Genomic DNA, 236,146 nt, shown 5'->3' with positions numbered 1-236,146 from the left:
GGGTTTGGTGATCACCATGGACGTGAGCGGGGTGACAAAACTGTAGCTGAGCGACAAGTTCAGAGCTCGGGCCTCAAGAGCCTGCTTCTCAGCATCTAGCGTGGAGACTCTGCAGGCGGAGGAAACCAGTGGCTCAGCAGGCCCCCGGGTGCCCAGTCAGACTCTCCTTCCCTTCCAGACCCCCCTAGGGAGCTCCCACTGGGAGTCTGGAACTCAGACACGATACCGCCACCCCGTCTCCATGCCTAGCACCAGCTGTGCCTGCCCCACCGGTGAAGAGCCTGGGGAAGTGCTGAGACCGTGTGTGGCCACCCCAGCGGGCCCTGGAAGGTGTGTCCACCCACGTTTGCTCCAGCAGTTGCTGGATGGTCAGGTACGCCCACAGTCTCTCCATGAAGCTGTGGAAGATGTATCTAGGGCTCCAGAACGCCTCCTCCTGCTCTGCCACGCGGGACTCCGTTACAAAGGTGATGTTCTCCATGTGCTGGAAAGAGGGGCCCAGCCAGGGCAGGAGCAGTGAGGGTGTGACGTCTGCACCTGGCCTGGCGCTGCCCAGCAATGCCATGAGACACCTGGCGGGGGCAGCATTGGCTGCAAGGCCACATTTCCTTTGAGTAGAGTGGAGAGTAGGGAGTGTGTTTAGGGGTGTGAGGGGCTCAGCCACAGAGCCTCCAAGGATGACAAGGAGGTGGAGATAAAAGGGAGCAAACTATCCCAGGTGCTACACAGCAGGCGCAGAACCGGGAGCTGCATGAATTTTGCCTTCTCCTCACATACAGCTATTTGGTGGTTTTTCTCCAATGAACTTTAAATAGACTAACAGTCTTGGTCTTGACCTGAGCAATAATACCTGTGAAATCTTAGGTCTGTGGTTCGAGTTATTTTTCAGAACACATTAAAATAAATACATAACTACTAAAACAAAGACATGTTTGTTTGTAAACTACTCCAAGTCACCTTGGGCTCTGCACTTTGGGAACCCCTGGCCTCCAGGATATCAGCAGCTAACATACATGGAGTGTTTATACCAGGCGAGAACTTAATCCCCACTGCAGCTTTACCAGGTGTGGGAGAGGTGACTTATTTTCATTTGTATACAGCAGGAAACTGAGGCACAGGGAGCTTAAGTGCCTTGCCCCAGGTCTCACCTCTGGGAGATGGCAGAGCTGGAGGTGAAGCCGGGCAGGCTGGCCACAGGGCATGCCCTGCCCATCATGACACTTGGCTACTTCTCCTGAGACGAGGCCCTGGGCCCCCCATGCCCGCTTGCCTAGCCCACCTACTATTCTCCCCAGACATGCTGTCTGCCTGCCACGCAAGCCTGGAACATTCCTCCATCCCTCCACCATCTGGCCTCTGCCACCTTTTACTCACCTCTCAGTCTTAGCGGAGCCTCCTCTGGGAAGCCCTCCCTGATCCCCAGGCCAGGTTGGGGTTCCCAGTGCTGCTCCCCCAAGTCCCCAAATTTATCCAGCCTGTAGCTCCTTGTTTGTGTGACAATTTACCCATGCTGTCTCTCCCATGAGGGCAGTATCCCCAGGGCCTAGAGAAGTGCTGTGTTTCTCTTTGTGGAATGAGAGGGCCTCCCATGGCACAGAGGCAGGGAAGGCTGGGCAAGGACAGGATGCCACATGGTGAGCTGGGTTCTTGACCCGGCTGCAGTGGGGCCCAGGGCAAACCGCCTGCTCTGCCCCGATGCCAGGCTGCTCATCTGTGAAATGGGAGCAGCCCTCCCTGCCTGACTGTAACCTCAGAGGGCTGGTGTGAGGACAGGAGGGGATGCCAAGCACCTGGTGCCCTTGGGAACAGCAGCAGCAGCACTGACTGACCATTGAGTGTCTGCCGCACGCCGGCCCCACACAGGTGCTCTCGGAAAACCACATCATCTCACTGAACCTCTACCAGGAGCCAACACGGTGGGGATGTGTCATCCGCAAGTGGCAGAGGGCACTCTGTAACTTGCTCAAGGTCAACCGGCTGGACCCTGGCAGGGCTGGGGTTTGAACCCAGCCGCTGACTGCCTGCCCCGGCTGCCCTTCCCCTCCAGGATGGCTGGCCACACCTACCAGCTGCCCCCTGACTTTGGCTGAGAGCACATCAGGGCTCTGGTCCCGGAGCTTCCCGGCCACCACCAACTCGGAGCCCTTGAAGAACAGCCGGAAGGCATCCTGTGTGACCGCCTCCACGGCGTTGCTTGGGTACTCGAAGGCCACCGATGTCATCAGTGGGTTGGCCACCTCTTGGTAGAAGTCCTGCAGGGTGGGGGTGTCATGAGGGCCGTGCTGGGGTCTGCCCGCCTGTCAGTGCCATCCCTCGCTCACGTGGCCCAGCAGGGGCGCATGGGCACCTGGAGCTGCAGGGCGGAGTCCGAGTCCTCATAGATGCGCCGGGCCAGGCCACCGTTGTCCAGTGCCAGCTTCTCCAGGAAGGCGTAGCTGACGTCGAAGCCGAAGCCCAGGCAGAAGAGGCTGTGCTGGCCATCTATGGCTTCCTGAACGTTCTTCTGGATCCTTGAGGGGTTGGTTTCCCCTGGACCCAGTGGTTTGGGAAAGGGGTGAGAAAACAGTGATTTACTCAACAGATATTTCTGGGATCTCAGAGCCAGAGGGGCCTCAGAGATCCCCCCTCCCTGCCCCAGGTCCCACAGCAAGCCGGGCTGGAGCCCAGCTACTCCCTCTGGGCAGCACGCCCTGGGGCTGCTGGCAGTGCCTCACCCGCAGTGGGGTCGCCGTCGGTGAGGAGGATGATGAGGGTGACGCTTCCTGCGGGCAGCAGCTCCTCCTGGTTGGCTCTCTCTAGCAGCTGCACGGCCATCAGTATCGCATCGTTTATATTGGTCCCTGTGGGGCACACACTCTTAGGGTGGCTCCCAGCAGGGTGCCCCAGGCTGGGCTCAGTGCCCTGGAAGTTGCGACTGTGCAAGACTGCAGAGGCGCTCACCTCCCTGGGCCTGGATGCCAGTGGCGTAGCTCTTGGCCTCATTCACGTTCTCAGCCGAGGCTGGCACTAGCTGTGGCTTCCACGGGGTTGCTTCCCCACTGAAGCTGATGAGGTTGAACTGGTCACGGGGACCAAGGTCACCCAGGATCTTGATGAGGGCTTCCCGGGTCTGGTCAGGGGAAGGGGACACAAGGTGGGTGTCTCAGTGGGGCCTCCCTGGGGGCTCATGTGCCCTTGGGCTGCACCCCCAGGCTGACATCTGCAGTGAGGACATGGTGAATGCTCTAGCGGCAGGACCTGCCCCAAACTCTGACCAACCTCGATCCATGGGAGCCCCCTACCTAGGAAGATGGAGGAGGGCAGGTCTGCCTGCTGGACCAGAGCTGATGGTGTGGGACATCTGTGAGTTTTCAGGACCCCGCCTAGCCCATGGGACTCACCTGCTGGATTTTCCTGCCGCTCATGGAGCCGCTCTTGTCAATGACAAAGATCACGTTCTTGGGTATTGTGGCCAGGTGCTCAGGGGCAAAGTAGTGCACAAAGTAGCCATTCTCGATCTGTGACCAGAGTGAGACACACCCAGGTGTAAGAGCTGCAGCCCTGCCCTGCCCCTAACCAGCCTCCTCATCCCCAGTCCTGGGGTTCCTCTGCTCTCTTCATTCCATCCCCCTCCATCCTTGTCCCACCATTAACCTCCCCAAATCCTTGCCATACTTTAGGGTTTTGTCCAGCCCCTCCCTTGCAGAAGGCTTCCCTGCTCATGCATGGCCCACCAGAACTCTACCCCTACTTTACCTCTTACTTGTTTTAGTATTTGAGACAGCTTATACTAAAAGATTCAGACATAATAAACCTGAGATCCATCAAAAAAGTGAAGAATCCAAAAACAAGGTCCATCTATGGCTTCTTGCATGTTCTTCTGGATCCTCGAGGGGTTGGTCTCCCCTGGACCCAGTGGTTTGGGAAAGGGGCAAGAAAACAGTGATTTGTTCAAAAATAAAGGGGAAGCACAATGATGTCAGAAACTTGTGTGAAAGAAGGTACTGTAATTGAGCATAAAAGTGAACTGTGAGTCTCCTGGCAGCCAAGGCTACAAGGGAAACCCTGCAGGGCAGTTCTTCAGCAGAGACAAACGTTCTTCCCTCCGAAAGAGAATTGTTTCAGGGACAACACAACTAAACTGCCTGTTTGCCGTCTGTGCTGCCCCTGGTGCACACTGGTAACTAGGGGTGGTTATTTTGTCTTTTCTTTTAGAACCCCCAGGCTCAGGTCCTTGAGGGTGGATGGACTTTTTGGTGGCTCAGCTCTTCTCTGGAGCCCACACACCTGAATGGAACCCCCGGAGACAGTCCGGTCCACATCATAGCGGACGATGAAGTTGCCATCCAGGACTGTGTCCTGCTGCTGCTCTGGAGACTTTTGCTGCTGGGACAGCATCGGCTTGAATCGGACATGAGCCTGGAAAAATGACCAGGCTGAAGTTGGGAGGAGCAGCAAGGCCATGTCAACAACACCCCTCACCCCCATCTGAAGAGAGAATTCCAGGAGGCAGCCTTGGGTCAAATTCCAGAGAACTTTCTCTCCAGCTGAGCTATCGGATAGACTGCCTCCATGTAGGGGAGTGGGTACAAGTGAATCCCCTGCTCCTAGATCTGTGCAAGCAGAGGCTGGGCTCAGGATGTGTGTGGTCCAGTCAGCTCCTCCTCCCTACCTGGTCCTGGGACCCTGACATCAGTCTTCTCTCCCGATCTCAGGGTTCAAACCAGCACCCACCATCCTTCCCTAGGCCTTGCCCTCCCCATCTGCCAAATGACAGCATGGACACAGGAACCTCACAAGTCCCTCTAGCTCAGAGATTCTGCCCAATGGTCCCACTCTCTGGAAATTCAGGCCCATAGAGCCAGCCTGAAGACAGGCCCCTGGGAACTCTCACCCGCAGACCATAGCAGGCCCACCTTGGTCTTGTTCTGTGAGGTGGTGAGGGCCTCTGCCAGTTCATTGGTCATGAAGGTGCTCTCTGTCTCCAGAAAGCTGATGCCCTGAGGCTCGAAGATGTAAATGTCCATCTAGAGGCAAGAAATGGGTTACTGGGTCTGCTGGGGGACAGGGCTGGCCCCCACAGGAGGCAGAAGGGGAAGCAGGGGCCGCCCTCAGGAGAGTGAGGTCATCTAGGAGGACTTCTAAGAGGAGGCGGCACCAGGTACCTGCAGGTGCTTGACCGGCTGCTGGGGCTGGACTTTCAGCAGCAGCTCGTATGCTCCCAGATGCCGCACCAGGAGCTCCTCATACACCAGCTCGAAGGTGACCTTGGCAGCGGGCGCCACACTGACTGACACCTGGAACTGCTCTGTCTTTCTCCCAGTGGCCCTGGGGGAAGAGGGCATCAGGTCTGCCCCTCAGACCAGGGGCGGCTGAAGGCAGGGGCAGCCCCTACCCCCACAGGGTCCTCCCCACCCCGTTGGGCTCACTTGACGAGGCCGGCGCTCTCTCCCCTCGCCACAGCCGCGCTGTATTGCTCCTGGGCTGCAGCCTTCTCCTTGATGTTACCGGGATAGGTCACACCATCAATGATCCTGGGGCAGGAGGGAGGGAGTTGTTGAGAGCCCAGTGGGGGAGGCCCCCTGCAATCCTGCCTCCTCCAGGACTTCACGTGCCTCTTGACAGACTGACTCCCATCTTTACCTGAGCCCACCCGTTTATTATGCACCTACTGTGGACATGACTCTGTGCGGGGCCCAGTGCGGATGGGGGCTCTGCAGGCCTCCATCTACCCTGAGACGTGCACTGTGTCGGCAAACATGCCTTTTGCTGAACAACTGGGATGAAGGCTGCAGGGGAGGCAGGTCCCGGCCTCTCTTCTCCCTTCCTGTCGGGCTCCACGTCCCAGTTGCCCCTTCCATCCCACAGACTGTTCTCAGAGGAAATGGTCAGCCACCAGCGAGATCTCTGAGCCACAGTTCACTCAGCCCCGTGGGGCAGACTCAGCAGGAGGGAGATGCCGACTCCCAGGCCAGTGGAGACACAGGACTGAAGGCTCTGACCCCTCTCCCCCATGGCTGCCCCCTCTTCCAACACTGGACAGGCCACTCTGCAGAGAGATTGGCCTCTGGGGAAGGAAGTTTTGGACAACTGGTGGACAGGGATCCTTGGGGCGTGCAGACAATCCTAGTGGCCATTTCTGGGGACTGAGAGTGAACTGGCAGACAAACATAAGCCTGCTCTGTCTGGGGGTGGTGTGAGAGGGTGAGAGTGTACAGGGGGGAGGGGGGGCAGCCAGGAACTCAGGACCAAGTGTCCTTCCTCCACACCCTCCTGACCTCCCTGGTCACAATTTAACTCTGGGCTAGGGATTGGGCTGCTGCTGGGCTGCAGGGCTCCTCCTCCCAGATGTCCAATTTGGGATCCCAGGCAGGCTGGGGAGCAGGGCACCCTGCCCCCTGCTTCCCTATCTCATGAAGCAATAGGAGCTGGGCCCAGAGAGGGGTGCAAGTCCAGGGCCCTCAGAAGATGCGATGGGCCTGAAACCTTGTAACTTGCCGGCCATGGAACCCACATGGGAGGCGGGGTGCAGCCTGTGAAGCTTATGCTGCAAGTTAGGCAGCACAGACCTGGCTCCAGGGTGAGCAAATCAAGGGCTGCTGGAGGGGGTGTGGGCAGAGAGATAAGGAGCCAACCATAGGGACCGGACCCCCACCGCAGGTTTTCAGAGGTCCCAGGGTGCACTGGGGACTCCACCTTAGATGCTCGCTCTCTGCCCCACCCATCGCCCTCCCTGAGTTTCTGGGATCAGCCTCTCTCTGGCCTGTCCTCAATCACTGCCTCTCCTGTGGGGCCAGGGACAGAGAGTTCTCTTGCATTTAGCAAACATTGCAAAACTCGGTCGGGAAGGATGGGGGAGGACAGTAGAGACAAGGTGAGGATCATCACCTGCTTACAGAGTCCACAGAAACCCCAGGGGCCTCCCAATGCAGCCTCTGACCCAGAGCAGAACCACCCTCTGCAGTATCCCAGTTGGAGGTGTGGGGGATGAGCCTGGCTTAGAACTTCTGTGACAAGGAGGTGGTCCCCCTCCTTGAGGCACTGTTTCATTGTGGGGCAGCCCAGGGGTTAGGAAGTTTTCTGTATTCTGAGCTGGAATCTGCCTTTTGGTGACTCCCTTCTGCCTGGGCTTGGCCTCAGGATGCCCTAAGTCTGTACTTCTCAAAGGCAAAGACACAAAGATACCGTGGTTCTCCATCTGCCACCTGGGCAGCACTCAGGGAAAATGGATGAACAGATAGAGAGATGGATGGCGGGAGGGACCAACGGAGGGAGGGATGAAGGCACGGCAGGATGGATGGAGGAAGCGAGGGAGGAAGAGATACAGGGAGGGAAGGAGGGAGGGAGGAAAGAAGGGAGAACCGGAAGGAGGAAGGGATAAAAGGATGGAGGGAGGGAAACGTCTCTGAGAATACATGAAGTTCCTGGCTAAAGCCTCTGGTCCCTGTATTGCCTACAGGTGGAGCACACACACCTCAGGCATATATCCTGGCACATCTCACATCAGGAAGAGGCCCTCTCTTCCTGATCTGGCATAGGGACCATGGTGTCACAGTGCTGGATTGGGGAGGGGGGACGAGGAGGAGAGCAGGAGGGCACCTACATGGAGAAGTTGGTGATGAAGGCTTTCTTGGGCAGCTCCATCTGGAAGGTGATCTCCTGCAAAGTACTGGCCTTGTTGACCACCCGGCTGGTGACGACTGTGTGGGCAAATCGGGATGAGACCTTGGAGTCTACAGTGAGGCTGTAGATGTCGATGTCATTCTGGACCAGTGGAGGAGGAAAGGGTAGGACTGTTCAATGTTCTTCAAGAGTGGGCCTTGACCTTGGTCCCAGACCAAGCCCTGGCCCCCAACCCCAAGCGAGACACTGATCAAGCCTCAGGCAAAATTCCATGAAGCATTTCATTTGTGAACTTTCATCTCACATCAGAGGCAGCTGTGTGCTTCATTCCCCATCCTACAGTGCCACGGGGCAGGGATCAGTCTGTCTTGTTCAGTGGGGGCCATAGTGCCCCTCGGAGAACAAGGAGGCAAGGGGTGGGGGGTGGAGCCTGAGCCCCACTGTGTCTGGGAGAAACTTACTTATCCTTGGGGCAGAGGTGAGTGGCAGAGGGTCCTGTTGGGTCAGGAAGCTTCCATGCCATCTTAGCTCTGCCCAATGAAAGGGCAGTGAACAAGTCCTGTGACTGGGGAAAACAGCCCCTGCCAGCCTCCCCCCAGGGGCCTGCAGGAGCTGGGAGAACTGGAGGTAGGGAGGGTCCATCTCTAAGGCTGGGCATCTTCTGCTTTGCCCCCTTTTCCCTGCAGCATTGGGCCTCTCCTGTTGCCCTGTCCACAGGGCACTCCCCCAGGCACATGTTTCTCTCGAGGTCTGCGGTCTCCAAGGAAGGGCATGTGCAAACAGGCAGAGCCTACACATCTCTCGCCCGCCTGCATGTGGCACACTTGTGCTTAGCACAGAGGTGCGCGGCGGGCCGTGTGGCTTGTTTACACGTGAGTGTCTGCTCCATGCCAGACACTGTACTCAGCATTTTACAACACTATAGGTTTCCTCTTCACCACAAACTTCTAAATAGTTCTATTACTACCTTGTTCTACAGATGAGGAAAAAGAGACACGGAAAGCATCAATGACTTCCGAAAGGTCACGCAGCCAGGAGGCGTAAGCTGGGCTCCTGAGGCCCATTCTTACTCGCCCCACCCACTGCCGCCCTCCAGGGCAACTTGTTAGGCTGCACTTCCTCCCCGTGAACTGGGAATACCAGGATCACCCCTTCTTGTAAATGGGGGACTCTCCATAGAGCCCTCAGGGTAGTACCTGGTGGATGGGCAGCACTACTTCTCTGCACACACACTGACCCGTGCTCACTTGCACACACCGAGGCTCTCCTCCCCTTCACCCACTTGTCCCACTCACGCTCAGGTGCACACATACAGGAACCCGTGGACACCCGCTACCTTTTGGGCCCTGAGGGTCTGGAGGGTGGCCAGCGAGAGCAGGACCAGCACGATGCCGCAGGCGCGGCCAGGGGCTGGGGTCTTCATTTTGGCTCTGGTGCCTGGCAGGCCGCTTCTGAACTTGAGAGGAAGAGCAGAATGAATTTGTAACTTGCTTGCTGCCCCGCCCCTGCGGGGGCAGGTTCTGGGAAATTGGGATCTGCAAGCCAAACATCGCAGTGGCCTCAGATAAGCAGGCAAACTTCGAATGTCCTATGGACCTTGGCTGGGGACGGGAACATGTACTGAGCAGGAGCAGGCTCAAGTGGCAGTTAGGTACTGGTGCCCCTTCTGAATGGTCCAGAATCTGACCAAACCACCACCACCCCTTGCACCACTCATCTTGCCGACAAGCCCCCTAGGGCTGGGGGACATAGCAGTGAACTGGCCTGCTCTCCATAAGCCCAGCCTGGGAGAAGCACAGGTGTGGTTGGGAAGAGGAGGGCCAGAGGGTGGTTTGCAGGAGGCAGGGGCCTGGAAGTCAGGTCAGTGTGACTGGGCAGTGGGACCCCAAATGCACCAAGCAGCCCTTGGGGTGCTTGAGTGGGGCAAGATCTGCTGGGGCCAAGGCAGGATGGATACACCTTATTTCTGGGATGAGAGAGGCTAGGTCAAGGAGCCCCCCTTCTCTCTGCTGGGGCCTCAGGATGCTGTTTGGGCCCCATTATTCTAGCCAGGACTCTTGGTGCAACTCCAGCAAGGCCTCTGAAACAAGACCTGCACTTGGCAATACAAACTGAGGGCCATAAAGATGCCCACACGTTGTGGCCCAGAAGTCCTGCTCCGGGGAATCTCCTGAGAGGGAAGCATGGAACAGAGAAAGCACAGAGCTCCTGAAGGGGACGATTCGGGGTGGTGGCATGTATGGTCAGGTGGCCTACATGGAGGTCAGTCGTGCCAAGGGAGCCCGTGAGTCACGCCTGGAGTGAGAAAGGGCAGAACGCTGATCTGTCAGCATGCCAAGGCAGTGCCGTTGTTGTGGGCTCAGACCACAGGAGGGTGGCTGGAGGGCCTGGGGTAGGATTATAGATGATTTTTTTTCAATTTTCCTTTAATAAAGTTGAAAGACTGCTTTCATAACAAGTAGCAATAAAGCGAATAAATACTAGGGGATCTGGATGCAGCTGGTGTTTATATCCCTGTGGCTCTGGGAAAGCTTGGCTCCTGAGTCTGGGGCCACAGATGGGATAAAGATGCTTCAGAAAAGTGGCCAGGTGCCAGATCCGTGGTTGGGGAAGGAGGACTCAGTGACACTATCCCAGGGGTGGGAACTGGGGAAGGGTACCATCTTCAGGGCCTACTTGGGACCCTGGGGCAGTGACAGGCTTGCAAGGGCCAGGAAGGGGGCTCCTCCATTAGCCCTGCCTCGGTCAACGCCAGTAGCATCTGCCCCAAGGGAAGGGAGCTGGGTCTGTGGCTACAAGTAAATATTCCCCTTCCTTAGCATGACTTAGCCAGAAGCCTCACCTCTGGGCGCATCTATACAGCTCTCCCTTTGACTATGGATGTGATTGGGATTACTCGGGAAGACATACCCCTTCAGCAATCTGGGGGAAGAGCCTCCCCAGAAGCCCAGTGGGCAGGCCCAGGCCTGGTCGCCACAGAAGGTCTGCTCCCTTGGGGCACAGAGCATGGACCCAGCCTGGAAACAGCTATATAAGGAAGCCGGGCTGGCCAGGAATGTGGGAAAGGCTCTGTGCAGCCCGCTCCACCTGCCCAGGGGACAGGCGGGACTTCCCTGTAGGCACTGGCCCCGAGCCAGGCACTGTAAGCCCAGACCCTGCCAGTCCATCTCCGGACTGTCTGTGGTCTTGCTGTCACAGCTGGACAGGCCTCTGCAGTAACCTGAGTCTGACAGGTCCATGCGCACAGAGACGCTGAGGCCTAAAGTGGGAAGAATCGCACATGAGCCGAGAACCTGGTGTTCCATGCCTCAGGCAGAGCTGTGGGAGTGGCAAGGGGGAGGCTCCGACTGTCTGGGAGAGGGGACAGGAGTTCAGGAAGCAGACTGCCACTGGCCAGGGAGGAGCCTCCACCTGGCTTTGTCTTTGAGGGGATGCAAGCTGGCAGGGAGGCAATATGAACAAGGGGGAGGGGGCTTTGAGGATCCTGAGTCTCTCAGAGCCTTGGGGTCCTTGGAGGCATCTCGATGGCTTCTGTGAAAACCAAGGGAAGGGTGAGCCCCAGGCCCCCACCTGCTTCACTCTGAGCAGTGTGACTATGGCCTGTTTTGCGCAATAGGCTCCCTTGCCTCGTACAAGGGGAAACAGGCTCAGAAAAGGAGGAGAGACAGTCTGAAGTCACACAGATCAGCGCCAGGTCTCCACACCCAAGGTTCTTTCTAGTACGTGGCAGTGGCCATAATGGCACCTGCATTATCCTCTGGGGCCACCTCAAAAGCTAAGAAGCGTACAGAACATGCCCCACACCTACCTTGCCCACCCCTCCCCTGCATTTAGTGGCCATGGCCAGTGACCAACCAACACCCTCCAAATGCCGGGGCCACTTGGGCATCCTCTTTATTGGTGTTGCCCAGGTGCTGGTGCAGAGTCCCTGGGCTCAGGGGCCAGGGCTGTTGGGGAGGGCGCCAATCCCAGAGGCCGCGGGTGAGAAGCTATGTTCTGGCATAAAAAAGAGTTCTTGGAAAAGGCTCCCGTGTCTAGGTGTTGCTGATGGTAAGGGGCGTGGCGTGCACTTCTCAGCCAAAGACACTCTTGGCGGGTCCAGCTTTGGGCTTCTCAAAAACAGTCTCGGTGCCAGTCCGGGCGAGGCTGAACACCGATGGGGCGGCAGAACCAGCTTGCTCTGTGGGGAGGATGGGGAGGAGGTGTAGTCAGGGGCACGGCCTGGCTTCCTAGGGAGGAAAGGCCCCTTTTGTGGGGAGCACCCCCCTGAGCCCACAAGCTCTGAACTCTTAGAAAAAGGACCCATGGGACATTCCCCCCCAACCCCATCCTCCCTCCTACTGACACACATCTGCGCCCCTGGAGCCCATCGTCCCAAGAACACTCACCACACTCCCGCATGACCTGATAGGTCTTGGACTTGATGTCCTGGTTCTTGGTCAGCTTCCCTCGGGCCCCCTTCAGGTCCTCCTCCTTCACAGGGGGGCGCTTCTTCTTGATGGGGGCTTCCTGAGTGCCAGCCTTGGAGAGCCCAGAGCCTCATCTTACAACCTGAGCCTTCGAGGCTGAGAGCCCTTTCCCACCACTGTGCCTTGGCCGAGACCCCTCTTCCCTGCTCACTTAACTCAAGCCAATTCAAGGCCTCACTCCTCTTCCAGGAAGCCTTTCTGACTATACTTCACAGCCCCATACCCCGAGTCTCTGCCCTTTTCCCACAGACTGGGAGCTCTGGGACCATGGCTGTTGTAGCCTCACACATCTGTGTGCCTGTCCTCCCTGAGCCCGTCTTCCAAGGGAGGCAGAGCCTCCTGTGTTTATGCCCAGAGCTCAGCTCAAGACACAGCTGCTAAAGATGACAGCGCCCATCCTCCACCCCCACCCCCTGGCACGAGCAGGGCCTGTGCTGGGCCCTCCTACCTGGGACATGGTGGGTGTGGGGAACTGCTCCCTGGAAGGCAGTGGCTGTGAAAGAGATCTGAGCGGCGCCCAGCCCTCTCGGGTTTATATAGTTGGCTTGCCTGTCCCGGGAAGTCACTCCCCCTCCTCTGACAGCTCCCTGATGATTCAGATCCACACAGCCGCTGGCTTCAGAGTTTATTCTTGGAGATGATGGGGGCTCGCTGAGCACTGCTGCCTGGGGGGCTGCAGTCCTGGTGAAAGCAGACAGCTGGGGAGACCCCGTACCCTTGAGGACAGCTGCTCTCTGGCAGGCGGGAGGTGCTGGGCCTGGCAGCGACTCGTGTTTATGAACGTAGGTCCTGTAACGTGCGTGGGGCACTCCGAGCTGTCCATCTGCGATAGCCCATCCCAGCGTGGGGGGGTGTCCCGAGGGAAAGAGAGGGCCCTGAGCCAGGCTGGACAGCTCTGAGCTTGTTTTTCTCTCTCTTCTACCCCTTCCCTGGATTCCAGAGGAGAGAGACTTCCCGGCCCCACATGGCAGCAGGGCGGAGGGCTTCCTGCATCTGCCGCTGGGGAGCATGTGCTCACACCCAGCTCGCTGGGCTCTCACAGTGGACTCAGAGCATGGGGGCTACCCGTGGCTCACAGGTACAGAAGCTGCTGCCAAGGGAAGCCTGGGAGCCGCTCCACCTGCACTTTTGCTGATGCCCCTGTCCTCTGTCCAGCTCCCAGTGCAAGTTTAGCAACAGGATGAAGGAGGGAGCAAAGCACCCAGGAAGGGCCGAGAGGAAACCATGCTTTGTGGTAAGGGGACCGGTGAGCTGAAGGCAGGAAACAGCACAGAGCCTCTGACTGAGATGAGGTCACCGAAGGGCGCCTGGCCCAAGGACATTTAGGTTGTGAGAGGGTGGGCAAGAGTGAAGCCCACTCAAGGCATGGACAAAGGCACAGGCTCCCTGAAGGTCACTTAGCTCTCCTCTGCTAGTTCCTAACACCCCATCCTTGAAGGGAAGACCCCCGGGGCACAGGACAGGACTCCAAGCCTGAGGTGAGGGAAGGAGTGGATGTGGGTAGGAGGTCAGGGTCCGCCCCATTGGATCAGACATGCCCAAGCTCCTTGTCAGTTTGGGATGGCGAGTATTTTTATCCTTGAAGGCTCCAGGCAGACAAAACCCAACCAGGCACTGATGTCTGGCTGTCTGGAACACCGCTCAGCTGCTGTCAGACCTCATCCCACCCCGATACCCCCTGCCTGGTCCTGGCCCCAGGAGGCCAATGCGAGCCCTGCCAGGCTCCATCCGAGACGAGTGCTGACATGAGGAATGCCTCTGGACGGGCACAGACCCAGGGCTCCAAACAGGGGCCAAGAGGCACTGAGGGCAGGCCTGGTTTGTGAGGGCACTGCTGCTGGCTCCCAGCGCTTCAGCTCGGCCCCCACAGCCAGCTCTGCCCAGGGGGGCACCTGCCTTCCAACCCCGTGGCCTCAGGAACAAGGATGTGGGATGTTCACTCCTCACACTCCATCTCTCCGGCACCCTTCGCTCCTCGGGGGGCGGGGGGGCAGGCAGAGCGGCTTTTACTCGCATTAACAGGGAAGTGGAAATGGCAAGAGTATGTCTGGTTTTTTCCCCTTGGCAGGTTTCGGCTCCCATATCCGCCATAAGGAGATGTCAGATTCATTCTCACTCTGTTTTCTGGGGAGAACCTTCTAACTCACTGGGGACATTTTCTTGACCCCCACTAAGCTGTTTCAACTTCACAGAACACACAACCAACAACCACAAAAGTGATGGTTTCTTTTTTTAAAAAACTGTAATAAGATGTCAAACTTTATTGTAAACCACTTTACAATGTTAAGTACATCGTCTTCTCTTTCATCTCAAAAATGTGTTTCTGTGAATCGTAACACCACAGATTTAACCACCCGTGCTGGGAGGGCAGTGGAAGTCGGTCATGGTTTGCTCGGGTAGGTCTGACTTCTAATAAACTTCATGAAAAGAGAAATCAAATTAAACCAACCCACCCACCCACTCAGGAGCTCAAGGTCCCTCCCCAAGAGCAAAGCTCTTCAGAGCTGCCAACGTTTCACAGGGTAAAACACAGAGCTCTCCACTCCTAGTTGGAAATGTGTGAAACTTCTAAAGGCCAACCCTGCCCCCTGCAAGGTGGCTGCTCTGGCTGACAAGCCGTCTGCATTTGCTTGGCTGCAAAAAGGCCAGTGAATTGCAGTCTGGAGGGCACAGTGAGCTGCTGACAGCTGCTGCTCCCTCCAGGCTCCTGGGGCAGCCTTCAGACGGGGACTCTGGGCTACAGCCTCCAGGCCCACACTGAAGAGGGGAAGAAACAACCTGAATTTGAGCCTTTATATATTTTCCCTTTAAAGGCATGACAGGTCAACATTAATCCATGACTCCTTGTTGTCAGGAAGAGGCACAGATTAAAGCTTGAGGCAGGAGGCCACCAGTGTGCCCGAAGGCTAGTTGACGGGCCTTCACGTGGCAGGTCTTTGGGCTGAGCAGACCAAGAAGCCACTGCCTGGGGTCTCACCCACATCCCACTGTCAGCGAAAGGGAAAATGGGCAACAGCAATGTCTCCCATTCGGATATGACAGTTCTACCTCACCGGGTTATTTCTATCAGTTACAAGAAACTTGTTCATGGCCTTGACTTACAAGTTTCCATTATGGGTGGCTTGGCTGAGGTCCAGATTTGGACAAAGCAGACGGATGGCGCACAACACCCAGTTGGTGTTCCATGGCTTCTCAAGCACAATGATGCTTGCCATGTGGCAGGTGAAGAGCTGCACCTCATAAGGCACCTTGGAGCAGGTGGTGAGGAAGCTTATCCTAGGGGTAAGGCCAAACACATCAGGCCACGCCATTTAGGCCCGCACGCTGACAAGGCCCTGTACGATCAGACTCCCTGTTAGACGTCCATGTCCTAGTTAGCCAGCTACACAACTGAGGCTCAGAGACTAAAGCCCTTTCAAAATCAGGATACAGGGAGAAACCACTGCTCGCTCGCTACCTCTTTGTCCCCCAAACCCACTGCCCAGCAGGCGCTGGGATGAGCCTTGAGATGAGCAGATCATCTGGGGTCTGTATAACCCACAGTTTCCATCCTTCACACCTGTGGCTTCCCCACCCTCGTCCTTGGTTTGGAAACATGAGGAGCTCAAGACTGAAAGTGAAGCTCAGATTCTGGGTTCAGGGAGGTGCAGGAAACAGCTGCGGCCACAGGTTATTCAAACCAAGACAAAACAGGAGGAGAGAGTAAGGCAAGTCAGCGATGCCTGCCACCTACCAGGACCGATGTCAGTCCTGGTCTTCCCAGTGGGGAGCCCCCCACTAACACAGCTGAGAGTGGGAGGGGGGAGGAGCATAAAATGAGAGCAAAGCTAAGGGAGAGTGGAGATGGGCTCCAATCTCACCCTGCTCTCCTCTCCAGCTGCAGGTGCCCACCGTAATAGAGTCGCCGCCCACTGCAATTCAGGTCCCAGCTCCTCTGACCCTCTGGATTCCTACAGGACGACAGGCTGAGAAGGCCTCCGGAAGGCCTGTCCCTCCATGACCCACACGGGTGAGACCGTGGGAGGCAGAGGACAGGCCCAGGATGCCTGGTTTAACAGCGTGGCTCACATGCCACAATTCAGACCCAATCTGTTTGAGTGACACGTTTTTATGTAGGTTTTTAGGTAGGAACCTAAAAAGAAGGTTCTGGGTGGTGTGGCCTCCCTGCACTGATCTCACTTCCAACTCGCACCTTAGCCATGCGGTTCTCTATTCCTAAACTTCCATGACTGCCTCTGGGCTGGGACAAAACACTGGGCTGCTGCTCCCACAGCAGGGCAAGTGCCTGGGTCAGCCCATTCCACTGCTGGGCAGCAGACTCCCAAAGCCACGGGGCCTATGCCCATGCTGGGGAGTGGGGGCCACAAGCTTTGAAGCACCTTGTCCTGCCTGTGGAGGCAGAGAGCAAGCTCGCTCACCTCCACCCGCTGCTCTGGAGGATGCGAGAAACAGGATCACTTGGTCAGACAGGCGTTCTCTAGAAGACGAGTCGAGAACACTAAGCTGACAGGCAAGGCGTAGCCTGAGAGGAAGCCCCCAGCGCTGGGTCCAGAGCCTGGTTCTGAAGGCTGCACCACGGGAGGCGGGGAGGCCAAGACTGTGTTAAACTTCAGATCTGGAGGCTCTGAAGAGAAGCAGGCAACAAACAGGAGTGGCCTCGGAGTCTCAGTTTCTCGGGACACAAAATCCTCTTAACGCTCCTTTTTCCAGCATGTTTCAGTAAGACCTCTGACCTGCCGGCAGAAGTGCCAAGGAACCGGTGGGCCCTGGGCAGAGCCCTTCCTATTCCACCCTCACAGGGCCCTGGATCCACATCTGGACCGGCCACCTCCTGCTCAGGCTTGACCTTTGCAGAACCACCGGGTTTGTTGATTTCAGATGAGGGCCCACCTCCCTTCCTACCGGAATCATTACCTCATCTGATCGTAGATTACCTAACAATATTCCAAATAAAAAATTCCCGACTTTTTCCGCCCACCAGTTCACAACCCATGAAAGGCAAACAAACCCATTTCTTTGGGGATTAAAAAGAGTTTTTAAATACAATAGTATGAAAATATAACTTAAAAATATAAAAGTTAACAGTATACGGAAGACTTAAAAATCTATGTTTTGCCCATGAGTCCCATAGGAAATAAACATACACTCAAAAAACATTAACACTGTGACAGCTCATAAAACCAGCTATAGAAATCAATAGTTACAAAAGCCATTTCGAGTAAGAAAGCATTGCGGTTCCAACCTGGTCAATGTGTAACTTTTAGCCCCCAAACGTGTTACGTCTTCACATTCCCCCGAGCCTTGGCGAAAGGCTCCACCCACGGTCTGTGTGCACGTGAGTTCTCATCCTCGAGGCCACCCGGCCAGACGCAGGACAGGGCTTCTGGGTCCCTCACAACACCGCTTGGGACGACAACACACAAACAAAACGCCTCGCTTGCATATTTGGTCAGTGTTTGTAGTGCAACTGAGTGGGGACCTCCAGCTGCCACGCCGGGCCAGCGGCCTCCCTCCCTCGGGTCACAGTAGTCTAGGAGTGGGCAGAGACCGTGGGAGGAGTGGAGGTAGAAGAGGGGCAGAGAGAGGAGGGGAGGGAAGACGCAGCGGAGCGACCCTCGGCCAACCAGTGGCTGGCCGGGCCCTGACCCGACCCCAGCCAGCTCGAGGATGTGTCATACAGGCAGCCCGAAGCGGTGCTTCTTTTTCTTCGCGGGCTTCAGGGGGGTCAGTCTCCGGAGGTCCTCCTCCACATCGGACTCCTCCATCTCATCATCGGCCGAGATCAGGATCTGAGTGGTGGAGAGGCGTGGCCCTGAGTCACTGCCTGCAGTGCCCTCTTCACCTACCCACCCTGGACCCCAGCACAGAATGCCAGCCTGTCTAGGAGGCCTCAAGTGTCGGGTTTCTTTAGGAGAGGGTGATGGGGAGGCCCTCTTTACAGAGTGAGACAAGCTGGCCCACCCCAGACTTTTTTTTTACACCACGTGTATCCACGGGCTACTGATACCAGTGCTGAGTCGATACGCCTCCCCTCTGCTCCCGCTTCTCCATCCAACCTCCAGCTGCGACCGAACCCCCGTCAGAGCAAACTTAGCCTACGGTCATCCTGGCAAAAAAGCCCAGTCTTCACACATGGAGTCCTAGGTCCTTGAAATTGGTTCAAATACAGCAAAAGCAGACTGAAAAGCCCCGTTCTGAAAGGAAAACACCTGTGGGGCACAACATAAAGCAGGGAGATTTCAGAGTGTCTGCTCTGAGCCAACCTGGTAAACTTCTGAAGACAAACAGAAGACCTCCGCTCTTCTGAGCCCCCAGAACGATGCAGCCACGCAGCTAGGGCATCCAGGGCAGACACTCATTCACTGCCCACCTGCCTGTCTCCAGAGACCTCAGAGCACCAGGGAAGGACTGGCACAGTCCAGGTCAGGACGGAGAGGCCCGAAGCGCACCTGTGCAAGGGGAGCTCATTCTCCTCCTGGGCAGGGCGGTCTCACCACCCCTCCCTGCAGGGCTTCCTGCCTCCAGTCTTGGTCCCCTGATTGAACACTCTGGCTCCCTACCTGCCGCACAAGCACATCCCCATTCCTCACCCTGGATCACAAAGCACCTTGCCCAGCTAGCTCAAACCTTTGCCTGTACCTACTTCTTGTCATTCTGTCCTGCCCTCCGGAATATATGCTACTCTGGCCACAGTGAATTTCACATTAGTACCCAAATGCCAAACCACATGACCACAACTGCTCAGGAGCAGCTGCTTCTGCCTGAAACACTGTGTGTCGTTCACCTAATGTTCACTGCGCTCTTACAACCCGACAGGCCTCATGCCAGATTCTAGGGACACCTAGAGAAGAGACAGGCTTCCCCTCTGTCCTCCATCTAGTCAGCTTTCAAAGCTCCCTCCAGGACGCCCCCAAGAGCTAAACCAACTGTTCCAAGTCCTCACAGAGCTTTGTCAACGCCTCAATCTCAGAACTTATTGCAGAGTGCTACGATGGCCTGTGCAGGCTGTCACCTTCCTTGTCCACAAGTCTGAAGGCCTCAGCCATTTCTGTAGCCCCCATCCCACAGCGCAGTGCAGGTGCAAAGTGAGTACTGTGGGCTGCCTAGGACACACAACCTTGCCTCCAGGCTCCTATTTATGACCACCAATCTCCCTGAAGTCCAAACGTGAACTCAGGAAACTTGAAAATACGGGGAGGTAAGGTTCTCCCTGGGAGGTCTGGCTATTCCTACAGAAGCTTCTTGGTGGCTTAGCCAACACTTCCCTTGTTCTTTGGCGACAGGCAGGGATTCAAACGCCTTGATGCTTAAAGGTCGATGACCAGGCCCACACGTCCTTGACAGCTTCCCTGGAACAAGGCAGCTCCTCCCTTTCCTGTCTTTCTCCACTGACAAGAGGGGCTACTGGAGGTGAGCCACCCGCAACAGATGCTCCAGCTCCCGGCCCTAGGAAGGCCCACAGGACAGCAGGAATGGGTCCAGGCTGGATGGGAGCTGTCAGCCTCCTCTCCTTCCCGCTGGCTAGTGCTGTGACTCAGCACTCAAGAGAAGGACAGATGCAAACACGAGACCAGACCCCTCCTGGGTCAGCGGCACGAGGGCTCGGCCCTACCTCAGACTCCGACTCCTCATGGGACGCGGCCCTTCGGTAGCGGACCTTGCTGCCGTTCCTCGAGTCCTGGTTGGCTCCCCTTTCTTCTAGTTTAGCTTTCGTCCTTCCCTTTCTCATGAGGAAATTGTCCACTACCCAAAACATCAGAGCCTGGGGGAAGGAAAGTGCAGGTTACTCCGGGATAAGCCATTTGTGAAACCAAGCTGAGCAGCTCCACACCCATCCTTCTCACCCCTGCTCCAGATCACAGCATCGAGAACCAGGGAAAGGAAAACATCATGCGGGCCCCCTGCTCTCTTTCTCAGCAGTCTACGAAGAGATTCCCAATCTCTATGTCCCTTCTTCTGTTTCACCCCAAGGGGTTCTGTGGTGGTGACTGATGGGGACAGCCTGCCCCGGGTGCTGCAGCAGTTGGCAGAGCGGGGCCTGAACCAAGGTCTCCGAACTCCTAGTGGGGGCTCCTCCCCTGGGCCGAGCAGTTGGCCAGCACACCTGCCACATCTGTCATCCCCAGGTTCCTTTACCGTTTTCTTATTTCTTAATTTCTAGCCAGAGTGCTCGTGAATTCCTCTTGGAGCCCTGCGGTCAGGAATAAACGACGGGGATGAATTCCTGACGATCTTAATCTAGAAGCTGCTGTTACACACGGGGCAGGGAGGGCAAGACAAAGATCCTAGAACCCTTCATTTTGCACAGAGGCCCCGGAGCAGGGATGTGCATGTTGAGGAAGCAATCCTGCTATTTCCAGGTCCGGGGTGGGGATGGGAGGTGGCAAATGCTTGCATGGAGGGACCCGAGGGCTATAAGGTGTTTTCTCCATCAGACTCAGAATTCTGACAGACACGGGAAGGCAGGGGGCAAACAGGGTAAAAAATGCAACAAGGCACTGACATTGACAAAGAAGGGGACGATCAGCATGACAATGGCCAGCTTCAGGTCTGGGTTTTCAATGGGATTCAACAGGGCCACCTGTAAAGAGAAGTAGACTCAGTGAGGGTGGGGGAGACCCCAGAGAAAGTACGGGGTGGGGGTGGGGGAGTGGGGGGGTGATGCGGTACTGGAAATCACCCACGAGACCTTGCGAGGGGGCTTACCTTAGACACTCCCCCCAGAGCCCTGATGAGAACAGCACCTCACATCCAGGGCCGCACAGTCCCCAGACCTGACTGCTAACAAGGGGCTGACGCCCTTGGAGACCACTGGGAGCAGTTAGTGCTTGAGAGGCGAAACGACGCAGGGACGGGGGACAGGGGTGGGGCGGGAAGCACTTTACGAAGCAGGCACGGGGTGAGACTGGAGAGTGTGAGGAGAGGAGGAGGTTGGTGGGCGCTCATCACAGCTACTAGCAATGAGGCGCCGACCACTTTCTAACAGAAACCCTGCACCCCAACCGCCTCCTCAAGGGCAACAGCTCCCAAAAGCCTTGGTTTATTTTCTTAAAAAAATAAATCTCAGCCACAAATAAAACCAAAGCAGGCCAAGATCTGAGTTACTTGTCCCCAAAGTCTCTTTGGCTGGTTTCCTGTGGGCAGTGGAAGCTTAACTGCACAGCCCTGGGGCCAGAGGGCAGGGTTAGGAACCATGGGAACCTGTGACCAGCCACACTGCCTGTGGCAACAAAAGGCTCGGTTAAACCACTGGCCAAGAGAGGTGTATGAGGAAGCACCTGCAAATGTAGAGAACACCCGCTGACAACACTTACAGTTAACCGACCACCGTAAGCAAGCCCAGGGTGGGGACTGTATTTTCATGGGCTTTATATGTTCCAAGGCTTAATCTAGAGCAGACGTGTATGGCCGAAGTGGAAGGATGCTACGTAAAAAACTGACAAGTTACTGCTCTTGATAGGTAGCCAGGAGCTGCCCCATCAAAACCAATCCAGGTGCATTCATGGAGTTAAAAAAAAAACAACAACAAGCAATTTGGTTTCCCAATAGGGCTGGGGTGGGGGAGTACTGTCTTGCTTAGCGTCTCGAGGAGCTGGTAAAGAACGGAACAAGAGGCAAACCTTCTTCCACTGAAGTATGAGGAGGACAATGAAGACGACAGATTTTTCAAAAATCATGATCACGATGTAAAGGGCACACTGTCCAACCCAGGCTCCGCACTGCAGAGGGTCTCCTGCAGGGAGAGCGGGCTTGGTCACACGGGGCGCAGACACCAATGCCCCGCCCCCCCACTGCCCACAGCTCCTGTGAGCCCTCACACCCCACCCCACCCCAGAGCCCCTGAATGAGCCCTCCAGAGCGCCAAGAATCAGCTCGGCCAAACAAACAAATGTAGGTGTTTTAAACAAAATCAGAGAATTCCTAATTTGGAGATACCAAAGTGGCCTTTCTTTCAAGACAGCCCAAGATATAATTACAAAGCACTAAAGTTAGTAAGTGCCCATTGCTGGAGCTCAGAAAAGCTGGCTCTTTTTGTCCACTGGCAGCAGAGGCTGTGTTAAGCAAGACTGCTATTATTATCCGTTGTTGATTTTTCCAGTGGCTGTAGTGCTACCCATCTTTCCCCCGTCCATGAGCGGGCTGAGGGTTTGAATCATGAAGGCAGCAAATGACCTCTCTGTTTGTCTCCTACCCCTGGCCCACTCTCCCGGCCATTCCTGTTGCCCTCAGCCCTGAAAGCAGAAACCTGACTCTGGGGAAATTCAGATTCTGTCTAGGGGGGCACCCCAGAACACCTTGGGCTGGGGACATGGAAGAAAAGAGAGGAACCTCTAAGGTGAGGAGGGGCTGTGACAAAGGTCCGTCTGTGATCCCATCGGTCACTGTGCTTGAGAAACAGCACAGGAATCACAGGAATACAACAGTCTGCACTGGGGGACACTCAGTGCCTCCAGAAAGTTTCAAAAGGGACTTGATGAAGGGTGGAGGACCCCTCCAGGGAACATCCTACATCCTCAGTGACAGGCAGAACCCATGGGATGGGTGAGTCCCTGGGGAGCCACAAAGGCCTCCAGAGCGGGAGACCCAGGGGAGAGTGGGGGGTGGGGGGACGCCGCCAGGGGCCACTCTGGAAGCCCTGCCGGAGCTGTGTGACCACGTTGGCCCGGAGGGGGCTAGAGAGTAACACTGCAGGGGAGACAAAGGCCCCAATCCAGGCTGTGAGGAGAATCTGGCCTCCAGAGGAACATCCGGCTTCTCATTTGATTCTGCAGTTTCTGCAGCAATCCCTGTCCAGCATGGGTGCCGGAGGCCCGCAGCCTTGCCAGCTGTATGTGGTGGAAACCCAGTGGACACCTTCCGGCAGCTGTAATGGACACAACCCCAGGCCATTCCCTTTTCTGGAAAACCTCTGGAGAAGTGCACAGAAAACATGCCGAAGGACGTCACTGCCTCTTCTGCGGTGTCCTATTTACTTTCACATTTGAGCCAAAAAGCCACTTCAGAAGTGCAATCTCTCCTAACCAGATTTTTTTTTTTTTTCTTCTTTTCTCCGTGGTACGCGGGCCTCCCACCGCTGCGGCCTCTCCTGTTGCGGAGCACAGGCTCCGGACGCGCAGGCTCAGCGGCCATGGCTCACGGGCCCAGTCGCTCCACGGCATGCGGGATCCTCCCGGACCGGGGCACGAACCCGCGTCCCCGCATCGGCAGGCGGACTCCCAACCACTGCGCCACCAGGGAAGCCCTCCTAACCAGATTTTTAATGGAGTTTTGTAATCCTTTCGGTAAACTACCTGACGTTATTGAGGAAAGTCCTCAAAAACAGCAGCTGAAAATACTTGTTAAAAACTGTTTAAGTGAAACGGGGGACAGTCAGACAGAAGCACTTGGTAGGACTGGGACTGAATCCCAATCTAGTCTGAATTGGGACTAGTGTGTTTAAAAGTCAACACAACGAGTTAACATTTAATATCAAAAGAAAATACACTTGCTCAGAGCATGCTCACTCCATTTGCTCCAAGTTTTAAGTGGCCGACAGAAAAAGAAGATGCTTTTCCTTCTCAGGGGGCCTCACACTGCCTCCTGAATTCCACTGCTCTGAGTTTCAGAGCCACAACTTAGAGGTAGCTGCCTCTGTTTTTCATGTAGATGCTTGAGTAAGAAAGTCTAAAAACATGGTGAGGACTTCCCTGGTGGCACAGTGGTTAAGAATCTGCCTGCCAATGCAGGGGACACGGATTCGAGCCCTGGTCCAGGAAGATCCCATAGGCCATGGAGCAACTAAGCCCGTGCACCACAACTACTGAGCCTGTGCTCTAGAGCCCGCAAGCCACAACTACTGAGCCTGTGCGCCACAACTACTGAAGCCCACGTGCCTAGAACCCATGCTCCGCAACAAGAGAAGCCTCCACAACAAGAAGCCCGTGCACCACAACGAAGAGTAGCCCCCACTCGCCGCAACTAGAGAAAGCCCGTGCACAGCAACGAAGACCCAACACAGTCAAAAATAAATAAATAAATAAACAGATAAATAAATACATGGTGGAAAAAAAAAGTAAAAAGTCACATGTGACCCCACTCTCACACACCGTTTCCTCCAAGCATCCAGCCCTCGTAGCCACAGCTGGAGTGAGTGCACATGCGCTGGTTTTTCTGATTTGTTTCATTTGAGAGTCTGTCCACAGCCTCGTCTTTTAAGGACAGACAAGCCAGGCATTCTCGTGTGCTCTGCTTTTTACCACACTGGACACACTGAGGTGCGTGGGCGTTTTGTTTTTGTTGGATTCTTTCCTCAGGATAAATCACAGGGATGGATGGGACCAAAAGGACGGAACACGTCTGTATCTAGAGAGGCCTCTGGAGGGAGCACAAGGACAGGGGCGGGCAGCAAAGCCCACACACCACTGGTGCCCAAAGGACAGAGACCTCGTTTTCAGGGCTTCTGCCTAAGGAAGAGCAGCCCGGTCTTCAGACTGAAGACACCACGTCCTCCCTGGACCCTGTCTCGCCCCTCAGGGCTGTGTGGGCTATTCCCCGCGGACCATGTTCTTGTTAGCAAGTTCACCTTCTCTTCTAGGGACCACGGAAACACCTAGAAAACAAGCCCCTTTTCTTCTCTCACCTGAGAAGAGAGCTCTGTGGCCTACCTGGAACTACTGCCTCAAGTGGATGGGCCGGTAACAGGTGCAATAGGTAGAATAGTGTCCACAACCTAATCCCCAGAACCCGTGACTACGGAGCTACCGTGGCAGAGGCTCAAGGCTGCAAGTGGATTAAGGCTGCTGATCAGCTGACTAAGAGAAAGCATCCTGTCCTATCCAGGTGGGCCCAATGTAATCACAAGGGCACTTTAGAGTGGGAGGAGGTGGGGGAAGGTCAGAGTGATATGATATGAGAGGAACTCAACCTGCATCTGCTGGCCCTGAAAATGGAGGAAGGGGTCATGAGCCAAGGAATGTAGGTAGCCTCCAGAATGTGGAAAAGACAAGAAAACCGATTCTCCCCTTAGAGACTCCAGAAGGAACCAGTCCTGCTGACACCCTGGTTTTAGTCCATGAGACCCATGTCGGACTTCTGAACTACAGACAGTAAGATAATAAATTTGTGTTGTTTTAAGCCACTAGTTTTGTGGTAATTTGTTACAGCTGCAAGAAGAAAACAATAGAAATTGACAGAAATAGAAACCAGGTAACTGACATCCACTATCCTTCCTCAGCCTGGGGAGGGAGGACCCAGATGGTCCTCGATAAAGGGCAGCTTCACGTGGAAACACCCTGGCTTGAAGACTCTGGTTCCCAAAGGCAGGGGTGGGATGACCCAAGGGCAGGGGCTGAGGCAGGCTAAGTGGGTGGAGGAGGGTGGCATGGAAACAAGAGGTTTAAACAACCACTGCCTTCTTCCTTTCAATCTCTCTTAAGGATGCAAACAAAACACGCTGGGAATAGGTGGTACCATAATGTCCAGCGTATCAGGACCAGACTTGGCCTCCACTCCCAGGTCACTGAGTGGCATGACTGGCTATGAGTGGCTCTTTCGTAGCACTGCTCAGCTACAGTTGAGTCGAGAGCCCTGCCTTCCAGAAGGGATCTTAACAGCAAAGAAGAAGCTATGAGCACTGCTCTTGGAGATGGTGGGAGGATTGCATATCTCAGTGTAGTAGCCAAGAGGCCCTCCAAGCTGTGCACTGTCTGGGTGAGCTTCCTGTGTCACTCAACCCCTGTGGATGCCTATCCTATAAATGAGGATGATGTTGCTTTGGTCCATGTGTGCTGTGGTCCATTTCCATCCTCCAAGTTGAGGAGTCAATGACTTGGAGCTTCTCTGCAGCCTTCCCTGGAGACACAGGGGCACACGCTGTGTGTCGGACACTATCTTAAGTCAGTGACTCACCAGGCATCAAGTAACAAGGCTAAGAAAAGCCCTCCCCTGAGCTCATCTCCCATCAATGGAGACAAACAATTACTTAAGATTTCTAGAAATACCCAAGGCACTCACAGCCAGCTCCACGAACCAGCTCCCCTTTTAAATGTCAGTCCCTTGTGAGTCTTCAGCCATGTAGGAGTGAGCGGCCACAGCCATGAGCTCTTTGGGAGGTGTGACCAGGAAAGGAGAGTGGGATCCAGAATCCCACGGTCGTTCCATTACAGAATCCCTCCTTCTTGTCCCACGTGCCCCTCTCATGGCAAAGACTCCACTGATGTTGTTCCCATGAATGGGAGCTCCTGGCTCCAGACAGCAAGGCCTGTTGTGAAGGTGGGAGACAGCTAAATCCCCAGAGCGGGGCAAGGCCCAAAGAAACCCCTCTCACCAGCAGCCCCGTTGAGGGCACATCCAGCTACTTCTCTGGGGGTACCAAGTAAAAGGCACTGCATTTGTGCCCGGAGCCAGCATGAAGGCAGCTTCCTGCCCAGGCTGTATCCCATGGGGTATGACAAGATGGAGTGGGTCAAAGCTGGGCCAGCACCCCTAGGCCACCTGTTTCAAGCTGTGTCTCTGTGAGTTGAGGATTCATCTGGTGTCCCTGGTGACCGTACATGCCAGATGCTGGGGTGGGGGCAGCCCACGGTCAGCAAGGTGACTTGGCCCCGGGGTGGGGGGATGGACACTCCAGTCCTGACCTGGTGAGCCCCAGTAGTGGAATGGCCCAGTGACAGGACAAGCACAGACATGCAGTTGGGAGTTTGGCAACTCCCAAACTGAGAGCCGCCTCCCATCTCTCTAGCGAGGTGGGCAGGTGGTATGAGCCTGGTGGGAAGTGTGGCAGAGTGAGGTGGCCTTACAGCCCTGCAGGTGAGGGCTGTGCCCCTCCCTGCCTCTAGGGTGTCTCCTGTCTCCTAGGAGCCTAGGCAGCGCAGCAGGCACCCACCTGCCTCGGGCATGTGGCAGGAGGTTGGAGCTCAGGCTCCAGAACAAGCCTCTCCACCACACAGAGGACATAGCCACCAGCTCTTGAACCTTCTCCGAACCCACTGGCCTGGAGGGCTGTACGGGGCAAGGAGCAGAGCCCCCTCCAGGAAGCCCCCTCCACAGCCCTGTCTAGCATCCGTGGTACGTTACCATATTCGCCAAAACGCAGGGACTCCCACTGCTGCCACTCCACCAAGACGCTGACGGCGCGCACGCCCATGTAGATGAGCAGCATGCCCACGGTGGCGTCCAGGAGGAAGTTGATGAGGTACCTGTGAGGAGAGGGCACAGTGGCACCATCAGGAAACACCACCCAGGGAGCTGGGCCCACGTGCTTCCAGGGCCAAGGTCAAGGCTGGGGACCCAGCACTGTTTGGTCCTGTTCTGGGAGGTGGGAGCCTCCAGTGTGCCTGTGCAACAGGCTGCAGGGCTCACCTCCGGGAGCCCAGGAAGGCCTCATGCCCCGGGACAGTGCACTGCTCAAAGTGGGTGGAGGAGCGAGCAAGAAAGTCGAAAGCCCTCAAGTGTTCCTGCCAAATGAAGACTGGGACAGAGTGCCTGGAAGCAGCCAAGGAAGCCGGTAGCAAAACAGAACTTAATCGATAAAAATAATTTGTGCCCTAACTGTTCACTCCCTGGAGGCCCAGCCCTCCCAAGGCCCCGAGACAGTGCTGCTGCAGCAGAGCAGTTCAGGAAATGGCCCCCGGGGTTTCCTAGACCAAAGAGGGCAGGGCCACGTGGCCCCTGCTCACCCCTGTGCTTCAGAGCCTGCCATGGAAGCAAGCACGAGTAAGTATTTCTAAAGAGAGAGCTTAACCCCCATGGAAAAGGCAAGATGATGGAGGAAGGAGAGGAGGGTCAGAGGAGCATGCCCACCCTGACCTCTCGTTCTTGTGGGGTCTGTTTTCATCTGTCCGACACACACTCCTTCCCTCACCAAGGAAAGGCCCCTGGCTCACTGGCCTTCCCTCGAGGGCCCTGAACACAGGCTGCAGCTCTCCAGACAAAGCAGGAGACAAGCAGTCACGGGGTCAGGTGCTAGCCCTCTAGATGCCACAAGGCTAGGAAACCCCCCTAGGGAAGCTCTGGATACCACAGAACAACTGCGGCACTGCTGAGTTGCTCAGGCTTGAGACGTTTTATGCAGGCCCGTGGCCCCAACCCCAAGGCCCAGCCTCAGCGGCCTCAGTGACATGCACAGCACTCTGAAACCTGAGGGAGCATGTGCTGAAGGGGGAAGGGGGCGGCTGCGTGTGCCCTGGAGTGGTGAGAAAACTAGAGGGAGGGGACGGCCTTTTCTTCCTGCCTGCCCTTCCTCTTTAAAATCACAAGGGGTCACTCTCAGACCACAGACCAGAGAAGGCATAGCGACTGCTTCCCAGGCAGTTTCTCCAAGTTCACAGCTGAGCTCTGGCCCTAGGCTAAAGCTGCTCTCAGATGCTTAAACTGCATTGGTTTCAAGTGGTTCTGACATCTGGGACCCATCCTGAAAATATCAAGAGAACCTGATACACATGCATGCATTAGTTCATTCATCCCTCACCAAACATTGATTCGAGTTTACTGTGTCCCAGGCCTTAGGAATAAAGACAGAAAGCTCTAGACTCTATATTCAACACAGGTGAGACCGGCAGCCAACAGGGTATCCTGTGGGTCCCGGAGCCAGACTGGCTGGGTTCAAATCCCCGCTCCATCACTCTTGAGCTGTGTGAACTCAATTAAGTCATATAAATCTCTCTGTGCCTCAGTTCTCTAACTGTAAATGAGGATAATCCAAGTATCTATATTGCAGGGCTGTTACGAGGATCAAACGAGTCAACATAACGTGAACAGTGCCTGCCACGTATTAAGTGCTACACAAATGTGCTGTTAGAATCATAGCCCCTCGGATGTCACAAAAGCCAAACTCCCACCCAGAGCAGTATCCCCAGCACGGGGCACCCCTGCAGCCACAGGAAGTTGTTCACCCTCCTCTGTTTGTACATTTCTCCTCTCCCTGAACTGACTGGCTTCCCTTCTAGGTCTGTAGAGTACCAAGATGCTCCAGGTCCAGCCCAACCCTTTCCCCATCTGAAAAAAGTCACAGGGCTATTCAGGGATGATGGGGCTGGAATGGAACCTGCTGCAGCACTTGCTCTTCCACAGGCCAGGACCTCTCCACTCTGTGGGGCAAGGCCTGCTCTGCCTGCCTAGTCTCCCCTCAACAGCTCTTCAACCGACTGCTGGAGCTCACGTGTCTTTCCTATGTTTTAATGACAATATCCTTTGATTGAGCTATTAATATCTTCATTGGCACGTGTCTCTATGACTTCCAACGTTGCATGTACTCATCATCTCATGAAATCTTCATGGTGATCCTGGGGATCTAGATGAGGAAACAGAGGCTCAGGGAAGTTGAGCTGCCTTCCTGCTGATTGGCCTCCCATTCAAGGGCTCTTTTCACCACACCTAACTCCATTTTGGGCCTTTTCTCCTCTGGCTAAGCACTCGACATCTGTCAGCAGCCCCTTCTCCATCCCAGCTGTGATTCAGTTTGTCAAAGTCCACCAGTGACCAAGGCGGCACCAGGAGACAGGGTTCCTCACCCCAGTGCCTCCAGGGTGAGCAGCTGGCTCTCAGCATATCCCGGCCAACCAAGAAACTCCACCAGAGGATGACACAAGCTTGCTGCTGGGCTCAAGGGTTAGAAGGACAAGGCCCTTTCCTAACCAACTCCCCTATGGGAGGATCGCCCTTCCGGTCCCCTGCTGTGGGACTATACCCTAACAGATTACAACCTATCCAGGTCTTAAGGTAAAAAACCCTGGGGAGGGAAGACTTTACAACCTCCTTCTGAATCGGGACCTGAACTAAATCTCAAAACTACACACTGTCACCAAACAAGAGAAGCTTAAAGGAATCTTCCAGTCCAAATGGTCTTAAATATACACTGAACCTCTTGGCAAGGGACTCACCAGCCCTCCACCCCACTCTCCCTCAGAGGCACGGCAGGGCTGGGGGGCATTCCAGGCAGAGGGCAGTGCGAGCAAAGGCAGAGAAGCAGGAGACAGCCGGTGGGGTTGAGGGCCACCGGGAGCAGCCCAGCATGGCTGGAGCACTAAGTCTGAGCGAGGAGGGCAGCAGATGGAGCCAGGATAGGGAAGGGGAGCAGCCTCTTCCACTCCATCTGCTAAGAGTGGCACTGTTCGGGTGCTGTCCGCAAGGAGGACAGGCATCATGACCCAACTGGGGTTTCAGGCAGACAGCTTTGGGGGCTGTGTGCAAGGCACACTGACTGCACTGACAAGGCAGAACCACCCATGGTCTTCAGGTCAAAGAGGTCAATGATGGTCAACAAATGGTCAACAATGGCTTTGACCCTGAATGGCTGACACCACAGAGAAGCCCCTGTGTGTACTGCTCCAGCACAGACACTCCTTCGGGGCATTATGCTGCTTTGCCAGGGGCTGCTTGGAAACTGGGAGACATAAGGGCACTAGAAGGCCAAGGGACAGAACTGAGGTTGATTAGTAGAAAGCCAGAGCACAGGGCAACTGTCACTGGGCAAAACCTTAACACCCAGCACGCACACAACAATCTCTCAGATGAGCACAGAGACGAAGGGGAGTTGCCCCCTCCCCAAGCTGGAGGGAACATGACTGGCAGCAGAAAGCAAGGCATGGAGGGGCAGGTGATCTTTGCACTCAAATATGGGCCACTTACAGTGAACAAGGGTCCTCTTCAGTGAGATCTGCTAGGTATACATTTGCAAAGTGGATGAACAGCATTCCTATGGCTTGTTTGGAAGTGTCTAAAAACCTGTACAAAATAGAATCAGCACTTGTTATCACTCTGACAGGAGGGTAATAACCAATTTGGGGAAAATGATAAGTCTGAAACAGGAAAAAAAGAAAAAAGCCACTGGGGAGACCCCAAACTTCCAGTTACTCGTCACCTCTTCCTGGGGCGTTGGGACTAACTCAGGCTTGGCGTTTCAGCCCCCTTTCAAAACCGTAACACTGCATCCCTGAAAGGCCACTGATTAATAACACAGATTTAAACACACGAAACACGTTTAAAATGTGTTTTCACTTTTTCTTTTTTTTTTTTTGCGGTACGCGGGCTTCTCACTCTCGTGGCCTCTCCCGTTGCGGAGCACAGGCTCCGGACGCGCAGGCTCAGCGGCCATGGCTCACGGGCCCAACCGCTCCGCGGCATGTGGGATCTTCCCGGACTGGGGCACGAACCCGTGTCCCCTGCATCGGCAGGCGGACTCAACTACTGCGCCACCAGGGAAGCCCTCACTTTTTCATTTTTGTTACTTCAAAACAAAATGCTTGAACACAGCTTTGGATGGGGTCTGAGGTGCCTCTACTTTAAAGAGCTCCCAACCGACTTCACACACAAGCTGAATGATGTGCAAGCTTAACGAGACTTGCACTCATCCAGCACTGCCTCTGGAACCCTAAACAACCTTCAGCTGCTGCCGCTTAAACAACGGGCTCGTTTGGGGCAGACAAACTTTTCTGTAAAGGGTCTGAGAGGAGATGTTTTAGGCTGCGGGCCATTGTCCTCTGTAGCAACGACGCACTCTGCTGCTGCACTGTAAGAGCAGCCAGTCACTAGCAACCCACTGACACTTTATTTATGGAGACAGACAGCAGTCAGATTGGGCCTGCGGGCTATAGCTTGCCAACCCTTGGACTAGAGGACAGAAGTTTCAGAAAAGAAAAAACACAGTTGGTAGTCTTTGGGACAGGTGGCAGGAGCACTGTGGAGATAATGTGGGCCCTCAGTTTCTCCTCAGCCATGAACACCTGGGGACCACTCACAGTCTGTGGTCGAGGAACCTTTGGATTGTGGTCACCTCTCTTGGCCTCCCAGGCTGGGCATTCAGAATTGGGCCAGGCCACTGACAGGGGTGATAAAGGGGCACACAGGCATGGGTCTCAGGGCTGGAACAGACCTTAGAGATTATCCAGACCAAACCTGCAACTGAGGCTTGAAAATCATTTCCTAAAATCAGGGCAAAGTAGGAGCTGCCAAAGGGGACTGTGTGTAAAACCCAACTCCACATTCCCCCAGGCCCCCCCACCTAAGCTAGATACCCAGACTTGAGAGAAACCGACTGGTGGAAAATAAAAACGAATTATCAACACTGAGAAATAATGCACTGAAGATCAATCAAGAATATGCTTATAATTTTATTAAGGGGCCTTTATCACAGAGATTTATCACAAGTTTCCTCTGGAGGGAAAGTAGATATTGTTAGGACAGGTGCAAGAAAGATGGCTTCTTGAGGGCATTACATTGTCCTGAGGAGCTGGCTGTCTCCTTCTGAGTGAGTTATTGTTTTGGAGCTTTGTCTTTGGAAGCTACGTCTGAAGCTTTAACCACCATTTCTGTGAAGGAAAAACTGCTGCCACAAGGTCATCCTGGGACTAAGAAAGACTAGTTTTGGGGACAGGGGCATCTACATGGTACATTTGACTTATCTCCAAATTTAGATTATTTTTTTTGCTTACGCATAGAGAATCCAAAGATTTAATATAGTCCAACAACAGGCAGACGTAACTAACAAAGCCTGCAGCACGGACTGATACACCTGTATCATCTTCCACCTCCTAAAACTAGACAGCAGAGTTATGACAGAATCGCTACCATCTGGCTGTCACTAGCCCTATAGTGGGCTCAACAGTTATCTGGAGAAACAGAAGTGCTTTCATATTATACACAGTTCCTGATGATTAACTGGACTAATGGATTTCAACACTTTATGTTATGTATAATTGCTCACATTCCATGCCACCCCCCAAAAAGTCAAAAGCATTCTAGGAATGAGTTAATATTTAAATACGCACCATATCCTCCAAGGACGTCTTTCATGCTTTGGTTCTCTGAAGCGTTTGACTGAAAGAAAAGACAGATATTCAGTACCTTTCTACAGTGATAAGGAAGCGAAGTGCATTTAACAAGCTGAGGGTTCTCGGCACACTCAGTGTTTAAAACCACTGAGTCAGGGTACTTGCTCTTTAACATGGGATGATGTGCAAGAAGCCATGAAGGTCTCAGAGGCCCTGTTGCTACCGACCAGTAGACTCTTCTGAACCGGCTACTTAGGAAGAATGGCTCCTCACAGCATGTGGAAAATTGTATTTTCTTCTTTGTGACAAGGGTCTCTCAGACAGGGACTGGAAACCGCAAAGGGGAATGTAGCTACTTCTAAGTTCAGGATCCAACGACAAATCCATCCATCCGCCCACCCACCCAAACGTTCACAGAGTGCCTGCTCCAAGCCAGGAGCTGTGGAGACAAAGGCAGAGGCAGCTGTAGGGGAGGGCAGACACGTACCCAACAAGGGTGGCGAGCGCTCGAGAACAGCTAAGTCTGAGGCAGAGTGAAGGCAGGAGCCTGCCTGCCTGCCTGGAGGAAGGGCACCAGTCAGGAAGGTGGCCAAGCCCAGTCCTGGGGACCGGGGACAAGGCTAGCAAATGGACCAGGGAGGGGAGAGAACAGCCGTCTGGACAGAGCACACACCATGAGCTGACGGGTACAGGGACATGACGTGACAGAGTGTGTGTGGCATAACTTGATTTGGCTTTAATATAGCAGGTAACAAGGGAGACAGGTTGAGCAGCGTCCTGAGTGCCAGGCCAAGGAGTCTGGAATGAATCCTGCTGGGAAGGAAAAGCCAGGGAAGAGACCTAAGCAGAGGCAAAGACACAGTGGGAATGGCGGAAAAGCGGCTCTGAATTGTGTAGATGGTGGGTTTCTGCGAGTGGAGAGGACTGAGCAAGGATGCTGGTTGTGTCCCAGCACCAGGCAGTGGCACTTCCAGCACAGGACAGTGGAGGCAGGACGCTCATTCAGCAACAGCCTGACCACGTCGAATGGCAAAGGCTCCCCAGACCGATATCTTCACCTCGGGTGGGTCTGAGACGTAACTGTTTACACTGAAGGAAACAAATAAGTTCTAAGTGTCTTGTCCTCCACTGAAGCCCTAGGCAGACTTATTTCCACAACGACTCTATCTACTCAAACAAACAATGCAAGTGCCGCATGTGTGATGTTCTCCCACACAAAAGTACCGAGGAAGAAACAGACACGATGGTAGCAGGCAAGAACAGACTTCTGGCAGAGCCCCAAGCTGCAGTGAGGATGCAGGAAGAGGAAGGCAGGGAGAGAGAAACGGGTGGCCAATCAATAAGCCCTACTTCTCTAAATAAATACAGGCAGCCCCTGGTTTGCAAAGCAAGGACTGTCTATGCACAGAAATGAAATGTCTGGTGTTTAGAGACATTTTGATAGAGAGACCAAAAAGCAGGTGAAATTGTGAGGAGGCCTCTCATCCCGTTGACACATGACAGATCCAAAACATCAGCAAGGCCGAAGAGTCTTGAGGGAGGAGTTGAGGGAGGAGTTGAGGGAGGCCCAGAGGTTCTGCAAGCATCCTCTGGGCTGAGGGGCTGGGGGCTCAGGAAGGAGATGCGGAGGGAGCTGGGCCAGGGCAAGCCATCCGGAGGGAAAGCCCACAGGCAGGGCCAGAGCGCTTCCTGCTCATGTGTTCTTCTCCTCAGGGGAGTCTGTCCCCATCAGCATAAAATAAAGGACATCAAAACATAACCCAAGAAGAATGTCCTCATTCTTAGGAGATACGTGCTAAAGTACCAGAATGGCTACAATTGACTTTCAAGTGGTTTAGGGGGAAAATTATACATTATTTATGATAATTATATATAATAAATATAAATGGTATAACTTGTAATTATAAATAATTACACTATAATTATAAATGATAAATACAAGTAATGATATAATAAATATTTATAATTATATTAATATAATATAAACAAGAGAAGCAAATATGGTGTTATGTGCCAAATTGTATTCCTCCTCCCACCCCCCTAATTCACATGAAGAATTCCTAACCCCCAGGGCCGCAGAATGTGATTACTTGCAGACAGGGTCTTAAAAGAGGTAATAAAAGTAAAACTAGGTCCATGGGTGGGCCCTAATCCACTATGGCTGGTGTCCTTATAAGAAAAGGAGATTAAGACACGCACATAGACTGAGGGGTGACCATGTGAGGACACAGTGAGAAGACAGCCACCTGCAAGCCAAGGAGAGAGGCCTCAGGAGAAACCAAACCTGCTGACACCTTGACCTGGGACTTGCAGCCTCCAGAACTGTGAGGAAATAAATTTCTGTTGTTTAATACACCCATTCTATACTTTGTTATGGGAGCCTTAGCACACCAATACATGTGGCAACACAGTAATTGATAAACCTAGATGAAGGACATTTGTGTATTCATTAAATTTATTTAGAATTTTTTTTTAGGTCTAACATTTTTTGAAATAAAAAGCTGGGAAGAAAACACACTCTAGAAGAATGAACCAGTCCAAGCATTCAGAGGGCAATCTGGCAATATCTATCAAAACTGTTAATACCCACACCCCTTAACCTGCAGTGCACTGCCAGGTACGTGTTGCACAGGTCTTACTGCAGCACATGCCAAGATGTATATAGGTCTTCACTGTAATACTGTCATAACAAAAACCCAGGAAGAAACCATCAATGTGGGGTTGGGTATATACATCATGGTATGAGGCAACACCATGCAGTTACTAGAAACAAGGTAGATCTGCATGGATTAATATCGAAAGACTTCCAAATTATATTAACAAACTGCAGAATAATAGGCCTACCATGATTCTGTTCAGACCCATTTTTAAAGAATATATATTTATGCTGGTATTACGCAGGGGTCTTTTCCCTAGGATATGTTAAGTGACTGTTAACAAAGGCTTCCTTTGATGAAAGGAATTATGGGTCAGGTGACCCATAGACATTTTATATCATTCTGAATGATTTAAACATTCTTCCATGTTCATATTGTTTTTATTTAAAAAAAAAAAAGACAAGCCTGTGTCAGAGACTTGTATTAATGCAGCAAAGTGGGACATGGGAGAGAAGTGCTGTGACTCACAGTTGGGCTCTGGTTCAAGAAAGGGAGAGGAAGGGTGTGTGCAGGCCGTCCGTGTGCGGGAGCGCCCTACATGGGACTAAGTGGATTCAGATTCTTCTGAAGAGCAGACGTGTGGCTCCTGCCTTCTCCCTCTCCATGTCCTACCCCCTTTCCCTAGAATATATGAGTCTAAAATCTTTTTTTTTTAAATTAAAGGAAGAAGAAGCATTAAGAAAGCTACTCTAGATTTAATTTGGAAAAGAACAGAAGATCCTGTTCACCCAGCCATGTGTTACTGAGGGGCCTGCTGTGCTATGGGGCCAGTTCAGCAGGTGACGAAAGAGACAAAACCCCCCACCTTCCTTACATTCAAGCGGGGAGAGAGGAGTAAACACATAGCATGTCAGGCAGCAACACGGGACAGGAAAGCAGGAAAGGAGCAAAGGGGCCTGGGAAGTGGGTTTGCAGGGACAGATGAGGAGGCCCGGAAGGTGAGCATCAGTCAGTGAGAATCACCCGTGTCTGCAGAATAGCAGTCAGGCAGAGGCCAGGGATAGGGGGGAGTACGGGACATGAAGTCAGGCCTCCCAGGCCTTGTGGCCCAGGGAGCAAAGGCTTCCCTTTGCCTGAAGTGACGAGGGGGCAGCTGCAGGGCAGGACGCTGTGACCTACAGTCGAATAGGCTCACCCCTGCTGCTGTGCTGAGCAGCCTTCAGGGAGACCAGTATGAGAACCCACGGCGAGGCAGTGGTGGCTTAGCCAGCTAGCAGCAGGAGAGGATGACAGGAGGTGGGATCCTGACTGTATCTTCAACACTAAGCCGACAGGACTTGCTGACAGGGTGGATGGGGGTGTGTGAGAGGAAGAGAATAGTCCAGGACGACTCCAGAGCTGGGAACTTACACTGTTCCACTGCGCTTCTGGTTCTGGTTTGGTGGTGGTGAAAGGTGGGAAACTGGGGGGACACAAGACTTCTCTGCAGGTAAGAGATGAGGAACTGCCTCCGGCTCCCTGATGGACGACGAGCCAGGTAACCGTTCCCAAACAGGACTGTTCCCCACGGGGCTGTGGCAGCTGCTCCCTCAGAAAGCTCCAGAGAGTGATTCAGGCTCAGCCCTCGGACAACCGATCTTTTCTCAATTCCTGGTGCTTCCACAGGATGGAGAGAACTCAGACGGCGCAAGAGGGCAAAGCAAAGGGCAATCCATCCTTTCTAACGTACCCACCAACGTCCCCTGAGGCCGGAGGGCTAGTGGAGGGGAAGCAGGCACACCTCAAGGGTAGGTCAGCCCCTGACACTCCGCGACACTGGAGCTGGAACCCAAGGTTGACGGAGCAGCGCCTAAGAGAGGCCCTCGTGAGACAAAGAAGGGGGGGGTGTTGAGAGTGGGGGACAGACAAGGGGGCCGTTGGGTCGCGCAGCCCTCGGGGGGTTCCCAGCAGGCTGCTTTCATGCACACACATCCCAGGGACAGGCGTGGGGCCCCATCGCCAGAAAAGCAGTAGTGGCCAATAGCCAGAAAGACGTGCTGTGAGTCCTCTGCTACTATGTGACTTTATGTAAAAAGAAAAAAAGGAGGGGGGCCTCTATGATCTAGCAGGTTGACCTCAAAATTAAACAAGAGAAAACAGGTGGAAGCAGCTGGCACAGAACACATGCTCAGGAAAGCAAACCACACCCTGCAGGTCCTGTCCTGGACCGTCTTCCCTCTCCTCTCCTCTGTGTCCACTCTTCCCAGTCCTGGGGCCCAGCCACCCCATCCTGGTCCTGGTCTCTGAGAAGCGTGTGACCTAGGGTCTGCCAGCCGCAACCTGACCTCTCCACAACAGCCTCCCTCTTGGCGCCTGCAGGCAGCTCAGGGTTCTAGAAGGGTTCTAGGAATCCCCCCCATGTTGAGTGTTCCTCTGTGGCTCCCTTCTACCTCCCAATGGCTCCCTCCTCCCTCCACAGGCTCTCCTTCCTCTGCTTGACCCTTGGGGAGAAGCCCCCCCTCTCAGGGTTTCTATGCCAAGGGTTCATCAGCCTCCTCCCCCAGCCCTGGCCCCCAGTGACCCTCCAAGTGCAGCCTGGCCCCGCAGAGTCGTGTCTCCTGCCCACCCTGCCAGTCCTGCCTGGCTTCCCCGTTTCTGAATAGAATGGAAGTCTCCTCACCTCTGGGGCCTCCATATTCTCCTCCCCTGACTCTGTCAATCTCCCCCACCAACTCTGCAATTGAGGAGTCTTCTGGACGTGTCCCTTTCCCCATTTCCAGCACTGAACTAGTCCAGGTCCTCATGACTGCTTTCCCATGCTAATGAGACTGTCTCTTCACAGGCTTCCCAGTTGCCTTACCCACCCACCTGCCCACCCATTCCCCTCCCCATCCCACCCACAGCCAGCACTTACTCTGTGCTGGGGATACTAAAATGCATAACACAAACACAGTCCCTGCCCTCAAGGAACTTTCAATGTAATTACACTGCACATCATTTAACTTGCCTGAAACACAGCTCCCTTCGTTTCCAATCTTACTCATTTTTGAATTAAAATACATCTTTTGGAAGAGGTAAATATACGGAGAGTGTATAAAATCCAAAGAGCACATTCTTTTGGTTAGAACTTGTAGGGTACATCTTTTTCAATCTCCTTTCTTTCAACTTTATATTTAACGTGGGTCTACTGTAAGCAACATACAGCTGAGTTCCCCCCACTCCAAATGTGGCTGGCAACTGAAGAGTGGTCCTCAAAAAGGTAGGTCCAACAGCCATAAAAGGGGAAATCGACAGTAACACAATCATAGTAGGGGACTTTAACACCCCACTTTCACCAATGGACAGATCATCCAAAATGAAAATAAATAAGGAAACACAAGCTTTAAATGATACATTAAACGAGATGGACTTAGTTGATATTTATAGGACATTCCATCCAAAAACAACAGAATACACATTTTTCTCAAGTGCTCATGGAACATTCTCCAGGATAGATCATATCTTGGGTCACAAATCAAGCCTCGGTAATTTTAAGAAAATTGAAATTGTATCAAGTATCTTCTCCGACCACAATGCTATGAGACTAGACATCAATTACAGGAAAAGATGTGTAAAAAATACAAACACATGGAGGCTAAACAATACACTACTCAATAACGAAGTGATCACTGAAGAAATCAAAGAGGAAATTAAAAAATACCTAGAAACAAATGACAATGGAGACACGACGACCCAAAACCTATGGGACGCAGCAAAAGCAGTTCTAAGGGGGAAGTTTATAGCAATACAATCCCACCTTAAGAAACAGGAAGCATTTCGAGTAAACAACCTGACCCTGCACCTAAAGCAATTAGAGAAAGAAGAACAAAAATACCCCAAAGCTAGCAGAAGGAAAGAAATCATAAAGATCAGATCAGAAATAAATGAAAAAGAAATGAAGGAAACGATAGCAAAGATCAATAAAACTAAAAGCTGGTTCTTTGAGAAGATAAACAAAATTGACAAACCATTAGCCAGACTCATCAAGAAAAAAAGGGAGAAGACTCAAATCAATAGAATTAGAAATGAAAAAGGAGAAGTAACAACTGACACTGCAGAAATACAAAAGATTATGAGAGATTACTATAAGCAACTCTATTCCAATAAAATGGACAACCTGGAAGAAATGGACACATTCTTAGAAATGCACAACCTGCCAAGACTGACTCAGGAAGAAATAGAAAATATGAATAGACCAATCACAAGCACTGAAATTGAAACTGTGATTAAAAATCTTCCATCAAACAAAAGCCCAGGACCAGATGGCTTCACAGGTGAATTCTATCAAACATTTAGAGAAGAGCTAACACCTATCCTTCTCAAACTCTTCCAAAATATAGCAGAGGGAGGAACACTCCCAAACTCATTCTACGAGGCCGACATCACCTTGATACCAAAACCAGGCAAGGATGTCACAAAGAAAGAAAACTACAGGCCAATATCACTGATGAACATAGATGCAAAAATCCTCAACAAAATACTAGCAAACAGAATCCAACAGCACATTAAAAGGATCATACACCATGATCAAGTGGGGTTTATCCCAGGAATGCAAGGATTCTTCAATATACGCAAATCAATCAATGTAATACACCATATTAACAAGTTGAAGGAGAAAAACCATATGATCATCTCAATAGATGCAGAGAAAGCTTTCGATAAAATTCAACACCCATTTATGATAAAAACCCTGCAGAAAGTAGGTATAGAGGGATCTTTCCACAACATAATAAAGGCCATATATGACAAACCCACAGCCAACATTGTCCTCAATGGTGAAAAACTGAAACCATTTCCACTAAGATCAGGAACAAGACAAGGCTGACCACTCTCACCACTCTTATTCAACATAGTTTTGGAAGTTTTAGCCACAGCAATTAGAGAAGAAAAGGAAATAAAAGGAATCCAAATTGGAAAAGAAGAAGTAAAGCTGTCACTGTTTGCAGATGACATGATACTATACATAGAGAATCCTAAAGATGCTACCGAAAAACTACTAGAGCTAATCAATGAATTTGGTAAAGTAGCAGGATATAAAATTAATGTACAGAAATCTCTGGCATTCCTGTACACTAATGATGAAAAATCTGAAAATGAAATCAAGAAAACACTCCCATTTACCATCGCAACAAAAAGAATAAAATATCTAGGAATAAACCTACCTAAGGAGACAAAAGACCTGTATGCAGAAAACTATAAGACACTGATGAAAGAAATTAAAGATGATACAAATAGATGGAGAGATATACCATGCTCCTGGATTGGAAGAATCAATATTGTGAAAATGACTCTACTACCCAAAGCAATCTACAGATTCAATGCAATCCCTATCAAACTACCAATGGCATTTTTCACAGAACTAGAACAAAAAATTTCAAAATTTGTTTGGAAAAACAAAAGGCCCCGAATAGCTAAAGCAATCTTGAGAACGAAAAACGGAGCTGGAGGAATCAGGCTCCCTGACTTCAGACTATACTACAAAGCTACAGTAATTAAGACAGTCTGGTACTGGCATAAAAACAGAAAGATAGATCAGTGGATCAGGATAGAAAGCCCAGAGATAAACCCACGCACATATGGCCAACTTATCTTTGATAAAGCAGCCAGGAATGTACAGTGGAGAAAGGACAGCCTCTTCAATAAGTGGTGCTGGGAAAACTGGACAGGGACATGTAAAAGTTTGAGATTAGATCATTCCCTAGCACCATACACAAAAATAAGCTCAAAATGGATTAAAGACTTAAATGTAAGGCCAGAAACTATCAAACTCTTAGAGGAAAACATAGGTAGAACACTCTATGACATAAATCACAGCAAGATCCTTTTGGACCCACCTCCTAGAGAAATGGAAATAAAAACAAAGATAAACAAATGGGACCTAATGAAACTCCAAAGCTTTTGCACAGCAAAGGAAACCATAAAGAAGACCAAAAGACAACCCTCAGAATGGGAGAAAATATTTGCAAATGAAGCAACTGACAAAGGATTAATCTCCAAAATTCATAAACAGCTCATGCAGCTCAATAGCAAAAAAACAGACAACCCAATCCAAAAATGGGCAGAAGACTTAAATAGGCATTTCTCCAAAGAAGATATACAGACTGGCAACAAACACATGAAAGAATGCTCAACATCATTAATCATTAGAGAAATGCAAATCAAAACTACAATGAGATATCATCTCACACCAGTCAGAATGGCCATCATCAAGAAATCTAGAAACAATAAATGCTGGAGAGGGTGTGGAGAAAAGGGAACACTCTTGCACTGCTGGTGGGAATGTGAATTGGTACAGCCACTATGGAGAACGGTATGGAGGTTCCTTAAAAAACTACAAATAGAACTACCATATGACCCAGCAATCCCACTACTGGGCATATACCCTGAGAAAACCATAATTCAAAAAGAGACATGTACCAAAATGTTCATTGCAGCTCTATTCACAATAGCCCGGAGCTGGAAACAACCTAAGTGTCCATCATCGGATGAATGGATAAAGAAGATGTGGCACATATATACAATGGAATATTACTCAGCCATAAAAAGAAACGAAACTGAGCTATTTGTAATGAGGTGGATAGACCTAGAGTCTGTCATACAGAGTGAAGTCAGTCAGAAAGAGAAAGACAAATACCGTATGCTAACACATATATATGGAATTAAAAAAAAAATGTCACGAAGAACCTAGGGGCAAAACGGGAATAAAGACACAGACCTACTTGAGAATGGACTTGAGGATATGGGGAGGGGGAAGGGTAAGCTGTGACAAAGCGAGGGAGAGGCATGGACATATATACACTACCAAACGTAAGGTAGATAGATAGTGGGAAGCAGCCGCAGAGCACAGGGAGATCAGCTCGGTGCTTTGTGACCGCCTGGAGGGGTGGGATGGGGAGGGTGGGAGGGAGGGAGGTGCATGAGGGAAGGGATGTGGGAACAGATGTATATGTATGACTGATTCACTTTGTTATAAAGCAGAAACTAATTTAAAAAAAAAAAATAAATAAATAAATAAATAAAAAGAAGAGGAGAGAGACAGACAGACAGGGAGAGAATGATCATATGTGATGACAGAGGCAGAGATTGGAGTTATGCATCTGCAAGCCAAGGAAGGCCATGGATTAACAGCCATACCAGAAGCTGAGAGAGAGGCATGGAAGAGTTTCTCCCATAGAGTCTCTGAAAGGACATGACCCTGGCGAAAACTTGCTTTAGGATTTCCAGCCTCCAGAACCATGACTTCTACAGAATTTTTATCCTTTCAAGCCACCCAGTGCGTGATACTTTGTTACAGAAGCCCTGATACAACATAGATACCCCCTCCCCTTGAACCTGAGTGAGTCTTTACAGCTACCTCAGCCAATATAGAGGAAATGACACCATGTGACTTCAGAAGCTATGTCATAAAAATGTCATCATTTCTGCCTTTTCTCTTGGGATCTCGCTCTTGAAATCCATCCACTATGACTTGTGGAAGCCCAAGCAGTCCATGGAGGAGCCATGTGGAGAGGTACCAAAGTCCCTGGCACAGAGGCTGGCTGAGCTCCCAGGTATATGGGTGAGCATTTTGAAAGTGGATTCTCCAGCTCCCAACAAAGCCACCCCAGATAGAAACATGTGGAACAAAGATGAGCTATCCTTACTGAGCCCTGATTCATGAACAATGTAAGTCACTGTTTTTGTTTTAAGCCACTAAATTTGGAAGTGGTTTGTTACACAGCAATAGAAAATTGATACATACATGCTTATTAAATATTTACTGTGTGAATAAATAAATGAACTGATACTCCATAAAAAAAAAAAAAAAAAAAAAAAAGGTAGGTCCAAATCTTCATCCTCAATACCTCTGAATGCGACCTTACTTGGAAAAAGGGTCTTTAACGGGGGGTGGGGGGTCCCTAAATCTAATTACAAGTACCCTTATGAGAGAGAAGAGCGGAGAAGAAGGCCTTGTGAAGACAGGAGCCTAGGAACCTCTGAAGCCACCAGAAGTAGAAGAGGCAAGGATTCTCCCCCCTAGAGCCAGTGGAGGGGGTATGGCCCCGCTGATACCTTGATTCTGGACTTTGGGCTTCCAGGACTGTAAGAGAATAAATTTGTTTTGTTAAGACAAGAAGTTTGTGATTATTTGTTATGGCGTCCCTAAAAAACTAATTAGGCAATTTTTTTTACTTTTACTTTTTCTTTTTGTTTTTGTTTTCTTGGCCACGCCCAGATTGCTTATGGGATCTCCCTGACCAGGGATTGAACCCCGGGCCCTTGGCAGTGAAAGCACAGAGTCCTAACCACTGGACCACCAAGGAATTCCCTTTACTTTTCCTTTTCTTTTTTTTAAATTTAAATTTATTTATTTATTTTTGGCTGCGTTGGGTCTTGGTTGCTGTGCAAGGGCTTTCTCCAGTTGTGGTGAGCAGGGGCTACTCTTCTTTGCGGTGCACAGGCTTCTCATTGTGGTGGCTTCTCTTGTTGCGGAGCACGGGCTCTAGGTGCCTGGGCTTCAGTAGTTGCGGCACGTAGGCTCAGTAGTTGTGGCACGTGGGCTGTAGAATGCAGGCTCAGTAGTTGTGGCACACGGGCTTAGCTGCTCCACGGCATGTGGGATCTTCCTGGACCAGGGCTCAAACCCACGTCCCCTGCATTGGCAGGTGGATTCTTAACAACTGCGCCACCAAGGAAGCCCCCCTTTACTTTTTCTTAAAAAAAAAAAATTCAGAATTCAAAACACTCCCTTCCATCTGAAATCCCAGTCCCTCTGTTTCCCTTCTCAAGGCCAACCACTGTCACCTGGATCTTGTGTGTCCTTCCAAAGATGTTCCAGGAGAGTATAAAGATGGACAGATGTCTTTTTAAAGAGACAGACAGACGGTCGCAGACTTCACAGAGTCGGACCCTTCCTGCTCTCCTTGAAAACCCCCTGGAGCTTCACCTACTGTACACGTGGCTCTACCTCTTGGATTAGAGGTTATGTGGTATCCTGTGGCATGGTAATGTCATCTCTGAGTCATTCTACAAGTACCACTGCAGCGAATGTCCCTGCCATGTGCCATCTCTGCCTGTGTGGGTAAATTCCTAGTGGACGACTTGTTGCATCAAAGCTTATGTGCAGCTGACTTTGTCACACTGCCCTCCAGAGGCTGTAGCAACCCATACAAGTGCCCTTTCCCCACATCCCTGCCAGCACTGTGTATTAATGAAACTTTTTGCTTTGACAATGTGATCACTAAAAGGCAGCCTCAGCACGGCTGTAGAGTGCACTCATCAAGGCACGTGGGCACCCAGGAAGCAGCTCAAGTGAGGCTGGCAAGACTCCCACCTGCCCTCCTCTCTGCCCACCTGCTCTGGGCCTCGGCTCACACCCTCCCCTGAGGGTACCAGGGCATAGTGCTCACTCTTCCAGAAGTTTTGTGGTTTTGGTGCCACACAACAGGAAGGCAGTATGGGTGATCAGATTCCACCTGTTTCACACTGGCAACCTTGTCACTTGGTTTTGCACACACCTCTCTGAGTCAGCACCTAGAGGGCAGGTACCTGGCAATCCACTTCCCTGTCCTCCTCGGAGCCTCGCCCAGTTGATGCCCCAGGGACTTGCTGAGTGGAGGAAGAGAGATGGGATTTTATACAGGGGTGTTTCCTTTTGTATCACAAGGAACAAGGAAGAAGACGTAAGAGGTGGCATTGCAAGTCAAATCACAGGAATTGGAAGGGAAATAATTTCCTCAAAGCAGCTGCAGTCCTACTTAGAAACTGAGTCATAAAAAGCACAACTGTTTAGAAATTAAACCACACAATTTAAAAGAGCTATGTCCGTGCCGGGCACACCCTGAGAGAAGCAGAGTTAGACGCATGTAAGGGGCAGTAAGAGGCTCCTGACTGTCTGGTGAAGAGAAAGCAGGGCTCAAGCCTGAATGACAACGAGGTAAACTGGGCTTCAGAAGACATGGTTACCAGGAGGTAGCAGTCCCTTGAGCTCCTCTTTATCTGACGGCACTTCCCAAACCAGCATGATGAGGGTGTAAAATCACCCCTGCTGTGGATACAGTACAGGAAGGGGCCCATGAACCTGGTAGGCTTCTTGGCAGAGAGCTTCTCTTTGCCGTGAAAATCCACCAAGGCAATTCAGTTACATATAAAACGTGTGGAACATTCACATTCTTACTACTAAAGTGTAATCTTGAAGCTAGAAGGTGATCACAGACCACACAGCAGCCACTTTAGCATCTGGCATTTCACAAAGTGATACAACAGAAGACACCCTGGATGGTGCCATGTCACAGGCTACAGAAATGAGTCACAGGCTCTTCACCAGTCCCTGTGTGAGACCTCGGGGCTCGGGATGTGAGCAGGTTTCCACCCCCTGGGGTGGGGGGGCTCCAGAGACTATGAGCTCATGCTTTCTTGTTCATCCCTGGGGGCAAACCCTCTCCTTCCAATGACCTGCAGCCAGAAATAAAACCCAGAGTTTTAGAGCCTTCTGTCCAGTGACAGGCTGCTGACCGGGACAACACTCTGATGGCCTCATTTCTCAAGCTGTACCACGGTTCAGTGGCTCACGCAACAGAGGCTTCCTGTCGAGGGTAACAGCCTGTTCACCAGGGCAAATGGCAAGCAGCCCCCACCCGTGCCAGCTGGGGATCAGTTCATAAACTAGGCAGTTTGGAATCTGAGTCAGAGCCAGAAGGGTCCTTGAGGGGCCAACCTCCTCGGTGTAAAGGGTGAGGAAAGTGGGAGGGAAGAGCTGATTTGTCCAGGATCACCAGGTACTTAGTAGTGGAGCTGGGGTGAAATCCGAGCCACCTGAGACAGGCCTCTTTCTGTAACTGGTACTGGCTGGACCAGTGACCTCAAACCACAGCTTGCTGGCTCTGTGTTCCCAGGACCCCAATCCCAAAGGACAGAAACTCCTGGGGGTGAGTAAATCCACCCTCACCGATGGAACCAGCAATCTAGGAAGAACCCAGAAGTGCTTCTGCACTTTCCCTAAATTATAAATGATCATCTCAATATTCAAGCCTCCTTAATGCTCCCTAGTGGTGTGAAAACCCCAGAGGTACTCAGTGTCTTCAGGGCAGGGAGGAAGTTCCAGGAAGACACTGAGGTAGCCTGCTGGTTGCCCCCCAAACCCACTGGCCCCTCTCTTTCTTACTAAGTAAGTCCCTTCGGTAGCTTGCAGACTGTGTCCTCAGCCTCCCCTGCAGCTGGGTGCGGCTGTGTGACCAAGTTCTAGCCTAGGATAGTTGTACACCCAGACTGGGCTGCTTTTCAAGAAGTGAAGAGCCACGTGATTCTTATGACAAGGGACTAAAGGCAGTCCAGCTGGGGGTAGTTTGAAATCTAGTCCCTGCTTTATCAAAAGTTTTACTATTATTATTATTATTTGTGTGTGTGTGTGTGTGGTACGCGGGCCTCTCACTGTTGTGGCCTCTCCCGTTGCAGAGCACAGGCTCTGGACACGCAGGCTCAGCGGCCATGGCTCACGGGCCTAGCCACCCTGCGGCACGTGGGATCTTCCCGGACTGGGGCACGAACCCGTGTCCCGTGCAACGGCAGGCGGACTCTCAACCACTGCGCCACCAGGGAAGCCCCCCAAAGTTTTATTATTTTAAGCCAGTCACTTAATTCTTCCGGGTCTAAGTGTCCTCAGCTGTCTACGTCATAGGGTCAATGCTGGGACAAAAGCAGCTGTAGCAGGTGAGTGGTATGACTGCCTCACCACCACCCTTCGTCAGGCATTCAATCCAGGATTTTATTTACATCGTTACTTCTCATCTTCACAGCAACCGTGAAAGGTATCATCCTTGTTTTACACATAAGGTCAGAGGATCTGCCAAAGGACAAAAGTGGTACAACCAGCATGTGCAACTACATCTACCTGATTCCAGCGCCCACATCCTCCCCCCACCCCACCCCCACCAGCCAACCTGAGGAAGCCTAATCCAAGACAATGCTGGTTCTTGTAGGGCTGGACCGCAAGGGCAGAGAGGGCCCAGGAGGCTCCCTGAGGTCAGGGCCCACCACCTCCCCACAACATGTCCTCCCGACTCTGGTTCTCTTCCCTTAAACACCTCCACACTGCAGCTGGAGTGAGCTGAGATGCCACGCCTTGCTTAGAAGCTTCCAGAGTCTACTCCACCTCCCATCCCTCAGGGAACACAAGTTTGACTTTTCAAGTTGGCAAACAACGTACCCGTGGCCTGGCATCTCCCAACTTAGCTGTCACTCACATTGTCCCTTTGGCTTGGGAGGGCCTCCACATTTCTTCTCCTGGAAAACTCTTAGATTAAGTTCAAACAACTCTAAGACATGCCTCCTTTGCAACTGGGCTAAGCCTCCTGCCTCCCTCTGGCTCCTCAAGGTCTCCTATGCACACCCCTGGATTAACACTTCACGTGCAATACTAAGGATCTGTCTCTCCCGCCAGACAATTAGTTAAGGAGGCAGACGCCTCCTTAACTTGTTCGTGTTTACACCCTCCGCACCCAGCTCAGCACCTTTTAGAAGGAAGCAGGCACGGACCGAACAAATGGAGCAGGCACACTGGGCTTCGTCACAGGCCAGAGGAGGTGACACCTTAGCACTCAGTGTGCAAAGCTCTGGGCGCCAAACCTCACGTCAGCAACTTACGTGGGGCCAGGGGAAGTTGTTAACCTTGCTGGGCCTCTATCTGCCTCTCTATAAAGTGGAGGAAATGACACCACCCGTCTCACCGCAGCATTAGCGAGACAATATATTTATGGAGCATTTAAACCTGTGCTTTATACTTAGCAAGTGCTGTGCACATCACAGCAGGAAGGAGCAGAGGTACTGCTGTTGGAGGAACGGTGCGTCCTCGGGTGCAAAGCCCAGCTGCAGACAGCAAGCAAGCACTCATCTGATTATGATTTGTGGATCCAGGGCCTCCCTAAAGTCTTTTTTCTTATAGATTATAAATCATTGTGGTAAGTTTGGAAACCAGAGAAAGTGAAATTATCTAAAAGGTCACCATCTGAATACAACCAAGATCATTAGTTGTTATATCACTGTACTTCTGGTTCCAAATCTCCTTCTGGCCTGCACTTCCCATGTGGGACCAGAACGAAGCTATAGCAGGCTGTGCTCTCTGTTCCCTGGTCCGTCAGCCTCCATCAGCCCCAAGGGTTGGCCACTGGAAGAACTTTCCAGATGCTGGTGCTCTGAAAGGTGAGCACTGAAGAGTGGTGACAGGGACACCCTGGGCAGAGCGGCAGGGCACAGCTCAGGCTTGCATGGCTGGGCCTCCCGCCTCACCACAGCAGGCAGTGAACACGGGACATGCTCAGGAAACACCGAGGGACTGACAGGACAGAGGACTCAAGACCAACTTGGAAGGCTCAGAAGGTCACTGGGGAAAGGGGCTGGTTCTTGTCAAAACACCTCATGCTGCTCTTAGCTGAAGATGGGAGATGCACCATGAAATCAACTCGGAGACGCTGCAGAATTTCTTCTACAATCAGAGTGAGGAAAAAATTTGAACCGACACGTCACCGATTCAAGAAACCACGGAATGAGACCCTGTCATCACACTCCGATCCAGTGGGAAGAGCAGATTGGTGCTGCTGTCCCACAAGCTGGCTGAGCAGGTGCCTGCAGTGGGGGTGGGGGTGGGGGACTGGGGTCAGAGTTCAGCTGAGGGTATCCCTCCACTCCACTTAAAACTCCCATGGCCACAAATCTGTCAAAAGGCAAACTTTATACTTCAGAGCCGTGCACTTTATGTAAATGACACCTCCATAAAAATTTTAAAAACAAACACAAAGCCCTCCCATGCCTTTCTACAACAGTTAGAATAAAACGCAGGCTCCTTCTCATGGCCAAGGTATTGCGTTACTTCGGGTTCTCTCTGCTTCTCTGACTTCATCCCCTCATCCCCTCCGGCCTTCTCTCTACGCACCACACCAACTGGCTCCATCCTGCTGCAGCTGCACTTTCTGTCTGGGACACTCTTCTCCCAGTTTGCCAAGTGGCGGGCCCCTCTTCTCACTCTTGTCCCAGTTTCCGGGTCACCTCCTCGGAAGCCTCTCCCAACCACCTCAGCTCCAGGTGTGCGCGTCCTGCCTTGCCCCCATCCCTCAATCTCACTTCCCTATCTCGTTTTCTTCACAGCACTAATGCCTCTCATCTCAGAAATTCTTTTGTGTTTTCCTGACCACTGTCTTTTTTCTCCCCACTAGAAAGGAAGCTCTGTAAGACCAGGAACTTCTGCTCTGCTTACCCCACATTCCTAGCAGCTAGAGGGTGCCTGGCTCTTAACAGGGTGCTACACAATATTTGTTGAACAAAGGAATTCCTTCAGTCTGTCACTTAAGACATAATTATTGAGTACCGTCCAGGTATCTATTTTTAATTCAGTAAGTTCCATGAATTTGCACAGTGAGTTCTCCCAGAAGTTTGGTTTGCAAACCATTAGTCCTGCAACAGGACTAAAATTGCTTAGCTTTCCCTTTGGCGCCAAAGTAATCTGCCAGCAAGACTGCCAGAGGACACTACCCCAGACCTTTCCTCCTCCTAACTAACCACAAGGCAGGGTGAACCGTCCTGTCAAGGCCTCCCTCCCCATATCTGGCCTTAGATGCAAGAACTGGACGCTCTGGGTTTGTAATCAGTTTAAGTGCTCATGAATATTTTTTGTAAGGACTCTTTCTGGACAGATGAAGCCGAGGTTCTAAGTTAGCCAGCTTTAATCCTCCCATGAGTGGGTGGGCCAAAGGCTGAGAGAAAAAGCTAAACTGTCTAGCAAATAAATATGCTTAGCCTTCTAAACACAGGGACTCCTTAGAAGCACAGCTTCCCTGGGAGCAGGGTGGCGGTGTCATTTGCTAAAGCTGATGACCTCAGCAAGGGTGGGAGTGTTCCATGGGGAACTCTTGGATGGAAAGAAATGAATGGCTGATAAGCACACAAGAAGATACGCAACTTCAATAAGGTCAATTTTTAAAATGCAAATTAATAATTATTCTTGCCCCGATTAGCAAAGATTAAAACATTTGGTGAAGATATTAGGAAACAGGCAATCTTCAACTGCAGGTAGAAAAGTAAATGGTACAACCACTAGGGAAATGTGTGGAAGTGGATCTGTGATCCTGGTCCCCAGGATCATTAAATTGGTGTCAGGATGGTCACAGTGAATGGAGCCTCCTGGGACCACGGATGCTGGAGGCAGAGATGTTAGAGATGCTGCTGGAGGTGGATGAAGAGGCCTCCAGGATGCAGTGTGACTTCAGAAGCAGGAGGAGCTACAGACCTATAAATATTCTTAATGAAGGCTTGATGGGTAGTGTAAATTCTCCTTGAACACTGACGGAAGCCACAAGGATTCAGGAATGGGCCGTCCTAGAAGGACTCTGCCCTGAGAGCCAGTGTCCCTGGGCAACTGGGGACCCTCTAGGCCTAAGGAACTCACAGAGATTTGCTGCATCTGCTCTTGCTCTGTGTCACCACCACACTGCTAACTGGATTCCTTGGCCAAATACATTTATGAACTTCATTTGATCTCCTAGTGGACGGAGACGTGCATGGTTTTCTCCCTATCAATCCACAGATCACTTAAAAAGTTGCAGCAGATATTTTGGTAATGTCTGTTTTGATTTTAAATATTTACACACTGCGGCCCAGAAAATCCACTTCTAGGATTTTCTTTTATTGTTACACTCACACAAATACCCAGAAGTCTGTGTAAGAGTGTATTGCAGCTTTGTCTGTAAGAGTGGAAGACTTAAAAACCACCTAAGTGTCTATCAATAAGGGAGGGGGTTAAATGTAAGTTATCATACAGTGGAATTCAACTGTTAAAAAGTGAGGTAGAAATGGTACACTTGCAATGGCTGAATTTTATGCTATACAGGTTACACCTCAATAAAGTTTTCTACAAAGTGAGGTAAATCTATCTGCATTGACATGGAAAAATGCCATGGCACCGAGAAAAAAAAAAAAAGCACTCACTACCTAGCTCGCTCATGGAAAAAAGCAAGTCACCAAAATAGTAATGTGTCATGTGAGCCTATTTTTATTTTAAAATGATATATTCATGCAGAAATTTGAAGGCACACACAATAAACTGTTAACCATGGGTAGCTCTCTAGAGCATGGAATTATAAGGAACTTCTGCTTTTTATGCTATGTATTTCCATAATGTTTTCTTTAGTTGTTTACAAAGAGCATGTATTACTTTGTGGTAGGAAAAAAAAAAGGTCTAAAAACAATTAACTGAGAAAAAAGCTTCTGTTGCCAAAAACAATAATTTAAAAATGACAATAATACAGTTTTGCACATTAGGTTAATTTATAGCCTTCCTCAAACCTAACTCATTCAGAAAATTTCCTTCTGCCAGAAAAGCTTCCAGCAGGCAGGACTCACTAGAGACGGGAAATATGTCACTTCAGCCCATTTAGTCCACGTCAAGCAGGGGCAAGGATCATTGCTGCGCCATTTGTCATCCCTGATGGACAAGATGTGCCACCATGCTCCTGTCAGTCAGGTCAGGGGCTCCCCTCACACGTGATGCTCACAGGCATAGGTTCAAATAAAATGTTTATCGTATATGTTTATATTTTATAGGATTCCCCAGATTCCCTGCCTTTCCAAAATTAACCAACCAATAATCAATCCTGATTGTGCTGGATAAGAGGCCTCTGACTACAAAATTTCTTTACACAGCCCTTCACTGCAACCTCATGGCTAATCAAACAGAAAAAGGAGTGGCCCCGGAGTCTGTGTTTCTCAGAGCTAACAGCTGCGGCCCGGGCCCAGTCCCACCACGGAAGATGATCGTCGGCTCAGGCAATGCAGAAACTTGTCTCACTGCTGCTTCCGACAGTCAGAGGAAACACCCACTCGCCCCACTGCTCAGTGATGAGCTGCAGACTGCAGGGTGGGTTTTCATCCTTGTAACCCAAGGCTCTGAAATGATTCCAGCTGCTCAGGGTGGTCCAAACTCAGCAGAGAACAGAACATATACAATGGGTATAGGGACGTCGCGTTCACACCTTGAGCCTGGAAGGAGACGGTGGAGGTCCAGCTGTACATTCACCCACCAAGAGTTAAACAGAAGCTGAGGACTGGACACAACGCTGCCACTCACGGCCTGGCTCACTCAGCTCCAAGAATCTTACTAGGAGGAAAACCCCAGTGTACTGTTTCATTCATAAAGATGACTCCACTTGCCCTCTGACCTTCTGCAGGTCATATACTCTCAATGCCACTCCCTGGCAGTGGTGAAGGGGTCCCCCAGCCCCTCATCTCCCTCATCCAGTAGCCCTTGTGAACACTTTGGAAGCTGTGTGAGGGCAACTGGCCGAGGACAGGTTCACACCCAACAGGGTCTCCAACCAAACCCTGCCTCACCTTCGAAGAAAAACAACCTTGTCTCCTACCTAAACCCAACATGCATGGCTAATTCACCTGAGTTTCTAGGAGGGTTTCGGAGAAAGCCTCATCAGGTATGGTATCATCATCGTCATCATCAGAATACTGAAGTCTCGAGCTATGCCAACTCAATCACTCCTCACATCCACCCTGGGAGGATAGTATCATCCCAAGTTCTAGATGAAGAAACTGAATCTCAGTGCAGTTAAGGAACTTGCTGAAGTCTCACAGGTGGCAAGTGGTAGTCAGGACCAGAACCCAGGCCACTGCTGACCCTCACTCCCCACAAAACAAGTCTCAGCATCAGGACCGCCTGGGCTTGGCTCCTCGGTATAAAATGCAAAGTTTCTGAAATGCAAACCTCTATGTGCAATCCAGACAGCATTAACAAAAGTCAAGAACAGCCTCCAAAAGAGAATTCACTCAGAAAATTTAAGTATAGATAGAAAAATAGTTCAAAAACTTTGTTCTGTACTGATGGCAGCTATAGCATATATATCCACAATACATGCATCATCCAAAATTTCAAGGCTTGCAGTTAAAACGTCAATTCAAGTCTTAATGCAGGTGGAAATTGAAGCTGTTTGCTGTTGAAGTTCGTTGGTACAGGCAGAGGCCACACCGGCTGAGGCTACAACAGGTCTCTGACAAGCGCTGCCCGAGGTTGGCTGCTCCTGCCACCACTCGGCCTCCCACAGCACAGCCCAGGCTCTTGGGCAGCCCAAGCAGCTGGAGCGGGGAGGCGGAAAGCCCCAGGTCTCCCAGCGTGTGCAATATCCCTCCACCACCCCCACAGCCCTATGCCCCCTCCCACTGGCTGCTGCTCCAGGCTCTGTGCTCCTAGGCTGTCAGGACCAAGTGGCACAGTTAGGAAGGTCTGTTCACAGACCAGAGAGGCTCCCACCGCCCGTGCAAGTGAGGGGCACTGCTTTGTGAGAGTACCACACATTTACCCAGCAGAAGACTCTTCCTCTGGGAATGTACTGGGGCTTCACCTTCTAACTGAAATGAACTAATAAGCACCCTTAGCAGAGAAATTAATAGAAGAGCAGCTCTTCTCTTGATACCACAGTTATAAAACTATATTTAAGACCTTTTCCCTAGCTTCTCAACTCAGGGCAGCTGGCACCCAGAGTCTTTTCTTTTTCAACAATATACATTGTGTAACCAACCAGAATCTGAGCAGAAGACAAGCAACACAGTTCATTTCCTCAGTCCCAAAGCCTGGGAATCAGGTGTCAGGGCAGCAGAGAGCAGCTGAGGAAGCCTTAACTTTACAATAATATCCTGACTCCAGGGAGCCTTGGGACCTTAAGTGAAGAAATCATCAGTCCCCTATGAACTAAAATATCTGTAAGTCCTCCTTGGCTGGCAGTGGGAATCCCATCTAGAGTAGTCTGTCAGATGCTTCAGGCACCTTGGGTTCCTCTCACAGCTATTTTCACCTCTTCTCCACTTAGGAAGAACAAGTGGCCTGGGTGAGAGGAAGAAGTGATAAATGAGAAGTGTGTATGTGAGTACAGGGGGAGAGACAACATAATAAACCACAACCCCCAGGACTGGGCCCCAGGCTGTTCTAGGAAAGGCAGGTCTGGGTCAAATTAGGATTCCTGTACTCCCAGTGCTCTCTCTGTTCGCCTGTCTGCTGGGATGCCTCCAATTTACCTTCCATGAGAGCGCTGGAAAAACTCCCACCACATGGCGTGGTGGTCATGAGAGGCACCATTAAGGTTTTCTGCATCCCTTGTCCTATTATGTAGGATGTGCAGTGAGCGGCCTCAGGGATGCTGCTAGGCTAGGCTGACAGCTTGGCTGAAGAGCCGGTGGAAAGGAAGTCAGCATCCATCTCTTTCCTTGAGGGCTACGAACCACACCTACAGGCAGTGAGGAGAAGCCACCTGAGTGTGCTGGGTTTTGGAGAAGCACTTGCTGCGTGATCTGGGATTGTTTCACAATAGTGTCCGCCTTTGTTCCAGCCTTCCTAGAAGTCTAGAATGAACCTAAGTGAACCCCAGAGAACCAGCATGCCTTGGTCCTGCTATTTCTCACTTGAAACAGGCCTGCCAATGCCAGCTCCTGATCAGAAAGTTCTGGCACAATTCATGAGACCTCAGGAAAAAAGGAGGCAAAGGGCCCAAGTCAGGCCTGCCTACCTGTCCTCAGACTCTCCAACCCGGCAATAGTGCTGGGAATATGCTTCCTTTGGGCTTGCTCCTCAACCAAGCTACCCGCGGGAGACTTATCTAACAAGCATCTTACCACACCTGACACTGTGCAAGAAGAGCCAGAGGCTGAACCCCTGATGTGGGTGGGCAAGCATAGAGCTCACTCATTTACTCAGGAAATGACCGAACAATCTGACACAAGAATCAGGATAGTGCTGACTGTGCCTAAGTACATTCTAGGGGCAAGGGAAGAGCAGGTGGCTCTGGAGAGACTTACTGAGTGCTCAGGGCACTGAACAAAAATTCTATACAACTCTATAGAACAAAGCTCTATACTGTATACAAGCTAGAACTTGAGCACTTCCCTCTCCCTTAGCATTGAGATATGAGCCCCCCTTTGAAAGAGGGAGGAAAAGGAAGATCAATTGCCTCCTTACAAAAAAGGAACTTGAGAAGACTGAAAATGTGTAAAAAATCACCTGTACAGAATGAGCAGGCTCCACTTCAAAGATTAGCCCGTATCTGACGCCCACACACAACTCAAAGCTCATTATACAGCAAATTAGTGTGAAATTTATCTTGTATCAACAATCCAGTGTGGAATGTAGAAACTCCGATTTCCTAACGGTTATATTACAAGCAGTGATCCAACAGGCTGGCTTGCTAAAGACGAGGTAAATAATAAGAATACAGGCAGACCTCATTCTACTGTGCTTCGCAGATACTATGTTCTTTACAAATTGAAGGTTTGTGGCAACCCTGCGTTGAACAAATCTATCGGTGCCATTTTTCCAACAACATTTACTCACTTTGTGTTTCGGTGTCACATTTTGGTAATTCTCTCAATATTTTAGACTTTAAAGTTACTATATTTGTGAGCTTCCCTGGTGGCGCAGTGGTTGAGAGTCCGCCTGCCGATGCAGGGGACGCGGGTTCCTGCCCCGGTCTGGGAAGATCCCACACGCTGTGGAGCGGCTGGGCCCATGCGCCATGGCCGCTGAGCCTGCGCGTCCGGAGCCTGTGCTCCGCAACAGGAGAGGCCACAACAGTGAGAGGCCCGCATACCGCAAAAAAAAAAAAATTACTATATTTGTTTTGGTGACCTGTGATCAGTGACCTTTGATTTTACTATTGTAACTGTTTTGGGTTGCCACAAGCAGTGCGCATTTAAGATCGAACTTAAGCCATAAATACCGTATGTTCTGACTGCTCCACCAGTTGTTCCCCTATCACTCTCCTCTTCAGGCCTCCCTGTTCCCTGAAACACAACAATATTGAAGTTGGGCCAATTAATAACCCTGCAGTGGCCTCTAAGTGTTCAAGTGAAAGGAAGAGTCAGTCAATGCAGCAAACGTCACTGCTGTCTTGTTTTAGGAAACTGCCACGGCCACCCCAGCCTTCAGCAACCACCACCCTGACCAGTCCGCAGCATCAACATCAAGGCAAGACCCTCCACCAGCACAAAGACTACTCCTCGCTAAAGGCTCAGATGATTACCAGCATTTTTCAGCAATAAAGTATGTTTTAATTAAGGTGTGTACATTGCTTTTTTTAAATTAAAAAAATATTTATTTATTTTTGAACATGGAATGGGTGAACCTTTCAAGGGGGAACTTGAAACTGTTGCTTTACTTTCCAACTCAATCTTAGCTGACACGCTCACGGTCTCTGCTGACCTAGGTGGCTAACAGCCCTCCAAGGCAAGAAAAAAGAACAAGGCACTAGATGCTGTCACCAATGTTTCTGTCCATCCCTACAAGAGCTTTCCCTTCCCCTATTCTACTGCAACAACCAAAAAGGTGTTGTAAGCTCAATTCAGGTTCTCACTCACCCAGACAAAGGGACATCTTATCAGTGCCATGAAGTCTACTGACAAGGGCAGCATGGACCCAAATGATGCCCTGGAGGGGTATCAAGAAGGACTTAGGGCCTCGCATTTATAGCATGCCTTGGCAGAGCAGGGGAGGGTGGAGGAGCTGACAATAAAGAGGAGGCACTGGGATCACGATTTCCCAGCATGGCCTCTAGGAGCTCAAAGCCACACTGCTGCACTGCTATTTGTTAATGTGGTGAAAGTTATTCTTAAAGTTAGGAAAACAACTCAATTTCTCCCCAGTTTTGTAATTTGCTACCATCAGACTTAACTCTTGAGATTATAACTAAAGATGACAAAACTTGGAAAAGCTTCCAGGAGCTGAGTTGATATGGCAGTATATAAGGACTGGAGGCACTTGCTTTGGGTAAAAAAGGATCATCCTTTTTTTTTTTCTTTTTCCTGCCTTCATTTATGAAAGATACTTCTCACTGGATATAGAATCCTAGGTTTACAGGTTTTTACTTTCAGCATTTAAATATGTTGTTCCAGGACTTCCCTGGTGGTGCAGTGGTTAAGAATCCGCCTGCCAATGAAGGGGACACGAGTTCGAGCCCTGGTCTGGGAAGATCCTGCATTTCGCAGAGCAACTAAGCCCGTGCGCCACAACTACTGAGCCTGAGCCTAGAGCCCCTGAGCCACAACTACTGAAGCCTGGAGCCCGTGCTCTGCAACAAAGACAAGCCACCGCAAGAAGAAGCCCGTGCACCGCAACAGAGAGTAGCCCCCGCTTGCCGCAACTAGAGAAAGTCTGCGCGCAGCAACGAAGACCCAACACAGCCAAAAATAAATAAATTAATTTACAAAAAAGATGTTCCATTGTCTTCTGGCTTGAATAATTTTATGAAAAGTCTGTATTAGTTCTTATGTTTATTTCCTTCTACATAATGTCTTTTTTCCTCTCCTTGCTTTTTACAATTTTCTTTTTATGATTTTTTTTTCTTTTTATTGTTTTTCAACAATTTGATTATGATGTGGCTTAGTGTGATTTACTTTGTGTTTATCCTACTTGGGGTTTGTTAAGTTTCCTGGATCTGAGTTTACATTTTGGTTTTTTTTTTGGCAGTGCCTCGTGGCTTGTGGGATCTTAGTTCCCTGACCAGGGATCGAACCCGGGCCCAGAGCAGTGAAAGCACCCAGTCTTAACCAATGGACTGCCAGGGAATTCCTATATGAGTTTAGTTTTCATCAGCTTTGCAAAATATTCGGCCATTACTCTTTTTTTAAAAATTAAATTAAATTTTATTTATTTATTATTTTTGCCTGCATTGGGTCTTGGTTGCTGCGCATAGGCTTTTCTCTAGTTGCAGTGAGCTGGGGTTACTCTTCGTTGTGGTACACGGGCTTCTCATTGTGGTGGCTTCTCTTGTTGCGGGGTTCGGGCTCTAGGTGCACAGGCTTCAGTAGTTGTGGCACGTGGGCTCAGTAGTTGTGGCTCGCGGGCTCTAGAGTGCAGGCTCAGTAGTTGTGGTGCACAGGCTTAGTTGCTCCATGGCATGCGGGATCTTCCCGGACCAGGGCTCGAACCTGTGTCCCTTGCATTGGCAGGCGGATTCTTAACCACTGCGTCACCAGGGAAGTCCCTCAGCCATTACTCTTAAAATATTTTTTCTGTCCTTTTTCTCCCACCTCTTCTAGAAATCAAATTACATGTTGGACCTTTGATATTTTCCCATGAGGCTCTGTTCATTTTTTTTGGACTTTTTTCTCTCTGTGCTTCAACTTGTAAAGCTTCTGTGGTTGTATTATCAATTCACTAATGTATTCTTCCTCAGAGTATAATTTTCTGTTAAGTCCATCCAGTAAAATTTCCAGAAATTATATCTTCAGTTCCAGACATTCCACTTGGTTCACTATTCTATCTTCCACTGTGCTCATTATTATTATTTTTTTTAGATTTAATTAATTAATTAATTTATTTATTTATTTTTGGCTGCATTGGGTCTTCGTTGCTGCACGCAGGCTTTTCTCTAGTTGTGGCGAGTGGGGGCTACTCTTCGTTGTGGTGCGCGGGCTTCTTATTGCAGTGGATTCTCTTGTTGTGGAACACGGGCTCTAGGAGCATGGGCTTCAGTAGTTGTGGCACGTAGGCTTCAGTACTTGTGGCTTGCAGGCTCTAGAGCGCAGGCTCAGTAGTTGTGGTGCATGGGCTTAGTTGCTCCGCAGCATGTGGGATCTTCCCGACCAGGGCTCGAACCCATGTGCCCTGCATTGGCAAGGAGATTCTTAACCACTGCGCCACCAGGGAAGTCTGTATATATTCTTTTTATCTGGGTACTTTTGCTCAGCGTACTCAACCATGCTGTTTTATCAGTGGCTCATTCCTTTTAGCTGCTGACATGGATTCCATTGTAGGTATATATCACAATTTGTTTATCTGCTCATGTGCTGATGGACATTTGGATTGTTTCCAATTTGGGGCAATTATGAATAAAGTTGCTATGAAAGTGCTTTCATGGACATAATGTTTTCTTTTCTCTTAGGTAAATAAATATCTAGGGGTAAAATTGCTCAGCTGTATGGGAGGTGTAATTTTCTTTATAAGAAACTTTCCAACAGTTTTCCAAAGTAGTTGTACCATTTTATATTTCTGCTAGCAGTACTATAAGAGTTTCAAAGCTCACAGTCTCTTCAACTCTTGGTATCGTCAATCTTTTTAATTTTAGCCATTTGTGTTGGTGTACTGTGGTATCTCATCATTGTTTAATTTGTATTTTCCTGATGATTAATGATATTGAACATCTTCTCATGTGCTTACTGGCCATATGTATATCTTAATGTCTATCCTTTGCCTATTTTAAAATTGCGTTGTCTTTTTACTGAATTGTAAGAATTGTTTACATATTCTGAATGCATATGCTTTGTCAGATATTCATATTGCAAATATTTTTCCCCAGTCTGTGGCTTACCTTTTCATTTTCATTACAGTATGTCTTGAAGGCCAGAGATACTTAATTTAGATGAAATCCAATTTATTATTTTCTTAATGGTTCAAGCTTTTTTTATCCTAAGAAACCTTTGCCTTTCCCAGGGTCACAAAGATTTTCTCTTACGTTTTCTTCTAGAAGTGTTACAGTTTTCACGTCTACATCTGGAGCTGTGATGTATTTTTACTCAAAAAATTTTAAATTTATTTATTTTTGGCTGTGTTGGGTCTTCGTTTCTGTGCGAGGGCTTTCTCTAGTTGTGGCAAGCGGGGGCCACTCTTCATCGTGGAGCGCAGGCCTCTCACTATCACGGCCTCTCTTGTTGCGGAGCACAGGCTCCAGACGCGCAGGCTCAGTAGTTGTGGCTGACGGGCCTAGTTGCTCCGCGGCATGTGGGATCTTCCCAGACCAGGGCTCGAACCCGTGTCCCCTGCATTAGCAGGCAGATTCTCAACCACTGCGCCACCAGGGAAGCCCTTTACTCAATTTTTGTGTATGGTATCAAGGCTTGTTTTTAAGCCATGTACTCTTTTTTTCTAGGGCTAGATAAGGCATGATTCTTTTGAGGTGTCTAGTGAATGCCCCCAGTGTTCAACAACGTCTCTCACGTTAACTGGAAAGAAAAACCTCTTCCTGTCCTAAATAGTCCAGCTCATAGTGAAACCGAGCAGGGCCCTGTGGGGCTCCCAGGCTCGGAGGTCTTTTTTGTCCTCCATTTCTTGTAGGCAAGAATCCAGCCTCCATGACCTTTTCTGAGTTCCAAAGGGCAGATTCGAACAGTTGCTAATTGAGGAGCAGTCAAGAAACCACTTGAGGCAAGATTAAAGGGACCAGAGAAGCTCATCAAGATTAGGAGACCACCTGAGACGAGATTAAAGGAGTGCAGACCCTACACACACCCAGATCTTGTCAGAGCCCCCATCCTTGAACCACTGTAAAACCCTCATCAAATCATCTGGGGTTGGGACACACAGTTTTTTGAGGCAGGAGCCTGCTGTGTCCCCCTGTGCTGGGCAAAGCAATAAAGCTATTCTCTTCCACTTCACCTAAAACTCTGTCTCCAAGATTCAGTTTGGCACTGGTGCACAGAGAGGCAGAGCTTTCGGTAACAACAGCTTTCCCCTTGCTCTGTCTTGTGAGTTTCACCTATGCACACACAGATTAATATCCAGAAAAGGACTTGAGACCTCTGAACAAATGTCTTGAGCTTTTCCTCTATGTAGCCCTTTTTTCTCGATATTGTCCCTGAAATTTCCAATTGCTCTGGCTTCCTCAACTTTGTCTTCTCAACTCAGCAAGGCTGCTGGACTCTGTTTGGGTTGCTCCTAACTACTCTGAGATCTGGAAACTGCCTCCAGCAGAAAGCTGAGGGGAAGACCAGAGGGCTCAGTTCACTATTTTCTTTTCCCTCAGGGATCCTGAGCTGCCTGTTGTCCAATTTCTGCAAACGGTTGTTTCATAATATTTTGGCCTCTTTTCTGACTGCTTATAGAAGGAGGGTGAGTTCTATACCAGTGGTCCCTTCTCTGGCAAAAGCCTCTTCATCTACATTTGCATGGGCTCAAGTGTTAAATTTATCCACATAGGAAAGATTCCTCCGGCTTCAGTGACATGCCCTACTGGATTCCAATCTCAAAATGAAGAGCCTTTGGCTTTTCCTAGTCCACCTATCATGCCTAGAAAAATAACTGCATTGACGCTCTCAGCGAAAAACCAAGCCGATGAGGGACAATGAGAACCAAATGGTGTTGAAGAACTCCACACACAGAGGACATGGAAGCCCAGAGGTTAGAGAAGCAGCGTCCCTGTGCCACGAATTGCATGTGAACACTGCACACACAGCAGTGGAAAGCCCCAGCACTGGAGTGAGATCCACCGGGTTTGAATTCCAGTATCCCACTTATTGGCTGCCACAACCTTAGACAATTCACTTAACCTCTCTGTGCCTCAGTTTCTCCAGGTATAAAATAGGGTAATACGAGTACCCACCTCATGTGGCTAATGTGAGAAGTAAATGGTAAGGCATGTACAGGGCTTGGCACATAATGAACACTCTACAAATGCGAGTGCTCACATTTGTAGCACTGTGAGCAATACTGTGAGTGCTCAGTATTGTCACCAGACCCAAAACTGGCCAAAGCACCTTCAGAGCCTGTGGTTCTGCCCTCCCACCCAGAAGAGGCTTTACAAGGAAGACTGAAAATAGATCCTACATTTAAATGGTCTCAAAATACCTCCCCACAATTTACTTATTAAGTACTAGGGGGAAATGTTACCTTCACACTGGAGACACCCAGAGGAACCACCTTACCCAAGATGTCAGAGAATTTCACCAATACTGGGATAAACCAACATCAGGTGCCTGAGGGTCTGACACACTGAAGAGGTCACAGAATCACTTATGCAGCATCCCCACCAAAAACACACAGCCTGGGGCTTCCCTGGTGGCGCAGTGGTTGAGAGTCCGCCTGCCGATGCAGGGGACACAGGTTCGTGCCCCGGTCTGGGAAGATCCCACATGCCGCGGAGCGGCTGGGCCCGTGAGCCATGGCCGTTGAGCCTGCGCGTCCGGAGCCTGTGCTCCGCAACGGGAGAGGCCACAACAGTGAGAGGCCCACATACCGCAAAAAAAAAAAAAAAAAACCACACAGCCTGGATGTAATCATGAGAAAACATCAGACAAACCCAATCTAGGACATTCTACAAAGTCACTGGCCCGTACTCTTCAAAAGCATCAAGGCTAAGATGACAATGAAAGGCTGAGGAACTGTTTCAGACTAAAGAGATGTGACAACTGAATCCAAAGTATGACCCTGGACCGGGAGAAAATAGCTATGAAGACAGTACTCAGGCAATTGATGAAATCTGAATATGGACTGCGGACTGATAATAACATGTTAATGTTAAATTTCCCGAGCATTAATAATTGTACCATGGTTCTAAAAGAGAACACCAGTGTTCTTAGAAAATGAATTCTGAACTATGTAGTGATTAGAGTGTAGTGATTAGAGAAGAGAAAGATCTCAGTCCCCCCACCTCCTAAGTCTCATTGCTCTCCCTCTGAACAGCTTCCCAGTAGGGAGCAAGCTTCTGCCTTGGCCTTGAGTACCAAGCCAGGGCGCCAGCACCAGCTTGGCAGCCAAGCCAGCCCAGCCCAGCCCAGCGAGAGGCAGAGCCATGCAGAGGCCTAACCTGTACAGTACAGACTGTATGTCCTTCAACTTCAAAGGAGAGCAGTAATGGCTAAGGTCGTTAGGGAGCGCACTTCTTGGAAGATGCGGGGGATATAGCGAGGTGGGGTGGGAGGAGAAAAGCACTTAGGGGAAGGAGGACTGTGGGTAAGGGGAGGAGGTAGGAACAGGTCTGGCAGGTGCTGGGGCTGAAAGAAGAGCAGCAGGTGGCATCTTGCTGCAACCCACTGTCTGGTACCATGGCTGTTCTCCTTGGCCTGGGCTACAGTGCAGTCTGTGGTAGCTGGAATGTCTGTAGCAAAGAAAGAGCTCAGAAACGGACATGGGGGCACCAGGTCCAGGAGCCCGGCTGTCCTTCAAGACGCCAGGATGCCATCTTAGTCCCAGGCAAAGAAGGACCCACTGCATAACACCACTGGCAGCCATGGCCAGTGGGAGCAAGGACCCAGGAGCTCCTGGTATGGTTCAGCGGTCCACCTGCTCTGAACAGGTCAGACAACGCCCCACCGGCGCCAGCTCTCCTTGCCCTCATGCCTCACATCACTGCTGACCAAAATTCAGCCTGAGCCTTGTCCACGCTGGCCCAGCCCGAGAACCTCCACTGCTGGGAGAACAAAATCACTGTAAAACGGCTGCACCCAGGACGCTGTCCCATCCGCAGCAGTGGTCCTTGAACTCAGGCAGGTCCTTAGCAAGACTACAGTGCTTGTTGGATGTTTCCCTGGAGATTTTTACCTATTTGGCGTATTAGTAAATTATTTAGTTTAACACATGTTGAGAAAAACAAATCAATATGCAATCTGCTAAGCAGACTGAGAGGCAATTTAACATTCCTGTTTACTCTAATTTCATGTAACAGAAATGATTTTTTTTTTTTTCCAGTAACTGATGAGATTTCTCACAGAGAATTTGGGGACAGAATTATACAAGCAGGGCTCTTGCCAGAAAAAACACATTCATTTAAGTCTCCCTACACTGTGTCTGTGGGACCCCAACACCCGGCCCTCATCACCAGCCTGAGGGTGGGGCAGCAATGGAAACAGCAGACCTGCAGTCCTCAAGCCTGCTGTCTGGAAACCCCAAGAGCAAAATCCCAGCCGGAAGGACAGCGCATGTGTGTTGCACACCGTTCAAGGGAGCGCTGAGTGAGTCTCCGCTCCATGCACGCCCTAGATGGAACCACCTGCAAATATTTTAGCTCCAAATTCACTACCCAGATAGAAAAACCTGCTCTCATGCTCTGATGCCGCCTGGGCAGAGACACAGTGTACGCGGGGCTGGCAAGAGGCTCGTGTGCGCTGCCACTGTTCTCTCTTTCCTCAGGACCGCGGCCTGGCTTGTGTCATTTAACCCAGGAGTTGTCACTGCATCATCTTTCTGCGTCATTTTTCATGTTATTAAGCGAAAATGTCTTCAAAGAAAACGGAAAAGCCCATGAAGAACACTGATGAGCTTAAGAGGCTGGAAAAGCCCAAGGACTAGAACACAAGCTGGGGGGAAATAAAGCATTTTGAGAAAGGTAAATGTGTAAAAAACGCATGTGTCCCAACCTACTGTGCACGCAACTTGGTCCATGAGAGAGAACAGAGAAAAAAACATGAAAGCTCTTGACACCTATCACTCACTGGTGATAGGAAAAGCCACAAATCCTCGACACCAAGTCTTTAGAAGAAATTTTAGAGCCAAGGAAAACACTGGTTGAGCGCCCCAGCCTAACCCTTTCTCCCCCCTCGCCCTGGGGGAGGCTGAGCCTCGCCAGCTCCTGCTTCCTCCTCCGGCAAAGTGGCTCAAGTGGAACCTGACCACAGCGCAAGATGCCCTTTAGAATGCAAAGGGTGCTCTAAATCAAAGGGAACACGGTGGTGGGGGGCAGGGGCATGTCGGATAAGCCAGGGCTGCAGTAACTCAAATGAGAAGTCTTTTTCTCACAGGCAAGCATGCGATTTCAGGGGCTGGCAACCCCGCTGTACCAGTGCAGGAGTTCTAGAACGTGCTGAGGACTGAGTTCTCACGGGAGAGGTTCTTTAGCAAAGCCCAATGCCACCACAGCCTGGGGCCCCACTCAAAGGGGCTAGAGGTTTCCAGGCTTATTCTCTGTGACCACACCCAACAGCTGTCCACAACCAAGGCTGAACCAAAAATCCAGGGATGGAAGCATCTCCACTTTGTCTACACCTGTGTGGAGTGCGGTGGACAGTCAATAGAAGCCGGTTACGAATAAGGAGCTGCTTCCCTTATTAGCTACAAGCAAAAAGCAATGTCTCCAGAGCCACACAGCCTGGCTCTACCACTTACTGGCTATGTGACCTTGGGCAGGTTACTTAACCTCCCTGTGACTCAGTTTCCTTATGTATGAGATGGAGACAATATTAGCACCCACCTCTTAGGGTGGCTGGGAGGACTAACTGGGCTAAAACACAATGCCTGGCACTGAGCAGGCCCAGCAGGTCTGCCCCCACATCATCACACCACCTATCTCAGGAGGCACACTGCCAATAGGCTAGGGGGCTGGGAGAAGGTCACTGGGTTCCCCTTTCTTTTCCTGCAGCCCCAAAGATACAAACAGTAGACCTTCCCTGGGAGACCCCATGAGGTCTAAAAGGAATGTGATAAACCGCTTTAAAACAAAGGTTCTCAAAGAAACATGCAAAAGGAGCCTGAGGTATGGACTTCCCTGGCGGTCCAGTGGTTAAGACCCCACACTTTCACTGCAGGGGGTGAGTGTTCAACCCCTGGTCAGGGAACTAAGACCCCACAGGCTGTGTGGCTCGGCCAAAAAACAAAACAAACAAACAAAAGGAGCCTGAGGTAAACACAGAACCTGACTTGATTTAATTCACCATCCTTTTAAAGCTTAAGTTGTAGAAAATAGGCCTGAAATTGAAAAAAGGCGGCTCTCTGGAATCCCTCCAAGCACACTGCCTCTTTTGCTGGGAGCCTGTGTCCCCACTATCTCCAGCCCCCAGAACCGATGGCCACGCTCATGATCTCCTACCTGGACCTTGGCCCTCATCACTCCGTCTGTTTCGAGAGCCCCTCACATCTCCTTCACCTCCAGCGTTGTGACCAAGCAGGGCTTCCTCAGAGGTGGTTCCCGAGGTCTCCTGGCAGAATCCCTCATCCCTCCTCTCAAGTCTGTTCACCTACAGCCGTCTTCACACTGCAGTGGAGTGACCTGCCGGCACGCACGCAGCCCACTCCAGCTGTGAGTCCCTCAGGGACAGGGGCCTGGCTCTCAGCTCTTCTTCGTCAAGGCCACACTTGGCACCCAGGTCCTTAGCAGATCCATTCTGCTGGAGCTCACATGAGAGTCTGCATGTGACTGAGTCTACAAACTGAACAACTGTAGTTCTTAACAGGGGTGATTTTCCCCCCAAGGGACACTGGGCAATGTCTGGAGATACTTTGGGTTGTCACCGCAGGGGTGGGGGAGCTACTGGCATCCAGTGGGTAGAGGCCAGGGATGCTGCTAAACATCGAACAATACACAGGACAGCCCCCCAAAACAAAGAATTATCTGGCCCAAGATGTCAATGGTGCCAAGTTGAAAAACCCTGGGTTAGATGGGTAACTTCCTAGCAGTGGAGTGATCTAAAAGAGATGCACGGACCACTTCTATGTACACATGAAGAAAAGGATAACTCTTAAGGGCCAGCCCTAACTCTTAAGATTATTAACTACGCTCCTTATAATCATATAGCACCAGGGAAACAAATTCTGTGAAAACTTGCAGGTAACCTGAAATACTGAGGGCCCTGGAAACCCCTCCTCACGAGTTACAGAATGGACTCATGTACGCCTCCCTGCAGCTCCGGGAGGCTCCGCCTCAGAGGCTGGACCTCAGTCCCAGGGTGGGCTCGCCATCCTCACATAGCCAGGGCAAACCTTCACAAAGGCCAAGGCCAGAAAAGCGAACCTAAGATGGAATTCAAACATGCACGAAAGGACTGGTAGGTCTTTTCAAATTGATGCATTTAACGTTATCAATAGCCACAAAATAATCTGAAGTTCCAGATAATACTCTGGACATAAAGAAGAATCATTAAGAAAGAAACTCGGAATTATACAAATAGGAAATTAAAAAAGGGGGGGGGTAAAGTAGCCAGGGATAGAGAGTAATAAGTGCACCTGTGGAAAGGGGTGAAAAAAGGCATCAGGGGAAGTGGCTGAGAGAGACTGGGGCCTGAGGGACCCGGCTTACATCTCAGCTCTGCACCTACCAACAGGTACCTTGTGCTACACACTTCATCTGCCCACTGTCCTTGTTTGCAGAATGAAAACAACCCCTCCCTTCCAGGTTCCTGTGAAGCACTGTCAAGTGCTGAGCACAAGAGCCGGCATACTAGGGACTCAGTAAAGAGCCAGTTGCAGGAAAGTGGGCTCCAGCAGCCAGTGTTACCACCTGCTACCACAGGACCTGGGGCTGTTGAAGCCAGGGACTCGGATGCAGGTTCGTCACCTGTAAATGGGTTGCCCCAGTCCACCCACTGCCCGCTCAGGGCCCACGTGACACTCTGTAGGCGAAAACACAAGAAAGGGTGAGGTGAAGGAATGAGATTATTACTTACACCAAAGCCACCTGGTTTGAGTGTCTACTAACTTGGAATTGGCAATCGCTATACTGTCTGGGTTATAGTTTTTTTTTACTATTATGCAGTCTAAGAGAAGAAGGCTAAAGGTAAACATGTTGAGTAAACAAGAAAGAAAGGGAAATGTTTAACCTAATTCAGAAAACAATTTACTCAAGCACTTGTGAGATGTTCCTCAACTGAGTTCTGAATGTGAATACTGTAATGACAATGAGGATGACATCCCCCCTCCTACTATGGAGGGCCCAACATGTGCCTGACACTAACCCAGCTTCCTTACACACACCCTTCTAATCCTCAGTTCCAGAAAAATCATCATTCCCATCTTGCTGGGGAGGAAACCAAAGCTTCAAGAAATACATGGGTTGCTCAAGGGCAGTATGTGGCAGAAGCAGAAATGAAAGCCAGGTCAGATGGGTTCCAGAGCCAGGGATTCTGCTATTTTTAACCATTTGTAAAACTCCTTCAACAGGAGGAGACTTCATCTTCATGCAAACACTATACTAACTGCAAAGGATTTTAAACAGCTCATTAAAGCAGTAAAGGCTTGATAGGTTCCTATAGGGCAACACTTAAAAAACAAAGGTATTTAAAAGGCAAAAAATGCATTACAACTCAGATTGTCCCCTAATTCAGATAACTCCCTCTTGCCCTGATTTTATTCCAAATTAGTGAAGTTTTTATTATAAATAAAGGAGATCACCATTATGGATAAATGCTACCAGATGAATCAGCATTTAGAAAACCAAAAACTTTCTGAAAATAAGGACCCCCTAACGGGCCTCCATGCTAATGTTGGCTGTACTCCTTTCCCCTGTGGGCACAACAGCAGCCTGGGACAGAATGCTCTTCCTGGGCCTTGGCTGGCACTCCGGGGTGGGGGAGGAAAGGAAGGCGACATTATTGACTGTGTGATGGGTGCCAGGCCCAGAGATGGCACCTTCACATATGAGCCCATTTCAGCCATCACTGAGTTTCATTATTTTACCAGAAGTGAAAAGTTACTGGGAAACAGGATATTCACAAGATCTCAAAGTATTACCACCAGAGAGATAATGTATTAACTGCAAAGGGGAAAATGTACCCTATAAGGGAGAGAGCTGGAGACGTGCCCTCTCTGCCCAGTAACTGACCTTATCACTAACAGTGGGACTGATGTCACGTGCCGCCTGGTGCTGTGTAACATGAAGCACGCAACACTGCTCATGCAGTGTTCTCGCTGTAAAAAAGGTTATCGCAATCTAATGGCTCCTCCAGACCAACTCAGGAAACACAGGGGTCCATGAAACGCTCAAACACCGTAACAAGGTAACAACCCAGACAACTCCAGAAGGTGGGGCACCATCCACAACAACTGGCCAGGACTCTTCCAAAGGCAATGTCAGTAAACAACAACAAAAAACAAAAAAACTCATGTGTGTGTGTGTGTGTGTGTGTGCACGCACACGTGTGTAGGGGAGATTCTTTTAGGGTGAAAGTGACTTAAAAACATAACCAGAAAAAAAAAACATAACCAGGTGCAAAGTGTGGACCTTGATTAGATCATAGTTTTTAAAAAACTCCAGCTATAAAAGACCTGAGACGTTAGGGGAAGTGTGAACATTAGATATTAGGTGATATTGCAGGGTTATAAATTTTCTTAGGTGTGATCATGAAACTGTGGTTATGGGGACTTCCCTGGTGGCGCAGTGGTTAACAGTCCACTTGCCAATGCAGGGGACACGGTTTTGAGCCCTAGTCCGGGAAGATCCCACATGCCGAGGAGCAACTAAACCCGTGCGCCACAACTACTGAGCCTGTGCGTCTAGACCCCGCGAGCCACAACTACTGAAGCCCGCATGCCTAGAGCCTGTGCTCCACAACAAGAGAAGTCACCGCAACAAGAAGTCTGCACACCGCAAGGAGTAGCAGCCCCCACTCGCCACAACTAGAGAAAGCCCGCACGCAGCAACGAAGACCCAACATAGCCAAAAATAAACAAATAAAAAATAAATAAATTCATTAAAAAAAAAAAAGAAACTGTGGTTATGTAGACAACTATTCTTATCCTTAGGAGACTCAACTGAAGTTTTTAGGGATAAAGTGTGATGCTGGCTGCAACTTACCCTCAAATGGGTCAGCCAAAAAAAAAAAAGTATAAAGAGATAAAGTAAATGTGGCAAAAGGTGAACAATTTCTGAATCGAGGTGGAGGGCAGATAGGCATTCATTGTATTATTTTCATCTTTTCTGTATATTTGACATTTTTTAAGATAAAAATTAAGATGGCATGGGGACAGGTGATCCCAGGAAAGGTTGTCCCAACATGCCTATGTCTGTACAGAACACACAGGGAGGCCAGTTCACCACATGCCAAAACAGCAGGGACTCATTTGAGATTAAGGTTCAAAGCTGGGTATACTAGTCTGTGATGTTACTTTGGGCCTCAGGAAAAATACTATCATTTCTCAGCACCATCAGTGTTCTCATAAAACAATGACACCTTCTCTCAGTTGGATAGTCCCCAAATCTGTAACATGAAAATAGGCAGGTAGATTTATCCAAGCTCTCAAAATGCTTGTTTTGTTAAAAAGCCAATTCTGTCTACACTTCAGCCCAGGGTTCTGATGGTGCATGGTGAAGGAGGCTTGAGTTTGCTTTACATTTACAGGTCCTGAGAGTAAATACCCCTAATGCCAACACACACACTGGCCAATACTGACCTTTTGCTGATGGCTGGGCCACTGCCCTGTGCTGGAACACACAGGGCAGCTCCAGGACTGCTCAGCTCTGCTCTGCTGTGACTTCACTGAGTCACAGACTACAGATAAAGCCACCAAAACAAGCTGCTCGGCAGGTAGAGCATGACAAAGGTCCCTCGTTTAAAGCATTTCCTTCTACTGAGACACCCGATGACTTTCAGTGACACTCCAGAAAACCTAGAGGGGGAAGGCCCTTTAAAAGCTTGCCTCTGAGTTTGTTTGGCTTTCCTTGGACACACAGGCAGGGTACCTTAGCCGAAGCCTCTGGAAAGTTCACCCCCTGAACAAGGCGATGCTGACACTGGGACATGCCAGCAGGTGGCGGCTTGTATGTTTATGCAGCTTAAAGAATCAGCTATATAGATCAACTGGCACACCAACTCTCAACTGCCTGGCCAGAGACGTCTGGAAATCCCCACACAGTGAGCCGAGCACCAGGATGAGAAATCCCCGTGACAATCAAAATCCTCTCTTGAGATATAAGAGGGTCTTCCTCCAGGTAACCTTTACTTCTAGGTAAAAAACACAGCAACCTGTAAATGGAGAAAAAGTAATTTTCTGGGTAGAAAAAGAAACATAAAAACAGTGGTCTGGGGGCTTCCCTGGTGGCACAGTGGTTGAGAGTCTGCCTGCCAATGCAGGGGACACGGGTTTGTGCCCCGGTCTGGGAAGATCCCACATGCCGCGGAGCAACTGGGCCCGTGAGCCAAAATTACTGAGCCTGCGCGTCTGGAGCCTGTGCTCCGCAACAAGAGAGGTCGCGATAGTGAGAGGCCCACGCACTGCGATGAAGAGTGGCCCCCGCTCGCCACAACTAGAGAAAGCCCTCGCACAGAAACGAAGACCCAACACAGCCAAAAATAAATAAATAAATAAAGGAAACTGTCAACAAGTAAAAATAAACACTAAAAACAAAAAACAAAAAAAAAACCACAGTGGTCTGAGGAGTCACTGAAATCAGGATGTGAAGTGATGAAAAATACCACACAGCCTGTCTGGCAGAGAAATGGGTCCATCCTATACAACAGAGCTGGTCCAACAGGAAAACGGAATAGTGCCTGCCCTAAGAACTGGGGAGTTGTCAGAAGTGTCCGAGCCCGTTGCCCTGGAGGAGGAAAGCACCGGAAGGGAAAAGACTGTGACTCCAAAGAGGAGAGGGACTGTTAGTTTCAACTGCTCAGGAGAGATGACTGGTATTTAAAATGTGCTTGGGGACTTCCCTGGTGATCCAGTGGATGAGACTCCGTGTTTCCACTGCAGGGGGGCATGGGTTCGACCCCTGGTCAGGGAACTAAGATCCCGCATGCCACGCAGCACAGCCAATTAAAAAAAAAAGAGAGAGAGAGAAAATATGCTTGAAGAAACCAATGATGGAATTGATAAAGGATGGAGTGGCCTCATCTTAACGAACCCAGACCTCCCCTCAAGGGCTGCAAGGTGAGCAGTCTTTTCATGGGAGCCTGGCACTCCTGAGAGCAGCTCTGCCAGACTGAGGAACAGGCACTGTGACCAGGAAGACAGCCAAGCAGCTTGCAGGAGCAATTCCTTGAGACCACCTCCACCCCCTTTCGTTTTCCCCAACAAAGTCCATTTCAAAATGTAAAACAGTTCCTAAGAGATTTCCTCCTCTGCCCAGCCCTGCAAAATGGAAAAGCCCCACAGTTCTATTTTAATAGAATCAACAAGTTAAAGAGAAGAAAGGTACTTCCCTGACTGCGTCTCGATCAGTGGGACACCCCTTGGGCTGCTGTCTGCTTCTAGGTGGGAGAATAGGGCTCTCGATCCATGTCCATGCCTGTATCCAGGGCAGACACGGCTCTAGCCTTTCCAACTCTTCCCCCCATCACCCCTACTCATCATTGTCCCAGGACCTACTACCCAATGCCACAAGCTCCCTCCACGCCTAGCCTTACACTGAGCAAGAAACCACTTCCTAGTTCCACCTTTGCATACGGAATATACCAACCACGGCGGGATCTGCACTTGTGCTCACAGTGAAGATTAAGAAGTGACTGCGTCCCTGAAGACTCGCAGGGCCAGCACCATCACTCTGAACACATTCAATCTGGCACACTTCTCAGCTGTGAGCAACTCCGCCTGTCATAATCACATTTCCCTCTCTGAATCACAAGTATCAAACCCCAGGGAATTAGTGGGGCCATCAGCACCTATCAAACCCATGAAAATAGCCAGGGCTATGCTAAGAAATCTTAGGTCAGGGAACAACATAAAACTTAAGCCTGGAGTTCCTTTAGGGAGAAAGGACGGCCAGCTGGAGGAGAGAAATGTGGGGAGGGGAGTGCAGACCCACGCACAATGTCTTGAACATACAGACATACAGTCCATGCACCCAAGTCAGAAGCTGAGTTTTGCTAAGTCGTCACAAATTATTACTGTGCAAACAAGTGGGTATTTGTTCAGCAGGGAAACCAGCAAGGCAAGTTAGAGACTAAAAAGGAGAGAAAAAGTAGCAAACATATACAGTCTGGGACTTGTTGCAAGACTTACGAAGGCCAGGCAACCAGAAAAAAAGTGGTGTCCAAGAATAGCCTCTTCAGGGTTACCTAAAGCTTGGGAGAATTCACCCAAATAAGCCACACATCATAAACAAGCAAAGCCGCAACTCCAGCAACTGGACCCTACAAGACGCACACACACAGCTGTAGGATCCTTCCCAGATGCCAAGGAGCATACCTTCTGCAGGAACTTCCCATTCTACCCACATGAGCACAGTGCGGAAATTTTGAGAACAAGTCATTTTGGAACTAACACCTCTGTCAAAATAGTTATAACCCTTCCCTTTCCCCGAAATGCAATCACAGGGCTACTAGGCCTCTTGTCACTTTAATAAAAGGAAGGATGTACGCTAAGAAAACATAACCCCTCAACACGTGGCACACATGACAACACGTTGGAACTTCTGGTTTTCCAGAAGGGCTATCTGGGGTTTTCTTCCCCATCATGAAGCTCTCAAGGAAGGGCCCCTGATGACTTAGCACAGGAATTCTAAGACCTCCTCAGACCTGAGTCTGGTTCTCCACTAAGCTCCTAAGTTGCCCAAGTCTCATAGAAAGGAAGGATACCTGAAATATAAACAAAAGTGGGCTGGGAAAGGGAACAGCCAGGGGAGACTTGAGATGCAACTTAATTAGGAAAGGCTGGGACAGAGATGGAACAGGTGAGCCTGTTCAGGAAAAGGAGAGGAAAAAGGAGATGCGGGAAAGAAGGCAGTCTGGGTGGGTCCGGCTCCAACCAAAACAGAAAATTAAGCTGAGGGTGAAGGGGCGGGGCAGGGGAAGTAGTACTGGGAACGGAATGCACGGCCTAATAAGCCAGGTATTGCAAGGTGGCAGGATTTACATGCGAACGGGACATAGTAAATCCTGAAGTGAAGGTGAAGAAAAAAGCTCAGTATCAGACTGGGGGCGAAGGGGAGGCTAAGAAGAGCCTTTAAAAGGGGGCAGAAAAGAATATGCCTCCCGGGGGTCATGGCCGTAGGCTGTTAAGTGGAGGAGCTTTAATTTGCGATGACACGGTTGCAGGGGAGCATCTCAGAAGAGAGGTGTGCGCGGGTGGGAGAAGAGGAGTAGGGGTGACCCCTGACGAGAGGCTGCCGCGATAAGGCGAGGGACCCAGGACCCTGGGTCGGGGCCAAAGATCCCCCTCGTCTGGGAATGCCCAGCCTGGGCTCGCGGGAGGAAGGCACCTTCGCCAAAGGGCCCGGGTCCCCAAGGCCTGAACTCCTCAGGCAGGAGGGTCCCCGAGGCCGGTGGGCCCGAGGCTCGCGGCGCAGGGCTTCAGGAGGGCGGGGGTCCCGGACTCACGCATCAACGTGCTGAAGGCCACGACGCCGAGCAGCCCCTGCAGGAAGATGCCGAAACTGTGCATGAGGGCACCGCTCTCGCAGCGGCCCGCGCCGGACGCTACGGTGGAAGGCGGCCCGCCCGGCAGTGAATGGCTCGAGTTACCGGCAGGACCCTGCATGGCGGGCCTGGCGAGGGGCGCTGGGCGCCGCCGCCCGGCCGCCCGCCCGGCCTCGCTACCGGCGGGGCCCTCACCGCCGAGCCCAGAGCCCGGAGTCCGAGCCCAGAGCCCGGAGTCCGAGCCGGGAGCCGGTACCTCCGCCCCACGGCCGACTCGGCGCCGCGCGTAACGCGACGTCTGAGACCGCAGCACCTGATTGGCCAGGCCCGGCGTGGGGGCGGGCCTTGGCCGCTCCTACTCTTCCCCCCACCAGGGGCGGGGCTCCGGCCGGAGAGGGAGCGGTGTTTTGGATCCTGACCACAGGTAGGACAGACCAGGTGAGCTGGGCTGCGCAAAACGGATTGAGAGCCCAAGCCCGGACTCCGAGCTCCAGGTCGGGAGGGCAGGAGCAGGGAAGATCTGTGACCATTTTTTTTTTTCCCTCTAAGATAAACCCCTAAAGAATTCATGAAAAAATATTTCTGGATTCCACCCCCAGATTCCGATTCAGTTGTTCTGAGACGGTGGCCAACAATCTGCATTTTCGGCAGGCAGCCTGGATTATTCTGAGGCAGGTCGTGGAGAAAAACAATCTGACTCCGCACACAAGCATTTTCTTTCCAACCCAGACCTTCGGAGTCCTTGTAGTTTCCTTGTTAGTACCAGTATCCTGGCCAAAGGCTTGTCTTAGATTCATCATTCAGGCCCCGAATCGACTTTTCCTCCCATAAACGTAATGTAAATGGTCATTTCAATCCAACTGCCTTCATTTAAAAATATACAGGGTATATGCTGTAAACACGTGGATATAACCCCATCTTGTTCATTTTGAACGTGATTCATAAAAGAAAACCAGGTTGTTGGTATTTGTCAGTCTCCAGGGACTCCCTCCACACACACATTTATTCCCACTCAACCCTGACTTCTCAGAACCTGCTCCCTTCCTCTACTAGGGCCTTTAGTCCCCATTCTGTCACCTACCCTCTCAGTCACCTCTGGCTTTTCTCCAGACACCTCTTGTTGGTGCTCTCAGGTCCCTGACCAGGACTGCATCCACTTAATGCCGGTGTACACACAGTATTATTCCAGTAGACACTGGGGTACACTTGTTGAATAAATACCAAACCTAGGGAAAGTTCCCCTAAAGATAGCCATCAAGAAATTCCAATTACATAAAAGGTTCAATGCTATCCAAAAGTTTTCTTGGTTAATAGGAATATTAACTTGATTATCTGGAGAATACAAATGCTACTGGCTCCCTAGAGCCAATTCTCCAGCCCTTCTCTTACAATGCACTTCCACACCTCTGTGCCTTTACATGGCATTCTATCTGCATGGAATACTGCTCCCTCTTCCCTGCTCCATGAACTGCTACTCATGCTTGAAGGCCTGCCTGACCCCCCTGTCCCCACTGTGCATCCGCATTACCTTGTGTGTGCTGCTCCACTAGAACTTTTCAGACTGCTAAATTAGACGGCTGTACACACCTCTCTCTCCCAGCTGAGTGTGAGCCTCCTGAGGGCAGGAACTGATTTTTACTCAGCCTTGAATCCAACATAGTGCCTGGCACAGAGAGCATGCAACAAAATGCTTTTTAAATTAAATTGATTTTTAATTTATAAAATTAAAAACTCTCCACAAGTATTGACCATGGGAAAATACAGAAAATCAGGTTAAGAAAATAAACAGGTAAGGAAAAATTGCATTACCGTCTTTAAGTCTAAGAAAGTCCCATATGGGTATGTATGCTCAACAGTTACAGTCCACGTTTAGAGAGAACCAAACAATAGGATGTGTCCTTAAAGCCGAAGAGATTGTAGTTGGGCATAAGGAGATTATTAATTGCTTGAAGACACAGCTCAAGGAAAATTGCACATAGAGCTGAAAAATGAATTTTTTTGACAAAGCAGGGCTCTGCACATCCAGATGTGGAGGAACCTTAAGGCCCATCGCTGCTGTGCCAAGGCAAATGGAAAGAACAAGAAGCAGTCTTCAGAGATCAGGGCAGAGTCCTCGGTGCCGGGAGCAAGCTCACTATGGGAAATTCTGCTCTTCCTACCTTTTCTGAACAGCAATTAAAAAGTACCCAGATCCAGAGGGGAAAGGATCAGACAGCAGGATGGGGGGAGAATTCTGGAAAGGTTAATTTTATTGAAGCAGGAAGGAACTTTCTCCTCCATTCAGAGATGATTCTCTGAGGTCCCACTGGAAACAGTTTTGAAGGATTTACTCTGGTCAAGATGCCTTCTTTGCTGTCAAAGGAAGTTAAATATACCTTAAGACCTGTTTTAATTTTCTCACAACCACTTAAAACTGTCATAACATACCACACGTTTATATACACTCTTATTTACAAACCAAAAAAAAAAAAACCCACGCAAAATATTCATCCAAAATAGTTATTTTTTAATCCCTTGAAGTTATACCATCAAACTTGATGGCAGTTATTTTAATAGGTATTCTTGTGCATATTTCTCCTTAAGTATACTTTATCCTCAATGCATAACTTTTAAAATTAAGAGAAAAACAGTAAGCAGGAAGGATACAACGCAATATGCATTTCATTTTGTTCCAAACAAGCAGCTTAAAAAAAAAAAAAAAAGTATAATATACATTAAAGTGCATCAGTTCCAACGAGTTAGTATTAGAAAAGGGCCTAAGGACAGTGCTGGAACCAGCCAGGAGTCCCACCCTGGAAGGCCTCTGATTGTCTTCAGAGAATAGTCAACAAAAAAAAAAAAAAAAGGAAGAGGAAAAAAATGAGCACTTAAAAATCTCAAGAGAAACATTCAAAGTACACTTCCCTAGAGACTTCTTGCAAAAGAAGATAAGTTTTAATTTTGTCTAAACGTTGTAACCTCCCTCAGTCATCTGCTTTGTGACTTGGTTTGCCCCAAGAGCCTACCTTCATCCTTTCAACACTATTTGTTCACGCTCATATCCACTCTGCCAAGTTAGGCATGCAGTTAGATAAATTAAAACATGTAGGAACCTGTAGGACTGAGTTCCCACGCATCCTGAGAACAGGCACACCTATTAGCAACGGTAGCTTCATGTCACTAGCCAGTGTCATCCTTTGCCTCCAGAAATAGTTGGAGACCCTTGCCTCCCACAGCTTTAACTCCATTACTGGTGGAGTTAAAAGACATGTCCGGCAAGGCTGTGGCTTGTTTCCCTTTAAGACAGTCCTTTGCGATAGGCCACGGCACCAGAACAGACCCAAATGGTGTGTCAGGTCAGAAAAGACATAAAGGAATGGAGTTTTAGGCCTACTTCTCCATTCCTCCAACCCCCACTCCTGGTTCTGCTGGTTCTTGCAAAAATCTAAGACTTCTGAAACCCTAGAATGAAGAAAATCGATCTCCAGTGCACTTATGGCCCACCACCTTCTATACCTTCACCCCTAAGGCTGCCCTCAGAAACAGAACTACCTGTGAAATCTGGTACAAGTACAGAGGAAATCCCAGGTGAGCAGGCTTGGAACCAGATCCATTTGGACTGGGCTTGGAGTTTAGAACTCTCTTGCCAAAACTCCAAGTTCATAGGTGACTTATTTAGATAAATTCAAATTTCCAAAGTATACACATCCTGACACAATGGGAGGGAATCATCAAAATTCACTAGCAAAACATTGTAAAGTGAATAAAATCAAGGAAGAGTTATACGTGCATGAAAGTGATTGATTTCTTTTTGGTTTTGCAGGAGGCTCTGTCCTACAGGGTTTCCGAGCCAGCACCATGACCATGAAACATGGTTACTTTGGGTGGACCCAGGACCAAAGACATTCAAATTTTTAAAGGGGGTACCCAGTCCCTACTGAGACTTATACTTCATTTGCTAGTGCTCCCTTCTCCTTCATCTTCAAAAGGCCAACTGATAACACGGAACACTTTTGAACTTACACACACACACACACGCACACACACACACACAAACATCCCCAATATACAGGACCAAAGTTCAAACTTGGTGTGTGTTTCCACTGCCGAGGCTATGCTCCTAACAGCTCTCTCAGAGTATCTGTGGGCATCAATCAAACCAGAACATGGTGTCTTAAATAAATGTCTTTGGTGATAGGCACCAAGTAAACAGAAGTGCCTATGATAGTTTTCCCAATGTCCCCATTTAGTTAAATCTTACCTACAGTTCCCTGATGTTCTGTGTGTGCCCCAGAAATACTTTCTGGCTTGGGAGATGGGATGGTTCTGAGTACTATCCAACCTGAGGCCTCCTAAAGCTTTTACTCTGTATTCAGTTATGGTATTAGTGACTGAATTCGTACAAGAGAACAAGTAAAATGTACTCAAGTCCTCAGGAAGCTTTGGTCCAATGCCCGCTCTCTCACAGTGAGAAAAATTTTACTTCCAGGAGAGGAGCATATAAAGGTCAAGTTCTGAACTGGTTTTCTATGACTGCCTCTATCGTAATTCAATAAATATTTACCCAAGAAGCCCATCCCTTCCAGATGTTGGTAACTATCCTTCCCTGACCTCTATAATGTAGATGCTGGGAGCCACCTACAATGCTAAAGAAAGGCAGACAGGACAAAAGCTCCCATTAATGCATTTCCTGCATTAGCCACCACAGTTCTGCTTCAACGGAGAGGAATGGAGGTGGTTTACAAATGAAAACAGCACAGTCTCCAGAAGCCCACAAAATATAGTCAAAATGTCACAGCAAATCTTCGCATGCAGTAAAAGGTTTCCCTAACACACCAACACTACAATAATAGGCTTATATTAGTCAGTCAGCTTCAAGGTCCAGGAGCATGATATAATCCATTCACCTGTTTCCAAGCTTGTCAATTCAGGACCAAAAATGGATCCTGGAAAACTTCTTGACCTTAGGGAGGCTATGGAGCTAGCTGAAGGCGAAATTTAGACAAATGAGTCCCTCATAATGTACCTCGCACAGATTTAAGAGGTTGGTATCTTTAAAAACCAAAGTTCATATACCTATTGCAACATGACAAACATTTTACCCCAACATGGTGAGCTGTTATCAGGCTTAATATCTGTTTTAGAATCACGACAATCAGACTGTTGCTGCTGGCCAGTCCAGCCCCAGCCACATTATGAGGCAAATGGAGTCTAAATTTTATACTTAAAAAAAAAAAAAAAAAGCCCTGTGCCAAATTCCCAAACAATTATCCTCTCTTCTGTGACGGCCAGGAATAGGGGCTTGTCCAATTTAGAGTCGGCTTCTCTCTGGGAGAAAGCTGAGCTTGAATAATCATGGCATAAAAAATAGACAAGCTGGCTGGGGCCCGACTCTACCTGATCAGAGACTACTACTTAGGGCCGTGTGTTTCATCTTGCAGGGGCTTTGCCCCCTCACCTGTGAAGGGAGGTGTTTTAAATTCTATGGTTTCTGAAGAAGTCAAGAGAGAGACAATATAACATATTCACTGTTGCATTTGGTAAATTCTCTTATAGAAAATCTCATTTTCCTAAATAAGACAACAATGTTAATTAGTTCCAGACTTTTTTTGTTTCATTGATCTTCTTCAAGGAACTCTTTGCCTTAGTGCCTTGACTGCTGAGCTCTCAGGAAATTTTATTATGCAAGATACCCACCTCCCCCGCCCCCACCCACCCCCGCCGAAACGCTATCTACTTAATGCTAACTGTTCCCAAGCATCATATATATGCTTCTCTTCTAGGGGCATAGAATCAATCAAAACTTTAAAAACTATATCTCCGATAAGTTCAAACATATTAACTTCTACTTAAATGAAGCATCTTTCCAGGTATATCTGGTAGTAACCTAAGCAAAGAGTTGATGCTTTAATATATGGTTTGGTTGGAGGGCCTGAGTTAAGGTGTTCATAAATTATCCAATGAAGAGAAGATTCAGATTACAAATGTTTGCCAAGGTCCATAAAAACACGTGGGGCAGCGGGGGAAGAAAAGGAAAAAATCACAATCAGTTTAAATTTGTAATAAAATTACCTTATATTTGTATAGCTGTATAGAATTTACCCAGTTTGTAGTTTTAAAACATTTTCAAATCTTGAAGAGGAATGATTAGGTTATATATTTGCAGGTAACTAGGATAATTAACACACACACACACACACACACACACACACACACTCAGCAAAGCAAACCATTTAAAGGAAGCAACCTATGTATCTTTCCTCATTCCACATGGTTGGAACAGTACAGCAAATGCTATTATTCTATAATAGCTAACAGTGCAGTCGTAAGTGAAAATTTGCCTGTTTAATACCAACTTGAGCTGGGTCAAAAGAAACACCTAAAAGGAAACTTGAGTTGTTGAGTGGGAATTGACCGTAGAATACATTCAATTTAAAGGTTTAACCAAAGAAAGAGTAAACGTGACTAGGCAAAGACATTTCTAGAATCCTTAACCATCTCTCAATCTTTATCCAGCCACTGAGGACATACTGTAACGGAAATGCCATGCTCTGCATCACCCCTCCTAAAACTTATTTTCTCTGTTGTGCTTCTACACTATCTGCCTGGAGACACTGAGAAAGATGGGGAAATGGGCTTTACTGTGGGTCTAGGGAACACCTACTGATTTTTACCCAAAGTGAGGACTCTCAAAATGAAAGACAAACAACTATAGAGAAAAGTAAACACAAAATAAAAGCCTCTGAAGTCCCTCTGAGAACTAACAGGGAGAAAGCAATTCAACTGAAATAGCAACAATCTTTGAACTACTTGAAACAGGCAGCCCAACCTGGGTCAAGATGCAAAACAATGACAGTAGAGTTCTTAGATCAGTCAGTTAAGGAATTGGTGTTAAGTGCCACACATTATTTTTAAGAAAGCAAACAGTGTTTTTTTTCCTCCAACTCTGTCATAGTTTTAGTGTTCATGTAGCTTAAAAATGGTATCATTAAAACAACCTCATACACGGCTATAAGCTCAATTATCAACAGAGGTAGTAAACAAAGGAACTCCTAAGAATAGATTTTTAAATGGATCAAAGTGTGACTGTACATTCAAAACCCTAGAGCCACAGAATCATCCCCAAAATGAACTGTTTTAATTTAAAAAAGCTTAAAAAACACAATGACAATGAAGCACTGATGTGCCTTAGGCACAGTCCCAAATCAGTGCTGACTTAAAGCTATGTTCTCTCTTTCCAAGAAAGAGAAAGCAGAGAACAAAGTTCAATCTACAGTGGGAAGGAACAGAAAGAACAAAAAGAAAACCAAAAGGGTGCTTTCCAGCAACCTAGATTATTCTTCGTTTTCAGGCCACACCAGTGGAAATGCTTATTCTTCTTATATGAGTCTTTTCTTCACAACCTTTATCTTTTTTAAACTGCAATCTGCTGAACAAGAGATGCCCACATTTTCACTGGCAGGAGAGCCACTTCTGTGCAGTTTTTGCTTACTCAGTGTGGGTCCTCCTTCCCTGAAAGTGCAAAGAGAGCAAGCCGACGCCTGCAGGGCCCAGAGCCCCAGGACTATTTCAGCTCCACTTGTAGAGCAGGACGAAGGATTTGCTGCATTTGTGCTTCAAAGATACAGCTCACTTTGGTTGTCCTTGTCAGTTGGCAAACTGTTCATAAAAAGCAAACTTGATCCTCTCTATGTGATGGCAAAGTTTGATGGCAGGGCCCAGTTTTAAGTCCATGCACTCTTGAACGGTGGGAAGGGTAAGGAGCAACAGGGCCTGCCCATCAATTTCCTGTTAAAGCATAAAATACAAATCATCTGTGATGTGCGTATGAGTGGCAGCTCGACCATTACAGCCCTGGTTCACTTCGCTTTGTCAAAATCAAACTTGCCTGTACTTTTCCTTTCATCACTTTTTCCCTTTAAATAAGTATCACACACTTCCTTTTAAATGCCTCTCATAGTCCTCCATACTAATTAATCTTCAGAATTAGTAATAAAGGGGACTTCCCTGGTGGTCCAGTGGTTAAGAATCTGCCTTCCAATGCAGGGAACGCGGGTTTGATCCCTGGTTGGGGAACTAAGATCCCACATGCTGTGGGGCAACTAAGCCTAGGCACTGCAACTACTGAGCCCGCACGCTCTGCAGCCCGTGTGCCACAACTACTGAGCCTGTCCGGCACAACTAGAGAGCCCACATGCTGCAACTAGAGAGAAGCCTGCATGCCGCAACTAAGACCCAACACAGCCAAATAAATTTTTTTAAAAAAGAATGAGTAATAAAAGTTTTACCAATGGGCCTCCCTGGTGGCGCAGTGGTTGAGAGTCCGCCTGCCGATGCAGGGGATACGGGTTCGTGCCCCGGTCCGGGAGGATCCCATATGCCGCGGAGCGGCTGGGCCCGTGGGCCATGGCCGCTGGGCCTGCGCGTCCGGAGCCTGTGCTCCACAGCGGGAGAGGCCACAACAGTGAGAGGCCCGCATACCGCAAAAAAAAAAAAAAAAAAAAAAAAAAAAAAAAAAAAAAGTTTTACCAAGGGTAAGAATCCATTCTGCTCTGCAGAAATCCAGTAAATTAACTAGCCTAACAGTAACCGGCAACTAAATGTGCCAGAAGAAATATCTTTTTAGAGGACTCTTTCTAAATCCGAAAGAAAATATTACCTATAAACTGCAATGTTTTCCTATTCTGTAACATTCATAAAAGCCTGACCAGCTTTTCAAAGATGTTCAGTTTTGAATCATAACAAAATTTATTTCAATATTTAAGGCCACAGACTATTTCTGTTAGAGCCTAACACATTATAGATGTTAATTATTTTTTAAAACAAGCAGATCGTTATTTTGGAAAAGAGGAGGATAATTAAGTATAGCATGCGTAATTTTAAGCTATTTAATAGGGGATGGAAACAAACTCTTAGGAAAAATGAGAATGCAATAATAATCTGCTTCAACTATGGAGGCAGTCAGATAAGTAACTTTTTATCATAGTTCTACTCCTGAGAAGGGAAATAATATTTTTTTTGTTTTGGATAGAAATATTTTTCCTTAGACTTGTAAATAAATTGCTATTACCTCCACAGCCCTCTGCCAAAGAGATACATTACTAAAACCTCAAGGTCTTTGTGATTACCTGGTCTAGGAATATTCTTGCTAGCGGAGCACAGTCGGTGGATCTGATGAACCGCACAACATCCGCCACACTCCACTTCAGGGGGTTACTGTCCAGGTGAAGCCTTTCAGAAACTTCAATCCTTATTTCCTTCATTCCCCACAACAAAAGCAAGCCAAATGGTGTTAGAGCTATTTCATTCTAAGAAAGTCTCTACATAAAGTCATAACCCTTTAAGGCAGGATTTAAAGTGATTTTAGGACATGATTTCTCCCAGCAAGGATGGCAAAGGTCCATACACATTAGGTAATCAGGAAATGTTTGTCTTTTGTAATAAGAAATATTAACAGACAAGAATTCATCTCAAAGTTTCAGCACAAATAATTTGGACAATTTAACAGAGAAAATAGTTTTTAAATCTTCCACTTGTTCCTTGGTTTATTTCAGGTCACTCTCTGGCAGGGTGCAGAAGTAAATGGGCTGGTATTTCCAATAAGAGAAGGCTTAACTAAATTATCAGGAGAAATCGTTTTTAACTACTTCTGTTCACAGACTATATTTAAAAAGCAATCCAGTTTTAAAACACTAACTTTGCCATTCTTATAATGCATGTATGTGTTAATACGCATGTATGAATCTACCAAACAAAATGGTTTAATCAGAACCAAAAAGATAATTTATTACTACAAAACCATATATATTATGAAAAATATCAAAAGGCAGTTTTCCCTGAACTAAATGACAAATTACTAATAAACTACCAATGAAACTTTTTTTTACTTAAAACAAGCAGCCATTCTGAGAGAGATTTTCCTCCTGATTAAGTAGTTGATCTCCAAATAATCCTTGAAATGCAAGTAAATCACTGAATTTGGGATGTTTTAAAAAAAGACCCAGGAAATTCAACTGAAGCCATAGTGAAATAAGTGTAACGCCAACATCATTAACGGTTAGATTCTAGAGGGAAATTGTCAAGAGAGAAAAAAAGACACTGTAGTTTTAAAACGGGTACCTTTGGTGAAGGAGGTTTATTCTCATCATCAGAAAATGAAAAAGTGCGAAGCTCTCTTTTTCTTCTCTGTCTGTCTGGAGGCAGTGATGTGGATATCTCACTTTGGGTGGGAGAGGAGGAGCATGATTTTTTTTCTGACATTTCTGACTCTTCCTGTAGCTCATCCTGTTGCTCAGATGTACTGCCCTCACTTAGGGAATCATCATCCCCTTCATCTGGGTCATCCTCATCTTCACCTCCACTTCCCTAGAGGACAAGGAGAGAAGTCTCATTGAAATTCAGGACAAATCAGTTCCTGGACCACGAGACCATCTTCCGTTGGCCGGAGATCCGAATAGAAAGATCTGCAGGTATTCCTTCTGTCTGTATTGTAAACCAGGGATCTCTTGGCTTCTAGACATTACAGGTACATCATAGATCTCATACCTGGGGAGAACCCGCTGGGGTATTATCAACAGATGCAGAGGAGCGTTTCTTCTTATGAACAAAAACATTTTTTCGCCTCTTTCTCCTCTTACTCGCTTTTTTCAGGGCACATGCTAAGTTACTATGCCCACCGGGTGGCCTCCCAATTCTTTTATTTTTCTTCTTTCCATAGTAGTGTGCTAAATGTGAATGACAAAGAAAAATGAAGTAGCTTCATTATTTTTGTGTACCTCAAACCACAAGAGATTCCACTAGCATAGCACAACATTGGTACAGTGTATTTGATTAAGGTTAAATTCATACAATGGAATAATCTTGACTATAGATTCTGAATATACAGTTTGATTAGTAAATGACAAATGCATAAACCTGAATAATCCTCCCCCTAACAAGATACAGAACATCTCCATTAACCTAGAAAGTTCCCAGGGTCACTTCCTAGGTTAGTCCCCCTCACCAGAAGTAATCACTATTCTAATTTCCATCACTATAGTTTTTTTTTTTTTTTTTTTGCGGTACGCGGGCCTCTCACCGCTGCGGCCTCTCCCGTTGCGGAGCACAGGCTCCGGACGCGCAGGCCCAGGGGCCATGGCCCACGGGCCCAGCCGCTCCGCGGCACGCGGGGTCCTCCCGAACCAGGGCACGAACCCGCGTCTCCCGCATCGGCAGGCGGACTCCCAACCACTGCGCCACCAGGGAAGCCCCTATAGACTAGTTTTGCCTCATCTAAGGAATCATTCAGTAAATACTTTTTCCAACAAGGCTTCTTTCACTCAGTATAATTTTTTTAAAGTGTTTCTTCTTTTTTTTTTTTAATTTTAACTTTTTTTAAATCTTTGGATGCACTGGGTCTTTGTTGCTGCACGTGGACTTCCTCTAGTTGGGGTGAGCGGGGGCTACTCTTAGTTGCATGGGCTTCTCATTGCGGTGGCTTCTCTTGCTGTGGAGCACTGGCTCTAGGCGCACAGGCTTCAGTAGTTGCAGCACGTGGGCTCAGTAGTTATGGCACACGGGCCCTAGAGCACGCGGGCTTCAGTAGTTGCAGCACGCAGGCTCTAGGGCGTGCAGGCTCAGTAGTTGTGGCATGCGGGCTCTAGAGTGCAGGGTCAGTAGTTGTGGCACATGGGCTTAGTTGCTCTGCGGCATGTGGGATACTCCCAGACCAGGGATCAAACCGCGTCCACTGCATTGGCAGGCGGATTGGCTTCTTAACCACTGTGCCACCAGGGAAGTCCCAGCATAATGTTTTTGAGTTTCATCTATGTTGTGTGTATGAGTAGTTCATTTCTTCATATTGATGAAGAGCATTCCATTGTATGAATATACCGGTTTATCTATTCTCCTGCTGATGGGCCCCTGGTTGTTTCCAGATTTTGGCAATTATTAAGTTGTAGTGAACATTCTTGTACAAGGCTTTTAGTGGGCAATGTTTTCATCTTCCTTGGGTAAATACCTAGGAATGGAATTGTTGGATCATATGGTAGACATATGATTACCTCTAAAGAGACTGCTAACAGTTTTCCAAAAGGGTTATATAATTTTACACTCCACCAGCAATGTATGAGAGATATAGCTGCTCTGTACACCTCTACCAACATGTGGGATTGTCAGTAATTTTCATTTTAGCCAATCTAGTGGATATACAGTAATTTTTTATGGTAGTTTAAATCTGTACTTCCCTGACAACTAATGCTACTGAGCACATTTTCATTTACTTATTGGCCATTTGCGTATCTTTTTTTGGTGAAGCGTTTATTCAAGTCTTTTATTCACTTTTTAAAATGGTTTTCTCTGTTTATTTAATTTTTTACTGACATATAATTCACATAACATAAAATCCATCATTTGTACATATTCAGCAGTCTTTAGACACAGACTATGAATGAATACACTGTTGTGCAGCCATCACCACTATCGAATACCAGATCATTTTGTTTCTCTTTTTATTTACTTATTTTTAAATTGAGGTAAAAGTCACATAACAAACAACTAAACATATAAAAATGTACAATTTAGTGGTATTAGTGTAGTCACAATGTTGTACAACTACCAGCTTTCTTTAGTTTCAAAACTCCTCTTTTTATTGAGTTGTGAGAGTTTTTAATATATTCTGGAGACAAGTTCTTTGTTGGATATACGTATTAAGAATATTTTCTCATCTGTGCCCCCTCAGGGATGCCAAAACAAACAAATAAACAGGAATATTTTCTCCAAGACTGTGGATTGTCTTTTCCTTTTTATAAATAGTATTATTAAGAGAGCAAAAGTTTTAATTTCGGTAATATTTAATGTATTAGTTTTTCCTTCAGGTTAGTGAATTCTGTGTCCTCTCTCAGCAACCTTTGCCTAGCTCAAGATCTTCAGGATACCTCTTTTTTTTTTGCGGTACGCGGGCCTCTCACTGCTGTGGCCTCTCCCGTTGCGGAGCACAGGCTCCGGACGCGCAGGCTCAGCGGCCATGGCTCACGGGCCCAGCTGGAGCATGTGGGATCTTCCCGGACCTGGGCACAAGCCCGTGTCCCCTGCATCGGCAGGCGGACTCTCAACCACTGCGCTACCAGGGAAGCCCCAGGATACCTCTTTTGTTTTCTTCTAGAAGCTTTATAGTTTAGCTTTTACATTAGGTCTATGATTAATTACCTTGAATAAATTTTTGTATATAGTGAGGTGGAGCCAAGGAGCTCTGTTTTTGCATTTTCGATTTGGATATCCAATTAATTGTACCAGTGCCATTTGTTGAAAGAAATTCCTTCCCCATTAAATTTATCATTTTTGTTGAAAATTCTTTAACTATATAAGTTTGTCTCTATTTCTGGACCCTCTATTCTGTCCCATCACTCTATTTGACTATTCTTTCATCAATACCCCACTTTTGATTACTATAGTTTATGGTAAAACTTGAAGTCAGGTAGAGTAAGCCCTCCAACTTTACTCTTCTTTTTCAGGATTGTTTTGACTATTTTAGGTCCTGTGTATTTTCATATAAATTTTAGAATATAGAGACAATTCCAAAAATGAAATATACATAGTTTAGCTCTAAGCTACATATTAAAGTAATATCAAAATATAATGTAATTTTTTGCAAAAAATGAATACTAAAGGATACAAATCCATTTGATATCATTCAAATTACTAACTGGGAAAAATTATAAAGAGTCCTAAAATCTAGGCTAATTTCAATTATATCATTGTGAAAAATAAATTCAAGACAAAAAGCATAACATAATCCACATACTTCCAAAGGCTCAAATTGGTGTACTTATACATGTGCTTATATGAACAGTACATTTCACTTAGCCACTAATAATCATTGAAATTTACTAAACTAAGTGCTGAATCTGACACAATAATAATAAGTTAGACAAACCCTGCTCTTAAGGAGTTTATAATCCAATAAATATAAGTAGAAACTAGCTTATATACTCTCATATGATTTTGTGATTCATATACTAATTAGAAAACTTGTCATGCTAAATATGGACCTTGAATCAGCAGCATCACCAGCATCTGGGAACTTGTTGGAAATGCAGACACTTAGGCCCCAGACACCCACAGGCCTGATGAACCAGAACCTCTATTTTAATAAGATCCTCAGAATTTGCACGCATGACAAAGTTTAAGAGGCCCCAAATTAGAGACCCCCTAAAAGAAATCTTCAAGTTTAACAAGGTAAAATCCACCTCTGTATTTTTTATTTTTATTTTTACTTTTTGCGGTACGCGGGCCTCTCACTGCTGTGGCCTCCCCCGTCGCGGAGCACAGGCTCCAGACGCGCAGGCTCAGCGGCCATGGCCCACGGACCCAGCCGCTCTGCGGCATGTGGGATCCTCCTGGACCGGGGCACGAACCCGCGTCCCCTGCATCAGCAGGCAGACTCTCAACCACTGCGCCACCAGGGAAGCCCCTCCACCTCTGTATTAATTCTCCTAAGTGACATCAGGGCTTGTGGGATTTAAGGAAAAGTAGGATCAGAATTTTGTGTTTGGGTAACAATGCCTTGACAAGACTCCAAATTAAACATTTCATTCTGAATGCCTTTTTTTTTCTTTTTTTTTGCTGTTTCACAAAAGAGAAGATAAGCAATGAGAGGCAGCAGGTGTTGTTATGACATACTCCTGCCTCCTGCCCAGCACTCTCACCCCAATGTCTGCACAGCTAGCTCTCCTGCTTCCTTCACTTCCTTGGCCACCTGTATGAACAGCACCCCACCTGCTAGCCTTCCTCACTCTCCTACTTTGCTTATTTTGCTTCATTTTTCTCCATAGTACTTCTATTTGTTCACTTGTTTATTATCTATCTCCCACATTAAGATGTAAACTCAATGAGGAAAGGAATTTTTTTCCTTACATTTGTATCCCAGTGCTAGAACAATGGCAGCACACAGTGGACCCGTAATAAATACATGCAGATTGTATAAACAGATTCCATATCCTATTAGATGCAACAGTTAATTTATATACACTCTGTACATAAAGGTTGGCAAACTAGGGCCTGTAGGCCAAATGTGACCCATGGCCTGTTTTGGTATGGCCCACAAGCTAAAAATAGTATTTACATTTTTAAAAGTGTTCTTTTAAAAAATTAAAACAAAACAAAAAGAATATGCAAAAGAGATCCTATGACCCGTAGCCTAAAATATTATTATCTGGCCCTTTATAGAAAAAGTTTGCATACCTCTGCTATATCTGAATGTCTGCAAAATAAAAACCTTCCAGGATATGAGATATGGTCAGCTGCTACAGTTAACAAATGTAAAAAACTTGACTCACTATATTTAGTCTTTGTAAGTACAGAGCAGTTCTCTGAACACTTATCCAGAACCATCCGTGGACCAAAGAGATTAGGACAGCACTCCAGTTTGATACAGGTTTGCCGGCAGAATTCAGTCACCCGATCTGCTGTTTTCACTATCTCGACAGTAGCTCGGTAACTCTTTCCTTTGTATCTGCCATTGGAAGACATCAGATACCAAGTTTATTGGGCTAGTGATTACACAGAGAAAAATCAAGTATATTAACAGACCTGAAAAATATTTTTGCTTCTTAGAATATTCTATGTCCCTTACAGTTTGAGGACTCTGAAAACAATGAGGAGTTTATATGGTACTTAAATTTATCATCTAGTAAGCTATGACAACTAAAAGCTGACTTTTTAAATTAGCAAAATAAGGTCCTTGCTTTCTGTTCCTATGTTTAAGGTTTTCAAATAATAACTTATACACTAACCACTAAAAAAAAAGTGACTTTCATTAAGTCTTCCTTGACCCAAGAGTAGTGGTTCCACGAGTATGGTCTACGGACCAATATAACCTGCCAACTGTTACCCATCCATGACAAGATGAAGTCAGAAAACAAGAGCAAATGTTTTATAAACTTTCACAGTAACTTGCAAAAGTAATTTTATGGCTCTTAAATCTAGTAACAAAAAAGCTGTTCCTGCACTGTATGTCTTTTGAATTCCGTATTTTTGTAACTCATTTTTACCATATTGTATAAAAGTATAATAGGATAGCAACTTAAAAAAGAAAACAAACCTGGTCCTTTACCACAAATAGTTGAAGAAGCACTGCCCAAGGGAACACAAGTACCCTAATATTATCCATGGAAGAATCAATTCTGTGACCTGTTAAGCGTGATTAAGAATAAAGGGTAGGGCCTCCCTGGTGGCGCAGTGGTTGGGAGTCCGCCTGCCGATGCAGGGGATACGGGTTCGTGCCCCGGTCTGGGAGGATCCCATATGCCGCGGAGCGGCTGGGCCCGTGAGCCATGGCCGCTAAGCCTGTGCGTCCGGAGCCTGTGCTCCGCAACGGGAGAGGCCACAACAGTGAGAGGCCCGCGTACCGCAAAAAAAAAAGAATAAAGGGCAGGGCTTCCCTGGTGGCGCAGTGATTGGGAGTCCGCCTGCTGATGCAGGGGACACGGGTTCATGCCCCGGTCCGGCAGGATCCCACATGCCGCAGAGCGGCTGGGCCCGTGGGCCATGGCCGCTGGGCCTGTGCGTCCAGAGCCTGTGCTCCACAGTGGGAGAGGCCAAGGCAGTGAGAGGCCCGCGTACCGCAAAAAAAAAAAAAAAAAAAAAAAGAAGGGCAGGGGGGCTTCCCTGGTGGCACAGTGGTTAAGAATCCACCTGCCAATGCAGGGGACCTGGGTTCAAGCCCTGGTCCGGGAAGATCCCACATGCCTCGGAGCAACTAAGCCTGTGCACCACAACTACTGAGCCTGCGCTCTGGAGCCCGCGAGCCACAACTACTGAGCCCACGAGCCACAACTACTGAAGCCCGCGCACCTACAGCCTGTGCTCTGCAACAAGAGAAGCCACCACAATGAGAAGCCCACGCACTGCAACAAAGAGTAGCCCCTGCTAGCCACAACTAGAGAAAGCCCACATGCAGCAATGAAGACCCCTAATGCAACCAAAAAAAAAAAGGAATAAAGGGCAGGGGAGCCTACTCACTTGGCCTTGAGGACTTCTCCACATCCATGCCACACAGAGTCTTTGTCCAGCTGCAGCTCCCGAAGGACACGACTGGGTTTATAGGCTGCATTGATCAGTAAAGTGAGGACCTGTGCTCCATTTTTAAAGCAGAAATATGGGTTGGGGAGGAGAAAAGCAGATGATTAGAACCTTGCTATTCCCTAGAATGTCACCTAGGTGATTAATTCTAGTCATATTAATTAACAAACATTAACATAATAATAATACTGAAGATATATGACAGTTGACCGAAGTTGCAAATAAGACAGTACTGAGACCCTCTTAAATATTCTAAACATTATGGTCAGGAAGAAACAGGCACCACAAATTTAAAATTACTCTAGCATTTGCTTCCAAATCCTTTCCTAGTCATGGTACACACAGAAGTTCCGGCCTCCCCAGACACAGCCTCACCACCCTAAGGGCTGATAGGTTTGAAACCCTCACATCTCTTACCCACAGTGCAGCACCCTGCCTGGGAAGCTCAAGTCCAGCAGATGTGTATGTAGTTCTATCACGGTCACAGGTTAATGCCACACAGCCTCTCAGGCTTAGACTACTCTCATGTTCACCCCTGCATGGTCCTCACATGGTCTCTGACAGAAGACCTTCCTACACTGACAGAGGTGAACCTGCCACGTGAAGAACTGCTTAGGTGAATGTTTCCTATGGAGCAAAAATAATTATGTGCCTAGTTCACTGTCCAATACATGAGAAAAGTGAGTCACTTTTGATAAAACCTAGAGTTGTCACACCTACGGCATGCTGATCCTTGTCTGAATGCATCTACCAGACTGCTGTGAAATTTCTTAAATTCTTTTACCCTAGGCGGGAACCTTACCTCTCTGAGGACCAGGACACAATTCCCGGGTCCCACACATTGAGGCAGCTCAGCGATCCTTCCTTTGTTAAGATATGGCCCTGAGAAGCAACGGTGGTTGAAGTATATCTTTGGACAGCAATATTTTCCATTAATTATAACTGAGAAATGAAGAGAAACAAATATTCAGAACAGAATAGTTTTCTACCCTATGTTTCCAAAGCTGAATTACTGAAGAAAAAACCCAGCATATCCACCATTACATAAAGTCAGGACTTAACTTATTTTGGAGTTTAACATACTGTCTGAGTGTGAAATACCTTATACTTACAACAAGTCTATTATAGAGCTATCACTCTGCTGAGATCAACAACATCCTTACTGCAGATTAACTCCTGGTTAATGCAACATTGTTCCAGAGCCCCACGCTTCTATCACTACAGGAAGTGGAGGATTTACTTCAAGAACTCATGATGATTCCTGAAGATCAATGACTCAATAATCGATTCTAGAATATTTCTAGACAGTGATGGTGAATATTATCCAGAACTACAGTTTGTCCCCTTAAAACTACCAAACTAGTATGCTGGTAGCCTTTGGTGATGTGGGAGCCCACCCATCGCTGCGATTCCTCCAAGGGATAAAAACATTCTGTGACCACATCTCTAAATTCTTTAGGTATTACGGGGTATAACTAGGCCTAGAGACCCCTCTCTTCAACTATTTTCCTGTATGAATACTGTACTCCAATATAAGTTTTTTTTAATCCCTTCATATGAATAGTTGGCAATTCAGCTACTAAATGTAAAAAAATTCAAGGACACTAAAACATTTTCCATTTTCATATAAAGCAAAGAAAGCTCTTCTGCCCTGTTAATCAAAAGGAAATGAGCGTGTACACTGCCCAGTGTTGACAGCACCCTTAAGTACACAGTGTTCATTCTCTAATTAAGAACCCAGTCTTAGCATAGTGGTCAGCATGTCGGTGCCCACTTCTCCATTTGAACTCTGTCACCCAGATCCCCTCAGGGGATGCTCCCTGCTGCTGGGAATGTTGGGAGTTTACAGCTCTCAGTTGTGAGTCTATCCTGGAATATCTCTCAGTCCAGACTGTCCCTCATTAGGAGAGAGCTACCTTGCCCAAGGTCCCACCCTTTGTGAGGTGGGGAGGGAGAAGCAGCTCACTTCCAATAACTGACCAATGAGGGAGTACAAGGGTGTGGCCACCACACCTCTAGGGACACACCACTGAGGGACACTCAGTGGCTATGCCAGCTCCAAGGCTCCCTGTGGGACTGGAAAAGACTTCTGTTATAACTGCACTGTGACTCAACTTCTCCCTCTGCCCAGTCCTGCATCTTTTACCCTTCCCAGGAGTGCTTCAAAAAGCACTCCTCAATGAAACTCCTGCATGCAAATATCAGAGTCTCAGGCTCTGTTTCCAAGGTAACTTGAAATATGACAAAATCCAAAGCAAACACATTTTGGCTATGGTCACATGAGATATTAATGTCTTAATTCTTTAGTTTTAGTAGGCATTAGAATGGTCAGTAACATGTCAAAAATAAGGAGTCATGCAGCCCTGATCCTCTATGTATAAATGATGCTATGAAAAGGCAGTGGGTAGAAGAGACAAAAGTGCAGGTTTTGAACTTGAGAAAAATTTGAGTTCCATTTCTGACCCTTCTACTGTAAGCTGGGTGACCTCTTTGAGCTTTGATTTCCTTTCTTTTCTAAGCATTTACTAAATACCACCCAAATGCCTAATCTGTGCTAAAACACACAGAACCAAGATGCTAAGCATTATACAACCAGCAAAGGGGTGTCAAAAGTAGTTCCAAGGAGCCCTGGTCAAAAGGCTTGGGCCTCCAGCAGGGATCCTTGTCTAATTTATCAGGCATTGCCTCTGGAACAATCTCTTTTTCAGTGTTTTGTTTTTAATTGCAAAATATATATACAAAGTGTGTATATCATAAAAAGATTTTAAAGAAGAATAAATATCTATCTCTCAACCACCCAGTTTAAAAAAAGAGCACGATCTGAAAAGCTTAAGTTTCTTTATCTAAACTCAGGGATGATATATTGACCTCCAGAGCCTTTAACACTGACAAGTGATCAGTAAATAATGGCTAAAATATTATAATGTCCATTTATAATGGACAGAAATACCAGCCTAAAGATAATTATTAAACTAAATATATCTTAGACAATTATAACTCTTTAAAATCACAATTAAAAGACCCCTCTATAAAGCTACATCCCATAAATCAAAGGTATTGTTTACTAAGTTATTTTTAGATATAGTCCATTAAAAGAAGCTAAAGGTCATCTTTTCCCTAAGATTGCATGCACTTATACCTGAGTCTGTGGAGCTCAGCTCCTGATTCTTCAGACCCTCATGGACAGTCCTTGAGCATGGTATTCTGCATCAAGAAAACACAACAAAATAATGAGATAATTCCTAAGATCAGTAAAATGTGAGGATTAGTTTCCTTCAAATCTAAGAAGAAAACAAATGTGGCAGATTGCAAAATTGGTAACAAAAGGTGCTTCCTCAATTGTACTTTTTTTAGAAACAGCAATTGTTTTAAAAACTATGGACATGTTCTAAGGGGACAACAGTCTGTAGACAGTGCTGTGATACTGCATGTTCCAATGAACCTGCATTCATGTGAGCAACAAATTATAGAATTCCTTGTTGGATTCTTAAACCACAAGTAAACTACAGATGGTCCCCAATTTACAGTGGTTTGACTTAACGATATTTCCACTTAACGACAGTGCAAGAGCAATATGCATTCAGCAGAAACCATACTTTGAATTTTGATCTTTTCCCTGGCTAGTGATATGCAGTACAATCCATGTTCCTGGGCAGCAACCCAGTCAGGCAGGAGATCACAGGGTAAACAATCAATACACTTACAACTTTTCTGTTTTCTGCTTTCAATACAGTAGTCAATAAATCACATGAGTATTCTTTGTGGTAGATGATTTTGCCCAACTGAAGGTTAATGTATAAGTGTCCTGAGCACATTTAAGGGAGGCTAAGCTACGATGTTTGGTAGGTTAGGTGTGTTAAATGCACTTTCAACTTATGATATTTTCAACTTAAGGTGGGTTTATTGGGACATAATCCCATTATAAATCGAGGAAGATCTGTACTTGTTTTTTTAATAGATGAAGAACAGAAGCATTTTTATATAGGGTCTGTTTCCTCCTATCAGTTTCAAAATTAAAGACAAATGACAAAACCAGAATTACACCATATGCAGCAATCACTGAAAAAGGCTAATTTATCTTTTCAGAATACTTCCTGACTAAACCTTTGGATCAGTCTTGATGACTAAGTCAAGGAAAACTCCAAAGCCAGTTTTTTTGTCATTGCTTTCTCAGTCCTCTAGCTGGGTTAGAATGCTGCAGCCTTTCTCTCCATCTCAGTTGTCAGTTTTATTACTCACAAAGCCACGAAAGCAGCTATAAATTATACAGAATTTGCTACAGACTGAATTGTGTTCTCATATGTTGAAGCCCTAATTCCACCCTCACCCCATGTGAGTGTGTTTGGACATAGGTCTTTTAGGCAGTAAATAAGGGTGGGGCTCTAACCCAATAGGATCAGTGGCCTCATAAGAAGAACAAGAAAGAAAGAACTCCCTTCCTCCTCGCTCCTGCCATGTGAGGACACAGCGTGAAGATGGCTATCTGCAAGCTAGGAAGAGAGCCTTGACCAGGAACCAAATCAGGCTGGTACCTGATCTTAGACTTCCAGCCTCCAGAACTGTGAGAAATAAATTTCTGTTGTTTAAGCCACCAGTCTCTGGTATTTTGTTCTGGCAGCCTGAGCTAAGACAGAATTGAAAACCCAATTTTTAAAAATACGCATGCACACAGAATCCCTTGTATTTTAAAGGCACCACTAATTCTTTGCTTTTCAACAGTGTGTATGAAGGAATGCTACAAAGGGCTTTTTTTAAAAAATATTTATTTATTTACTTGGCTGCACTGGGTCTTAGCTGCGGCACGTGGGATCTTCGTTGCCGCGTGCGGGATCTTTGCTGTGGCATGCGGGATCTAGTTCCCTGACTAGGGATCGAAACCGGGTCCCTTGCATTGGGAGTGCAGAGTCTTAACCACTGGACCACCAGGGAAGTCCCAAAGGGCTTCTTAATGGGAGACAGAAGTACTCCTCTGAGTGTGATTTTTCTTGTAGAGTTGTTGTTTTCTACCTCAAGTTCTTTTCACTGTGACAAATCATAACCTGATTTATAATTTTTGGTTTTCCTTAACAAATACCAGCATAGAGACTCTATTTCCTCTCTTATTCAAATGTCTTCAGGGTCTAAACACCAAAGAAAATTCAATTTGGGGAACATCTTGAGAATGCATTGTACCCTTTTATATATAATGCCACTTTAGGAAATGCTCATATTGTAAGGAGAAGTATATAAACTATCAAAAGCTGAATTAAAGGATTATGCTTCCATCTGAGAAAACAATATATGAGGAGATATACTCTCTGAAATAGTTATTTCTTCTTCTAGATATCTAACTTTCAAATGTCAACTATTCAAACATACTATCACTTACTGTTTTTCTGGTTGAACCACTGCAACTTTCCTCTGTTTGTGTACTGTACAAAGAAAAAAAATATATAAATGTCAAGAAAAATAAAAAGACAAAGGAAAAGTTACATATGCATTAAGCTAACCTTAGCTTACAGCTGGCCTTTGAACAACATGGGTCTGAATATATGTGGATTGTTTTCAGCAGTAAATACTATAGTACTACACAGTCTGCAGTTAGTTGATTCCTCAAATGCAAAACTGCAGAGACAGAGGGCCAACTATGGGACTTGTGCATCTGCAGATGTTGGTATCCATGGCAGGTGCCAGAACCAATCCCCCATATACATGGAGGGCATACGCAGTTCACTGGTCTTTACTGTATTCACATAGTTGGGCAATTATTACCACAGTCAATTCAAGAATATTTTTATCATCTCAAAAAGAAACTCCGTACCCCTTAGCAATCACCTCTCCCCTTAACCATCCCCGAGCTCTAGGTAACTACTAATCTACTTTTCCTCTCTCTAGATTTGCTTGTTAACTCATAAATGGAATCATACAACATGTGCTCTTTTGTGGCTGGCTTCTTTTACTTAGCATAAAGTTCTCAGAGTTCATCCAAGTTGTGGTGTATGCGAACACCTCATTCCTTTATATTTCTGAATACTATTCCATGGTGTGGAGATACCACATTTGTTTATCTATGCATCAGTTGATGGACATTTGGATTGGTTCCACGATGTACATTTGTGTATAAGTTTTTATGTGGATATATGTTTTCATTTCTCATGAGTATATAGCTCTATATTTAAAACTTCGAGGAACTGCCAGATTGTTTTCCAAAGCAGCTACACCATTTTATGTCCCCCCAGAAAATATTCATAGAAGTTGGCTGTCCCAGGGAGGCTTAAAAATATTATTTTTGGTTTCTATAAAGACACAGCAATACTTATAGTACTTGCTAGTTAAAAAAACACAGATCTAGGGTTTTTTTTTTTGCGGTACACGGGCCTCTCACTGCTGTGGCCTCTCCCGTTGCAGAGCACAGGCTCCGGACGCGCAGGCTCAGCGGCCATGGCTCACGGGCCCAGTCGCTCCACGGCATGTGGGATCTTCCCGGACTGGGGCATGAACCCGCGTCCCCTGCATCAGCAGGCGGACTCTCAACCACCGCGTCGCCAGGGAAGCCCTCAGAACTAGGTTTTAAATATAGGTGACCCTTGAACAATGCAGGGGTTGGAGTGCCAACCCCCAAGCAGTCGAAGATCCATGTATAACTTTACATTCCACCCTCCGTATGTGCAGTTCTGCATCCGCGGATTCAACCATCCAGGGGTCATGTAGTACTGCAGTACATATTTATTGAAACAAATCCACATACAAGTAGACCCACACAGTTCAAACCCACATTGTTCAAGGGTCAACTGTACTTTAAAGGAGAAAATTTTATGGTATATAAATATCTCTCAATAAAGCTGTTTTTAAAAGTTGGGGTGGGGAATCACTTTAAGATTAGGTTACAAAACATGGGGACTGTGTTTTGCTCAATCTCTCACTCTCTTGCTTGCTGGCTCTGATGGAAGCCAACTCCTGTGCTGTGAGCTCCCCCACAAAGTGGTCCACATGACAAGAAACTGAGGGAAGCCTCCAACTGACAGTCAACAAGGAACTGAGGCCCTCAGTCCAAGAGCCCACAAGGAAATGAATTCCTGCCCACAACCATCTGAGTAAACTTGGGAGCAGATCCTCCCGCAGTTGGGCCTTGAGATGACAAGAGCCCTGCTGACACTCTGAATGCAGCCCCACCAGAGACTCAGATCCAGAGGTCCCAGCTAAGTTGTGTCAGATTCCTGACCTACAGAAAATGTGAGATAATAAATGTTTTGTTGCAATGAATGATTTCCTATGCAGAAATGGATAACCAGAATATCATTTTTTTTTCTCTGAAATGTCCAGATTCATCCTACTTGGTAACAGCCACACAGCAAATTATTTAACAATCAATCCTTTGACCCAGAAATAGACAGCTACCTCGTGCTCGGCGAGGAGTGCTGAGGGGATGGCCATTGGTTTCACACCAGCCCAAAGGAAATATATGCATGGATTCCACATTCACGATAAATTCAGGTATGGGTTTCTTAGAACCTGTTTAGATTTAAAAAAAATTTTTAAAGACTATTAAATAGCCTTCTTCATAAACTACTTTCTAGACAATGTTCTAGTAGACAGTGTTCTACTGTTGCAATAATACAGACACAAAGTCTCTTAAGCAAGTTCCCTTTACACAGAAGTCATACTTTTTCATGTGTGACAAACATTAAGAGAAAAAGCAAACTGTCCCCCAAGCGTAACTGTATAAAGACCAAAACAGGTAGTCAATGTACAGGGTGACCCTTAGTTAGGGAACAGCAAATAAGCACCTAGAACTACCAGTAATATCATTCAGATGGTTGACAAATATGGTCGTCAATTCCATGAAATAACTGGAAAATAAAAGGCAAACGTTATAGTTCTACTCAATAAAAACATTACTTCTGGTACTCAGGAACAAACCAGAAGTTAGATTGGTGGGCTCAAATCAGAAAGTGATGTAAACAAAGTTGCTCAGCAGAGGTTGCATAAACATGTACATCCAATGCTGTCCATGACACCTATGTTAAAGGCCGATTCTACAAACCGGGAACAACAGTAAGTACCGAGTCTGACTATTCAGCAGTGAATAAAAAGAAACCCAGGCATAGTTAGCTGTAGTGCTGAGTACTCACATACTACTTTCTGTCCACAAACCTGTCCCATCACTGAATATTACTTTTAGCATAATATATCTTTTCAATTTTACATACTTTTTGGTTCTACTGGTTGGGGGCAACCAAAATATAATCTCTCGAATAAGCTAGTTACTAATGCTCATGCTCATGTATTTTGGTCACATCAAAATACATGCTATTTAACCTGTATTTTTCCATTCAAGAAAACAGGGGCCCATATAAGTGAGGGCTTTTATTCGTATTCATTTCCTAAAATTTGAAGGTCAAGGACAGGAAGATGAATTTTTAGCTCAGAGTCTTACATTACAAATTAGAAGTCTCTGAACAAGACCCCTATTTAGCTAATCAATTAAGTTTAACAAGCCACATTACAGGGGTAAACAGGAAGGCAAAGAAGAGTGGTCAGACGAAGGCTTCTCAGGGGTGTTGACGCTTACCCTCCAACTGGAGCCACAGGTAGGAGCCTCTCACTGCAGTAATGGTGGCAACGCACACTTCTTCAGGGAGAAGAGGGTTCACTGCCTCAAGCTTCATGTTCTCCTTAAATTCATGCTCAGAAATTGACTAGAAGATAAATTAATCAAATACATACTCAGTATTAACTCACGTGCTCATCTGAGAGAACTTTCCAAGTAACAGTTAATCCTAGAGTAACTCCTCTATCCTACACCCCAGGGTAACTGTCCCTTCCCCTCCTACAGAAGATAAGATTTATCCTCCAGAGGGTAAAACATCAGATCCCTGGGCAGGAGGACACAGGAACTATTGAGGGCATGCATGCTGTCCAGAACAGAGATTAGCATGTGGAATGCTGAGGCCCAGTCCCTGCTTCTACCCTCCATGCAAGCAAATGGAAGAGACCTCTTGTGGCAATATGAAGCACAAGAAGGAACACATAAAGATATGGATTTAGGTTTCCCCAACAAATGGCCAGACAGATCTTACCCAATAGGGAAGTTCAAGGTTGACAAGCCCCACCCACATGCTCAGAGCTTCCAGTCAGCTTTTTCTTTTAGTCTCCCATTTCTTAAATATAAGCAAGCAAATTCCACCAAGGAATTACCAGATATCTAAATATATGAAAGCTAGAGACCAAAACAGACAAAACAAGCAACTTGGAGAAAACAGATTATGCAAGAAAAAAACTCACAAAAGGTGGGGGTAATTAACATCCTCTGAAAGATGAGAAAAACTATTGCATCTTTAAAATAAGAACAGTATGTTATTAAAAATATTCAGAAATAGTTTTTAAAAATTAAAAATGTGATATCAAAAATTAAAAACTCAAAATAAGGGTTGAAAGATAAAGTTTAGGAAATCTTCTAGCAAGCAAAGCAAAAAAAACCCCCTAAGAAACAGGAAAAGCAGTGGGGGCGGGGAGGGTGCGGCAGAATTGGAGGCCTGGTCCAGAACGCCACCAAAATGAGAATTCCAGAAGGAGAAGAGAGAAAAAGAAAAGGAAATCAAAGAAGAGATCCAAGGGAACTTCCCAGCACAGAGAGGCGCAAGCTTCCAGAGAGAATGTGCTCTCCACGCTCCAGCACATGGGTGAAGACAGGCCAAGCCATGGCTTGACACTGAAAAGGAGTGACAAAAGAGACTCTATAACCTTCCAGGGATAGAGAAAAGGGCAGGTCATATATGAAAGATCAAGAATAAGAATGGCTTTCAACTTCTCAATACCAACACTATAAGGTAGAAAACAACGGAGGTTTTCAAAATTCTAAAGTGAAATAACTTCCATTCTAAAATTCCACATTGAGCCAAACGATCAGTCAAGTTAGTAGAGTGAACATATTTTCAAACACCAAAAGTCTACTAACACTTACATCTCTTGCATCCCATTTCAGGAAGCTACTGAGAGACAGGCTCCATCAAAACAAGGGAATAAACCAAAAAAGAAGAGGCCATGAGATATATATAACAGGAATCCCAAGTCCTAAGAAGAAGGAGAGGCAATTCCTTGGGTGACACAGCAGAGCAGTTTCCAGAATTAAAACTACATGGCAAGCCAAGACAGTAACCTGTCTAAAAAGAGGTTGCTAAGAGGGGTGTCTCTAAAAAAATATATTAGACATGACAGATTTCCTGATACGCTAATAGTCTTGAGAATCTACTGGAAGGTGTGGGAAGAACTAGTATTATAAGCAAAGAAAACTAGGCTATGAAAAACAAGGCAATTATTAACTTGAGGACAAATAAAAGAAGAAAACAATCACAAAATACTACACTGCTAATCTGTGAGTAACACCTAAATGCCCATGATAATGTAAATACTCAAATTCAGACTTAACCAAGAATTGTATTATCACTCTAATAGGAAGAGGAGATAGGTAAGACAGAGGAGAAAGGTAAGGTAAAATAGCTAGATTACTCACTTACCGTAATATAGAATTGAGAGACACATCTAAAATTAACTCAAAAGATAGCAGCGAATTATAAGTGAGGAAGTATAAATATAAGAATAACAAACAGTGAGAAGAATAGGAAGTGAATACTTCTGGGAAGGGAAGCCATGGAAAGGGACAGAGAAGGAAACTGTTGTTTTATGTTCTAAGCTTTTTACTGCTGTTTGGCTTTGTAAATCATAAATAAGTTTAATAATTTTCTCTCCTTAATATTTCATCATTTTTTCATATTAATGGACCATCAAAACAAATCATAAACTAAAATTTTAAATTCACATGATTTCAGCTAATAAAAAAAACCAAACTGATAAACTGTTAAGCTAATTAAATTAACAAATTAACTTCCGCAGCAAATGAAATTTTCCTTGGACAATTTTATTACAATCAACAAGAGGCGTTTTGGGGGTGCATGAGAGAACTGGCTTCAGAGTAAACATCATTACAGCAAGGGAAGCACAGCAGTCCCCAGCAGCCCCGAAGCAGTGGCCCTGAGGGGACAGGATTCTCACCGGAGGGAAGCACCTCTGGGGAGCAGCTTCAGCACCACACTGTTTGAGGTAGTCGGCCCAATCAAAGTCCTGGCCTGGGTAGCCTAGGTAGGGACAAAAGAGCAATGATTCACACCTCACGTGCCTGCCTGGCTTTGCCACTCTGCCAGGTGTCCACCCACAACTTCTAATTTTGCTAATTTGAGGACTTTGATCATTTTAGAGAGGGGAAAAAACACCCTATTAAATCCAAAGTATTAATTTTATAAAATAGAGCAACTCTGGATAAATTTTTAAACTCACACTTCAAATTAGGCATTTATTTGAACAATATTTTATATGATTAGTTGTTGACAATTTACCAAAAGAATTTAAGACAGTTATGACTGAATTTGATTTGTGCTAATAAATCCAGTCTCTAAAGGAGAGAGACCCAGGGTCTAAAGGAAAAGAGGCAACAAACAACCTAGAGCACTATTTAATCAGTGAAGACTTTTTTCTTTCGTAAAGCTATTCCCTTAAACATGTCTTAGCAACTACTAATATTCCCAGCACAGGTTTCAGATTCGTGTTCTATAGAGTCTCAGTGCTCTATAAGCTGAATCATGAATTCATTTCAGGAAAAAAGCTGAGCTTAATTCCCCACTTAAGTCTACAGGTTCTTGGCAGAAGCCCCTCTAACCTGACATCCTGATGGCACCGGCTCTGTGCAAGGAGCTGGACTGAGTCCGGCTGCCCCGCCGTGTCTGAGCTCACCTCCGCTCCCCAGAGCTCAATGTCCCACAGGCACAGAGCAGGCTACTCAAGAGTACACCAGCCTACAGCCAAACAGCCCCTGCAGTCACCTCCTCTGCCCACCTCAGACTGGCACCATGTTCTCTCTGCCTCCCCCTCAATTCCTGACAGTAAATTATCTACCATTTTTAATTACATAATCCACTACTTTCCTTCTATTGATATTCACAAAGACAGCTGAGTTGTCTACAACAATGCTGAAAGAGGTGATATCTTTAATAAATTTTTTTTTCTTCTCATGTAATGGCAGCGGGCAGGAGAAGGAACTTGGGATGTTCAGAGCTTCCTGCAAAGCAAGAACTTGCTCCTGTAGGTACGTCCCCCCAACCATCACCACCAGGCAGGCACTCCCACCGTCTGTTCACTGATGAGGGAGAACGTGGGGGGTTCTGTTACTGTTTTCCCCTATTTACTCATTGAAGGAACTACCATTCTCACTTTTGTTTCCCCCGTGACAAGTCCAATGCCTGGCTCAAAGCAAACATTCTACAAAATGTTTGTTGGATGAATGAAGGCTGAACAGAAAACAAAGGTTCAGAGTCTGTGACTCTTATTAACAGAAAAGAGAACTTCCAGCCCAGTGTTCCAGCAGTCACCATTTAGAAAGTGAAGCTATGTTTTACTAAGAGCTTACCAATGAAGTATATACACGGCCAGTCAAATAATCTGATTTGCTGACATAAAAATCAGATAAACACCTTACACTTCCAGATACTCTAAGTTAAAAAATACCTAAAATTTCAGCTCAAATAAGTCATATTTAGTAACCTTGATTAAAGGGTCAAAGATTAAATTTTGCAAAGTTGCAAACATGAGGAAAATGAGCTGCTACCTTCCTACTTACAGCCTGAGTTCTACTTTTGACCATAAATCTCCCTCTGAGGTCCAAAGAGTCTCCCTCTAAGAGGAGGCCCAGAAACCTAAAAATCAGTAATCTACCTCCTAATTCTGGCTCTAAGGCCTCTTCTCATAAATCAGCTCCCAAGACTCATTGCATCCTACCCTCACCCCTGTTGCCTCCCAGCAGACACAGATGGAATGAACTAAGGAAGCTGCATGGAACCCCAGGATGTTATGAAGATATTTATCAAGGTAGTAGGACATACTTTACTAGTTTTTTTTTTTTTTTTTGCGGTACGCAGGCCTCTCACTGTTGTGGCCTCTCCCGTTGCGGAGCACAGGCTCCGGACGGGCAGGCTCAGTGGCCATGGCTCACGGGCCTAGCCGCTCTGCAGCATGTGAGATCTTCCCGGACCGGGGCACGAACCCGTGTCCCCTGCATCGGCAGGCGGACTCTCAACCACTGCATCACCAGAGAAGCCCTAGTTTTTTGGTTTTTTAAAAAAATATTTATTTATTTATTTGGTTGCACCTGTCTTAGTTGTGGCAGGTGGGCTCCTTAGTTGTGGCTCGCCAGCTCCTTAGTTGTGGCATGCGTGTGCAATCTAGTTCCCTGACCAGGGATTGAACCCCGGCCCCCTGCATTGGGAGCGCAGAGTCCTAACCACTGTGCCACCAGGGAAGTCCCTATTTACTAGTTTTTAAGCTTAATTTATAACTTTTAAATATGTAGATACTGGAATCTAGGTCTTTGTTTACTCTTGTCTTGGGCCCCCAAAACATTAAGGACAGGATTGGGTGTGAGGAGAGAGGGGGACAAAAGATCCAGGTAAAGCCATCTGATAAATCTCATTTCGAAGCAAACAAATCAGAAAAGAATGAATACACACCAGGAGGGGGACTGATGTGTAAACCATTCTTCAGACCCCACTGCACAGGGAAAATACCAGGACTGTCAGCATGACACACGAAGGATCGCTGTGCACGATTCTCTGGTCGCAAATCATCCATTTCCACCAGAAAATACTTCTCATCAAAAACCTGTATGTATGATTTAACACATAAAATAGACAAAATTTTTTTTAATTGGGGTATAGCTGCTTTACAATGTTGTGCTAGTTCCTGCTGTACAACAAAGTCAATCAGCTATATGTATACATATACCCCCTCCCTCTGGGACCTCCCTCCCACCCGTCCCACCCATCTAGGTCACCACAGAGCACCGAGCTGAGCTCCCTGCGCTATACAGAAGGTTCCCACTAGCTGTTTTACACATGGTAGTGTATATATTTCAATCCCAATACGTGTATGTTTATGCACGCGTGTACACACACACGCGCGTCATTTCCTTGGCAGAGCTGAACATATTACAAAAGTTAATGGCCACATTAATAGTAACATTAAGTGTTTTTTTTTTTTTTTTTTTTTTTTTTTTTTTTTTTTTTTTTTTTTTTTTTTTTTTTTTTTTTTTTTGCTGTACGCGGGCCTCTCACTGCTGTGGCCTCTCCCGTTGCGGAGCACAGGCTCCGGACACACAGGCTCCGCGGCCATGGCTCGCGGGCCCAGCCGCTGCGCGGCATGTGGGATCTTCCGGGATAGGGGCACGAACCCGTGTCCCCTGCATCGGCAGGCGGACTCTCAACCACTGCGCCACCAGGGAAGCCCAACATTAAGTGTTTTTTAATACTACTACTAAGCACTCAGTAAATGTTATCTCTGTGTCAGGCGCTGTTTAAATGCTTTTTTTGTATTAATTCAGCTTTAATCTTCCTAACACTCTAACGAGGTACCATTATCAACCCCATTTTGCAGAAAAGGAAACTGAGTTTAAAAAGCAGTTAAATAACCTGCTCCATGTTACACTGACAGGAAGAAACAGAACCTAGATTTAAATCCAAGTTGTTGAGCTCCAAACAAGCTTAGTTCAGGCTCAGTGAGGAGTCAACTACACCAGTTTATTAGATCAGACCCTAGCCTAGTTTCAAATGCCAAAGAGAAGGTTTTATGAAACTCCCCTGGCTCCTTACCACCTACCCTTCAACTCCAGAAAGGACCTTCTGATCCCACTGCAGGTTCAGAATCCCTTCTTGTTCTTTTTTTCCCCCTCCTTTTGTGAAGTTACTCTTTTTAAAAAAAATAAATTTATTTATTTTGTTTTATTTATTTTTGGTTGCGTTGGGTCTTGTTGCTGCACGCAGGCTTTCTCTATAGTTGCGGCAAGTGGGGGCTACTCTTTGTTGCAGTGCATGGGCCTCTCACTGTGGTGGCTTCTCTTGTTGCAGAGCATGGGCTCTAGGCACATGGGCTTCAGTAGCTGTGGCTCGTGGGCTCTAGAGCACAGGCTCAGTAGTTGTGGCACACGGGCTTAGTTGCTCCGTGGCATGTGGGATATTCCCAGACCAGGGTTCAAACCCGTGTCCCCTGCCTTGGCAGGTGGATTCTTAACCACTGTGCCAGCAGGGAAGCCCCCTTCTGGTTCTAAGAATAATCATCTTCTAAGGTGAGGAAAATTTAAATCTCAACAGGTCAGACGATTCAGTGTCCACATAACTATTCCTCCTCTTGTCACACTTGACTTTTGGTTCTACTTTCAGTAAATGGGCTTCTGCTCTACTCTGAAAAAAGAAATCCTCTACCTTATGCCTCAGTTCTAGTTACTGAGTAACTGGGCCTTGACACCCTGCCCAGTTCTTGTGGTTACTTCTAACAAGAACCTCGCTTTTGTCAGTCTTCCAAAAGATTAAAGTCTGAATCTGGAATCCGTGGCTGGAGCAATCCTACTGGCAGATCTTGTGACACTAATCAACTGTTCCTCACACATCTGCTCACCCAACGAGCCCTGCACCTAGCTGGACACTGATGACACTGCCTGCCTCCAAACTTTTCAGATACCGTGGGCTACCTGCCGCTTAAATCTCCTCTATAGTTATGTACAGCTAGGCCTGCCCCAAAGAATGTGCACCCCACTACTCTGGTGCCCAGGCTTTGGTTAGCTGGGGCAACCAAGCTCTGACAAAGGAATGGGCCACAAAGAACCAGACATTACAAATGTAAAATGTGCACAGAACTAATTCTAGCCTCACAGCTTAGGAGAAACAATGGGTTGGATTAGTGGAGTTTGAAGATTAAAACACTACCAATTTCCTAAACCAGTCACCCTGACAAGAATTCTTACCAAGAGAGTTGCCTCCATTTTACCTTAACAATTGTAGCAGGAGAGATCCCAAAAGGAGACCAGGGATCCACAGCTTCCAATTTCATATTTACAGAGAATGAATGAGTGCCAATCACTTGTTTATCCTGAAATGCAAATGCCAAGAGTGAATAAAATATAGTATCTGCACATTAATTTTATACTCATATATAGCTGAATACTACTCTTAATTAAAATAATGGAACTGTCCAGCTTCTGGTAAATAATCTAATCCTATAATTGTCTTCCCAGCCTGGAAAAAATTATTTAGGGAAAAAAACCCCAAAGGAAGCACTCCTACTCTCTACATTCTGAACACGAGGCTCATACAGAGAAAAAACAAGTTTATTTTACAACAAGTCAAGGCTATGTAGTTAAGAGTAGAAAAGAAAAGACTCAAAATGCTTTAAGAGCTCTTCAGGAAAAAACCTAGACTACTTTTAGGAAAAAAGGACGATCATCACTCTAGCTAGCCTTCAAACCTCTTCCCTCCTTCAGGCATCACAGCACTCTCACTGACACCAGGGGTTATTATATGCTTTGCCGCCCCCCATATTGCTTTACTCTACTGTGAGAAGATAAGTACCTATCTACAACATTTTTGTTTTTACCTTAAATAAGTAAGATGGTAATGGCTCTTCCTCCTCCTCTTTCACTTTGGCCAAGATCTCTTGCCACTCAACTTCAGTTTTCAGATGTCTGATGGCTTTAGTTAAAACAAGACAGGATGCTTTAAGTGATGTGAGAACTTACACATTTTATAACTGCTCTGAAAGCATTCACATAAAAAAGTCACTTTCCACTGGGAAAAGGAAGGGGTTCAAGCCCACTTATACCATCTTTACTCAGAGAACTTATAACTTTAACTTCAGTACCTTGTCTCCTCTGTTCAGAACCTAGGTAGTGGTTTGGTGAAAATACCTACAGTAAGATCATAAGGATTGCTGTTGTCCACAAAAATAATATAATATAGCATCCAAATTGGGGCACATAATAATGAATGTAAATTGATTCAAACATTAACTGTTTTAGTATTATTGGGATATGTTTTAATCAACAACTTGCTTTGAACTCAAGACTTGTCCTATTCCTATAACTATGTACATGCTACCTAGAGAATTTTTCTTCAGTTTTGGTAACGGATCAGTATGAGTTGGGGCAGAAGTCAGTAGAAGTTGGAGCAGAAGGTATATCAATATGTGTGGCAAATTACTAAGGCAATAAAGCCAAAAAAACACACAAGGAATTTAACTGCTCCATATACATTTTTTCAATATCTCTATTATGTAAACTAACAAAGGCTTCCATAATATGCAGAATAATGTATTTTTCAGTCTCACAGATATTAATAAAAATATAATAAACAATAATGTAATATTAAAAGAAAAATGTTATATTGCTCCTCACCTGATGGGGGCTGAAGCTCATAACCCTGTTGAGCAGCCCAACCAACATGATGAAGAAACGGATCCAAGTAATACAACCAATGTTCAAAATTATCAGAACTCTCAAGTCCTTCATAACGCAGCTTCAGCCTTCCTCCAATGTTGTCTACTACAGTAACAATCCAAGTACTTAAAGAGTCCTGGAAAGCTTGACATTCTAGCCTGGAACCTGGAGCAATGAGATCTAAAGGATTCCTCCCATTACGGAGCTGTAGGTAAAAAAAGCAAAATGATTATATAAGAGAGGTAACATAATATTTTTAAAATCAAGTTTTAAATGAACTCAAATTAGCCTTTATATTTTTACCCATCCAAAGCTAGTGACACTGAACTGTCTAATATCATACAAGTCTCTATAGTATTATTTCTGGTGATATGAAAATATTTATCTTCAAGAAAGATTTCTATCTCTAGGACTATGTTATAGTTTCATCTAGAAAGAATATTTAAAATATCATCATTACTTAGTCTCTGTAAAAGCAAGTATGATCATCATTTTTTAAAAAATCAAATATGACAAAAGTCAAAATCCCCCACAATCCTACCTCCAGGAAAGAACCATGATAAAACGCTTTGGCATATACTCTCTGAGAATGGGTTTTCTACACACAAGTCAACATCCACCAGTGTCTTTTCCTCTTTTGTATTTTTTGAAAAATGTATATTGTTTTTCAATGTGTTTGTCACTTAATATTTCACAGCTATCTTTCTATTATAGCACATATAAATCTCCCTCATTCTTTTAATCTGTTTTATTGACATTATGTATTATACATGGGCAGTAATTTATCCACTTATCTGCTGATGGCATTTCAGTTCTGATTTTTTTACTCATTTCACAATGATGTTCTTATAAATGCAATGAGTGTACTGATTACACTGAGGGAAAGGAAAAGTTTAATTCTCACTCTCTAGATACATATTAAAAGCTAGAAAAAAGAATAAAAACAAAGGCTGATTCAGTATCATCACTTAACCATTTCTTACTGTTCAAACTTACATTTTTTTCCTAATAAGAACTGCTCGGACTTCCCTGGTGGCACAGTGGTTAAGAATCTGCCTGCCAATGCAGGGGACACGGGTTCAAGCCCTGGTCTGGGAAGATCCCACATGGTATGGAGTAACAAAGCCCGTGCACCACAACTACTGAGCCTGTGCTCTAGAGCCCGCGAGCCACAACTACTGAACTCGCGTGCCACAACTACTGAAGCCCGCGTGCCTATAGCCTGTGCTCCGCAACAAGAGAAGCCACCGCAATGAGAAGCCTACACACCGCAACCAAGAGTCGCCCCTGGGCAGCAACAAAGACCCAACGCAGCCAAAAATAAATGAATAAATAAATAAATTTATTTAAAAAAAAAGAACTGCTCTATGACACTTACATATTCATATATATGCAAAAGAACACATGAACAAATGAAGGAACACATTCACAGCTAAAGATAAGAATAGCAGAATCAAGGTCAATGTACTGCAGGATACTTATTAATTCATTTGTTCATGATTTCATTCATTCATTCAAATGTTACTGAGTGTTTAGCTGGGCCCAGACTAAACATAATTAAATGAGTTAGAGTACAGGCATACATCTGAGATATTGCAGGTTCAGTTCCAGACCACTACAATAACGTAAATATTGCAATAAAGTGAACCATACTAATTTTTTGGTTTCCCAGTGCATATAAAAATAAAGTTTACACTATATTGTAGTCTATTAAGTGTGCAACAGCATTGTCTAAAAAAAATGCACATATCTTAATTTAAAAATGCAAAACAGGGGCTTCCCTGATGGCACAGTGGTTGAGAGTCCGCCTGCCGATGCAGGGGACACGGGTTCGTGCCCCGGTCCAGGAGGATCCCACATGCCATGGAGCGGCTGGGCCCGTGAGCCATGGCCGCTAAGCCTGCGCGTCCGGAGCCTGTGCTCCGCAACGGGAGAGGCCACAGCAATGAGAGGCCCACGTACAGCAAAAAAAAAAAAAAAAAAAAAAAAAAAAACAAAAACGAAAACCAATTACAATAGTAACATCAAAGATCACTGATCAGAGATCACCATACAAATATAATAATAATGAAAAGTTTGAAATGTTGTGAGAATTACCAAAATGTAACACAGAAACACAAAGTGAGCAAATACTGTTGGAAAAATAGCGCCGACAGACTTGCTTAAAGCAGGGTTGCCACAATGCTTCAATTTGTAAAAAATGCGGTGTCTGAAAAGCACAATAAAGTGAAGCACAATCAAATGAGGTATGCCTGTATAAAATATAAAGATCACCTAGAAACAGAGTGTTTGCCAATCAGTTTAAAGAGGAATTGTGACTGGATCACAGAATTAAATATAACAGTTAACACAATAAAACATTTAGAAGAAAATATAGGAGTAAATCTATAGGACCTTGGGTTAAACAAAGCCTTCTTAGATAAGACTCCAAAAGTACAAGCAACAAAAGATTAAAAAAAAAAAGAAAACGATAGATAAATTGGACAACATCTAAATAAAAAACTTTTGTTCTACAAACAATATCATCAAGAAAGTGAAAAGACAATCTACAGAATTGGAGGAAATATTTAAAAATCATGTATCTTGATCTAGACTAATCAGAATTTATAAGGAACTCTTACAAGCCAATAATAAAAAGATAAATAACCCAATTTAAAAATGGGCAGATATTTCCCCAAAAAAGCACATAGAAATATGCTCAGTATCATTAGTCATTAGGGAAATGCAAATCGGAGTGAGATATTACTTCACACCCACTAGGATAGCTATAACCAAAAAGAGAATAACGGGTGTTGGCAAGGATGTAAAGAAATTGGAACCTTCATAAACTGCATTTCACGTATGATACAAAGAATGTTGCTGGTACGACAGATAGTGACAAAATATAACTTAGAAACGTCATAACCAATAATTTATTTCACAAAAACAAGAAATCTATTTTCACCAACAAGCTCAAAAGCTATACTAATTTAAAAGAACTGCTGAAAGCAGGTAGGTGGTGGTCCAGTGTCTTCTGAGCAAAAGAAAAGGGGTCTCAAGTCGCATGGTGTGGGAGTTACAAATGTCCATGCTGAAGTAGAGTCAGCCCTTGCTCAGTTCCAAGGGAGAGCTCAAAATGGCCACATTTTCCAACTGCATGAAAGAATCTGGAAAACTAGATTTCATGTGTTTGCAACTAATTCAAAAACCTTTTACGCACTGAGCAAGCCACCAGTTTGCAACCTCTGAGGGTAAGTTTACACCCTCCAATACCTATGCCTATGTCTGTACTAATAATGCTGATCTGTCTTGGAGTGGTAAATGAGCATGCAATTTTAAGATTCCTTGGACAGGAAGACTGGAAGGGTTTTCCACACTGATTCTGGAAGCAATAATACTCACGCCCTCTAGCAGCGGAACAGGAGGACTACATGCTCCCATCAGGGTCTGCCGCAGAAACTCATCCCGATCAGACACTTTATCTCTGATGCCTAGATGAAGGAATCATACTGTCAGCCACAAAACACAGAGAAATTAAACTAAGCAGAATACAGAGAAACTAAACCAGTGAAAATGGTTCAGAGGTGCATCTGTCATTTTAATATTTAACAGCCCAACATATTGCTTCTTTGACAGCTTAAAAATAATCCTCCTCTAAACAGAGCTACTCCCTGGTTAGTTTAATAGGAGTTGTATCCAGAAAAAAGAGAATAGGCCCAACTCCCTGTTAGTATAATTTTATCCAAAAATGAACTACTTTATTTTTTACTATGGAATTTTTCAAATATACAGAAAAATAGAGAAAACAGTATAATGAATCCCCAGCTTCAAAAACTGTCACTTCATGGTCAATCTTTATATCCAGACCAGGAGCTGTTAGCAAACGATGAACTGTGGGCTAAATCTGGCCTGCTGTCTTTACTGTAAATAAAGTTTTAGTGGAACACAGCCAACATCATTGTTTAAGTACTGCTTTCACATTACAAAGGTAGAGTTGAGCAGCTGTGACAGAAACCACAGGGCCTGAAAAGCCTAAAATATTTTACTATCTGGTCCTTTACAGCTACTTTATCAACCCTGATTTATATCCTCACATACTCCCCCCACCGCAACCCAACCATGGATTATTCAGAAACCAATTCCTGATATCATGTAATTTCATCTAATATAATCTCAGTATGCATTTCTAAAAGAAAATAACTTTTTGTATAACCACAATAACATCACACCTGTAAAAATTACAATAATTCCTTCATATCAAATATCTAGTCCATGTTCAACTTTCCAAAATGTCTCAAAAATGATTTTTTCAATGTTTGGTCAAATCATGATACAAATGAGAGCCATACATTGCAAATGGTTAATATATCAACTAAATCTCTTTTAATGTGTATGTATACCCCACACTCCCTCTTTTTCTTGCAGCATATTTGTTAAGACTCAACATTTTGTCTTATATAGAGTTTTTCAGAGTCTGGTTTTACTGGTTGCCTCCTTGTGGTAACCAGTTGCTCTACTGTCCTTTCCATTTTCTATAAATCAGGATTTAGATCTAGAGGCTTGATCAAATTCAGATTTGGCTCTTTGGGGTGGGGAGTAAGATTACTTCGTAAGTGGAGTTGTATCTTTCCACCAAGAGGCACATTGATTCTATTCTGGTTGTCTCTCGTTCTGTGATGTTAGCAGCTTTTAATGTTCACTACATAGATATACTGATTCATTAGGGGCTAAAAATGGTGATATTCTATCACCCCTTCTTCATTTACTAACCAAAATACTTCTATAAAGAAAAATTTCTCTTCTTCTACTATTTGATCACAAAAAAGAAGGCAGGATATATGCTTGATTTTCTTTATTCTTTCTCTGTATTTACCAGCCTTCAAAATTATCAGTTGGTTCTCTAGCATCGTCCCAAGGCGACCAATGAGGGTTTTGTTTAAAAGATTCACCATGAAGTTACAAATTAAATCACATATATGTTTCAGGCCATTGCAGCTGCTGTCCTATTGATGCTCAAAGTGTCTCATCTTTAAGAAGAGGGGGTCTCTTCAGGTTGGCTCCTGAGTCCTTTGACATAACCGTAGTAAATAGTTATTGATCTCTTTTTCACTTTTGGTATAAAAAGATGTTCCGTGCTCCACTTGTACATTTCCTGCCCCCGTCCAGCTTTATCCCACAATACACAAATAATAATTTCAAAATAACATCAACTCTACCACCAACAATATGATTACTAAAAACAGCTTGAGCTGTTGTTGCTACTTCGGCAATTTTTTTGGTTCCTTTTGGCATAGCCTTACTAGGGACATACATTTAAATTACTGTATTTGAAAGTCACTGAGATAGTTGTTCTCTGGGTAGTTACTTCACAAGCTCCATACACAGGTTTCTTTATTTGCTTCTGCATTTGTTTTTTTACAAATTGTTTTTTTTTTTTTTTTTTTTTTGCGGTACGTGGGCCTCTCACTGTTGTGGCCTCTCCCGTTGCGGAGCACAGGCTCCGGACGTGCAGGCTCAGCGGCCATGGCTCACGAGCCCAGCCACTCCGCAGCATGCGGGATCTTCCCGGACCGGGGCACAAACCCGTGTCCCCTGCATCGGCAGGCGGACTCTCAACCACTGCGCCACCAGGGAAGCCCGCTCTGGAAGGATTTTATTCTACCCTTTTTCCCTCTTTTTTTTATTATCCTAACTTGACCTTGTATGAGACCCAACTGAAATCATTTTCTGTTGTTCATGTTTAAATGAGGTGAATTTTCCTATACTCTTAAGATGCGATAGTGGGCCAGGTAGCTTCATGTCTCTAGAGCTTCCTCTTACATTGTTTTTTCACAGAATGTTAATGGCAAGCTAGAAGCCCATCGATAACCCAGGACTCTAACTTCATTTCTAAATACCATCCTTCAAAAAACAAAATGAAACAAACAAAAAAACCTAGGGCTCCCTGGAGAAATGGCTGATTTCAGGGCTGAGGCAAGGAAAAGTTTCCTGAACAAGAAACTACTCAAAGAATAATGGGACATAGCAAAGGACACATTTGCCAGCTTGAAGGGGTGTCCACTGGCCAAATTTAGGACAGTCTGAGCATCAAAATAAATAATGATAGTAAGGATTACAATCCATTGAATAAAATAATACTCATGAGTCTATACTGACATAGATACATAAATACACACATGCATACATAAATACCTGTGTGTAAATGGTAGAAAAGAGAAAGCTCTTTCTATAGTAGAAAGCCAATTATGAAATAAAGAAGGAATTAGAAAATACCATTTGGTAATCATTAGAGTAATAACTGTTTCAGATAAAAATTATCAATGGATGCCAAAAATAGTGGGTGAAGTTTGAAGAGTAATGAGATAGTTACATAATCTCAAGCTATCTTCCCACAAGATACTTACTACTTAAAAACAGTAAAAGCAATTTTACAGTGGAAAATCTTGGCATATACCAATTTAATCAAGTGATGAAAGTTAATATCACAAGTTAGTTACAGGACAAACCAACAGCATGTGTCTCCTGATACGATGCACCAGAAGGACACAGCGTCACTTCTGCATTTTTCCTACCGAAAGTGCACAATCTGAATCTAAGTAAACATCAGACAAACCCAAATTGTGAGACATTCTAAAAAATAGCCAGCCTGTACTCTTCAAAAACGTCAATGCCAAGAAGGACAAAGAAAGGTTAAGGAAACTAAAAAGATATGACAGCTAAATGCACTGAATCCTGGACGAGGAAAAGACATGAGGAATAATGAACAGCACTCAACATAATGAACGTTCCTGGGAAAATCGGCCTGTACCTTTCAAAGATGTCAAAGTCATGAAAGTCAAAGAAAGCCTGAGGAACTGTCCCAGATTAAAGGAATCTTAGGAGACATGACAAATGAATGTTAACACATGATCCAGGATTTTCTTTTACTGTAGAAACATTTTACTATAAAAACATTATTGATAAAAACTGAACAAGGTCTATACATTAAATAACAGTATTATATCAAAGTTAATTTCCTGATTTTATTTTATTGTGTTCATGAATGTCCTTGTTTTTAGAAGTAAAGAGTAAAAGGACATCACATGTACAACTGACTCCCATGGTTCATTAAAAAAACCTGTGTGTGTGTGTGAGAGAGAGAGAGAGAGAGAGAGAGAGAGAGAGAGAGAGAGGATAAAGTAAATGTGGTAAAATGCCAACATTTGGGGAAAGTTGGCAGTAAGTGCCCAAGAATTTTCTATAATATTTTTGCAAATCTGAAGTATTTCTGTAAATCTGAAATTATAAAAAAATAAGTTGAAAGTAAAGCATATAAGGTCTGGAATTTTCTTAAGGTCTGTCTTTCCTTTCTGCACACTTATATGACCCTTCTCTTTCTTTTGTCCTATTGTCTCTGTCCTACTTAATTTGGATTCTACTCCCAGTAGGGCTCTTTCCTGAAAGGGAGCTTCAGTTGGTTTATTCTAAGGGTCCACAGGTCCCAGATTGCTTGTAGGTGATAGGAGGGAGGACGATATAATCAGAAAGAGAATCAATCTGGCCCAACGTACTCAAAGACAACCAGACCTACAAGTCTCAAACTTAAGAGAGCCTCACAGACCTACAGGATTATAAGCCACAGATGCTTCCTATGAATGTCATAAAAGCCTGAAGCTTAGTGGGCACAGAATATAATTTTTTTAAAGGGAAATGTAAATTATTCCTTATAAATACTGTTATTCAAAATGCTAACCCAAAGAAGTCAGGAAGACCTATGTGCTTGGGAAACTGAAAACCTAAGACTGTGGACAGCCCAAATTTTCCTACAGCAATACCACATCACGCCTTGATACGAAGTATCGCATTACCTTCCGGGGCTTCGAGGGTCTTCTTATTCTGCTCACACCACCCAATGGGGTAGAGGTCAGCCTTCCTGATGTCACACCAGAAGTCTGCTCTCCGGTCCTCCCCGTAGCCATCGTAGCGGAGGAGGAGCAACTGCTCACAGGTGGTAATGATGGTGGCAACCCAGTAGGTTTCAGGATCGGTTTTCACAACCACCTCCAGTTTCATCCCAGGAGCAAATCCATTCTGCAAACGTGTGTCCACCTGAACAGGGAAATGTTATTAACCACCAGAAAAACATCTCAAATGAATACTTCTTTGGCCAACATTCTTTAAGACTTACAATTCTGAAGCACTAAATGCAATAAAATCTTCTCAAGGGAAACCTGAGAAATTCAAACTCTAACTCACAGGAGTGATCCAAACAAAACAGGGACTAGCAATGCTGCTCTGTTCCATCTGACTTTGAAGGAGCTTTAAGAGAACTCAATATTCCACCAAAGCAGTCTATTATGATTATAGAATATGCTTTCTATTAAGTATACAAATCACTAAATGTTCACCATTTTAACAACCTTCAACACATTAAGTTTTCAAGAGTGATTTCTCGATCATTCAAAAGAAAATTTATGAAGCTAGAAAAGGTAAAGGACAAAAATAAGTTATATTGATAATAAATTAGTATAATATGTACCATACAAAAGGAGCCATATTTCCCAGTTTCCCTAAAACAGTCTGTGTTTACACCTGTTATTCCTGAATAATAATAATGCCTCTTATCTCTCTCAAAAGTGTCCTAATTTAGATGATAAATTATATGGTCACAAAGTTAGGGGTCTGCAATTCTGGAACTCCTGTATGTGTATACTAAAATTAAATAAATATACTATGGATAATGAGAGCCAGGTTTCTCACTGTGGGAGAAAGAAGTAAAAATAAGAAGAGGGGAATGGGACTTCCCTGGCAGTCCAGTGGTTAAGACTCCATGCTTCCACTGCAGGGGGCATGGGTTCAATCCCTGGTGAGGGAACTAAGATCCTGCATGCTGCACGGCACAGCAAAAATAATAATAATAATAAAATAGAATAAAATTTTAAAAAGAAGAAGGTAAAACCAGAATGAATCTTGTGGTGTTGATCTGAAATCAGAGGTGTGGATGCCAAAGTGACTATTACGACTACGATATCTGCATAATCTCAAAGGTTCTCTCCACAAAATTCTTCTTAGTCGCAAAGGGGAAAACAGTAACATTATGGTGAAGAAATCTGGCAGATGCCACCTTAACTAATGGATCAAAGTTAATATCACCAGTCCTAAAACATCAATATCATATACCCTTGATATCATACCAGAAAAGCACATCATCATTTCTATGACATTCTTGCCAAATGCATAAACTCAAGCTCATCATGAGAAAACCCAAACGCAAATTGAGAAACATTCTACAAAATAACTTGTATATGATATGCACTTCAAAAGTATCCAGGCCATGAAAGACAGAGAGAGAATGAGGAACTGTCCCACACTAGAGGAGACGATGAAGACATGACAACTAAGTGCAATGTGGCCATCATAACCACTGGAAAGTGAGGGGGCTCCTGGAAAGGAGAGGCCAGAGAGGGAAAGTCCACATTCCGTGTAAAATTCCTCCCCATTCTAATCACTAACCTGCTGCACTCCTGAAAAGTAATCACTATCCTTAATTATAACACTACAGTTTAACACTGCCTGTGTTTCAGCACTATGTTAGCAAAATTATGCAGTATGAATGTTTTTGTGTGGGGCTTCTCTTGCCCAACATTGCTTATGAGATTCATTTGTGCTGTTGCATGTAACAGTACTTTATGTCTTCTCACTCCTGTATAGTATTCCATTATACAAATATGCCATAATTTATCCATTCTAATGCTCCTCATAGTAGGCACTCTGGGTAGGTCACAGTTTTGGAAGACTACTGATAATATTCTCATAATTATATGAATAGTTTTGTATGTCATTTGATGCATACCTACACGGATTCCTATAATAAGACAAATATTTTCCAAAGTGGCTGTACCAATGTACTCTGCCAGTAGTATACAAGAAATCCTTCTGCCTTAACATTCTAACCAACATTACTGTATTTTCTACCTTTTTCATTTTAACCATTTTGAAACATGTATTATCTCACTGTAATTTTAATTTGCATTTTCTGATTATTAACAGAGTTGAGAATCTTTTTATTTATTAGCCATTTAGATTTCTTCTTCTGGGGAATGCCTAAATTTCTTGCCAATTTTTAATTGAGTCAATATTCTGGATATCAGTCTGGCAATTACTTGTATTACAAATATCATTTTCTTGATGGTGTTGTTTGATAAACAGAAGTTATTAATTTTAATATACTCTGATTCATCAATATTTTTCCTTTAAAAAGTTAATGGTTTTTCTATATTTTTAAACAAACTTTTCCCTATCCATAGAGGTCATAAGACATACTACTATATTATTTTCTAGAAGCCTTTTATATTGAGAACTAATATCCACCTTGAGTTAATCTCTGTGTGTGGTATTAGGTAGGGGTCAGGTTTTACTTGTTTGAATCAGTTTGTCAATTTCTACTTAAATTTTTTTTTGCTGTTTGACTTAGGTTGCAGTCAATCTACAGATCTGGGGAGAACTGACATCTTTACAATACTGAGTCTTCCAATAGATGAACAGGTATATTCCTTCATTTTAACTTATATAAGTAAAGATTTGAAGTTTCTTTGTAAATATTTCTTACATTTTATTCCTAGCTATTTGATTTTTTTATGTTATTGTAAATCACATCTTTCAGTTTCCATTTGTTTGCAGTATATAGAAATAAAAGGCTTTTTATACCAACCTTGTATCTAAAAATCTTGCTAGAATTACTCATTAATTCTAATAATATAGCTGTAAATTATTTTATTCATCTGCAAATGATGACCTTTTCCCTTCCTTCCTAATTCTTATACATTTTGTTTTTCTTACCTTATTATATTGGCTAGATCCTCCAATACAATATCAAACAGAAATCATGTTAACCAGCATGATTTTTGTCTTGTTCCATATTAAAAAGATGTATCATATTACCATTAATAAAGTTTGCTGTAGATTTTTTTATAGATACACTTCATCAAATTAAGGAAATTCCCATCTGTAGTTTGCTAAGAGTTTTATCGTAAGTGGATGTGGAATTTTATCAATAATTTTCTTTATATATTGAGATGATAATGTGATTTTTCTCCTTTATTCTACTACTATGGTGAATTATGCTCATTGATTTTCAAATGTTAAGCCACTTAAGCCATCTTGTATTCCTGGAAAAATCGACTTGTTATTAATGTACTATCCTTTTTAAATATAGCTACATTTAGTTTGGTATTATTTTGTATGCTATTTATGCATTAGTCGTCATGAGTGAGGTGTCTCTGTAATTTTCCTTTCCTGAAATATTATTAGATTTGGTATCAAGGTTGTGCTGATCTCTAAACAAACTGGTACCCTACAATCAATATGGGATAGAATGATCAGACAGAAAGGAAACAGAAGACTTGAACAAGATTATAAACCAACTAGACCTAACAGACATATAGAGAACACTCCACTCAACAACAAGAGAATACACATTCCTCTCAAATGTACATGGAACATTCTCCAGGATAGACCATAATTTTAGGCCAAAAACCAAAAATCAAACAAAGTATCTTTTCTAATCACAATGAAATAAAACTGGAACTCAATAACAGAAGGAAAACTAGAAAATTAACAAATACTTGGATATGAAACACACTCTTAAATAGCCAATAGATCAAGGAAGAAATTACAAGGGAAATTAGAAAATACTTTGAGACAGATTATAACAAAAATACATCAAACTTTATGAGAGGCAGCAAAAGCAGCATTAAGCGGGAAATTTGTAGCTGTATATGACTACACTAAAAAAGGAAGATCTCAAATCAACACCCTAACTTTACTTCTTAAGAAACTAGAAAAAGAAGAGCAAATTAAACCCAAAGCTAGCATAAGGAAGGAAATAATAAAGGTTAGAGTAGTGATAAATAAAATAGAGAACAGAAAAACAATACAGGACTTCTGGTTTTCAATTTGACATGTAAGGATTTTTGGATGTTGGAACTCCTGTCCTAAGAAGAAAAAAAACTTCAACAAACTAAAAATCAACAACTCTTCTTAGATCCAGCAGAGAATTGAGGTCATAGGGCAAAACTGCTGTGCTCAAAATTGGAGACAGACAGACAGATACAGAGAATTACAACATACTAGACAGAGCAGAAACCTCTGCAGGACTAGAACCAGGGTAGGAAACCTCAAACTGTATGTAATTAATGTATTGCTAGAGGCTCAGCATGGACAAGATTGAGAGGTAAAAACTCCATGGGGGCCCAGTCTCAGGGCGGCCCACGGACTTCTCTGAGTTTACCCCCCGAGGAGTCCTACCAGGTTTTCACAATAAAGATCAGAGAAAAATCTCCTAGTACTTCTGGCAGAGGGAAGAATAAAGTAGCATTGTGAAATACATACAAAGCATCCTGCTCTTCTTAACAAGACTAACCTTCAAGAAAAATTATTTTACTAGGTCCTAACCAACTAGAGTTTTACCAGAACTTTTACCAGAGTTTTCCTGATCTAAGGTAAGGGAAATACCCAACTCCAGCCCCCTCTAGCCTCCAAAATAGGGGAAAGGATATGCACAACTCAGGTTCACTAAAACACTGAGACCAAATCACAGGGCTAGAGAATGCTTTTGCTCTCCTCACACCACCACATCAAGAGGGCTCCTGTAAAACAGAGGAGACAAAATAAATGACACCAAAGTAAATTTTAGCCTCTGATACCTATAGCTACAAGAAATGGTAAAATCAACCTAACTTCTATCCAGGTAAACATAAAACACTAAAGACCTATTTATTTCTCTTCCTTTTACTCAGTATATTATGTCCAGCTTTCAACAAAAACCTACAGAGCTACTAAAAGACAAAAAACACAGTCTGAAGAAACAGAGCAGACATTAGAACCAGGCTCAAATATGGCAGAGATGTAACATACCAGGAATTTAAAACAACTGATTAATATGATAAGGGCTCTAAATGAAAAGAGTGGACAGATGGATGATGCAAGAAGAGAGAAACTCTGAGGAAAAATCAAAATGAAATGGCAGACACCAAAACCACTCTAACAAAAATGAAGAATTCCTTGATGGGCTCAACCACAAGACTGGGGTCAGCCAGGGAAAGAATCTGTGAGCTAGAAAAAATGTCAATAAAACTTTCAAAACTGAAAAGCAAAGAGAAAAAAGAATGAGAAAGTTAGAAGAATACCAAAGAACTGTGGGACAATTATAAAAAGTGTGACATACGTGTACTATAGATATTGGAAGGAAAAGAGAAAGAATAGAAGAAATATTTGAAGCAATAATGACTGAGAATTTCCCAAAATTAATGATACCAAACCACAGATCCAAGAAGTCCAGAGAATACCAAACAGTATAAATAACACACAAAAAATCTATACCTAGGCATAAGATACTCAAACTGCAGAAAAACAAAGACAAAGAAAAAACTCTTGAAAGACAGAGGAGAAAAAAATACCTTACCTATAGAGAAGCAAGGATAAAAATTACATCAGACTCCTCTTCAGAAAACACTCAAGTAAGAAAATAGTGGAGTGAAATATTTAAATTAAAGAAAAAAGACACCAACTTAGAATTCTGCACTCAGCAAAATAAAAGACTTTTCTCAAACAAAATTTGAGGAACTTTGTCGCCAGTATTATTTCTTGCAAGAAATATTAAAATAAATTCTTCAGGGAATTCCCTGGCAGTCCAGTGGTTAGGACTCCATGCTTTCACTGTCGAGGGCCCAGGTTCAATCCCTGGTCAGGGAACTAAGATCCCGCAAGCCACATGGAGTGGCTGGGAAACTTCATTCATTCATTCACTCATTCCTAAGAAGGAAAATGATATATGTCAGAAACTAGATCTACATAAAGGAAGAGCAATAGAATAAATGAATAAATATATAATAAACATATAAAAGAATCAATGAAGATAAATCTAATTTTTCTTATTCTTAATATATCTAACATATAACTGTTCAAACTAATAACAGCAACAAATTATTTGGTGATTATAGCTTATGTGTAAGTGAAACGAATGATAACAATGTTATAAGGCCTGGGAGGGAGAAATTGGGAATACTCTGATATTAGCTACTGGCACTATCCATGAAATGGTACAGTGTTACTTGAAAGAGAACTTGGGTTAGTTGTAAATGTATATTGCAAAAACAAGGGCAACCACTAAAAAAGTTTTTAAAAGTATAATGATGTGCTAAGTGAAATAAGCCAACATAAAAGTACAAATATTGTATGATTTCACTTATGTGCAATAGGCAAATTCACAGAGACAGAAAGTATAATAGAGGTTACTAGGGGCTGGGGGAGGAGAGTGGGAGGAGCCACCCAGGGGAGAAACCCTGAATACAGGGTTTCTGCCGGAGATGATGAAAAAGTTCTGGAAATGGAGAATGTTAGTGGTTGTACAACACTGAGGAAGAAGTTAATTTTTTTTTTTTTTTTTTTTTTTTGCAGTACACGGGCCTCTCACTGTTGTGGCCTCTCCCGTTGCGGAGCACAGGCTCCGGGCGCGCAGGCTCAGCAGCCATGGCTCACGGGCTCAGCCGCTCCACGGCATGTGGGATCCTCCCAGACCGGGGCACGAACCCGTGTCCACTGCATCAGCAGGCGGACTCCCAACCACTGCGCCACCAGGGAAGCCCCAGAAGTTAATTTTTAAAAAACCTTTAACATTGAAGGGTTTTCAATATGCATCTTTTAATTAATTGCAGTCTACTTACAAATAATACCATACTACTTCATGTGCTGCACAAAGATCTTACAACCATATACTCCCAAATCCTCCCTCTCATCCTTTGTGCTACTATAGTTACATATGCTATAAACACACAATATACTGCTACCAATTTTTTTGTTTGTTTCAAACTGGTATCTTTCAGAGACACTAAAAATAAGGAAAACAATGAACTTTATATCTAGCTACATCTATGCCATTTCTGTTGTTCTTTCTTTCTTTGTGTGGATCTAAGTTTCCGTCTTATTTCAAATTCCTTCTGCCTTAAGAACTTCCTAATACTTATTTATTTATTTATTTTTGATTTTTTTTTTTCCGGTATGCAGGCCTCTCACTGTTGTGGCCTCTCCCGTTGCGGAGCACAGGTTCCGGACGCGCAGGCTCAGCGGCCATGGCTCACGGGCCCAGCCGCTCTGCGGCATGTGGGATCTTCCTGGAACGGGGCATGAACCCATGTCCCCTGCATCAGCAGGCGGACTCTCAAACACTGCGCCACCAGGGAAGCCCCCTAATACTTTTTTGTAGATAATGAAACCTCTTAATTTTTGTTTTCCTGAAAAGGTCTATATTTCTCCTCCACTTCTGGAAAAAATTTCTGCTGAGGACAGAATTCTGGGTTGATAGGTTCATTTCTTTCAACACTTTAAAGATCTTACTCCACTGTGTTCTGGTTTGGATAGTTTCCCAAAAAAATTTCACTATAATTCTTATATTTGTTCCTCTATATGTAATGTGTCTTTTTTTCCTCTGGCTGCCTTCAAGATTTTCTCTTTCCCTTTGGATTTCAGCAGTCTGAATATGATGTGTCTGGATGCATTTTATTGATATTAATTATCCTGTTTTGCATTGCTTGAGCTTCTTTGATCTGTGGTGTAGTATCTTTGTTTTCCTTTGGAAAATTGTCTGCCATTATCCCTTAAAACATCTCTTCCTCACCTCTGCTCTTTTCTCCTTCTGAGATTCCAATTATGCACAAATTACACTTTTTCAAAAAAATATTGTCCACAGTTGGGTGTTCTAGTCTGGTTTTTCCCCACTTTTTCTGTTTATATTTCAGTCTGGGCGATTTCTACTGACTTAACTTCAAGTATACTGATTTCTTCCTCATCTGTGTCAAGTCAACTGATGAGCCTGTCAAAGGCACTCATCTGTCATCATGTTTTTCATTTCTATTAGACTCTTTCTAATAGTTTCTATCTCTGCTGAAATTCCTCTTCTGTTCATGCATGTTGTCCACCTATTCTGCTAGAGCCTCTAACATATTAATCATAGTTATTTAAAATTCTCTGACAGTTTAAACATCTGGGTCATACAAGTCTGGTTCTATTGAATGCTTTGACTCTTGACAGTTTTCTGTTTTTCTCTTCCTTCTTGTGTGTCTCTCATGATTTTTGGTTGAAAGCTAGACATCCTGGGTAGAACAGTCAAGACTGAGACACATAGTATTTACTCCCGGAAATGAGCATGTTTCTTCTTAGGACTTAAGTTCAAGAGAGAAGGTTAAGTCAATCTAGTTAGGAGTAGAGCTGGGTTTGGGTTTTATTGTTGCTAAGTTATTCACAGTGTACCACAGGCTTCAGATTCCACTAGCACTGTCTGGTATTTATGCTGTAGGCTCATTTGCTATACGGTTTTTTCCCTCAACATTAGCTGCTCCACCCTCACATTTAGATCTTCTCTTTGTGACTACAACTCTTTTGTAACTACACTTCTCTTTGTGACTGTCTCTCTCCACACTCTTGCCTCTCCCCCACAAACAGACCTCTACTACCCACAGTTTTCTATCTTGATAGTGGGGGACAAGCATTCTCTGAGATTCAGCCTCAGTCTTGTGAGATTGTGTGTCCCTTGGTCTTGGGGGTGGAAACTTCTCAGTGAGCCTAACCTTCCCCCAACTGTAGGGGACTTCTGATGCTCCAGCATGTATTCCTACCCCTCTCCTACCTACATCCCTTCCCCAATCAGTTTGATGCTTTTGTTCTAAAAGACCCAGGTAAAGCTTAGTGCCTTTCCCATAGTGGGGGCTCTTCTCTCCACCAGACGTGCACCATGAGGAAGGCTTTTTCACTATCTTACACTCTTCCTCTTTGCAAATGTGGTTTATCTCTAATTCCTTCTTCAGCCCTGTCTTCCCTCCTTCCTTCATGCCAAACTTGGTCATGTAAAACTCTTGCCAGTGGCTTGGACATACATTACCATTGCTCTAGAGTTCTGAGTTCTACCAGTTTTGCCCATGATCTGCTAGTCATAGCCATCCCTTCTCAACATCTTCCTATACCCATGCTTGATTTTTACTATATTTGGCAGCCCTTCACCATATACTGATTCAGGTTTATGGTTAGGCCAAGTCCTAAACCAGAGCAAAGCCCTAACTCTCTTCAATTTTATTAAGGCTCAGAGAGGACGCTGCAGAAGAAAAGTGTGAAGCTAGCAGAGGCTGGTTCATGAGGTTGAAGGGAAAAGGACATTTCTATAACATAAAAGTGCAAGGTGGAGCAGCGAGTGCTGATGTAGAAGCTGCAGCAAGTTATCCAGAAGATCTAGCTAAGATAATGGATGGCGGTAGCTACACTAAACAACAGATTTTCAGTGTAGATGAAACAGCCTTATCTTGGAAGAAGATGGAAGAAAATGCCATCTAGGACTTCCATAGCCAGAGAAGTCAAAGCCTGGCTTCAAAGCTTCAAAGGACAAGCTGACTCTCTTGTTAGGGGCTAATGCAGCTGGTGAGCTGAAGCAAGTGCTCATTTACCATGAAAAAATCCTAGGGCCTTTAAGAATTATACTAAATCTAACCTGCCTGTGCTCTATAAATGGGAAAACAAAGCCTGGATGACCGCACATCTGTTTACAACATGGTTTACTGCATATTTTAAGCCCACTGTTGAGACCTACTGCTCAGAAAAAGATTCCTTTCAAAATAGTACTGCTCACTGACAGTGCATCTGGTTACCCAAGAGTTTTGATGGAAATGTACAAGATTAATAACGTTTTCATGCCTGCAAACACAACATCCATTCTGCACCTTATGGATCAAGAAGTCATTTCAACTTTCAAGTCTGACTACTTAAAAAATACATTTCATGAAGCCGTAGCTGCTATAGTGATTCCTCTGATGAATCTAACAATTGAAAGTCTCCTAGAAGGGATTCACCATTCTAGATGCCTTTAATTACATTTTTGATCCATGGGAAGAGGTCAAAATGAACATTAACAGGTGTTTGGAAGAAGCTGATTCCAACCTTCATGGATGACTTTGAGGGGTTCAGGACTTCAGTGGAGAAAGTAACTGCCAATGGGGTGGAACAGCAAGAAAACTAGAAGTGATGCCTGAAAATGTGACTGAATTGGTGCAATCTCGTGATAAAACCTGAACAAATGAGGAGTTTCTTCTTCTTCTTCCTCTTTTTTTTTTTTTTTAAATCTTTTGGCCACGTCGTGTAGCATGTGGGATCTTAGTTCCCCGACCAGGGATCGAACCCATTCCCCCTGCATTGGCACTGTGGAGTCCTAACCACTGGACCACCAGGGAAGTCCCAGGAGTTTCTTCTCATGGATGAGCTTTCTTGAGATGGAATCTACTCCTGGTGAAGATGCTGTGAAGACTGTTGAAATGACAACAAAGGATTTAGAATATTACACAAACTTAGTTGATAAAGCAGTGGCAGGGCTTGAGAATTGACTCCAATTTTGAAAGAACATTTACTATGGGTAAAATGCTATCAAATAGTATTGCACCTACAGAGGAATCATTCGTAAAAGGAAGAGTCAATCCATGGGGCAAACTTCACTGTTGTCTTCTTTCAAGAAACTGCCACGGCCACCCCAACCCTTCAGCCACCACCACCCTGACCAGTCAGCAGCATCAACATCAAGGTAACACCCTCCACCAGCACAAAGACTACTCGTTAAAGGCTCAGATGATGACTAGCACTTTTAAGCAATAATGTATTTTTAAATTAAGGTATGTACTTTTTTTTAGACATAATGCTATTGCACACTTAACAGACTATAGTACAGTTTAAACATACTTTATATGTACTGGGAAACCAAAAATTTGTGTGACTTGCACTTTATTGCAATACTTGCCTTACTGTGGTGGTCTGGAACTAAACCTGCAAGAGCTCCAGTCTGCCTGTACCAGACTATAAATCATTTTCTTCAACTGAAGAGGTTTTGGGGGTTTTTTTTGACAAAAATAAAGGAATATTCATGACTGGTCAAAAAAAGACACGTTGGCATCGAGTGGCAAAAAATACACAAAACCAAAAGGGTTTTAGAATATGCCAAGTTTTCTTAATAAAAGTGGCAACAGGAGGGAAAAAGAAAAAGCACTCAAGTTCTCTCAAGTATTCTACCTTAAAATAACTCTAAACTCTCTAACGATGGTGCAGTGAGTCAAAGAAAAGAAATATAGTAAGTCAAGCAATATAGTCACTGCTCACATGTTTAAAAGACCCGTAGGGAACTGCTGTGGACCCTGTCTCTTCCAGATAGTCTTCCCAGCTTAATTCCACTTCTTCCACTCCAGATCCAGCATCTGGAATTAAAAACAAAACAACACAAAAACAGGTAAGACTCAATTTTTAAAAAACTTAAGGTATAAAAACATAAACTTAGTAAACCTAACTTACAATTTACTTCACAAGTTAACTGAGTTTTCACACCAAATAACTAAGTATTCTTTTTAAATAGCAGGTTCCCTTAGTGCACTGATTGTCAATGAATCTCAACACCATAGAGTGTGACATGCTGTCTCCTGCTGGGATCTATCTGGGATTCACCTAAATCGATCACATAAAGCTGGTGAGAGTGTAACTACTATAATCCCTTTGGACTGTAATTTAGTATCTAATGCCAAATATCTGAGATCCTTAATAGGCATTTCAAACTTAAATTTTCAATCTGTTCTTCCTTAGTACTCTCCAACTGAGTACAAGTTACCAATGGTTGATAGTTTGACTCAATCCAAAAACTGTGGAGTTATCCTTACTTTCTTCCCTTTCCTTCACATCTCACATCCAATCCATCAGAAAATTCTGAGTACTACCTTTAGAAATATCCCAAATCTAATCACCTTCCACCATTTCTACTGCTATCTCTCTAAGTGCAAGGTCTAACCACCATATCTTTCACCTTTTAATCACACAATAAAATCTAAAATTTGGGAGACTGCAAAGGCCCTATGTGATCTGACCCCTAGTTCCCGACCCTGCCCCTGCATCCCCAACCAGCCTCTTGTTTGCTCACTCACTCGAGGGACACTGAGTTTCTTGCCACTCCTCTCTGACCATGTTCTTTCCTCAAAGTCTCTGCGTTTGTTATTTTCTCCACTTAGACTCATTCCCCTGTCATTGACAGCTTTACGTCATTCAAGCCTCTACTCAACACCTCTCCAGAAAAGCCTTCCACCAGAAAGGCCTTCCATCAGTGTGCATCTAAAGTAGAAACCTCCAGCCTCTGCTTTCATCATCTTCACGGCATTCATTCCTACCTACAAACATACCATGGCTTTTTATCTTCCCCATTAGACAATAAAACTCTGTGAAGATAGGAACTTTGTTTTGGTCACTCCTACATCTCTGTCACAGCAGAGACTCAATACATTTTTGTTGAGTGAGCAAAGATTCAAACACTCCATTGGAATCCAATAATCCCAATTCACATAAGCTCCCTAAGAGCAGGGTTTTGTACACTGACTATCCCCACTGCCCAAAACAATGCCTGTCACTAGCAAGTCTGTGATAAACAGCTGCTGAATGAGTATACCCTTGGGGAGCCTGTGCTTCACACAAACACAAGGAGGCAAATACAAGGATGCTCACCACAGCACTGTTTCTAACAGCAACAGACAGAAGCAATCAGTAGAAGAATAGATAAATTATGGCAATCCTACAACGGAGTACTACTACATATAGCAGCTGAAATAAATGAACTATATTGACATGTATAAATCTCAAAAAAAATCACATCAAGTAAAAACAGCAGGTGCAGAATGAAACGCACAAGATACAATTTAGGCTTCAAAACAAAACTGCAATATAATGTTTATAAATACAAATCAATAACAGTACAAAAAAAGGATGGGAAGAATATACATCAACATTAACAGTGCTACCTTTGGGGATGGAGGGAAGCAAAGAAGATTAGAAGGAAAGTACAAAAGAGCCTTAAACTGTATTATGTTTTATTTCTTTTAAAAAATGAAAAAACACATGAAAACATGTTCAACATCATTAGGGAAATGCAAATCAAAACCACAGTGAGATACCACCTCACACTCATTAGGATGGCTATTATCAAAAAAGCAGAAAATAAGTGTAGGCAAGGCTGTGAGAAATTGGAATCTTTGTGCACTGTTGGTCTTGGAATATAAAATGGTACAGCCACTGTGGAAAAATTTTTGGTGGTTTCTCAAAAAATTAAAAATATAATTACCATATGATCCAGCAATTCCACTTCTGGGTATATACCCAAAAAACTGATAGCAGGGACTCAAACAGATATCTATACATGAATGTTTATAGCAGCAATATTCACAACAGCCAAAAGGCGGAAGTAACTGACTCAAGTGTCCATCAACAGATGAATGGATAAACAAAATGTACTATATGTATGCAATGTAATATTATTTAGTCATAAAAAGGAAGGAGGGGTTTCCCTGGTGGCAGGGAATGCCTGCCAATGCAGGGGACACGGGTTCGAGCCCTGGTCTGGGAAGATCCCACATGCCGCGGAACAACTAAGCCCGTGCCCCACAACTACTGAGCTTGAGCTCTAGAGCCCATGAGCCACTACTACTGAGCCCACGTGCCACAACTACTGAAGCCTGCACGCCTAGAGCCCGTGCTCCACAACAAGAGAAGCCACCGCAATGAGAAGCACGTGCACTGCAGCGAAGAGTAGCCCCTGCTCGCCACAACTAAAGAAAGCCCTCATGCAGCAATGAAGACCCAATGCAGCCAAAAATAAATAAATAAATAAATTTATATATATATATATATATATATATATATGTATATATGTATATGTATATATAAAAAAGCACCACATCTCTGAAAAAAAAGGAAGGAAATTCTGACACAGGTTACAGGCTACAATGTGGATGAACCATGAGAACATTACACTAAATGAAATAAGCCAGCCACAAAAGGTCAAATATTCTATGATTCCACTTACTTGAGGTAGTTAAGAGTAGTCAAATTCATAGAGACAGAAAGAAGAATGGTAGTTTCCAAGGACTGGGGGGAGAGGGGAATGGGGAGTTAGTGTTTAATGGGTACAGAGTTTCAGTATGGGAAGATGAAAAAGTTTTGGAGATGGACGGTGGTAATAGTTGCACAATAATGTGAATGTATGTAATGTAATGCCACTGAACAGTACACTTAGAAATGGCTGAAGTGGTCAATTTTATGTTATGGATACTTTACCGCAATTTAAAAAATGAAAACGAATATTGGACAATGTTAATTTATTATTAATTTTTAAATTCTGCATTGTAGGTATGTGGGTGTTTCCTATATTGTTTTCCATTCCTTTCTATGTATTTGAATATTTTCCCTAGAAATACAACAAACCAACAAAGACTTTCTTGGGAACATCCTGGAAGTATGAGCCAGTAGAAAGTCAACTTCCATCACTAAAACACAAGGCTGGACATTCATATTCATGGTCCTTGGCAAGAACCCTAGTCCCTCAAACAGCATGCTGATTTAAAAATAAAAAATAAACATAACAACAATAAAAGCAGTGAATGAAAGGACTAAAATCTCTCATTCATCAAAAATTACCTAAAAACTGAGAAGAAACTAATGATCTGATAGAAAAGTCAGCAAAACACATGAAAAGAGAATTTATTTTATTTTTAATAAATTTATTTTATTTATTTATTTTTGGCTGTGTTGGGTCTTCGTTGCTGTGCATGGGCTTTCTCTAGTTTCGGTGAGCACGGGCTACTCTTCATTGCGGTGCATGGGCTTCTCATTGTGGTGGCTTCTCTTGTTGCAGAGCACGGGCTCTAGGTGTGCAGGCTTCAGTAGTTGCGGCACGCGGGCTCAGTAGTTGTGGCGTGGGCTCTAGAGCTCAGATGCAGTAGTTGTGGCACATGGGCTTAGTTGCTCCATGGCATGTGGGATCTTCCCGGACCAGGGCTTGAACCCGTGTCCCCTGCATTGGCAGGTGGATTCTTAACCACTGCGCCACCAGGGAAGTCCCGAGAATTTATTTTTTAAAAATGCAAATAGTCCTTAAACATATGGAAACATGTGTAAATTTATTCATTTTTAAAAAATGCAAATGGAAACTACATTGAGATATCAGATGGAAAAAATTCCAAAGTCTGACAACACACTCCATGGTGAGGCAGGTAATTAAGCAGGTAAAGCATAACGATACAACCTCAGTGAAAGAACTTGGCAATATCTAGCAAATTTACATATGTATTTACCTTTTGATCCAGCAATCCCACTTCTAGGAATCTATCCCAAAGATATGCTGGCAAAAATACAAAAAGACATATGTACAAAGCTATTCATTGCAGTACTATATGTAATACCAAGACTGGAAACAACCCAAATGTCCACCAATAAGGAACAGGGTGAATAAAATACGGTATATACATCCAGTACTATACATCTGTAAAAAAGAATGAGAATGATTTCCACATACTGATGTGGAATAATCTTCAGTATACACTAAGTGAAATAGCAAAACACAGAGCAGTTTTTACTGTAGCTCTAGTTTTTGTATAAGGTGAGAGAGAGATGAATATATATGTAAATGCTCACACATATCTTTTTACATTTTAAAACATGAAAAATAGAATAAAAAGTAATAAAATTTGTTATATATATGGAGAAGAAGAAAAAGGATGAATACTATCAGGATGAAAGTGGGAATGTTATATAATTTTGACTTCGTAACTATGTATACACTTTACACAATTTAGAAACATTTAAATTAAAAATTCTAAAACCTGAAAATGAACTTAAACAAATATGCCTAACTGTTGGCGTCAAAACCACAAAGAAAACAGGATCTCTTTAAGTCATTAATAAAATACAAAATTTTTACTGCAAACCCAAGTGGAATATACCCAAAGGCAAAACCATAAAGAAATCTTAAACTATACACTATTATCCTACTGATATTTGGAAGGTTGGTATTGTTATTGTGAAAAAATGATATGAATATTATAGGATAAAAATAAATAAGTGATGATATTAAAGACATTACAAAACAACACATTTCTAAAAGAAAAGAGACACGAATATAAAATCAAAGAAATAAAAACCCTGTAATTTTAAATTAAAATTGTAAATATCAGATGAAGCCATCTGATTTTCTTTTCTCTTCGAAAGACGTGTATTTCCTAGCTATGTCTATGGATAAGACCTAGAAGAAATGGCAATCTGCTATCAATGAGCACCCCAGCACCTGGATTGTAGACTGTAAATATCATATCCACTTTAAAAAAAATGAGCTCCTCAGAAATGGCAAATTGCAAGCTTGGGGCAGGAAATGTGCAAGAGGTACCTTGGAATCTTATTATACCAGAAAGCAAGGACTAGAACTATCAAAGATATATGACATCACATCCAAAGAGCACAGGAATCAATCTGAAAGACCTCTCATTGGTCTAGAATGAGGCAATTTGATCATCAAATGAGTGATGACAGCAATAGGTTCAAATTCATATATAAAATATATATGTAATGTATATGTGATATGAGTTAATAACACTTAAAAGAAAATAAATCAACTTCCTAAATAGCAGAGTGAGTACCTCAGTGAATCCATTCTTCCAGAAAAGCAGCAAAAATACTGGCTAAACAATGAAAACCGACCATTTCAAAGTTCTGAAATTAACTGAAGGCACAGAACAAACTGAAAAGCATCTATCAAGACAAGTTACAGAACCTCTGTTAGAATAGTGGGATTGTGGCTCTTTAAGTTGGAGCTATTCCCATCTTTCATTCCTCCCCAGCTCAAAACAAATTTTAGAACTGAAAATACAATAACCAAAAAACAAAACAAAACAAACTCCTCTATAGATAAGCTCTACAGCAGAATGAGGAGGACAGGGAAAGAAACACCAAAATTAAAGAGCAATAGAAAACACCCAATTTCAACAACGGAGAGAAAAAAAATGAAAAGCGCCTCACAGAGCTGTGCGGCAATAGCAACAGATCTAACAAAAGTGTCTTCAGAGTCCCAAAAGAAGACAAAGAGAACAGGGCAGAAAAAGTCCTAGAAGAAATAATGGCTGAAAATGTTCCAAATTTGTCAAAAGACGTAAGCCTATAGTTTTAAGAAGGTGAGAAAACTCTCAACAAGATAAACCCAAGGAAATCTGTGCACAGATACACAGAGTCAAACTGCTGAAAACTAGAGACAAAAAATCCTGAAAGCAGCAAGAGAAACAATACCTCTTTTAAGGGGAGTGGCGGGAGACAGAATTCCAATGACAGCAAATTTTTCATCAGAAAGGGAGGCCAGAAGGCACAATATTTTTCAGGAGATGAAGAAAATAACTTTCAACTCAGAATTCTATATTTAGCAAAAATATCCTTTAATAATGAGTGGCAAAATTAAGATATTCTCAGATGAAGGGAAACTAATGAATTCTATCACCAAGAGACCTACCCTAACAAAATGGCTAAAGTAAATTCTATAAACAGAAATGAAATGACAGAGAAGGAATCTTGGAAAATCAGGAAGGAATAAAGAACAATGAAAAGAGTAAAAATACTGGAAAACATACTACATTTTCCTTCTCCTCTTGAATTTTCTAAATTATATTTGACAGTTGAAGCAAAACTTTTAACAATATCTGATGTGGTTCTCCAAACATGTAGAAGAATATTTAAGACAAGTTTATTATAAATAAGAGTAGGTAAAGAGACAAAATAGGTAAAATTTTTACACTTCACTCAAATTAACAAAATGATAAAACCAGCAGAGTGTGATAAGTATATATAATGTAATACCTAGAGCAACCACTAAAAAGCTATACAAAGAGATACACTCAAGAACAGTGTACAGACAAAACAAAATGAAATTCTAAAAAAATGTTCAAGTAACCCACAGGAAGGCAGGAAAAGATGGGAACAAAAAAACAGAGAAAACAGGGCTTCCCTGGTGGCGCAGTGGTTTAGAATCTGCCTGCCAATGCAGGGGACGCAGGTTCAAGCCCTGGTCCGGGAAGATCCCACATGCCGTGGAGCAACTAAGCCCGTGCGCCACAACTGCTGAGTCTGTGGTCTAGAGCTCGCAAGCCACAACTACTGAACCCGCAAGCCACAATTACTGAAGCCCGTGTGACTACAGCCTGTGCTCCGCAACAAGAGAAGCCACAGCAATGAGAAGCCCGTGCACCGCAACGAAGAGCAGCCCCCACTTGCGGCAACTAGAGAAAGCCTGTGCACACCAACAAACACCCAACGCGTTAAAAGTAAATAAATAAATAAATAAATGTATTTAAAAAAACAGAGAAAACAAATGGACAGAAATGGCAGACGGGGCTTCCCTGGTGGCACAGTGCTTGAGAGTCCGCCTGCCGATGCAGGGGACACGGTTTGTGCCCCGGTCCAGGAAGATCCCACATGCCGCGGAGCAGCTAGGCCTGTGAGCCATGGCCACTGAGCCTGCACGTCAGGAGCCTGTGCTCTGCAACGGGAGAGGCCACAACAGTGAGAGGCCCGCATACCGCAAAAAAAAAAAAAAAAAAGGCAGGCGTGAGCCCTAACATATCAATAATTACATTAAGTGTAAATGATCTACACCAATTACAAGACAGAAAAAAAATTTTTTTTCACCCTCCCCCACCCCCTGCCTCTGGTAACCACAAACCTGATCTCTTTTTCTATGAGTTTGTTGGTTTTTTAAGTGAAATTGACTTACAACACTATGTTAGGTACTGCTACACAACATAGTGATTTGATATTTCTATACATCCCCAAATGAACATCACGGTAAGTCTATAGTTACCATCTGTCATGATACAAAGATATTACATAATTATTGACTATATTCCCCATACTGTACATCTCATACCTGTGACTCATTTATTTTGTAATTGAAAGTCTGTACCTCTTACCCTCCCTCAGCTATTGCTCTGCTCTCCCTACTCTCCTCCCCTCTAGCAGCCACCTGTTTGTTCTCTATATCTATGACTCTGTTTCTGTTTAGTTATGTTTGTTCATTTGTTTTGTTTTTTAGATTCCACATATAAGTGAAATCTGACAGTATTTGTCTTTGTCTGACTTATTTCACTTAGAATAATACCCTTTAGGTCCATCCATGTTGTTGCAAATGGCAAGATATCATTCTTTTTTTCCCTAGGGCTGAGTAATATTCCATTGTGTATATATACCACATCTTCTTCATCCATTCATCTATGGAGGGGCACTTAGGTTTCTTCCATATCTAGGCTACTGTAAATAGTGCTACAATGAACATAGGGGTGCATATATCTTTTCAAATTAGTGTTTTTTCTTTGAATAAGCACTCAGGAGTGGAACTGATGGATCATATGGTAGTTCTATTTTTAATTTTTTGAGGAAACTCCATACTGTTTTCCATAGTAGCTGCACCAATTTACATTCCCACTAACAGTGCATGAGGGTTCCCTTTTCGCCACATCCTTGACAACATTTATTATTTGCTGTCTTTTTGATAATAGCCTTCTGACAGGTGTGAAGTGATTGTGATGTTGATTTGCATTTCCCTGATGATGAGTGATGCTGAGCATCTTTTCATGTGCCTGCTGACCTTCTGTATGTCTTCTTCGGAAAAATGTCTATCTAGGTCCCTTACCCATTTTTAAATTGGGTTGTTAATTTTTAAAATTTATTTATTTTATTTATTTATTTTTGGCTGTGTTGGGTCTTCAGTGCTGTGCACGGGCTTTCTCTAGTTGTGGCAAGTGGGAGATACTCTTCACTGCAGTGCATGGGCTTCTCCTCTTGCTGTGGAGCATGGGCTCTAGGCGCGTGGGCTTCAGTAGTTGTGGCTCACGGGCTCTAGAGTGCAGGCTCAGTTTTGGTGCACGTGGTTAGTTGCTCTATGGCACGTGGGATCTTCCTGGACCAGGGCTCGAGCCCGTGTCCCCTGCATTGGCAGACATATTCTTAACCACTGCGCCACCAGGGAAGCCCCGGGTTGTTCGTTTTTTTTTTTTGTTTTTTTTTTTTACATCTTTATTGGAGTATAATTGCTTAACAATGGTGTGCTAGTTTCTGCTTTATAACAAAATTAATCAGTTATACATATACACATGTTCCCATATCCCCTCCCTCTTGCGTCTCCCTCCCACCCTCCCTATCCCACCCCTCCAGGCGGTCACAAAGCACTGAGCTGATCTCCCTGTGCTATGCGGCTGCTTCCCACTATCTGTCTACCTTACGTTTGGTAGTGTATATATGTCCATGCCTCTCTTTCGCTTTGTCACAGCTTACCCTTCCCCCTCCCCACATCCTCAAGTCCATTCTCTAGTAGGTCTGTGTCTTTATTCCTGTCTTACCCCTATGTTCTTCATGACATTTTTTTTCTTAAATTCCATATATATGTGTCAGCACACAATATTTGTCTTTCTCTTTCTGACTTACTTCACTCTGTATGACAGACTCTAGGTCCATCCACCTCATTACAAATAGCTCAATTTCGTTTCTTTTTATGGCTGAGTAATATTCCGTTGTATATATGTGCCACATCTTCTTTATTCATTCATCCGATGATGGACACTTAGGTTGTTTCCATCTCCGGGCTATTGTAAATAGAGCTGCTATGAATATTTTGGTACAGGACTCTTTTTGAATTATGGTTTTCTCAGGGTATATGCCCAGTAGTGGGATTGCTGGGTCATATGGTAGTTCTATTTGTACTTATTTAAGGAACCTCCATACTGTTCTCCATAGTGGCTGTACCAATTCACATTCCCACCAGCAGTGCAAGAGTGTTCCCTTTTCTCCACACCCTCTCCAGCATTTATTGTTTCTAGATTTTTTGATCATGGCCATTCTGACTGGTGTGAGATGATATCTCATTGTAGTTTTGATTTGCATTTCTCTAATGATTAAAGATGTTGAGCATCCTTTCATGTGTTTGTTGGCAGTCTGTATATCTTCTGTGGAGAAATGTCTATTTAGGTCTTCTGCCCATTTTTGGATTGGGTTGTTTGTTTTTTTGTTATTGAGCTGCATGAGCTGCTTATAAATTTTGGAGATTAATCCTTTGTCAGTCGCTTCATTTGCAAATATTTTCTCCCATTCTAAGGGTTGTCTTTTGGTCTTGTTTATGGTTTCCTTTGCTGTGCAAACGCTTTTAAGTTTCATTAATTAATTAATTAATTACTACATGCTGTTACAAGAAACTTACTCCAAATATAATGATTTACACAGGTTGAAAGTGAAAGGATGAGAGACTTCTCTGGTGGTGCAGCTGTTAAGAATCCGCCTGCCAATGCAGGGAACACGGGTTCGATCCCTGGGCCAGGAAGACCCGACATGCCATGGAGCAACTAAGCCCGTGGGCCACAACTACTGAGCCTGTGCTCTAGAGCCCACGCGCCACAACTACTGAGCCCACACACTGAAACTACTAAAGCCAGTCTGTGCGCTCTAGGGCCTGCATGTCCCAACTACTGAGCTGCGAGCTGCAACTACTGAAGCCCACGTGACTAGAGCCTGTGCTTCTCAACAAGAGAAGTCACAGCAATGAGAAGCCCACGCACTGCAACGAAGAGTAGCCTCTGCTTGCCACAACTAGAGAAAGCCCGCGCGCAGCAACAAAGACCCAGTGCAGCCAAAAATAAATAAAATTAAAAAAAAAAAGAAAGTGAAAGCATGAAAAGGATATACCATGCAAACATTAATAAAAAGAAAGTAGGAATAGGTAAATCTGTAGAGACAGAAAGTAGACATGGTTGCCAGAGGGTAGAATTAAGCAAGAAATGACTGCTAATGGTTTCTTCTAAGGAGTGATGAAAATGTTCTGGAATTAGGTAGTACTGTTGGTCACCCAACTTTCTGAATACACTGAAAACCACTGAACTGTATATTCTCAAAGTGTAAATTTTATAGTATGTGAATTATATCTTAGAAAAATAAAAATATTTCAATAAAGATGTTTTTAGGAAACCTCAATAGTTAACAAATTATTAATTAAAAAGCAAACAAGGGCTTCCCTGGTGGCGCAGTGGTTGAGAGTCCGCCTGCCGATGCAGGGGACGTGGGTTCGTGCCCCGATCTGGGAAGATCCCACATGCCGCGGAGCGGCTGGGCCCGTGAGCCATGGCCGCTGAGCCTGCGCTCCGCAACGGGAGAGGCCACAACAGTGAAAGGCCCGCGTACCGCAAAAAAAAAAAAAAAAAAAAGCAAACAAACAATATGATTAATAAATGAGCCAAAACTAAGAAGACATGGTACTGAAGGGGATACAGGGATGGCAAGTAAGCACCTGTTCAACATCACCTGCATCACCTGTTCAACATCATTTGCATTCAGCCAATAGGGGAAAGAAAATTAAGACCAGGATGAGCTATCATTACACATCTATCAGCATGACTTAAATAAAAATAGTGACAATACCAAATGGCTGTGAGGACGTGAAGAAATCAGATCTCATATACTGCTGCTAAGAATACATAATGGTACAGCCACTCTGGAAAGTAGTTGTGTTCCTCGGCATTTATCCCAGAAAAATGAAATTTTATGTATATGATTGTTTATAGCATCTTTATTCATAAAAACCAAAAACTAGAAGCAACCAAAATGTACTGCAACAGATGCACGGTTAACCAAACTGCAGTATAGCCACGGAATACTACCAAGCAATAAAAGGAAAGAGACTACTGATACATTCAAGAATTTGGATGGATCTCAGGGGCATTATTCTGAGTGAAAAAAGCCCATCTCAAAAAGTCACATACTGTGTGGTTTTATTTATGTAACATTCTGGAAATGACAAAATTATAGAGATGAAGAACAGATTAATGGTTACCTGGGGTTAGGGAATATTGGGGAAGAGGAGTAGGTGTAACTATGAAGGGGCAGTACAAAGGAGCTCTGTGTGGTGATGGAATAGTTCTGTATCTTGACTGAGGTGGTGGTTACAGGAATCCACACGTGATAAAATGACAGAACTACATACATTTTATACATAGATCAATTTCCTAGCTTTTATACTGTACTATACTTAAATGAGATGTAACTTACAGTAGAAACTGGGTGAATGGTACATGAGAACTGTCAGTATTTTTGCAAGCTCCTATGTATTGATAATTACCTCAAAAGAAACTTTCTTTTTTTTTTTAACAGAGTCTGCTCATAAAAGTTATTTACTTTTTCAACAAACATGCTGAGTACCTTCCCCCCTGGCCAGTGCCAGGTTCTCTGCCAGGTACAAAGAAAGATAACTCATGTCTTCAAAGAGCTTCCCATTTAGTGGTAGAAAGATAAGCCATACAACATAACACAGGTAAGTAATGGAATTCTGCACTCTGAAGAATGGATTTTGCTCAGCAAAACCAATACCTGCATCAATCTGCTGCTCCCCGTTCATTTCCACAGCACATGGGTGATCTCCTCCCCACACAGAGGACAGGCCTTATAGTTATGCTACAATCTGAAGATTACTTGCAGTTCTCAAGCATCTGTTCAATGGGCATCCAAGGGTCCAAATGAAAGTGCTGAAAAATCAAGAAGAACACATTAACAGGCTGCAGCCCAGTGTTTATTCAGTCATAAGACATGACACTCTGGTGGGCTGAAAGGGCAGATAAAACAAAAATACACTGGCAGAATAGATGGAATTAGAGAAAAAAAATTTGACAGCTTTTCTAATTTTGAAGACTGTGTGTGTGTGTGTGTGTGTGTGTAGAGAAAGAGCTATCAAGATCTTGATATCTAAAAATCACAACAAATAAACATATATATGAATCACTACCCCTTCAACTTAGATTATAACACTGAGCACCACTATCCACAAAAATTCTAATTCCTAATGAAATCCTGGGGGGAAAAGTTAGCTTCCAATGCCCTGTCTTAACCAGTAAATAAGATTCAGGATACGACATATTATTTTATCTAGTTTTCCATTTCATTTACCTAGAATATTATGTAGAACCAAAAAGTATCAACTATATTTGTCTACAATTACACTTATAAAGAGAGCTCAATCCCTCCAAAATAACCTCTGAAACCATTTATTCTTTTTTAAAAAGGCTTTATTGGGATACAATTCACATGCCAAAATCTCCCATTTTAAGTGTACAATTCAATAATTTTCAGTAAATTTACAGAGTTGTATAACCATCACTATAATCCAATTTTAGAATATTTCCATCACCCTGGAAAGAAACTCCTTTCCCCACTTGCAGTTCTTCTCCATTCCATCCCTAGCCTCAGGCAACCACTAATCTGCTTTTGTCTCTAGAGATTTGCCTCTTCTGGACATTTCACAAAAATGAAATCATACAACATGTGGTCTTTTGCACCTGACTTTTTTCACTCAGCATGTTTTTGAGGCCCATCCATGCTGCAGCATGGATGAATCTATTTATTCTTGCTTTACATACATGTAAAACAATCTAAGATACTGCCTTTATATATGCCTAACAGATTAGAAAGAGTAAATGCAAGGGGAAAAGGAGCTGCTGCAGGAAGGCGTGATGTGAACTAACCTCAAGGGCAACAATGCAGAAAACTATAAAGGTGGAATAGGAACTCAACAGCCACAGCTGCCTGGGTGATACCTACAAGAGCAAACAACTCTGAACCTCTCAAAAGGATTCTGATTCTTATTAGATCCCCAGTAAAAGATTACCATAAAAATCTTTTAAACACCAAGAAAAAAATAGTTTAAATTTTAACATATTCTTTGAAAAGGTACAAGCTACCTCAAGTACAACAGCGTGAGTTGGGTGATAGGGATACCCAGATTCTAGTCCCAGCTCTACCCATAACTAACTATGCAATCTTATACAGATTATATTATGTCCTTTTTTTTTTTTTTTTTTTTTTTTTTTTTTTGCTGTACGCGGGCCTCTCACTGTTGTGGCCTCTCCCGTTGCGGAGCACAGGCTCTGGACGCGCAGGCTCAGTGGCCATGGCTCACGGGCCCAGCCGCTCCGCAGCATGTGGGATCTTCCCAGACCGGGGCATGAACCCGTGTCTCCTGCATCGGCAGGCGGACTCTCAACCACTGCGCCACCAGGAAAGCCCTATTATGTCCATTTTTTAAATCTGTAAAATGAGTGTAACATTTTCAGATTTTAAAACTAAATTTCATATTGAGCATAGAGAAAATCTTAATAACAGTTAAAATTATGGATATCCCATTTGAGGTAACTGCCAGTTATCCAAAATCTTTTCATACAACAACATAAGCACTGAAACTCACACATTCACAGATAGGAACAACTGAATAGAAACCTGGTAGTGAGATTTAAAGCCTCTAAATAAGCTTTCTTCTCTCAGTTTACTTTCCTACCCCAAGCCCAAAACATTCAAACTGTACCATTCCACCTGCTAATTCATTCACTCCCCATATTTATTAAACACCAGCTCATTACCATCCACTATTCTAGGGAATAAGGGTAAAGCAATCAAGAGAGACTTGATTCCCGCATTCATGATGCTTATTTTCAACTGGTGTAAGACAATTTAAGCCAACAAATTAAAACAATTATTTAAAGTGCTATGAAGGAAAAGCAGCAGTGGGTGCTAAGATAGAACATAATGGCAGACCTAACCTAAACTAAGAGGTCACTGACAGCGTCCCTGGGGCGGGGAAAGGTATTTAAGCTGACACTAAAGGGGAAACAGCAGTTAGGCAAAAAGGGCAGAAAGGAAAGAGTAGTCCAGGAATAGGGAGCAGCACATACAAAGGCTCTAAGGTGGGGAGGAACTGAGAGCATGCCACTGTGGCTGCAGCATGGGAACCAACCGGGTAAATGGCACACAATGAAACTGGACAGGAAGAGTAGGAATAACGCAGTTGATACAAACTGGGGATTTACCATGAGTTGGGTACTGTCCAAAGCACTTAAACATATTAACCCATTTAATACTCTCAACAACTGGACAAGGTGACATCACTATCATGAGGAAACAGGCACAAAACAGGTACTACCTGCCAGTGTCCCACAGCTAGTTAAGTAGGAAAACCAGGTTTCAAACCTAGCAAAACGTCCACATTATATGTCCTCAAACGCTGTATTATAGTGCCTCTCAATGGGAAGCAACCGAGGGTTTTCTTAAGCAGAGAAAGGAGCAAATCTGTGTTTTTAAAAACATCACTCCATGGGCCTCCCTGGTGGCGCAGTGGTTGAGAGTCCGCCTGCCGATGCAGGGGATACGGGTTCGTGCCCCGGTCTGGGAGGATCCCATATGCCGCGGAGCGGCTGGGCCCGTGAGCCATGGCCGCTGGGCCTGCGCGTCCGGAGCCTGTGCTCCGCAACGGGAGAGGCCACAACAGTGAGAGGCCCGCATACCGCAAAAAGAAAAAAAAAAAAAAAAAAAAAAAAAACATCACTCTGGAAAAAAAAAAATTACTCTGGACCCAATCAGAGAAACCATAAAGGAGTGACAAAAAAACATAAAAGTATAAAATTTCTACATGGCAAAAGACACCGTAAATAAAATTCAAAGATAAGAGAGTAGGTCTTAAAAGTTCTCATCACACACAAAAATTTTTTTCTAACTATGTATGGTGACAGATGTTAACTAGATTTATTGCAGTAATCTTCACAATGTATACAGATATCAAATCATTATGCTGTATGCCTGAAACTAATATAATGTTATATGTCAATTTTACTTCAATAAAAATAAATAAATAAGACAGTTGAGATGGGTGAAATATTAGCAACATGTAAGATAATGGATTAATTTCCATATACAAGCTCCCATAATTCAACAAGAAAAAAAAGAAAAATCGGTAAAATATGTAATTAATCCACATTAAAAATGAGAGTTAATACTTACAAAAATATGCTCAATCTCATTAGTAGTGAAATAATAAGACTTTTTAATCAAATACTATTTTTTTCACCTTTGCAATTGGTAAAAATTTTTTTTTTTTTTTTTTTTTTGCGGCACGCGGGCCTCTCACTGCTGTGGCCTCTCCCGTTGCGGAGCACAGGCTCCCGACGCGCAGGCTCAGCGGCCATGGCTCACGGGACCAGTCGCTCCACGGCATGTGGGATCCTCCCGGACCGGGGCACAAACCCGCGTCCCCTGCATCGGCAGGCGGACTCCCAACCACTGCGCCACCAGGGAAGCCCTGGTAAAATTTTTAAAACTGAAAATCTCCAGAGTTGGCAAGGAAGACAGACAAAGGGAGAGAGTATATATTGGTACTACCTTTTTGGAGAGGAATTTAATGATAAATAATTTAACGTATAAAGATTTATAAGACAAACTCTTTGAGCAATAATTCTACTGTTAAGAACCTTTCACACAACACAATATGTGGAATCTAAAAAAGCGATACAAATGAACTTATTTACAAAACACAAACAGACTCACAGACATAGAAAACAAACTTATGGTTACCAAAGGGTAATGGCAGGGGAGGGATAAATTAGGAGTTTGTGAAAAACAGATACACACTACTATATATAAAATAGAAAAACAGGGCTTCCCTGGTGGCACAGTGGTTGAGAGTCCGCCTGCTGATGCAGGGGACACGGGTTCGTGCCCCGGTCTGGGAAGATCCCACATGCCGTGGAGCGGCTGGGCCTGTGAGCCATGGCCGCCGAGCCTGCGCGTCCGGAGCCTGTGCTCCGCAACGGGAGAGGCCACAACAGTGAGAGGCCCGCGTACCACACACACACACACACAAAAGATAAACAGCAAGGACCTACTGTAGAGCACAGGGAACTATATTCAATACCTTGTAATAATCTATAATGGAAAAGAATCTGAAAAAGAATAGATATATATATGTATGTATAACTTAATCACCTTGCTTTACATGGGAAACTAACACAACATTGTAAATCAACTATACTTCAATAAAAAATAAATTTAAAAAAAGCACTCTTGGGCTTCCCTGGTGGCGCAGTGGTTGAGAGTCCGCCTGCCGATGCAGGGGACATGGGTTCGTGCCCCGGTCCGGGAGGATCCCACATGCCGCAGAGCGGCTGGGCCCGTGAGCCATGGCCGCTGAGCCTGCGTGTCCGGAGCCTGTGCTCCGCAACGGGAGAGGCCACGAGAGTGAGAGGCTCGCATACCGCAAAAAAAAAAAAAAAAAAAAAGCACTCTTGAACAACAACAACAAAAGAACCTTTCACACAACACAAATGTGTGGAAGGCTACATAGCCAATGATGTTTGCTGCTGTATTATCTGTAACAGTGGGAAACCAGAAACAGCCTATATGTCCATCAAATGTGAATGAGATGGCTACAGACATTATGATACACCTACACTAGGAAATAATTTGTAATCATTAGAAGAATTCAAGTAGATCCATAAAAGCATATGGGAATGTCATCTATATTTTCAATGAAAAAAGCAAGTGAAGGACAATTATTATTTATATTAACTTTTCAAAATCCTGTGTCCATTGTTTACCTGGCTATGTGACTTTCAAACACCTTATTGGTGCCAATGGTATCACTAATAAAATGGAGTATAACAGTACTGTACCTACCTCAGCGGACTGACAGGATAAGTAAGATAAACAATGAAGTGCACATAGCATAGAGCTACATAGTAAATGCTGGGTTAATGTTAACTTATGCAATATTGACAGATTCAAGTTCCTATGGCACTAACTTAGGGTCACTCTACATATAGTCTTGAAACTTCATCATGGGTCTGACGTAACAAAATTATCTGTTGGTTTACTAGGCTGTGAAGATGTCATCCACTGCTAACACTCATAAAGTCTTGAAATACGTCAGCACATTTTGTGCAGCAAGCCACGTAGTGCAATAATAATAATTATTATTATTAATAAATCTTCAAAGCCAAAAAGACATGAGTTGGGGGAAATGCAAGTCTTATGTAGCTGAAACTAAGTATGTAACTTAAAAAAAATTAAGTTATAATTAACATACATTATTACATAAGTTTCAGGTGTAGTGATTCAGTTTTTTTTTTTAATTTTCCTTTATTTATTTTTGGCTGCATTGGGTCTTCGTTGCTGTGCGCGGGCTTCCTCTAGTTGCAGTGAGTGGGGGCTACTCTTCATTGCGGTGCGCGAGCTTCTCATTGCGATGGTTTCTCTTGTTGCGGAGCACGGGCTCTAGGCACATGGGCTTCAGTAGTTGTGGCTCACAGGCTCTAGAGTGCAGGCTCAGTAGTTGTGGCGCACGGGCTTAGTTGCTCCACGGCATGTGGGATCTCCCCAGACCAGGGCTCGAACCTGTCTCTCCTGTACTGGCAGGTGGATTCTTAACCACTGCGCCACCAGGGAAGCCCCCAGTATTTTTAGACATCACTGCAAGAAGACTATTTACCATGTGTCAACGTACAAAGTTGTTAAAAAGGGCTGTGACATTTTTTCGATCTTACAGCATCAGTTAGATTTTAACAAATAAACAATCAGTTCATTGTCTTAATAGGATCATGAGAAATAAACTGATGAGGCCTTTTGCTGTAGAACATCTGTCAGATCTTTCTCTTTATTGCTAGTCTGCTCTCTTTTTATGCAGTGAGGAAAAAACAGTAAAATATCGAGGAGCTTAAAATATAAAAATTTAATTCACTTTTCATTTATTTCCTATTCATGTTAAACTGTTTTACTGTCTTTATTTATCACTGATTTTGGTATTATAATTCCTCTTGTGGTGACCAGAATACATCAGAATTATTTATTTAAATAAGTTCTCATGAACTAACTAATCTGGACCTTGTTCATCTTATTTAGAATTCTTTCAGTGAACTAAACAGCAGCCTAGATATTTACAGGAGGTTCTAATAAAAGAGACTAAAGCCAGTATTTTAAAATAGGAAACACTTCTAAGAAACATAAATAACAATTTAAAAAAGCAAAGCTAATTGTACAAAACCAGCTTTGATGTCAAACACACACACACACACACACACACACACACACAGGCACACAAAGAAAACAGAAACAAAACCCAGGTAGAATAAAACTGAACTGAATTCGCTATTTCATTTTTAGTGATATATCAATATAAAATAAAACCACCATGGAATACTTATCTTTTAATAGATTTTTTTAAAGATCTAAAAGTCATCTGAACAACAAACAGCTACATGATGCTTCCCCTCCCATCCTATGTCAGTTTACCCATGCAGTCCACACTCTAAGCTTATACTACTCGGCTCCACGTTAATGCTCTTGATTTTCAAGGCTAAGATTAAACACTGAGTAAGAGTATTTATTATGTAGAAAAGTTACAATAATGCAAGGGAGATTTCTGTAGCATGAGTCCTCAGCCAAATGATTTAACATGTTGGACATAATTTTTAAAGCACTTAGGAAGAAGGACAGAAACTCAGTGTGACTATAAAGATATGACCTAGTATGTATGGTGGTTGCAAGAAAATGCTTTAATTCAGTAAATATTTACCAGACAGTTAAAAGGAAAATTCCCACTAACTAACATGCTTGAATTTGCACTCCTCTCCCTCAACTGAACAAATGGAAGGTCAGTAATAATTTCAAGTATGTTGTAAATACGGTTAAGTGCAAACAATTCAGCAAATCAGATGCTCCATTTTGGGCAGATCTGCAAAGTTAACCCTGCCCTTGACGGTAAATGCTAGTGGTAGAGTCACTGTTTTTTTGTTCCCCAACAGGTGTTGATTTCAGTTGGCCTTTCACTCTCCACAAGGGTTAATCATCACTCCCTGACCTTGTGCACATCTTATTTGACAGGCTATCTAAATTAAATCTTATGCTTCCATCTGTCAAACGTCAATGTAACTTGATTATCATGGGTAGGAATTTTCTATTGTTTCATTAAGTTGTTTGTTGTTGTTGTTTTTAACCCACTGCTACATGTTTAACTAGGGAGATAAAAAATAAGTCTGTTGGGGCTTCCCTGGTGGCGCAGTGGTTGAGGGTCCGCCTGCCGTTGCAGGGGACACGGGTTCGTGCCCTGATCCGGGAGGATCCCACATGCCGCGGAGCAGCTGGGCCCGTGAGCCATGGCCGCTGAGCCTGCGCGTCCGGAGCCTGTGCTCCGCGGTGGGAGAGGCCACAGCAGTGAGAGGCCCGCGTACAGCAAAAAAAAAAAAAAAAAAAGTCTGTTAAGTTGACAAATCTTAGCCACTCCAATCAGCTAAGTTAAATCTGACCCTAACTTAACTTTTTCATGATTATGTAAATGCAACACAGGGCACATCTATCTCAGCTGAACAAATCAGTACTTATTAATTTACAAAACCAGTAAAAGCTTTAAACAAAACCCACAACTCAAGAATACCCTAATTTTTTTAAAAGGTGCTCAACATCACATCAGGGAAATGGAAATCAAAACCACAGTGAGATACCATCTCACACCTGTCAGAATGGCTATTATCAGAAAGACAAGAAATAACAAGTGTTGGCAAGGATGTGGAGGAAATCCCTGTGCACCACTGGTGGGAATATAAATTGGTGTGGGCACTGTGTGAAAACACTATGTAGATTCTTCAAAAAATTAAAAATAGAACTACCATATGATCCAGCAGTTCCACTTCTGGGTATGTGAAATGAAAGGAAATGAAAACACTAACTCAAAAAGATACCTACACCCCCATGTTCATTGCAGCATTATTCACAATAGCCAAGACATGGAAGCAACCTAACTGTCCATGGATGGATGGATAAAGAAGATGCTGTGTACACATATATACATACACAATCGAATCATTTTGCAATATATATATATATATCAAATCACAGTGTTGTACAACTTGGACTAATACAATGTTATATGTCAACTATATCTCAATCTTTTAAAAAGTCAAATTACAAGGCAATATTTTAAAAGGGTTATTTTGGACTAACAATGAGAAATTTTTAAGTAAAATATGGTACAAGCATACACTGTATTACTACATGGCCAATAAAACTGTGTTAGAGAAATGTTTTCCTTCCCAATCAAAATCCCAATAGGGCATTTTATTCACCTTGATGAGCTAATTTTTAAATGCATCTAAAAGAGAAAATGTACAATCTAGCTACATTTTTGTAAAAGATGATATATGATGAAGCTAGTTTCTTCTATCAGAATATTAAAATAGTGTAGTATTAGTGCAAGAAAAGACAAATACATCCATAAAATAGAATGAGATTGAGAAATAGATGCATTTATATGAGAGTACAGTTTGTGATACAATGGCACCCCATATCAATTGTGAAAGGATGAACAAACTAATAATAAAGAATTGGCTATCCATTTTGGGAGGAAAAAAATTAGATCCTTACTTCATGCTGCAACATAAATAAATCCCAGGTGAATTAAAAGAGCAAAACATGAAAATTAAGACTCCAAACAAATTAAAAGAAAAACACAAGAGAATATGGTTATAACCTTGGTATAGTATAGACTTCCTTAAGCAAGGAAGCTATGAAATGGATACATTTGACTACATAAACATTTAAAACTTCTGATTAGCAAAAAGATACCATAAACAACTTTCAAAGCCAAGTTACAGACTAGAAAAAAATATTGCCAGCATATATCAATATAATAGACAAAGAATTAACAGCCATAATTACAGAAAGCACCTATAAATCATAAAAAAAAAGACCAAACCTTATAGGGGCAAAACAGTCAGATATAAACAGGAATTTTACAGAAGAAATGCAAATGACTTATAAGCATATGAAAATATGTTTAACATCAACAGCTAAAACAAGTTATTTTTCACTCACAGACTGGCAAAAATAAACGATTAATAATACCCAATATGGGTAAAGATATGGAGATATGAATGCTGCTATCACCGGTTGAAGAGCACAAATGGATGCGACCCTTTTAGAAAGAAATTTTATTTCATCAAAAATTTTAACCTGTATTCTCTACAACCGAGCAATTCAATTTCCAATATCTATTTCAGAAAACTATCCAAAAAATAAATAAGCAGCATAACGATTTCAAAGAAAGAGATTAAATTGTTCTCACTTCCAGGGCATACACAGAGAAGACACTCCCACACGTACAAAGTGCAAAAGCCTAAATGTATGCTTGAGCAATGTCTGTGGCTAGGGAAAAACTGGAAACCTTAGTATCAATCAGTAAATTAGGGCACATCCGTTAAGATGAGAGTTAAAAAGAACGAGATAGTTTAATGGGCACAGAGTTTATGTTGGGAGTGATGAAAAGGTTTTGGGTATAGACAGTAGTTTGTGTATGTGTGATTGCTTATACAACATACTCAAACATACACAAAACTACATATTTCTATAGTATATATATTTCTTTATATATCTACAGATACTTTTAAAATGATCTGGAAGGATGCATCCAAATCACTACCAGTGGTTACTTCTAGGAGAGTGAGATTCAGGAACAGGGTAAAAGGGAATTTGTGCTTTATCTGCATTGAATAAACATTTTATGATAAGAATGTATTCATATGTGTACTTTTATGACTCAAATTTTTATTTTGAGAAAAAAATGCATTTACTGACATGGAAAGTTATTTACTCATTCTTTCAACAAATATTTACCAGAAACCTACTCTGTGTTAATAAGCCCTATCAAAATATTAGGGATGTTATCAGTGAAGAATACTGGCCAAAATCTCTGCCCTCATGAAGCTTATGCTTTAGTGGGAAGGAGAAAAAGTACTTTTCGAAATATGGTAAGTGACAGAGCTGGGCAGGGGAGACGCATAGGCTGAAAGTTAAATGCAGAGGTTGGGGAGGGGGAGGACGGAGATGGGGGGGGAGGACAGAGACGAGGGGAGGAGGGGGAGCATCACTGAAAAGGTAACATTTGGACAAAGACTTGAAGGACAAACAGAAGGAAAAAGCCTGCCAGGCATAGGTAAAACCCAGAACAAAGGCCCTAGAATGAGGACATGTGAGGTGTGTTCTAAGACTAGGAAGGAAGCCAGGGTAGTAGAGGCCACATAAATAAGTAAGCGAGAGGAGAGGCAAGACAGCCGTCAACCTCACAGTTTGCCACACTCCCAGTCTCCTTTGTGACTGTCTCCCACCTGCAGTCCTTAGGGACCTATGATATTTACCAGGACCCTACTCCTCTGGGGGTGATAAAACATAAAGGCAAGGCTGGTGCGAATGTATAATGGTGCAATCCCTTTAGAAAACAGTCTGGCAGTTCCTGAAAATGTTAAACATAGATTTACCATGTGACTTAGCAATTTCACTTCTTGGTATATACCCAAGAGGACTGAAAACATATGTCTACACCAAAACTTGTACATGAATGTACACAGCAGCATTATTTGTAATGTCAAAAGGTAGAAACAACCCAAATGTCCACCCACCCATTAATGAATAAATAAAATGTGGGGGACTTCCCTGGTGGCGCAATGGTTAAGAATCCGCTTGCCAATGCAGGGGACACGGGTTCGATTCCTGGTCCAGGAAGATCTCACATGCCATGGAGTAACTGAGCCTGCTTGCCACAACTACTTAAGCTCGCGTGCCTAGAGCCCATGCTCTGCAACAAGAGAAGCCACCACTATGAGAAGCCCGCGCACCACAACCAAGAGTAGCCCCCGCTCACCCCAACTGGAGAAAGCCCATGCGCAGCAACAAAGACCCAACGCAGCCAAAAATTAATAAATAAATAAATAAATAAAATGTGGGATATCTAACACAATGGAATATTATTTGGCCATAAAAAGGAACAAAGTACTGATACATGCTACAACATAGATAACCTTGAAAATACTGTGCCAAGTGAAAGAGGTCAAACACAAAAGGCTACATATTGTATGCTTCCATTTATGTGAAATGTACTGAATAAGCAAATCCATAGAGACAGAAGGCAGATTAGTGTGGCTGCCCACGCTGGGGGAGAGGGTAATGGGGAGTGACTAACGTGTACAGGGTTTCTTGCGGGGGTGTTGAAACATTATAAAATTAGGTTGTTGTGATAGCTGTACCACTCTGAAAAAAACCACTGACTGTACACTTTAAATAAGTGAACTTTATGGTATGTAAAAATATCTTGATAAAGCTGTAAAAAAAAAAAGGTAAAAAAAAGCTGTAAAAAAATATTAAGGACACAACTGTGCTTTTAAAATAACATTATTCCCATTTTCAAATACAGAAGCCAATGACAAAAAGAGACAAGGAGTCTGGGTCACCATTAGGATATGCAACAGAACAAGGAAAGATAATTTAGCTGTCACTGTTGTGTATTAGTTAAGTTAATGCTTTAAAAGATAAATTCCAAATTTCTGTTGTTTAATCCAACAGATATTTATTTCTCACACACATGAAGTCCAAACAGATGTTCCTAATGAGTGGGGCAACTCCCCTCCATGTGGTAATTCATGGAGCCAAGTGCCTTCTACCGCACACCTCCTCCATCTTCAACAAAGGGTTCTCAAATCTTCGAGTATAGGGGGATCACTCACGGGAGGTTCTCCTGGGCCAGGCCTGCAAGCGGAACCTCCCTTCTACCCACATTCTGCTAGTTAAAACTTAGTCACGTGACCCATCTGCTCTAAGGGAAGCCAAGAACTCTAATGCAGTACTTCCCGACATTAGTAAATATGAGTGTTTAGAATTAGCATTGCCATATTTTAAATTCATATCAACAGCTAATATCAGTTATTTTATTTAAAGAAGCCTCTACGGATCAACAGTAGTGATACAACAAACTGCCATGGAATTGCTTTCTCAATTAATCAATAAATATTTACTGAGTACATACTATCTGCCACATATTGTTTTAGGTAAACAAATAGAGGGGGGAAACCTTGCCCTCACGGATCTCACAATCCAGCGTGGGGAGACAGAAAAACAAAGTGTATATAGCATATTGAACAAAAATAAATGTTAGGAGGAAAATGAAGTAAGGAAGGAGGACAGAAGTACTACTTTCAAAAAGGTGATTAAGGTCTTAGTGATGAGGTGACATGAGCCCACACCTGAGGGAAGAACATTCCAGGCAGGAAAAGGAGAAGTGCAAAGACCCTCAAGTGAGAGCTTGTGCAGGATATTTGAGGTCACTGCTGTTGCAGCAGAATGATCAAGGCTGGGATCTAGGAGGTGAGTTTAGAAAGGTACCAGGGAGCCAGATTACATGTACACTTGTAGGCTGCTGTGAAGATTTTAGTTTTGGGGAAGCCACTGGAAGATTTGGAGCAGGAGAGAGACACAGAGTGACCTATTTTTTAAAAAGGTTATCCTGCAGCTATGTTGAGAAAAGACTGTAAATGGGCAAGGGTAGAAGCAGGAAGATCAATTTAAAAGATGCTGGAATAATCCAGGTGAGAGGTGTTCGTGGCTAACTCCAGGTTAGAAGCAGTAAAAATACAGAATAGTAAATGAGAAACTGGATGTGGGGTGTGAGAAAAAAAGTATTACCTGGGCTGACTCTTTAAGTTTTTTGTCTATGCAATAGAAAGGATGAAGTTGCCACTTGGGGAAAAGCAAAGTCTAAAGGAGGAGTGGTTTGAGGGAGACAAATTGAGGGTTTCAATGCAAAACAGGGCAATATGATTGCCTTCTTCATTATTAAGGGTTTGCTCTTTGAGTGTTCAGGGAAATTCTTTTTCAATCAACAGAATTATTGCTATGTAAAGTGTTTCCAATTTATAAGCTATTTTCTTTATCGGCTATACTTCATCTGAGCAAAATAACAACTCTTTACAACAGCTAGATGGGTTCAGTCCTTATCTTACACCTTGGGAACCTTCTTGTCATCTTCAATCCCTCTCTTACACTTCACCTTTTTTTCTAGGTTTACTAATCATCCATGAAGGCACTTGCTCATACCAGTTTAGTAATTTATGTTGTCTCATTGTCTTATTTTAAAACCCAAAATTCAATACCCACAAATTTTCCATTAAAAGCACTTAAAAGTCCATTTTTCTAAGCCTTCTTTAATACACATCTATCAGAAATTTCAGACATAAATAATTTTTGAAAACTGAATCATACTATAACGAGGTTGGAAATTTTATGCCAACCAATTTATAAATCCCTGGTTCACAGTTGTTAGTATGGCCATTCTGCAGTCCTGTTTCCTCAGCAATTGCTAATTAGTACCAGGGTACTAAGCACCTACACTATGCCAGATACCAAGACTACTAAATCAAGGTTTTGAAATTATCTTTCACTGTACCAAAATATGACATATGCATTTAAAAAGCATTTCTTTATCCTCACATTATCTTGTAAGCTGCAGAAATAGCAGATCTTCTAGAGCTCAAATATTATCACATTCTCATTGATTACAGGCTTTATTTACAGGAGCCAGTAGCACGAGCACATGTTAAAAGAGTCAATATGTCTTTAATCTGATTAAATAAAGAGGTATTTGATTCACCAACACAAATGCTGTCAAAATGTACCACTTTTAATAATTTTATAAAAGGATTACAGGAAGAGACCATGTCTGGTTACAAAAAGCCAGGAAATTATTCTGTAATTCCATGGTTGCTGTTTCTCAGCCTTCTCATGTCAAATGACAGATGAGAAACTTCATTCCAATGCAACAAATGCTTGTTAGCCATTTCTCTTAAAAAAAAAAAAAAAAAAAGGAACAAGTAATATTTGAGTATCTGCTATGTATGTGCCTGGCACTTTTTTTGTGTGTTATACGGTAAATAAAACACTGCCCAACAGTACATGGTAAGCATAATATAAGTGTTAACTATTTTAAAATTATATCTTATTTAATCCTAACCAACCATTTACTTAGCACATACATGATAACCCCATTTTACAGATGAGGAGACTGAGGTTCAGAGAAATTAAATAACCTGTCGGTTTCTACAGCTAGGAAACACCAGAGGCAGCATTTGAACCCTAGCCTGATTCCTGAGCCTAAACTCCTCTAGTTTTCCTGTAGCTCGGGATGACTGTGAAGTGTCTATCTCCTGTACCACAAAGTGATGGCCCTAAATGATTTACACTCTAGTTCTTCTGTTTATTCATTTATTTAACTTCAAGGTTCTACACTGTTCTACTACAAGGGTAGTAACCAGGAGTCTGAATGGTACCTAGATAGGTGTTGCCATCAATGAATTTCTCCCAAAATGTTATTCTACTAGGTCCTTAACTAGGTTAATTCATATGAAAGAATAAAAGCCTAAAAACTCTGAATTAATGAACACTTGAAAAAAGAAATATAATTTTCTTATTCTTTAAGTGAATGATAAACTAATCTCCAAAGAAGAGGATTTATGAGACTTTTGCTTAAAGTGTTAAGATTAAAGTTTTTTCTCAAGTATGTTTAAATTCCCACCTTACTCCTTTATACACCTAGAAACTACTTTTTTCATAGCACTGTATAAGGTTAAGCCCAGTCCAGTTCAACTCTCTCCAATTCTGTAATGGTCACTACTAGCACAGCCTAATATGTCTTTCCCTCCATCTCTTCCTCCTTGCCACCAAACTCCACATTTGATCATGATGGCAAAGTCCACATTTGATCATGATGGCAAAGTCCCCTGTTCCACATAATGGATCATGCTCAGGCAGCCTCATTCCCCTCTGTCAGATAACTGTGTTCTGAGTCTTCCTTATGGCTATGTGACCTAGTCCTGGCTCAAAAATAAGAGAAAATTTACTGGGGAGCTTCTGGGAAATATAATTTCACTCCTAATAAGAAAGGCAAGATAGTTTCAAAATGTGTAGAATCTTTAATATCACCCAGTGTTCACCTTGCAGTGGTAACTGGCACAGCTAGGTTAGCAAACACATCCCATTACAATGTATACAGACTATGTATTCTACTTCTTTTAGGGCCCCTGCAATGCTAGATATGGACATACACTAGAAAGTAAACTCCACAAGAACATGTATTGTTTCATTCAACTAATATTTACTAAATGCCTAGTACATGCCAGGCTTTGTGCTGGACACCAGGGTAGAGTCATGAACAAATGAGACATTAAAATCCTGGCTTCTAAGACACAGTTGGTACTCAAATAATACTTGTTGAATTAATGAACTACAAATTCAAATGATTAATTACTGAACTAAAACTTTGGTAGAATTGTTTTTTTTCTTTTTAGAATAAATTATTTTAAGCTGTAAAATAGTAAAAGTTTAACTGAAACTAATATTCAGATAATTTTAAATATTGTACCTTCAGACCAGTTTTTGTCATACAACTAAAACATATATATATATATATATATATATATATATATATATATATATATATATATATATTTACATCCCAGAGAATATTCAGTGTAATAAGTATTGGTAGGCATTTATATGTATTATAAGCAAACTGGAGAATTTCCAATTTCTCAAAAATAGTATGTGTGCGTAAAATGAAAGTGTTCCTTCAGTATTAATTTCGCTATAACTCTAAGGAATATGTTTAAAGAGTACACTAAATACAGAGAAGCAGTCAATGAAGATTTAAATCAAAACTCAAATCTGATTTCTGGCCCCCCAAAACCAAAAAACAAACAAAAACTACTGTGAGAGCAGGAGCTTCAAGATGGCGGAAGAGTAAGACGCGGAGATCACCTTCCTACCCACAAATACATCAGAAATACATCTACATGTGGAACAACTACAGAACACCTACTGAACGCTGGCAGAAGACTGAATGCTGGCAGAAGACCTCAGACCTCCCCAAACGCAAGAAACTCCCCCACGTACCTGGGTAGGGCAAAAGAAAAAAGAAAAAACAGACAAAAGAATAGGGACGGGACCTGCACCAGTGAGAGGGAGCTGTGAAGGAGGAAAGGTTTCCACACACTAGGAAGCCCCTTCGCGGGCGGAGACTCCTGGTGACGGAGGGGGGAAGCTTCGGGGCTGCGGAGGAGAGCGCAGCAACGGGGTACAGAGGGCAAAGCGGAGAGATTCCCGCACAGAGAGGATCGGTGCCGACCAGCACTCACCAGACCGAGAGGCTTGTCTGCTCACCCGCCGGGACAGATCGGGGCTGGGACGTGAGGCTCGGGCTTCGGTGGGATCCCAGGGAGAGGACTGGGGTTGGCTGGACTGTGGTTGGCTGCGTGAACACAGCCTTAAGGGGGCTAGTGCACCACTACTAGCCGGGAGGGAGCCCGGGAAAAAGTCTGGAGCTGCCGAAGAGACAAGAGTCTCTTTCTTGACTCTGTTTCCTGGAGCGCGAGGAGAGGGGATTAAGAGCGCTGCTTAAAGGAGCTCCAGAGACCGGCGCGAGTCGCGGCTAACAGCGCGGACCCCAGAGACGGGCATGAGACGCTAAGGCTGCTGCTGCAGCCACCAAGAAGCCTGTGTGCGAGCACAGGTCACTATCCACACCTCCCCTCCCGGGAGCCTGTGCAGCCCGCCACTGTCAGGGTCCCGTGATCCAGGGACAACTTCCCCTGGAGAACGCACGGTGCGCCTCAGGCTGGTGCAACGTCACGCCAGCCTCTGCCGTCGGAGGCTCGCCCCGCATCCGTAACCCTCCCTACCCCCGGCCTGAGGGAGCCAGAGCCCCCGAATCAGCTGCTCCTTTAACCCTGTCCTGTGTGAGCGAAGAACAGACGCCCTCAGCCGACCTACACGCAGAGGCGGAGCCAAATCCAAAGCTGAACCCGGGGAGCTGTGCGAACAAAGAGAAAGGGAAATTTTTCCCAGCAGCCTCAGAAGCAGCGGATTAAATCTCCACAATCAAATTGATGTACCCTGTATCTGTGGAATACCTGAATAGACAACGAATCATCCCAAATTGAGGAGGTGGACTTTGGGAGCAACGATATATATTTTTTCCCCCTTTTTCTCTTTTGGTATGTATGTATGTGTATGCTTCTGTGTGTGATTTTATCTGTATAGTTTTGCTTTTACCATTTGTTCTAGGGTTCTGTCTGTCCTTTTTTTTTCTTTATTACTTAAAAATTTTTTCTTAATATTTTTTATTTTAATAACTTTATTTTATTTTATCCTCTCCCTCTCCCCCTCCCCCCCTTTCTCCCTTTTATTCTGACCGTGTGGAGGACAGGCTCTTGGTGCTCCAGACAGGCATCAGGGCTGTGCCACTGAGGTGGGAAAGCCAAGTTCAGGACACTGGTCCACAAGAGACCTCCCAGCTCCACGTAATATCAAACGTCAAAAATCTCCCAGAGATCTCCATCTCAATGCCAAGACCCAGCTCCACTCAACGACCAGCAAGCTACAGTGCTGGACACCCTATGCCAAACAACTAGCAAGACAGGAACACAACGCCATCCATTAGCAGAGAGGCAGCCTAAAATCATAATAAGGTCACAGACACCCCAAAACACACCACCAGACATGGACCTGCCCACCAGAAAGACAAGACCTAGTCTCATCCACCAGAACACAGGCACTAGTCCCCTCCACCAGGAAGCCTACACAACCCACTGAACCAACCTTAGCCACTGGGGACAGACACCAAAAACAACTGAAACTACGAACCTGCAGCCTGTGAAAAGGAGACCCCAAACACAGTAAATTAAGCAAAATGAGAAGACAGAGAAACACACAGCAGATGAAGGAACAAGGCAAAAACCCACCAGACCTAACAAATGAAGAGGAAATAGGCAGGCTACCTGAAAAATAATTCGGAATAATGATAGTAAAGATGATCCAAAATCTTGGAAATAGAATGGAGAAAATACCAGAAATGTTTAACAAGGACCTAGAAGAACAAACAGAGATGGGGCTTCCCTGGTGGCACAGTGGTTAAGAATCCACCTGCCAATGCAGGGGATACGTGTTCGATCCCTGGTCCGGGAAGATCCCACATGCTGTGGAACAACTAAGCCTGTGTGCCACAACGACTGAGCCTGTGCTCTAGAACCCATGAGCCACAACTACTGAAGCCCATGTGCCACAGCTACAGAAGCCCGCGCACCTAGAGCCTGTGCTCCGCAACAAGAGAAGCCACCACAATGAGAAGCCCGCACGCCGCTATAAAGAGGAGCCCCCGCTCGCCGCAACTAGAGAAAGCCTGCACACAGCAATGAAGACCCAATGCAACCAAAGAAGAAAAGAAAAAAAGAGTAGCCCCTGCTTGCTGCAACTAGAGAAAACCCACGCGTGGCAACAAAGACCCAATGCAGCCAAAAATAAATTAATTAACAAAACAAACAAAAAAAACAGAGATGAACAACACAATAAATGAAATTTAAAATTCTCTAGAAGGGGTCAATAGCAGAATAACTGAGGAAGAAGAATGGATAAGTGACCTGGAAGATAAAATAGTGGAAATAACTACTGCAGAGCAGAATAAAGAAAAAAGAATGAAAAGAATTGAGGACAAGCCCAGAGAACTCTGGGACAACATTAAACGCACCGACATTCAAATTATAGGGGTCCCAGAAGTAGAAGAGAAAAAAAAAGGGACTGAGAAAATATTTGAAGAGATTATAGTTGAAAACTTCCCTAATATGGGAAAGGAAATAGTTAACTCCAGAAAGCACAGAGAGTCCCATACAGGATAAATCCAAGGAGAAACATGCCAACACACATATTAATCAAACTATCAAAAATTAAATATAAAGAAAAAATATTAAAAGCAGCAAGGGAAAATCAACAAGTAACACATAAAGGAATCCCCATAAGGTTAACAGCTGATCTTTCAGCAGAAACTCTGCAAGCCAGAAGGGAGTGGGAAGACATATTTAAAGTAATGAAGGAGAAAAACCTACAACCAAGATTACTCTACCCAGCAAGGATCTCATTCAGATTTGGTGGAGAAATTAAAAGCTTTACAGAAACGCAAAAGCTAAGAGAATTCAGCACCACCAAACCAGCTTTTACAACAAATGCTAAAGGAACCTCTCTAGGCAGGAAACACAAAAGAAGAAAAACACCTACAATAATAAACCCAAAACAAATAAGAAAATGGTAATAGGAACATACATACCGATAATTACCTTAAATGTAAATGGACTAAATGATCCAACCAAAAGACATAGACTGGCTGAATGGATACAAAAACAAGACCCGTATATATGCTGTCTACAAGAGACCCACTTCAGACCTAGGGACACATACAGACCGAAAATGAGGGGATGGAAAAAGATATTCCATGAAATGAAAATCAAAAGAAAGCTGGAGTAGCAATTCTCATATCAGACAAAACAGACTTTAAAACAAAGACTATTACAAGAGACAAAGAAGGACACCACATAATGATCAAGGGATCAATCCAAGAAGAAGATATAATAATTGTAAATATTTATGCACCCAACATAGGAGCACCTCAATAAATAAGGCAAATACTAACAGCCATAAAAGGGGAAATCGACAGCAACACAATCATAGTAGGGGAGTTTAACACCCCACTTTCACCAATGGAGAGATCATCCAAAATGAAAATAAATAAGGAAACACAAGCTTTAAATGACACATTAAACAAGATGGACTTAATTGATATTTATAGGACATTCCATCCAAAAACAACAGAATACACATTCTTCTCAAGTGCTCATGGAACATTCTCCAGGATAGATCATATCTTAGTTCACAAATCAAGCCTTGGTAAATTTAAGAAAATTGAAATCGCATCAAGTACCTCTTCTGACCACAATGCTATGAGACCAGATATTAATTACAGGAAAAAATCTGTAAGAAATACAAACATATGGAGGCTAAACAACACACTACTTAATAACCAAGAGATCACTGAAGAAATCAAAGAGGAAATTAAAAAATACCTAGAAACAAATGACAATGAAAACACAATGACCCAAAGCCTATGGGATGCAGCAAAAGCAGTTCTAAGAAGAGAGTTTATAGCTATACAAGCCTACCTTAAGAAACAAGAAACATCTCAAATAAACAACCTAACCTTAACCAAAAGCAATTAGAGAAAACAAGAACAAAAAAACCCCAAAGTTAGCAGAAGGAAAGAAATCATAAAGATCAGATCAGAAATAAATGAGAAAGAAATGCAGGAAATGATAGCAATGATCAATAATACTCAAAGCTGGTTCTTTGAGAAGATAAACAAAATTGATAAACCATTAGCCAGACTTATTAAGAAAAAAAGGGAGAAGACTCAAATCAATAGAATTAGAAATGAAAAAGGAGAAGTAACAACTGACACTGCAGAAATATAAAGGATCACGAGAGATTACTACCAGCAACTACATGTCAATAAAATGGACAACCTGGAAGAAATGGACAAATTCTTAGAAATACACAACTTTCTGAGACTGAACCAGGAAGAAATAGAAAATATGAACAGACCAGTCACAAGCACTGAAATTGAAACTGTGATTAAAAATCTTCCAACAAACAAAAGTCCAGGACCAGATGGCTTCACAGGTGAATTCTATCAAACATTTAGAGAAGAGCTAACACATATCCTTCTCAAACTCTTCCAAAGTATAACAGAGGGAGGAACACTCCCAAACTCATTCTATGAGGCCACCATCACTCTGATGCCAAAACCAGACAAAGATGTCACAAAGAGAGAAAACTAGAGGCCAATATTGCTGATGAACATAGATGCAAAAATCCTCAACAAAGTACTAGCAAACAGAATCCAACAGCACATTAAAAGGATCATACACTATGATCAAGTGGGGTTTATCTCAGGAATGCAAGGATTCTTTAATATATGCAAATCAATCAACATGATACACCATATTAACAAATTGAAGGAGAAAAACCATATGATCATCTCAATAGATGCGGAGAAAGCTTTCAACAGAATTCAACACCCATTTATGATAAAAACCCTCCAGAAAGTAGGCATAGAGGGAACTTTCCTCAATATAATAAAGGCCATATATGAAAAACCCACAGCCAACATCGTGCTCAATGGTGAAAAACTGAAAGCATTTCCACTAAGATCAGGAACAAGACAAAGTTGCCCACTCTCACCACTATTATTCAACATAGTTTTGGAAGTTTTAGCCACAGCAATCAGAGAAGAAAAAGAAATAAAAGGAATCCAAATTGGAAAAGAAGAAGTAAAGCTGTCACTGTTTGCAGATGACATGATACGATATATAGAGAATCCTAAAGATGCTAAAGAGCTAATCAATGAATTTGGTAAAGTAGCAGGATACAAAATTAATGCACAGAAATCACTTGCATTCCTATACACTAATGATGAAAAATCTGAAAGTGAAATTAAGAAAACACTCCCATTTACCACTGCAACAAAAAGAATAAAGTATCTAGGAATAAATCTACCTAAGGAGACAAAAGACCTGTATGCAGAAAATTATAAGACACTGATGAAAAATTAAAGATGATACAAATAGATGGAGAGATATACCATGTTCTTGGATTGGAAGAATCAATATTGTGAAAATGACTCTACTATCCAAAGCAATCTACACATTCAATGAACTCCCTATCAAATTACCACTGGCATTTTTCACAGAACTAGAACAAAAAATTTCACAATTTGTATGTAAACACAAAAGACCCCGAAGAGCCAAAGCAATCTTGAGAAAGAAAAACGGAGCTGGAGGAATCAGGCTCCCTGACTTCAGACTATACTACAAAGCTACAGTAATCAAGACAGTATGGTACTGGCACAAAACCAGAAATACAGATCAATGGAACAGGATAGAGAGCCCAGAGATAAACCCACGCACATATGTCACCTTATCTTTGATAAAGGAGGCAAGAATATACAGTGGAGAAAAGACAGACTCTTCAATAAGTGGTGCTGGGAAAACTGGACAGCAACATGTAAAAGAATAAAATTAGAACACTCTCTAACACCATACACAAAAATAAACTCAAAATGGATTAAAGACCTAAATGTAAGGCCAGACACCATCAAACTCTTAGAGGAAAACATAGGCAGAACACTCTATGACATAAATCACAGCAAGATCCTTTTTGACCCACCTCCTAGAGAAATGGAAGTTAAAAACAAAAATGAGCAAATGGGACCTAATGAAACTTAAAAGCTTAAATGGAAATAAAAACAAAAATAAACAAATGGGACCTAATGAAACTCAAAAGCTTTTGCACAGCAAAGGAAACCATAAACAAGACCAAAAGACAACCCTCAGAATGGGAGAAAATATTTGCAAATGAAGCAACTGACAAAGGATTAATCTCCAAAACATACAAGCAACTCACACAGCTCAATAACAAAAAAACAAACAACCCAATCCAAAAATGGGCAGAAGACCTATATAGACATTTCTCCAAAAAAGATATACAGATTGCCAACAAACACATGAAAGAATGCTCAACATCATTAATCGTTAGAGAAATGCAAATCAAAACTACAATAAGATATCATCTCACACCAGTCAGAATGGCCATCGTCAAAAAATCTAGAAACAATAAATGCTGGAGAGGGTGTGGAGAAAAGGGAACACTCTTGCACTGCTGGTGGGAATGTGAATTGGTACAGCCACTATGGAGAACAGTATGGAGGTTCCTTAAATAAGTACAAACAGAACTACCATATGACCCAGCAATCCCACTACTGGGCATATACCCTGAGAAAACCATAATTCAAAAAGAGTCCTGTACCAAAATATTCATAGCAGCTCTATTTACAATAGCCAGGACATGGAAGCAACCTAAGTGTCCATCAACAGATGAATGAATAAAGAAGATGTGGCACATATATACAATGGAATATTACTCAGCCATAAAAGGAACGAAACTGAGTTATTTGTAGTGAGGTGGATGGACCCAAAGACTGTCATAGAGAGTGAAGTAAGTCAGAAAGAGAAAAAACAAATACCGTATGCTAACACATATATATGGAATCTAAGAAAAAAAAAAAAGGTCATGAAGAACCTAGGGGCAAGACGGGAATAAAGATGCAGACCTACTAGAGAATGGACTTGAGGATATGGGGAGGGGGAAGGGTAAGCTGTGACAAAGTGAGAGAGTGGCATGGACATATATACACTACCAAACATAAAATAGATAGCTAGTGGGAAGCAGCCGCATAGCACAGGGAGATCAGCTCAGTGCTTTGTGACCACCTAGAGGGGTGGAATAGGGAGGGTGGGAGGGAGGGAGACGCAACAGGGAAGAGATGTGGGAACATATGTATATGTATAACTGATTCACTTTGTTATAAAGCAGAAACTAACACACCACTGTAAAGCAATTATACTCCAATAAAGATGTTAAAAAAAAGATTTTTTTGTTCCAGTTCTTAAAAAAATAGGGATTGCATTGAATCTGTACATTGCTTTGGGCAGTATAGTCATTTTCAACATGTTGATTCTTCCAATCCAAGAACACAGTATATCTCTCCATCTCTTTGTATCATCTTTAAATTCTTTCATCAGTGTCTTATAGTTTTCTGAGTACAGGTCTTTTACCTCCTTAGGAAGGCTTATTCCTAGGTATTTTATTCTTTTTGTTGCAATGGTGAATGGGATTGTTTCCTTAATTTCTCTTTCTGATCTTTTGTTCTTAGTGTATAGGAATGCAAGAGATTTCTGTGCATTAATTTTGTATCCTGCAACTTTACCAAATTCATTGATTAGCTCTGGTAGTTTTCTGGTGGTGTCTTTAGGATTATCTATGTATAGTATCATGTCATCTGTGAACAGTGACAGTTTTACTTCTTCTTTTCCAATGTGTATTCTTTTTATTTATTTTTCTTCTCTGATTGCCATGGCTAGGACCACCAAACCTATGTTGAATAATAGTGGTGAGAGTGGACATCCTTGTCTTGTTCCTGATCTCAGAGGAAATGCTTTCAGTTTTTCACCATTGAGAATGATGTTTCCTGTGGGTTTGTCATATATGGCCTTTATTATGTTGAGGTAGGTTCCCTCTGTGACCACTTTCTGGACAGTTTTTATCAAAAATCGGTGTTGAATTTTGTCAAAAACTTTTTCTGCATCTATTGAGATGATCATATGATTTTTACTCTTCAGTTTGTTAATATGGTGTATCACATTGATTGATTTGTGTATATTGATGAATCCTTGTATCCCTGGGATGTATCCCTGGGATAAATCCCGCTTGATCATGGTATATGATCCTTTTAGTGTGTTGTTGGATTCTGTTTGCTAGTATTGTGTTGAGGATTTTTGCATCTATATTCATCAGTGATATTGGTCTCTAATTTTCTTTTTTTGTAGTAACTTTGTCTGGTTTTGGTATCAGGGTGATGGTGGCCTCATGGAATGAGTTTGGGAGTGTTCCTTCCTCCGCAATTTTTTGGAAGAGTTTGAGAAGGATGGGTGTTAGCTCTTCTCTAAATGTTTGATAGAACTCACCCGTGAAGCCATCTGGTCCTGGACTTTTGTTTGTTGGAAGATTTTTAATCACAGTTTGAATTTCATTACTTGTGATTGGTCTGTTCATATTTTCTATTTCTTCCTGGTTCAGTCTTGGAAGGTTATACCTTCCTAAGAATTTGTCCATTTCTTCCAGGTTGTCCATTTTATTGGCATATAGTTGTTTGTAATAGTCTCTTATGATGCTTTGTAATTCTGCGGTGTCCGTTGTAACTTCTCCCTTTTCATTTCTTATTTTATTGATTTGGGTCTTCTCCCTCTTTTTCTTTTTCTTTTCCTTTTTTTTTTTTTTCTGCGGTTCGCAGGCCTCTCACTGTTGTGGCCTCTCCCGTTGCGGAGCACAGGCTCCAGACGCCCACGGCCATGGCTCACAGGCCTAGCCGCTCCGTGGCATGTGGGATCTTCCCGGACCGGGGCACAAACCCGTGTCCCCTGAATCGGCAGGCGGACTCTCAACCAGTGCACCACCAGGGAAGCCCTTCCCTCTTTTTCTTGATGAATCTGAAAAGCCGACTATTCTCTTCAAGAGAATGAAAAATCAACTGAAGCTGAATAATGAGTATAATTAAATTTGTTCTACCCAAAGTTCAGCACAGTAAGTATCTTGAAAAAGATCACTCGGTAAAGCCAATATAGGTGCCTAGAAGAGAACTCTTCTTTGACTTTGTGCCTTTGTCTTCATCAGTTGGGCAAATGTTTCTCTAAACAGTGAACAACAAAATTCACATGCCGGGGAATGGCAGGTAGTGAAATAATAGACCAGACTAACTATAAAAATGAGACCCAGCTTAAATCCCCCAGCCACCACTTACTAGCTCAGTTTCCTTATCTGTTAAATAGGGAATATGGTAAAGAGCTGTTGTGAAGAGTAAATGATAATTTACACTTACAGCAGGTACCTAATAAATCCTATCCATCAGAATATTAGAGATATGTTTAAACCCTCATGTTTCCGTACAACCATGTCTTCCCAGCTAAAGAAGTTATTAGGGATCATAAATTTTAGAGGCTACTGAACCTACATTACAACTTTCAGAAGTTCAGGAAGTTTAATAAAATATTTTAAGTGATTAATTTAGGTCTCTAAAAGGAAGGAAATCAAGGTATATGAATGATCAACACCATATCAAAAGTAACTGGACAGTTCTGGTAAGGAAGCATGTGGCCTCAAAAGCCAGACTGCTAAGGCTTGACAGGTGCACAGCCTGCTTGCTGTGTGGCCTTGGGCAAATTACAGAATCAATTTATGCCTCAGTAGTCTCTTCTGTAAAATGGAGATGTTAACAATAGTACCTATCCCATACAGCTACTTTGATTATTCAATTAATTAATGCATGTAAAAGTTTACAGCACACTAAACCCTCAAAGAATATTAGCTATTATTGCTTTAACAAGGCTCTTATTAGAATGAAAATACCTTTTGTTTCTAAAATGATTCCCAGACCATACGTAGTTGAAACACCCTCTTTATTTCTCTATTTTTCTTACCAAATATCCTCCTAACTCCTCCTAGCAAAGTTATACAGTACACGTTTTTAAAAAATTGAAGTACATTTCTCTATTCTTCTTTGGTGTAATGAAATGACATTGAGTTAGTTTAGAGAACAGTCAAAAGGCTAAAAAAAGAATCAGTGATAAACAGCCATCACCGAAAACCTTGGAATCAATAGGAAAGCACAAAAACAAAGCCTTTGCCCCAAAGGAGTAAAGAGGCTTCTGCCTACCCCAGAGGCCTCGAGAAGAGAACCAAGGGCAAGTTGCAGTGATTGATGTCTTCAGACCTCTGGAAGGCTTGACTTTCATCCAATCATTCACCAAACTTGAACTCCCACTCTTTCTCCTCAAAGCTTTCAACGGAGGGCGTGATTATAAGGCAGGATGCTTTGGGGAGTTTGCTGCTTTGTTTTGTTACATTAAGCGCACAGGTATTTTTAAATAGCTTTATGTCAGACTTCACAGACTCCTGGACTATAATCGTGTGTGCAATACGATTAATTCATTGGAATTTTTAAAAAGAATTTAAGGCCCTAAAAGATTATCAGCTATAAGTGCCAAGCAACTTTGGATAGGCTATAACCACTCAAAATCCATACTGCATGAGCAGACAAAACCAGTCCCTCAGCACCTCCCAACTCCAGGGCAATGCTGCTGCCCCCTGAGGCATCCCTGGAAAATAGCATGATGGCGACTGTCTATTGCAAAACACTGGGCCATTAAGTTGTGGTCCACAAACCTAAGAAGCATGCTGAACATTTAATAACAATGATACAAGGAACAAGTATAAATTATTTAGAAAAAGCATAAATGATTCAGAAAACAAAATAACTCTTCAGTAGCTTTTAAAGTAAGTGCTTCCGGGACTTTCCTGGTGGCGCAGTGGTTAAGAATATGCCTGCCAATGCAGGGGACACGGGTTGGAGCCCTGATCTGGGAAGATCCCACATGCTGTGGAGCAACTAAGCCTGTGCGCCACAACTACTAAGCCTGCGCACTACAGCCCATGAGCCACAACTACTGAGCCTGCACTCTAGAGCCTGCGAGCCACTGCTGAAGCCCATGCACCTAGAGCCCGTGCTCTGAAACAAAGAGAAGCCACCGCAATGAGAAGTCTGCGCACCACAACGAAGAGTAGCCCCCGCTCGCCGCAACTAGAGAAAGCCCGCACACAGCAATGAAGACCCGACACAGCCAAAAATAAATTAATTAATTACATAAGATAAAATAAAATAAGTGTTTCCAAAAAAGGAGTAAACCTCTGATCACTACTGCAGATATGCTGCAAATGTGTTAGACCTATAAAATAATTCAGTGCAAAGTATTAAATAGGCATGAGAGGGCTTCCCTGGTGGCGCGGTGGTTGGGCGTCCGCCTGCCGATGCAGGGGACGTGGGTTCGTGCCCCGGTCTGGGAGGATCCCACATGCCGCGGAGCGGCCGGGCCTGTGAGCCGTGGCCGCTGAGCCTGCGCGTCCGGAGCCTGTGCTCCGCAACGGGAGAGGCCACAACAGTGAGAGGCCTGTGTACCGCAAAAAAAAAAAAAAAAAAAAAAAAAAAAAAAATAGGCATGAGAAAAACAAAGAAAAACAAAGTCTAAATTATGCTAACTAATTAGGAATCCAGTTAAATTCATATGCAAGGGGCTTTCCTGGTGGCGCAGTGGTTAAGAATCTGTCTACCAATGCAGGGGACATGGGTTCGATCCCTGGTCCAGGAAGATTCCACATGCCACGGAGCAACTAAGCCCATACGTCACAACTACTGACCCTGCACTCTAGAGCCCGCGAGCCACAACTACTGAGCCCACGAGCCGCAACCACTGAAGCCCACGTGCTCTAAGGCCCATGCTCCACAACAAGAGAAGCCACCACAATACGAAGCCTGCGCACTGCAATGAAGAGTAGCCCTTGCTCGCCACAACTAGAGAAAAGCCTATGCGCAGCAATGAAGACCCAACACAGCCATGAATGAATGAATGAATGAATAAATAAGATAGATAAATAAATAAATAAATTCATATGCAAGATGTAATAGATAAATAAATAAATTCATATGCAAGATGTAAAACCAAAACCCTTAGTTGCAGCTTGTTATTTGCTTTTGTTGATTTCAATACCCACAAATATTAATATATACAGAGAACATCCTCTAAAAACTAGAAGTGCCTATGCTAAATATAGAGAGATTTTTGGTTAAATCTCCATACTTTTTAAACAAAAACAATGCCCCCTCCCCCCCTTTTCTATTCTTTCCCTAAAAATGATGTTATTTTTCCTGCCATTAAATTATTATTTAAGTAAACTTAAATACGGTACTACAAAGGTTACCGGTTTTCTAAGATTAGCACTTACCAATTCCACTTTTTAGCGTGTAGTACAAAATTATCTACATAATATTCAATCCTTAACAACACTGACTATGCTGTGCTAATTTTCATATTTCATAAGAAAAAATAGTTTTTACAAAGTATAAAACTTCTTTCAGTTTGAAACAGAGACAGGTGCCTGATAGTCATCAAAACAAGCTGAAAAGAAATCAAAACTTTCCTATCTGCAAGTTAACAAAAGGTAGGCTTGAGGTAAATAACTGGTGATTAATGTCTCTTTCAGAGGGAAAAAATTTCCAGCACCATCTATGAAAACTGTTCTGACTTACATTCCAAAGGCTGGTTGTTTTTTATGATGAGGGGTGGGAGGGAGACACGGTTATTACTTTAATCGTATTTAAACTGTTCAGAAAATAAATAAATGAACTAGTTGGTCAAAACACAGCCACTCACTCAAGAAAAACATCATCATAAAGATAATAACAACTCAAAGCACACCCTATAAATCATTAACATGTTTTCTTCAGTATTTTCTTATAGGATATGAGATTATAAATACAGTATTATTTTCTATTAAAGTAGAAAAGAGAACTCAACTCAGTTGTTTAAACTCACGTTCAATTCCTCCAAAATGATAATTTGAAGATTATCCCAGGCTTAGATATATCAAGTTGGAATTTCATGCCCACCAGTCAGATGACAGACAAATAGGACACTCAGGCAGTCCCTGCTGACTTGGAAACCAAAATCCAATGCTGGAAGAGGCTTAATGTCAAATCTAACTACCAAAAAGTCATAAGCTCACTTCAAATTCCTCTCAAAGCAATCTTTTAAGAAAAAAAATCAATAAGCTATTCAAACACCAGAGTACTGCTCTTGCTTGAATCTTTAACAAAATGTCAAACAAATTCAGATTGCCAGTTAGACTTCAAAGAGTCACCTTAATGAAAAAGTCTTGTCAAGAAAGGGAGGGAGGGAAAGTTTCTCCCATTTTAACAAATCCTCTAATGAGAACTAAACATCATGGAAGTTTGGCCTTGGGAATTTGGACATCAGCACACCTTGTAAAACATGTAAATAAACCCAATAAATAAAAATTACTACTGTGGGGTTACCCGGTCAACCTTGCAATTTTGGAGGGATACTGATGGAGTGGGGTGAAGTATGAAGAGAATAAAATACTTTTTCCACCTTACTCAAATGAGTAATGAAGTTCAACATATAAACCTTTTTCCCTTTACTCATTTTTCCCCCAAAACAAATACTTTATGCTCACATCACTGCCTCATTTTCAAACATTTGCTTAGTGCCATCAGGAACTATACCTAGCACTACATGTTTACAATACATTAAGTTAGCTGCCTGGATGATTGTTTTTAAATCTTTCTTTGTCTCACTAAATAACTGATATTGGTGAATCTGAAAGTTAAAAAAAACTTCAATAGGTCACATCTAGTCCAATGACCCTCATAGTTTTGTGATTATACACCATTCTCATGCCTCAATATTTCCACAAATAACATCTCTCCGTAAACCTACGGTGCTTCTCTAGCAAGTCTCTCCCCGCCCATCCTTGAGTAAGTTGTCCATTCTGTGTTCCAACACCATCAATGACACAGTACAGAAAACTCCCATGAATACCTTCTGTGACAATCTGTTCTACTTCTGAGCAGCTGCACCACACAGTCTGTCTTTGAACTGCCCCCAACTTCCAATGGCTTCTACCCATAGCCATTGCCCATTCAGAATGAGTTTGCACCTTCACGCATACAAAAGCCCTTCACATAGCTGAAAGAACAGTTCTCCCTAAGACAGGTCCTGAGTTCCCTCACCATCCCAGTCTTCCTCTGAAACACATTTCAGTGTCTGTATCCCAATAGAATACAAAAGAATAAAATAAAACCTTAAACTGATTTTGATTTCACTTTACACTGTCCACTACTTATGTGACCAGGCAAAATATTTCAAAACTAAGTTTGCTCAGTTAGTTAGACTTCGATACTAAGATCTTGGTAATCAGTCTTGATGGACTACAGAACTGTTCCTTTCTCATTATGTTTCTTTAAATTTAACCAATCATAGAACTAAATAGATCTTTATTCCGAAGACATACAGATGGCCAACAGATACATGAAAAGATGCTCAGCATCACTGATCAGCACGAAAATGAAAATCAAAACCACAATGAGATATCACCTCACACCTGCTGGGGTGGCTATTATCAAAAAGATAAGAGATAACAAGTGCTGGTGAGAATGTGGAGAAAAGGGAATCCTTGTGTACTGTTGGTGAAAATGTAAATTGTGCAGCCACTACAGAAAACAGCATGGAGATTCCTCAAAAAACTAAAAATAGAACTATCATACAATCCAGCAATTCCACTTCTGGGTATTATCCAAAGGGAACAAAGTCACTAAATCTAGGCTGATCAATTAGTACAGAAACTTTCCCCACCCCTGGCCCCATCCATTCACTTAGTTCTGAACACTCTAAGCATCTGCTACATACAGCTCCAATTAAGAGGTACATCTACTTACAAAACACTACAGAGTTACTGTGACATTAGATTAGTATTTAAAACAGATACACTGACAGCCAAAAGAAAAAGAAAAAGAAAGAATTCCATTTAGGGAGAATTCTGAAAACAGGGTTAATAACTTAGATACACTGACAGCCAAAAAAAAAGAAAAAGAAATCATCCCATTTAGGGAGAATTCTGAAAACAGGGTTAATAACTAAGGTACAAAAAATGAAAAAAAAACTCAGTAGAATGTATGTCAACTTTATAACTTTTCTTATTTACACTTAAGATCAAGAAAAGAACGGAAAACCTTTTCATAACAATAAAGCATCATAAGAGACAGCAGCAACATAAATCAGAGCTGTAAAAACAGAAAAGCAAGCAATTACTATATATTCAGCATAAAATACTATGTTGGGAAAAGATAAGGTCAAGCTTGCAATGTGCTCTTATAAAGCAATAATTCAGGATACATACAGTCTTTGCCTACAAAAAAGCAGAGGAGAACACTTTACAGAGTTTCCAACAGAAGGATTTGTTCATAAGCCATTAATGCAGAGACAGAGGAAGAAAAAAAAAAAAAAAACACTCAACTTGCTAATTAGTTGAAACTCTTTGTCTGCCAAGTCATCTGGGAAATGGTGCATTAGGAAAAATAACCCAAACGACTTGTTAATAATAAGAGTCACTGCATTTGTAACTAAAGAGATCATACACAACTATACCACTGGATAACAAAATAGAAGATAAGGAGTTCTTTTAGTGAAAGTAATCCAGCTAACACATGATGAAGGAATGACAGAATCTCTGATACAATTAATGGATCTGAGCGTTGACCATCAACAAACAGTTTACACCAATCACAAAACAAAAAGCAAGCTGAAAGGTTACTTGCCTAATGATGGAAGAACAGAACACCAACTATGAAACAATCTTGCAAACAAACAAACAAAAAAAATCAAACCTGAATCAGACTGAGCTTCTAGATCCAATAGAGAAGTCAGAGGAACATGGTAAACATCGACCTCGACTTTTACCTCACACTATACATAAAAACTCAAAAGGAATCATTAAGCTAAATATAAGAGCTAAAATTTCAAAACATGTAAGAAAAAAAGGAGAAAATGTTTTTGACCTAGGTTGGCAAAGATTTTTTAGATATGACCCCCCAAAAAGCACAAACAACAAAAGAAAAAATAAATTGCGACTGTATCAAAGTTTAAAAGTGTTTTCTCTTTAAAGATTCCATTAAGAAAAAGAAAAGCCACAAACTGGGGGAAAAATAATTGCAAAATATATGTCTAATAAAGGATTTGTATATAAAAATTCTTACAACTCAATAAACAATCCAGTTTTTTTAAATAGGCAAAAGATGTGAAGAGACTCTTCAACAAAGATATATGAATGGCAAATGAGCACATGAAAAGATGCTCAACTTCATTAGTCATTAGGGAAATGCTAATTAAAACCTCAACGAAATATCATTACACACCAATGAAGATGATTAAAGTGAAAGACTAACAATACCAAGCGTTAAGAAGGATGTGGAGAAACCGCAGCTCTCACACAATACTGGAATGAATGTAAAAGAATGTAAAATGGTACAGCCACTTTGAAAACAGTCTGGCGGTTTCTTAAAAATTTAGACCCAGCAATTCCACTCCTGGGCATTTACCAAAGAGAAATGAAAATATATCCATACAAAGACATTTACACAAGTGTTCACTGCTATGAACTGGAACCACCCAAAGGTCCATCAGGTAGTGAATGGATAAACAAAATATGGTATATCTATACAATGGAATACTTCTCAGCAAAATACAAAGGAACAAACTACCAAAACATGCAATGATAGGGATGGATCTCAGAAACAACACATTGAATGAAATATGCCAGACACAAAAGGCTACATACTGAATGATTCTATTTACATGAAATGTGTGGAAGAGGCAAAACTGTAGAGAAAAAAGCAGATCAGTGGTTGCCTGGGGCCAGGAAGAGGCAGGATTATCAGTAAGTGGTCAAAAGATCATTTTGGGGGTGATGGAAGTGTTCTAAAACTAAATTTCGATGATGGTTGTACAACTGTATAATCTTACTAAAACTTACGAAGCTGTTCACTTAAGGTGTAAAATATGCCTCAATAAAGCAATTTTTTTAAAAAAAGACAGAGAATTAAGAGACCAAATGCAATGCAATGGCCTTTTGGATCCTGTAAACAATATTTTGAAATTTATTTATTGTGGTAAAATATGCATAACATAAAATTTACCATTTTAATCACTGTTAAGTGTATAGTTCCGTGGCATCAAGTACATTCACATTGTTGCGCAACACATTTAAAAAAAGTAACAGCATATGTGGGAATTCCCTGGTGGCACAGTGGATGAGACTCCACGCTCCCAATGCAGGTGGCCCAGGTTCGATCCCTGGTCCAGGAACTAGATCCCACATGCATGCCACAACTAAGAGTTCACATGCCACAATTAAGGAGCCCACAAGCCGCAGTTAAGGAGCCAGCAAGCAGCAACTAAGGAGACCAAGAGGGCTTCCCTGGTGGCGCAGTGGTTGAGAGTCTGCCTGCCGATGCAGGAGACACGGGTTCGTGGTCCAGTCTGGGAAGATCCCACATGCTGCGGAGCGGCTGGGCCCGTGAACCATGGCCGCTGAGTCTGCGCGTCTGGAGCCTGTGCTCTGCAACGGGAGAGGCAACAACAGTGAGAGGCCCGCGTACCGCAAAAAAAAAAAAAAAAAAAAAAAGGAGACCAAGAGCCACAACTAAGACCAGTGCAACCAAATAAATAAAATAAATAAATAATTTTTTTAAAAAAGAATAAATGGTGGAGAGGGCATGGAGAAAAGGGACTTATTTACTTGTTTATTTATTTATTTATTTATTTATGGCTGCATTGGGTCTTCGTTGCTGTGTGGGCTTTCTTTAGTTGCAGTGAGTGGGGGCTACTCTTTGTTACGGTGAGCAGGCTTCTCATTGCGGTGGTTTCTCTTGCTGAAGAGCACGGGCCCTAGAGCATGTGGGCTTCTGTAGTTGTGGCTTGTGGGCTCAGCAGTTGGGGCTCGCAGGCTCTAGAGCGCAGGCTCAGTAGTTGTGGTGCACAGGCTTAGTTGTTCCGCGGCATGTGGGATCTTCCTGGACCAGGGCTCGAACCCATGTCTCCGGCATTGGCAGGCAGATTCTTAACCACTGTGCCACCAGGGAAGTACCCATAACCTATTTTTTTTTTTTTTTTTTTTTTTTTTTTTGCGGTAGGCGGGCCTCTCACTGTTGTGGCCTCTCCCCTTGCAGAGCACAGGCTCCGGACGCGCAGGCTCAGCAGCCATGGCTCACGGGCCTAGCCGCTCTGCGGCATGTGGGATCTTCCCAGACCGGGGCACGAACCCGTGTCCCCTGCATCGGCAGGCGGACTCTCAACCACTGCGCCACCAGGGAAGCCCCCCCATAACCTATTTTAAAATGTGTTTTCTATGGAGTAGTCCAGTTTGTACTTTTAAAAGTTCAAACACGATTTGCACTATGTATTGTGATATTTCTGAATTATAACAGAAATAAGAGAATTATTATTTCAAATTAACTCAATATTCAGTAGTTAGGAGATATTCTCCTCAGTTTAATTTGCACAGAGTAAGCGCTCATTTAAGCACCTGCTAAAATGAACTATACTGAATAACTGGATGCCTGTCCCGAGCACCCTAAATCCCATAGTCCAAGACCAGTGACTGCCACCCAGAGCCATACACAAACTCATCACCTAGTCAGAACCAGCTTGCTAAACCTGGAGCACAAATTTTCAATACAGCCTCCTCTTTTTTCCAACAAGCAGTATGCTATTCATGAAGTACTGAAGCAATGGGAAAAACACAATGATTCAAGTTAATTTAATCAAGGTTGTTATACCTAGATTTTCAGTAGTTGGTTGTTGTTTTTTTTGGTCTTAGCCCGAAATATTTTACGAAAATTATGGTATTTAGATTTTCATTCCAGAAACAGAGCTATTCTTTTTAGATCTCAATTTCAAAAGAAAAAAACCTCTACAGGTTCTGCATAACAGCCAATACCACAAGTCAAATTTTAATCTTCACGTGGAAGAGAATTCAAAATAGTGATGATGGGACTTCCCTGGTGGTGCAGTGGGTAAGAATCCGCCTGCCAACACAGGGGACACGGGTTCAATCCCTGGTCTGGGAAGATCCCACATGCCGCGGAGCAACTAAGCCTATGTGCCACAACTACTAAGCCTGTGCACCACAACTACTGAAGCCCGCCTGCCGAGAGCCTGTGCTCCACAACAAGAGAAGCCACCGCAAGAAGCCCGCGCACTGCAACGAAGAGTAGACCCCACTCACCACTAGAGAAAGCTCGCGCGCAGCAACAAAGACCCAACGCAGCCAAAAATAAATAAAATTAAATCTTTTAAAAAAGTGATTATACCAATTGGATTTTTTTAATTGGAGTATAGCTGATTTACAATGCTGTGTTAGTTTCAGGTGTACAGCAAAGTAAATCAGATATACATATATCCACTCTTTTTTTTTTTTTTTTTGCGGTACGCGGGCCTCTCACTGTTGTGGCCTCTCCCGTTGCGGAGCACAGGCTCCGGACGCACAGGCCCAGCGGCCATGGCTCACGGGCCCAGCCGCTCCGCGGCATATGGGATCCTCCCAGACCGGGGCACGAACCCGCATCCCCTGCATCGGCAGGCGGACTCTCAACCACTGCGCCACCAGGGAGGCCCTATCCACTCTTTTTTAGATTCTTTTCCAATATTGGCCATTACAGAGTACTGAGTAGAGTTCCCTGTGCTATACAGTAGGTCCTTATTAGTTATCTATTTTATACATAGCAGTGTGTATATGTCAATCCCAATCTCCCAATTTATCCTTCCTCCCCCCCTTTCCCCCAGAAACCGTAAGTTTGTTTTCTACATCTATGACTCTATTTCTGTTTTGAAAATAAGTTCATTTGTACCATTTTTTTAGATTCCACATATAAGCGATATCATGTGATACTTCCAACTGGATATTTAATAGTATTAAGGAATTAACTGATTTTTACATGTGATAAACATGTATGGTTTAAAAAGTCATCATTTTAGAGATAAACACTGAATTATTTATGAAGTGATAAAATACTCAAGTTTTGCTGTATAACAATACAGTGAGGGAGGCAAAATTGTGTGTGTCAGAGAAAAAGAATATAGATAAAATAAGCCAGCCACGTGTTGAAAATTGCAGAAACCGAGTAGCAGGGCTTTCTGTTTCTATGTATGTTTGAATATCGTTATAATGAAAAGTAGACCATAAAAAAATTATAGTGATAAATCAGACTTCTTAGAGGCTACAACAAAGAAGCAGCAGCAGCATTAATTGCTGTAAACACAGAAATAAAGAGTGTGCATAGTAAATGACATCCTGATATTCATGGATGCTACTACTCTGAAAAAACCTGCTGCATTCTCAGCAGCGTGAGGTGACTCCCATGACTAATATCCCAAATTATATTTTGGACATCACGTCCAAAACACATTACATCCAAAATGCATTTTGTATTTAGAGATCTTTCTGGAAAATCAATGATATTTAACAAGTATGTATTGACTAAACGATCATCATTGTTATCTGAGTATTTCCAATTTCTGACCATTCTTTTCTTCAACAACTCATTCTTTCAACAGTGAATGTTGAAGTTAGAGCAGTAAGAGAAAAAAAGTCTATCACTGAAAATCCATCTAGATATAATATGGAATTTCAACTCAAAAAGAAGCAATAACACCAATTATTAGATCACATTTGGTTACTGAAACCTAAACTCACGGTTCCTCCTATTTTCTGTTCTCACAGCATGAGACATTTTCCCCATTTTGCCCATAGTACACAAGGACATTTTTTTTTTCTTTTTAGTAGAATGAATTGCTTTTAATGACTTCAGTTTTATTCTGATTTTCATTTTTAATTATGGTAGATAATCAAGTGGCAGATTCCTCAGATTCTGAGACACAACTTCTTTATCATTCATGTACAAAAGGGAAGTACTGGGTCTTGTCTTGAGCCCCTTTCAGCACCACCACCATCCACTTATATCATCTTGGGCACCCCATTTGACCCCAGCTAATACATCCAACTGCTAAGCTGAAGCAGTCCATCCCTGGTACCACAATGGGTCAAAAGAGAGGGACAAAAGGGGTTGCAACTGTCTCAGTTTGAAGCCTCCTTCTTGACAACAGTGTACTCACAATGCAAAAGTGTTCATCTTTTGCGGAGGCAAGGGACAAGTTTAAGTCAGATGTGCTGTAACTCTTTTTTTTAAGATTTTTTTTTGATGTGGCCCATTTTTTTAAAGTCTTTATTGAATTTGTTACAATATTGCTTCTGTGTTATGTTTTTTGGTTTTTTGGCCACCAGGCATGTGGGATCTTAGCTCCCTGACCAGGGATCGAACCTACACCTCCTGCACTGGAAGGCAAAGTCTTAACCACTGGACTGCCAGGGAAGTCCCTGTAACTTTCAACAAAATTCAAAATTGGTACAGAGCAACAATTTTTTGCATTGCAAACTCAGTTTGTGTTTTTGAAAAGTTAAGCTTTGTTTTTGTTTTGTTATGTTTTTTAGATAATGGATTTTTTTTTTTTTTTACTTATTTTTGGCTGTGTTGGATCTTCGTTGCTGTGCGCGGGCTTTCTCTAGTTGCAGCAAGCAGGGGCTACTCTTCGTTGCAGTGCGCAGGCTTCTCCTTGCGATGGCTTCTCTTGTTGCGCAGTACGGGCTCTAGGCACACAGGCTTCAGTAGCTGTGGGACACGGGCTCTAGAGCACAGGCTCAGTAGTTGTGGCGCACGGGCATAGTTGCTCCGTGGCATGTGGGATCTTCCCGGACCTGGGATTGAACCCATGTCCCCTGCATTGGCAGACGGATTCTTAACCACTGCGCCACCAGGGAAGCCCTTTGTTTTTGTTTTTAAATTCTTCGGAGTTGGGTTGAATTAATCACTTTTCTTATCAATTAGAAAAAATTTATTGAACACTACATAAATATGGGAAATATAAAACACATGTTAAATATGGTCCCTATACACTGAAAGCATTAATGCCAGCTGGGAAAACCTAACAGTGATCTAAGAGGGCAATGATGACTACCAAGTGCTCTGGACAGACCACACACAATGGGAGCAAAGCGAAGGAAGGCCTTGGTTTGAGCCAGGTCCAGAATGAGGATGTAACTGTGAAAAATGGAGAAAATGAAGATAATTCCAGACAGAAGGACAAGAGCAAAGGTACAGAGTTGGAAAAGTGCAATGTGTACTCCAGACACAGCAACTAGACCAATTTGGTTTGGGTTGAGAGCTTCAACACAAGTGACAAGACAAGACTGGAAAGCTAGGTTGACGCTAACCTGGAGGCCTTATTTACCAAAGGTTTGGACGTCAACCTGAAGGAAATATGGGAACACTCGAACAGAGTTCAGTGCCATGAAAGTGAATGGTAGTGTACATATAGAAAGATGGCTGTAATGCTCAGGATTGGAGTGGGGAGGAAGAGCCTGGAAGCTAGATCAGGGGATGCTTACTTTAGTAATTCTAAAAAGAAGACCAGAAACACCAGAAGATAGAGGGACAGGAAAGAAACACTTCATTTATATAAGATGTCTGCAGTTTCCAAAAGACTTTTCCTTTAATGAGCTCATTTTACCCTCAGAACAATTTGTAAAGTAGAACATCTGTCACATTTCGTAAGTAAGGAATTGCTGCTCAGGGCATTTCCTTCTATGACTATCTGTCAGTCCATGTTTCTTTTCACGATTACTGATCTCTTAACCACTAGACTGTAAGCTCCTTGAGGGTATGCAGGAACCATTGATTTGTTTGCCCTGGAATCTCAGCTGCATTGCAAAGAGCCCTGCTCAGTACCTGATACCAGAAGATATTCATTAAATACATGATACGTGAGCAAGCAAATAACTTAAAAGCACATTTCCTCTTCCACTCTTGTGCCAATGACACTGAAATGTTTATTTTGTTTTGCTTTGTTTAATGTTTGTTCTGACAATGGAAAAGCTTTGACGATTACACTACCTTTTTTTTTTGGCAGTTCCTAGACAAGAAGACCTCTTTTTTCCCCTAGGTAGGAGAGAAGAAAAATGCACAAAAGGGAATATCAGGTTCTCTGTCACCTTCACAGTAGTATCAGAAAGTCACACTAAGTGATATATTACTAAGGATACAAAAAGGTTGACATTTGGTAGTTATTTTTTCAATAATGTTCTATTTTTTTGCAGAATGGAATAGATACTAAGATTAATAGCCATGCATATGAGCACTTACAGTGCCAAAGGTGAGAAACCCTGGCCTAGAACACTTGATGCCAAAAAGTGAGAAAATGCTTCAAAGAATGATGGACACAGGTCAAAAAGACAAAGAAGCCAGCTTAACGGGGCTCCCATTGGCCAAATCTAGGACAACTTACACATAAATAAAAATAACGAGTAACAAGACTATAGCTCACTGAATAAAATAGAAAACCGTGAGTCCATACTGATATAAATTAATAAATAAATTTAAAAGTTTGACAAAGAATGGGATAGTTACATAGTTTCAAAGTACTTAGTCACAAAATACTAATTAATTACAAATGGAAAGAGGGTAATTTATCAGTGGAAAGCCTGGCACATACCACCATAAACAGGTGATCATCAGAAATAGGACAAATTGAAATCTGTGCCTCCTTTCAGGGTACATAAGACAGCGTCATTTCTGTGATGTTCCTGCTGAAGACCTATAACCCGAGTTTAATCTTGAGAAAACATCAGATAAACCCAAATTGAGGGTCATTCTAAAATATATCAGGCCTATAATCTCCAAACACATCAAGATCATGAAAATCAAAAGAAAGGCTGAAGACAACTTGACATCTAAATACGAAGCATGATTCTCAACTGGATCCCTTTGCTTTTACCAAAAAAAAGGGGGCAGTGGGGAGGTGGGAGACTTTATTGGGGCAATTAGTCAAACCTGAATGGGGTCTGAGGTGTATTTGATATTAATGTGTCAGTGTTAATTTCCGGATTTTGAGAGTTATATTGTACTTATGTAGGAGAATGTCCTTACTGCAGAAGTAACACAGCAGGGTTTTCTGGAGTGATGGAGCATCAGATGGACAACTTACTGCCAAGGACTCTGGGTTGGGAAAACATTTTCCCTATTGTACTTATAAGTTTTCCCTGTTTCTGGCTGTTTCAAAAATTTAAAATATTTTTAAATGATTGGTTATCTCTCCAAAATGAAAGTAATAAATATAATCTTAACACATACACATGTATTCTTTCCAACAAGAGTGTTCTCTTTGTAGGATGAGTACTAAGCTGAGTCTGGTATTTGATCACTAGGAAAGTAGTGCGAAACAGTGTTGTATAACAAAAAACGAAAGCCCAAAACAGGTTTTCCACATTGTAACCCTGACTTCAAACTCCAGTTCATCACAAATGAATTCATGGCCTTGGAAGATTTTTTACCCTTCTGAGTCTCAATACCCTAATCTATAAAGTGGGAATACCACTTTTTTTTACAGAGTGGCTCTGAGGATGAAACAAGCTGGTTTCTTTGACAATGCCTTCCAGATTATAGATACTCAAGACTAACTCTCTCCCACTTCTAAACAATCTCTTTACAGCTTGCATCTAGTTAGTAAGTTTACATCTTAGTAAGCCTAAGAAGTACGCTTCCTAATATCAAACAACTTTTCAGGTTAAAGGGATATTAAGGATCCTTTACTCCAATACCCCTGCTTTACAGAGAAGGAAATGAGACCCTGGACTTACGCAAGGCAAAGGCAAACCACTCCCATCACAGAGAAACCAGCAGTGGTTGGGAGCTCCAAGCACTGTGACACGCTCTCGTTTCATCGTCACAGAACTTGGAAGCAAGCATTATGATGATTTTGCAGGTAAGAAAACAAAGGTTCAAGCAAGATTAAGAAACTTACTCAGAATTCAGGTCTCTCTGACTCCAACATTCATGAATTTCCCACTAAATGCTAACTCTATTATTTCCAAACGTGATTAAGAAAGACACCACATATGTAAGTTTAAAAGGGTTTTCTGTACACTATGCACTCAGGAAATTACTCCCTTACCCCCACAGTTCCCTGTTATCACTATAAAACAGAAATTATTTAACCCCCAAGTCTTCATCCATCAACATCCTCAGCAATTTACAATAATCTTGTCAACTTCCCCTATCACAGACTTGTTTATAAAAATCAGCAACAGTGTCAAATTTCTTAAAATGTCTTCCTACCTTAAATAGTTTCTCTTATTCCTACTGTTTAGAGCAAGGTTCTTCACCTGGAGTGCTAGGATCCATGAAGAGAATTCAGGGGCACATGAATGTGAATGAGAGAAAGATGTTACATCTGTTTTAACTAATCTCAAATTGAAATTTAAGATTTCCTTCAAATATGAGTGTAGGCGACAACACAGCAATATTAACAGTAACTTTGTCACCAGAGAAAGAACACATATTTTCATATCACATTACAGATGATGCAGATATACATAAAGATTTCCTTTTTAATCCTATGTATTTTATTTATTTAAAACCAGCAATCTGAGAATGGTCTACAGGCCTCACTAGTTTACCAAAGGGATACATGCATATCAAAAAGCTTAAGAACCCCTGGTTTTGAACAACAAAGCTGTTAATCTGCTGAGAATTTGAGAGAATAAAGGGGAAAAAAGTTTGGCTTTTAAACACATGAACCACTTATTCATTCAACAAATATTTACTTGGTTCTTGTACTGTGCTGTACTGTGAAGCAGCTATAAAGATAAAACATTGCCCCTTTGCCTCAAACCAGTGGGAAAGGAGACAAAAGCAAGTAACAAGGTTAGAATGTCTTAAGGCCTAGAGGAAAAGGGCAAAAGAAACCTTTGAACTCAAAGAAGAGGTTCTGTTTTCTCACTAAACAAACAAGGCACAATTTGAGTAAAGGGAGAAGAATCAGAAAGCTCTTCTAGCTCTCAGTTGCTCCTACAGCCTGGAGTGCAGGGGGCTTCTGGCAGCTCCTCCCTAGCCCAGGGGAAGGCAAAGGGAGACAGCTATCAAGAGGGAACAGCGGGACTTCCCTGGTGGTCCAGTGGGTAAGATTCCACGCTCCCAATGCAGGGGGCCGGGGTTTGATCCCTGGTCGGTGAACTAGATCCTGCATGCATGCAGCAACTGAGAAGTCCACATGCCGCCAACTAAACATGCTGCAACGAAGATCCCACGTGCCGCAGCTGAGAGCCAGTGCAGCCAAAATAATTAAAAAAAAAAAAAAAAAAAAAAGAGAGAGAGAACAGTTGGTCAGTGACTGGACACAGCAGCCCAGGCAGGGCAAGTAGCTCATGGATCCTGATTTAACTCTCTGTAGAGCTGGTAGGCCCTTTCTATTCCACAGATGCTCTGGGAAAATTAAACAACAAGAAATTTTCTTAACTTTCTTTACATAATGTAGGTGGGAAAACGTACAAGGGGGTAAATAAAGTGGAGCCATGTTTCAAAATAAGATGACATTCACTTAAGCTGTACAATCAAAATACAGTATGTCTGGGGCTTCCCTGGTGGCGCAGTGGTTGAGAGTCCACCTGCCGATGCAGGGGACACGGGTTCGTGCCCCGGTCCGGGAAGATCCCACATGCTGCGGAGCAGCTGGGCCCGTGAGCCATGGCCGCTGAGCCTGCGCGTCCAGAGCCTGTGCTCTGCAGCGGGAGAGGCCACAGCAGTGAGAGGCCCGTGTACCGCAAAAAAAAAACCCAGTATGTCTGACTAATGATATTTTATTTATAACATAGTATTTACAGTAGCTGACTGAGAAAGTGGCAAATGAGTCTGTTTCTATACATAGAACTTAACTTATAAAACATGATGTTTAAATAAAGTAATTTGCTCAAAGTTTCCCCCCACTGAATTTTAATTCCACAATATTTGTTATACCATATCAACAAAATGGCACCAGGTAAAAGATAAAACCATCCCAGGGAAATACCACCAACCTTATAAAACATCTGTTTTACATCTTTATCTTTAGAACTGTCTTCCAATATTTACCAATGCAATTAGAAACCCACACGTTTACAATGTTTTCTCAACCATTCTCATAATTGACCTCCACCTACTACTGAGCACCTCCTTCATTCCCAGCACTACACTAGGGATGGAAGATCATGATACAAAGGTCAGTCTTGCCCTAAAGGATTTTACAGTTAGGGACAGAGCCACCGGGGGAATTTCTGAAATGCAAGACATTAGAAAACCAGCTGCACAGAGAAGGAAAAGTTAACCATGAGTCAAGATAGCTGCCAAAAAAAAAAAAAAAAAAGCTGCATGTAAAAGTAAAGGAACTTCATCTTGAAGAAGAATGGACAGAACCTTGGAAAGGTAGAGGAAAGAGTAGAAGACATTCCTAGCAGGGCAAGCAGGATGCAAAAGGCAGCAAGGCAGGCATGAGACTGGCATCAGCTGTGTGTATGGGTGGGGGGAGGGTGCTTGCACGTAAGGTGGAAGGACAGATCAGTCTGCTGGTTATAGCATAAGGCCACACAGAGGGGTGTACACAGTAGAAAGTTACATATTACACAAAAGGCACCAAATAGGAAAGACTCGAGGAGTACTACATTTTAAAGTTTATCTGTCAGCTGACATACAGTTAAAGGAAAATTAGGACTAGAGGCAGACCAGCAGAAAACAGCCCAGAGAGGAAAGGCTGAGGGCTTGGGGCAGAGAAGCAGCCATCAGAATGGTGAGGAAACGCTAAACCTAAGAGATATTTTAAAGTAGGAAGTAACAGAAACATCAGAGATGACTCCAAATTCTATCATGTGAAAGGTCAAATAGTAGTGACACAGACCTGAGGTTTTGGGGTGGGGGACATGTCAAAGACTGGTGCATCCTTTATGACTGATACAGACTCCTGGGTTAAGAGTGGGCCATCCAGGTGAAGTCCCAAAGGCAGGTGAAAATTAGGCTGCTAAGAGATGACAGAGTGTAAAACAGGCTGGGCTGTAGATTATGAGTCAACTGGCAAGTGCAGGCAGCTACTTCTCAGAAAAACCCAAGAGGAAGAAAGGGAGGTAACAAAAAGGGGAAAGGAGGTAGCACTTTTTGCTGGCCACTATCAAAGTCACTTCACATACATTAAATAGAGAAGAAATATAAATGCAGTAAGTCAAGAAAATGCCCTCTCGCAAAGAGCGCAGCATCAACAAAGACAACTATGAAAGGAAGTTCAATGGATAATGAAGACTGAGAAAAGGGCACTGGACATGCCACTGCAAAGATCACCGGCAATGTCTGAGAGAGCTTTCCAGTTGTGTGGCAGGAGCAGAGGCTGCGACGTGGGTGGCTGAGAGGAGAAGGCGGGGATACAAAGTGAATGCAGTGAATAAGAAGCAACCATATATTTAGGTATAAAATGAACAAGCAGCAAATGGACAAGGTTTAATGGCCCCTTAAAAAGGGCAGCAATGTAGAACAGTTCTCACAATCCTTTGTTCACCAAAGGAATTAGGAAAACACTGACCAACAAAATCCAAAAGTCAAAGGTTAGCGCCCATACTTTGCATTATTGAAGGTGCTAGAATTAAAGGAAAATGACAGACACATTTTAGTCTTTGCGAGCTCAATTCCATAACGAACAGAGTTCAGCTATAAATATAACAAATTAACATACACTGATTGGGACATATTCTGTCTTCTTTACAGTTGAAAGGTTTTGAGTGCTGAGAGACCAATAACAAAGACACAAAGAGCTTGTTAAGCTATAAAAAAAATTACAAATATTTCACACTACCTTTTTGAAATCCTAAACCATGTTCTTATAAATAACACATCTGAAAGACCAATCACAATCATCTAGAAACTTGCTATAGGAATCGTAGTGCTATAGAATTTGATTTGTAAAAACACTTACTGGTTCAATGGAAAATTTTTTCCACGTTTCCAGTGCTGAGCCTTAAACAGAGATAGTCCCAGCCAATCATATAAAACTTGCTAAGTTACAACTTATGCATTAGTTTGTACTCAAAATAATAAAAGTACTCATTCTTCAATCTTTTATCTGAAGAATAAACTCTTCTACACAGGGGACTGTAAGTAACAGACAAATTTAGAATGGGCAGAATATGTCATCATGAATACAACTCTTAGTGGTATATATGGATGAGTTCAAAGCTGACCAGACGCAGTGTTCTGCTAAAATCCACTGTTTTAGAATTTCATAATACTGAAAGCAACGCAAGAACTATGCCACCAGATAAAAAAATCTGGACAAGTTCCTTATAGATTCTTAAATTCGTTCAAAATGTAACAGTATTATACTTACAGAGTCATTAACTCAAGATGCAAACCTCACTTGTTACAAAGCATGTAACACCATCTTAACTTATAGAAAAAAGAGCAGTTTTCTCCGTCAAGGACATACTAATGATTTTCAACAAAATGATGGAAAATAAAACATTGCATTTATGAGCATTTCCCTGTGCCTTATATATCAGAAACATTCCTACAAGTTACTATTGCAAAAAGAAGTACATTTTGTTTTAGAATATAATCATGACCTCTAAAAATCTTCTCCTGTGAAGAATTTTTACTTATAACTTGAAATAGCAGAAAAATCTAGAATTGACAAGAAAAAAAAAAGGTAACTCCTAAGAATTAAGAGTGATTTAAAATTGCATCAGGGGGACTTCTCTAATGCTGCAGTGCTTAAGAATCTGCCTGCCAATTCAGGGGACACAGGTTTGAGCCCTGGTCCAGGAAAATCCCATGTGCTATGGAGCAACTAAGCCCGTGCGCCACGACTACTGAGTCTGCGCTCTAGAGCCCGTGAGCCACAACTACTGACCCTGCCTGCTGCAACTACAGAAGCCCACACGCCTACAGCCCGTGCTCTGCAACAAGAGAAGCCACTGCAGTGAGAAGCCCGCGTACCGCAACGAAAAGTAGCCCCCACTCGCCACAACTAGAGAAAGCCCACGTGCAGCAATGAAGACCAAACACAGCCAAAAATAAAACTAAAACAAAAAAATTTTTTTAATTTACAAAATAAAATTTCATCGGGACTTCCCTGGTGGCCCAGTGGTTAAGACTATGTGCTTCCACTGCAGGGGGCATGGGTTCGATCCCTGGTCAGGGAGCTAGGATCCCACATGCCATGCGCGCAGAAAAAAAGAAAATAAAAAAGAAAATTACATCAATTTTGTTACATTCTACGAAATGATTACAACTGCATAACATATGTAACACATACAACTGTGTTAGCTCTTTTTTCTTTTGCCAAAATGCTCTCACACTTTCATTACTATTAGATAATAATCAGTTAATTGATAGTTTCAATTACTTTAAGAAAGAACATGGCTTATTTATGCAGCGTCATTTTCTTTAAAAACAGTCTTGAGATCAGGGAGGAAGACAGCTAACTTGTTGTGCCAGGCATTGTGCGATATAATACCTCATCCATTCCACCACCTTTTGAAATAGTCCCATTCTAGACAACAAGGTCCTAATGTATAGCACAAGGAACTATATTGAATATCCTGTGATAAACCATAATGGACGAGAATATAAAAAAAGAATGTATATATGTGTATGACTGAGTCACTCTGCTGTATAGCAGAGACTGGCACAACATTGTAAAGCAACTATACTTCAATAAAAAAATAAAATAAAAAATTTAATATATGGTAAAAAATAATTAAAAAAAAGAAATAGTCCCATTCTAAAGGCCAGGAAATAAGGTTTATTTTTGGCTGCATTGGGTCTTCATTGCTGCACACTGGCTTCCTTCTAGTTGCAGCGAGCGGGGGCTACTCTTCGTTGCGGTGCGTGGGCTTCTCATTGAGGTGGCTTCTCTTGTTGCAGGGCACAGGGTCTAGGCGTGAGGGCTTCAGTAGTTGTGGCACGTGGGCTTCAGTAGTTGTGGCTACTGGGCTCTAGAGTACAGGCTTGGTAGTTGTGTTGCATGGGCTTAGTTGCTCCGTGGCATGTGGGATCTTCCCAGACTAGGACTTGAACCCATGTCCCCTGCAATGGCAGGCGGATTCTTAACCACTGTGCCACCAGGGAAGCCCCTATCAGTCTTTCATTTCTTTTTATTACTAGATAATATTCTACTGTATGGGTATATCACATGTGACTCACCCATTCATCAGTTGATGGACATTTTAGTTGTTTCCACTTTTTGGCTGTTATACATAATGCTGCTGTGAGCTTTCATGTACAAGTTTTTGTGTATAATATTTTCATTTCTCTTGGGTATATACCTAGGAGTGGAATTGCTGGGTCATATGGTAACTCTATGTTGACCTTTTTGAGAAACCGCCAAACTGTTTTCCAAAGTTGTTGCACATTTTACATTCCTACTAGCAATGTGTGGTGGTTCCAGTTTCTCCACATCCTTGCCAACACTTGCTAGTCTCTCTCTCTCCTGATTATAGCCATTTTTGTGGCTTTAATTGGGGAAATAGAGATTAAAATACAGTGAGATGCCATTATGCACTCATATGCAAATGTTGATATTTTAAAATCCAAATGTAGGGAGTGAGTATGTGGAGGTCTATTATTTTTTGTATGACTCAAATATGGTTTTGGCTTTTTTTTTAATGATTTTGTTGAGGTGAGGTTGCTTTATGCTCTCACTTTGAGGATCCTCTAGCTTCATAATTTCTCTCTGCTGTACTGAAGTTTATGCTAGCTGTGTCTTTATTCATTCCCTCCATCAACACTCATTGAGGGGGCCTGTCTGTTTCTAAGGAACCAGTCCCTAGAGTGCCTAGGACACCTGATTTTGTGATGAGAATAAAGAATATGATAAAATAGCCAAACAATTAGAAGGTAGACTAGCTGTGCTGTTGTTCCTCAGAGCTTTTTACAGAGGAATACCTGTTACCAGTGACAGCTCTCAGATGTATTTTTTATTTATTGTTAGCTGATTCACTGGGTGGTGGCTCTGAAAACATTCTAAGAAGTGACTTGTTTTCTTTCCTGAATTGGGGCTTTAGAACATGCAGGAAAATGTCTAAGAGGAAATGATAGAAAATGAGGAAATCTATTTTGGTAAAGCTTATGTGTAAAGATTTTGTCTTTGAATGGAACTTAGTATGGGGGAGACAGAACTTAGGTTTTGTATTTGGCTGTCATTTACTAGTTGTGTAGCTTTGGGAAAGTTAAATGATTTCTCTTTATGTTAAGTTTTACTAAATTAAGCCAATCACAAAAGATCACATATTATATATCATTTATACAAAATGTCTAGAATAGGCAGATCTAGAGAGAGAGAAAGTAGATTAACGGTTGCCTTAGGCTGAAGAAGCAAGGAAGTAGGGATAAAGAGTAACTGCTAGCAGGCACAAAGTTTCTTTTTGGAATAATGAAAATCTTCTAAAATTAGATTATGGGGACTTCCCTGGTGGCGCAGTGGTTAAGACTCCACGCTCCCAATGCAGGGGGCCCAGGTTCAATCCCTGGTCAGGGAACTAGATCCCACATATTGCAACTAAGAGTTTGAATGCCGCAACTAAAAGATCCCACATGCCTCAACTAAAAAGATCCCGTAGGGCTTCCCTGGTGGCGCAGTGGTTAAGAGTCCGCCTGCCGATGCAGGGGACACGGGTTCGTGCCCCGGTCCGGGAAGATCCCACATGCCGCGGAGCGGCTGGGCCCGCGAGCCATGGCCGCGGAGCCTGTGTGTCCGGAGCCTGTGCTCCGCAACGGGAGAGGCCACAGCAGTGAGAGGCCCGCGTACAGCAAAAAAAAAAAAAAAAAAAGATCCCGCATGCCGCAATTAAAGATCCCACATGCTGCAACTAAAACCCAACACGGCCAAGTAAATAAATAAATAAACAATTTTTTAAAAAACTAATAAAAATAAAATTTGATCATAAAGATGGTTTCCACAACTCTGGAAATAAAATAAAAATCACTGAATTGTTTACTTTGAGTAAGTGGTAAATTTCATGATAAGTAAATCAAATCTCAATAAAGCTATTTTTAAAATAAAAGAAAAAGGGGGGCTTCCCTGGTGGCGCAGTGTTTGAGAGTCCGCCTGCCGATGCAGGGGACACGGGTTCGTGCCCCGGTCCGGGAAGATCCCACATGCCGCGGAGCGGCTGGGCGCGTGGGCCATGGCCGCTGAGCCTGCGCGTCCGGAGCCTGTGCTTGGCAACGGGAGAGGCCACAACAGTGAGAGGCCCGCATACCGCAAAAAAAAAAAAAAAAAAGAAAAGAAAAAAAGAAAAAGGGGCTTCCCTGGTGGCGCAGTGGTTAAGAATCTGCCCCCGCTCACAGCAACTAGAGAAAGCCCACGTGCAGCAACGAAGACCCACTGCAGCCAAAAAATAATTAATTAATTAATTTAAAAAAGAACAGAGGCACTAAACTATTAAAAATAAATAATATAAGAGAAAAAGTAAAGCCTACAATTGTTTGTTTTTCAATATTCTGCCTCAAATGGCAATGTATGCAGTAGGGGAAGACTTATTTCATCAAAAACAATATAACTGGGCTTCCCTGGTGGCTCAGCGGTTTAGAATCCGCCTGCCAATGCAGGGGATTCTATCCCTGGTCCAGGAAGATCCTACATCCTGCGGAGCAACTAAACCCATGCGCCACAACTAGTGAGCCTGTGCTCTAGAGCCCACGAGCCACAACTACTGAGCCTGTGCACCACAACTACTGAAGCCCGTGTGCCTAGAGTCCGTGCTCTGCAACAAGAGAAGCCACCGCAATGAGAAGCCCACGCACCACAAAGAAGAGTAGCCCACACTCACCACAACTAGAGAAAGCCCACATGCAGCAATGAAGACTGAACTCAGTCAAAAAAAATAAATTAAAAAAATCAGAAACAACCAACCGTTTTTCTTTTATTTAGACTGCTGTCTTTTTAGCACCCTACTTTTAGCAGTAAAAGAAAAGAAAATACGGGGTTTTCTAAGATCCAGAACACAGTCATTAATAATTAAAGGACAAAGGAAGAACAATCATTAGAGCTTTAAGTTCACACTCCTACCTCCAAAGTAGGAGTGATTTGCTCACTCACTATCAGACACCACAGGCCCCCCTGAGTTCTAGTAACCATATAATCACAGCCTTAATCTTGATCGTCCCAGTGCCAGCCTGAGGCCACACATGTGTCAGTCTGGCTGAGTCCGGGATGAGCTTATATCCAACATTTAAAGCAGACAATGTCCAACGTTCCCAAAGTGGCTGTCCCATCTCACACCCCACCAGCAGTGAACCGAGATCCCATGGCTCCACAAACTCATTTCCCAGTGAGATTTTTTTTTTTTTGCGGTATGCAGGCCTCTCACTGTTGTGGCCTCTCCCGTTGCGGAGCACAGGCTCCGGACGCACAGGCTCAGCGGCCATGGCCCTCGGGCCCAGCCGCTCCGCGGCATGTGGGATACTCCCGGACCGGGGCATGAACCCGCGTCCCCTGCATAGGTAGGCGGACTCCCAACCACTGCGCCACCAGGGAAGCCCATTGAGATTTTTAAATTTTTGCAAATCTAGCGAGTGTAGAATGGTATCTCACTGTGTTCTGATATGCATTTCCCCAATTAAAGTAAGGTTGAACACCTTTTTTTAACGTCTACTGACCACTGGATTTCCTCTTTTGGGAAGTGCCTGCTCAAGTCATTTTTCCACTGGGCTGTCTTTTTTTACCTATTGATTTGAAAGAGCTCTTTATATATTCTGACAGTTATACGTGATTACAATTTATGTTCCTACTCTGTGGCTAACTTTTTTTTTTTTTTTTGCGGTACGCAGGCCTCTCACCATTGTGGCCTCTCCCGTTGCGGAGCACAGGCTCCAGACACGCAGGCTCAGCGGCCATGGCTCACGGGCCCAGCCGCTCCGCGGCATGTGGGATCTTCCCGGACCGGGGCACGAACCCGTGTCCCCTGCATCGGCAGGTGGACTCTCAACCACTGCGCTACCAGGGAAGCCCTCTTTCCCTCTTTAAAAAGATGCATTTCTATGTACAATAAGCAGTAATAAACTTCTGCTTCATTTCTTTACTACAAATAGGGTGTCTATGCATATTCAGAAAATAGAAGAATTCAAGGGCTTCCCTGGTGGCGCAGTGGTTGAGAGTCCGCCTGCCGATGCAGGGGACACGGGTTCGTGCCCCAGTCCGGGAAGATCCCACATGCCGCGGAGCGGCTGGGCCCGTGAGCCATGGCCGCTGAGCCTGTGCGTCCGGAGCCTGTGCTCCACAGCGGGAAAGGCCACAACAGTGAGAGGCCCGCGTACTGCAAAAAAAAAAAAAACAAGAAAGAAAATAGATGAATTCAAGAACTAGGAGAGGGACTTCCCTGGCGGTCCAGTGGTTAAGACTCCACGCTTTCACTTCATGGGGCATGGGTTCGATCCCTGGTCAGGGAACTAAGATCCCACATGCCGCGTGGCGTGGCCAAAAATAAAAAAATTTTAAAAATAAAGAACTAGGAGAGGAAAAAAGGTAACTATGCAGAGCAATGCAAGAGGCCAAGAACTACCTTTATTTTCCCATCACCTGCTTGCATCTGTTTCCATCTTTCAAACAAAGGAAATGCCCTTTCCAGAGGCTCTAGATTCCACCCGTTTCACCCACTTAATAATATAACACCATCAGTTATTCCTTCTGTACTACATTTCCACAGGATTAGTCACATCAGAGGAACATACAAACACGCTCTAATGCTGCCATCTCAATGATCAAAGAAAACCTCTCCTGACCCTGTCATGCCCTCTAAGAACTCCATTTCTCTGCTTTCCCTTCACAGTAAGAAGTCTCATCTCAGAAGCTTGTCTACATGTGCCATTTCCTCACTTCCTCCCCAATCTGGCTAGTCTATCCTAACACACTGACATTACTCTTGGCCAGATCACCAATGACCTTTCAATCACCAAATCCAATGGTTTCCTCTCTGGTCTCGCCAGGCCCCCCCATCTATACAGTAAACTCCTCAAAGCATTTTCTCCTCTCAGCTACTGTGACACTACTGTCCTGGTTTTCCTTCTTCCTCTCTGTCCAATCCATCTCACTCTCTTTTGCTGGCTCCTCCAGAATCACACAAACTCTAAATCTTGGAATTCCTCAGAGCTAAGTGCTGAGTTCTCTTTTTCCCGTATACATCTAACATTCTCTTCCTGGGCAGTATCATGCAAATTCATGGCACTTGCTCCCTGAGCTCCAGACACATATGTCCAACTACTCATTTGGAATCTCCATTTCAATGCTGCACAGGCAAGCGAAACAGAACTCTAATTTGCTTCTAAACCCAAACCTCCCCAGGCTTCCCCATCTCAGTGATAAACAACCAACAAAACCAAAAACTTAGAAACCATGGTCAATAGCTCAATCGCCCTCACTCCATCCAATAGCAAATCCTACTGAGTCTACTGTGACCATATATCTTGAAATTAACCACTTCTCTCCATTTTCACTATCATCCTAATCCAAGCCACCTGGACAATTGCAGTAGCCTCCAAACTGCCTCTCCTCTCACACTTGGAAGTCTGTTCTCTACACAGCAGATAGAAATCTTTTTAAAGGCAAAGCAGAGGGAATTCCTTGGTGGTCCAGTGGCTAGGACTCCGCGCCTCCACTGCAGAGGGCACGGGTTCAATCCCTGGTTGGGAACTAAAATCCCACAAGCCATGCGGCGCAGCTAGAAAAAAAAAAAGGCAAAATAGATCCTGTCACGATCGTACTTAAAGCCTTTCAGTAACTTCCTATGTAATAAACTCCAAACTCCTTACCAGGATCTACAGGCCCTGGAAGGTCTGGTCCCTACTTACCACTCCATCTTCCTTCCAATCATACTCCCTCTACTGGTTCCTAATTCACCTCAGACTCTTTCCTAAGTACTATCCGCTTGCCCAAAGTGCTACTCACACAGCTGCTTCTCACCCTTCACATCGTAAGTCTAAAAGTCACCAGCACAGAAAGATTTTTTCTCATCACCCTATTGAGCATGTCCTCATCTTATAGTCTAACATATCACTCAGCCTACCAGCCAAGTACTTATCACAAATACTAGCTTCTATTTATTTCCTTACTAGTTTATTATCTCCCTACTTTCCCAAAATACAAGCTTCCCTCTGTTTGGGTTGTACATGCAGTGCCAATAAATATTTGTAGAATGAGTGGCAGAAAGAAGAAGTAAATCAAGGACAGAGGAAGGAGAGAAAAGAAGGGAAGAAAAGAAAACATTTCCTATCTATAGCCAGGTTTCCACCAGAGTTTTATAATACAGATTTTTCCATACTGTAAGTGAAAGTAGAGGTTCGCTGTCGGCTAAGTTGAGCCTAACAGTAATATTCTATACATAACTTAACCTATTTGTAAAGTACAGCTCTAGCAGCAATCTGTTTATTTTATACTCAGTGCATTTCTACTGAAAGATCAATTTATTGCTTCTCTACAACTAGTCTCAGGAGTTACTAGTACACACTTAAATTTGCCAATGTAAATGAGGAGAAAATTTTGCTTAAAACATAATGCCAAGAGAAGAAAAAGATAATTATAAAATGCAAGAGCTTTATGCCTAAGTGCATTAGAAAAATGCCTCTAAAAGAGCAAAATGTTAATGAGGGGTGATCGGTAAACGGGATACACTGTTATAACCTCTTCGTTTGTGTATGTTTAAAATTTCCCATAATAAAAAGTTAAATAAGAGTAAATGCCTCTAAGAAGTCAAAAGTAAGTAAGTATCTCTGGGAGGGTCACAGCTATTTTCCTAGCTCAAGTGCGCTCTGTTGCCCTCTGGAGACTTAATTTAAATGAACTGTTAACAGTTTCTAAAGGTGTTTTCGTAAGACATGGGCTCCTTGGGAGTGTCTGCGGGCCCTCCCACTGGCTCAGTGTCACAGACTTCCAGCCCAGCCTCCTTTCTATGAGAGACTCCAACAACCACAGCTCAAAAACAGAGCAACTTTAGGGGAGGAATAAAATCGTTTAAAAGGAGGAAGTAGTGGAAGCATGCAGAAAGGGAAAATAAATGATTTTTGCTTAAACTTAAACAGAACATTTTTTCCTAGAATTCTGATGAGGCAATATTTCTTTCTAAAGCGCACTTCAGATTCTGAAAGGGACTTACAGAAGACTAAATGCAAATCCACCAGAGGCCAGCATCCCCAGCCAAAATGGCCCTCCTCCTCCATGACTCCAACATTTCAAAATGTTGCTGCTGTCAGTGGTAGAGATGCTGCTGTGAAGGCCTCATTTATTAGGTGGCACAGAGAACAGAAGAATGTAAGCTGCTCTGGCAGTAGTTAATTTTTTTGCTATAGAAATACTCTGGTCTATGGGAAAACAAAAATCATATAAGTTTATTTTCAGTTTGTTTAGACTGAAGAAAATAATCCTATTAGGAAAGTAAGGGACTGCAGCTAGTCACAATTTTAAGACTGATTTTATCCTTACAAGTGAATCCATGAACATAATGAGATGGATCCAAACTGGCACATGAAAGATCCATTTATTTAGTTTACAAGTAGAAAAGGATCATCGTTTAAGAAAAATAATTAGCATTACAGAAATCCAAAATAACCTGATGAATGAAATAAGCTAGTACTTGAACATAAATTATTTAATTCACGAAAAACATGATAAATTATTCCCTGAAGATAACTTTTAACATTAAAAGCCCTTAGAATTTCAGATTTAAGGAAAAAAGCAAAGATGTGAATTTCATAAATAAATTACAGTAGAATTCTAAATCTGTAAATGTAATCACTGCATAGGATTTCATTTTGTCTTTCTTTTTTGGGGGGTAGGTGGAAGAAGTATTTTGTGATCTATCAGTGACAGACCTCACATCCAAGAAACAGACATTCAACCTAAAACCCTAGGCCAATTTTAATTGGGGCCTAGAGAAGCAGGGAAATAGACAACAGAAGTCCCACTAATTCCTACCATTTCCACTATGATCTCCCTCCACATCTTGAGAGATTTAAATGTTGCCATCCCTAATCAAAAATAAGCTTATCAGGGCCTCCCTGGTGGCGCAGTGGTTGAGAGTCCGCCTGCCGATGCAGGGGATACGGGTTCGTGCCCCGGTCTGGGAGGATCCCATATGCCGCGGAGCGGCTGGGCCCGTGAGCCATGGCCTCTGGGCCTGCGCGTCCGGAGCCTGTGCTCCGCAACGGGAGAGGCCACAACAGTGAGAGGCCCGCATACCACAAAAAGAAAAAAAAAAAAAAAAAAAAAAAGCTTATCAGTAATAGATTCATGTCATAAATATTGACGAGCACTGAACATGAATATAGTTTGCAATCAAGTATATTTAGACCTTGGTACCCTTGTTCATAAGCGAGAAAAGGAGCAACAAGATGCTGGCAATGTGTCTTGGGGGGTGTGGGGGAGATGAGAATGATCTGAGCAGCAAAGGGAGGAGCACTCAATCAGAGGTACCGTAAATACAAGCCTGTCACATCTTAGACCAATAACTGATAGCAGGGCTCTCTGAGTAAGGACTATAATCAGATTAGGAGAGGCCAGTATGATCTTGTAGGTGACAGAGATCTAATCTGGGACACAATTGGGCCTAAACACAGATTTACTGAACTCACGGAAATGAGCACTTAATCACACTAAGAGATCACGGCCACAGTGAAGATATGTTTCCTGTCGTGTTCCATTTTGAGAGGCTGAGTTCACTTTTGTGGTTCAACACATGGATGTGACTAGGCTAAGTTGGAATTTAATTCTTAGCCTTCTAATGTTGCACTCATGATCTCAGATCTTACCCTTGCTATTAATTTAGTTTGTTCCTACATCTAAGTTTATCTCTACATATGAATTAAATAAATACCACCTGTGCTGGATAGTTTATGTTGGTACTCAGCCCCATGTTTAACCTTCTAGACTCTCCCTGAATCATCAGGCGTGAATCTGCATCGCCAGCCCCCTTTGTCAGTTGTGCTCTCACTCAACTCTGGCAGCAGCCCTGGCAGGCGTACAGGTTCCTGCTTGGCAGTGAACTCCAGCAGTATAGGTGAAAAATGGTGGTGTGTGGGCTCTACGCAATACCACCTTCCCCTTTGCTCCTCCAGCCCTTCCTTTTGTATCCAATTCCTAGAATCATACCCCCCCTTTTTTAAATTGACGTATAGCTGATTTACAATGCTGTACCAATCTCTGCGGTACAGCAAAGTGACTCAGTTATACACACAGAATTATATCCCCTTTTGATTGAAGCACCTAGGAGTGGTTTCCTGACTAGACATTGTCTGATAGCCTACCAAATTCAGAATTTATATAATTCACAACCCAGGGTGGGGAGCTATGCTATAAAATATTCATTCATCCATTCAGTCAACAACTTCTTACTGAGCACCTACTGTAGGCAAGACCCTGTTCTAGGTGCTGGAGATACAACATAGACAAAAATCCCTGTGGTCAAAGAGCTAACATTCAAGTGCCGGAGAGAGATAATACATAGGCTAGAGAAGTAAAATACACAGTGTTAGATAATAAATGCTAAGGAGAAAAAAAATAATCAGGGGCAGGGATATGAAATTTTGCAGGAGGTTGAAATTTTCTTTTTTTCTTTCTTTTTTTTTTTTTTTTTTTTGTGGTACGCGGGCCTCTCACTGTTGTGGCCTCTCCCCTTGCGGAGCACAGGCTCCCGATGCGCAGGCTCAGCGGCCATGGCTCACGGGCCCAGCCGCTCGGCGGCATGCGGATCTTCCCGGACCGGGGCACGAACCCGTGTCCCCTGCATGGGCAGGCGGACTCTCAACCACTGTGCCACCAGGGAAGCCCGAAATTTTCTTTTCCTTTAACTGAGGTATAGTCGATTTACAAAATTAGGTACTAAGGGACTTCCCTGGTGGCGCAGTGGTTAAGAATCCACCTGCCAGGGCTTCCCTGGTGGCGCAACGAAGACCCAACGCAGCCAAAAATTAATTAATTAATTAAAAATAAATAAAATTGATGATGCAGGCAACTGTACCCTCCTAGGGCATAAACGTTATAAAAAAAAAATTTCTATCTGACTCCTACCAGGTGAGAATATAATTAGCCAAAGAAAATGTAATAATTACAAATTAACTTCCTATAATATTCAATATACAGAAAAATTAATGCCTAACATGCCAGGGTTATAAAAATTTTAATAAATCAAAACAGCAAATGACTCACATATAAGCACTCAGTATAATAACCTTCCTCAGCAATGAAACAGCAAATTAGGGGAACTCAACAGATAGCAAAGTAAAAAGTTTGGGGCCCATTTAGGATATACTGTAATCTTGACAAGCTGCATGCTTATGGACACAAGTTAACAGAGTTTCCCCTCCATCCCCATGTCCTGACTGCTGCTCACTCCAGTTCCAGGCAGGTCCCAATGAGCCTGCCTTCAGTTTCAGATATAATAGCCCAAGATCACTGTAGCTAGTTCTTTGCTTCTTCTGGTACTCTCAAAGAGGGAAAGTTGGTGGGAACCTCACCAAAGTTAAACAGCTTTAGGAGGAAGCAGCACTAAAGATAAAGGCTTGGAAAGGGATTTGAAAAGGAAAAGTTCAGGATTATTGTCTTATTTTACACTGGACCTTGTCTCCATTAAAAACTGAAATGTCGGGGCTTCCCTGGTGGCGCAGTGGTTGAGAGTCCGCCTGCCGATGCAGGGGACACGGGTTCGTGCCCCAGTCCGGGAAGATCCCACATGCCGCGGAGCGGCTGGGCCCGTGAGCCATGGCCGCTGAGCCTGCGTGTCCGGAGCCTGTGCTCCGCAACGGGAGAGACCACAACAGTGAGAGGACCGCGTACCGCAAAAAAAAAAAAAAAAAAAAAATAGAGGGTTTTTTCCCCCATAGCTTCACAATTTCCAAAACTTCTCCATTTCCAGGCAGGACTGAGTAGCGGGTGGGAAGGATTATAGGCAAAGTCTAAGTCTGGTCAACCCTCTTTCAGTTCTGTGGTGCCTCCCCTGTTCTCAGGTACCCCCAGTCCTCATACAGATACAACATCATCAGCACTCCCACCACAGTAAGAGCATCAATTCAATTAACAATGGTGGGAGGACAATGGATCCACTGGATTTTATTCTGAAGCTCAAGCTGGGGCTCATGCACCTGCAAATAACAGGCTCTCATTAGTTACATGAGGGCAAAGGAAGTGTCAATAGAACTGCCCCATCCTATGCTCATATAGAACCAGACTGGTGATTGCCTCTCTGTAACTACTATCATGAAAAGTAAAGCAAATGACTGGAGCTAATGCCCTTCAATTTGATTTTTACTAATGGAAATGCATTTGTGTCAAAGATCTGAAGATGGGCAACTATCCTCGAAAAAGTGTTGTTATAAGTTATAAAGAAAATGAAGTTGAGGAAAGGAATGTGGCTCACCTTAAACAATAAACAGACACTCCAAGCTGCAAAATATGACAAAATATTGACTTCTCATAAAAAAAAAAATTCTGAACATTCAGAACTAAACTATAACACTGCCCCCCCAAATCTCCAGAGTTAAAAAAAATTTTTTTCTTAGATCATCTACAAGTTGGCTGTTTATTCATACCTCCACTTAACATATATGTATTTGTTATGCTCCATTCTCAGTACAGGGATGCCATGCTGATTAAAGGACAGACCTGGTTCCTATCTTCATGGAGTTTACAACAGCAAACAGAAGAACAATGCATTAGTGCACTGTCTAGTTTTCCCACAAGGAACAATAAGGAAAAACATTCCTGGAGTAGGTTTTAATATTCTCTACAGTGGGGCTCTAAAACACTTTATAATAAATTAAACTTTTAAATTTAAATATTAGAATGAGCTAAAAATAAGATAATTTCATATAGTGATAAGTGCCATGAAGAAAACCAAACAGTAATGAGACATGAAAAGCCAGGGGAGTGGAGGTAAGGATGTTTAGGAAAGGTTTCATTACTGAGCTGACCCCTCTGATGGAAAGGAATTAAATGTAACAAACTCAGTGTACTTGGAGGGACAGAAAAGACATGTGGCTGGATTGTGGGAAAGCAGGCGGAAAAGTGGCAGAGGTGGGCAGGGAACAAATCACAAAGGGCATTACAGACCACAAAAGGAGTTTGGATTTTATTGTAATTACTATGGAAAGCCACTGGCAGGCTCTAAGCCTAGGAGTAACAAGACAGGATCTGATTAAACATCATAGTTTCTTGTTTAGCACATAATACATTTTAGAGTAGAAATAACGTTATAAATGATGGTGCTGCAGTATTGCTTCTATGCTTTCGTTCAGCTATAACTCATCTACTGTCTACTCTCTGCTACGTTGTATGCAAGGTACCAATAAAGAATAAAACAGGGTCTCTCACCATGAGCTCTCAATCTGGTATAGACACTGAACAAATAATTACAGTTGTAATATTCACAAGAGGAGAATATGTAGAATACTGTGAGTACCCAGGGCAAAGGGTAGTTAATCTGGCCTGGAGGAGTCCGGGGAGGAAAACTCCACAGGAGACCTGAGTCTTACAGGACAAGCAAGAATCTCCTTAGTGTAGTCCCCTAAGCACAACACCCAAACCACTGGTGGAACATGAGAAAATTTAGGGGCTGTTGAAGACTTTCAAAGTATTTACACAGCATCATTAAGGTGGAATGGGAAAAAGAGTTAACATATAAAACATGCAACTGCAACTTCACAGGTATTGCTTAAAGATGATTTACTAAGAGCTTCAAAGGTACAAATTTCTAGTTATAAAATAAGTCATGGAGATGTAATGTACAGCATGGTGACTATAGTTAATAATATTGTATTACACATTTGAAAGTATCTAAGAGTAAATCTTAAAAGTTCTCATCATAAGAAAAAAATTTTGTAACTAGGTATGGCAACAGATGTTAACTAGACTTACTGTGGTGATCATTTCCCAATATATACAAGTATCAAATCATTAGTTTTACACCTGAAACTAATATAATCTTGTATGTCAATTATACCTCAATTTAAAAATTAAATTAAAAAAATTTTTTCACTAGCATTTGGTTTTCCCACAACACTGAATATGTGGGTAGTCTAAATATCACTTCAACAAGTGGGTCTGTGCTCTCTGTATATGTATGTGTATGTGTGTGTGTATGTATGTATGTTACCCATTGTGTACTGGGGTTAAAAACTTTTTTTAATACCAACTTTTTTTGCAGCCATTTTTGTACTTAAACCAAGACAACCTTTAATCAAAATTTCCAAACAGAGATTTTGAAAAAATTCCAAATACTCTCTGCTTAAGACTCAAAAGTTATGAAAATTTTCCTGATTTGCTTTATTTTTCTATACATATGTACATATATGTATACTTTATGAGCCACTGGAAAGTGCTGAAGACATCGTGAGACATCATGATACCTCAGCTCTAAACTCTTCAGCTTGCTTCTCCCAAGAATAAGGGCATTCTCATATATAGTCACAACTCCATTACTACACCTAAAAAAAAAAAAATTCCTTAATATCACCTATTATGAGGTACATAGTTTTTAAAATTTTTAAGTACAAAGGCTTTGTTGAGAACCCTGGGAGTTCCCTGGCTGCCTGGTGGTTAGGGTTCCAGGATTTCACTGCCAGGGCCTGGGTTCAATCCCTGGTCACGGAATTGAGATCCCGCAAGCCATTTGGTACGGCCAAAAATAAATAAATAAGAAACTTACTGAAGGAATATATTCGGATAAAACTATTAGATTTACTATCAGTTGTATTTCATTATTTTTATTTTTAAAATGTAATAATGCTTTATAAAATTTAAGTTAAAAAGTCAAAAATTTAGGAACTTCCCTGGTGGTCCAGTGGGTAAGAATCCATGCTCCCAGTGCAGGAGGCCTGGGTCCAATCCCTGGTCGGGGAACTAGATCCCGCATGCATGCCACAACTAAGAGTCCGCATGCTGCAACTAAAGGTCCTGCATGCCTCAACTAAGATCTGGCGCAACCAAATAAATAAATAAATAAATAAATATTTTAAAAAATAGTCAAAATTTTAAAGTAAATTTTTAAAATATTAAAAGAATAATTATGGTAATCAAATATGGCCAAAAGCATGAGATTGGTACATGCAAGACTGATATTTGGGGAGCCTTGTGTTAGTGGAGGACACACTGGACATGCAGAGGAGAGTATGTGCAGAGGACCAGGGTGTGGGCGTGGCTGGAGGGATGGGCGTGTGTGAGAGGGGGCTAAGCTGGGCAGGTGGGGGGACAAGCTCCTCAAGGATTCTGTGCACATTCCTGAGGAGCCTGGACTTTCCCCTGCTGGCAGCCTGATAAGTTTATGTGATAAAATCAAGTTTGTTTAGAAAGAGCTATCTGGCCACAGTGTGTCAGATGGATTGGAGAAGGAAGGGCAGAGGATGGAGGGTATGGACAACCATTTGGAGGCAACAGAACATATTTTTAACTACAAATACTTAACATTTTAGTTATATTATGGGTTGAACAAACCTGCTATACTGGTAAAGGAACAAAACAAAAACAGTAAAACTAAACGAAGTTTACTTGCATGTTCATGTTGTAGAAGAGCAGCTTTTAGGAGAATAAGATAAGTTAGTAAAGACTTCCGTAAAACTTGAAACCCTTGGGCACTTTTGAAGGTTTCAGCATTTAAAGGAGTTGGCTCTTTTTAATACCTAGTTTCACTTTCCAAAGTGGCTTTCCTTTTCCTTGGCAAGATTCATCGCCGCATTAATTTTATATTTACCAGTCACAATTAAAATAAAACCAATGGGAAAGAGGTGGGGTGCAGAACAGACCAAGTGATTTTCCGACAATCAGAGTGCCCTCAGGCAGTACTGAGCAACTCCAGAAAGCTCCACTTACAGAGTCCAAGGACCAGATACCAGCTCTGCCTCGGAAGAGGAAGAGGGCAGCACCAGGAGGCCTAAGTGGCAGGACAGGATGCTGACCCTTCACTCCCTTTCCACCAGAACTCTAGTTTTACTTATTTTACATATTGGGCTTCCTATAAAGATTTCACTTAACAAAGGGTCCCATAGCTTCTAAAAATGTTTGAAAGCCAAGGAGTCAGAACTGCACATTCTTAAGTAAAGGGTTGGTAATTCAAGAATAAGACTCAGTTCCACGGGAAAGCTGTTGGGGAAAAATGGAAGCCATCACTAAGAAGGAAGGTAAAAAAAGACACCCAGGCAGATGGGCCAGCTAGAGGGGTAGCTTTAAGGTAGACTGAGGGATTCTGTTCGGGACCTGTAGATTTTGAGAGGCCAGCGGAGCATCTATACTGGACAGGCCCAGAGAACAGAGGATATATGGATCTGAAGCTCAGCAGAAAGGTTTAGGGGGGGCATACGGGCTAGATGAAGTCTAAATGTGGGGGAATCCACCAAGGGAGGGTCTGAAAAGGTCACAGAAGGCAAAAAGAAAAGGGTCTGCCTCGAGCTAAGATTGTGTGGAGCCAGTGGCACATAGGGCCACTTCAGGGTCTGAAGTGGGCAGTCTGTCCACAGCAGAGCAGGCACAGGCTGGACTGGCAGGGGTGGTACTCAACAGAGCAGAAGCTGCAGAAGGGCAAAGGGACCAGAGTAAAGGGTACTGGCCAGGAAGCAAAAGACTGGACAATGGGTCCAGGCTTAAAGGGGCTGGAACTCTTTGAGAGGAAAAGGAGGTTAACAATGAGGTCAAAGATGAGACAGGAAGAGTAGCGAAGCCTCTCAAGGAGGTAGCGGAAAAAGAATACCACACCAGAACCTGAGGTTTCAGTAGTATAGCTGCTTTGGAAAGAGCTCCTCCCAAAGTTAATAGAAAGCCAAAATCAGGGTAAAGGTCAAGGGGTGGGCAGGGAGGAGAAACGGTTTTCAGAACCCTGTTGTGCCTTAAAGCTCTGGATCTGGCTGTAGGAGTCATGGAGCCCTCCTCAGGCACTCACGGCAGAGAAGGGAGAGCCGCCCTAGAAGGGAAGGCCAGAAGAGCCCACCCAGCCCACTGCTTCCCGTGTCACAACTACTACTGGCAACAGGGCCATTTAAAATTTCTCTCAGTTCACCCAGGAGCCCTTAAGGAAATCCAGGCACAGATAATGCCTAACAGCAGATTAAGTCTGTTGCCCAATTTGCGTACAGTGTTACTTGTATCAATATTAACAATAATAAAAACTTACATATATTTTAAATGCAAATACAAACCATGATTGAGGACTAAAATCAACTTCAAAAGGGAAACAAATGAAAATAATAAGCATCAACTACATTAAGAGGTCAAGGGGTTCAGATATCATAAATGACCATAATAACAATCAAATACCCAAAGTTTTTCATATTTCTAGCTTCAGCTACTAGATCACCTACCCCTGCCCATTTTGCTCAATAATAAAAATGAAAACTGGACTTCCCTGGTGGAACAGTGGTTAAGAATCCACCTGCTAATGCAGGGGACAAGTGTTCGATCCCTGGTCCGGGAAGATCCCACATGCCGCAGAGCAACTAAGCCTGTGTGCCACAACTACTGAGCCTGCGCTCTAGAGCCCGTGACCCACAACTACTGAAGCCCGCACGCCTAGAGCCCGTGCTCTGTAACAAGAGAAGCCACCGCAATGAGAAGCCCACGCACCGCAAGGAAGAGTAGCCCCCGCTTACAGCAACTAGAGAAAGCCCGTGCGTAGCACCAAAGACCCAATGCAACCAAGAATAAATAAATAAAATAAATTTTAAAACTATTCTGGGTAAAAAAATATATAATACTTTGGAATTAAATCGAAGTACTTGTTGGTTAACACTTTAAACTGAATTTCAGCAGGAAAAACTCTTGAGGTATTTTAATGATTGATAAATTTCTCAGTCCATCTCATGTTGTCATTCCAAATACGACTGTCCTGCACTTGCAGCTGCCAACAAACCTCCCTCCATCTCTCATCTAAGACCCTCTCCAAATGTCATCTCAGCCCAAAACCAACTTTCCCAAACCAAGCAGGTACTCTCAACTGCTCTATCCACCCCAAATCAGTCTAGTGATTAACCTTTCTCTAGATTAAGCAAACACACCTGCATGCAGCACTGCACACCATGTTAGAAATGCCACTGTATAGCCTTTACCCACACAGTCCAGTGCTTGGCTCTGCAGTTACTCAAGTATCAAACCACAAAGTTCAGCAGGGACCTAATACCGTTAGCACAATATATAGACAACATTTTTAAAAAATTATGTCCTTAAGTGATGATCTAAAGTCAAAAAGGGCTGAATAAATTTATAAACATCCTCTTGAATAAAAGAGACTAAAAAGTAACTACAAATCTTTAGGTGCCTTTCAGCAACAGGCAAAGATTTACAATCAAACTTGTTAAAACTCTGCAGTAAAATCATAATTTTTCTTTTAATAACCTGTCTTCTTATCCTCTCTCCCACTTTTGTAAAGCTTAAAAATGAACTTGTAACAACCTGACCACATCCTTTCTATTTTAAACATTTTCCAATGGGGCCAGTTCCAGTTGAAGAAGTATCGAGTCATATCAAAATCCCACTCCCTGAAGCCTAATGGTTCAAAATCTCCCAGGTAACCAAAATCCCCAGAGACTTTCAGCCAATTTAACAGCTATGTACAAGAAGAAAATTTTTTTTCAATTACAAAACATTCCAGTTAGAAAACAAATTCTATTTACAGAGATAAAAATACCCTGCCATAACAAAGCCATACCATTTACTGATTAAATGTTCTTTCATTCTCATTTAAATTATTCTGAAATACTGGTTAACAGCCAAATAAATCCAGAAAGAAAAGTTTCAGGAAATTATAAGATAGAAAGATTTAATAAAAAATATTTAGCATTCAAAATACCTGCCTTATAGTTTTCTGCTTTCCAGACTGTATTCATTTCTTTAATGTGAACATGACATGAAGTCATAATAAAAAGGCCAATGAAGTTTGGACAGTTCAGCTTTTCTATAGACTTCAGAGTCAAAAGACAGCAGCTTCTACATCATCATTCCACAGCTAAGCCCAGTCTAGTTACCACTGTGAAAGCAAAAGTACCCTACAGAAGCTGCAAGATTATGAATAAGAAAAGCATTTTTAAAGAGAAAAATCATAGTTTACAAAAAAACAAACAACAAAAGACGGAATTCCCTTTCATATGTGCTTCTCATTTTGCATCTCTTCAGTTGCATCTCTCAAAAATTTAACAAATTTTAAGTTAAATATCTGATAATGCCAAAGCTAAGAAATCTAAAAAGAGCCACCAAAAAAGGAAAGGAGGAAGGAAGGGAGGGAGGGAGGGAGGAAGGAAGGAAGGAGAGAGAAAAACTGGTGGATCAATAATAACTAAGCGATGAATTACTTTGCTAATGATGCTATGAATCTTGGGGTAGAGTGACCAAATTCAGCTTAGTTTTTGGCCAACTGTCTGACTTAGTCACAGAAAAACACAATTATTCAGCAGAATCATTACACAAAAGAAAATCTTTGAACTTTGTGGACTACGCCCCATACATCCCTACCACAGGCCTCAGACAGTTCCCAACTTTGCATCACACAGATGGCCATGCAGTAGAAAAACACAGACTTTTGTGGGAACTAACAAGAATTCACTTACAACCTCTAACTCCTCTCCTTTAGCAGTAGAAACAAGAAAGGGTACAAGAATATACTAAAAGGCATTTGGGAAGGATAAGCAAATTGCTGAAGTACTTGCTTCAGTGGGGAATGTAAAAAACCCAACTTCTTAGGTCTAACACAAAAAGGTATCTTAATCATGTTGAAATAAAAAAAAAAAACCACATACCTGATACAATTTTTAGTTACTTTTTGTTTTTGCTTTCATCACTAGAGTTTTAATGATTTGATAAACCAGGCAAATATCCTGCATATATATATCAAGTTAATTGCCGTCATTTAAAAGGTTGTTAGCTTTATGCCCACATTCTTTAATTCACTGAACTCTAAAAAATCAATTTTCATTTAATTTTCTCAGCAAATTCTAGGCTTTAAGGAACTGATTCATCTACTGACAACTTAAATCTGACTTGTTGGGAAAGTTCATGATTCATCCTTCAAACCTACTGTCTGCAAATATACCTGTATTCCAAAAACGAGAAATAACAGATTAATACAGGCCCCATGTCCACAAGGACTCCCAAGAACCACAGATCCAAACCTGCACAGTACTGCCTCAACTAAAAAGTGATCTTCTGACTAAGAAGTCACTCAGGTCAGAATTTTTAGTTATTTTAGATATTTAAAAAAAGTAAGAATTGTTATAAAAGCATCAGGATCAGGGCGAAAAGGACCATGACCATAACTCCAGGTTTACACACGTGTTGTCCTTCAGTTTATTAAAGGTGCCCCTTTCACCCTCAAGAGAGTTCTGTTGCGAAGCAAAACTCACCAGTGGTGATGGAAGTCAGTATAGTGGTCACCTTGGGAGGAGGAAGGTGTTTACTGAACGGAAAGAATGTAAAGAGAGCCCTTCGGGAGGCCGAAAATGTTCTATATCTTAATCTGAGTGTAGCTACCAGAGCGTATACATACGTAAAAAGTCATTGAACTCTATGTACTTAAGATTTTACTGTAAGTTAGGCCTCAATAAATAAATGAATAAATATATATATAAAATTTCAAAAACATATTAAAATACATGTGTAACTATCTTTTCAGATAATTACATGAAATCATCCAGACAGAGCTCCCAAGATATTTTCTCAAAATGTATTTTAATAAAGATGCACATTGTGAGCACTTTTATGTAGAACCTTTCAAAGTACAGACCAAGATTTTTTTAATCGTTCACTTTAAAAAGTCACCGAATTTTAGAACTGAAAGCACGCAGAATAATGATCCATTCATCCTCTAACTCTGCAAATAAGGAAAACCAAATCTGTAAAGGGTAAGAAACATACCCAAGATAAGGCAGCTAGTCAATGACAACAGCAGTAATGTAACTGTTTCCTGATCTTGGGCCACTCCCGTTTCCACCAAGCAGTTACTTTTCTGACATTGTAAACAAACCTCAACTCTGAATCTACCTGTAGCCTAGAAAGATTCAACATATCCCTCAAAACACGAGGCCAACAGGCCCCAAAGTGTATGCAAGAAAACACTCATCTTCCTTCCTCCTGTCAAGACAGTTGACAAATGAACAATTACATTTTCAGGCATTTTGCTTGCGATGCAATAAAGTGTGACATCTGCCAGAGGAGAAGGCATATGCAGGGACTGACAAAATCCATCTTATTTCCTTTCAAATCTGATGGTTTCTTGGTTCTCAAGACTATATCACTGCTAAGTAGGGCTCACGAAACCTCGCTCAGGGCCGTCCATCCGCATGGCTTTGAGTGAACCGCTGGGAATAACCCCCACTAAATAAAACGCCTGGCCCTGGCAAGGGTGTCCTACCCCAATCCTGGTGCATAACAAAACGTGCAGGTGACCTGTCCTTTACGGCTCAGTTTTAGAACCCAGTGAGCGGCTGACATCTTATGAAAAACTTAACATACATCCTTTCCGCGGGAATTTATCTCTGTTCTCACAAGGCGTTTCTGTTCCCCACAGGGCAGGCCCGCCTTGTCAGGACACTCTGCTCGCCTCTCCATAGCCTCTTTTCAAGGTCCAAAACGAGACTTTACGAACAGAAATCGAAACGGTCACGGACCTCCCGAGCGGCAAGCCCGGCTGGGGTCGAGCAGCGGGTTCCCCGCGAGCCCTCGGCCCGCTCGCGCGGCGCTAGGAAGGCCCAGCGCACTCCACCACGCTGGCCCGAAGCAACCGGTTGCGGCGGCCGCTAGACGCTCAGCGTCCGCCTCGGCCCTGCGAAGTTCGGACCTCCGCGCGGGCGGCGCGCCCCCGGGTCCTGCTGCGGGTTCGCGCCACCGCCCGGAGCGAGCCCGGGGGGCGGGTCCGCGGGGGCTCGGCGGGCGGGAGCGCGGGACGCGCGGGGAGGGGCACGCGGCGGGCCCAGCGCGCCGGGGAACTTGGGCGCCGGCGTTGCCGCCGCCCGGCCACTTTCCTTTCACGCCCCAAGGCTGCCGCGCGGCGCGCTGTCCGCCCGGGACGGCCGGCCGCCGCCGCCGCGGCGAGGCGCCCAGGCGCGCTCCTGGTGCCCGGCAGGCCGGCGCGCGGGGACGCGCCAGGCCGCGCGCGGGCGCCGCGTTTCCCCCCACACACACACCCGCCCCGCCCCCGCCCCCAACGTGCTGCCGCCGCCCGTTGGCGCCTCAGCCCGCGCGCTCGCCGCCCTCCGGCTACCGGCGGATTTTCGTTGGCAAAGTTGCGTGGCCGCCTCGAGGGAGCCGCCGCGCGGTCCACCGCCCCGGCGCCGCCGCCGCCCCTTCAGGCCGCCGCGCGGGAAGGCCCAGCCGGCGGCCCCGCTTTTTTACCTGTCGGGAGTTTTCGCGCGCGCGCTCGCTCAATCGCTCGCTTTTCCCTTCTCGCTCTCGTTTTCTTTCTTTCCTTCTTTTCGTTCCCCCGTGCGGGCGCTTTTTCCGCTCGCGCCGCCTGCACTCGCCCGCTCGCGCCCTTCTTCCTGCTGGGTTCCGCGGAGCGGGGCGGCCGGCAGCTCTCCCCGCCCCCCTCCACCCGCGCTCCGGCGGAGGCGGCGGCGGCGGCGCTCCGCGCTCCGACTCATTCCAATATGGCACGGGCGCAGGGCGCATGCGCCCGCGCCCCCCCACCATCCGCGCTCCTCCCGGCAGCCCGCGCCCCTCGCGCCGCGCGCGTGGCGCCCCCCGGCCTGGCCTCCCAGAACTCGCCCGCTTGTCTTCCCGTACCGCTGGGCTGTTGCGGGAGGAGAGGCGGCCTCGGACTGGGGTCCTGGGGGGGGTCCAGCGCCGCCAGTCGCCCCAGCCCCACGTGCCTGCAGCCCACAACTTGCAGCGGACACCCCCGAGGCCGTGGCGCAGGGCAAGCGGCGGCGCCTCCGGCCCCCGACGGCGCTGCGACCCCGCGCTGCCTGGCCCCGACAGGGAGACGCGCCCCCAGGGACCCAGCGCCCACCCTGTCCCTGCTCCAACCCACGAGGGACGGGCCCCCCGCGCCTCACCTCGGGTTGTGGACAGAGCCCAGGGAACCGGGTGGCGTCCCTGTGTCGATTTTGGCGTCCGAGCCGGGGCGAAGCGCGATGCTGTCGTCCGCACGTGACAGCCTCCGGCAAGATGGCATTAGCGGAGGAACGGACCGAGCGACAGCTGGATACCAGATCGGCGCGTGTTGCCGTGGGAGAGGGCTGCGTCCGCCCGCCTGGCCCACGTCGGAGACGTGGCGCGACCCTTGAGATCTGGGAAGGCACCAAGTGCCCCCTGTCTGCGAAGTCAGACCCGGACCCCCGGCACACCCGGTGTCTCTAGGCTTCCGCAAGAGGCGCCCTGTAAATCCGAGTTTTCCTGCCGCTCGGGGCCCCGGCGAGGGGGCACAAGACGGCTGCCGAATTCCGGCGGGAGTGCAGGGGGCCCGGGGTCGGGACAGAAGCTCGAAGGTGGCTGCAAGCCAGCCCCGCAACACGAGGTGCCCACGGGCGTTATGTTCCCCGAGCTCGCCCCTTCCCCAGCGAGGGCAGGTGCCAGTGGGACACCCCTATCCCCACCTGCTCTGGAGAGTTCCATGCAGGAAGGAGTCCCTGCACCATGGAGACCCAGGAGTGCCTGGACTCCCGGGCCCAGAGAGGAGGTCTCCGAGAGGGCTTTGACGGCTCCTGCCTTTCGGGGAGGAGGAGGCGCCCCCACCGCAAGAAGGAGGTCTGGGGTGCCAAATGCGGCTCAAATCACTTCCTACTGACCTCAGCCACCGCGCTGGAAAATATTACCCCACTTTACAGACAAGAGTTGCTCAAAGTCACGCTGCTGGCTAGATTTGAATCCAGTTTTTTTGTTTGTTTTTGTTTTTGTTTTAACTGCCACTGAAAAGACAATAAGAAAACCAGGGAGAAAGAAACATGCAAAAAGAATAAAGTAGTATCCATAATACTACTACAAAATGCAACTTTTCACACATGAAAGCTTCCGCTTATATGCACATCTTTACATAGTTGCAACCACACATTCCCTTTTGTGTTTGCTACCATCGCTAACATTTTTCTTCTGGTCACACGATTCATTTTTAATGTGTGCAGGTATCCTCATGCATTCACTCAGTCTCTTAATATTGCCTATTTTGGTTCCTTGTAATTGTTTGCTAATGTGTATCTTAGTTCTGCACTTGGAACAAATTCCTGGCAGTTGAATAACCAGGTGGAAGTTTAAGGAACAGCAAGGTGTTCTTGCCCCACAGTGCCATAGGGCTTCCGAAAGAGCTGCCCCACTTACTCTGCACCACCCAGGAACAAGTGTAAAAGAGTTCAATACACATTTCTAAGCGTTGGGTACCATCATTTTTTCTCCCCTATTTTAACAGTGTCTATTGGTATTTCAAGGTTACTTCAGTATTTCTTAGACGACTTTAAAAAGAAATGTTTTTTCCATGCATTTACTATTCTGTATTTCCCTTTCTGTAAATGATCTGTTCATATCCATTCATCTTTTGGGGACTTGAACCTCTTCTAACATTGAATAAGCATTTTTTATGTTATAGATATTGCTCTTCTGTCATCAGTGATCCAAATATTTCCCAGTCCATTGTTCTTTTTTGTTTTATTCAATCTGTCATTCTGGTCCTTTGTGATTTTTAAAAATTGTTTCAATGCAGACAAACCTTTCTTCCACCCATCTGATAGTCTATTTTCTGCTAGTTTTCTAAAACTTCATTTTACATCTAGTTCTTTGGTGATTATCCATGGCAAGTTCATTTTGCTGTGTGGGGTAAAATATAGATTTAACTAACCACCATCATCACCAGTTTTTATGCAGTCGCCATTAATTAAATAATTCTTCCCTTATCCTTTGCTTAGTAAAATCTACTTTTATGCTAGGCTTTTGCTTTGGTTGGTCTATTTCTGAATTGTCCATTTCCTTTCACAGACTTTGGTTTAAGCAAATACCATGTGCATCTAAATATTGGTTCTTTGAAATAGGTTCTCACATCTGGCAGGGCTAGAATCCTCCTCATGGGGTCTTCTTTTATTCAGAATATCACTTGACATCCAGACTGGTTTAAGTCCCTACACATTTTAGGATAATCATACAGGGCTTAAGAGTGCTGGCTTTGGAGGTGCGATCACCCAGTTTCAACACTCACCAGCCCTGTGACCTTGGCAAGTTGCTTATCACCTCTAGGCCTTATGGTCTTGGTCTGTAAAACGGGGATAAAAGTAACACCTGCCTCACAAGCTCAATGCCTGTCATATAGTATATATATATATATAATATATATATATATACTCAATAAATATCAGCATTGTTATTGATATTTTTAGTTCCAAAAAAAATTGGGATTTTGCATGGAGTTACATTCAACCTGTGAATTCATTTAAACAGATCAAATATTCTATAATATTTCATTTTCCCAACCAGGACATGTGCTATCTTTCCTCCAAATATTTTAAAACTCAAACAGAAGCGAGGTCCCTCATTGACTCCAGCCTCTCTCTGTTGCTCACCTTCACGACCCCTGAGGAAGAGGAAGAGCAGAAAGCCACAAGGAACAATTGAAGACTACCATTTAAGAGAGTCTGGCTTGTGCAGGGCCCCGTGTAGGTGTGGACATGTGTGCACATGCAGGAAATCTTCTTTACCCTTTGCAACATCCCCCAGGGCAGGTCATGGCATTCTCTATGGACAAAGAGCAAACTGGGAGTTTCCAGATCACTCAGTGAGAGCCAGAGCTAGACCACAAACCTGGTGGACCAGCCCCTCAACCCCTCTGCCGCTTGGAATTTCGTATAGTAGTTATTCACAGAGGAGGCAATGCCAGAGGAGCATGGAGGAAACTGACTTCTGATCATGGCACACCCCTGCTCAAAAGCCTCCCAGGGCTTCCCGTTGCACTTTGAAAAAGCCAAAAGACTTACTTTGGCCTCTGAGACTGGCCCTGGCCACCCTACAAACTCACCAGGCACCACTTACTAGTCTTGCTTGCTGCAGTTCACCTGTACCTATATCCTTTCCATCCCATAAGTATGACAAACCCCTTCCCACCTCAGGACCCTTGCACACTCTGTTCCCACTGCCTGGGACACTCTCCATCCCACCTCATGCACCCACCTTCACATAGTACCATCTCATTGTCCCAGTATCTGTTTAAGAAGGTAGTCTCCTGGACTTCCCTGGTGGCACAGTCGTTAAGAATCCGCCTGCCAATGCAGGGGACACAGGTTCTATCCCTAGTCCGGGAAGTTCTGACATGCCACAGCGCAACTAAGCCCAGGCACCACAACTCCTGAGCCCGTGTGCCACAACTACTGAGGCCCGCAAGCCCTAGAGCCCACGCATGGCAACTACTGAGCCCACACGCGGCAACTACGGAAGCCCGCGTGCTCTAGGGTCTGCACACCTAGAGCCCGTGCTCCGCAACAAGAGAAGCCACCGCAATGAGAAGCCCACGCACCACAACGAAGAGTAGCCCCCGCTCACCGCAAGTAGAGAAAGCCTGTGCACAGCAACAAAGATCCAACACAGCCAAAAATTAACAAATTAAATAAATAAATAAATAAGGAGGTGGCCTCCTTAGAGAAGTCGTCCCTGCCCACTCCACCTAACAGGTTCTCTCTCTCCCCACAATTGGTACCTATCATTTATATCTGTATTTTTGTCATTTTGGGGGGTTCTGTCACCCTTGTCTAATAACCCCACAGACATCAGTCCCCCTGAGGGCAGAGGTGTGCCTGTTTCATTCACTATGAAGCTGGCCCTTTCCCTGAGAGGCAGCAGGTTGATGAGAGGGTGGCTAGTGGGTCAGCTGGCAACATCCGAGACCAGAGGTTGGCACACCCATGACGTACCCTGGCCATTCCCCACTCAGTCTCCACTTTCTACTGGTTCTGGGGGTGGAGGCTATGACCTCCTACCCTCCGGGTCAGTGTGTGATCATTCCGTATGAACCCCTGTCCCCTGCTACTTCCAAGCAGTCCTACTCTCTGCAGGTGGGTGTCAAGTCAGGGCCTTGTTCTGAATGAGAGCATGAGGGCCAGGCCTGGACTCTGGGGACCCACAGAACCCTCAGCCAGGACTCGGGCCCATTTTCCACCCAAAAAGAACTTAAAGTTCTGCAGCCTCCCAGGCCCTGCTGTCAGCAGCCCTCCATTGCCACTGACCAGCCAGCACCCTTCAATCAGCCCAAGGGAAGCAAGTCACATGACGATGCCCTGTGGCGAATCATGCAAAGGATCAAGTAGATCACCACCAAAGAGTCCCTGCTCACACCATGCCACTCTCCGTTGAAGCCCAGTTCACTATGCTGGCCCTGCTTCCCTAGGGGCACAGGTCACTGTCACGTGTCCCTTCAACACCTGCCCAGCTCCATCTCCACGTCTTGACTCCTGCAATTTCACCCCGCCAGGCATCCCTCTCTCCAATGCCATGTTGTAAGGGAAAAAGCAGTGTGCTTGGAGGCACACAGCTTGGGGGTCAAGTCCAGATTTAGTCACTGTTTATTTATGAGACCTCCTTTTTTTAAATTTAATTTAATGTATTTATTTTTATTTATTTATTCATTTTTGGCCACGCCGCGCGGCTTGCAGGATCCTAGTTCCCCGACTAGGGATCGAACCCGGGTCCCTAGCAGTGGAAGCACAGAGTCCTAACCACTGTACCGCCAGGGAATTCCCCAATAAGACCTCCTTTATGGGACACTTCATCTCTCTGGGCCTCAGTTTCCTCATCTCTATAAAAATGGGGATAAAGCCACCTATCTTGCTGGGTCCTGAGAATCCAAGGCGGTAATGTTCATAAACACTCTTTGCAAACTGCGAAGCACAACAGAATTATAATAATTGGCCTTGTCCAAAGCCACTTCCTGCAGGAGGCCTCCCAAGATCTCTCCACTTCCTTCTCTGTCTACCCAGGGCACTTAGCTTGCTTTTCCCCAGTCACCTACCTTGGGAAAAGCACAGGCTCACCAGACCCCATTTCCATCCTTGAGTATCACAAGCCCAGGGCTATGCACAATTCATTCCCAGCAATCTCTCTCTACCTCCACAGCTCTCTTTTCCCAATTCATGGAGGAAAACAAAATTAATGGGCACAATGTTCTCAATTTTATATTATTGGGCCATGCAATTTTCCTAAGCCTTTTTGCCCCTTCAACTTCTTATCTGCTAACAAGATAAGGGCACAGAACTGGTGACCAAGAACACTCATCAATGCAGGGAAAACAAGGCTGGCATTTATCTTTGGGGTGATGAAATGTTCAAAAATTAGATATGGTGATGGTTTCACAACTTCATGATATACTAAAAACTGCAGAACTGTACACTTTAAAAGGGTGAATTTTATGGTATATGAGTAATATCTCCATTTAAAAGTTGTATGAGAGAAGTCTGCAGTGACTGGTTCTGAGGACACAAGCCTGTAGCCCTTGGATCAAATGTGGCCCCAGGTGGTGCTTTACTTGACCTGCACAGTGAGGTTTTTTTACAATACTCTTTTTTTTGGGGGGGGGTAATTTGCATAGAGTAAAATGCACCCATTTTATAAGCGTGCAGTCTCTGAGTATTGACAGAGGTAACCACAACCACAATCAAGATACAGAGCATTCCATCACCCAGAAATTTCCTTCCATCCCCTTTCAGTGACTCCCCTGCCCACAGGCAACCACTGATCTGACTTCTTTTCTTTCTTTCTTTTTTTTTTTTTTTTTTTTTTTTTTTTCTTTTTTTTAAAAATTTATTTGGCTGCATCGGGTCTTAGTTGCGGCAACACTGACCTGATTTCTATCTCCATAGTTAGTGTTGTCTGTTTTTAAAAAATTCATCATAGAGTGATATCTTTTCGTGTCTGTTTTTGGGATTCATCCACATTGTTACATGTATCAGAAGATTATTCCCTTTTCCTCTGATGTTCAACCACTCCTTTATTTCAGGTTAAATAATATTATTTTAATCACACAGAATGCCCAAGGAATGAAGATTCAGCACCTCTCTTTTCTACTGGTCTTCAAAATATTGTACCCGTATCAGTGAATTTTTGAGCATACACCCTCCAGTATGTTTATTTATGTTTAAATCATTATTTTATACACACATACTATTATATCTAGTAAAATATTACATGCATTATAAAACATACACAATATATAGAAATTTTAAAAGGAAGAAGTAAAGGTAAGATAAATACTACTTTAATATAATTTTCATTTTATTTATCAAAGGAGTATAATCATTTTGGCCCTCACAAATTATTATATTAAATGATTATTTTTAACAATATTAAAAATATACATTAAAAATAATAGTTAAGGGCCTCCCTGGTGGCGCAGTGGTTGAGAGTCCGCCTGCCGATGCAGGGGATACGGGTTCGTGCCCCGGTCTGGGAGGATCCCATATGCCGCGGAGCGGCTGGGCCCGTGAGCCGTGGCCGCTGGGCCTGCGCGTCCGGAGCCTGTGCTCCGCAACGGGAGAGGCCACAACAGTGAGAGGCCCGCATACCACAAAAAGAAAAAAAAATAATAATAATAGTTAAAAAAAGGAATGGGATTAAAAATGCTTCTTTTTTTACACTGCTGAAGTATAATTGAACTACAATAAACTATACATATTTAATTTTATAATCCGATTAGTTTTGACATATGAATATACCTATGAAAGCATCATGACAATCAAGAAAACAAATACTTTCATCCCCCACAAAAGTTTCTTCACATTTCTTTACAATTCATCCCTCTCTCTGTGAACATCCCCAGGCAGCCACTGATGTGCTTTTGTCACTACAGTTTATATTGCATTTTCTAGAATTTTATATAAATGGAATTAAATAGTCGGTACTGTTTTTTTGCCCGTCTTCTCTCATACAACTTAATGATTTTGAGATCCCTCCATGCTCTTGCATGTAACAGTAGCTCATTCCTTTTTCTTACTGAATAGTATTCCATTGTATGGGTATATCACTATTTGTTTATCCATTCCCTTGTTGATGGGCATTTGGGTTCTTTCCAATTTAGAGCTATTATGAATAACGCTTTTATGAACATTCATATGTAAGTCTTTCTGTGGATGTGTGTTTTCATTCCTCTTTGTTAACAGTATATATATTATGTAATATATTAAATATAATGTACTAGAAATATTCCTAATTATTAATTAGTAATATAACATATGATCTATGAAGATATATAATAAAACAATATGAAATACTAAATGTATAAGGATATGCATGTGTGATATGAAATGTGTAATATGTAAATGATAATATAATTTATAGTATATAATAAAATATAATTAATATAACATGTATTAAATATTTTGAATATATATAATAAATGTCCCATCAACAGTCATACACATTAAAAAGTATATCTATATCACACACATACATATATATGTAAATACCTAAATACACATACACACTTTTATCTGATGTGTATGTCTTTTTTTTTTTTTTTTTTTTTTTTTTTTTTTCTTTTTGCGGTATGCGGGCCTCTCACTGTCGTGGCCTCTCCCGTTGTGGAGCACAGGCTCCGGACGCGCAGGCCCAGTGGCCATGGCTCACGGGCCCAGCCGCTCCGCGGCATATGGGATCCTCCCAGACCGGGGCACGAACCCGTATCCCCTGCATCCGCAGGCGGACTCTCAACCACTGCGCCACCAGGGAGGCCCTGATGTGTATGTCTTTGATGGGACATTTAGTCCCCATTCCCTGTGGTCCTCTACCCACCTGTTCTGAAAACCACATTAAAAAGAAGCAGTCACTCAGGCTTGACCCCAGAGAGGTCACTTCCAAGACTTGGAGGTCAAGTTGGGGCTGAGGAGTTGGCATTTGGAATCAGGACACCAAGGCTCACTATGCTGGCCAAGGGCTCCTGTATTTGGCTGCTTACCATCCAGGAGCCAGGAGGGAGTAGAGAGTAGGGCCAACTCAGGCACAGAACATTCTCCAAGCCTGTCATGGCCTCCTGAAGGGTCAGAGGTGGGAGGTTCATGAAGAGAGCTGGCCATTGGGCCCTTGGAAGGGAGTTAGCAGGGTAAGCCCACCAGGAGAGGAAAGAGTAAAGGGCGACATGACAGTGGACCCTCCCAGCCTCTCCCCAAAGCCACCTGCTGGGCTTGGGCAAGCGCAGCCTTCATCCCTTTGATGCTCGGAGTCCTTTCTCCATCCCTTGCCTGCTTGCCATGACTGGAGACCACAGTCCCCGCCTGTCCCATGCCCTCCATCACACTCCCTGCCTCTTCCCATGCTGCCATTTTTCCTTTTTTATTAAGGTATAGCTTACATTCAATAACTATTAGGATATTGGTATGAATCTATAACATGTTAACACGGACATTCATTATGTTTGTTTGATGCCTGTTAGAGCAACAGGGAAGCTTAATCTCCCTGATAAACAAGAGCCTCACAGTTACCTGGTGGGGCTTCCAGCCAAATGTGTGGTACCACTTCTAGGCCCCCAAACTGTTTCCCTGCTTGTCAGCGCTGGGTGGATTTGGGAGGAAAGAGATTTCTGCATAATACAGACAAAATCAGAGACTGCCAATGGACCTTGCTTTACCCGGTAGCTTTGTACAAAATGAAGTGTAGCCAATTGAATTCTAATTTTCTCATTACTTACTTTATAATTCCTGAGATGTGTGATCTTCATTCCTGTTGGGTCTTGCTCCTAAGTCCTCAAATTTCCGTTCTCCACTGTCTTCAGTCAGTTCTGGAGCACAAAACCTGAGACAGTCACTTTTAACTTCCTGATATCAATTATTTTATCCTTATAATCTGGCTAGTAACATTTGGGCTGTTGAAAGCAGAGCAATGCACTCAAAGATGTCTAGAGGTTCTTTCAGCTCTAAGATTTGGGATTGGGCTGTGAACAAGATTGTGAATATTTGAGATAAGGAGTTTTCCAAGCAGCAGAGCCAGACTAAATCATTCATGCATGCTTCCTCTCACTGATGCTGGCTCTGTGCCTGCACAGGTGGGACTGAGGTGCACAGACAGATCTATTAAATGGCCAACGCAGAAGTGCTCCCAGCTGAGTAAAGTCCTCCCTAGGGTTGGTTCAATGAAAGGGGGTCCTAGAAAGGGCCTCTCTCCAAGGAAGGAGGCCTGATTTCCTCTCCTGAGCTGGGAGCAGAAAACCTGAGTCTGCTTGTCCCTTCTGTCCCAGGGCCTGGCTTTTCCTCTGTGCAGGTGGGGGAGGAGGAGAGGCTCTATAGACCCTCCCACCTTTGTGCTGGGTCCTCTGATAGATTCAATAGGGCAGCCAGGAGGCACTGCTGGGGAGAAGCAGCCTTGGCAGGTGGGGGCAGGCTCTCTGCAGACAGCAAACATCTTGTGCACTGTTCTTGGTGGGACCCCAGCAACTAGAGGATTAAGTAAAAGCATGCAAGTAAAGGTCTTCTGTGGTGCCCAACTTGTAGTCTCCCACATCAGCCAGATCCTCCATTGTAGCAGGACTCTGGGTTCCTGGAAGATGCCTGCCACCTCTAGCAGCCAGGCTCACTTCCAGATGGGAAATGGGGTGGGCTCTTTGAGGCAATGGAGGGTCTGGAACAGAGGGACTTCCAAGGATGAAGAACAACTGGAATTCACATTCATTGCTATTGTCAGTTTCCTATAAAATTAAACACACACTTACCCTGTGATCCAGTTTCTCCACTCTTAGGTTAAATTTACCCAAGAGAAGTACAAACACACCCACACACAGAGACTTGCACAAGAATATTCAGAGCAGCTTTATTCATAATAGCTGAAAACTGGAAACAACCCAGAGGCCTGTCAACAGAAGAATAGGTAAATTGTGGTATATTTATACAATGGAATACTACTCAGTGATAAAAAGGAATGAACAAATGTTAGACACAGCAACATGGGCAAATCTAAAAGACATCATTCTGACCAAAAGAAGCTGGACGTAAAAAAGAACATGCTGTATGACTACATTTACTTGATATTCTAGGACAGCAAAACTAATTTCTGATGATGGAGGTCAGAGTAGCAATTACTTCTTGGGTAGGTGCTAGAGACTGGGATGGCACAAAGGAAATTTTCTGGGGCGATGAACCTTGCTCTGGTCATGGTTACATGGGTGTCCATCTGAATGAGAGTCATCGGGTTGTACAGTCCTGATTAGTGCTTTTTACTGACTGTAACTTATTCCTCGATAGGAAAAATAAGCCTCCAGGATGCACTCCGAAATGAGGAGCCTCTGGGGGAGGGGTGCTGCAGAGAAGCAGGCAGAGGCCCCGTGTGTGCGCACTAGCGCTCCCTTCATCCAACCCATCCTGCAGGAGCCTGGCTGGGAATTGATCTTCCTGGTTCTGGTCTCAACCGAATGTCAAGTGCACTGGCTGGTGAATGAGATCATACACATGTAAGTGGCAGTTTACAGCATGGAGGGCTTGGAGGCAGATCACAACCGGACAGGCCACATCATGCCCTCAAGTCAGCTGGGCCATCTGTCACCACTAGACTCTGGGCTTTTCTGAGGCCCCAGGACTGCCTGGCTGGGGTGGGGCATAAGGTTAGCTGTAGCCAACCTTGCTGGGAAGGAGGGGCCCAGCCCAAGCCTCCACTAAGGGGTAGCCCTGGTGCAGAGGGTGACAGGGATTGATCTTAACAGACCTTAGCCACTGCACCCAATATAGACTAATCTCATCTTTGTTTTTTCCTGCCCTGTCTTCTCCCCATGCTCAGCCTGTCCACTCCTTTTACCATCCAAGCACCAGCCCTTCCTCAGACTGCCCCCTACTTGTTACCTTCTGAGCACTGGTTTTGCAGAAGAAATGACCCCAGGGGGCCCACACCCACACCTGTGGCAAGACATGGTTTTCCACATGTGGAAACACATACCACACACACACTCATTCACACACATCCCAGGAGGATCCCCGGCAACAGGCGTGGATTTATAGACGTGTACAGGTGCCTACGGCCATGGGCACATAAACTATTGCCGCCGTGATAACAGTCACCATTTATTGGGTGTCCACTAAACACTGGGCAATGTCTGATCAGCGACTGCTTATGGTCCACTTCCCATGTGTTCAGTCCTTGGCTAGATGTTCTGTCCATGTGTGGATTCATTCAATTCACCACAACACTGTGTGGCAGGTAGTATTCTGCCTACTTTACAGATGATGACACAGGAGCTCAGAGAAAAGTCACCTGCCTGTGATCGTCCACCCAGACACTCAACATAACCCCAAAGCACTGCAGCCAGGCAGAAAGCCCAGTCCGGCCGCTGCCCCCTGCACTCCCTCTCTCCCTACCCTCTCCTCACCCTCTCCCAGGTGGGGTCTCCTTTGGTCAGAGGGAAGCAAGCCCACGGCATCCCAAGAATGGGCTTCTTTGAAAGCCCATTTCCATCATCAAATGGGCTTGCTCTCTAGTTCCCTGGAGCTCTTGGTGGCTACTGGCCAGCAGATCCTCAGTGCTGTTTGGTGGGGTGCGGGGGGGAGTGGGCATGGAAAAGGTACGGTGAGCTCAGGGAGGGCTGGCAAAAACATCTGAGACAGGCCCAGGACAGCCCCAAACTTGACACTTCAACCTCTCCCAGCACCTGGCCTGGCGGATGCTAGAATCCACACTGAGCTCCCAGGACCCGGACCCTATCTTTCCTGCTGCCCAAAGCACCTGCCTGTCCGTTGCTTCTTAATCTCCTATTCTGGGTCCTCCTTCACCCCATTTTCTAGAAGCAGAAAGTGAAGGCCGAGACAGATTGGGATTTGCTCATTTAGAGTGAGAAGTCCAGGAAAGGTCAATCTTTTCCAAGTGAGTTGCTTTGGGGCAGTTCCCCCCTAGTTAGATTGAGCCTGAGCAGGGACCATGTCAGCTACACCTCCAGCCAGCCCTGCTGTCAGACGTCAGGAAGAAACCTGGGGCCAGGGTGTAGTTCAGATCCAACCTGGAGGAGAGGGCCCAGCAGGCCGCTGACCTCAATCTCCAAGTCTCCCGGCCTTGGAGAAGGAGCTGAGGTCAGGGCTCTGCTTCAGGAGAGGCCTCACCAGACAGCTCCTGCCTTTAAGATGTAAAGTTATACATCTTAAATATATACAATATAAATGAATTAATTAATTAATAACATATAAGATGAGTAATGAAAGAAATTCACATTGAAAGGAGATGTTTTGGCAAAGTGTTAGTGCAACAAAGTGCAACAAGTCCTCTGATCCTGGGTGTGAGCTCAAGAGTTTGGAGGGTGATTTTTTTTCTTTTTTTTAGGCTGCACTGTGTGGCATGCTGAATCTTTGTACCCCAACCAGGGATCGAACCCATGCCTCCTGCATTGGGAGCGCGGAATCTTAACCACTGGACCGCCAGGGAAGTCCCTGGAGGGTGATTTAGCACCTGCCTCTCAGCTCAGCGAGTTCAGTTCTCAGCATCTCCGAAAGACCCCAGAGGAGACGTGCACAGGGGTGTCCGTTGTGGCAGTCTGGAATAGCACCCCACTGGAAACAGCCTAGACGTCCAGGAACAGAGGAACAGATAAGCCTATGGGATATCCATATAGTGCATGTCCTCTGCTGCAATTACAATGACTGAGGAGGGGGAGGGGGACATGGCTGGTTTGGGGGTGCTGCGTGTCCACAGGAGCACAGGCTTTGCCAGACGCACGGGCTGTGCAGAAGCACCTGGGTCTACAGTCTGGGAGGGGTGTTCTGCTAGACATTTCCTGCCCTGCTTGGCTTCCCCCACGTCCCTGCCTGTCCCCATCCCAACCCAAATCTTATTGTGGGGGGTTGGGAGAAAGGAGAAAATAAACTCTGAAAATAGTTTGAGATGTGAGCTTTTAAAGGAAAAGGATTGAGTCTTGAAGCCAAAATAAGGGGACAGAGATAGAAAGTCAGGGCGTTGGTGGCAGTGTCATCATGGGATGGGCTGCCTGCAGGGCCAGGGCATTAGCACAGCTGAGCACCACCACTGGGACACAACCATTTCACATTCACAGGACATTTGATAAATCATCTATATGTGTTAAACACACATGCTCCTAAAGCACTTTCTTTTTTTTTATACAATAAATCTGTTGCTTGGGTAGCACAAGTATAATTATTCTCATTTTATAGAGAAGTATCAAACTCCTAACCCTTGTGAGCCCTGAGCTTGTGAAGAACAAGGCCAAGGGAGCCTTTCAATTTAATCTTACTGTATTACATTTTAAAAATGAGGATGTTTTCATGTACTTCTTATGTAATAAAAACTAATTTTAAAAGTTAAAAAAATTGTTTTAATTGAGAACAAGGAAGGAAAAGAGAGAACTGAAGTCAAGGAGACCAGTGAAGAAGCTATTGGTGAAGGGGTGGTGTGGCCGGAGTCTGGGGGTCCCCATCTATAAAATGGGTGCACTGAATCCTATGGTCACTGGAGCTGTTGAGAGGACCCTAGCACTACTGGAGGTGCACTCTGAAGTCTGTGGGGTTTGTTCCCCAGACAGTTGGCTGGAAGACAGGGCTCCCCCAAGTACCCTGTTCAGGCCTTCCTGCGGAGCTGCCCTCCCAGGCGTGCCTGATGCTCACAGGTCTCAACACACCAGGAGGCCAACTGGGCCATAGAGAAAGATCTGGCAACAGGGCTACCTCCCCAACCAGAACCCAGCCCTTAACAGGGCCCACCACTTCAGCCCAGCAGCCCAGTGGAGGATCTCCATGCAAATCAGCTGTATGAGCTATAGCTCAGTTCAGACCAGAGCTCCAGAAACAGGCCCCAAAGACACCCTCATTCTCTACTGCTCCAAGGCAGTATTGGGACAGCTGGACTTAGCCTCTAACTGCTCAGGCCCTCACCGGAAATACGATGCCCAGCAGCTCCATGGCCTTCGCCCTCTCTGGGAAAGGGCAGAAGTAGGGCGGCCTGGGTCAGGAACTCCCCACTCCCCGCCCTGGGCAAAGAGCTCCAAGCCTGGTTGGAGGAATAAGGCCAAACAAGGGCTCAAACGCAGGTCCTTGACTCCCGTGGCTGCAAGCACAGCCTCATGAGGTGGACAGGGCCACCATCTGCTTGCTTAATTGGTACCCACTTCCCCACTAGCGCCAAGGGGCCATGAAGGAGGCGTGGTCACAGCATGGACAGCTTCTCACATAGCTCCTCCTGCCCAGGGGTGGGATGGGCATCCTCAAGGAGCCTGTACCCGAGAGGCAGTGCTCCTGGGCCTCGCTACCGGCCAGGCCTGGATGAGGCAGAAGCCTCTGGCTGGGAGAGGCAGGGTGCAGAGACACCCCGTGCCTGCTGCAGCTAGCTACCAGGGCCTTGTGGGCACACACGCATTCATGTCTGGGAGGGTCATGGGAGGGTGTCTCTGCATGTATGATGGCAACGCTGCGTGGTAGCTCAAACACAGGCTCTGCCGTCCCCCTGCCCGGGCTGGAATCCCTGTACCACCATTGCTGGTGTACCTCGGGCAGACAAAAGCCCTTCTGAGCCTCAGTTTCTTCATCTGCCAAAGCAGCATGATCCCAATAACTCTGACCCCACGGAGTCTTTGTGAGTGCCTGGGTCACGGTCAGCCCTTATTCTACTCCAAGCCAACGCATGGGGTGTGGCCAGCTGAGTTCCTACCTGCCTCAGTGTCCTCAGTGTCCCCAGAGGAAGCTGAAGAGCCAGTTCTAATTGCTCCTCTGCCACTGATATTCTAAGAAGGGGAGGCGAGGTGCTGAGCAGGCTCAGGAGGAGAAAGCCAAAAGGCTCAGCGAGGGTTTGTGGGGTGTAGGGTCCAGGTGGACTTCTGGTCAGTGCCCCAGCCTCTGCTGGACCTGACTAGCAGCCATTCAGCATTTGGCAACTGTGTCTAGGGCCTGCCTTGCCATTGTCTCCCACCACCCTGCTCGCCAGCCCCTTGGAAGAAACACACGGGAGGGTCCTGCCCTCTAGTGGCCGCCGGCGGTCAGGCCTCTCCTTTTGGATCCCAGGCCTCAGAGGAACCCACTGCCCGCTCTACCTTCTCCAGTGCCAGCTTCACAGGAACAAGTCTGTTTTACAGTGGCTGAAACTGAGGCTGGTCCTAGGAGCCGGCTCAGCTATCTTAATCTCTGAGCACCTTTGAGCCCTGAGGGCGCTGCTTCCGGGTTCTTGGTGGTCCTAGGGTCCTAGGGTCACAGGGTCTGGGTCCACTAAGAGGGAGGCCTGACTGCCCAGGATGAGGGTACTCAAGGACCATGGTCGACACAAGCAATACAGGAAGCAGGGAGAGCCTTAGCTCTGGAATGGGGCACATGCTTCTGCCCAGGTTCCCCACACGCCCGCACTCCTGCTTCCCCCATTGCAGCCTGTCGTCAGGCTGTGACCAGTGCCTATGGATGGGGGGAGCACCACAGGAGTTGAGAACTTAGCCTAGGGCTTGACACAAAAGCTGCTTTGCTTCTGGACACCCCCATCTGTGCCCCAAGTGAAAGGAGGCGGGGACCTGGGGAAGGAGGGAAAACTAAGGGGAAGTCCTGCCTCTCTAGGAAGGGCCTCTGCATCCTCTGTCCCTCAAGGGAGGCACAAGTGTGAACCCATCAGATAAGCAAGTCTTTCCTTGCCTTTACTGAACCATGAGCTGAGCCTGGGACCGGGTCATTCCCCCAGGCCCTCCATGTCTCTCCTGCCAGCCCCGGAGGCCTCTTCCCTTCATTCCTGGAGTCTGAAATGCAAAGACTTGTGGCTCTGTGCCAGGCGCTGAGGATTCACATGAACAAAGTGGGCCTGCCTGGCCCTGGGGCAGCTGGAGTCCAGGGTAGGAGGTGGCCAGTGACAGCACAGGCCTCTGCAGAAAAGCACTCAGCGCACACGATGCCCAGTCAGTCCCACCCAGGCCCCACGGAGACCCCGTGGCTCTGGGCAAGGGCCCGTCCCAAGAAGCCTCTAGGTTCTGACAAGGACATCCGAGCTCCAGGCACACCCCACCCCCCACGAACCTCCACTCATGCACACACTTCCTGCTCCCAGTTAGCACTAATTAGACAGCAGGAGAACCCACAGACCGTGTAGCAAAAGCAGTCAGGTCTGTGGGGTCCCAGGGAGGCAGTCCCCATCAGGCACCAGGTGAGAAGGGCCTTGGGGGAAAGGCCCTGGGGTCCCTGCTTCTCTGAGGGGGGATCAAGTTACAGGGCCACATCTGCCAGGGGCCTCAGTGGTCCCTCTGGAAGATGGGAGCTGCCCCAGGGCTGGGGCAGACTGGAGGATGGGGAGCCTGACAAACACCTCCCTTTGAGGCCTTCCCCCAAGCTCCTCATCCCAACCTGGCCTCTCCAGTTCCTCTGCTCCCAGTCCTCACTCCATACATCATCCACTCATTCATTCATTTATTCACTCATTCATTGACGCATTAAATGTCCATGGACCTCCTAGGACCAGGCCCTGGGACCACAGAGATAGACATGAAGCCGATCAGCAGGGCCGTGCAGGTGGGTATGAGGGCAGGCGAAGCTCCTAGTGCTTAACTCCCCCACTTGAGCAGCCCCTTCCTCTACCACTCACCCCCACCCAGGCCTGGGCCCAGCTTGGCATAGATTACAGGGGGCAACCATCAGATGGCTTCATCCCATTCCTGATGGAGAGAAGGAGGCCAGGCTGGCAGTGCGGTGTGCTTGTGAGTGGAAGGGTCAGCCCCACACCTTCCTTCGTGTGGCTCTGGTTGGCACTCTCTGGGTGAGGCTGTTGTTCCCTTGGTCATTCAGACTGGACTCAGAGGATTGGCCAGCAAGGCCAGCTGTGCACATGCCCGTGACCAGGCCTGCGGGCACAGCACTGCTAGGGAGTCATAGGATTTGGGGGGTAAGAGGAAAAGGGGGGTCCAAGTCCCAGTTGCTCTGAGGTGGGGCTGGAACACGCATGGCTGAGCAACCTGGGCCCCAGACCCCAGGGTGAGGGCCCTGAACCAGCCAGCCCCCTTTACACCACACCACACGGCTCAGGCCCTCAGCCGCAAGCTGGGGTGGTGGGAAGAAAGCAGGTGTGTCCAGCCTGGCCCCTGTTCCCCAGAACATCCCCATCAGGGAAACAGAGGCTGGGCTCTGCTCCCCTCCCTTTCCTACCTGAGAGACCAACAGTCCTGGGCAATTTGGTGTTGCCATGACAACCACACTTTCTTCTTCCCTACTTAGCAGACTGAATTTGAGCTGCCAATTAAATCGTGGTGAGTTGTCTGTTTAGAAGGCATGTGGCTGCTTGGAGAGATCTATGCATCTTCCATTTCCCAAGTACCTCTGATGCCCACTCCTTGCTTCCTGATGGCTGAGGCCAGCGAGACATGTCCTGCACCAGCTCGTGTGTCCCAGGGGCAGTCCTGGCCCAGTGGCAGCATCCCCTGCCAGTCTGGCCTCCGTCTGACAACACTCTGGTGTGCAGCTTCAGGGGCGGGTGGATGGTGGTCATCAGAGGCCCCAGACCATGCACAGGCCTCTTCCGTGTGAGGCACAGGGGTTTCCAGCAAGAGCTCTGGACTCAGAAGGCTCTCTGTCCCCTTCAGGGATGTGCGCTGCCTTTAGGGGCTCGGCGGCCTTGGCTGGGAATTGCCTGTGTGTGAACAACTGGATGACCAGGCACCTGGGGCCCTCAGAACCACGCTTTCCCAGGAGCTCACCTTAGCTGACTGTGACCAGCAAAGGAAAGGAGTCGCCTCCAGTGCAGAGCATGGGGGCTGGGGTCAGAGCTCAGTCCCCCAGTGAAGGAGACCTGGGGTGGCGGGAGAGTGGCCCGTGATAAGGGGGTTGCCAGTGGCCCTGGGAGGCACGTGTCAGCCTGGCAGTTGGGTGAGGGCTGGTTCAGCCTGTTCAATGGGAGGTAGCCATGGGCAGTCAGAGAAACGTGTGAACCTGGCTGTCGGGCAGACTTGTGGCTCAGCCTGTTCTCAAATCTGCCTGGGACAGGGATGGATGTGGAGGAACTTACCAGGAAGGGTCACTCAGGATGAGCAGGGAGACCCGCCTATGCCCTCTGCAGTCAGGGCTGAGGCCTCTGCCCCACGTTCAATCCTTTTTTTTTTTTTTTTTTTTGGCTGCACTGCTCAGCTTGTGTGATCTTACTTCCCTGACCAGGGATTGAACCAGGGCCAATGGAAGTGAAAGTGCCATGAGTGTCCTAACCACTGGACTGCCAGGGAACTCCCACCCTGCGTGCAATCCTGCTGCAGGTTAAACCCACCACGTGGTCCTGTTTACATGGTCGCCACCCCACAGGGCTGCAGCATCCTCCGGTGAGGGGGTGGTGGCTCTTGACGGTAACTGCATCTCCTGGGCTAGGTCCACATCTCTGCCCCCATCTTACTACTGCTATGATGTTGGGCAAAGTTCCTTAACTTCTCTGAGCCTTTTCCCTCTGGGGAAGGGAGGGGCCCACAGATGGGACCGTGAGATTGGAGGAGCGGGGGTGGGGGCTCGCCGAGCAAAGTCTCCAGGGAAAACACAGACTCCGTGATACTTGCTGAGGTTAGTCATGTTGCCAAGAGCTTTATAGTGTTTGCTCAGAGTTTTATAATTTTGTAGGGGACAGCATAAAGTATTTTTAAAAAAGCAAATGAAATAACAAGACCATTAATAGCTTGAGGATTGTAGTAGAAAGGAAATAGGATACTACTTGGTTTAGCAGAGAACAATGTTTCTATAGTTTTAACCAGGTGAACATGAATATCAATTTACCCCAAATCATAACACTGGGAGGATGAGAAGGTAAGTGTGCAGGGAGGTGGCCATCAGAGCTCATTTTTCCATACGAGGAGGTCAATATTCTAAAGCGGAAACAATCAAGAAATAGCATTATAAGCAAATTACTTAGAAATATGAAGGGAAACAGAAGAAGCAATGACGAAAAGAACTAAAACAATGGGCCAAGGAGAAGGAAGCTTGGAGGGGGGCAGAACCTGCCCTTTGGGGGTTATCTTTTAAAACTATGTACATGTGTTTTTTGATCAAAAGAAAAACTGAAAATAAAAATAGGTAGAGTTTAGATACAAAGCAGGCTGAGGCTGGAGAGGTAGAGAACTCGTCCAGGGTGGCAGAGCTGGGAGACAGCCTAGCAGGGATCCCACACTCAGCTCTGAGAGCTTGGAGTGAACTTGTCAAGACCATGGACTCCACCTATGGGCCGGTGGCTCACCAAGCGCCCAGGAAGGCTGCACAAGTAAGGCCTCAAGCCTAACCTGCTGTACCCTATGCCTCTGGGCAGGGAAACAAGGCCCAAAGCCACTTCTCTGAGGAGATCACGTCACCCTAAGGGAGGCGCAGGGGCAGAGGGTGGTTTCACTTCCTCTCTGTTTACTGGTAACTTTAGTTCCCAAGTTCCCCATCCAGCCAGGCTGATTAGTTAGATCCTCCAGGGGGAGGCCTGGGGTATCAATGACTTTCCTGACACCTTGGGAAGCAGTCCCCTGTGCCAGACACACTCCACCTGCAGCCAAGGAGGCAGTGGAACCTGGAGGGTCGGGTCCTCGTTGCTGGCTTGTGCTCACCAGAGGCACCAAGGTCCACTGCTCCAGGAGTCTCCCGGCTTCTGCAGTGGGAAAGACAGTCGGCTGAATAACCCAGTGACAGGCTGCCATGATCTCACAGTTACCGCTGAGCATGGCCTGGGTGCCTGGCATTGTGCATAGCCTCTTTCACGTGAAAGGAGGGGTATGGCCCACTGGCTAGCAGGTCCTGGGCCTGGGCTCCAGGCTGGCTGGTCATTAACACAGTGTGACCTGGAGAGGCTTCCTTCCATCCCGGGGCTTCCTCTGGGGTGAGGCTGGGGCCGAGAGGCAGGGCCCTGCTCTGATACAGCAAGAGCGGTCTCAGGCTCCATCAGTGGGCAAAATGCAGAAGAGGTCTCTGTGTCAAGATATTCTCTACCACGTGGTTTACAATGTAGGGAAAACTGGGGACAACTTAACTGGTACACCGTGTAGTAAAAAAGAACAGTGTGGAGGGCAGTGTGTACATGGCAAGATGTGTGCACCACATGCAAAGTAAAAAGAGGCCATGGACGGGATGGGGCGTTTCTGTCTACAGGGCACTGGCTGCCCAGGATACTTTATAATTTACAACTTATAAGTTAATATAAGAAATACCTAAAATACATAATGCTGTCAGAGATAAGATCATTTGCTACCAGGAAGAACAATACCCGGAGATATTTTAGACTCTGATGATTTCTGCTCTGGTCTAGCTCCCCTGTCTGAACGCAGGCCCAGGCTCCAGCCTCGGAGCACACAGGCCCATCTGCTTTCCCACGCTCCACTCAGCCCCAAATAGTGCTGCATGGTGACTTTTTCTTAGCCCCCTGGATACCCCAGACTTTTTCTTGTCCCCCACCATGGTCCTAGAGCAACAGTTGAGTAGGGATCAGAACCTTTTGTAGATGGAGAAGAGGATCTTACGAACAGACGGCGGCAGGCCTGGAATTAGAGCATGATTCTCAGGCTCCCTGGCTCTGTTGATTATCTGTATCAACAGCTGGTCCCTGGAGCCAAAACATCAACTCCCAAGCTACAAAGACAACCAGAAAGCTTGCAGAGTCGGGGGAGAGGCCCACAGAAGCTGATGGGAGTGCGGAGGCCTGGAGCAGCGGGCTCTGTGGCACAGCCAGGTCACAGGCTTTTGAGGAGAGCAGGAGGAGGAGGAGGAGGAAGAGGCAGGCCTGACGGACCCCCCACCACTCAGATATGACCCAGACCCCAAAGGCCAACAGCCTTACTCCTCCCCCAAGGAGCGGTGCCAGACCCAGACATGTCTGGTGTCTCCCTGCTCTCCTTGAGTCCTAACTGTGGACAGAACACACTTCCCTTCTTAGGAAAATCCCACCTTAATAGTAGCACTCAAGACAGAACCCTCTGGGCACCCTAGGTTCTGGCCTTTCTCTTCCTCCCAGCTGCTTCTGGAAGGGGAAAGCTGGTTGGTCTGAACCTGGCATCCTTTATCCCAGTCCAGAGAAGGAAAAACAACAAACGAAATAGAAGTTTATAGAGGTTAAGTCTGAGAGGCTGATGGCAGAGGCAATGGTTGTTTTTTGTTGTCTTTTTTAGGGTGAGGAGGAAGAACTCAACAAGTTTCAGATCAGTTTTGATGAGTGGGTTCAAGGTGAGGATGCTGGCAAACTGGAGATCGAGGCTGGCGGCAGGGGCAGTTTCGGGAGTGTCCTCACAGCCACCATGGCCCAGGCCTAAAGCTGAGGTCAGGGGAGCCAGTGCCCATGGCCTCACACCCACATGGCAGGACCAACGCAGACCCTTCCATTTTCTTCAGAAGCTGCCAACAGCAGTTGGCCCTCCTTGGACAAAGCCACATTCTCCTCTATCACCTGGGGTCTTTTTTCTTTCTGCTTTAATCTAAGGCTACAGGGAAATTTAAACTACCAGTAGTTGAGGTAATTTCTGAAATTGCTGAAAATCATTTAACAAGCTTTGGAAGCATCCCCTCTTGCTCTGGGGGGCCGCTCAGGCTGAGCCTGAAAGAGGTCATTTGCTGGCTCTCCCTGGAAGCTGTGGCTTTGCTTCCCCAGGCTTGCCTACCTGAGTTGGCCAAGAGTCAGAAGGCCTCGGGCAGTCTCCGTTACCCATGTCCTCACCTTCTAAGCTCCTCCGGGCAAGCTGGGCTGAGAAGGATCTTTCGTTTCCTCTTCACTTGCAGCACTGCCTCCAAGAAAAGGGGAAAGAAATGTTGCCACTGAAGGGAAAAAGACTCAACCACATGCATGTCTGTGGACTGGGTTTAGGTGGGAAGGAGGGAGCAGGTAGGCGTGAAAACAAATATTCCCAGGGGCCACAGTTCCTCTCTGTTCAGCAGATTTATAATTCCACTCACAGAGCAAACGGGCTGGTGCAGGGCACCTCCTGCTCAGTGCCCCTCCATCCTCTCATGGAATCCTTGCCACATCCTATGAGGCAAGTGCTCTAATGCCCAGTTTTAGATGCCTAAACTGAGGCTCAAAGAGATTAACTACCTTGCTCAAGGTTGAAGTGGGGATGGGTCTGCCTCCAAGACCCTCTCTGGAACTCACACACAACCTGCTTTCCTAGTTCTCAAGGGAGAAGGAAAATAGGGCTGTTCGAAGAAAGGGAAAGGAGCGTGATGGGCTCAAGAGCATGAGCAACTGAACCTGACGGGGGTGAGGGCCCAGGGGGCGGAGAGGTGAGACGTTGGAGGCTGGATAACAGGTGGTGCTGGGCTCCTGGGGGCACCCAAAGAACCAGACCAGGCAGAAGCAGGGGAAAAGGGATGGGTCCTGTGTTTACTAATGCCACATGTTTGGGGTTTAGTGCCTTCTGGGGGTGACAGGGCTAAAGAAAAGCGGTTAAATCACCAGTATTTGTAATGTCCTCACTTCTCGCTCCTTTGCTGGCCCAGCCGTAAACAGGCCTTGAGTGGGTTAATAGGAGCCAGGGTGGGGAGAACAGAGCTTGGGCTGGGGAGGGGGTGGGGTGGACAGCATCAGGAGAGGACTGGCCGTGGGTGAGGAGCAGAAGAAAAAGCGGGCAGGGAGGTGCGTACACAGGACATGTAGGGAGTCTTGCTACGGCTTGTTTTCTCCAAGGCTTTCAGAGCTGCATTTGCCTGTCCTACCTCTGTTCTCCTTCCATCCTCCCTGGGCTGTGCAAGGTGGGCTACTGACAGATGAGGAAACCGAGGCACAGAGAGGCAAGATCTCCTGCCTATGATTACAAAGTGATGGAGTGGCCAAAGTTAGCTGCCTTCCCACTCCTTGGTGGTGTCACCTGGGGTCAAGGCCACCAAGACAGGGGACCATGGGGTACAGACAACGTTTTCTTTGTAACGCAACATAATTTTTGGCCAGATTTGTTCCTCCCAAATACTTCTTTTTTTTTTTGCGGTACGTGGGCCTCTCACTGCTGTGGCCTCTCCCGTTGCGGAGCACAGGCTCCGGACGCACAGGCCCAGTGGCCATGGCTCACGGGCCCAGCCGCTCTGCGGCATGTGGGATCTTCCCAGACCAGGGCATGAACCCGTGTCCCCTGCATCGGCAGGCGGACTCTCAACCACTGCGCCACCAGGGAAGCCCTCCCAAATACTTCTTATGCATGCTAATGCCTGTGCAAAACAATTACCTTAAATTCTTTAAGATGAGATAAAGACTGAGGTGGGAGAGGAATTGTGGGAGAAAAAGTCATGGAAGGTCAGCGAGGAGGTTTAAAACATTCAAAATCATGGATTTCAAACTTGGTGGGGTTTTTTGGTTTTGTTTTTAACAAAACAAAGTCTTTTTTTCAAGCAATTTCTTAGACTAACCCCTAATTTTCAAAACAGATAAAAAGGGTGCTGCTCCAGTTAGAGTAGGAGCTGGATGGCCCGTCCATCTCCTCAGGCTCAATGTTATCACTACAGCTCAAATCCAGCCCTTGTTAACCCGAGGGAGGAACGGAGCCCAAAGGGAGATGGTACCTGGCGCGTGCTCAGTGCGCCACAGTTGGCAGAGTGAGGGAGGCTTGTTCAAGGTCACCCATTGAGTTAGAAAAGGGCAGCCAGGCTGGAGTATAACCATGTATGTGACACCATGGGCCGCTTAGAAAGCAAAACTCTTGTTCGTGTACTTCAGAAGGCAGACATGGATGCAAGCGGACTTCCCTGGTGGTGGTGCACATGGAAGGAACGCCGCGGGCAGGACACCTCTGGGTTCTTCCCCCAGAGCCTGGCTCTCAGCCATGTGTTTGTAGGGTTGCTGCAGGGAGAGTGGAAAAGAGGCAAGGATGAGTGGCCAGTGCGCTTGGGCATCTTGCCATCAGCCCCGCATGATGTCACTCCCACTTACTAAAGAAAAAAGAAAAAAAATGCAAGTAGCTCTATCCCTTCTATTGCCCCCCAGAGCTGGACATCTGCACACCTGCAAGAACATCCTCTTGTCATTGGAGAGATGCCACTTAGGGTTTTCACAAGCCACATGAGGAAGAAAGGAATCTTCAGCTCTAGCTCAAGAACATAAAAATGCGCTGTGCTAATCTGGTTTGTTCATAAAATTGTTGTGTTAATGCCCTGGGGGAAACAAAAAGGAAAGCTATTTTAGCAACATTCCCTAGTTTGGTTGGGATTATGTGTGGGGGAAAACATTCCCGTTTCCCTCATGGCTAAGGGTTTTGGTTCTCCTGGGTCCTCATGGTTCTCCCTGCCTGGCCGTGCCAGTCCCTGATCAGGGCTGGACGAGAGTGTGCCCTGAGCCCAGGGGAAGCTGGGGCTAGTCAACGCTGGGGTTCACAACACACACCTCCCGAAAGGACTGAGGCTCCTGTGTCACCCGGAGTTGTCTCATAACTCTCCTTCTGAAAGATGCTCTCTGGTCCCCCTGATGCCACGCTCCCTGGTGTCAACTTTTGTCATTTTCAAAAAGCAGTGCAGAGAAGTGAGTGAAGAGACACAGTGAGTCAAGCTTTCATTTCAGACTCCCCTTCTCTCCCGCCCGACACGGCTGCATGGAAGCCGCACACTATTAGTTCCACATAATTGAAAAGTGTGTCAGGATCTCTCAGACACAAACCCGAAACATGCTGCTCAGTTGTCACCTCCAACGTGACTAATGCAGTCGTGTCTTAATTAGTCACTGTTCACTGCGCTGACAGCATCAGAGCCCTGTTCCAAGGCCCCAGTTTGTGATGCGGATGAGATTAAAGGACTGAGAGTTGCCAGGTTTTCAGGTCCCCTTCCCACTGAGCACTCTGAACCCAGGTGGCCTCTGCCAAGTGCATTGGTCAGACCAGGGCAGCACTGTGACAGTAGAGCCAACAGGGACACATTTTTGGATGGAGGGAGGTAATGAGACAAGTAAATGGTGGACTAGAACATTCCCTCGCAAGTCGGTTGTTACATCACAGGCCCTTGGGCAGCTCCTCTGAGGCTGAAGGGGCAACTCCGGATGAACCATGCCACCTGGCCCAGCCCCTGCCCAATGAGAGCTGATTGAACTGGGCACTCATCTGCCCGAGGGTGGCCCATCCACTGGCTCCCTTATGACCCATGGCCCACAGTAGCTAGCCTGGGCCAGTTCCATTTCTCCTCAGGGGCTTTGTGTACAGAACAGAGCTTAAACCCGAGAGGAGAGACTGCAGGCAGGAGATAAAAGGTGGTGAAAGAGACTGTCTTGGGACTTCCCTGGTGGCGCAGTGGTTAAGACTCCACGCTCCCAATGCAGGGGGCCCGGGTTCGATCCCTGGTCAGGGAACTAGATCCCACATGCATGTCGCAACTAAGAGTTCACATGCCACAACTAAGGAGCCTGTGAGCCGCAACTTAAGACCCAGTGCAACCAAATAAATAAATAAATATTTAAAAAAGAAATAAAGAGACTGTCTCATCATTGGAAGAACGTGGACCTCTACCCGAGAGCAGCAGCTATTTCTGGGAACTCCTCCTCTCATTGCCCACCAGCCTGACTGCCCACCGTCTGGGCCCCAGGACAGGTGGGTATCACCCCAGTGTGAAGCCAGGAGGAGCACAGAAACCAGAAGTTGCCCCAGCACACAGCACCTACTAGCCTCATGGTGAGGCAGCCGTCCAGGCATCCCCTCTCCTCCTTCTAAAGCGCCCTGGGGCCCTTTGTTCATTCAGCCTCATAGGTGCAGAATCCAGGACCCTTCAACTCTTCAGGAACCTACAGAAATGACTGAGATGGAAAAAAATTTACTGTATCCAAACACAAAGCTTCAAAGCTGATGTTCAAATGTCTATACCCCAGGAGAGTTAGCCAACCACAACTCCTGCATACTCACATACCTGTTATGCTCAATGTGGGACAGGGTGTACTGTAACAGCTTTGACAAGCCGTGGGGAGGGGTCTCCATGAGCATGCGGCAGCCTTGACAGGGTTCTGGGTGTACCTACTCTGGTGAGGACCCCGTTCGTGAAGGGAAAGACCTAACTCCCTACAGCTCACCTCTAGCACTTTCCCTCTAAGCCATACTACCCCAGAAGCATGGAGAAGCTGACAGGCCAAGACTTCACTTTGGGACAGGGGCACCTAGCAACTTCGGCTAATTAGTCTGGAGGATAATTAAGAAGTATTTATAAGACTTCCTTCATTAGGTCCCTAAAGGAGGCTGAACTACATTAGGAGCCCATTTTCCCTATTTCACTCTGATACACCCAGATGGTTCTGGTTAAGAAGGAATGATACTAAGTAGGGGGACCGATTCTGCCACAGTAATTGGGGTTGGATTGATGATGCAAATCAATGAGTCTTCCTTTCCCCCCAAACTCTTCAAATAAAACACCTTTCTTGCTACTCTTGAAAGTTAATTAGGGACTTCCCCAGTGGCCCAGTGGTTAAGACTCTGTGCTTCCACTGCAGGGGGCCTGGGTTTCATCCCTGGTCAGGGAACTACGATCCCACATGCCGTACAGCGTGGCCAAAAATAAATAAATAAAATAAAGTAAAATAAAATAGAATTTTTTTTTAAATCTAAAAAAAAAGAAACTTGGGCTTCCCTGGTGGTACACTGGTTAAGAATCAGCCTGCCAATGCAGGGAACACGGGTTTGAGCCCTGGCCTGGGAAGATCCCACATGCTGCAGAGCAACTAAGCCCATGCACCACAACTACTGAGCCCACGCTCTAGAGCCGTGAGCCACAACTACTGAGCCCGCGCACCACAACTACTGAAGCCCTCGCGCCTAGAGCCCGTGCTCCACAACAAGAGAAGCCACCGCAATGAGAATCCCATGCACCACAACGAAGAGTAGCCCCCGCTCACCTCAACTAGAGAAAGCCCGCGTGCAACAATGAAGACCCAATGCAGCCAAAAATAAATAAAAATAAAAAATGCTGTTTAAAAAAAAAAGAAATTAACAAATATCAATAAAATATTTACAACATTAAGGACATTCACTCAGGTAAATAGCAGTAAAACAAATCACTTTCCACCTGCATGTGATTGGCTCAGAAGTCTCATTTCCAAATAAAATACACGAGTCAAGCAACCGAATGAGGAAGATATAAAGGTGAAGGGGTACCCTGGACTCCCTAAAAACCACAGGCCTAAAATCACACACTTGTCCTCCCTGCCCTGATATTAGTTCTGACCTGCCAAAAATGGCTGCATATTTTAAAAACATGACCAAGAAAAGGACAGGCCAGACAGAGAAGACAGGAAAGAGAAAAGTGCTATCAACAATGAGGAGCACTACTTCGGGCGGAAGGGAAAGGCGGTGAATAAACTGCCAGGCCTGTCAGTCTGGGACACAGAAAGCTCCATTGCAGGGGCCAGGAATCCAGCCCCTCTTTCAAAGTCAGAATCATGGTCTAGTAACGTCAACGTAGGGAGAACCGTTCTGATGAGGAATAAAAACGATTCACATACTCAAGGTACTTGCCCACTTTCCTTTTGAAATTTAAGAGTTTTTGTTTCTTTTTTGGAAGGAGAAGTAGTATGAAACATCTTCACAGAGATGTGAAGAAAATAATTTATTCATTTTAAAGTGGGGAAATTGACATGAAACTAGCAATATGAA

At 44.6% G+C, this 236,146-nt stretch overlaps 4 protein-coding genes across 9 annotated transcripts in view; all 4 read right to left on the bottom strand.

Moving 5' to 3' along the window:
• ITIH4 (inter-alpha-trypsin inhibitor heavy chain 4) overlaps positions 1-9,066 on the bottom strand; it is a 14,665-nt gene extending 5,599 nt beyond the window's left edge. Inside the window, exons 1-13 of the mRNA XM_081247345.1 lie at positions 8,939-9,066; positions 7,583-7,743; positions 5,409-5,513; positions 5,145-5,307; positions 4,896-5,006; positions 4,267-4,398; positions 3,381-3,497; positions 2,941-3,109; positions 2,715-2,840; positions 2,348-2,529; positions 2,067-2,252; positions 345-484; positions 3-109 (exon numbers count right to left, since the gene is read on the bottom strand). Of these exons, the coding sequence (XP_081103471.1) occupies positions 3-109; positions 345-484; positions 2,067-2,252; positions 2,348-2,529; positions 2,715-2,840; positions 2,941-3,109; positions 3,381-3,497; positions 4,267-4,398; positions 4,896-5,006; positions 5,145-5,307; positions 5,409-5,513; positions 7,583-7,743; positions 8,939-9,025 (1,786 nt within the window). The 5' untranslated portion in view covers positions 9,026-9,066. The remainder of the gene's footprint in view (positions 1-2; positions 110-344; positions 485-2,066; positions 2,253-2,347; positions 2,530-2,714; positions 2,841-2,940; positions 3,110-3,380; positions 3,498-4,266; positions 4,399-4,895; positions 5,007-5,144; positions 5,308-5,408; positions 5,514-7,582; positions 7,744-8,938) is intronic.
• Positions 9,067-11,449: 2,383 nt separating this feature from the next.
• MUSTN1 (musculoskeletal, embryonic nuclear protein 1) lies at positions 11,450-12,807 on the bottom strand. Its single transcript, XM_081246367.1, has 3 exons — positions 12,520-12,807; positions 11,991-12,123; positions 11,450-11,782 (listed from the first exon to the last, which is right to left on the bottom strand). Exons 1-3 carry the CDS (start codon positions 12,526-12,528, stop codon positions 11,676-11,678), a joined length of 249 nt encoding a protein of 82 aa, XP_081102493.1. The 5' UTR covers positions 12,529-12,807; the 3' UTR covers positions 11,450-11,675.
• Positions 12,808-13,927: 1,120 nt separating this feature from the next.
• On the bottom strand, positions 13,928-74,382 carry LOC308623702 (store-operated calcium entry regulator STIMATE). 6 transcript variants are annotated; one of them, XR_014016868.1, is made up of 10 exons: positions 74,119-74,382; positions 32,816-32,864; positions 30,678-30,773; positions 27,126-27,247; positions 21,692-21,804; positions 20,575-20,652; positions 19,684-19,833; positions 17,750-17,860; positions 15,932-16,695; positions 13,928-15,347 (listed from the first exon to the last, which is right to left on the bottom strand). XR_014016868.1 is itself a non-coding variant. In XM_081246362.1 (9 exons), the coding sequence occupies exons 1-9, from the start codon at positions 74,276-74,278 to the stop codon at positions 16,681-16,683; spliced, it is 894 nt and encodes a 297-aa protein (XP_081102488.1). In that variant the 5' UTR covers positions 74,279-74,382; the 3' UTR covers positions 13,928-16,680. The 6 variants fall into 6 exon arrangements, 4 of the variants coding, with proteins under 4 accessions (XP_081102488.1, XP_081102491.1, XP_081102489.1 ...); XM_081246362.1 differs by having other exon boundaries at positions 13,928-16,695; XR_014016869.1 differs by having other exon boundaries at positions 13,929-16,695; positions 17,314-17,860.
• A 6,873-nt stretch (positions 74,383-81,255) lies between these two features.
• On the bottom strand, positions 81,256-208,424 carry SFMBT1 (Scm like with four mbt domains 1). The gene is given in 21 exon segments (XM_081246337.1): positions 81,256-81,924; positions 83,265-83,393; positions 84,256-84,501; positions 84,682-84,860; positions 89,451-89,626; positions 91,135-91,244; positions 91,997-92,136; positions 94,334-94,398; positions 96,563-96,605; positions 98,572-98,685; positions 99,746-99,872; positions 102,226-102,308; positions 104,730-104,880; positions 107,038-107,139; positions 107,644-107,738; positions 108,440-108,686; positions 111,863-111,951; positions 116,308-116,548; positions 127,622-127,716; positions 208,117-208,175; positions 208,177-208,424. Coding segments are annotated over 21 exon segments (2,820 nt in total). The 5' UTR covers positions 208,365-208,424; the 3' UTR covers positions 81,256-81,783.
• Positions 208,425-236,146: the final 27,722 nt, after the last annotated feature.

The sequence above is a fragment of the Mesoplodon bidens genome (genome assembly GCF_964165515.1).
Source record: "Mesoplodon bidens genome assembly, chromosome: 10".
Lineage (NCBI taxonomy): Eukaryota > Metazoa > Chordata > Mammalia > Artiodactyla > Ziphiidae > Mesoplodon > Mesoplodon bidens.
This window is presented reverse-complemented; position numbering and strand designations above follow the sequence as displayed.

Excerpts from the sequence above, each read along its gene's own strand:
- MUSTN1 (XM_081246367.1), bottom strand. Across the intron at positions 11,783-11,990 it reads TCAGGTCATGCGGGAGTGTG|AGCAAGCTGGTTCTGCCGCC; the intron begins GTGAGTGTTCTT and ends TCCTCCCCACAG.
- LOC308623702 (XM_081246362.1), bottom strand. The coding sequence starts at position 74,278 with ATGCAGGGTCCTGCCGGTAACTCGAGCCATTCACTGCCGGGCGGGCCG. Across the intron at positions 21,805-27,125 it reads CCTGCGTTTTGGCGAATATG|GAGACCCTCTGCAGTGCGGA; the intron begins GTAACGTACCAC and ends CTCTCCCTGCAG. Across the intron at positions 17,861-19,683 it reads ATGAGGAGTCGGAGTCTGAG|ATCCTGATCTCGGCCGATGA; the intron begins GTAGGGCCGAGC and ends TCCACCACTCAG.